This window comes from Calliopsis andreniformis, chromosome 4, assembly GCF_051401765.1.
Source record: "Calliopsis andreniformis isolate RMS-2024a chromosome 4, iyCalAndr_principal, whole genome shotgun sequence".
NCBI classification, from domain to species: domain Eukaryota; kingdom Metazoa; phylum Arthropoda; class Insecta; order Hymenoptera; family Andrenidae; genus Calliopsis; species Calliopsis andreniformis.
Genome location: NC_135065.1, coordinates 2,211,275 through 2,499,632, shown reverse-complemented (window position 1 = coordinate 2,499,632; position 288,358 = coordinate 2,211,275). Strand labels below are relative to the sequence as shown.

At 33.4% G+C, this 288,358-nt stretch overlaps 17 protein-coding genes across 53 annotated transcripts in view; 8 read left to right on the top strand and 9 right to left on the bottom strand.

The window, feature by feature from the left end:
* The window catches only part of Pmca (plasma membrane calcium-transporting ATPase 3), an 84,749-nt gene extending 1,544 nt beyond the window's left edge, over positions 1 to 83,205 (top strand). For 4 of the 16 annotated variants that reach the window (XM_076376839.1, XM_076376838.1, XM_076376837.1 and 1 more), the window contains exons 2-15: positions 126 to 550; positions 30,428 to 30,706; positions 30,791 to 30,991; positions 32,907 to 33,133; positions 33,483 to 33,618; positions 33,704 to 33,838; positions 36,089 to 36,124; positions 37,124 to 37,497; positions 38,273 to 38,757; positions 39,549 to 40,594; positions 40,724 to 40,938; positions 41,210 to 41,361; positions 46,427 to 46,559; positions 57,708 to 59,376. In XM_076376839.1, coding sequence (XP_076232954.1) covers positions 30,550 to 30,706; positions 30,791 to 30,991; positions 32,907 to 33,133; positions 33,483 to 33,618; positions 33,704 to 33,838; positions 36,089 to 36,124; positions 37,124 to 37,497; positions 38,273 to 38,757; positions 39,549 to 40,594; positions 40,724 to 40,938; positions 41,210 to 41,361; positions 46,427 to 46,559; positions 57,708 to 58,232 — 3,822 coding nt within the window. In that variant the 5' untranslated portion in view covers positions 126 to 550; positions 30,428 to 30,549 and the 3' untranslated portion in view covers positions 58,233 to 59,376. Of the gene's footprint in view, positions 1 to 125; positions 551 to 5,748; positions 5,838 to 28,956; positions 29,022 to 29,295; positions 29,475 to 30,427; positions 30,707 to 30,790; positions 30,992 to 32,906; positions 33,134 to 33,482; positions 33,619 to 33,703; positions 33,839 to 36,088; positions 36,125 to 37,123; positions 37,498 to 38,272; positions 38,758 to 39,548; positions 40,595 to 40,723; positions 40,939 to 41,209; positions 41,362 to 46,426; positions 46,560 to 49,591; positions 49,661 to 52,863; positions 53,044 to 57,707; positions 59,377 to 68,837; positions 68,907 to 74,164; positions 74,427 to 76,384 lie in introns of those variants that run through there. The other 12 variants (XR_013001756.1, XR_013001757.1, XM_076376847.1 and 9 more) reach the window with 12 other exon arrangements.
* Positions 83,206 to 84,575: 1,370 nt separating this feature from the next.
* Positions 84,576 to 88,107, bottom strand: LOC143178299 (CXXC-type zinc finger protein 1). Its single transcript, XM_076376852.1, has 6 exons — positions 87,983 to 88,107; positions 87,592 to 87,713; positions 87,416 to 87,506; positions 87,127 to 87,347; positions 86,473 to 87,049; positions 84,576 to 86,195 (listed from the first exon to the last, which is right to left on the bottom strand). Exons 1-6 carry the CDS (start codon positions 88,010 to 88,012, stop codon positions 85,680 to 85,682), a joined length of 1,557 nt encoding a protein of 518 aa, XP_076232967.1. The 5' UTR covers positions 88,013 to 88,107; the 3' UTR covers positions 84,576 to 85,679.
* A 19,919-nt stretch (positions 88,108 to 108,026) lies between these two features.
* Positions 108,027 to 113,543, top strand: LOC143178288 (uncharacterized). The gene is made up of 4 exons (XM_076376827.1): positions 108,027 to 108,038; positions 109,271 to 109,480; positions 110,796 to 111,359; positions 111,459 to 113,543. The coding sequence occupies exons 1-4, from the start codon at positions 108,027 to 108,029 to the stop codon at positions 113,541 to 113,543; spliced, it is 2,871 nt and encodes a 956-aa protein (XP_076232942.1).
* A 3,385-nt stretch (positions 113,544 to 116,928) lies between these two features.
* Mgl (low-density lipoprotein receptor-related protein megalin) lies at positions 116,929 to 178,520 on the bottom strand. Its single transcript, XM_076376231.1, has 19 exons — positions 178,017 to 178,520; positions 137,088 to 137,210; positions 133,516 to 133,647; positions 133,046 to 133,294; positions 132,015 to 132,269; positions 131,493 to 131,609; positions 123,182 to 131,386; positions 122,535 to 123,102; positions 122,184 to 122,427; positions 121,436 to 122,043; positions 120,868 to 121,160; positions 120,273 to 120,790; positions 119,940 to 120,177; positions 119,614 to 119,868; positions 119,021 to 119,524; positions 118,425 to 118,801; positions 117,713 to 118,317; positions 117,538 to 117,637; positions 116,929 to 117,461 (listed from the first exon to the last, which is right to left on the bottom strand). The coding sequence occupies exons 1-19, from the start codon at positions 178,177 to 178,179 to the stop codon at positions 117,186 to 117,188; spliced, it is 13,830 nt and encodes a 4,609-aa protein (XP_076232346.1). The 5' UTR covers positions 178,180 to 178,520; the 3' UTR covers positions 116,929 to 117,185.
* Positions 178,521 to 185,755: 7,235 nt separating this feature from the next.
* Positions 185,756 to 191,869, bottom strand: Afti (aftiphilin). Of its 3 annotated transcripts, XM_076376029.1 has the most exons (9): positions 191,739 to 191,847; positions 191,281 to 191,372; positions 191,032 to 191,141; positions 189,730 to 190,943; positions 189,448 to 189,660; positions 189,233 to 189,379; positions 188,986 to 189,046; positions 188,599 to 188,727; positions 185,756 to 188,461 (listed from the first exon to the last, which is right to left on the bottom strand). In XM_076376029.1, exons 3-9 carry the CDS (start codon positions 191,132 to 191,134, stop codon positions 187,932 to 187,934), a joined length of 2,397 nt encoding a protein of 798 aa, XP_076232144.1. In that variant the 5' UTR covers positions 191,135 to 191,141; positions 191,281 to 191,372; positions 191,739 to 191,847; the 3' UTR covers positions 185,756 to 187,931. The 3 variants fall into 3 exon arrangements, with proteins under 3 accessions (XP_076232144.1, XP_076232143.1, XP_076232145.1); XM_076376028.1 differs by lacking the exon at positions 191,281 to 191,372 and having other exon boundaries at positions 191,739 to 191,869; XM_076376030.1 differs by lacking the exons at positions 188,599 to 188,727; positions 191,281 to 191,372 and having other exon boundaries at positions 191,739 to 191,869.
* A 758-nt stretch (positions 191,870 to 192,627) lies between these two features.
* Positions 192,628 to 195,249, bottom strand: LOC143177819 (uncharacterized). The gene is made up of 5 exons (XM_076376031.1): positions 194,980 to 195,249; positions 194,170 to 194,789; positions 193,809 to 194,102; positions 193,170 to 193,730; positions 192,628 to 193,080 (listed from the first exon to the last, which is right to left on the bottom strand). The coding sequence occupies exons 1-5, from the start codon at positions 195,247 to 195,249 to the stop codon at positions 192,654 to 192,656; spliced, it is 2,172 nt and encodes a 723-aa protein (XP_076232146.1). The 3' UTR covers positions 192,628 to 192,653.
* Positions 195,250 to 196,293: 1,044 nt separating this feature from the next.
* On the bottom strand, positions 196,294 to 198,557 carry LOC143177823 (SKA complex subunit 1). Of its 2 annotated transcripts, none has more exons than XM_076376046.1 (4): positions 198,495 to 198,557; positions 197,139 to 197,260; positions 196,593 to 197,043; positions 196,294 to 196,520 (listed from the first exon to the last, which is right to left on the bottom strand). In XM_076376046.1, exons 1-4 carry the CDS (start codon positions 198,505 to 198,507, stop codon positions 196,363 to 196,365), a joined length of 744 nt encoding a protein of 247 aa, XP_076232161.1. In that variant the 5' UTR covers positions 198,508 to 198,557; the 3' UTR covers positions 196,294 to 196,362. The 2 variants fall into 2 exon arrangements, with proteins under 2 accessions (XP_076232161.1, XP_076232160.1); XM_076376045.1 differs by lacking the exon at positions 198,495 to 198,557 and adding an exon at positions 197,925 to 198,012.
* A 57-nt stretch (positions 198,558 to 198,614) lies between these two features.
* Bai (transmembrane emp24 domain-containing protein bai) lies at positions 198,615 to 200,935 on the top strand. The gene is made up of 5 exons (XM_076376047.1): positions 198,615 to 198,890; positions 199,088 to 199,232; positions 199,336 to 199,403; positions 200,384 to 200,510; positions 200,621 to 200,935. Exons 1-5 carry the CDS (start codon positions 198,720 to 198,722, stop codon positions 200,740 to 200,742), a joined length of 633 nt encoding a protein of 210 aa, XP_076232162.1. The 5' UTR covers positions 198,615 to 198,719; the 3' UTR covers positions 200,743 to 200,935.
* Positions 200,936 to 201,086: 151 nt separating this feature from the next.
* Positions 201,087 to 236,860, top strand: Pig-s (phosphatidylinositol glycan anchor biosynthesis class S). Of its 3 annotated transcripts, none has more exons than XM_076376038.1 (10): positions 201,087 to 201,634; positions 202,009 to 202,222; positions 232,199 to 232,429; positions 233,441 to 233,626; positions 233,724 to 233,942; positions 234,657 to 234,845; positions 234,961 to 235,099; positions 235,173 to 235,422; positions 236,155 to 236,501; positions 236,580 to 236,860. In XM_076376038.1, exons 2-10 carry the CDS (start codon positions 202,177 to 202,179, stop codon positions 236,692 to 236,694), a joined length of 1,722 nt encoding a protein of 573 aa, XP_076232153.1. In that variant the 5' UTR covers positions 201,087 to 201,634; positions 202,009 to 202,176; the 3' UTR covers positions 236,695 to 236,860. The 3 variants fall into 3 exon arrangements, with proteins under 3 accessions (XP_076232153.1, XP_076232152.1, XP_076232151.1); XM_076376037.1 differs by having other exon boundaries at positions 201,087 to 201,644; XM_076376036.1 differs by having other exon boundaries at positions 201,087 to 201,929.
* LOC143177820 (protein I'm not dead yet-like) lies at positions 202,210 to 226,458 on the bottom strand. 3 transcript variants are annotated; one of them, XM_076376034.1, is made up of 10 exons: positions 218,198 to 218,294; positions 215,557 to 215,621; positions 208,730 to 208,847; positions 208,312 to 208,583; positions 207,997 to 208,111; positions 207,846 to 207,904; positions 207,246 to 207,371; positions 205,542 to 205,871; positions 204,675 to 205,053; positions 202,210 to 202,705 (listed from the first exon to the last, which is right to left on the bottom strand). In XM_076376034.1, the coding sequence occupies exons 2-10, from the start codon at positions 215,613 to 215,615 to the stop codon at positions 202,424 to 202,426; spliced, it is 1,740 nt and encodes a 579-aa protein (XP_076232149.1). In that variant the 5' UTR covers positions 215,616 to 215,621; positions 218,198 to 218,294; the 3' UTR covers positions 202,210 to 202,423. The 3 variants fall into 3 exon arrangements, with proteins under 3 accessions (XP_076232149.1, XP_076232148.1, XP_076232150.1); XM_076376033.1 differs by lacking the exons at positions 215,557 to 215,621; positions 218,198 to 218,294 and adding an exon at positions 226,352 to 226,458; XM_076376035.1 differs by lacking the exon at positions 218,198 to 218,294 and having other exon boundaries at positions 208,312 to 208,501; positions 215,557 to 215,587.
* Positions 236,861 to 237,030: 170 nt separating the features above from the next.
* Positions 237,031 to 243,054, bottom strand: LOC143177822 (uncharacterized). 6 transcript variants are annotated; one of them, XR_013001661.1, is made up of 15 exons: positions 242,166 to 243,048; positions 241,655 to 241,803; positions 241,420 to 241,577; positions 240,815 to 240,888; positions 240,624 to 240,733; positions 240,334 to 240,548; positions 239,998 to 240,106; positions 239,545 to 239,639; positions 239,385 to 239,448; positions 239,208 to 239,283; positions 238,852 to 239,079; positions 238,584 to 238,689; positions 238,267 to 238,495; positions 237,520 to 238,073; positions 237,031 to 237,374 (listed from the first exon to the last, which is right to left on the bottom strand). XR_013001661.1 is itself a non-coding variant. In XM_076376039.1 (14 exons), exons 3-14 carry the CDS (start codon positions 241,557 to 241,559, stop codon positions 237,933 to 237,935), a joined length of 1,587 nt encoding a protein of 528 aa, XP_076232154.1. In that variant the 5' UTR covers positions 241,560 to 241,577; positions 241,655 to 241,803; positions 242,166 to 243,048; the 3' UTR covers positions 237,031 to 237,932. The 6 variants fall into 6 exon arrangements, 5 of the variants coding, with proteins under 5 accessions (XP_076232154.1, XP_076232155.1, XP_076232156.1 ...); XM_076376039.1 differs by having other exon boundaries at positions 237,031 to 238,073; XM_076376040.1 differs by having other exon boundaries at positions 237,031 to 238,073; positions 238,942 to 239,079.
* Positions 243,055 to 244,079: 1,025 nt separating this feature from the next.
* Positions 244,080 to 246,539, top strand: LOC143177826 (protein OPI10 homolog). Its single transcript, XM_076376048.1, has 3 exons — positions 244,080 to 244,311; positions 244,677 to 244,806; positions 245,298 to 246,539. The coding sequence occupies exons 1-3, from the start codon at positions 244,282 to 244,284 to the stop codon at positions 245,726 to 245,728; spliced, it is 591 nt and encodes a 196-aa protein (XP_076232163.1). The 5' UTR covers positions 244,080 to 244,281; the 3' UTR covers positions 245,729 to 246,539.
* Positions 246,540 to 246,655: 116 nt separating this feature from the next.
* LOC143177817 (phosphatidylinositol-3,5-bisphosphate 3-phosphatase MTMR4) lies at positions 246,656 to 254,295 on the top strand. 4 transcript variants are annotated; one of them, XM_076376024.1, is made up of 15 exons: positions 246,663 to 247,096; positions 247,985 to 248,302; positions 248,385 to 248,571; positions 248,638 to 248,816; positions 248,893 to 249,094; positions 249,232 to 249,422; positions 249,512 to 249,707; positions 249,787 to 249,972; positions 250,098 to 250,262; positions 250,463 to 250,716; positions 250,866 to 251,108; positions 251,912 to 252,236; positions 252,321 to 252,422; positions 252,504 to 252,688; positions 253,336 to 254,295. In XM_076376024.1, the coding sequence occupies exons 1-15, from the start codon at positions 247,038 to 247,040 to the stop codon at positions 253,658 to 253,660; spliced, it is 3,117 nt and encodes a 1,038-aa protein (XP_076232139.1). In that variant the 5' UTR covers positions 246,663 to 247,037; the 3' UTR covers positions 253,661 to 254,295. The 4 variants fall into 4 exon arrangements, with proteins under 4 accessions (XP_076232142.1, XP_076232139.1, XP_076232140.1 ...); XM_076376025.1 differs by having other exon boundaries at positions 246,665 to 247,096; positions 251,915 to 252,236; XM_076376026.1 differs by lacking the exon at positions 246,663 to 247,096 and adding an exon at positions 247,631 to 247,916.
* Positions 254,296 to 254,398: 103 nt separating this feature from the next.
* On the bottom strand, positions 254,399 to 259,001 carry LOC143178287 (gustatory receptor for sugar taste 43a). The gene is made up of 7 exons (XM_076376825.1): positions 258,752 to 259,001; positions 256,080 to 256,296; positions 255,642 to 255,981; positions 255,386 to 255,469; positions 255,047 to 255,321; positions 254,638 to 254,796; positions 254,399 to 254,551 (listed from the first exon to the last, which is right to left on the bottom strand). Exons 1-7 carry the CDS (start codon positions 258,967 to 258,969, stop codon positions 254,399 to 254,401), a joined length of 1,446 nt encoding a protein of 481 aa, XP_076232940.1. The 5' UTR covers positions 258,970 to 259,001.
* A 6,643-nt stretch (positions 259,002 to 265,644) lies between these two features.
* Pa1 (PTIP binding protein Pa1) lies at positions 265,645 to 267,307 on the top strand. Its single transcript, XM_076376446.1, has 3 exons — positions 265,645 to 265,746; positions 265,839 to 265,999; positions 266,105 to 267,307. Exons 1-3 carry the CDS (start codon positions 265,678 to 265,680, stop codon positions 266,328 to 266,330), a joined length of 456 nt encoding a protein of 151 aa, XP_076232561.1. The 5' UTR covers positions 265,645 to 265,677; the 3' UTR covers positions 266,331 to 267,307.
* A 1,446-nt stretch (positions 267,308 to 268,753) lies between these two features.
* Positions 268,754 to 274,219, bottom strand: LOC143178286 (protein I'm not dead yet). The gene is made up of 8 exons (XM_076376824.1): positions 274,082 to 274,219; positions 273,633 to 274,013; positions 273,198 to 273,259; positions 272,038 to 272,350; positions 271,203 to 271,345; positions 269,581 to 269,675; positions 269,238 to 269,521; positions 268,754 to 269,150 (listed from the first exon to the last, which is right to left on the bottom strand). The coding sequence occupies exons 1-8, from the start codon at positions 274,217 to 274,219 to the stop codon at positions 268,863 to 268,865; spliced, it is 1,704 nt and encodes a 567-aa protein (XP_076232939.1). The 3' UTR covers positions 268,754 to 268,862.
* Positions 274,220 to 276,824: 2,605 nt separating this feature from the next.
* Positions 276,825 to 287,745, top strand: LOC143178133 (uncharacterized protein CG3556). Of its 7 annotated transcripts, none has more exons than XM_076376623.1 (8): positions 276,825 to 277,188; positions 278,278 to 278,569; positions 278,916 to 279,055; positions 279,131 to 279,374; positions 280,409 to 280,656; positions 284,103 to 284,492; positions 284,559 to 285,047; positions 286,953 to 287,745. In XM_076376623.1, exons 2-8 carry the CDS (start codon positions 278,517 to 278,519, stop codon positions 287,012 to 287,014), a joined length of 1,626 nt encoding a protein of 541 aa, XP_076232738.1. In that variant the 5' UTR covers positions 276,825 to 277,188; positions 278,278 to 278,516; the 3' UTR covers positions 287,015 to 287,745. The 7 variants fall into 7 exon arrangements, with proteins under 7 accessions (XP_076232738.1, XP_076232735.1, XP_076232737.1 ...); XM_076376620.1 differs by having other exon boundaries at positions 278,271 to 278,569; XM_076376622.1 differs by having other exon boundaries at positions 278,197 to 278,569.
* The last annotated feature ends 613 nt before the right edge of the window (positions 287,746 to 288,358 follow it).

The window sequence follows — 288,358 nt, the reverse complement described above, 5'->3', positions numbered from 1 at the left end:
TCTCTCTCTCTCTCTCTCTCTCTCTCTCTCTCTCTCTCTCTTCTCCCCCTCTCCCTCTCTCTCTGTCTGTCTCTCCCTATCGCCCCCTTCCCTACTATCAAGGTCTGTTTTTTTGAACGATTTAGACTTCGAGGCGTGTGCGAGAGATCCAAGGATCGTTTTTTTGGCAGTCGTCGGTCCCATCGTGTTCGGGCAGTAGCGGCGACAAACGGCGGCAGCCGGCAACATCGAACGAACGAACGAGCGGGCGTCCGTGACACGATATAATATATCCAGGAGAATCGGGCCGATTCGTGATCGTTTGTTCGTCGTGTGGTTGCAAGCACGAGTGCTCCGAAAGCGCGAATAAATGTGTCGGTCACGGTACAAGACGTGAAGGCGGGGGCATACACGGCAAGTGAGTATATTTTTAGTGGCAAGCGCCAAGCGCTAAGCGGAGTGGTATAAACGGCGCGCAGTGGCCTGATGAAGCGGCGTATGTGACATCAAATTTCCTCTCCTTCTTGCCACCTCGAGAAGACACCCGAGACATCTTGTAGGACCATCCGCGGTGAGTATATCACCCGTGGTATACCCTCCGATTGATTCGCCATTCCGGGAGGGGGGGTTGAGGGGGGAGGGGGTCGTACGCAAACAGCCCTCCCTCCACCCCGCCCCTCTAATCTCTGGCCCACCCAACAGCCTCCGCAGTCTCCTCTCACCCCCACAGGCAATCACCTTCCCTCGTCCATGCTTACACGCACGTGTATGAATCTCTATTTCTGTCTTACCATCGAGCATCTCCCTCTCTTTCTCTTTTCTCTCGAATACGTATGTAGAATGTGTACACACCTACGTTCTTAACTTTTCTTCCTCTCACCCTCTCCGCTGTCTGCTTTCGCATAAGCATCCCTTTCTCCCGAACCCCTTCCTCTTATGGGTCAACCGTCATCCCTAAGCCCGAGGAGTTTACACAGAGCGCAGACTACACGGATCGCGCGATAAAGATATTAGGAAAATTATGTAACCGTTGACATGGACGTGCACTCCGCTCCTTCGGTCTTCTTCCTCTTGTTTCCCTTCTCTTCCTCGACCTACCTACCCCTGACACAACGAATGGTCGCTCTTTCCCTTCTCCTCTCTATGGGCGCTTCTACGTTCTCCCTCCTCCCTTCCACTACTGCCTCTAGCGGTTGGACATTATTTCGGGAGTGCCAGCCAGCCTGCCAAACCCAGAGTGAGACGAGGAGAATCGCTATCCTTGTACTGTGCTCTCTCTCGTACACCTCGTGTCCCGGGATCGAGCAAGCGCGCTTTATCGCGTTAGGAACTCACGCGCGCAGCTTTGCTCACGCTCCACATTACTATTGCCTGTCCTAACTGACTGCGTGTTCCTTTTTCTACTGTCTTGTCTTCCGTGCATAGCCCTTCCCTTATGCACAACCATGCCATCATTTATGGTTTTTATGCTAAGGCATTTACGATTAACATACTCCCCATGTCTAAGAATCGTTGGTCGTAGACTGTTGAAACATGTCTAGCAGACGCCCATGGGCGTTTACTGTTAACTGAGAGTTTTATTAAACGCATATGTGGTAAACGTATTCATAACAGAAAATGATGATTTTGAAAGACAGTTTTGAGAGACTTGATATCATCGAAACGTGTTGTGTGTGTATATGTGAATATACCTCGTGGTGTCTTCTGGAACATGCAATCTATCGTTGCACTTCCAGTTTCCCTTTGAATTTGTAAACATATAGATATATGTAATAATGTAGTTATGCATATAATTAGAAATTACTAGATTTAATCTTTCATTACCTAAATTATAAAAATTGATTACGTTTCTGCCTTGCTCTGTCTTACTCTGCCTTGCTTGCTTTGTTGAGGGTTACGTAAGGGGTTGGAGGAGCAGAAGTCAGTGGTAGATCTAAGGAGAAATGTTGTTATAGCCTAAATGATTAAGGTAAACGAAACCAAGCTCGGCTCGAGTTACAACCAGTTAAAAAAGTGAAATTTTAATTAAGCAAAATAAAACTAATATTTTATGGTTTAAAAATTTGTTTTCATAATATACGATCTCTCTTCATAATTAAAAGTGCAGCATTAATAATCTGAACGATTTTACGTGGTCAACATAAGCTTCGTGCAGCAACTTCTATGGATTAAATTGTTTATGACAGTAGTGCAGGATATTTTGGTCGGGTATACTAACAATGTATAAAAATACATAAACAAGTGTCAATACTAAATTCGTCAAGTTGATTTCATTAGTTCGTCACAAACAAAATCTCATGACTCCAAAATACACTTCCTACTTGTCAAACTATAACATTCTGTTATGGTTTCACTTTTAACCCCTTAATGCTCAAACTAATGTTCTACACAGACACTTTTTAAAACGCGGAAAGCTCAATCCTCAAGGGTTTCAACCTTTCCCGATTGTAACTGTGTAATTGACACAAAAGTATCGTGCCATACTATCACAAAATACATATAACTAATCGCATAGAACCGGAATCGTATGGGTTCAATTCCAGCTACGGCGAAGTGCTTCTGACGTGGTTTGATCGATAATAAATTGATGAGATAATATGGTGTGATATTTTTCAACTGATTAGAAGTTTTGCAAAATAGTAGGATGTTTATAGATTTTTCGATGGAATGTTATCTGGGTCGATAGCGAGTAGAAACTATCGCGGTCGGTTTGCCACAGTGGAAAGGGTTGCGATTAGTCAGACCCGAGTAGTCTCATCATCAGTTCCTTTAACTCAGCCATCGTCGTCGAAATAATCGTGCATAAAATTCCCTGAGTCTCCCCACTACTGGCGCGCGCGTCGTCTGTCTCCCCCCACCATCGCGCCGTGGGCGCACGCCTTTGCTCCTCCGATTCGTTTTGTCCTGAAATACATCGAAGGCTCTCTATCTCTCTCTCTCTATCTCCCCTACCCCCTCAACTCTGTCTCTGTCCCTTCCCCGTGTCTATCTCTATTTCTTTCTCTTTCGCTCTCTGTGACACGGACGTTCTCCGTCCTTGTCTTTGTCCCGCTTTCATAGTATCGACCCAATACGGCTGACCTAGACTCACTTGCAAGGAAGTGTACTCAACCTTTGACACTTACTCGTGAGCTCTGACGAAACCAGATCCCGGAATCCATTGATAGCCTGTCAAAACTAATTACTCACGTAGAAATCACTGCGATTTGGATCACGCGACACTTTAGATGTCCTTTAGCCTACTAAACAGTCTGTTGATGATCCTAACATGTCGAAGGCATACTGGTATGACCCTCAAGTATGTCAACTTGACGTCTAGAAACGTAAACTACTCTTTCGGTAACGCCTGGTCGAGGAGATTGGAAGCCTAGATGGTTTATAGCATTCAGCGTGTTTGATATTATAGGAATCTGTACGTTGGTACGCGGGTGGATATTTATACGATAAATAGAGGAGGGAAGGCGATTAAGCATGAGAAGTTGTTTAGGGACTGGTTGATGTTTCGTTACGAGCTTCGTATGCCTTTTTGATGAAAGGTTAAACGGTAACCATGAGTATATCGACCTATCGACCTATATCACCAATGAAGGTTTGCGAGAGCGAGGAAAGAATTACAAGGTGGCCGAGTCGTGTGATTCGTGATAGGGAATTGAGGGGGAAATATACAGGGTGTGACGGGATAAAAAAGTGAAATTAATTTGCCGATGTGCAAGAACTGACGCGGAAAGATCGGGCTGGTAATTTGTGCACCTTTCTGTAAATTCATCGTAACAAAGTATAAAGGCTTTTAAAATGATCACTTTCATACTCTAAATAATTGATTTCGACTACTATGAGTTCATTATTGAAAATGTCTTGTGTATTGGGTGGCAAACAAATGTTTTCCGAAAATGTATCGTTTCTTGAAAACAACCTTAAAAAATAGAGTACTAAAATCATGGTAATCGAGATTCTTGTAAACCAATCTTGTTATATTTCTGTGAAAATGCAGCTGAGTTTTTCTTAACTTTAGAATTCGCTAAATTTATGTCTTTAGAGAAAAAACAATAATCAAGGCTGGTATTTCTTTGCAAACAGTGTATCATCACGTTGCATATTTGTTTTTTTAGTTAGGAATAAAAGTGATTTCATTGAAAGGTGAACGATTTTTATGAGGAAAAGTTCGTTCTAATCCAGACGACTGCTTATCGATTCTTCTCAAGTTTCCTATATCCTAACTTGTCCTAGTATACTCCTTTTTTATTCAAACTCATTCTCTATGTGTCTCAAGAATGTACATACGTACTTATATCTCTTGTCCTATTTATCGTTTTCTTATTACGAACAATATCTTAGAACATATTTAACCATATGTTAAATAAAAAATTTCTATAACTTCAAATATATTTATAGTCAAGGCTTAATATAAATAAGGACTTATACATTGCCATATCATTGTTTAACCGCATTACATATAAACGATTGTTATAATTTCCTTTTTTAGATTTTGATAGTTTCATTAAAAATTATATGTACTATCAATGTAGCTGCTCACAGCTTCGATCAAGGTATATCAATTTCAGGTTATCCGTCTGGAATTTTGCCGGGTTAACTGTCCGTCGCTATCCCCACCAGTTCTTGGAACCGATGTGAAGTGAGCCTTCGGTGACATGTATTTAAAGTAATCAAACGTATTTGACACATCTTGGTGGTGAAGCATTCTAATGCTATTAAGTTCACTATATGTATATCTACTAACTTCAAAATCTCATCGTCTCGTATTGAAGATAAATCTGTGACTGTGTCACATTTTCAAAAAATTCGGATTAAGGCCTTAATTGAAATCTAGAATATCGAATTCATAGTTTCAGAGAGAAGAAAAGGCTTTAAAAGAATTTTTTCATTTAACAATAGGGCTGCAAGAAGCCGTAAGTCCATTAGACAATATTGAAATAGAAAACTTGGAACGTTAATATCTCGAAAACAAAAACATGTGACTTAGGTCTTGTGTCTTACATCCACAGAAATATGTTAGCTGCACTCAGGATTTGTCATTCTATCCTTCTATACATTTCCAATTAATTGAGCCGAAGAAAGAAAACAGTTGGGAATTCTTGGAATTCTATTTATCGAAATAATCGTTTAGTTACGGTCTCGAACCACGCACAGATAACCTGACATTGTTGTGTATGCACGTGCTTTGACTTATCACTTGATATATTTTTAGATAAAAACTGAACCAGGAAGTGTATTTGCTTCCCAGCTCCCAGATAGTTGATACCACGAAGTTACGGCGTTCAAGTTCCTGTTTCGCGCGTGCGCGTTAATTTCATAACTATTACCGGCGTTCCCCATGCGAGCGCCTTTCTATTTAGGTTAGAAGTGTTGAAAAATGAAGCTCGAATTTATCTGCAGCGATAATTACTCGAGATTCGGTCGATCACGTTCCCCGTAATAACACATCCTCTCTGAACGAGCCGAATTTTACCAGAATGTATCTATATGCATCTGGTTCCTGGCGTATATACGTATATGTACATATAAATTGTATATATGTGCGTATAGAAGATCGTGTGCGCGAACTGGTACGCATCATGGTAGATTAAAAATAGGTAGACACGTGTGAGAGACTAGCTGAGCGTGAGGCTGCGTCCAGAAATAAAGTCACCGGGCCGGCGATTAACTTTTTCGAGGCGAAACTTTACTGCTGCGTAATGCATCGTTAACCTCCGCCGCCGCAACGGTTTTTCTTCTTCTGTGGCGATCTTCGTCGACGGATATATCGTCGCTTTCCTGTTAATAGGACTTAGGAGTTATTGTAACCATTCAACCCGACTTGTTTTACGTTCTTTGAAAATGCAGCTTTTTGCGTGCCCAAGGTATCGCAGGTGCACGTCAGTTTCTGACATGAGAAGCATTCTTTGTTGCTCTTTTTTTGTTTTGGCGCGCAAGTTAGCGAAGCGTGAAATTGGTCCGATAGGCTGAAAGCTTTCTGTGGCTATTTTTGGACGATTTTCGGAGGGCTTTAATTTAATGCATTTATAGCCGTGTGTGTACTTCTGTTTTTTTTTTTTTTTGAATGATGCTGAATATGAAGTGATGAAAGTCTTACTAATATAAAAAATAAAACTTGTATATAGCTTACTTAATATTGGCATAATAATTATAAACATCGGAATGAAAAGAAAATTTTACTGTAGAAGTAAAAAGTAGAGATTGATAGCAATTATCATTGAAGTTTTGTTTACATGTATGTTTGTAAAATATCAAATTATTACAGAAAACATAATGTAAACTTCTTTAAAAAAAGGTATTCAAATTGATTAGTAATTTTAAAGATTGTAACTTACGTTCATTCATCAGCATACACATTTTTCGAAAATGCACAATATTTTCTTCATATGACAAATTGTCTTCATTTCACTTTACTGAAGTATGCATATCTGTATTTGTATTTTCATAAAATTACAATAAATTCAGATACTTGTTTTGAAGTTTTTGCAGAAATATACTATGAATACAGTACAGTAGTCAGTGATTATCTAAAGCTTTAAAATATTCAGAAAAAATAAATATTTGATATGTATCGTAAATAATATACTTATATGTTAAGACAAGCTTTTAAAGATTCTTTAATTCGTTAGTTGGCTAATTCGTTGCGTGTATATTATGAATGAATCGCTGATTAAAATACGTGGACAGTATGTAATGTACATTGACAATCCAAAGTAAATGGGTCGAAAGTTTCAAGCTACCGCATCGAAATGAAATATCGTTTTCACTTTGGCTGCAAACCACTTTTGTGTAGGAATGTACATAAGTACATATATCGTCAGAAGAGGACTTCCTTTCCTCTTATTCGAAACTTTTCTATTCGTAAGTTGCGCGTGGCACCGATGCGACGGTTATCATCGTACCCTGGATCCTCTATTTTTCATATTTCTTCGCCTTTAAATCCCGCGATCGTAAGAATACAAATATCGTAAGTCGAATATCATAAGTCAACAAATAGGTCAAAGACGATCTTGAATCACTTGTTAAAACAACTGAGACATCTTTATTCGAAGTTTTGCACAAGAAATTAGGAGGATATGCAATTGCCATAGATGCTTTCAATTATGTTTCCTAAATTTAAATTCCTCTGAATGAAGAATTTCAACATCTATTTTGCTTTTGGTTTCGATGTTTTTTTTTCTTTGATCAATATAAATATGAAAAATCAGTATTTGTAAAATTGATATATTTACCTGTTCTCTGACAATTGTTTTTATTTTATAAAGTATTGACGCAAAATATAATGAAAAGAATTTAAGTTTTTCAAAAATTTACATGATGCAAATAATTTTGTATTTGTATCATGTTTATAAACAGATGCTGACGTAAGTAAAGAAATTAGTATCATGTAGAGTTAAAAAGCCGATAATTCGCAAGTGAAATATCTATATCTAATAATGAAGATACATAATTCAGTGATTAAATCTTATCCTAGGCTAATGATATTTTTTATCATTTTGATATAAGTAAATGTATTATTATGCATTTAATGCAATACTTATTTATTGCTCTATTACTCACTAACATACATATAAATACAAATTTTATTAAATAATGTACTAGTTCCTGCTTTACCATTATTATATTTTTCCATTATAATATTTACCATTATAATATTTATTCCAAGTACAGTATAATAATAGGCACTTGCTATTTCCACCATTCAACTATATTTTTTGTTGCTACTTTCATGAAAACTGTGGTACATTTATATTTATATCAGTAGCAACTCAATGTTAAAACTGTCATATAATTACAACACTTGCAAGAATGTTAATTATAAAATTGTTAGACATAACTCCACTATATTTGTTACAATATCGCATAGATACGAATATTGTTATTATATCTCTTATAATTGTACTGTACTTTTTCTGGACTGTCATATTTTGCATTTCTATAATAAACTAAAATCATATAAAGTGTGATTATGTAAAAGAAATATGTGCGTACGAAGAAAATATATTACACAAAAGTAAGCTATAAATTTGTAAACGCGAGAAGGAAAATAAATATTGATCGAGTTAATCCAAAAAGGTGAATGCATGCCGACTCACTGTCTCGTCTGTTGGTACTTTGGCACTCCTCACGGGCGCAGACATTTAACGCGAATGTCTGCCAAGTTTCTTGATTGGTGTAAATCATCGTAATCTTTAAATGTTTGTTCATATCGCAGAACTAACCTGTTTAAGTAGCCAAACTAATACCAGTACTTTTATCAATATGCTTTAATAAGGAATAACTCATTTGTACAAAGAATGACCAAAAATTTTGAATTACCTATACTTTTAGATCAACGCTATACATGTAGTATACTTATGCTAACGCTATACTTTCTATATTTTATAATACACTTTTCTGCCATCCTTTATATCTTTTCATTGATACTAATATGTCTTCCTGAAAGTAACAAGATTCCATATTTCAAGGATATATTTTATATTCTTCTTCTTCACGTTAGTTCTTATTAAAACTTTGTCAATATTAGGAGGTATTTATCTGTTACATATGTTTTATGTTTCAAATGCCAATCAATGATGATCCTTTCGATATAGTTTTTTTTCAGTTTGTATGTTATTTTGAGATGTGCTCATTAGACCCAAAATGGTGAACGTATTATTTTATCTATATAAAAACACGGAAATTCAGGAGATTGGTAATAGAATTCACTAAAATACAGTGAAGTGATAAAGTGATAAATTAAATAGCTTTAAATATTCTAATGGATGATTAAAATGTAGTAGACGTATTGTCTGACAAGTAGATAAAAAGTTAATCGAATTTTGTAATGCCTTATATGTATATGAGTAGGTCATGAATCGTGTCTCAGCATCGAATATACTTCAGGTACTTACTGTTAGTGTGATAACTAAGTTCATACTATATAGGTACTGGAACTTTAGCTCTTCCTCCTCATGTCGCATTACCTTTTTTGTGTGTACCACTCAGGGTACTCTATGTGTAATTTCTCAATACTTTCGATAATACAGAATTAATTCTGTTTATCAATTCTCCCGACCATTTCTCCCTATTAATTTATCTAATATATTCTAGACCTATATATTAAAGTGCCATTTGAAAAAGAAACAAAAATTAGGTGCGAAGATTATAATATCTAGCATGTAGTGATTTATTATGCAACCAAATATCTCCCATCTCGATCGAAAATGGTAAAGTCAGCTCAGTTTATTCTGGCCATACAACTATTTAATTTTACATGCCTTTTCCCTATGTAAAATTGATTAGCGGTACGTTTATAATTCCGCGGCTAGGATGGAATAAGTTAACATTCATCCAACTAAACCGTATGATGTCACAATATAATTGCAACGCTACGATATAGTCGTCATGCCTATTAAATATCTACAAATAGATATATCATAAACTTAACTAGTACAAATAGTTGGATAAGACCTATGATTAGTCTTACACGTCTCGGACTGAGCACAATTGATTAAATTGGTAACACATTTGTGGTAATGGCACACGATGTTTTTTTTGGCTGAGTATACACTGTGATCTAACACTGCCTGAGATGCTCTCTATATAACCGACCTTCATTATTCCATTTGTTTATCAAAGAAGACCATTTAGGAGGCGTTCTATCAATAAATTATAAGTTAGCGATCATGATCGACGATCAAGAACATACAGTACCTATATTCGATGGAAGTCGTAAAATTGCTTGGCTCGCTATTTCTCAAGGTTTCCCAGTCGCCTGGGAGTAGAATGTTAAATAATTTTCCCCGCAAGGTCAATGTCTCTTCAGCTGCTGAAAGAAAGCAGGTATCCTTAACCCATTAATATGCAAGGAAAACCAGATATTTCGTAATTTGGAAACAACCTTGAAGTTATCACGACAGAGGAACTAACTGGATTATGCTAAAGTGCTTGCTTTTTCCTTGTTCTCTGTTAGTGTTCCACTGGGTAAATGATGTTAAATTTTCTGTCCCCCTCGGAATGTTCCACGGGATAAAGAAGTTCGAGAAACATTGGCCAGTTTACGTTACCCCGGCCTGTGGAAAGTGAGGAAGCTTTAAAGTGCAATTTCCGATACATTCCGAGGTCTCTTCGGCTGCATTAGTATCCTTAACGCGTGCACATAGTTGATTGGGATCGATAGCGTGAAATTATTTTTGCACTGTAGTTCATGACCCATTTCTCATCATCGCCGTTATCACATTGGACGTGAACTACTATAGGGAAAATTTCCGCATTTTTGTTGACTTTCTGACATTAATTATATGCCTTTCATTCGACTTGTTGCAAAATAAGAGATCGTAGCCCTTTTTTGTTAAAGTTTTCCGCTGTTTTGTGTTTGGATTCGTAACCCGTTATGGAAGACCAACAAAGCGAAATCAAGGACGTCGCTTATTATTACTAAGGGCTTCGATACCGATCAATACCGTATAATCCAGTAGCGTATAACATTTATCTTGAATGTACAGGTACGTTGTATTTAGGAAACTTTCCGTTATTTTCGCGCGCGTTTTTAAGCATAGTTACGAGATGAAATTTGTTTAAACGATCATATTTTCTTCTTTTTATGAACCATATATAAAACTTTATTAAAATTCAATTTGAATAGATACTACCCATACATAAAACAATGCATTGTATTATTTTACGCTGATATAAAAAATTGTTTTTAAAAAATTCAATAGTTAATTGTATTTTGACATTCTTCTTTGAGTATTCCTTTTGTAATTATTATTCTTCACGTAGTTTTTCTTGTAGGAAGATGAGGAAAAAATTGTGCATGTATTTTATGCAAGCTCAGAAATGTTACATGTAACCGTTCGAACGAGAAATCCATGTTAGATGGTCTGTCAAGAATTTTTTATCAGGAACTAGGTTACTTTCGTGAATCGTAGCTCGAAAGCATGCAAAATTATTTATTGCATTCGTCATGGTGACGCAACAGTATAATACGGGTTGCTCGTTCACAGGTATCCTTACACCCAGTTAGCGACTGAAGTATAATTTCAATGCGAATGTTTTTAGGAACTCTGTTTGTATGTACAAAAATTCTATAAAATGTTTCTAACCTCATTTTCTATACACGAATCAAGAGGAAATGGAAGGAAGACGAAGAGTATAATGAATTTTAATGAATCAATTTTAATAGATTAAAAAATTCAACGTATTTTAAGTAATAAAGAAACGATTACTAATTTTTGAAAATTACTTCAGTAATTTGGTTAGCATATTATGAACTGTATGTTAGTATTATGAGAAATTACTCTTAACTTGGAAGTGGTAATATGTCAACTCATAGGGACATTATAAATAGTGCAACGGCTATAAATACTGCACCGGGAAATTCCCCAAATTCTCTCGACTCTTGGGAGTCCTCTTCTTAACCGGATTCCTATTTCCAGACGAATCTCATTAAATTCAGCATCTTCAGAAGAAATATTTAGTGTACACTCGATTAATGAAAGTGTTCTTTACTTTACCCAATACTTACATACCGCTGCTTACTGTTGGGGTTGATTCTAGAGTCGATAGTCATTTTATCAGAATTCCGTTAGAGTTCCGATATCTTGAACAATTGTTCAATATACGTTGTATCAAATCGAGTCTCGGTGGAAGGAATCGCGAGTGAGGGAGTTTCTCTGAAGAAATTTCTTTTTAACGAATTTCTGTGAGCCGTATTTTTTATCGATATCAACGTTATCCGTTGCTTTTGATGCGATAGTTCTGTTGCACAGTTGAATCAATTCTGAGAAAAATATTAACAATCATTTTAAAAGCAGTCGTTTTGCTGTTCTTGCATTTCGTTCAGATATATTGAAGGAAATATAAATTACCTAGTAATTGAAAAAATAAGATAATTATTTACAAAGCAGTGCTCTTCGCCGATTTCAGTGACCATGAAATATGTTATCAAAGTTAGAATTCCTCAGGATGTTATTTTCACTTATACGTGTAATCATCGCTCGACTTTAGCTTCCGAGAAATGCTTAAAAGAATTTTTAATAGTATATGTTGCATTATTTTAGAGATTGTAGGTTACGTTTGGGTTAGCTTAAACAAAAAGTCATTACTAGACTGAGGATGTATATTCATTTATAAATTTAAGTTTGCGAAATAGTACAGAGTATAACATAATTTGTGAAGATATGCAAAATATCTAAAGCACACGTTATAATAATATTTGTTTAGGGTAGAGAAGATCTGTATTTAAATTTCATTTCTTTAATCGTATTTATGAAAATGCGAGTTTGTGTGAAAATCAGTAGTCTAGTTATTACACACTATATTAAATATTTGTTAATTGGGAACATTTCGGCCGTAATATTAAGAAAAGGGAATTATATGGTTGTTATAATCATATTGTCCATAATACAAAAATGTTGCTATATACTTGGTATAATGTTGCTGTGAGTTCCATAACGTGGCTCTAGTTTCTCTTACATTACAACTAAAGTCAGAGGCAGCCAGACAGTCCGATGTCCGATGAAGGACACCTCCTCTCGCGCTTTTCCTCCTTCCACTTCACCACGTGTGGGCATGCGCACTACAATACATACGCACGAACTCGCACTTTTCACGCATCTATTGTGTGTATGTATCGTAGCACGCATGCTCACACGTGGCGAAGTGGAGGGAGGAAAAGCGCGAGAGGAGGTGTCCTTCACCGCGCTGCCTGGCTGTCTCCGACTTTAGATATCAATATCCATTGTCATTCAAGCAGTTGTAAGATTTCCAAAAATTAAATCTCTTTCGAATCTGACTCTAAAATCTAACCCAAAACTACCTCAAGAAATTAAAAGAATAGATTGCATATTATTGAAAATACTTTTGCACCTATCTTTGAAACTAAAGCCAAGTGGTATCAATATGTACAGAACAAATTGCTCAGGCCGTTGACCTTCACAATATATTTCAAGTTCATTGAAATCGGTGGGAGGAAACACTTTGTAAACAATTATCAGAAATAAAATTCTATCTATAATAGTCATTGGATTAATAGATTTGGTTTTAATGATATTAGTTAGTATGTAGGAATTGCATACTTTAAATACATTAATGTTACTTAAATTTTCAAGAACTTCTTCTCCTAGTTCATCAAGCTCTATTTCAGTCTTGTCGAAGCTTTCCATTTTGCATCGGGTTCAGTTTTCACTTATCTATGCTTTTAGTGCAGTTGGATCCAACTTCTAATTCTATAATTACTTAGTCATATATTGTGATAGATCAGGGGGTAAAATATGGATGGAATTTAGAAATATCAAAATATTCTCTTCTTCAACACTGTCTTCTGTTTCTCGAATCTCACAGTTTATCAGATTACTGTCAAACAGTCGTTAAAAAATAAATTTTAATTTTAAAGAACATGTTTACAAATCAACTTCAATCACGTGGTATATCAAGATTTTAATAGCAGTGTATTTGTTATGACGGTGGCAATGATATTTATTTTCTGAAAAAGAAATTTAATTCATCTTATAAATAGTCGAGTAAAAGGGCCCATGAAATGGATGGATGAAATAATATATATATATATATATATATATATATATATATATATATATATATATATATATATATATATATATATATATATATTATTTATTTAAGAACATGCCAGTATATTGAATGACAGCGACATCTGGCGAGGGGAAGAAAGATTCCTCGAAGGAGATCATAGTATCCTTTCAATGAACGTGCGTATTTTATACGATCTGGAAAAGGACAAAAGGAGATGCACGGGACCCTGTTGTTGGATGCTTTTAATTTCCTGTTCATTGACACGTCTGATGTGAATTAACCTTATTGGCGGTTTAACGGTTTATTTAGCTTTCTGGTTCTAATCTTAACCGACGGCGGCGCGCTAAATCGCGCATAATGGTGTCACGATTGTTACGTTCGCGTTGTAACACTTTCGCTAGATGCGCGCGCGCTATGTCCGCTACATTTCACGCCCTGAGTATTTATACAACGGTTCTGTGATGGCTTCAATAAAATGCGTTTCATTGGTCTGATATTAAATTAATATTATCTATTACCACAATGATGTAGATCCTTGTTAACCCTGGACAGGCTAACTGGGTTAGCGCGAATGTGGACACGCAGACGATGAGACAATTAGTACTTAAACAAATTGTTTCCTTTTATCAATTCATAATTTTTTTCATGAATTTGATTTGTCCTATATTTGTAGTTAAATGTACAGTTTGTAAATAGGATTAGAAATTATTTATGTCACATTGAATGTATCAAGATTTTTCTGTCTGTGGTACCTTAAATATTATTTTAACACAAATGAAATTTGTTTGTTCTAATTGGTTCTTTTGGAAAAGTTAGTTTATTGATTCAATTTGTGTCGTATGTACATTCGAGGATTAATCAGAATTTTGTTATTGAATTCGATCACGAAAAACTAGAATGGGGACAGTTAAATTGAACCAGACGTGGAAGTTCAGGTTTTTGTCGTGGATGATAATACGAGCCCACGTATCGATCGGCTATCCAGCCAAGATTCGTGACGTAATAACACTGTATGCGTCACGGTTCAGGAATACGAGGAGATATCCTGGCTCCGAGTTTCCAACGAAAAAGCAAATGTTTTCAGATCGAACTGACGAGAGACCGAAGATCTGTTTGCGTTCACCACGTAACGTTAACAAATGATTCACAATAGAGCTGATAGCAATTTGTGCAGTACAAAATTGACAGAGTATAAAGTTGAATAGGTTAAATAGGTAGTCTACAAAACAAATAAATATTCATACTTCAATGTACAAAAACTTTATGAATAAATTTTTCAATATTTATTGAATACCAGTTGATTTCGAGAAGAAGAAAATTACATGTTCTCAAAATCCTAAAACTTTGTACATCTAAAAACAATTTTTTAAGTTTACTTTTCAATAAAGTAAATAACTGTAGTTTAAAGAATTTTGATTGTTTATTCTGCAAGCAGTTGAATAATTCTTTCAGCATGATACTAATCATTAATTTCGAAATAATGTTTTGACGACTTTGTCCATAATCCGAAATAAGATCGAACTTTGGGCGTGGATGTCGAGACGACGTAGCAGCACATATTTCGTATAACTCGTAAATTAAATGCTACATCATGCTAGGAAAATGGGATCACTTGTGACTTAAAAAGCTGCATGTGATCTTAAGTAACTAATTAAAACAAAAAAAAAACATAGAGTACAAAAAATCTACTTTGCCGACATTCGTTACTCTCTTCCATGCATTCTTCCGCCACAAAACTTTGGGTTTCAGTTAATCTAATGTAAAAGCAAAGGAAATGGAGATCTTTCCATAAAGGATAAATGCATTCTCTGTCCAAAGAAGTTTGTTTGAGAAGTACAGTAGCAGACAAAAGTTTAAAACGACTACCTCTTTCATAAACTATCAGACTTTATTATATCTACGTGCTAACAACAAATAATCAACAATTCAAAGTTAGTCTTACAATCACACATCCACCCGTAGCCTATTGGTAATCAAGCTAACAAATTTCAAATTGTAAAAAGTAAATACTATTGGAAGCTTTAAGACAGTTTGTAAATAGTTATGGTAAAACAATTGGATCCTATTACGATAGACTAAAAAGTGATAGATTCCGAAGAACTATAACGAAAATGGATCTTCGCATTCACAGTTTATTTAGAAAAGACTGTTTTTGGATTGCTATTTGCATTTATAATGAAATCTGTTCTACAAGTGCTTCGAACATTAATGTAAGAACTGTTCAGTGGCAATTTAACGAGTTTGACCTTAAAGTCTCTCAAGTGGGTGTAGGTACACGAAGCACTGAATGGTACCTACTAGATTTGGAAGACCTGTTAGTTTTTGATGAATATATTATTCAATCGAGTATCCTCTGGTGGCATTTAATAGCTATGTTAAACGTCACAAGGATAAAGACCTCACTCCAAAATGCACTGTAGAGATATTGAAGTATGGTTCAATGTCATAAAATTATAAGCGTGCTGGTGTCAATGATTTAATAAAAACTGCAGATTTTCAATATGCAGTAGTGAATGTTACAGCTTATTGCAGTGGGGCAATTCGGACAACGTGATATAAATGATTAAGAATAATTCCAATCATGTTGTGTTTAGTATCATTTTTATTGGGAGAATTCGAGGGATTTATTGGTGGCCTCTTTAAAAAAATGTAATAAAAATCAGAGGTTATTAAAACGTATTAATGAAAGTTTCAGCTAATAGCATCGACCCTGATGAGATCATTTTGCAATTCCTTGCCCGTTAATTGCACCATTACTAACAAACTTAGTGTATTAATTGAGTAAATCGTTTTCTGCATATAATTTCTTTATAAACCATCCAAAGCGTGCCGTATTTGATATCATTTTTATCGGGGAAACACAAGAAATTGATTAGTGGCATTTGCGTCAATATATAACCAGAAATATGGAATTTGATATCTTCGCGATCTTTAATTATATCTTTCATACCGTTGCTGATGTTGTTCAGGCGCCAACAAGCCTATGCAGTAGTAGGGATATCTTAGGTGCAAATAAGGTAAAGAACCCAGCTTTCGGATACTAAATCATTTTTTTTTAAATTTGGAAAGCAGTATGCAGTAATTTAATCACTATATTTTTCTAAATAAAATTCGAACTTCTCATTACGCGTGCACATGAAAACTATACAGTTTTTTACATATCGTACCCTCGTTTTAAAAGTAACACAACTCAAGAAGAACGTTTACGAAAATACATTATATATTAAACTGCTTTATGATCGTTATTTGTAAAACACGTTTCTTGAATTGTATCATTTTTTAAACGAAGGTGCAATATCTTTTCACATTTTTGAACAAAATTAATTCAGTATCCAGGAACTAGGTATTTTGCTCTAACCGTATTGATTTTGGTGCAATTAAATGTAACACTACACATTGCAAATTTTATTATCATTATTCTAAATACTGTTCCTGTTTTGTAAGGTTTTAGATGGATTACCGATAGAACATGAGTGGATCTGTGATTGTAAGATCAAATTGGAATTATTAGCTACTTATTATTAGTATACAGAGTGTCCCGCTTAAATATTCTTAAAAAAATTTGTTGCAATGTATTGGTCTCTTAATACAATACAAGTAACACATACAAAATTTGTATATCATTATAATTGTAGGAGATATTTAGGTAGCATGGTTTAGGTGGGATATCCAGTATACTATAAATTGAGATAAATGATTTGAAGCAAAATTCAGGAAACACGGGTATTCTTTCGTTCATTTGTCGATTTTATTCGTTCGTAATAATATTGAATTTTGCTGAAGTGGAAGAAGAACGAGCATTCGCTCGCTTGGTCTAAATGCATCATAAGCTATAACAGAAATAGTCGTCTTTTGTCTGCCACTTTACCTATGCTTTCCTTCATTCTACCTCTCCCCAGATTATCTCACAAATCCTTTCTACATTTATAATACTATGTAATAATGCTTCTCATCCTTTGAATGAATCAATGCTATGATATTCAACTATTACTTCTTTTCCCATTAAATATCTCATTGTTCGTATTGTGAAATCTTCATCTGCTTGTATTAAAGCTTGTAGTTTAGTAATGCATGAAATTATAGAAGATGTATTCCTTGAAATATGTGCGGTACCCGCTGCCATTTTGGTGGTTAACGTTTTCGTGGAACTTCGTATACAATCGTTGAACTTCGGTTTCTCGTGTCGTGCCAAGCCCTCGTACATACATACTGATCCATTTCTAATAGGCAATACACGGTTTCGTGTGTCACAGATTCCAGCTTTTCCAGCCGTGTCTGGCCCTTTTCGTATAGGACTTATTAGGTGCCTCAACGAATTGAAATTGCATCGTGTCGATTACACATTAGTATCGACTCCATCCTCGGGATGTCTTTCATCGGAGGGGTAGGTTCGACACGATAAACTTTCGTGTCGCGGGTACATTGGACTTCTGATCGTTTCTTTGAAATAGGATCGAAGGGATGCCGGAGCGGAATAATTTGATTAAAATGCTTGGATTCGCGCGAGTGAACTCGTTCACTAGTTGTGTTGCAGAAACGTGTTTATTGTTTATTGGTATCATCTAACAAAATAATTTAACACGCTTCTCTTATTTTTTTAATGAAAACTGGATATTTGCGAAGAATTGTTTGTAACATGAACACACACATGGAGATAATGAATTTTGTTTTTATCGAAATGAATTAGAGCATAATGAAAGATAACACGTATTAAATAGTACAGTGTTTTAAAGAGAACTGATGGTGAACTGATGGTATACAGTGAAAATGTAGAATTTTGGGTGAAAAAATAATAACCAAAATGTAAAATAACACTTTTCTTATTTGGTATAGATATTATGGTTGGAAAAAGCAACAGTAATTGATCATACTGGATAGATGTGCGTATACATTATTAATAGAATATAGTAGCAGACGTGGTCTAATATAAAATAAATCCTCATAGGAAAATAAATTGATACCAAGAATTCACTGCATAGATACATATATAGGTATCTACCTATCTAGAAACCTATCTCATCTTTAAAATGAATTTTCTCGAAAACTTCATTTAAAAGTGAGTTGTTCAATAATTTCCACTTATTTTCCCTATACATATAAATGCATTTTACTTGCACTTGTACATTAGTTACTATTACAGTCATTTATTTCGTTACATACACTTATATATACACGACGTACTTTTTAAGAATGCAGTCTTAAATAAAAAATATTATCCCATATTTCTGTCTCATTCTCGTATATGAAATCATCCTTGTTTGAGTTGTGCTAACAGCTTATCGACATTCTAAACATCCACCCACATCTGCAGAGACGAAAACAATGAGAAAGCAGTTAACGCGTAGGAAGCCTGTAGATTGTGGATCCTATGAACTGGAATTCTTCAGTTATGTATTTAAGAGTAAATAATTTAGACTATCACTGAATGCAAGATGATCGTACATTGTGAATCATAACGTCGTGTTCATAGTTGGTACGAGGCGCATGCCCCTTATACGGTACCTGGAGCTCCTTTCAGTGTTCCCGAAATATGTTCCTTCCTTGTTCGTATAACGTCAGTCAATATTTGCTGTGCGCTTAAGTGGTGCAGAGGTGGAGTTCATAGTAGGCTGGGGAACGGATTTTCAATTAATAATAATACACGTTAATGAAGCTAAAATAATTAACAGCAATACCACCAATAATTGAACCCTCAAACGAATCCTAGACTTCTTGTATTTGTACTTGTGTGAATCCTAAAGGACTTCGAAAATAATTTTTCGTACAGTAAATGCAAGATATTTTGTGATAAAACGTGATTTTATAAATCGCTTGCAAGATAATCCATGTCAAAGACTCGCAGTGAAAGTACATACCTACCTACCTTATTTATAAAGTCAGTCTTCTTCCAAACAATGAACATTCCACGAAGCAACTTTATTTCTCACGTTTAATTTATTTACTGTTGAAAGTACTCTACCGTACTTTTTATCGACTCTATTTTTTTTATAAAAAATGATTTGTTATATGCAGTGTATACTACGATTTATACTATTAGTTTACAAAATTTATATAACAAAAGTGACCATCTATGTGCAACCTTATTTTCACTGACGTCGTATGCAATTTTTTTCTTGTCTTTTGTGCTTTAAAAATCCAAACAATTTTTAAACACTCTTCCAAGTTTTTAGAATATCATCTAATAGTCCCAAATTCCACTTCTTTCTCGCCTTGGAGAAAATTCAAAAACAAAAATAGTCTGGGTCATTTGCGACCCAGTTTGCAGTTAAAGGGCTAAGTTACTCATACTTTGATTTAATTCTTATACATAATTTAATAAAATTTAATAAATTCTGAGTAGACATCGTTGTCGTGTCTTATAATTTGCATACAATTTTCGAATTACAATTGTTTATCATTCGCAATTTCCATGAAACTATTACAGTTGGCGTGACAGATACTGATTAGCCATTTAATACCGTTAACATCGATGTACCTACATACTCGCAGTTTATGAAGACTCCACCTCTTTTCAATTATGACGTTCGATACAAGGAATCTATCGCGTTATTCTTGTTCACGGTGAATCACAAGATGAGGCCTTATTTTATACAAAGCACCACTGCATCAAAGGAAGCTAAAAGTTCGTAAATTTTTACGTCTGACGCAACTTCCTGTATCATTTTCTTTGAATACATGTATCGCGACTTCGTAAGAGGTACCGAACTGAAATTATTACTATTTAATGACAGCACATTCTGAGAAGTGTTTTGATCGTTCTTTGCAAGGAGCCCACCTACATTATAGTTTAACAGCTTTCTTTTCGTTATTCTTGATAAAACATGTTTCCTTCCTCTATTCTTTATTTATCTTTTCCTGTTACTCTATATAGAACGCGTTTACTTTTATTAGTCTTCGCTTTACATTATTTTACAATGGAAGAAAACGCTCAATGAAAGTGCCATTTTCATGGAGTGTTATTGTTAAAAAATTAGACGGAAACGCTTATCGTTTTTATCAACAACAAATCGATTCTTCCTCAAACAATCACGCAAGACTCCTACGTTTTCATTATTTATTCTCTCCCATTAAGCGACCGAAGATAAAAAAAAGAGGATAGTATGTTTTACTTATCATGCAATGCAAATTTTAAAAAGTATACAAGATAAAAGATCTTTGTCATGAATCTTCGTTGCCCTTAAAATATAAATGACGCTGTGAGGTAGCCTCCTGAGTTATTTATTTGAATAATTCAGTCTATAATGAAACAATGAGTCTATTATTTCCAATTATAACAATTTCCTATTATACAATTTTATTGTACCTATTATTGTGCCTATTATCGTATTATATGGCGTGTAATATACTACAGCATTGTTATATTATTGTTCAGGTAGTCGTATTTATACTACAGTATCTTACCCGATGCTAATACACTAATACGCTGCTGTACTAATAACACAAATTCACTCATATCAGCACTGTGACGGTTCAGTGGCGTCAGTGTCAGTGATAAAAAATATCGTTTCCCTGCTTTAGAATGGAGGAGTTCACATTTGTTCGTATCTGTGACGCTTCTTCCTTCAATGTCGGATTCATATCAGTAGGTACTCTAAAATTAGAATTAGTCAATCGAGGCATTTCCCAATTGAACTTAGTCGAACAAAACCCTTCTTTTAATGATCTTGATAGATTCTCAAGTCAAATTTCTCAGAAAAAAACATATCTCGAGTTAATGAAGATATTAAGGTCATAAAAGGCATGAATCAAAGCATCTATTAATGAAATTATTAATTTCTATATTTCTTCGAGATGCAACAGATTCCTGGAGCCTTCCTAGTAAAAAATGATACCAAACATGACACAATCCAAATTATTTTTAATAATTACACGTGAAAAATCGGTTGATAGAAGTTAAAGATTATTACGTTAAATATGTAACGATGTTCAATGAACTTGATACTATATTAATCGGCAAAAAGATCAAGGCTCCATTGACATTATCCTCTCACCGATACATGCCACGCGAAACGAGTTAATGACTGAAATGAACCGTGGCAACGATATGAATAGTCAATGAAATTACTGATGCGAAACCGACACGAAAGAGATATGTGTGAATAGACATTTACAGTATCACGTTTGATCCCTCTTCGATAGTTTGGAGTAGGATGCAGGAGTATAGTACTGTGATAGTATATCGCCACGTAACAGAAGCTAACAGCCGCGAGGAATCAAATCGATAAGTCTCTGTCGTTTCTTCGAAACTTCAAATTCCTCGTGGTAAGAGGCCCCGGTCACGATCTCGGATTTCCCAGACGTAGGTCCATGAAATTTGAGTTTAAGTTGGTAGCCAGACGCCGCGTAATCGCATGTCCGGCTAAGTCCTCTCTCGCTGAGCCGTGTCTACGTTCAAATATATCCGAAGTATTCTCGTTCCTTTTGCTCGTCGCGCGCGCGATTGACGTCATAATACGACAGCTTGGAGCGCATTAGTGTCATGAACGTTTACACAATACTTTACTTCAGTACGTTATCTATCCTCCCAGTTTTATAGCGGGGGCCCACGGTATCTTGAAATCTGTCAGGCCTCTATCATCGAAGACTGGGAGAAGGTCGTAACATCTATCCATAGTCTGCCAGTGCCTACTATTCTTCGCCGTTATTATCTAGTCGTTTGAACAGCTTGCCACCATAAACTATTCGGCCATTCCTTTGTCTTCTAATCTCCTCGAAATTTGTTTATCCGTGCCAGTCATAAACAGTCTTCTTATGAAAAAATTGGACTTTGCTGAAGTTAGACTCGCCCAGTGTCCTCGCAACCTTGGATATATAAATATTCGTTCGTAACGCAACGCTGGTTACGAGCTGCAATTTTCGAAAATGTGTTAACTACTCCCTTTTGTAAGAGTGTACTTTATTTCTGTCGTTGGTGTATTTTACTTCGGTTAGAGACAATTTTCGAGGAGTTCCTTTTGGGGGTGGAGTTTTGTGTAGTTGCGTAAAATTTGTGGAAGCGTGTATTCACAGATAATTGCGTGTTTAAAAAGTGTTGTTTGTGAAGCTAATGGCACAGCTATGAGAATTGGTGATGCATGAAAGACAAGTCTTTTGGGTAAGTAATAGGTATGTATTCTTGTGAACGAAACTTGTCTGCCTTATTAAACTCGGTCATACCCTTCATTGGTGTAGCGCGCGAATTTCAAACTCTTGAATTGAGGCTCCACTGATTTCAGTTGAAGAATAGATAGTGTGAGTTTTTTATATTTCCAGATGTGCAGATGCTCAGGAAAGGATGAGTTATGAGAACGTGGACAATGAATGAGATTATATGGTTCTCAGTGACGCACGACTGTGCATTGCATGAGTAATTGCATACGAATGCAGAAATGCATGTAAATACTTATGCGCTGCAGATCCCGCATGCTTCGTAACTTGTCACTCATCATTCATTCAAGATCATTCCATTCGACTTTCGAGCCCAGAATTTTAGGCAATCATTTTTATTGTTTTCCATCATTCATCGATAAAATCGTTGCAAGCGTTTTTGGAATTGCCAATTTCCATAAAACTGAAATATTTATATTTATTTTAAACATGAAAAGTTAAGTATCGATCGAGTGTTTTCGCACTAAAATTTTACAAAATTCAAAAAGTGGAACTAAGTTTGGCCTGTGAACGGCTTAATTAAAAGCTTCAATACTTTAGTTTCTTATTTTTCAAGATTATTTCCTATTCGGTTTTACTCGGTTAAAACTAGTTAATAAGTGGATTTGATAAAAGCGGTCGATGTGTTGCGATACTTTTGTAGTTAAAAGTGCTGATTTCGGTTGATCGGAATTATCAGCTATTAACATACTTCTGTAATCAAATTTTTTACATTGAACACTTCTGATAACCGTGGATGAAATACTAGAGTTAATCTTAGGTAATTTCTTATGAGATCTATCGTTATCGCGATATTTCACAGATATAAATTTCGCTTTGGTAATTATATTTATGGAACTGATTTCTTCTCCCTTTTTCTCTGCCACTCTTTCTCTCTCTCTTTTTCCTCGTCTTCTCGAGTAAATAGCAAAGAGTAAAAATCCAGTAAAAAGTAATTAAAGTAAATTAGTCGAAAAGTAACAGGAATAGGAGGATTAAATTTCTGTTTTGTTCTCTTTCAATCTCTGCGCAGCTTTCTTTCATCTACATGCAGCTTAATTCATTTCAGCGAAACCCGATTAGTGTAACTACAGATTAATTGCATACATATATGAGTTCCGTTCTGTTCCGATCTGTCTGTCAGTGTCAGTGAAAAAAATATCTTTTTTGTGCTTTGGAATGAAGTAGTTCTTACTTTGTAATATAAGGAATATTTTATTTTCCGTAAAAATTTTAAAAATCATTAGCGATGGTTTGCTTTTTTATGAATAACCACTGTTGGTATGAGATCACTATTCACTTATCTACTGATAGAAGTAATAATTTCTATATTTCGTATTAAGTCTTTATAGAAGTGTCATCATCCAATTCTCGATGCTTTTCTTATGAATATAATACCAAACATAATATAATTCGAATTAATTTTAATGGTATTGGGTTGGCCGAAAAATTCGTATCAATTTTTAAGTAAAACAAGGAGTCTCATATTTTAATGTATTTATGTTTTTATTCAGTCAAGTATACACAATTTCTTTCTACAATCTTTCACCATGTGTGGGATAATTTGAAAATTCCATCTTCTCAAAAGGTGTCAGGTTTTTTATTAATACATTAGATTATAGAACTTTTTAATTTAATTAAAAATCGGTACAAACACGAACATTCCAGGTAACCCAATATTACTACATGAAAAATCGATTCACAAAATTAATGATCATTTTGTTAAAAATATTTCGATTTACATTGAGTTTGATATCATTTTAATCGAGAGGTTATCAAAAATCTGTTGATGCCACTCACAGTAATACACTGTAATCTAAGTTGTCAGTGAAATCATATCAGAACTGAACTGACACGTGTGATGAAACTTTTAATATTTGTAGAAACTCGGTTCCTTATTTTATTGAAAATTCTATAGAATCTAAGAAGTTTTTGTAGCTTGTAATAACCGTACAGCGTCAGAAATTCGTTGTGGCTATAGTATACTGAAAGTATAACTTTTTCGTTCGTCTTTATGACATAAAAAGTAACAAATTATATTGCAAGAGTTATTAGAACAAGCAGGGCCTTTCAAAAATTTTCTGAGGATACTTTACTTTATTTCATTTATAAATAATTCATGGATACTAATATTATTGTTTTAATGTAGACTGATTGAAAACTTTCTTTATTACTATATATTATTAACATATGTTATCTCTTTGTAAACAACAATAGTTTCATTAAAATTAGATAAAATGTTGCGTTTAAAGCAAAGAAATCCATATAGACATTACGTTTATAACTTGAATGATTCAATAATTAAACTGTTCGCGCTATTTCAAGGATTCCAAGTTTAAATGGTTTCTCCTAGATTAAACGATTCTGTTTAAAGTTACTTTAAATAAATATATTTTAAATGAATAATTTGAGTCACTTCTATATCTCTATAAACAGTCATTTTAACGAAAATTGGTCGAAATAAATGTTAAATAGTTTAAATGGTTCTTGATTCTCAGATTTAATCACCTTTAGCTCTTTAAATAAAAAGGAGATTCTTCTTAGAATAAAAGTTACAGGTAGTAGTGACATTACTAGTGACATTATATATTACTTAACTAGTCATGTTAAGTAATATGTGTTTCACATGACTTTTAAAGAAATTTAATTAATGAACATGCAGAAGTTTAATATAAGGCATCTGGACGTTTACATACAGTGATTTAGGTGTATTTATTCATACGTATTCAGAATATTCGCTGGCAGTATGTTAATTGAAATGGTAAAAACTACTTTAGTATATTTCTTCCTTCAATTAGTCAAATTCATATTTGAATTTTATTTATATTTGTTGAATAATATTTGAATTAAACCGCTATATCTAATGCATCAATTGAACTCTAATATGTTTATCGGTTAAATTTGTAAAATATTCGTGATAATTCTAAAATTTTATTATGCTAAAAAAGAATATGTTACATAATCTCCCTTTAAACTATGTAGTATGCTTTTGGATAATTTTCACTACAATTATCGAAATTGTTCTAATTATACAATTCTTTAACAAGTTGAATTTTGAATGAATCGAGTCATAAAATTGCCCCTTAAAAATCATTTTCTTTTTTCAAAACAAACATAAAATGTAGAATATTTTAAATATTTTAAAATTCGTAGATGGATCGAAAAATTCCTATTGTTATCATCAATATAAAATTACACAAATAAAAGGTCAGGGTCAGCATCAGTATAAATATGTAAGATAAGTTACGAAATTGGGTCAAATTGAATCTTGAATTTTAGTTAAAAACAGAACAAGTTATAAAGAAAACAAGTGAATTGTATAGAAATGTATCGAATACTTACTGCCCTATGATTTTATTTTTTGCATAAGTATAATGATGTACTTTCCTTTAATAGAACAGTATATTTTTTTATCTAACATTCCGCGTAAAATCCTATTAATGGTGCTTCAAATTCAGTTACATTTGTGAAGATACAGCACGAATAAGATTAAGTAGTATAAATTCTACAAAGATTATATTTATAGATCAAACCTGAATAGAGTCCGCAATAATTCTGCTATAGAAAAAAACATACAGAAGTTATTTATGAAGTATAAAGTATCTTAAGAAATAAAAAAAGTGCATTTCTATACTTTAGAGGCATCATTGTGTATACGACAAAAATGAAATTATAGAAAATCTTTCAAATGAAATCATAGAAAAAATTCAATTTTTTCTTACATGTGTGTACGTACAACCGTTTTTCATCTCTAGCTAAACTTGAGATATAACTCGACTGAATAACGTAGTTCACCCTGTATAATGGAGTAGCACGTTTGATAATGATTGATCCATGAAAAGATGGCTAAAAGAGACATAAGAACTGACGGTGGATTTCTTAAGGGGTGTCTAGAAATAAAACACGACCGGTATATGACACCATACCACGTGACTCTTCGACTCTTCTGGTTTTTGAACACGTGAAACACTAACTATATATAGGTCGATTGTACAAAGACAAATGTAGATTGAAATAGCGTAATTTTATCTAATTCAATGAAAAGTCTGAACCTAAGAAGCATTTATAATTAGAGTTTTGAGAAGTTATTATTGGACGAACTAACCCACAAGATTTACTATAGACTATTAACCCATTAAGGTCCAAAGTTATGTAAAGGCAAGGTTATCAAAAAAGTATTTTATATTATATAGTATTTTATCGAGACAAAACAACCATTTTATAGTAATAAACGTTATACAATAGGTGTCCACTAAATGAAGAAGATTCACAAAAAAAATCTACGACTTATACAGAAAACTGCCGTATTCTAGTATTATAAATACTTCGATTTCTTTAATTTTCAAAACGTTGTAACATCTAGGTTAGACAGGAGAAATAGTAACGAAAAAAATTATAAGCTAACCTTTGAGATCCTCTTTGATAATAGTAACATGAAAAAACAGATTTCAATAATGTAAATTCATTTAAAACAATAGTGAGTGAAATGTTTACGCAACTTTGAGTCTTAATGGGTTAACAGGCACTGATTATCGCGAATATCTTAACGATGGCCATATTGTATCTCATTGATAGAAAATCTTTTTTCTTTTTTTTTGGTCGCGAAAAAGAAGGAGAAAAAATATTGCTTGATAAAAAATATAATATATTTAAACTCACTGTGACCCTCGATAAAGGGAAGGCAACGCAGGATTAAATGCAAAATGACGTTGTCTGGAAATAAGGACAGTTACCACCTTTGCGCTTAGTAAGGCAGTAGTTAGTCTTCCCATGAAATCAGCTTCTAATTAAGGAAGCCCTCCCCCGGCTAACAACACCACGCACATTGAACCTGCATGTATAAGTCAAGAGAGAGTAAGTTAGAGGGAGTAAAATTTCTCCTGAGTCATTTTGCATTATTAACACTTTAATGGTATTGATTTTCTTATGAAAAAAGCATAAAAAAAGTCGCCACAAAAATCAACATTATTTATCTCTGCTTTAAATTACATCTTTTTCTAGTGTATAGAATATAAAGTAATCAATATATTGAAATTGCCTTTAAAAGAACTATATGTACATCTTATTTATTATTTTATAACCATATTAGAAGCTTATTTTCAATAGTGTATATATAGTTATAAATAATAACGCACTGACCTTGTGCGCGCGCGCTATTCAACGGTTAAAAAAACCCCTGGCGTCAGCAGTGTTCGATAACGAGAATTTCTCTTGCCGCCACCGTTCGAGAACTCGTAACGTGAATGTGTAAACAATAGAAAGGTACCGCATGAAAATACAGAAATAGTTGAGAATGGGATGGCAAAAAGGATACTCCGTTTCTTCCTCACTTCAGTCCGCTCTTACTCTCGCTTTGCCGCTCTATTTACCACATATCGAGTGTATGCATGTGTGTAGGTGTGTACACGTGGCTCTTCATCTCAATCAACAGTATCGACACACGGGACTCCCTTTCTCTGTCTTTTCTAGCCCGAAATGTATAGAACACGAACAATATCTCTCTTTTCCACGCGACCGAGGAAATGGCCTCTAACCGCTTTGAAGTAATCCTTCCCTTAGTCAAATGACGGTTTTTATATACCAGCAGTTTATTGGACAAGAATGGCGTGTTAACGGAGATGAAAAATCGAAGCAATTATTGATCTTTTCTACGAGTGTTGTATTCTGTACTTCAGAAACAAGATTAATATAAATGGTAAAAAGCAGAAAGTATTTCTGAATGGAAAATAAATAAATATTTCGCAATTTCTGTTAAAAAGATCAAATATTCAGATTATGAGGTCGAAGCTGATTTCAACAAATTTTTCTCGGAAATTAATAATTGTTGGGAAAAAGAGAACATGACTTCATTTTTACTCATTAATTGAACTAATTGAAGAGCTTACGTGATTATTCTGCTTAGATCACCGCAAATTCCTGTCCGTAGTATGCCTGTCACGCCTATGCTGCGCTTGTTGCAAAAGGAATTTACGGTTGAATCCAGTTGCGCATTGTTTAGCTACGACCTGGTAGTTGTAATCGGATGAAAATAGAGTTATGAGTAAAAATTACGTAAACGCGATGAATGAATCAGGTTGAACTTTCCAAATGGGAATGTATAGAACAGAAGCGCTCAGTTCATCGATGAGACTCAATACGCGATGTTTGTTGACTTTATTATATCTCAGTTTGACAGTGGCGCTCTGTACATATATTGACAGTGATAAGACATTATAAGAGAACCTTCTTCTCTCAATTATTTATGTCATCCTACTTTATTTTTAATGTATCTTTTATACAATAATTAATTCGTTCGGAAACAACGCACGATACATTGAATGTCAATGATTGTAACTTGTAACGTTTGCTGAATTCAAAATAGTAACGGTTCCTTCGACACGAGAATGGTTTGTATTTGTTTAATTGCTATTTATACAGTTATTTAGTAATCGAGGTTATATCAGAATTATTGTAGAATAATCGTTCTTACCCTAAATAATTATTCTTCTGTTATCATTTACCAAAGAGATTAGTTGACTTTATTGGAAATTTGTTATTCAACAATGAACCGAAGAAACTGAGGAAAATATTGAAACTTCTTGGCGCAGTACGCGTGCAAGCAGCTAGGGGGCAACACGAATCGATTACTACTTTGCTAATGGCTTATTTCGCTTAACACGCCTTTCCGTGGCGATCAGGTTCGCTAGCTACTGGTTGTGTAGCGATTAGGTTTTTCACATTTTAGTGAGGTTAACAGGGAAGAATGAAGTTTCGAGTGTCATACCATTGAAGAGAGATCGGTTTGCATGCCATTTCGCGTTCCGCTCTCTGCGTTAACGCGTAAACTGTCACTACAGAAGGTGAACTGATAGATTTTCTCTCTTGCTCCCCTATCGTTCTATCTCCTTTACGGACGGTGTTATATTTCGATTGGCTATCGTCAATATGCATTGAATTGTTCTACCTCGTTATTCATTTTCGACGTGACATAATTTAGGAAGTGTATTTGTGATTCTCTTACCCAAGGGTACATAACCTCAAACAATGTCGGCGTTCGGTGACAACCGCGAAACTGTTTCTGGATGACATTTTTGCGTTCGATATTTTTAGTGTTGCGTCTTATTGGTTTTATTACCGATTTGTTTCATTGTTGCCAGTGATGAGTTCATAGAGGTTCAGTTTCATTGATTTGAGTTCTTTATTGTGTTTCTAGATGTTGGTGTCATTTATAAATGCTTTTTAGAGGAATTTAAAAGTTCTTCATTAATTTCTTAGTACCATAACTTCTGTTGTTATAAAACCTTAAATGGTTGTGTTATTTGTTGTAATTTAGGGGAGTATGCTTTACAGGCTGTCTATGAAGTTTCTTAAAATTAATTATTAGTTATTTATGAAACATTGTGAGATAAAGTGGCATTCATCTTTTCTCTTTTCCTGATAATAGAAAACAAGTCTTCAAGGAGTGAAAGTCTATGAATACAATTATCACTGAATGACACATGTATTTAAATAACTATATGATTCACATGATATAACATGCTAATTACTTATTCTCTAATCAGTATTCAACAGACAACAATAAGAATAATATACAGGAGATTTAAAAACTATAAGTACAAACTTTATTTAATAATATGAATGAAGGAAAATTTTTAATGATACTTACTAAAAAGGTTTTACTGTTACCAATAATTCTTATCAATTAGACAAGTTTGTACCTATAGCGTTAAATCATTTTATACATAAACTATGTATATTAATAATATGTCATTCTAAATGTAAAATAAATTTCGTAACTGTTTGTGTGTTTTAGCTGTTGGCCTTCCAATTACCTGGAGGCCAGTGGTGTCAGTGACACCAGAGCATAATAAGAGCTGTTAGTTTGAAGAAGTGCGGTAAAAGTTGGCTTAGGCCAACATTAGCATACAAGGCAGAATGGCAACAATCGATGGCCGACCAGCCCAATATGGTATCACTCTTAAGCAACTTCGTGAGCTCATGGAGCACCGAGGACGTGAAGGTGTCAATAAAATCAATAGCCATGGTGGTGTGCAGGAGATTTGTAAAAAGCTATATACTTCACCCAGTGAAGGTAAGATTTTTTAACTATGTACTTCTGTTAGTTTAAGAAATGTTCAGCATAACATCATGAAAAACTAATGTTTCTATTCTGCAGGTCTCAGTGGAGCAGCAGCAGACATCCAACATAGACGAGACACATTTGGTTCCAATCTAATACCTCCAAAACCACCAAAAACGTTTCTACAGTTAGTGTGGGAAGCTTTGCAAGATGCTACTTTAATTATCTTGGAAATAGCTGCATTGATTTCATTAGGTCTCAGCTTTTATCACCCAGCAGATGAAGAAGAAACATCCGGTAAGTGTAAATTATAATGTACACATAGTCAAAATACTTCTCAATTTTGTTTGCCCATAATAGTGCTGTTAATAATATGTATGATGTATGATACACATGACATTTCATAATGTAGTATTATATAATATTTTGATAAGTAACTTCAATTTATATTGTGTGACTAAAAGTCATAATATAATTTAACAGAAAAAGTAATTCTATGCTTTAAAACAAGGTAGAATGATAAAAGATTCTTAATAAGTTAAACTTCATTCTCAATAAAAATATGAATTTAAAAATTAGAATATGCATGCACTTGAATAAAATGTAATATACATATGATTTCTTGTGTATAACAATATGTTTTTTTTTTATTTAGAAACGCTGTAATATCTCATAGTCCATTAAAGATATAAAAATGTTGTTAGTTTAACAATTGTATGGTAGTCACTAGACCATTATGTAGTGTAAATAGCTATTTTGTATATGTAATCATACCATGTAGATTTCAAAGTTAATTCAATTTATTTTCAATGGAATGCTAAACCTTTTTATTTGTAATAGGATAGAGTTTTTTAAAACAAGTGAATTAAGGTGTCATATAAGGTTATTTAATACAGATCACAAATTAAGGAGGTCTCAAACATTCAATTTTTAACAAATTTTATTTGGAATTATATTTTTATTTTATTTATATTTGGAAATTCAGCTACAATAGTTTGGAAAGGCCTACAATTAACACAAGGGTTATCCTTAAAATAAATTATACGTAATTTGTAATGGAGAATATATAGAAGAATAGACTATATAAATCAACTTGTAAGTGATTCTTATCGTTAGAAATGATAGCACTTGTAGATTTAAATTAATTTGATGGACTTGAATGATTTAGTGTTTGATGTTTGTTACAATGTTAGGCATCCTCATTGGTAACATTTGGTCAAAAAACTGAATGGCCCAGTTTGAGTCTTTAGTCTCTCTATGATAATGTCGATCTGATTTCTTTTTGCCATTGAACTTTGAAATCTCATTAATTTATAATGTCCTATTAAATTGAATATCTTTATGTGATAGACTATTGAACTCATTTTAACAAATGCTATCGTATTATGAATAAAAATGTTAGTATCTCAAATAAAAAAGACTAAATGGATTTTGTAATTTCCCTATAATTTTATACACAAAAACAGCTATATTACGCACTGTCTCCTTCCGTATTAAATAACTCTCACATTATAGGACATAATAGTCAGAACATGTTAATGGTTTTGAATATTAATTTTACTGAAATAATTGTTTCAACTTTATAGTCACTAGATTATGTATGTTATAGTTATGACTAATCTTTTGCAATCTAAATGCAGAAATTATTGTGACATTGGACAAATTGAATTAGTAGTTGTATATATAGAGTATATCAGAAAATGTGGGACAATTTTGTAGGGTTTTATAACTAAAAAAGTCAAGCGTTTTCGTACATATATGTGTATGAACATTTTTCATTGCTTTATGTCTAGAATCTGCTCTCTAAAAATGTGTTACATTTTCTGGTACATCCTGTATAGTAAAATGCCTAACAGGTTCAATAATGTTTAACAAAAGAACAAATATACATGTAGAAATAAACAACAGAAATGATATTAGATAAGTGAAATCTGTAGCAGCTGCATTTGACTGGTCTTTAGAATGATTTTCTTTTCTCCAAGAACTAAATTTTTGTTAGCACCATCTGTTATATGCTTTTAAAGCATAAATTCATCTTTTCTTCTCTATTTTAACCCACACTTTATAAATTAAGAATTTTATTTTACAATACTATAATATAGGATAGTTAGAACAATGATTAATAATTTTATAATATAAGCTGTTATGAAAGTTATGATTCAAAATGAAGAGAAGCAAAAAGAATCTTAATATAGTTATTAATGAATTTCAGTTTCGATGGAGGATGATGAAGCAAAGTATGGTTGGATTGAAGGACTCGCTATATTGATTTCTGTGATTGTGGTGGTATTAGTAACAGCTTTCAATGACTATTCTAAAGAAAGACAGTTTAGGGGTCTCCAAAGTCGAATAGAAGGGGAACATAAATTTTCAGTGATTCGGCAAGGAGAGGTCAAACAGATCTCTGTAGCTGATATTGTTGTTGGTGATATTTGTCAGGTATGTGTATGGTAGATTCTGAAAACTTTTGTATTGTCTAAAGAAATAAATGCTGTTGATTCGAAAGTGTTTTGAAGTATAGGAAAAATTCAGGTACATTTAAGTATTAAATTATGATTCTCTGATTAACGCAAAAACTTCAAAACATTGTGTAAAAATGATAAATAATGTTTCCTATGCTTAATATTTAAACACTTTTTGAACGTATTTTGATGTCTGAAGATAGCATTAAAATATGTATGCTATATAAATTAGTTTTGAGTTATAAGTATTTTAGTAGCAACTACCATTTTGTTTTGTGTCAAATAATAAAGAAGGTCTTCCTTAAATTGGACGATCTGCAATTCAGATAAAGTATGGAGACCTACTACCAGCAGATGGCATCCTTATACAAAGCAACGATCTCAAAGTGGATGAATCCAGTTTAACCGGAGAGTCAGATCATGTTAAAAAAGGGGAATCGTTTGATCCTATGGTACTGTCAGGTCAGTTCTGTTTCACAGATATAGCATTAATAATTACTGGTTCAAAGTTATACTGCAAGTTGTAATGACAAATTTTATTTCAAAGGTACACATGTGATGGAGGGTTCTGGAAAAATGTTAGTAACTGCAGTGGGTGTTAACTCACAGGCTGGTATTATATTTACTTTGCTGGGTGCTGCTGTTGATCAGCAAGAGCAAGAAATCAAGAAGATGAAGAAAGGTATGTAAACTTGATTTCAGTGGTATAATGTTCAGCGTTAGAGTTTTTATCTTTTTTCGTGATTTTGGGGATGAATGAAGTAGCCTAGTTCGCAAGAACTGTCATCTTGAAAACAGCACAAAAAAGAAATTCAAATTTATCAAGGTATACAGTTTCTAAAATTACTTTCAAGGTGACATAATTTACAATTTTATGTTATTCATAGTATTTAAAAAAAAATAATTTCATCTCGCTACTTCTGCAATATATAAAATATTAATTATCCAATTACTGAAATACAATTAAAAAGAAGTAGCAGGTAAAATATACGCATGTTACAACAAAAATTAGCATAGAGAAATAAGTTGATGCATGGTGTTTATTTTGAATTGGTGTGAAAATATTTTACTGTTAATTTAATTCTAGGTACTTGTTACATTTGTTTTCTTGGCATGTGTTTCAACATTTTCAGACAGTGTTTGAAATAGTTACTAACTACTATTTGAAAGATATTTAAAACACAAGACAAAGAGAACATTTCCTTTTTTTTTTAAATTTACAAACTAAATATGTTATCAAAATAAATGTGTTCAAATTCCAATTCATTGAAATCAGTCTGAACTAAATGACAATAGAGTCATTTATATGAATATTGCATATTCTTATTTCCATATATTAGCTGATTATATTCATATCTTCAGAATATTTTTACATTTTTCTAGAATATACAAGTTGGGACAATAACTTTGTCAATCTATTTCTCAGAAGTTTTTCAAAATGTTAAAAAGTTGTATGCATGGAGATCATTATGCCTGTAATAACTTTTTGTGGTTGGAGGCACTCTGGGTATTATAAGGGTTTCTGCTTTTTTAAACAGCATACTGTACTTTGCTATCTTTGATGCAATCATAGATATTCAAACAAATTGAACGAACTGTTGTAGAAAGTTATTAGGCATTAAATAAAGCAGTAAAACAATTGCTGATAGATCATAAAAGGTGATCAAAGTAATAGTTGTTTGCATTCAATGCAATAATTATTCACAACGTAATAATTATTCCTTTAGTACATGCTGCAATGATTTGTTGTATATTTTCTCATACTGTTGGCTTTTGCTGCCTTTTAATACTCTCAAGAAGAATCAATTAATCGCTTGCATGTTAGCAAACGACTTGGAACATGAAATTATTTAATCTTGTTTCCTATTTTTATATTTCTATCATCTCAATAATATATACTTTAACAAATACAATTTAAATTTTTCATCAATGCAAGCGGGCAACTTTTCAAGCATCTTCTAAAAACATGAGTTACCATTTCATCCCTCCAATATTGAATAATTTTATACCAGAGTTATTGAAATCTTTTGAATATCTGTTATTGGTCTAAAGGTATAACATGTTATATACAAAAAATTACTTTAAAATTTTCAAACTACTTTTCCGCTCATAAAAAAGTAATTACTTGTACTTGTTAGACTTCTTGTTGCCGCACAATTTGTATACATAAAATATATTTATATCTCCAAACATGGCACGGATATTCTAGAACATTTTAGATAGACACAGTTATTGCCCGATTCTATATAAGTATCAGTTTGCTTTTTGTCATAAACGTTTGTATCTCTGTCTTATGTGTTTATGTACAGAATACTTTTATTGAATGACTTAGGAATAATATTCATACTTATAATGTTTAAAGATTGATTCTTGTTATAACAGTAATATAAGAAGTATGAAATATTTAGAAAATAGTCCGACACTCTTAAATGGTCACCTAAGCAAGTTCAAACTTAAAAATGATTAAAAATTACTTTTTTCTAAATACTGTAATACTGTAAAAAAATATTCATATTTAAATTTAATAATGAGAATCGACCTTAAAACGTAAAATTAAATAGCAGACATGACTTTTTACGCTTTTTTGTGATTTATGCTATTGTGTGTGTCTGTTGTTGTTATACAACCTGGAAGGCCTTTTAAGTGTTGCAGAATGTTCTTTCATATACTACTTCTGAATGTGCTGTTCAGATGCACTAATTAATAGAATGAAGAAATGTATAACACAAAAGAAGTGAATAGCTAAAGTTCGAACCTTCTGGGCTGTTTACTTAGGATTAAGAGTTTGATCAAAATCACAAACAGACCTTAGAATTGAGAAATTGAATGAAAATAATATGAAATTACGAATATGGCGTAATTTACGACTGGCATATTACATTTTTAGATAGATTGCTAATCAATTTTGTTTTGCATGCGTTTTTTTATCTAGAGGCTAAGAAGCAGCGGAAGAAGAAGTCATTAACAGGTGAATAAAGTACTATCATAAATCATTACTATTCATCATACATTGATGTTAAACGTGTACGTGTACATTAAATAAGCACACGCGCGTATTTAGTTCTTTCTTTTCTACTTTTATAAAGTATATAGTATATACGTGGAAAATTATACAGCCGATTAAAAGATAGGGACACTGTTGATTTGAATCTTTGACCTTTTACTCTATCTGTTTTGTTACTGCACACTTTTACCTATTTATTTATGTCAAATATTTCTTGTGTTCATTAAGTTAACTTTTTCTTTACTTTTATTATTGTTCTTCCTTTTCTATTTAATTAATTTATTTTTATACTTAAAATGGATAAAAGGATTTCTCCAAAGGAAATGACAAAATTGTCTTGTCCGTGCTTCTCTGTACTTCTGTAATCATCTCTGAATGTTTCGACAACAGTGGTTTATGCATTTGATAAGTCTAGTGGTTACTATCTAGTTCTGTATAGCTTCTTTCTTCTGTATTTTAATAACTGGTCTTTTTCATATTTCTATGATTTCTTCATATCTGTACTTTTCTAAACATGTAACTGGTTATGCGTTTCAAATGATTTCTCAATTATACTTTGCTGGCTTATTGTACTATTTACATTTCTTCTTCCCTTTCTTCAATAGATACTGATTACTAATATTAGTTGCCAGTATGATAAAGTAGAAGACACAAGAGTACTTTAATTATAAGTATTTAAGGAAGTTCGATTCCTGCAAATGCCATTTTTCTTACTTCAATCATATTGTACATTAATTACTTTTTTACAAGCAAGTAGTTACAAATAGGAATGCCTGTCAGACATTAACATCAGATTATTAAAAATGCAGTAATAAGATAAAATAATAAGTAAGTAAAATAACTCGATAAAAACATTTCAAAACAGCTTTATTAAACAGTAAAACAAAAGGAAAAGTGCAGGCATCGAATTTGAAAAATAATTGTATAAAAAAATTCAAGCCAATTTTTATGTTGTAAATAAAGGAGACGAAGCTGTAGAAATAACTGGAAACAGTCATGTGAGTGCTGGAGGCAAACACGAGGGAGGGGAAAATCATCATGCGGCGGCTAGTCATAGTGCCGCAGAAGGGAAGAAGGAAAAGAGTGTTCTTCAATCCAAGCTAACTAAACTCGCCATACAAATCGGTTATGCCGGCTCGACCATAGCAGTGCTTACCGTTGTCATTCTAGTCATTCAGTTCTGCGTAACGACGTTTGTCATACAGGGGAAACCTTGGAAAAGGACGTACGCTGGCGATCTGGTGCGGCATTTTATCATTGGTGTAACGGTACTTGTAGTCGCCGTTCCCGAAGGTCTTCCTCTAGCTGTCACCTTGTCTCTCGCTTATTCCGTTAAGGTAAATATAAAAAATTAGTTATAAAAACTAATAAATAGAAGGAGATTATATAAGTAGAAAAAGTTTATAAAAGATGTACAGATGGGATTTTCTAAAATATAGTTTAACCCTCATACGACAAATTCAGGGACACTTTGACCCCAAATACAGTACAAGATGTCAAAAGTCAGTCTCTAAGTATCAATAAACAGCCTCGTTGATCTATGATTCCAGTTAATAAACTGTCTCGATTTTTGTGTATTTTTTTGCTTGTATCTTAATTGTTAATATTTTATATATCTATAACTATTTATATTCATACTGTTATATACAAATAATTGATCAAATAAATAAAAAGTATAATAAATTTATCTGTAAGAATCGTACAAAAAAATGCACTTATTTTACGTATCAAGTATACAGAAAACTAAAAAGAAGTAAAGTGTATAATGTTCAAAATGCGTATTCCTATATAATTCCTTCTCAAAACTACTTTACAATAGGAATTTTATTATGAGTCAAAATGATCCTACATTTGTCTTCTGTGTCCATCAAATACCATTCGCCTTTCGAGGGTTAAAAGTGGAAAATGTTTTGAAAGATCCGTTCCGCTGAAAGGATTACTCAATCTTATATTTAAAGCGCTCTTTTGACAAAAAGAGCCCTGACTGCAATGTAGATCTGTTGGCTCCGGGGTTTCTCTTGTCAGCGGAGCACAGTATTTAATAGTTGCTTGCATTTTATTTCTTTATTATAAAAATTGTTGGAAAAAGTATATTTTTTGTCTCATTTCTAGAAAATGATGAAAGATAACAACTTAGTGCGTCATTTAGACGCTTGTGAAACAATGGGCAACGCCACAGCGATCTGTTCAGACAAGACTGGCACGCTAACAACAAATCGGATGACCGTTGTTCAGTCATATATTTGTGAGAAAATGAGCAAAACAATCCCAAAATTCTCGGATATACCGAGTCACGTTGGGAACCTCATAATCCAAGCTATTTCCGTTAATTCGGCGTACACATCCAGAATAATGCCCTCGCAGGACCCTACAGAATTGCCGCTTCAAGTCGGCAATAAAACCGAATGTGCCTTACTTGGATTTGTAGTTGCCCTGGGCATGAACTATCAAACGATACGAGACGATCAACCTGAGGAAACCTTCACGCGGGTCTACACGTTTAATAGCGTTAGGAAGAGTATGTCTACTGTCATACCAAGGAAGGGTGGAGGATTTAGGCTCTTCACTAAGGGCGCTTCTGAGATCATTATGAAGAAGTATGTTATGCTGTTTTTATTTAATAGATGTTTTTACCATTAAGTTTAGTGAAAACATACCTTGGAATTGGTGAGTTGAAGAACAGTAAAAGTCCAGAATTAACCATTTTCAAATAATCTTAAAACCATGTTTAGGATCCAAAGCCAAAACGTCACACAAAACAAGTGGACATAATACACTCTAACTCTGGAATCCAGATGTGTAAAATGCATGGAACTACTACAAAGTGTAGTTTTTTAGAACTTGTATTGTTCTTCAACTCATCGATTCAATTGTATGTGAAATGAAAGGCTACATTTCTGACTTCATGATTATGTAGTGTATATGAAGATGCACTATTTAGTGAATTTCAAACAATTTTAATAAGTGGATCTTTTTTCTTATTAATAGAATGGATTCCTAGAATATATTCAATGCTTCCAAAGTATTGTCATAGGTATTCAAAAGTCAATATACGTGGAATAATTTGTGTACAAACTCAATAAATTTTGTTCTTTACGTCTTTATTAAGGTCCTTTGCATGTCATATAACAATATATTATTGTATACGTGTTTGTACATGAGATAGAAATTGTGGTATTTCATTTAAAAGAGTTTTGATATTTCATTCGTTTTAAGAAATATTCATTTGCAATAGTTTACGTGACTTGTCATGTGTATTAATGTTGGTATCACTAATGTATCGTTTAAAATCTTTTGATTCGATACGATACCAGTTACATTGGTTTTAACTACTTATGTAAAACGATTGATAGGATTAATGTCAAATACTTTTTTTCTATCATTTCAGATGTGCCTTTATATATGGTCGCGAAGGTCATTTGGAGAAATTTACCAAGGAAATGCAAGATCGTTTAGTGAAGAACGTAATCGAGCCGATGGCATGTGACGGTCTTCGTACCATCTCCGTAGCTTATCGCGACTTTGTTCCTGGCAAGGCAGAAATTAATCAGGTTCACATCGACAACGAGCCGAATTGGGACGACGAAGAAAATATTGTGAACAATCTAACGTGTTTGTGCATCGTTGGTATCGAGGATCCGGTGCGTCCTGAGGTGCCTGACGCGATAAGAAGGTGTCAGAAGGCTGGTATCACTGTAAGAATGGTGACGGGAGACAATATAAACACAGCGCGATCTATCGCTTTGAAATGTGGCATCCTGAAGCCAAACGAAGATTTTCTTATTCTCGAGGGCAAAGAATTTAATAGGAGAATCCGAGATAATAATGGCGAAGTACAGCAGCATCTATTGGACAAAGTGTGGCCCAAGTTGAGGGTATTAGCTAGATCATCACCCACGGATAAGTACACGCTTGTGAAAGGCATAATCGATAGTCAAGCGACCGCAAGTCGTGAAGTTGTTGCTGTGACTGGTGATGGTACGAATGACGGTCCGGCCTTGAAAAAGGCGGATGTCGGTTTTGCCATGGGTATTGCCGGTACTGATGTCGCCAAAGAAGCTTCCGATATTATTCTAACGGACGATAATTTCTCGTCGATTGTGAAAGCGGTTATGTGGGGTAGAAACGTCTACGATAGTATAGCGAAATTCTTGCAGTTTCAACTGACCGTCAATGTTGTCGCCGTTATAGTTGCTTTTATCGGGGCATGTGCCGTGCAAGATTCACCTCTTAAAGCGGTTCAAATGTTATGGGTGAACCTGATCATGGACACGTTAGCGTCATTAGCTTTGGCCACCGAATTGCCTACGCCTGATCTCCTTCTTCGCAAACCATACGGTCGCACGAAACCCTTAATCTCCAGAACAATGATGAAGAACATCCTTGGCCAAGCAATCTATCAGTTGGCTGTTATTTTCATGCTTCTTTTCGTTGGTAATTATCATGCCTTCGCCTTTGAAATTCGAATAATTTTTGATTAAAAAGAGAATGAAAATCAAATTATGGTTCAAAATGCGATCTATTTAAACAAATTTTTTAACGATGAATTTGTTTAATTTATAGGTGATAAGATGCTTGACATCGAAACAGGCCGAGGAGTAGCACAGGCTGGCGGAGGTCCAACACAGCACTTCACTGTTATCTTCAACACGTTTGTCATGATGACTCTTTTCAACGAATTTAACGCCAGGAAAATCCATGGTCAGCGTAATGTCTTCCAAGGAATATTTACCAACCCCATCTTTTACTCTATCTGGATCGGCACATGTCTGTCACAGGTAAATTTTGCTATTCCTAATTTTAACATTCTGTCTTTCATTGAAAGATGTAATAACAGTTTTAAACAGTCATTAGTAATTCGCAGTGAAAACATAAAAATGTAGCTATACGTAATTGTAAATTTTAATCAACATCGCGATAGGTTCACGAGAAGAAGAGAGTGTTTCAGCCAAGCAGAAAAGCAGGCAGGACGTTCCTTTATACACGGTGACTGTGAAATTGCTGTTTTGTACGTCTCTTTAATAGAGCCGTTATTATCTTCTTTTCTAGGTAGTTATCATACAATATGGTAAAATGGCGTTCAGCACGAAAGCTCTCACTTTAGAACAGTGGATGTGGTGCCTGTTCTTCGGAGTTGGTACTCTATTGTGGGGCCAATTAATTACGACTATTCCTACGCGCAAGATTCCTAAAATCCTTTCGTAAGTGATATTCACGTATACCAAAAATTTAGTGTCAATAGATGATGAGAGATACTTCTGTTCGATTCAACAGGCGCAATTTTTTAGTAAAGTTAAACAGTCGCCTCGTTCGTTTAGGAATTCCAGGAATATTTTTACACGCTCCACCTCTTCTTTTTGTTTTTTTTTTTCTTTTGTCTGTACATTTTTTTAAACTTGATTTTTTCCATTTGAATTCGAAATCTCAACGCGTATAACCGAGCATCTTGGAGCATCTAAACAATTAAATAGCCATATGCCATGCACGCATTACTAAACAAAAAGAACAATAATGGGATCAAGATTTCTTGCTTTCTTGCATCGTGCGACGCGACAGGAACGCGCGTTGCATCAGGAATATGTGTAAAAAGATAGATTACAGAGCTTTGAGAATGAAACATTGTTAATATGTATAGCATTTTGAAGTAACCAGTTGGTGACCGATATTCTGTACTCATATTAGTACTCTGACGCGTGATTAATTTCTTAATTGGGTTTTAACACTTTTGCGTTTTTAACACGTAGCTTTTCTGACTTTTAAACGCGACCCTTCTGGTACATAATAGTCGCTTTTGCATGAACTTCTATCGATATTAAACAAAATTTTAATTATATTACGTAAATTATATATACATATATTATTAATGTTAATATTTTGAACTGGTGTTGAATTATTCAGCACGAATATTCTGCACTAATTTACAATAATATCTACTATTATTGAAGTATTTGACCATTTGTTGGCAATAATTGTTAGTCGCATAAAGAAACACTATGCAAATGCTATATGTAATTTTTGATATCCATATTGAATGATTGTTTACATTTGACATGAATATCAATATTAATGTTCATTAAGTTTTATTCAATATATTATAACTAAAATATAGTACATCATATATAAAATTTAATATATCTTAATTTCTCTATACTTTTGATATCACTGACAGAATATTTCTATAAATAAATGAGGTATCTTTTATATTAATGTCATTATTTTCAATTTTTAACTTTAAGAAGTTTGAGTATATAAATTACATATAGCATTTGTACAATACTTTTCTTATACGATTAGCACCTATTGTCATTATACTTACATCAGATCTTGTTAAAACACTTGTTGAATCTCTAAGTATGTGAAACTGCAACATGAACACTGGTAGCACCAGTCTAAAAGATCAGAATTCAAACCTCTGATAATACAATATTTCACTTAAGATAAGTATTACTATAACTGGTATCATATAAAGGTGTAATAGAAAGGAGGCATGTATCATGGAACTCATTAGTAACTGGTATATATTGTAGTGCTCTTGTTGGTTTATGTTCCTGCTTCACTAAGTCCTTTAATTGCATTGTCATGTTTCACTACTAATTTGTACATTATAACTTAGCATATTGCTTTAGATTGCATGATTTCTAGATGCTTATATATCGAAAACCTCTATTGGAAATGAATTGGATATGTAGATAAGAATGAATGATCTCGCGTGCTCAGCTGTTCCCTCGCTCCCTTCTCTGTTAGCATTGGTCAAGTAACTCTAATTCCTGTTGGAAAGTCCAAGGTTTCATCGTAGACAACTTTGGCCTTTCGGTTGATAAATTGATAACATAGACAACAATATCCAAGTGATTGAATTGTATGGATATCTTTGATAAATTTTTCATTGAAAATTGATTTCCACTATTTTAGGAAAAAAACGAAGAAGAGTACATAGATACTGGATGATTCTAAAGGATCATAACAAAGATATAAGGATTTCTATCGGTAGAAATGTAGTATTTTCTTCGTGTTTGAATATCGAAGTACCTAGAACCTGGACCCAACCGTAGGTTTAGTTGTTGCATGACTAAAAGTACTGTCGAAAAACTACGTACTTGTTTGTGTAACTAACAAAAGAATAACATCTAACTGGTTCAGTACATTTATATCTTCCTTTTGGGTGCAAGGGATCTAAATGGCGCGCTTGAACCAGGTCTGATTTTCAAGAGAACCTTATCAGTTTAAACAAAATTAAGGATACTAAATGGTACATTGCGCTTAGCACTTATATTTATTACACACTCTCCTGTTGCTGGGAACTGTTTACAACTTTAACTTTTAACTATCTTTCTTTCTTTCTACCTTTGTCTGTCTTTCTGTCTGTTTCTCTATCTGTCTGTCTGTACTTCTTCCCTTTTGTCTGTCTTTCTGGTTTCACTCTTCTGTTGTTTTCTTGCAGTTTCTTTTCTCCATCTTTGTCCATTAGTGCACACTGGAGCCAACTTTCTCCTTCTGTACCGGTTTTTCCATTTCTACATCTGTTTTTCTCTGTTTGCTTACGTTGCTTCTCAATTCGTAAGTTTCTATTAGTTTAAAGAAGTAAGGAGAACTTTTAACAAAAGCTGGTGGATCAGGAAAAGTTCTACACTTTGCGAATTGAGATCAACCAAGATTGCTCTCGCGTCGAGTGTCTCTAACAAATACTAAAATAAAAAGTGAAGAAATGTAGTCATTAACATAGGATATATACATGTATCAATTGCTTCTGTGGTCGTCCTGAATTAATATACGCAAGGGAAAGGTTAAAGAACCATGCGTCAAGAACAGATATACACGTACGTCACCTGTGGGAATTACCTCACTCATTCAAAAATGCAGATCAAATAATGATCAAATAATGATCTGCATTTTTGCTTGATGGAAGCTTTATCGAGTCACTTTGTCGTAGGACATATAGAAAAGTAACAGCGATTCTTGAGCTTACTTTAAACTTATTCGTCTAACAAGAAAAGAAGATTTCGCATCGCTGCGTGACTAACGAGATATAATATCCACAGGAAATGGAAAAAAGAGATTCGCGTATAATTTAGATAATAATAAAGAACCTGTCCAGAGGAGAAGGGAATTCAAGATCGCAAAATGTTCCAAATTTGTTACGCGTGCATTTTCCCTTCTTAATCCTTCTCCTCATTGTCATTATGTTTCGTTCTTTTCTTTTTTTTCTTTTCATTGCTATCGCTCTTCTCTCCCAACACGTACAAAAGTATCTCTTTCGTCATCATCGCATACATATTTACACAGTACATGTTTCGACTTCATCCCATTAACAAAACCTACATTTGATTGCTCATTTTGTCCACATTGCACCTCATTACATCCCCTCGTTCGTTAGCTCATTTCTCTTTACACGCCGCAACATGTTTTCTTGTATCTATGTGTATATCTCCTCCAATTGTTTCAGGAGTTATGAATGTACAGTTAAGATGGGCATAAGTTTACTTCAATCAGAATTTATTTCGAAAAGACATGCTATAAAAGAACTTTCCGTTAATTGCACTTGGTGTAAAGTTAATTTAGTATTTGAATTATATACAATATATTGTATCCATTTTTTAATTTCTTGGTGTAACTTAAAAGCAATACTATTTACAGGAGCCCTGTTCAGACGTTTGCTCCCTCAGACTGCAAAGTCTTATTTCTTGAGCAATAAAACCAGGAAGAGCGAAAGTTTCACGATTGAGCTGATATGTGACGTTGAGAATGACTAAAAGGTTTATGCTTAAACCTAAAGCTATATCTCCACTGAAGCAACAAGAGAAACTTTTTCATGAGAAGTTGTTTCATATATTTTAAGAGAGTTGCTATCTTTTACTGAATATTTCTCCAAGTTTCTTTGTGCTTCTGTTGCTAGTAACAAATGTCGTTTTGAAACCAAAACAAAACTCAAATAGTTCTCAAATTATATTGCTTCAGAGTGGACAAAATGTTCCTACAAGTTGGTGTTCATTGAAAATATTTTAGCACATGCAGCAACAAGAGGCGACAAAATATTCTTTGTTTTTGCCTCAATGGAGACAGCTTTAGGTTAAGGCCTAGGTACCTACAGCATATCACCTTTTCCACTTTTATTGTGTAACTTTATACAATAAACTGTGTTCGCGGCTTTCTGTGCTCTCCAAGTTGTTATTTGCAGTCCAGAGGGGAGTTTGGACAGGGCTGATTTATCATTGGTATTTCTACTATTTGTTTTTATCGAAATCTACTTTAAGGAGCTTAAACATGAACATATTTTTTGTTTTTTTCTGAGAGCCCTATCACACGAGTGTTAACATAACGGACGTTACAATGTCCACTTTGTTGAACTGGTGTCCGTTTTTAACAAATCTAAATCCTTTTATTACTAAGAATGACTTAGTTATTCATAAACAACTCGTATTAAACCAAATCTTTAATTGAGTGTAACATAGCAGTGCTTGAGACATGCGAAAATAATTAAAAAATTTGGTTTCGTCAGTTTCCAATTTATTAAATTGTGTATAAAATGCACATTTGTAGTAAACGTATACGATTTATAAAGTAGATTCAATATTTTCTTACTTTACGTTCTTTAAATTTATTTCTAACACAGTATAATTCGCTGTTTCTATGACGTTCACCTTCTGCCGAATACTTATCCTCTATTAATTAGTACTAATGCAAGAAACTTCATAAGTACGGACAAGTCGTGTGACTGAGCTCTAAAATGTTCATAGTTTATTCACTTGTTTTATACAAGACCGTAGAGTATATTAAACAAAACGAAAATAGTCTCTGTGTTCATTAAGCTCCACAAGTTCATCATAAATGTATGAACTATTACACAGTTAAATTGATTATAATTATTATTTAAAGTTGCATCTCGTAGCCCTGAAACATCCGGTATACATATCTCTTTGTCCGTCTGCTTTCCTTTTTGATCATTTCCGATCATTGTTGCGCCGTTGATTAATAATCTCGCTTAAAAAAAGAAAGAGAATTAGGCATCATCGTGTCGACATCGTTTCAGAGCGTGTCGTTAGGTCGCAAGCTAAGGAGCGAGGGGTAATGTTGTAAAATAAAGAAAGAAACTCGAAAGGGATGTTTGAGGGTGCAGTGTGCGTCGAGGAGCCGGCTCAACTATCTTCGATGAATCAAACAAAAATCCCACCCCCTCTCAAAATCTACCCATTTTGATTATAGACCAAATGTATATAAGCCACAGGAAATCGAGTGATGAAGAATTGGTTTCATGTTTTTTAAAAACAGATGGGGCCGCGGACAGCCGGATGATATCGGTGCAATCAATCTCGGAGATGAGAAATTCGACCCTGACTCGGATAAAAAGCCGCGCGCAGGACAAATTCTATGGATCCGTGGTCTAACACGACTACAGACACAGGTAACTATCCCTATCTCTCACTCTCATGACATCACTCGAAACGTCAGCGTTCTCTTGGGTCCCTCTTCTCCCTGCCCCTGGGATAGCTTAAAAGAACAAAAACCGAGAACGACGACAATGATGATGTTGATGACGATGATGATGATAAGAGAACAACCGCTCGGTCCTGCTGGCACCGTTTTCTAGGGGTGAAAATACATTCACGTTATCGCCAGCCGTTTCCATTGTGTTCAACATTATCGAACACATGTATAACGAACACCATTTTATTTATATAATCACAACGTTCAGATTTGCCATGTCATCGCAAAACAGTAAATTGTTCTCTTTTATACTACGGTGGAGCGAATACAGGGTATACTGTAACTCATGGATGCTATTTCATTGGGATAAAAGGACTTCTTGGAGCGTAAACTTATGGAAGGAGTTCAGGTACAGGTAGTTATTTCATTTAAAGTAACTTCTACCTTCCAGAAATTTGATTTACAAAATTTGAGTTATATTAAAATATAATTATATCATTGTTTGGTGGAAATAAGATTAGATATTTTATGAATTGAATTAGTAGAAGTAGGACAAAAGCTGATTGAGATCAGTTGATTGCACAGTACTCTTTCTTTTGGTTTGGTCTTCAAGAAGTATCCTTGAAGTGGTAGATATAAGCTACAATATACCTTGCACAGTCACATACAGTTAAAAGTATATATGTATATATACTTTATTCCATACGTTCTGTGTTTCGTTTCGTTTTTTCACTCGTTTACTTTTTCAAATGTTCTATTTACCTTGGTTTGCATTTTCATTTGAGTTCTTTGCCGTGTTACCTCGACGATGCGTATTTGTTACCCTCTTAGCCACGAATACAGACATGTATCCGATCCAAGAAAGAAAGAAAGCTCTCGACAATGATGTTCATAATGAAATCGATTCCTGAGTTTGAATTGTAAACAGCTACGTCCTGGTTACTTCAAATCATTTCCCGTTTTTCACGACTTCTGTATACTGAAGAGTAAGGATTGAATCTTATGAAGTTTTTCTGGCAGACCAGAGTTCCTAGGGAGCCCTCTGTTTTTATGAAAGTTAGCTTTAACCTTTTATAAGTTGAATAAAATCCTAACAAATACGAAGTATGGTTTACATACATTTTTTTAGGGTTTTTGTATAGAAGAAGAAATACAATACTCTGTTAGTCTCCAGTAATGACAAAAGTACACCTCTTTTAATACTAGTAAAGAAACTTTCTGATTTAAAAGTTAGAAATTATTTTGAAAATATTCAAAGGTGGACTTGCGTTATAATTGACTTATAAAAGGTTGATTTATTCACAGCCACGATGACATCAGTGATTTCGGTTCAGTTTGATTATTTCTTGAAAAAAGATCTGCTAGATCTATTTGAAATCTTCGAGTGATATATTAAAAATGTCTCTATTAATCCCTTCGATATCGATCCCAATCTCTTGATCATTCACAGTTTAATGAATGGTTAAATTTGTGCAGGAGATTTTAATTCCAGGTTAGAAGTATGAGATGTTTCACCTTGTAATTTTTTCGATAAGTAGAACCACATCATTGGTTCGTCGAAAGGGTTAATTGAGGCATAGGGAATCGGTCAATGATCTAATTGAGTATGATCTGGGTAATTGAGTTTGCCTAGTTCTAAAAGCAATTACCTACTCAAATCATTCTTGATTCCATTCAGTCTGTAAACCTTTGGTCTCTAATTAAGCAAAGAGTTCTTTATATTGAGTAAAAATTCGTTTAAATCGGCTTAAGTGATCTCACTTAGAAAGTTCGTAAAACCTAGTCAATAATTTTTAATGTTTTTGTCGACGAATTTATTGTAAGGTTTAGTGAAAACTATGCTAGATATTTCTTACTACTACCTTTAAAACCTGAGCATGTAGACTTAGCTAGCTAGTCATCAGTTTTGCTCGAATCTGATTATTTAGTACCAAGTTAGCAGTGGTCCACGCAGTCCTCAGCCCATCCATTTGTCTCGTGGCTTGTGCCAGCATATTACCTCTTTGATATACGTGTTTATCAATTTCAAATCTAAGATGAATATCTTTGAGAAGTCCTACAGAATTCTAAGCAATACAAATAAGGGTTGAGAAATGACGTGGCAGTCTCTGAGAGCAACACTTAAAATAGGAGACAAATGAAAGAAAATTTTCACCAATGTTACCTGGAAAAACTTATAAGCTAGAAAAACTCATGTTTATCTTACACAAACTTTTAATTCATATTGTGTGACATCAGGTGCAACTTAGTCAATATTAAATATTTTATAACTTGTACTTTCGAACAATGAGATAAGGTGTTTAAGCGCACAATTTTGTTACAAGTATTTTTCAAATTAGGATTTACTTAAATTATAATAATATAATAGGTGCTAACGAGGATGGTATAGAGGAATCGATTACTCGAGCGAGAGTCGAACAGGACAAACAGTTTTTCTTCGTCGATGATGTTTATGCCTCACATATTTTTCTTTTCATTTTTTTTCTATTGTTTTCTCTCAAGGGGGCGGGTTAAGCCTGATGAAGCTAGCGCATACTTGGCTAAACCACGATTCATAATGATCTGAATAATTCACTTTACAATGTTATTGAATTTATTTTGTCCTACCTGATGAAAACACTTTTGGACATGCGACAGAACACGATTTTTTCTTGAAGACCGAAAAGAGCAATTACTCAAATGTTTTAAGAAGCAATGATTAAGTTTTATGGTGAAACAATAGCGTGGTTTAAAGCAAGAAACCGTAAAAGGAAATCGCGACGAAATGTATTGATATAATCTCCAGTTTTCCTTTACTCTGTTGACTTACTTCACTTTCTCTCTTATTTCCTTTCTTCTTACTCTTGTAACACTACTTTTGACTTACCACGATAAAATTATGAAAAAAGACACTATTCACTAATGCATATTTTATAAGCAATAGAAAGAAACAAACAAAAAAAAAACAAGTATTATAGGTATCGTTCAGTTAAGCTAATTATGTAAATTGAATGTGTAACCTACTTTCAGACGAGCAATAGAACTCTGGTGCAGAATGTATCTGTGACAGGCAGATCTCCCTCTCAGGATTACTATATGGTTAGTCCGCAAGTCCAATCTCCGCACTGTTTGACCGTTCTTGAATATTAATTCTTTACTTTTTTAAAATTTATTTTTTCCATTAACCAAGTTTGTCTCTTACTACATATTTTTGGGTTTTCCTTTCTATATCGTTGCTTTTCCGGGTTTGACGTATTTGGTTTCATTTTCACCCGTCTCTCTTCTATCTCTTCTTGATATGTTTTAACTACGCTCATTTTTAATTGAGCAGTACTCTTTGATTTTCCTAATATTCTCTTGTTCTTCTGAATTATTGCCTTCTGATTATCTGTATTTTACAACGTGTATCTTTCTTGCCTATTTTTGTATCGTTTCGACGTTAACTTTGCTTGCAACTGCGAGCTTTTACTTCGCTTCTTTTTTTATTTACAGTCGATGATCTGATACAAAGAAGAGATATTTGAAGGCGTTGAAGTATTTTGTTTTTCCTTTCCCTTTCACGCTGCTGTTTGTTCCTTTCCACAATACTCACATTAACATTTCAATAATTAATTCAGAATCAAACATTTAACAATTGGCTATCTGTGTGCTCAACTTGAAGAATAAAGAATCAGTCTTTCAATATTCGAACATTGTCTCTTTTGATGTAAAATTTGTTTTCTGATTCAGTTTGTTGCTTTGAAATCTTTTTAACGATTTCAAACATTTTCCATAATAATTCGTATTGAAAGAAATAAGTATTAAATTCTCTGGAACATTAACAAAATCATAAATTCTTAATTATAATAGAACGGATAGTACTATAAAATAAGATAATTATATTAAATTGCAACTAAATAAAATGATTCTTTATACACGATCTTTTTAGAAATTTATGTAGTATACAAAATACTGTTTGCTTCTCTAATTTCAGAAGTATATTTTCTAAACTCTAGCCTCACAAAATTGTAAGAATTTTTCTTTTTGTATCACTCTTTTTTCTTCTAGCTTGGAGCACAAACCAAATTCCTTAGCTTCATTTTATAATGTTTTCTCAACTCAGCTTCTGGTATTGTTCATTATAGGAACAAAAATACAAGCTTCCAAATTGTTCAGTCCTTTCCTTGATTTTTTGTTCTTTCTTTTTCCATTAATTCTATGATGTTGCATGCACGTCTGTGCGTATGTATGTACGTATACAATTTGCCGATATATACGTGTATATACGTAGATATATGTATATATACACACGTGTATGTGAAATGCATGCGCGTATGTGTACGCGTATATGTATGTGTATGCGTATATATGTGTGCAGGACACACATACACACGCGACAAGGTACGCTTTTGCAGTAAAATTATTTCATTTCATTTTCTATCAGAACTTGCTGATTGTTTTCTTTTTCCTTTTGCATATTACAAATAATTTAATTCGTTTATTTACGAGAATTGTCAAGTCTCTCAGTTGTTTCATTTCACTTTTATTCCTTCTTATTCTTAACATAATTACAAGTTGTAGGGTTTCTTTAATTCAATTCTATCAAAGATCAATGATTTTATGTGCTTCTGAAGTTTCATTTTTCTCTCCTTCTTTATTTTTTCAATCAAAAGCAATATTTATTTGAAAGCATACAGTGAAGGTAAACGTTTTTCTTTTATATGTGAAATTTCTAAGCTTAAGGAGTAGACGTTATTTTTTATCACGCTTCAAGTATTTTTGAAGTCAGCATATGTAACCAGTGTTTCGAAGACATTCGTCAGTGTCTCTTTACATGCCAGTTGCTTCCAGAAACGTTGTTTTGATCTTTAATTGTCTTAAAGAGAAGATATCCTTAATGACTCATTCATAGGGACACAAAGAACTTCTTTGTAGAAGGATTGTGAACACTTAGATACCAGTCTGCTAAAGTTTATACGTTAATCAGACTTGCCTAATTCCATTCTTTTAAAGGTGCTGTCAAATTATATTATACTAACCAGTAACATGCCCAAAGACAGAAACAAAGAGCAACCGCAGTGTATTATCAGTTTACAAAGGCACAAAGTTTTTCATACAGCAGCTTTCTTCAGACTCAGCTGAACTCAAACATCGAACTCATAAGAGATTTGCGAAAGAACAACTCCAGAGAGTACCTTGTATACGTGTGGTATGCGTGTGAACTATGCATGTGCAGGAACGTCCTAATTATAAAACAAGAGAAAAATGAAACAAACGATGTTTAACATTGACAACAACAGAAAAACAACACTCCATATTTGGACCTACTTTCTGTTATTGCATCCTGCGTTTCTCTGACTGACAAAGACATACTCAAGCCTTCTATGTGTCTGTCGGGACATACTGGTGATGATTTTATTCGCTAATTTGCTCCCTTATATCTTATTTCTGCTGTTAATCGTTACAGTGTGCCATTGCTGTGATACCATTAACCATTAATGGTGATTTGTGCCAAAATGCATCGTGTGTCTCTCGATGTGCGTATATGTACTCTGGCGTATGATACATGCACAGTTTGTTTGTCTGTATGCTGTGTACACACAACTGGAAGCTCTCACTGAAAGAAACCTTTGCATTATAGGGAATACAAATTGGTATTTACTACACATGTACACAGAGATACATTTGGCAATCAATTGCGAATACTTGAGATCTCTGATGGGAGCTCGAGACGAATATGCACATATTTTGATGAGTATTCTTTATTTGAAAAAGATTGAAGAAAGTCATATAAAGAAATGTGAAGAATTCTTATTCCTAATTCTTAGTTTTATTGAAGGAACATTCTGTACGAAAATCTAAAACATTCTAACAAGAGATCAGTACATACAGGAACAATAAAATAAAATCAATCATTTCGTATTATTACATAATATAAATGATAGAAACAGTGATAAAAAGTTGTACAAACTTTCAAAATTTGTTTTTTAAATTTCTAGAACAACAATCTTGCAATTGATCCAAATTCATTATTTCTTACTTTATTTGTCTCGAGCGTCCCTTATATTCCAGTTCTTTTTAAAACAACTATTTTGACACACATAAACCTATAAACTTTATTAAAAAAAGTCCTCAACAGCTTGGTGTGAAGCTTTTTACCTAACGAAAATCAGCACACAGAACTCCGGAAAAAAACAGAACTAGGAAATCAAGCCAAAGGTTGAATAGTGATGTTAACGCCAAAAAACAACACGCTGTAAAAGTAATGATTGTTAAGGAAAGGATAAAAATTAAGACTGATGGTATGATTTGTGGTTTGTTAGCCAGCGGAACCCATTCGGGAGACTGAGGTATAACGAGGCGGCAGTCTTGTCCGCCGCCACACTTATCCTGTCGGAGTACAAACAAGTACGTAGCTCATGTAGATGGCCTGCCCGTTAAATAATACGTTGTATCGTCATCTTTTGCCATACGTACGCATACACACAGGACGGATCGTCGACGTACGTACCGGTGTGCTGATTGAAACGTCGCCGTCGAACATATGTTGATTTTGAGAATTTTCTATTGCTAATTACATGTGTTCCCGCTTGCCCTACTGCTTTCAAAGGGTGGATCTCATTCTATTGTTTCTTACGTTTAAAAGAAACAGGAAGTTATTGTACGTGCTTTGAAGCTGGTTTGCTGCTATTTATAATGGACCACAATGAAATATTGAAGAAGATTGAGAAATGTTCAAGCTTCATTGAAGTCTGGAAGTTAGCGCAACAAACTTGTGGATGAAGATTTTCTTTCAGAATATGTGCATGTCACTAAACGTTTCTGACAAAAAAAAAAAAGAAAATTTATGATTAAAAAAATTGGGTTTTATCTTTGTGTGATTGAATACTAAAGAGCACTTAAATATGTACAAACGAAGAGCTAGGTAAAAACCGAATACGAGGTCTGATTTTGAGTAAATACCCATGGAACGGGACTATTCACAGTAATGCAGGATCAACATGAAACTATGAGTCTATATGAAAGCAGCAAAGCTAACTAAACTTATACTAGAAAGGTATGAAAATCTGATAGTAACATCTTCATACACTCTAAGAGTTATAATTATATTACGAAGATCCAGTATTCAGGTAATAAATGTTGATGCTATCGCAGTTGCAAATGTTAAATCTATTGCATTTAAGGAATGTTGAAAACGACGGCGACGATTGGTCGCACAAATACAGTGAACGATGTTTCGTCACACCACTGTGTTTTTTGTGTAGTGGGTGTGGGCTGACCGGTGGGAGTCTCTTGTGCTGGTGGACCACCGTATGCCCTCGCTCTTTTTCAGTAGTCTAGTTGTCTGATATGATTGTGTGCTGCGTGTATTACTCTCCTTCCATGTATCATTTCAATATTATCCCTACGACGATTTAGAGCAAAGCCAACAAGCATATTTTTGCGTGGAGGCTGTGTGGTTGCGTAACCAGCCAACACCACACAACTATCCCTCTTTTGGCGCTGTGCGCATACTCGCATGTGGACGGAGACTGTACAGAGAAGAAAACTGTTCCGTCCACTTGGATCGGCTTGAATTTTGCTTGGTCGAGCAATCTTTCTCTCCTTTTTCCTTTCCCACCTATTTGCTTGTTTCTGTCTGCCTTGTTCCTTTTCTTTCTTCTTCTCTGGTTATGAAGATATTCGACCAGGAACTCCGTTCTCCTCCAGCACACTGGCAAGTGAAAAGTCTTCTTTGATACCGTGAAACTTGTTTGTTGAATCGTGTATGTTTAATCTGTTTGGCTTTGTCTTTTCTTGATGCCTTCTAAGAAGTTTCACGGTATCCCTTTGTCAGAAAACTCTGTTTCCTTCTTCCTCTCAGACCTGACGAAGAATGATTTTTAGAATATGAGACAATTGAATCCCAAGATGGTTGAAGCGTTCTGCTTCTTATCCTATTGTTGCTTGCGTTCGAATTGTTCCTAATTGCAGACAGAATTTGCTCTATTTATAGCGACTAATCCTAAAGAATCTGTTTTATTTGTGACTACTGTTTGAAATGTGTGTTTATAACCGTTATTTGATACGTACATGATGTTTCAGAACCAATGGCACGAGTGGAAGATTTATGATTGTATTGCAAAAATAAGTTGAAAATATATACGAATGCATATTTTTGAGAAAACTGAGTTTGAATTTTATCGAGATATAAGTGCATCACAGTGTAATTTTAGGTGCTTGATAGATACACAAACTGAAGGGATAATTTCTATTCTACAGTAGATAGAGTCACTAATCAAACTGTGACTGTCTCTTTTCAAGCACTTAAAACTGTGCCTTTGCACTCTTTTAATCAATCAAAATTTATACTCAGTTTTTAAAAAGAAAGAAAGCTCAGTATCAACAAATTTTATTTTCGACTTATTTTTTCATGTAAAATCATTGACTTTCTACATGTACACCTCCGATTCTAAGACAACGTGTATATTTACAAAACTTAACTGAAACAAACAGTTAAAAAGCAGCAACACTTAATCAAGACCATCTAAAATGTGTCGGTTAAGAATACTTGTTTTCAATCTCAGGTTCTCCACAAAATAAGATAAAGTTTTATAACTGTATAATACGCCTTTCTACAATCCCAAATAGTCTATTAATTTTCTCTTATCAAATATCGTGCCTCCTCCTCGTGAAAGGAAGCAGTTTGCCAACAATCTGATCACGAAAGCCTCTAAATCTTTTTTATGCCCATCCTATTCAATTAATCAATTTCTTTCATTCAGTGTGCGAGTGTGCGTGTGCACGATTGCTCGCGTTTGCATCAACTCTGTGTTTGCTGACCTCTAACCACGCACGTGTGGCAGAGAAAGGTTGACTTTATTGCAGTGATTTGTATGTGCATTTCTCTTTAAGGGTTTTATCGAACAGAAGCTTTCTAGCGAATCTACATTATAACTGCTATATATTCGGCATGTGTTCAGTCCTCTGAGTTGCATTTTTGACTGAATAATTACAGTCAAGCTCAGAATTGAGTAGGCGTAAATTATCCATGGGGGCTGAGGTATCTACGGGAATTATCAGTACTGCGCGGTGCAGTCTGTAAAATGAAATCGTGTACAGAAATGTTGGGTGCAGTAATGTAAAGAGAAAGTTACGCAAACATTAGGAAGTGTCAACGAAACTGGCCTGTGTTTTGGTGCTTAGATGTGAGAATATACTGCGTATTTGATTAAAACGATTTAATGTTTAAAAATATAATTATATCTTCAGCTTTATGTAATTGTATGAACTAAGCAATCAGAATTAAGTTCAGAATAATTGATCGTGTATAATGAGGCTTACAATACTGAAGAATACTAAAGAAGTACTCAGTAAAAAGCAACATGTAATTGATGGCTGGTCAAGTTGATTTATTTGACCTTTAAGTCGCAAGGCTTACTACGATATTGTGAAAACTCTATTTTCAAAGACGAATGTTTCGTATTATTAACTAGTCCAAGAAGTTCTTATGATCTTGTCAGGACTCTATGAATTTATGCATAAGTTAAAAAATTTTAAATCATTACTAATTTTCGGAAATATAAAAACAAATACGGAATGACAGTATTTATAAAGAAAAATTTGCAAATGTGAAATGAAATTTTTTAACAAGTATAAGCATAAAAAATTAGACATAACGTAACCATGAGATATCACTAATATTCTCTCTAGTATCTATAATTCTCTCTCTCTCTCTCTCTCTCTCTCTCTCTCTCTCTCTCTCTCTCTCTCTCTCTCTCTCTTTCACTGTCTCTCTGTTTCTTTCTTTCTTTCTCTGTCTCTCTCTTCACGTTGTACACTCCCTTTCTCATTTCCTGTTTCACGATTATTGCTTGTTCATACTATCCTGTTCTTTCTACTCGTCGTGCGGACATATCCTCGTGTAATCTTGTTGATATGTCGCGACTCAAGCGTGTGCTTCATCAGAACCAGCTTCCTCTATTTAGCTCTCAGTTCAGGACTGTTGCGGACCATTTCTAATTGGACACGATTGCCAATTTTCTAAAAGAAGGTATTGCTAATTGTAACAAGATCTTACGAAATCGAGCTAATCGAGGCAGGCACTTAATCCTTCAGTTTGCAGTTTTATTATCTCACCGTATAACAGATTTCATCTTATTAGTTTGAATTATTTGAAAGATATTCGGACAAAGAAAGGAAAGGAAGGAAAAGATAGGAAAAACTATCCTGTATCGTTTGGTGTAAGAATTTGAGTAATATACATGTAAGGACAATTGAGCTCCAAAATTTTCTTCACGATCAGTGAACAAAATTGGTTGTCTGGAAGTTTCACTATAGGGCGTAATTGTACGTCTTCGATCTAGGTAGTTAAAGAAGTTTAACCTATTGTTACTTTTAATTTTTTGCTTGTCTACAATTGGTGAACATGGCTTATTAAAATAAAATAAGAGAATAGAGAAGATCGTTTCTTCCAGAGGGCCCTACCGGGACTAATTAAGTTGCCTAGGTTCAGGTAGAGTACCAGTCAACTATTGAAAGTGAAAATGTGTCGAGTTTATAGTAGGAAGTGCAGGAAATTGAATCATTATTGTGGTACGGAAAAACTCAATTTTCCAAATATTTGTTGAACCCCTGGTAAATGTTCCAACGGCTTCCAGCCACTGTAGGTAGGTACGCACAGTAAGGTAGATGCGTGCATGTACGCCACAGACAATAGAAGTCACCTGATTAGCCCTCCCCCCTCCCCCCCAAAAAAACGCAATCGTTTGAGTTGTGGAACTCGGGTGAAATGCAACCAAGAAGAGAACAGCCCGATGTGCACCAGAAACACCTCTAAAGAAAGCAAACTACACCTATACATAATAGAAACATACAATAGAAACACAATTAGCCCCGTAAGAACCGGGATAAATTGATCACTTTCTCCTTGAAGAGAGAAAGCACACAACACGAAAGGGAAAAAATAAACACATTGATGACCACAGATCATTACGTACGCTATCACCAGAAAAACAAGACCAACACTCTCTTTGGTTTGCAAAAGACATACAAACACATATCTAGCATATACACGTACCAAAGAGATACACAGATATTCGAGATACACGAGTATGGCGTGCTTGTGTGTCGCGCTGGCTTGCCTTCCTCGCTTCCTGATAGAACATCCTGTTCCCTATTTTTGCAGCTTCGAGTAATCAGAGCGTTCAAGTCGACTCTGGAAGATCTGGAGGAGCGTCGCTCTGTCCATAGTTTACACAGCTTACACAGTATGCGCAGCTCACGCAGCCACACCGGGCCCCGACCACTCTCTGACTTCACATACATTGACGAAGACCCGACAAACAACACCGCAATGAACGCCGCTGGCAAGTTGCCAAACAAGACCGGCGACCAAACGGGCCTGATGGACCACCAAACCGAAGGCAGGACGCTGCACGCGATAAACAGCTCGACGTCGCCGTTATTGCTCACCGTCCAAGGATCGGGGAACCTGTACAACCATCATAACACCACTATTAATACCGCCAATGACAATAGATCCTCGTCCAATAATGCCCTAAATCAGGCAACTACCTTGAACCCCAACCATACGCAGATGCAGAATAGCAACAGCAGCAGAGACAGCAACACCGGAACATCCTCGCTTCTCAACTCCAATAATATGGCCCTCCCGGAATTGACGAAGCTCGTGCATGAGACCAGCATTTAAAAGGCAGCTTTGCGTGTCGCCACTTGTACACTCTCTACCCTCTACTATCGTTTCTTTCTCGTTATTACTGCCTGTCACTCCAGTTCTCTCGTCCTTCAGTGTTTTATCTTGTTCAATTACGCTTCTTTTCGGTTTGCCTTTCTTTGATTTTTTCACTTTTTATTACACACACGACTCGAGAAACGTCTTTTCATGTTTCTTGAACAGTAATGTATTATTTTATTTTCTATCCAACGCCTCTGTCGCTTCTCTTCTTTCCGATTCACGAAGTAAGGTCTTGTACTTGCTATTAAGAATCCTTCGATGATACTCAACTGGGGTTTGCGGACTTTTTGCAGCGTACAAGATGATTCTTGTACTTTAGAAGGGTAGGCTAATGATCTATCGTTCTGGATTACTAGGTTTTATCTGACCTACCAGTCATTTCTAAAGCAATTTTCTGCTTTGTGAATCTATGTCTTTTAGTTGGATGTTGTACAGTGTTCATTAAGTTCACGAGAAATTACTTTTAGAGCAGGCGGGCTCAGTGAACTTGTCTGTGGACAACGTCACGGTTTAGACCCAAATAGCATTGTGATGGGGTATTCTATCAATGTAAAGATAGTGAGCCTGTTATAACTGCTCTTAGTGCTTCCCACTTTTTCAAGTAAGGCCGCAAAAGTTGGCGTTGAAAATACCTATGACCACTCTATTGAGCACAAGCAAACTCCCGTGTCTATCGAAGGCACAGTTGACAATGCCTCTTCTAGGGCAAAATGTTATTCCTTGAATAGTTAACGTGATCATATTGGATATTCCAAAATCTAGACCAGGTCTACACAACTAGGCAGCGACACGCAACAGCTCTCGGTTGCCCACTAGTAACGCCAAAAATTTGTGACCTCATCAAGCATAAGGCAGAGTGACGAAATTATTTTAAAAATCTTAAATTTTTATCTTCACAAACTATTTTCAATACGAAACTTCCTCTTGAAGGTCTAGAATGCGTTTTATCGATCGTTCTCTGCTCTTATTTGCTGAAGAATGGTCCGAGAAGCAACGAATTGTGTAAACATGGTGTAAACACTTGGTGTGTCCATCTTCAACGCTGTATAATGTTCAACTCGCTTAACTTAACTTCAAAGCAGATATTTGCCTTTGCGAATCTCTGTAATATATCCTATTACCCTTCTTTTTGTACAAAGTAGTAAGCCTTCAATATTGCTGGTGGTTTTTACTTGTTATACATTAAGACAATCGTTTGTTAGTTTCAAATCGTGATGGTTGACGACCGATAATCCTGCTTTAATACAATGGAGGAAGTCTTTGTCTTTTGTAGGCTATCAATTCTATCCATCTTGGATGCTGTACAGTCGTTTTCCTTTCACATCTTTCGAATGGAGAAGTCTTGAGGGATAGGACCAGCCTCTCCAGGACGTTTCTTACTCTTTCGACTTTCTAAAGAACGTTTTAAAAGCTATTTGGTGATACGGTAGAGTGATCTCTCAAATTTTAGCCCATGGATATAAAAGAATTTAAAAGAGTCCTCGTCTCTCCTGGATTTAAGGAATCGATCAAGGTCTTAATTCTTCGATAATGCTCTTGTACATTTCCCATGTTTTTTTATCACCTCGATCGAGGCACGATTTTATTGACAAACGTGGAATAAGATTCGCCCTAAATGGACCTCTCGATTTCTCCTTTCATTTTTAACCCCGATAGAACTGTAGAATTCATGAAACATTTTGCGGTGACTTTGATCCGATATTGGGAGAAAAAGAGAGAGCTATAAGTACTTAACACTCGTGTTCGAAAGCCAGAAACTCGTCCGTCTGCATCTGCGGCTTCTTCGCGAGGCAACCTCGATTCGTTAATTAAAAACTCCTTACGAGTGATTTTAAATTCGGCTGCATAAAATATTCCTACTTCATATCATTCTTTCAACAGTTTTATCAGTTAAAGTTTTTATTGTATAGAGCAGAATATTTGTTTATCTTTGTATAAATATTACTTTTAATGTCACTTTTTATCACCACTATATATTGTCATTATTTATCTGAATATTTGTATTAGTTCAACTATATTTTAATGGAAACAGTTTCGTTTCAAAATCTCATTTTTTAATCTCTGTTTCCAGTTTCTATTCAAACTTTAGGCAGATTGATCGCTTAATACCTGCTCGTACGTCAATCTGGTCTAAATGCTTGCTCGCTTGACTGATACTTCTTCTTACATGCCATATTTTTCCTACTCACATTTTTTATTAAAGTTTTTATTTATTTTAAGAGCCTCGTTTTTACAGAAAACATCATTGCATTTGGTTTAGGCCAACGTAGTTGATTCCTTGGATTTGATCACTTTTAGGGATTCAAGGCGAAATGTTTTCTAAAGCTACATTCAGTTGGGAAATGCATTGGTCAACTTCAAAATCTTCCTATCTGGCGGGGAAGTATCTTATGTACTTACTTTTCTGTTTCCTGCGTTGGAAACCTTTTTCCGTCGCCGGAAAACGAATTTTTAAAGTTACCGAAAACCAATGAAAGAACATTGTTATGAATTAATGATGAAGCGTTGCAGATTATTACAATATGTTTGAATGTTTATCGTATTTTGAATCGAAAATACTGTACAGGGTGTTTGTAAAGACCTTTTATAAAGGCCTTCTTTGCGGTACTTGTTTCACATTATGTATTTATTTATCACTTTTTGGTGACCAATCTTATAGATGTAAAATCAAGGATGTTGTGCAATCTACATTCGAATTATCCAAGAAGAAATTGAATCAATCGTAATATTAATTGGACTCAAACAAGTTCTATTGATATTTTAACAATACAATCGATTCTATTAGATTTAATACGGATGTTTGTGATATAGGTACTTGTAATAAAAAATAAGAAACTGATCTGAATACAACTGGGCAACTTACTAATTTTAAGTGCTTTGAAGACACATGAAAAACAAATTCATGATGTTATAATTCATAGAATAAAATTCCATGAGATTTCTGTACCAAATATTGGAAAGAAGAAATTCGTAGAAGTATTGTCCAAGTAGGTACAGATTTTACGAACGCCCTGTACCATTTTCTACCTTCCATTTTCATACTTGAGAGAAGCTTTTTTGTAGCTGAATTTCCAATTTGCATAGCAGGATGTCTGCAAAAAGGGCTTAAAAATTGTAAAAAAGATTAAATTAAAAACATGATTCGTCTGCAAAGGGCCTCGCGAGAAGCAAGCAAGAAAACGACGATGACAAAAGACGTACTTAATCGTGAGATGGAATCTCGTCGCTATCCTCTTGTCTCCTCTAGTTTCTTCATCCAGAAAGCCAATAATATCTGGATCAGCAATCTTTGTCACTAAACAAATATAATGACAATTTTCAAAAATTGAATTCGAAGAAATCCAAATATTTAAATAAAATATTGCTAGAAAAATTAATTGATTCGTAAGGACTCTACAAATTGTAAAGATTGTGATTGTCAATCTAGTTCACACTTTGGTATAGCAGTAATTCATCTTTCATTCCACATTTTTAGGATTTTAGGATCTATGAATTTTGTATTATAAAACCATTTTCATGACTAGGTCTTTCTACTTAAGATTTTATAAAGAAGTTTAAACAAAGTAGAAACAACGACTAGAAAATTATGAAGTCTTAAAGTGCTTGAATAAAACTAAAGAAAATGACGAAAAACAATTCATTCAACTGAGAAAACATTCTAAACTTCAAAATAATCTTACAAATGGATGAACATTTTATTGTACACCTATCAGATTCGTAATCATCGTTACTACTTATCAATTTATTTATTCAAAATTCCATAAAGGATAGCGAACGAGAAACGCAGCACTTACTCCACCTTTTGTTTTAAAAAGTCTAGATGGAGTTGTGTAGAGTCAATATTCTATTTCGGTGTGATCACTTAATACCCTACGTATCACTGATCATGATGGAGTGCGCGTTGTACACACCATGTCGACTTAAAGCACCGCGTCCACTGCCAAGTCACGCGCATACGCGGAAAAATAGAAGACAAAGCGAAATGAGCACCAAGAGAGTTATTTTCCGAGAACTGTGAAATCCGTGTTATAATCGTTGGGTCTTCTCTCCTGGTTGCAATGAACCTACTCCTTCAGAAATCGACCTTCTATCAATTGGATGTGGTGATTAGGGATTCTTCCTAAATATTCGATTCAGTTACATGTATCAATGATGAAATGCTAACTCTCTATTTCGATGTGTATTATTTGAATTGTGGTAGACACATTAAACTGTCCTGAAATGCTGAGAGTATTCTTTTGATACTCTGAGAGTGCTCGGACGATTGAAGTAAGAAGGAGGGAAAGGAGTATTTTGAGGAAAATGATTAAAGTACTTCGACGTTGACAGTCTGTTTTGCTGTAAAGCAAAATGGAGACTTTGATGACATTGAGTGATGGTTGCAAGTTAAAAATGTATTAATGGCAGTATAAGACGTATTTAACTCTAGTATGTAATATTATTTGACAGAAATTGAGTTCATCTCAGGAAAATTAGGAACTTCAATTGAGGTAGTTTGTTGTACAATTTCCCCTTCATTCACTCAGCTAACTTTTATGAGAACTCTGCACATAATTACAGCGAATATTTTTTAGTATGTTCGTAAAGTACTTTGACGAAATCTGTCAATTTTGATTTCGTCCCAAATCAATCATTGTCTTTTTTTAATCAAATATAGTATTTACTAAATACTAGGAGAAAGTGTTTGACTACAGAATATGCTATTCTGAATACACATTTCTGGACAATAAGATAGCACACATGCTATCGTTACATTCTCACAGCTGGGTTCAGAATTCTCCAAATTTGACGAATAGTGTGTAAACATTATCTAGTATTAATAACATATTATTTAATTAGAAAGTTGGGTTTTTTTTTTTAGCCTGTATAGATATTTGTTAAAAAATTTGAAATACGATCAACGAAATAATAGCACGTGTTTAAAAATGAAACCTTTATTTTTGAACAAGTTGAGAAAACTATAACACCTTTTGGTATATGAATCTTCCCTTATTTCGGCTTGGTAAAGATTAAAATAATTCACGAATATTATCTTAAGATACTCTGTTCTTCTTCAAGATACCTTTTTGGTTTGTTGCTATTTTTAAATTATCTACTGTTTGTATAAACTACTCGAACAAAGTGTCCTTAATAGTTTTCTGATACTCAAATAACGAGAGCATGCTGGTCAGTCCAAACATGGATTATTTCCAACCGTTTCTGCCACAGTGTCCTACTGGGAAAAGGCAGTATTAAATTATATAAATAATTAAATTACATTTAAGTCAGTCTTTCCATCGTAAGCGATACCTATCCAGTCCACTAGACTCTCTTCGTCCACCATTAAATATTATATTACTACATTACAGTATTGTGGACAAGGTATATCAGGAAATGCAGAATATTTATGCAGAGTAGGTTCTAGACACGAAAATAATGAAAACAGTTCAAGCGCACATTAACTAGGAAACATTCAGTTTTTCAGTTATACGCTATTTTATATTATGTAAAACGTTGGCCCAGTACTTGCTTGTACGGTGTGCTACCCTTTGAAGTCCTGTCAGACCCAAAGATATTTTGGTTTTTTAAGAAGGGTAATACACTATAGCAACACAAAATAACGTATAACTAAAAAATTAAACATTCCTGACCGTACCTGTGCATACATTTCTTTTTTAGTCTTTTTCGTGTCTAGAACCTGCTCTCCATAAATGTCCCACATTTTCTGATGCACCCTGTATACTACTCGTTGATCGTAGAAAATTCTGAATCTATTCCTGAGAATCTAGTGATAATACATGCCTGCTATCTTTTTATCTAGAAGTGAGAGTCGTCTTGTTCCTAGCTGATCCGTTCAATGTTAGGATTCCTTATGAAACGTGTCATTTCAAAATACGTGTCATCTTTGTTAGATGACTAGATTGAATGCCTGTAAGGGTAACAGTGACGATATTCGTCTAGTATGGTATGTAGAAAGAAAAAATATGCTGAGGGACTTACTAAAGAGCCAATTTTCAGTAGGCATAGACTGACCTGTGTATCGTGAACAAAAGCTGTTAATAGATATGGAAGATATTTAAGATTTAATACTCTTTGGGGAAACAGTGCTTTTGAAGTAAAATGAACAAGCAATAGCTAAAGTCTTAAGCTAAATGTTACACAGGGAAAATCTTAATAGTGGTCAAAAGACAGTTTAAAAAATGAATGACAGAAAAGGGACCACTATACATCAGGAGTCTATTCCTTATCACATAAGGACAAAAATGTTGCTATGATAATACTATCATGATGAATATAATATAATGTTAAAGCTACATATAAATAAGTACATATAACACTATTACTAATTTTATTTTTATGTTAAAAAACACGATGAGTAATCTATAGTATCTTCTGTAGTTCTTACATCTGTTTCCTCAATGAGTACTCTCATTTTTATATATTATTTTATGCCTTTTACACGATATTAAGTTCACGATTTGCAAACCAGTCATTGTGACCATGTAAATATGACAAAATTCACTTGAATCTGTTAAAAAACCAGATACGTAACTGAAGACAGATATATTTCTAGTAACTACTTGTTATACCGAATTTTCTTTACCTGTCAAAATAAAAGAATACAAATATTGCGAGATTCGACACAAACATTGTGTCGTTCATAAATCATCACCGTTAACAATCGAAAAAGTATATACAATCCTCCAATGCAGGTTGCATTGTTTAAGAAATTCATGAATTGACATTAAGAACGCAATGCTGCAATCGGGAGAAGATGTTCAATGTTTTAATATTGACACAGTTAGAAAAATTAACACGTTATGTTGGAACTATAAAATTGAGTAAATAATTTACTACCGATTATAACATAGACATAGGAATACATAATAATAATAATAATAATAATATATATATACTATTAATTTTTAATTAATTATTAGCGATTATTATTGTTATTATATACAATAAAGTTTAAGACATGTTAATAGGAATGTTAAAATAATTGATACCGATCAGTAGGGGGCGCTTGAATATTAATTACGTTAATCTTTGATTACGATCGGTTTTTACTAATTGTTTTATATTTTATGTTGTACAAAAGTATACCAAGGTTACTTACAAATATTACCTGTTAATCCTCTGCACATTATCACCGTACTTGGTATAGAAGTTTTCTAATTTTTGATTCCTTAAATAACAGAACAAAGTCACAATAATTGTAAATACTGATTAACACTGAAATGTTTCATTTTGATATTCTACGATACTTGGCATATATGATATTTTTCTTGAAAGAATAAAATTTTTATTTTATTTGTTCAATTTTGTATAAATTTTGTATAAAATGTCTTCAAGTTTCAGGTTTCTAAGAAAAATTGAAATTTACATAATAAAATATCCATAACTTATAATTATAAAAAACATACTTCCAAAGTGAAATTGAAGAAAGGAAAAAGGAAATCGAGAAGCACAGAATTAGATAAACTACTAACTTAAGAAATATTATTAATACTATTACTATGACTATTATTAAGAAAAGTTTAAGCGATTAATATGTAATTTTATGACAAATACAGCCACTTGTAAATATGACAAGAGCAGTTGTAACAAAAATTGGCAGTAGAGTGACTGCAGAGGATTAATGATTTTTTCATAATGATTTGGCTCCCTTTACTGAACGGAACAGAGGAGAATGCGCGTTCAGGAAGTTTGTTTCTCGATTCGCGTCCTCGTAATGGAAAATATCTGCACAAAATGAGATTCGATGAATAAAACCAAACTGCTGAATCTTTAATAATAATCGTTGCTCGTGTCCCATGCATACTCTGCTCTGATAATCTTTTTCTATACGTCATTCCAACTCACGCCAATGGTACCAGATGGCTCTATTTTTTTACTCGCTATCGTTCAGACTTCTGTATATGATACTCATATTTTTGTAAATATTACATAAAATTATGAGAAGATTTCTTTAAGCAGGAAGAACCTCAAAAAAGAAATTTCTTTTGTTTACTATTATCTTAAATTATAATTTCGTATCTGTATTTACCTATGTTTTCAAGGCTTTGGTATAACAGGAGAATGTCTATCCCTTAGTAAGCGTTTTCTTTGTCCCAACTTTGACAGAATGAAAGAAACTTGTGACTTATGCTAAAAGAGACTTCTTAGGTATTGCATTCCTTTGTTTACAGCGTGATGCAATATGTACATAATCGAGGAAATAATATAGGGAATACTGAATACCTAAAATGTCCTTTAATACTTTATGGAGTTTACCATTTTAAAGCTGTTTGCTGTATGTGCACACATTGATAAAACTATTTCTATAGTTTCTATACGCTTTGCTTGAGTCAGACAATCTCTACTGCACAAACTCTATTCTTTTACGACTGACAATGAAATTAGTTTCTCAGTAATGCACAGACAATTTATTATACTTACGTCACAATTGATATTCTTAAACTTTTCTTTAGAACAAAGCTAAACTCACTTTGACAACTATACATGTACAGTAATGCCCTCTTTAACGTCCGTGATTTGGGACCACGCCTGGTCATTTATTAGGTCAAGTTGTTTTTTGGATAATTCAACTTAACAAGGAAAAACGAGTGTGAGTGAGATCGAGTAAGATATACAAATAACCAAAAAAAAAGAACAAATGTGTTTGGGTAGACACCTCTCTAGAAACCAAAGTGGGCAGAAATCTGGACGCTAATGTGGGCACTAGTGTAAACTATTTTCTACTCTAAGCGAAAGCCTTGTTCATTTCAGAAAGACAATATATTGTGAGCTCAATGGGACAGACTCATTAATTGAAACGTTCTTTGACTCATCACATGACAATTATAATAAATAAATACATTCATTTTAAACATCCTTAAAGGAATTATTTAAAAAAGAGTTTCTTTTCAATAAAAATCGTTTGTCATATGAAGAGTTGAAATACGTACGTTGAAAAACTCTTCGAGAGCATTATCTCAGATTGAAACACTATAGCACTATATAGCTTTCGATTTAATTTTCTCCCCCACGCTCGCCATATTTTCCCTCAATTTATTATCGTATTGTAACTCGCCGCTCTCGCTCGTAAATCGATTTTATTTTAAGAAACTGAAGAAGTTCGATTGAATACAAGCTAATCGTAAATGAATTCAATGAATCGCACTTGAAGCTTTTGCACTTTGTTATTAATAAATCAGTGGAATACTGCGTAATCGACCTTTTGTAGAAGGTACTACTAAAACTACGTCTGAATTGTGCTGGGCTACTCTACTGAATCGTGTCTGACCATGCTAGAAAGTATGTACTTACTTTTGCTTCGTCAGATGTAGAGTATTTCTACTGGCTTACGTCTGAAGATGCACGTAGTATTTTATTGTCGAGGCTGACTCTTCACAGAATATTCTACTGAATTGTGGACGTTACAAAATATTCTATTAATTATGAGGAGATATTTTATTTACGGAATAATTCTATCGTCTGTACTCTTAATCGGTGTGTCACTGCTTCGTAATACAATCTACGGAATACTCTATACAGAATATCCCGCGTAATAAAATTACTATTGTACATACATTACGTAATTGTCTTATAATTCACCGTTTTGTTATAGCATATTTGTAATAGAAAGTACGAAGTACAAAGATAGATAGATTTCTTATGAATTCAAAGTTATTCGACGTTTCTATTTCTATGTTTCTCTGTTATTTGTGTTCATTATTTCACTTTGCTATTTGAGCGGCTCCTTTTTATTATGTTTATTTATAATGATATATACTTTTTAACATAAATCATAGTTAAATGCGATCACAAAATAACTCATTTACAAGTACTTCTAATTAATGGTAATACATGATGAAAAATTAGAAGATTCACTTAATTGATAAAGCATTAATGACCGATAATCATCACTTTTTAACGCACGTTTTCCGCGCTCGTCTTACGGTATGTGCCTAGTGCAGTGGTTTTCATTTAAAGTCTTATGTTTTACATTCAAACGTGGCTGAGAAATGTTTCATATCTTAATGAAATGATGACCACTGTTACGTTTTAATTTATTTGTTTCTTCATACTCACTTCATCAAATTTCACAGACACACGTATCTAATTCACAATATTAAGTATAGGGTACTATTTTCGTTATAGTGTTACACTATATTTATAATTATAAACGTTCAGGCACATTTTAGCTCAATAAATATACTTATTATTTATCATGAATGATATATACATATATACAGATTCTTGCGTATTAGAATGATCTTCGAATTTAAGAAAGTCTTTTATAACAAAAAGAATCTGTAATAAAGAGTTCAATTAGAAATGTTGGATGTCGTCATAATTCTAATTAAAAGAACTTTTCAAAGCGCGCGCGCGTGAAAGGAAGTCGTTTTGTGACCAGTTAAAAGGTGCCTAAGACGATGGAGTGTCATTCGAACCAGACTCGAACACTAAAGTATATTTTAAACGAAATATGTTTTTAATTTCTTAAAAAGTGATTTTCAAAAAGTAACGTACTGCTAAGTGCGTATTGCTCGTTGCATCCTGTTGTAACCATGATATTATCCTTTGCTCTTGAAGGTAATAGGTGGCGAGTTGCAGGAACGTTTGATACCAGTACCCTACAGCAAGAGTTCGACAGACCAAGCTGTAAGCGCTCCTCTCTGCTCTATCTTTCTCACTATCGCTACATCTATTTTATTTCTATCTGTTTATCTGTCTGTCTGTCTGTCTGTCTGTCTGTCCGTCGGTCTATTTATTTTCTTATTTACTTTTTTATCTCTCTATCTATTTATCTATCTATCTATCTGTCTATCTATCTATCTATCTATCTATTTATCTATCTATCTATCTATCTATCTATCTATCTATCTATCTATCTATCTATCTATCTATCTAATCTATCTATCTATCTATTTATCTATCCATCTATCTATCTATCTATCTATCTATCTATCTATCTATCTATCTATCTATCTATCTATCTATGTATCTATCTATCTATCTATCTATCTATCTAACTATCTATCTGTCTGTCTATCTATCTATCTATCTATCTATCTATCTATCTATCTATCTATCTATCTATCTATCTATCTATCTATCTATCTATCTATCTATCTATCTATCTATCTATCTATCTATCTATTTATCTGTCTGCCTACCTATGTACCTACCTACCTATCTATCTATGTATTTATTTGTTTTTCTTTTGTTCTATGTATACGAAAAACGCGTTATCCATGTATACCTACACGTTGCACAGACATACAAACATACAGAAGTTTTCTGTCACTGTCTCTGTCTTTATTTCTTTTTCTAGTTGTTCTATTTCTCTCCACTGTTTTTACTCGTTCTTTGTGTGTCACACTGACGCTGTGTTTGTTCGCCGCTGTTACTTATCTCCTTTGCTTCGACACACTTCTACTATTTTCATCTACTGTTTTCTCTCTACTTTCGTAGATATGTTTGGAATTTATCTTCCTCTAGTCTTTTCATCTGTCTTAATCGTTTAAGTACCATACAGAGCAAACGTATAACAAACATAACTCCGCTACTTGCTCCTGAACATATTCCTCGACTCGTGGTACTAAATCGGTCTAGTATTTTTGTTTAAGATGTATAGTAATATACAATAGAAATTAAAAAAAAGTTTAATATCAATATTATTTTTATACGTGTAACATAACTTTGATACTAGATTTTACTTATCACGTTCCAGTGCTAATTAATCTTAAGAAAATGATCAATATGATAATAAATCGAGGGTATGTTTTAGTTTATAACGCTGTAGTATTTTTGCTATCATTTTATTTTTAAACTTATTTGTGATCAACATTATGTAGGGTGTTAACCAACAAGTAAAACACTTTCAGAGGATAAGTTGTAGAAATCAAAATACAGAAAAAGGTTCATATACGTATGTGTATATCCGATAACGTAGCGTTTCTCAACCATTTTAATATTTAATCCACTATATTTATTTGCAATGATATAGCGACACATGTAACATAAAATCATTCTTGAATATACGTGAAATTAGTTAATCAATTCTTTGCTTGGGTACAAGCTAGCAGCTATCATTTCACGATCCATTGAAAATTTACCGCAACCCATAGGTTGAGAAACGCTGTGATAATGCTTAGCTTTTTGTTATACGTCGTTTTTGAGCATTCAAAAATGCTGTTCAAGAACGTAAACAAAGTAACAAAAATGTAGTTTTTTAGATAAATATTATTTTATATTTCGTTGTGGTTTATATGAAGATATCTTCGATTTGGTTCCTAGGAGTTTAAATGAAAATTTCCAGGAATTAGAATTCAGAAAATTACAAAAAGTATATAAAAAGGTCTTGATAATTTATAAATTAAATATTTTCGAACTTGAAGGTTTAAAAATTTAAAGTGACTCCACCTGAAATTCTAAGTGTTATAGATGTAATACTATAAAATAGTGTAACTAAATAGTTAGTGTTATCGGACATATGTGCACCTGAACTTTCTTTTTCATTTTTGTGTTTAGGGCGTTCGACAAGTGTTAGAAATTTTTAAAAATGATTCTTTACACAAAAATAAAAAGAAAATCAAGAATATCAAAATTGCGTTTGAGGCTTCGTTTTGAAGTTAGTTGTTAAGAGAATATTCCAGAAGTACACGTGCAATATGTCTGACTTGAAAGCTCATTCTACTAATATCGCTGCATCTAGCCTGGTTCACACGTCGCTAGTAAAATAAGTTCCAAGTCAGACACAGTTCACGAGCATTTTACGTGTATTTTTCATAATTAATAACTCAGAAACGAAACTTTAATCGCAATATCGTCATTCTTACTTTTCGTCTTATTTTAGCATGCAGAATCACTCTTTGAAATTTCTGACACTTATTATCGAACGCTCTGTATAGCCTAATTTGTGAAGGCGTTCCACATTTTTCTTAACACCTTATATAGACGAAATACGTGATTGTGTTAGTTATACAGGATTGTTGATTACAAAATATTCTTTCATTTGTCAGTTTGACGGTGAAAAGGCTAGAGACACTTTGTTCCTCATTTTTTGCTCTACTGTTACACTTTTAAGACCTCTCTTCTTTCTCATTTTCTCACTGATTCGCCTTTTTACTCGTTTCCTGCGTCGTCCGTGTCCTTTGTGTCTTTATGTAAATCCATGTATACATACTCCTGCACACACACCACAGAGGACACACGATACACTGGACGCACACGCGCATCAGCGCGAGCTCGCTAGCTTTTGATTGTGCCGCGCTTTTTGACCTCTCCGAATTAGTTCTCATTCTCTGTTTCTCTTTCTACAATCTGTCGAGAAACATGATTCACACAGCCGTTGACATTCGATGACAGTGCCACTGTTCAACTCCGACAAAAAAGTAGCTGTATCTTAAGTGATGATGGAAAATAATTTATAATTGAATTTTTCCAAAATTTATATCTGTATCAGAACTATTTTTCAAAGTAGTGTCAAAACAGTCACAACGTCAATATTATGGCGTATTTATTAGCTATTGAATCAGTTTTTAGTAATTCACATACTACGTAATATTACATGCATGACAGAGATACCGTATAGTCTTTTTTTAACTAGAAAATATTAAATTATTAGTAAAAAAGTAGACTAATATTGAATTTGATTAGCGGGAACCTTCGACTTTTTTCTTTTTAGTTTTCAGAGTTATTTGATGTTATTAAAATTTTTCGGTAGTTGACACGTTCGAAGGTCAACGGTACCAAGAATGCGCAATTGCTTATCGATAGATGAATCGAAAAACTTTTCGTGATCTTTTCAGCAGCACGCTGCACTTGCACTCTATACACAATTATGTACTCTCTTTTTCTGTCTCATTGAAGATAGCAGCTACAGTGCTGTCGAATGGCATCGATAGTAGCGTTAATGAATCTATCTCATTCCAATGAAAAACAATTGGCAACAAATAAAGAGATAAAGTAACGAAAAATATCTAGTTACTTTAAATTTAGCAATATATTTGAGGGAAAACAATTAATTTGACTTCAAAGTTTCATTTTAATGATTGACTGTCGTTGAAACAGCTGTATTTTGCATCGTTACAATTGTTCAATAATTTTTTGATTCTGCTTCATTGGAACGAGGCTTTTAATTGCGGAAAGGGCACGAGACGCAGTTCGAATGAAAGAGGTTTTCCTTTTTCTCGCTCGAAGGACACTATCTCCCTTTTTTATGAAACATTTTATCTGCTATATCAGTAGCATTTGACTCCTGCTCTACTTTAAGAGCAATCCTTGTGTACTTAATGATTTATGCTGGTTCTAATTATGCTTATCCGCAAGCAAGTAGTGACCTTTTGATTGCATTTATAATACGACGTGGAAAACGTGAAAAAAAGGATTTTGCAACGCAATCAGAACTTCAATTTTAGAGAAGAGTAAACTTTTCTTTATTTAATAAATGATGTCGCGCGCTTATGTTTATAATAAAAACACATGATCCACGTCGTCTTTGCAGGCACGTAACTATTGTTCAATGCATTGCAGTTTTACCACGTTTTAGTACTTAATTACATTTCTATCATAAGATGACGTTCTTATCGTAAGCACGTGAAGAAATTAATTGCAGTTTCTGATAATGTGTACGCAATTGTACTTTTTCTCCCAACGCTACTCATTCCGAAAGTTTCCTTGGAAACGTTAGATTTAATGGATTTCGAGTTGTTAATTATTTCCAACAAAAACCATTAATTTTATTTTGTAACGCGAAATCTGATTCTAGAAACGTTCGACTAATTCAATTGGCAATCGTGAACAGAATTTTCTGAAAATCTTTCACAAAACAGACATTTTCATAGAAGTTGCCGTACAGTTTTTGTAAATACATATTAATAAACCTGTTTTGCACTCATTGAAGAAGTTCAGGCAGTCAATCAATTTTCCAAAGCGACTAAGCAGCTTAAGGTCCATCATTGGTTTCAATGGAAAATTTTCGTTAGTTTTTAGAAAACTGTAAAATTGTTGATAAATTAGTATCATAACTATAATAGTTATAGTATAGAATATTAAATTGATGAAGAGCTCTATCTAAATACAATGATCGTTTATTTGCTTCTGTGAAATAAAAACAACATACATTCAATATCGATGAAAAAGGCTCGATGCATTCGCATCGAATGTCGCGTTCGATCTTCCCACGAGAATTCTAATCTAACACATTTCCTCAAAGACCTTCACTGACACAAGGAAGGCCTTTCCTCACGCTCGATCAGAGTTGTAACCGTGATGGATTAAAAGTAAGACCTTTCTTTTCTTCTCTTCGCCACTACTATTCACCTTTTTTTCTCTCTCTGTTCTCTTAATATCTATTCTGACTGATTCCCACCGAACGATCGATATGGCTTTCCTCTAAAATATTCTCAGACATTATTTATCTAAAGTTTGAGAGAATTCGACACGATACTCAGAATTTCACTAAAATATCTAACTCGAAGTTTAATATTTTCTCTGTGACAGGTAATAATGTGAAACAGAGATCATAGACATTGTTATCCTGTAACTTTTCACTTACGATTTTTTCATTACAAACCTGTCACATGGAAAATATAAAATTTGATTGTTTACAATTGAATCGGTGAATTGAGGAACAGCGTAAGTCGAAAAGCCACATTTTGAGATATTTGAAAGTGTAGTTTTGTGCATTTTTCATGAATGGACCTCAGGGCCAGAGTGTCTTAAGTCCACTTGTTTCCTCTGTGACTTAAGACACTGGTTCAAGAACCCAGATATAAATTTAGAATTATTCGAAATTGGCTAATTTTGGACTCGTGCTGTTCTCTAATTCACTGTTTCAATTTGTACGTAAAATCTGAGCTGTATTTCTTCTTGTAACATACTCATTAGGGGTCCAATACGTAACGCCACTTTAGGAAACGAGGGAAACTAACAAGCAGAATTCCGGTATGAAGGAACAAAGCTAACGAATTCAGTGTTATTCTGCGGCGAAAGTGTGTCGTTCGTCCGGTGTCAGGAATCGTCAGACATGGGTCGATCTGCGAGCTGCTTCAGTAAAAAAAAAAGAGGACGAACGAAAGCGAAAGCGAGTCCAAGCGAAGGGACAGCCACCATTGCCTCCTCGTGATAGGAGAGCGTGTTTGTCAATCACAGAGCGCATTACGCGATGTAGTGTGCATGTTTGAATTATCAGAGAGAGGGGGAGAGAGTGGGAGAGAGAGAGAGAGGGGGAGAGAGATATATACATATATTTAGCAAAACGATAAATCGGATATCCGGCCAGGTTAAAGTCTTCTGGTCAGCCTGGTTAGGGGACCTCTTCAACGGCGCATCGTGTAAGTATTCCCTCAATGTTTTTTGTCAAAACGAAAAAAGAATTAATTTTACGCGACATACTTTCCTGCCACCTCCATGAAAAATGCAAGAAAGGAAGGAAGCAAAAATGAGAGTTCTATATCTCTATAATGTTTATATTCATATGTACAATACACATGTTCGTACCAACGAATTTGGGAAAAATAATCTCACAGGTGTTTTTTGTATTCTGGGGATTCCTTTTTTTTTTCATTGGGAAGAAATCTTGGCTGATATCGATAGCAATGTTCGTCGAGTACGTGATTCGCCCATTGCATGCCAGTTTGCAGCCTGCAATCTGTCACGCTGTATTACAACTCACCTTACGATGCAAGTGTATATGCGTGGAATTACGCAGTCACGTCAGTGTTATTTCTGCTTTTATTTTTCTTTTTTACTGACAAGTGACTATACTGTATTCGAATCGCCTGTATCTTTAACGCGGAGAAACCTGTTGTAGAAGGTAATTGATTTCGCTTATTTATGTAAGAGGAGCTCTTGCGGTGTTTAGTATGGTTCAGCGTGAACCAAACATTGAAACTAGGCTTAGACTGATGTCTTGAGAAGCGTGAGAAGCTTCCTGACAAAGCCTCGCATATCCGCTTAGTGCATCGGGATCGATGGATTGCGCGTAAAACAATTGACGATCTCGTTCCTGGTAAACAGTTTCGTGTTGTTGCAATAACTGGGTATAGGGACGAAATCGCACTAAAGCTTCCGACGATCGACGGGTGCATGTGGTGTTGCGTGACATTGCAAGCATAATTTGAGGAGGTGACGTCGTGTCAATGTGAAGATGACTATTTTGTTTGAAGAAAGCTGGATATATTTTTTGAAATTGTAATAAGTTTCTAATGAAACTGAATTCTTCTGTGTGGTTGTCATCGACGTCACTTCTTCAAATTCTGTGTCTAACTATTGCCTTGCTGTGCAGGGATATCAAGACCCCGCTAGTTTTTCTAGTAATTCGTGTGGCCGCTGCTTTCTGTCTCTTTATACATACACATAATTATCTATGTATCTACATGACTGTCCCCCTAATTTGTCTACAGAGGTTGATCGTCGTATTCTCAAAAGGGATTATTATTCTGTGTTCCATTGTTACCTTAACAGTTTAGAGACTGTGATCGTTCATGTTGCATCTGTTTTACAATGAGATTTGCATCGTCGATGTTCAATATTTTGATTATTTAAAATAGTTTAAAGGTTTTAAGAATTAAATTAGCAAATCATTTCTAAATAATGAAAAGACATAGTACGATATAGTAAAGCATTATTAGTGTTTAGTAACCTTACCAAAGTATAAGAAATTAGAATCTATTTTAAAGTCAAATTTTTGTGTGGTATAATAGATAGTAAGAAAAAGTAGAGAACGTCGATGACGACAAAAGATAGAAGTCCTGTCCATGAGTGACACCCATTACATAATTTTATTGTTCTTTAATTTGAAGGCCTAAAACACGCAAAACATTTCAGCAGATAGTGTCAAAAAGCAACATTTAAAGAAACAAATTTTAATATATCTTCATTTCACCAGAGTTGTATACATTATAAAAAATAAGAGAGGAAAGTATATAAGATAAATGTACAATCGTACATTATTAGAAGCCTCATTCACCTAAATTCTCAGAGGGGTGAAACACTCTGGACAGGACTAGGAGATAGAGGATCAACCTCAGAACCATAAATGGATTTTTTGAACCGATGTATTTTTCAATCGCGTGTCGAAAGAAATGAAAGGGAAGTGGTTGCTTAACTGATAGAACAATTTCCGCTTACAGATCCGCGTAGTGAACGCATTTCGGCAGGGCCTAGACGCGCGCTACACGAGCGAGCACAGCAGCACTACTTTGGCGGAGGTACTGAGAAAGCAGTCGTCCTTAAGCAAGCGGCTCTCACAGACGAGTAGCATCGAATATGCCGACAACAACCCAGACGAACTGACCATACCCGAGATAGACGTCGAAAGGCTCTCGAGTCACAGTCACACCGAGACTGCCGTTTAGAAAAGGGGGGAAAAAATGAAAAAAACAGTGCAGTTGTTCAACAGCAGCAGCAGCTATCCGACGCGCGGTCATTGCTGAGTGTTAATTTTCTTCGATCACCTTTGACAATGTAAATTGACTAATTTCCTCATCCTTGTTCTCTTTCGTGGTTAGCGCGCAAGTCCGAGGGAACCGCGCTCGACCCGAGGAGTCCGTGTGCTTTTCGAAATCCTCGACAAGAAAGGGAGGGGATCGATTTCTGACCTAGTCAAGCGAACGATCGTGACCGCGAGTTTTAGGTCCTCGTCATAATTCAAACATGAAGATCTATGGTCGATCTTCGATAGATGTTCACTCGAGAGACGACGAACCTGCCGAACAAAGAAAAATAATAGAAGAAGGAAAAAATAAAATATGACAATGACGACGACCTTCTGCCCACGAGACATCGTCGCGGACCTCAATTGATCCGTGCGAAATACCAATTATAAAATACCAAAATAACGCACCACTGCCTTCCCTTTGTTTAGTTGTTACTTATAATTCTCCTCCTCTCTGTCTCTCGATCTATTTATATAACTATCTTTCTCTCTATCTCTTTCCTCCTCCTTATTTTTATTTCCATTTCTCTGCTTGTCTGTTCCTCGCCATCAACCTTTGTGGTCGTCTCTCTCTCTATTTACAGTATTCTTTAATTTTTCTTGCTTTTCCGTGACGAGCCTGGGGTTCGTTATTTCTTTCTATAGCACTGCATCGTATAGAATTATGGAGAGAGCGTAGAAAGAAGGAAATGATCAAAACTGCAGCGGGAGTAGTTTTATTTTATTAACGTGAAAAGAGACTCGTGATCGCGTTTCTTGTAATTTTAAAACCGACTATTCTTCCTTTTGACTGGGTCTACCGCCGAAATGTGTATTTATTTTTTACTTCTCGCTTCTCTCACTTCCCCATTTCACCTTCTCGCTCTCTCTAGTCATTTGATGCCCATTATTTATTGCTGTTCTATTGCACTCTACTGCCATCTATTGTTCCCCTCTAGCGTCTCGCTTTCGTCGTGCTTGTAATATATCCTTCCATCCTTTTAATGTTATCTTTTCCAACCATTGTTACCTCACACAACCCTAACTTCGTTCTCTGTTTTTCTTTCCCCATTGCTGTCATGTCTCTCTTTCTGTCTTTCTCTCTGTCTCTGTCTCTCTCTCTCTCTCTTCTTTCGCTCCCCTCCCCCCTTTCTCTCTCTCTTTTCCTCGCTATTTCTCGCGTGACTTAAGAATGATCTAGTCACTAGTTTGTATTGCTAAATACTTCCGTGAATATACTCATCGTCAGCACTGGGGGTGCCTTACCGAAAAAAACAAAGTTAAAAAAAGAATGCGCATTGTTTTTTAGCCTTACTTCGCGTGTAAAACGAGATTTAATGAAAACGAACAAAAAGGAAAAAAAATGAATAAGTAAAAGGACTTCGCAACAGATTCTTCTGTGTTACGTCGCGTAATTGAGAGGAGTAATGAAGAGGTTATTTAAGGAAAACGAGAAGGAAAAGAAAATGGATGCCACGACATTGCCATTATTACGCTTAAATCGATACGGAAGATCCTGATAGTAAAGACGTAATCACGCCACGATACGAAACTCGCATGTACTTTCAGTAATAAATATATAGCTACGATCTACCTAGAAAAAAAAGGACACAAAGTTTTTTTCAACGAGACACCTTTTTCTTGAGTTCTCTATTCATGCAAACCGAGCCGAAATTCAAGAGAGATCTGGCAGTATTGTTTATTCGAAACTCGCCGCGAATGTTCGATTATTCGCTCGTTTCTTTTTTTCAATTTGTCGCGTGGCAATACTGTAATTATTCTCAGGACCTATCGATTTCAATCGGGAACGAAGCGCGCGTGTTTCAAACGCCAGCCGACACCATGAATCGAAACGTCTATACTAACCAACGCCCATTTGATCGTGCGATGCGCCCGCAGTTGTACGAACGAAACAATTTTTCAAAAACGGTCAAATCCAAATCACGTACGATGTGCGTCGCCAGAAGACTAATCTCCGAAGGACATCATCTCCCGATTTGCAATGCTGGCAATAGGTATCACTTTGAACCAGCAACGTTAAAATAAGTTGTGAATGTTTTTAAGTTCGAGAACCGCTGCCAAACTTAAAAAAGAAAAAAAAGTAAACGAAAAGTCAACGTGACGCGTGTTTACCAAGTCTCCATGAAGTCAGTAGCCAAGTTACTCGAGTTGTGTATATGTAGTTCTCAAATTTATTCGTGTCGCGATGTATCACGAAGAGCAACAAGAAAAAAAAGTCTAATTCGATGATACACGGGAAAATACCCTACGATGCGCGTGCGCGTTCGAATTCCGGAAGCTCGTGATTCGTCGTTGCGGACATACTTTTTCGTAAGTCCGTTTAACATACGTATAGGACTTAGTTTGAACAGGCTTTAAGAGGCCTATTTACTGCACCATATTCTAGTCTTAAGCACTCTATATGCCTTACACTGCCAGTTATAAAGACGCGCGCTGTTCTTATGCGAATACCTTATCGGTATGCATTACACACATACACGCACGCGCGCGCGTTTATGTGTGTGTGTTTGTGCGCGCCAACGATGCCATCGTCGATGTCGCCGTCGTCCTCATCATCGTGATATACTGTCGCCTCATATAGTCGTCTTCACCGTCTGCCATAGCTGATCATTCTCGCTTTGTCAATCACACTATCTCGAACATTCTTTATACCTTTCTGCCAACATTCCTTTCCTAGCTATTTTCTTTCAGTCTCACATTTTCTGTTGATATTTGCGTTAATATATATAAACACTATTCAAAAATGTCCACACATTAAAGTATTCTTCATACCAAAAATGGTAATATTTCATCTTTTTTTTTTTTTTATACTCGCTTAATCTGTACGATTGCCTTTCTTACCAGTCTTCTCTGTCATCTTCTTTTTTTACTTTCTTTATCACTGCCACGTTTTACTTCAAACTCAATCTCTTCTGTCTCTACTTCTCTCTATCTGGTACCAATAATTGTCCCATATTGTTCTTCTGGAAGATACTTAACGTACACACTGTCTCTCTTTGTCTGTCTTTCATTAGCCCACTCGCTCGATATCGTTTACTGACACTCTTTTAAAGATGATTTCTATTTTCGTCCTTTTAGCCGGGACGTAAAAATGCACAAAAAAAGAACGAAGCGGTACGCCACACGATGAAAAATTTGACAGAAACGATCGCTACTAATTTCACGTAGGCTTTGATAGACACGGTCGCGTCTCGTGAATGCAAAGAAAATGGTTGAATGAGTGGAAGTGAAACAAGAAGGGGAAACACTGCAAAACAAAGCTGTTCAAGTATCAAAGAGGAGAATAGACAAAAAATGGTGTCGATCACGGTTAGTAGTGTCACAGTCGTGTATCGCATACACTCGATATTGATTAGATACAAAAGTAACTTTTACAGGTGAAAAGAAGCATTAAAGTGCAACAAGACACTACAAACTAAAGCATTACACGTATACATACATAGGCACAGAAAGAAATACACGTTAAATAACATCTTGCTGTTATCGAAGTCTCTTTGCATGCTCGGTACCAACACCGTTACCATTATTGCCGTTATCTCACACCATCGTCATTCTTGTTATTACATCATATCGAAATTTTCCTTTTCTTTCCCGTCGATTCGAGGTTGCGTGCTAATCATTCGAAGAAAAAAAAAAAAAGTCGACTCGTCATACACGTGTCCCGTCCCTTAAATCTCAATCTAGTACATCTTTTTATGCTCCGGTTGTTCTTACTCAGTACTCTTACTCTATATTTAACGCAATTTCGCGACTATTTAAGATTGTGTAGATTAATAGTCTGTACGGAGGAAGAATAAAAAAAAAAAGAATAGTTTCTATAGTCGAATGGACAGTAAAGAACGAAAAATAACAAATGGGAACCGTGCTTCCTCGATAACAAAACAAGTCGATGTTGTCGAGCGATTCGCAAATGAATGAAAGAGATGCGCGATGGAACGATTCCACGGTTTAAAAACAGAAGGGAAATATTTCTGGCAGTAACTTGTCTTTATCGAAATGCTAGACACTCGTGTCAACTTGAAAAAAAGAAACTTTTCTTGTGCATACCTTGTGGCTGTTGCCACAGACATGAATCCTATAAATCCGTCGATCTACCGGGAAACATCTATTACCAGGATCTTTCTGCGTTCACCCCTCGACGTTGCTACGAGTAAGATCGAAGAATGACGAGCAGCAGAAGAGAAGGACGAAGGACGAGTTGAATTGACACGAAGTGAGAACCACTGTGCGTGCAGTTCAATAATTACATCGGTCATGTAACGTCGTTCAACGTCTTGTGTGTGTTTCGAGAACTGACTCATCGATCTCGATGAAAGATCAAACTATCTTCACCAAAAAAATGTACATATACTATATAATATATATATATGTATATTATACATATATTATACATACATATATATAAGCGTATGAGCCTCGAGCCTTTAAATGGTTAGCGATCGTTGGAACTTTCTTATACTCGCGTTTCTTTCAACGGAGATGCAGAACTTTGAAAAATTAGTGTAACTTCTAAGTATTTCGTTTACTAGAACATAATACATTTTTTAAGTGCGAGCATAAAAGGGGCATCAGAAATTGACCGAGCGGCCCGATGTCTTTTTTTTCTTTTTAAGAGGGAATTCGATGGAGGCGAGTAACTGCGATAAACAGTTGTATATCATTGTAAAGTAAACCGCATTAACTGTATCTGAAATTTAAAAAAAAAAAAAGTGACGAGAGGTGGCGTGATCTTGGGCCCATAACTGCAAACTTCTTCAGATCTAAACCGAAAAATCACGCTTCCCCTCGACAACATGCCCGCGTCGGTATTTCCAAATTGAAAGATTAATCCTTTTGTCGCGTGTGAAACGTTCCAAATATGAATTACCCTTGTTAGAGTTGTTGACTGTAACAGGTTGGTGCTTGTAAACATTACGACCCTGTGAATTTTATCACATAAAGTATGTATTTGTAAGACGCCGATGTTTTTGAAATGATAAGTGATAAAAATTCGCTATACGATACTGCGACAGAAGCGAAGAAATGAACCTTGCAGATGAAATTTGTCACGTGTACACAGACAGAAATTTCGACTATCACTTCTGCACATTCAATCAACCATTGAAATTAAGTAGAGATTTCGTCGGTTTGAGATAACCTCAGCGACGTAAAATTGACTAAAAGTGCTTAAAATTGTTACGAAAAGAAATTTCTGTCAGTCGTAACTGCGTGTCCACAAAAAATAACCCTCTTCAATCTGGCATTCTCGATTTATCATAGAACCGGAAATGTGCCACTGCCTGCGGTGCCGAAACGCTGGATATGTTGACACTTTCGTACTGGCATTTAATGTACGCTGACATTTTTCTTGGTTTCACGCTCCGCCGTTTCATCTCGAACACTATGCATCGATATTGTCCTTTACCAATGTTTTTCTATAACGGTACTGAATATTTCGTACTGATTCAGCCGGTTATTAGAATTGATTTGAAGTCCAAGAGTGGATGATAAAAATACAGAAAATAGGGAAAAAATCGATGCACGCTGTCAGAGAAATCGACCTTGCGTCTAACGACGAAAAGTTGAATGACGTTAATCTCGTCCTTTGTACTATAAGCAATAAAGAGAGAAAAGAAGAAAAGAAACGAGAGAGAGAGAGAACGATGCGAGATGATTCGGAAGATTTATACTATCGATCGATACGTTGCAATATTTTATCGTTTAGGTTAACTTTCAAGGCTCGATATAGCAACAAAAAGATTACGTGATTACAAGGAATTTTTCGGCGGTACGACGACTGGTTCTTGAAAAAGTAATGAAAAGCTACTTGTAAACGTGTCGATCAACTTGTATTTAAGCTATGCGGATCTATCGAATAATTATGTTTTACACACCCAGCGATGTTCATTCCCTTTCCCTCCTATGGTTGTTAGAATCTTGTTTATTTTAGTAAATTAAAGTACAAGATTACTCACCAGATGTAAGAGGCGAACTCTGTGAACAGTTCAATTTCGCAGACACTGTTACGCTTTCGTCATTACCCTGCGGCCATTGGCAATCTACTATCCTTTCCCGCTATTTTATCACGACTCAATCATTTTGTATTAATGTGTACGTATCGATACGCGTATCGATCGTCGGTTGATTGAATCGGTTTGCTGTACTCTTTTGGAACTTCGATCATGACGATTGGCAATCTCTGACATAAGATAACAAACATAGAGTAGAAAAAAGGTGGAAAAGAAATTGAATTTCATAAATTATGTTCATTTCAACTTCGAAACTGAAGTTTTGAAAGAATACAGCTGCTCTTTTCTCGCTCGAAATCTTTGTCCTTTACTCTTTTAATTAGAGTTTAGGTTAAAGTAGATTGATCGAATTGATTTAGAATTTTGTAAGTAGAAGTGTATGACGGAAGGATTTGTCTTTTGATATTGAAATGTTGATTCTCGAGCGAGGAAAAATCGAAAAATTGGAATCGAACGTACTGAAAATTCAATAAAAAAGAGCGGGTGCTCTGTGAAGCTTGAAATTGTACTCCATCTCTCTCTCTATCTGTGTTCTTTTAATATCGATCAGTTTATCATTTATGATTTCAATACAATTTAAAAAAAAAATACTTCAATGCTTCGTTTATGACAGTTACATGGTCTGAGTGCGTCTATTTCATATTTTCGTTTCACTAATTTCTTGTATCTGTTAACTCGAAGAAGTAAACATAAGAAAAGAGAAAATTGCCAGATTTATCGTTGAGTTTCAAAAGAATGCAGCTTCCGTTATTCGCAAGACAAACGGCCGGAATTTCGAGTCGATGATTGATCGTAATCAATGGATCCAGAGCGACACGAGAAAACTCACCATTTTGCGGTTGGGACCAAGTCTCGACGATCGTCAAGAGTAATTAACAAAAATAAAATGGACTAACGGAAGAGATAATTCCTTTCGGCAGCTTACTCGTGTTTTGTCGTTAATGAATGAATTCGTAGATCCTATTTAGCTACCGATGTGCGTATGCGCAGAGCCAAAATACAAAATAATAATAATGTCTACGTCGTTTTCTCAACGACTGAATTTCCGGGCCATCAATCGACGCTTCTTACCCTTTAATGGAAACCAGTGGCAAATAATGACAGCGTGCTAGCAGAAAATGTATATTCAGCTTATAAGTATGCGAACCGTATAAGGGAAGGATTAGTTAAATGAAAATGTGAGAAGAAACAGGTAATAAATGCGATGATGATACTTTGTGTAAAATATGATTTACTAATAACAAGAACGAAACGGAAGAGAAAATTGAAGAACTGAACTTTATCTAAGTCTTTGTATAAACAAAACCCTAGAATTATGTAAATTGTTTTTTGCAAATGTATTGAGCGCAACACTTATCAGAACATTAAGTATGTTAAACTAAATATTTATAGAGAGTTCAACCCGAACATTTTTGAAAGGTAATCAAGTTTATTCCATTGTTAATGGGCTATGCCGGGGTACTGATGCCGAGAGGAAGTGAGAGCGTGCGTTTTAATTCTCGTGATTTGCATCAAAGACACTAAACTGCAAGAAAGGTACGACGCGTATAAATATATATAATATATATATATCTGTATAAATATGTATATATATAAGTTATACGTAGAATATAAATTATATACATACATACATATATAGATATTCATCAGTAATAAACTGGAGAGTTGTACACTATGCCAGAATATGTAATATCCTGTGTTACGATTGGAAATTGTTGTAATTCAGAAGTATTTTGAGAGAGCATCCTTTCTAGCGACGAGTCGGAACTTAACCGGTTAAAATTAAGCAAGTAATATATTTATTGAAGTTAAAGTGTGGTAAATTTTAGAAACGTTGAAATTATGTTTCATATAAACGAGTTATCGATTTATTTCACATGCGCAATCATATAATGTGAAATGATATATTGTGAACACTAAAAATAGGTAATGGAAAATTATATAATTATGAATTTGAATTTACAAAAGTTTAATTGAACGTTATAAATAAAGAGAAATACACAATTATACACAATGGGCTAGAACAATTTTTGCTATTCGCGGTTCTGTGTAATTAAAATCCAATTATCATAACAGATAAAATAGTATTTCGTTGAATAGTGACACTTTGTATGTTTGGTTTTATTATTTAGGCAGTATTATTACGTTTCTACTAATATCGTTTTAGCTATTACTGCATGAGAAAGAAAAATTTTTGTTTTCAATTCAATTATGAACTAGACTTCATTTATAAACGATTTTTTTTATAATTCTCGGTTATACATACTTATTTCATAAATTCGTTACATACATACTGTCTTTCCGATGTATAGTGACTTAAATGAAATCTGCAAAACGTGTTCTCTGCTACTTGGTTCAGGGCTGTATTTTTACCAATTTTTATTAGGCTAAAATTTCGTAGAATTAAAAATTTACCTGCCCGTTTGATACCCATAGGGCCCTAAAAAATTAATAAAGTGAATGTATCAATTACTGTACCCATTAACTTCCCCGATTTTGGTTAAATTAAACAGTATTACTTCATTTTTTTTTGTATTTCTCAATGTATTCAAATTTTATTTTAATACTTTTTCTACTAATCGGAATACGAATTAAGATATTTAAAACTCTTTAAATATTAATTAAATATAAAAAGAAGTTGGTGAACTTCTGTGAATAGTTACTGTGTGTTGAAAAACTACACGGAACAAGTTATTAGGAACTATCCACTTGCAAAATATGTTGAGCTTAATGTTTTATCCACCACTGAAACACTCAGAGGTATGAAGAACCTGAACCTCTGCTGTTTCTACGAAGTCACTATACATCAAAAAGGCACTATATCTAGTACAATGCTTCTATCACGCATTAAAAATATTTCACTCCTAATTAATATTACACTGTACAATATTTTGATACAAACATCATATTAAACACGTTACGGAGATATGTAAAAAAATTTGTCATACCATTAGTTCTAGACTTCTTGGAAAATGAAAATTATCACTGTTCTGCAGGCTGCTCTTTCTGTAGCATGCCATACCTACGTTGGAGTTCCTCTTCCATTGCTTCCAGTTGTTCTCTATTCTGTTCTTGTGTCATTTGTTCCATTAGTTCATGATTATAAGTAGAATGTAACATAAGAGCAAGTACACCAGCACGAGTAGCCATATTTGCTCGAATTTGTCTTTCTTGTTCAACAAGTTCATCTATCTTTAACCACTGTCTTACTCTTTCCATATCAATTTCTGCCCGTCGTAACTTTTCCCACACATAATGTTTTACACAGCTCTTCTTTGGTGCTCGACAAAACTCTCCAGTCATGTCAAACACATTCGTAACAAGGGGACAACCACACACTTCCGTTTCACTAATTTTTGGATCCTTGCAATGCTCAGGGCAAAGAACTCGTAACCTTTTACAGTAAGTTCTATTTGTAGGATTATAGAAATCACAAAACATCACTTGTCCTTCGATGCGAGTTTTAAAGATGGAACCAAAAGACGCTTGCGACTCATACTGCAAATACAGATAAAATAAAATCATTAATGTGAAATTAGTAGTTAGTATAATAAATGCTATCAATAGATTACAATCTACTATCTATGCAAATCCATATTTTTATAAACAGTATTAAAAAAATGAAACCTAAATAGAAATTTACGCAAACCCTCTAAATAACATCATGTATATTTTACTTTGGAAGTTTTTACTTCAACTTATACTTTTACTGTCTTGCGTATTTAAACTTATCATAAACGTATAGAAACTTACAATTTAGTATCATTATACTTACTTTATTAAAGCACTTTTCCATATGTTTAATAGCAGTCCTTGAATGAATTTCATGTCCACAGGTAATGCAGTATGTGCTCATTTCAGTATCGTCGTTGTCATCTACTTCTGCTTGTGGATCAATTGTAGCGTGTTTTGCACGCTCTATAATTCTGTCCAATTCTGCATGCCTCTTATCTAATTCTTGAAGTATTCTTCTAACATCCTGTTGCTGCTTCCTAACCGATTCTAAAGCTCTCCTATTATTTTGTTCTGCAATGCATGGCGTCAATGACCATTCCTGTATTCGTTGAGGCAGTACTTGGTAAATTCTATTGGTTGCTAATTTCAGTCCACATTCATCAGAACAATATTTGCTGCCAGGTCGAGACTGTTTTATACAAGCTGGACCATAACACTGCCTTGGTATCTCCAGGTGTTCATTTCTTTCATTACTGGAATCTCTTTTTCGTTTTTTAACAAACTTTAAGCTTTTATTGAAATTCTTTGAGGGTTTCAGTGGATCACCTAGTACACGACAGGTTTTTTGTATACACCTAAGTTTCAATCGTACTGATGGTCCAAATTTTTTCAAATGCCTAAAAATTGCGTGGAAATGAATTTACATGAATAAAAATAATCTTAAATACTAGTTTTTTTGCCCTGAAATAATTACCTGCATGCATCACATTTTCCACAGTTTTCTGTTTTTAAACAACCACTGCATTCTCCACAACGCTTTGATGACTTTTTCACTGCATTTGGATCCCAAGGAGCATCATATTCATATCTATGAGCTCGCTCTTTTTCTTTATATTTCTTGTATTTGCGATCATCCTGTTCTATCCTGCGTGGCTTGTATCGTGTTACAAGTGTCGGATCTTCTTCTCTACAACGCTAAAAATATATTTAACATAATTTTGTCATAAAACATCACTGAAATTAATTGGCATATAAATTCTTACAACACAGAAAAATTGTTTTATGTGCTTGGCATCTTTCTCTGTTATATTTATGCAATCACCATGATACCATTCCTCGCATGCATCACATCCTCTGAAATTAAAATATATTTTACAGTTATATACAAAATTATATAATAAACATAATAATTTAAAAAAAGATTAACCATTTTACGTACATCATAAAACGTGAACTGTCTGAGCTTCTACAAATACAATATGCTTGACCATCTTGTTTTAATAATGTAGCAATCTTGCTCTTCCTCTCTGGTAACATAAACTGCTTGGCTATTTCTTCTTTCTGTTAAATATGAACAAAATTGTAAATGAGTAAAATTAATTTTTAAATCTCTACCTTCAATTTTCTACAAGGTGTTTTTAAACTAAATTGTCAGTATTTAATAAGTTTCTTATATAGATCAAGAATTGAATTTTACCACATGATTTTATGTGTCAATTAAACGAGTATTATTTCGTAAACAGAGTGCATTAAAGTGAAATTTAAATACACGTGTAATACTAGTTTCATTGAAGAGTGATGTTATATACAAATGACACTTCAGTACATACCGATAAATTTTGTTGCCTTTTGTCAGACATGATTGTATATTATTATAGAGCAAAATTAAAATGAAATGGCACTTAGAGAAATGTTTATTGTACATAAAAATCTTATAACACTAGTTCTGATGTAACTCGACGAAACAACCCGCCGCCATCTTGAAGTGCGTACTGCAGTAGATAGTAGATAGTACACTTAACAACCACAACCTTGTCAATGAAGGAAATTATTTTTTCAATATTATTATCTAGTATCGAAGTCATATTTATCATTTAAAAGTATTAAAACCCAAAATAACATAAAGTTAGTAATTTCAAAATTACGCGAATTATTTTAATCATACATATACAGGGTGTTTCCAAATATGTGGAAAATTTTTAGAGGGTAGATCAGAGTCTGAACACGAGGATGATGGAAATGTTCATACGTGCATATTTTCCTGAAAATTCTTCATTTTTTATTTATATATTATTTTATACTGCGTATGGTATGACATAATCAATAAAATGTCCAATTTGACTTGACCCATGACTATCACGGGCACAGTCATAGATGCAGCAAAATTATTTTGTAGACCATGGAAAATGCAAAAAAAATGTTACAATATTCACAGAATATAAATTTGTGCATTTTTTAATGGTAAATTTGAAAAAAATCCGAGTGTTAAAGAGTTAAGATCCATGATCGTGCCTCAGCTATTGATCCTTCTTCCGTTCTTCTCGCAAATTTGAAAAGGGATGAAAGGAACAAAGATTTTTAGTGATCAAGACTACAATAAGAATAGAAACAAACTAATCTAAAACGTGTCTTCGTGCATATCTTAAATTAATGTGGGATAAACACAATTAAATATCTCACGACTAGACAAAATTACAATTGCAACAAAGAGTTTCAAAAATATTCAGAATGATTAGTGTACTTTAGTACTTCAATCTACAGTTCCTTATTCTCCAAAATTTAACCATAAAAAAGTAGATACTTCTTTTAGAATAAATAATACCACTCTGTTATAAGTTTTTTCTAACAATATATCTTTTGTAAATAATATTTTCGCTTATTACTTGAAACTATACAGATGAATAAGGAGGGTAGTTTAATAGGACACCTTGTATATTGGTTGGTAAGGTAGGAACAGGAATATTTTCTTGTTTACTACCTTATCATCGCCAATAATGAAGACACAATATGTTTCTTACATCCTCCGCTCGAAAAATGTAGGTGTTAAAAATGTAGTACTTTTTTTGAAGATGTCGTTGTTTTTGAAGATGTAGGAATTTCAAAACATGAGACACGAAAGTCCATAAGCAGTTCAGTTTTTTCTGCATACTTATCTGTAACAGGGATAGGATCACTTCGTGAGTATTCGTGTAATATTTTATTTTTATGTCATTATTTTGGATTCAGGAGTAACATGCAAAATAACAAACGCGATCAAAAGATCGAACGACTTACAGGCTCAGGTGTACATACGTATTTCTGCACTGTTGAAGAGGGTACATACCTTGAAAAAGACACAGTAAAGAAGAGGACTTTTTTAAGGATTTCTTTAAGAAAATCTATCCTTTGAAGTAATTTCACTTTTTTTTTTATAAGAAAACAAATGCTTTGTAGATTACTTAAAAAAATGATCGAAGTTGTACATAAGCTAGTATAACCGATAAATTAATTTCTACATACGCGTCCGATATGAACAAAGCTTCACTCGTTGCATAATGACTTCGTTAATTTGCCATACTTTTCCATAAAATTTGGTGTATCTGCATATAGCTGACAAGCTTATCTTCAACTTGTAGTACCATTTTTTGAATTTTTAAGTTTTCATATTTTTATTCACTAATAAAGAAGTAAAGTTTTACGTAAAATATCACTTTTACTTTTTACAAATTAAAAAAATTCTTTAATCGGCTGCCGATTGGCCATAGTCACTTTTATAAGCTTTTATAAAATTCCATCCATTTTCAAATCGAATAACAGTGGAAACTTAAATCTTGCAGACAGTGCAGAAATTAATTTGTCGGCCATATTTATTTATACACAACTTTGATAATTAGTGTTTCCGAATAATCTACAATGTATTTTCTTGTAATAGAAAAAAGTCTTTTTCACTCCGACAATAGCGTATACTTCTTTTAACCCTCGCATACAAATTTGATTCGACTCATTTTTATTGTATAAAATAGTGTAAAATTTACTTTTGTACACAAATGATACGTGAATACCTTAGCTATTGTAACTAAAAGTTCACGCATTTTATATGAATCGAATTTTCTTGGGAGAAGCATTGAAAATTGAAATTATGTTTCGGCTCACATTGGCCTCTATGCATAAAGGTTAATTTCATTTATTTTTGGTTAACTTATGAAAATGGTATTTGTAAAAAATAAGACAAAAAGAAGCATCTTACAATTTCATTGAATAATTAAACTCCTGTTGAATAATTCGTTATATTATTGTAGCTTTAATTTCTTCATAGATTAATTTAAACCATCAAAACAAAAAACAATTTTCTTAATAGAATACATCAATCGAGGTTCTTTTAAAATTCGGAAAACTACAAGTACCGAGATTTGATTATGTGTATATGTACTGTGCACATGTCACTGTCAACATATGATTTCATTAAAAAGTCATATCTAGATACTAAGCAATGTTCATACATAATGTACATATCTATCTATAATTAACCTAGAAACAGTACATTAACGACATTGTATAATAGCATACTTTGATATTATAATGTTACATTATGAACACATTATTTAATTTCTCAGATTATTCTGATAAGCGACCATGGCTGAAACTTGGATTCTTCCTTCCTCATAAGATCCTTCCTATGGCTATGTACTAACACATAGGTACGTACACATTCTTTGCTCTCACGAAGCAAGTAAAAGTGTTCCTCGAAAATACGTTGCATCCGAAAAGAAAAACAACTACAGTGCGGAACTGCAGTGAAAGGCAGATGAAAGTAAGGAGCAATGTCGATTGGCCAGTGCCTCGTTATTTGTCGTTTATTTGGTGATAAAACTGTGCAAATGAAAGAAAATCGTAGGTATCTGGACAGAAATCGTTACGATCAATAAATCAGCTGCAGTTGAACTAATTTCTATGGAAATTATACCGTATTAACGCAGTTAAACAATTTGTCAAACAAACGATTTAAAATTATGTACTTATGACAGAAAGAAAGTTATTATCTCTTGTTCTAATTCTTTTTTCTTTCAGTGAAAACTAGACTATGGATATTTATATAAATTTCTATTTCCATAAACACAATTAAAGAAGTCCGATCTGATTGACAATTTGTTTTGTCCTATAAATATTGCACAGTGTATTTAGCTTTTAAAATTTTGTATATTCTTGCATATTATATGCAGATTCGTATTTACCATAAAGCGTACTATATAGGCGCAAGTTTTTGTAACGTTACATTTTAAAATATTTAAAAATTCCTTAAAATATATCTCGTTGACACAGTCTCTTGATAGGACAGATATGTTTATTTTAACTGGGTACTTTAGTTATTACTTTTTTTTTAAATTCAAATTTGAATTGATTTATTTTTATACCTTTTTTAAATGCAGTTGTACACTAGGGTGTTACATTTAAACTGACATAACGAAATATCTCGTAAACAACTAATTAAAATAAAGAAGAGGTGGAACATATCTTCCAGGATGTTAATGAGGGATTAAAATGGCATTAGTAATATTTTAATGTGTGCATTTTCAAGATCAACTTTTATTTTTTTTTAATGAAAACTTTTTGTTTGGGAATCTTATTCCGAAAAATACGAACAGTTTTTGTCTGAAATTATTGTTTGTACAACTTCTATTTTTTAAAATATTTAAAGAAATAAATTACAAAATTATTGATATTTTGATCATTTTTAGCTTGAGTTTATAAATTTAAAAAAAAATTGCAAGAGATAAAAATTGCTTATTTTTTTCTTATAAAACTTTAATTTAATTTTTACTAACTTAATTAGTAATGAACATCTGTAATTTTATTTTTGAAGATACAGCAGCAATGCAATCTAATTTTTTGACACAAAAACATTATAATACTTAAATAATCGAGATATTTGGTCTTGTAAATTTAAATGGGGTATGCTGTATATTAATATCGTGTTATTTTTATTGTATTAAAATGAGTTATTATAGAAATTTCGATTTTTTCAACAAATTTCAAAGAGAAAGCATATGAGTTTCATTAACTAGACTTGTACTTTGAGACTTCTTAGTGATATTGCGCTTAGGCACTTCAAAAATACTTATAAATGCAGCCATAATTACATGGATATTGTACTTGTTTGCATATTGAAATTTCCCATAAATGCATAAAGATCTACAGTCTAATCAGAACACTGAGCCGTTCATGATAAATCCATTCGGCGCGTCTCTACGAATGATGTATAGTTAGGACTGTTTTGAATCCGACATAACAGGACACTGAACTTTCCGTTTCTTCCGTGAAGCTTTAATGTTCTCTTGTCATGGACGAGATCTCATGGCCATTTAGTACGATAATAACTGGGAGGGGAAAACATGAAGATTGCGGAATCATCAAGAATCTTATGTTTGTTCTGTCAATGTTACTTTCTCGACCGTTCATTCAATCATTGTTAGTTTCCCCTCCTGTCGCGTTAATCCTTATACGTGAATGAGTTTTTATAGATACCTTGAGCGGTTTGTTTAATGGAGAAAATGAGTGCACATTGCAGTGAATACTTATAAACAAATATTTTTATTTCTTCAATCGATACAGCATATAGATTATTTCGAAAGAAATATTTTGTTAAAATTTAAGCAACTATTATTTGAATTGAATTGGATTTTCAAGAGTAGTTTTTCTTTTATCGTGATTAAAAGAAATACAGGCATTAGACTCATCTGAATTGAATTTATCTTCTTCATTATATATTTATTATTTTTCTTTATCTATTGCGTGTTGTTGCAAAGAAAAACAGCCATTCATGAATAGGTAGTTGCAACATTATGATCTGGGTTGGCATTGCCATCATAGAAAAACAGATAGCCAATTTATTTTAAGGCAAATGAATAACTATAAATATGAAGATCTTGCAGTAATTAACAAATAGATAACAATACCACTTATAACTTCTACGCTATCATAAGTACTTATAACATGAGAAATGAAATTATAGCACACATATCGTTTTTGTCCGAGAGCGTATGTACTCGTGCAAGTTTAGCTGATATAGAGAATGCAACAAAAATGGATAGGTTATAGGTTATATAAGGGATGTATCCTAGTTTCTCTCTGGTCAAGGAAGGTTACATGAAGATCTAGAAATTAATTTTTTTCGAGATGTAATATGAATTACAAGTATTACAACACTTTCTAGTTCTAAATTTATCACTATTCCCTTCATTTTAAAGAATTATTTCTTGACGCTCTCATCTTTGAAAGGACGACAACGAGATGATAAGTAAATTTGCTTGATAAATGTTTTTTTGTACACTCTATGAACTCTTCCTTTATATCGAATTGTGAATCTGTAATCACTAAACACTGTATTGGTACAACAATAACAGTATACATTTTTAATTCGCTTAGTGTGGAAGCATGAAAATATTGATTAAATATTTCTTTGCATACACAGTACAAATATCATAGATGATATAGGTTTTGTCAAATTTGAAATTACAGAACTTTATGCAGATATTCTTGAACAATTTTCATTTTATTTACATTGTTGAGTAATAAAATATACAGCTTATCAAAAAATTGCTTCGTCATAGCAATGTTCTCAAACATTGAGTTGTTTAAAGAAAAAATGTTTAATTTTAAAATCCATCACAATGTCGTAGCATCCACTGTATTCGTCTGATTTGTTTTGTTATTTGTTTTATTTCCAGTAACAAAAGGGTTCATGAAAATAAAGCATTTTCAGTGAGCTTTAAAAAATCTAAATTAAAACAGAAACCAGGAAATGAGTATTTATCAAAGACATTACGATTAATGCATCTGAGGCTAAAATAAGTGTGTACGTATGTGCAGTCTCAAAAGATCTGCTTTTAAAGTACTAATATCACATCCATTTACTTCTCAAAATAAAAGTTCGAAATGAATTAAATCGATGAGATGAAGAACAGTACAAGTCCAAAATTAGTCAGTTTCGAATAATCTCAAAACTATATCTGAACGCTAGAGCCAAAGTGCATTAAGACACACAAAAACCAAGTGGACTTAATACACTCTGGCTCCGGGGTCCAGATATTTAAAATGCAGAAAACTTCACGTTGGGATCAAATATCTCAGAATGTAATTTTTGGATTTGTACTGTTCAACTCGTCAGTTCAATTATTTTTAAACCTTCATCGTAACACTTTGTGTGTATGTACAGAGGCAAGGATCGTACGTCAGATGCTGCTTGAGGGATCTTTAAAGGTGGTCATAGCTCTCTTCGGACTCCTTTGATGCGTGGGGATAACTGGAGCTACCAGTTAAGTCAAGTGTATCGCGTCGGGGCGAAGTAGTACACTGTTTCTGTCCGAAGTGCGTGCATCGGATCGAGGTTCCAGAGGATTGGCAGGCGTGCAAGTGAATAGAGAACATCCTGTACCACTAAGCGTAAGAAGGGCATATACAGGATCCTCATCGATTGAGTAATCAACATGCAAATAGACATGAAACTCTATTTTGTAAGTTTCCAATTCTGTTTAATTCATTTCATTTCTCATCTGAACTTTTAAATGTGAACTAAGCTAAATTACAAAAATTTAACTCGAAAATCTTGGATACTTGAAATAATAAAGTTATAGAATTTATGAATACTTAAATTAACGAATTTAGTCGATTGATTTCGGTTATTTATTTCGAAGATAAAATGTTCCAGGAACAAATCTCTTTATTTTACCTTTAGACTATTAGACTGTATAAATATTTTTTTCATTGTATAAGCTTTTAAAAAGACAATTTACTGCTGTGTTATTCCATTTGATTAAAAAATATAAATTTTTGCTAAATAGTATCGTTACCTGCTGATATTGATCTGATAATTACTTCTAAAACTGTACGTACACCTATAAGCATACTATAATTATTTTTATTGGATACGACTGTTAAGAAAAGTTTTATTATTTGAATTTTCTAGTTTAAAATGATAATGTATACATACACCAATTGTATACAACGCTGAATGCAAAGAGTTATATAACACAACACGATTAACTTATGCCTTATAAAGACATTCTTTCTCATTACTTATTATAATGAAAGCACATGTAATTTCTCTTAGTGAAGTACATATGTAACGTAATTCCACAATTGTTTGAGTTATTTTGTTTAAATTACTCGCGGTAAAAGCCATTTCGAATAAGCCATCAATTTTCTAAAATCAAAATTTTTAACAATTCCTTTTCAAAATATCTAGTATAATAGACGGTGAGCGTGGTTAAATATTCCTTTCGTGTACCTATATAAAGCATTTGCGTATTTTTCAGCTTCTACAAGCTAGACAATAATCGATTAATATAATTTTAACCTTTAGCTATTTCATTAAAAAACCATTTAGTTAAAAACTATATACAGGATACCAGCAATTTTTATATAAATAATGATACTTTCTCACAGCTAAATGGGTAATGATTAACATTGAAAGATCCATATATACAGTAGTATAAGTAGTGGTGGGTTGGAACGTAATATTTAAATTTTCTAAATTCGAATTCGAATCTTTGTAAAATTTTGAATTTCCCGAAACTCGAAGTGCTGTCTTTGTCATGTAAGATGAATATTTTGTTTCAAGAACTGAACTCTGAACAAAATTTTTGTATTGATCTTTATTAACCATAGTTAAACAAAACAAAAACAAAAACAAAAAACATAAAAATATACAAAAATATGTAATCCATTTTCTTGTTCAGGAACATTAACATCTGAATTTTTTCTGGATCTTATCTACTTCTTTCCTCTATCAATCTGAAAAGTCTTTCAGATGATACTGTTGATGGTGTCTTGATACGACATTTTTTTATAATTTCTTTAAACTTGGATAGTTTTTTCTTATCTGTATATCGAGAATTTGGAATTACGAAAAATTTGAATTTCACGAGATTTCGAGGTTCCTACATTTCCAAATATCCAAACTAAGTTTACTATATTTTTTAAAATTATTTTATCTATTCTGTAGTCATTATATTCTTTCCTAACTGTATATTGCATTGTACGACGCGATGAGTCTACTTTCTCGTTAGCGTGAAGGTAGTATAAAAAGAAACAATTTGTTGGTATTAGTATATAAATCATGGTTTTGTTGTTGTTTATAGGTGGCTGCGGTTATATGGATAGTGAACGTGACAGCGACATCAGAGACCAATTCTCATGGAAACTGGAGCAACGAAAAGGTAAATGTAAAGAACTCTCCTGCGTCTGAATGCCACTGTAATTTGCAAATCTTCCCACCGGTTTCATTTTCCCAGGTTTTACACCAATTGTCAATTAAAAATCCACATATTGTAAGTACTTTGTTTGAGGAATATTTAGGTATGCATTTAGGAATTTAGGAGGAAGAATGATAGAAGGAGGTTTTTGAGCTTTCAGTCATAACAAGACATTAGTTGAACAATTGATCAATTAAGAATATAATACATCTTTATTGTACCATGAATCATACACAGACAGTTACTTACGGATATCAAATACTTTTTTCTTCTTCTTTTACAAAGTGGCATAGTGGGCGAGATTCAGCAAATGTTGTTTTTAAATCTTATCCTAAAATTGAAACTCGCGTTTGTGAAATCTTTCTCTTATCCACCGATAATAAATTTCAATTCAATAAGTGATAGGAAGATTTCAAATTTTATCTTTAAGAATTTCCCTATTGTGCGCATCCTTATACCCTAGGTCAATCTTGCTATTTTCATTTCGTGAAATGTAGAAAACCCCTCGTATCTGTTACGTGACATTAATGCGTTGCTTATCATTGAGTACGAAACCATTTTAAGAAAGTAATTCTCAGGTATTGGCTTCTTCGAATCGTGGTGATGAGTACAACTATAAAGAAGCTATTGCGTGCTAGAAGGAAATGAAACTTGGCAACCATAGATGGGTTTATTGACTCATTGACACTAATAGTTAAAATTGAATTTAACTTTTATAACTGGAGAAAAACAGGAAAAATCTACGTACACTCTTTGGGGTTGTTAAGAAATTTGCTATGGGAAGACACTTTTAAGTTATTGGCAGATTAAATGTACACAATGATTTTTGTTTATTCTCTTTACGTAACACATTACTTACCACTTTTCGCTCGTCAGAATTTCTAACAATTTTTTATAGTGATACTCATTTTAAATAAAATTGTTTTTAATACATTATTTTATTAATTTGGTGATGCTTTCTCTAGTAAGCTAAGAGCTACAATATAATGATGTTCTATTTTCTATTAAAATTTATGATTACATAAATGTATAGAATCTAATAAACAAAAAGTATTTTACAATATTTCGTTAATTTCTATAGATTATTTCTTGCATTAGTATTGTCATAATTGTTTCATATTTACATAAAGTACTTTGAAGAGTTTAGAGAAGATAGAAAAAGTGGGAATCAGTATTTCCTTTATTTTTACAATTTATTATTTCTACCACTTTCAAAATCAATCTTTCAATTTAGAATCAATGTTTACGTCTTTCTATAAAGGCGGTGGCTATAAAAAGATATATCTTTTCTATTAATACCAGTTTTGATAGGCAAATTTGATCAACGAGATCTTTTGAGCGATACGTATCAAGCATTTTACTTGCAGATTTCCCTTTAGTTAGGATAGAATCGCCATTGTCTCTAGGAATGCAACGAATCATTTCATCGGCGGAAGTCACTTTCGACACCAGGCAGAAGTGAAATATGCAATGCAGAACAAGTTCGTTCAACTTACGTAAAATTGGAGAACCTTTCAAGTGTCCCTCTTGAACTGATTTAGACACCGCGCTGAGAGACATCCTTAACCTTCGGGCATAGAAATCTTTAACCTCGATCTACTTGCAGGCGTCATTCAAGTGCAACTTTATGTATAGGCGCGACAACACCCACCTCAACTACGCGCACGATGTATTTCAGAACGATTAGTCGAAACTTGAGTGACTAATAGAACCTATAAAAATGGTTTAAAAACTTGTAGTAAACGTATATGGTTTTCCTATACATGTGGTTATATGTTGAAGTTGACCTCGACAACGTTCCAAGAGTATTGAAATTGTTGAAGAAGCCAAACTTCGAGATAATAACCACGCATACTTGCAAGTTAATGGCTCTCGAGATATTCAGTTTTCTATTTGATAAATAGTTCCTTGAAGTTTGATAATAAGTTCATTTTATGATTATATAAGTCGTATTATCCTTGATGTAGAGTGCTTGACTACAGAAGTGTTAAGGGGTTAGAATAGGACGAAAATTAAGAATGACAAATTGCATTTGAACCTTTGTTTCAGAGTTATTAATTGTTATGCCTGACTTGGGACTTATTTTACTACTGATATGTATTAGTCTGCAACTAATCTACACGATTAGACCCAGCGAAGTCAGAAGAATAAGTCCTGAGTCAGACACATTTCACACGAATTTTAAACGTTTTTAAACGTTTCAACCCCGACATGAAGCTTCAAACGCAACTTCATCTTATTTTAACATGTACAATGACTCCTTAAAACTTTTTACATCTATTGTCGAACACTCTATACTTCAAGATGGAGATAAAAATTTAGTTTAACACGTTGTCTACCACGCTACATCTACTAAAAATTTAATCACTCTAACAGTAACTGCAACTTGAAGAAAATATTACTTTTAATTCATTTTTGTATTTATTGCACAGTTTTTTTCTTGTTCTTCTGAGGCTCTATTTCAGAATTATTAATTATTGCAAAAACGTCTAAAATTCGTGTAAAATATGTTTCAATTGAAACTTATTCTATCAGTGTGCACTAGCCAGGTCAGACACATCGACATCAATAGAATAAGTTTCGAATCAGACATATTTCACGTGTATCTGTGGCATTTTCTTAACAATTAATAACTTGAAAACGAAACCTGAAACCTAATTTCGTCTATTTTCATTACATCCTATATAACATATAAAAGAAAATAAATAAGAGAAAATATATTATTATTACACTATTAGAAATAAAAATGACAAACTTTCTCACAGGAAGGAAATTACTGCATCTAAAAATCTTGATGTTCTTCTATCTTATATTTCATGAACAAATTCTCTATTTGTTTATTTATTTCATTCATTTAAATTGGACCCAGACCTGAGACTAAGTGTTTTCCATAATTTTGTAAGACTGTATTAACAAAACAATGGAGAAAACTTAATGAAGAAAAGAATAAAAATAGCGTAGCTAGGGTCTGAATTGGATTAAGTATTTATGAATATCTTGAATATGGTTGGATTCTTCAAAAAGGCAAAACCTCGAAGCCTAAAACAGTTTCGTGGATTCAAAAGTTAGTACATTTTTGTGATTTAAAATTTTTTAAATCCAAAAAGTATTCAAATTTTAAAAAATTATAAAAAAATATTATATTAAGCTACCATCAGCAATATTTGTAGAAAAAGCTTTCCAGTACATCCACTAACTGATAGAAAAAAAAAGTAGCGGAGAAAGAGTTCGAATGTAATATTCCTAAACAAGAATTTGGACTATATTAACATGTAATATGTCGTATACATTCCTGTTTAATTATGATCAATCAAGATTCATACGAAAAATTTTATCAAGACTCCTTAAAACTAAATATTCCTCTCATAAAACAAAAACAACACTTTAAGATTCATGAGTTTCGAGTTTGGAGTTTCGTGTTTCCAAAATTTTGGGAGTTTTGGAACATTACAAAGTCCCAGATTCGAGTTTCGAGAATTCAATAATTAGATGTCAACCCACCTCTACTCTTAAACTTGATTCAAGAAATCGAATGAAAGAACAGCTGCCAACTATGGAAGAAATACGTGCGATTTCTTTACGCGAAATACATGAGACATTTCTCGGTAGAAACACATATGGTAGGTGATGGTGGGGGGAGCGGGAAGTGTAAGCTGAAGTACCTTACTACTTAGGTAGACAGGCTTGTCGGAAGAGACTGAAACGGCAATGAAATGGCTTTAGGCAGCATGCGAAGGTTAAGGACGACTTTCACCTAAAACTTGTAGATGAAGGTTGGCCTGAAGGCCGTCTCGGTTCCCGTGCAATAAACACACGATTTGCTAATGATAATGCTGAACAATTTCTTTATTCTCATTTTATTTACATTACTGCATCATAGGACATTCCTCCTTTCACTTCATTATACTAGCTTGTACGTGTAAAATGTACCTTAGACTTTGTCTTTTTTTTGCAGCTAGAATATACCTAACCTATAATATAATAAACAAACATATAGAGATGGAGAGATTTTGCAATAATTTTCATAAAAATAATGTAAATTAAAAATATACTTTATGTATAAGCTGATAATATTTAATTCGAGACTCATGTTATAGATAAATAATATTTCATCTTTACATTCAGATTTGAAGTAAATAAAATAATTTTATGTCAATACCTTGGACCTTAAATATGGCTATATTTAATTTTTTTGTTGTAAAAGAATTTGTATTATCTTAAAATACTATTCGTTGAAATTTTAATGAAATATTTTTCTATGGTACATACTTTGCAATAATATTTGTATACGATATTACGAAAGTATGTAGGCACCTGTTTAAAATATTTTTTATAAATTTTTCCTCTTATTTTATTTTATATTTTAGCTTTTCTTATTGAAATATATATTAGCTGGACAAAGTTGAAATGTTTATTTACAATTATTTATTATAAATAAATATTTTTCACAACACCTAATAATAATATATATGATCTAGGATTTGTTTTTTAATTTTATTGTTAATGATAGCTTTTTTAAATAAAAATATCTGTACTATGTAATTCGAAATTGGAGGATATTGAAACAAATTTCGTTCATATTGTAATATACATATACAAGGATTTATTGATTAGGCTTGTATTTTCAATTTCAAAAATTATATAACTTTTTATGAAATTGAGGAAAGAGTACTATCTATTCTGCATCATTCCGTCTGGAATTATTGGTACACGAGTTGCTCAAGCAAAGTATGCAAATTCTTTAAAAATATGTACATACATAACTACTTTCTCTTGAAACGTATTTCGGTAGGTCACTTGTACTCCTGCTTCATCTAAGTGCAATCTTCTGTAATTGAGGTTTGCATGGAATACCACTTGCAAGGAAAAACGAAACTACTATAATTTCTGTTAGAAATTTTAATTAAGAGCTGCATTCATTACCCTATGATTATTATTTAATAGGACTCAGGAGCAACATTTCTGAATTTTGAAAGACATATAACGTGAGGGAATGTTGTGTATATCTACATATAAGTCGTAAAATGTTGAGATATTTTGAAAATGTTTTACATTACTTATATGTATTTCTTATTTGGCACTCATTTACTCATAAGTAAATATTGCATATTAATAGTTTGATGTTTAACACGTTTCCTGGTAAGGCGATTTTCATTAGATTATCACAGAATTATCGAATTTTTCAAAAAGAAATTAATTTGTTATAATTGTATTTCTAACATCATGATACTTCTTTTAAAAGCATTAAATTTAAAAATGGAAACAGTATAACTATGAATAAGTAAAGGAATCGATTATTAATGTGTAGTTATACATATATACCTGTAAGAATAAATAATCCAATACGTATTTAAAAATTAAGATATTAGATCAAATCAGTCTGCTAAAAGTTTAAATTATTTTAAATAAACCACTTGTCTTAGATTATTTGAACATTGACACTAAAATTTTATTATTTAAAATTGTGAATGAAAACAATCAATTGATACTTACTGAAATACATTTTTGAATAATTAAATCGGTGAGTTGAAGAATATTATAATTTTACATTTAATCATCTTCAAATAATTTCAACACTCTACGTGAAATGCATAGAACTACACGTTACACAATACATAGAACTAAACTAAATACATACTCATTAATTTTTTCGATGTATTCTCTATATGTGATTTACAAGCGATAATCAAGGTTACTCCAATGATCCGCGAAAATTGTTTCTAACAAAGAAATGCGAATACTTTCTCCGCACACTTTCGGATGAAAGCTGGTTTGAGGGTTGACCCACCTACTGTCAAAAATTCGACGAGAATGATACTCCTCTTTTCCTTTCTCTTTCTCTACTCCTCCCACTTTTCTTGAGAATAACATGGCTTCTCTTCTTTTTTACGTTTTACTTGTTCCAGTTTACAGTTTATCTTAATTTATACCGTTCACTTCGTTTTGATAGTTTCTTTATGCTTCTATAATCCATTACGAATAAATTTTCAATCAAAATGAAGCATCGCGTAATGTGAAAGCACGAACTTCACGATTCGCAGAAACGTGTACTCAAAATTGCCTTATGATTTTCTTTTCTTTAGTATGAACTGAAGACTTCGCTACTTCCACTTTTCCTGCTATATCGCGAAATAGTGAAAGTGCATTTTTGTCAACCATACGTCTTAAAGGAATCCCCCAAGCGAAGAGACAATTTTTTACATGTTAGAGCACCGTAAACACACTCCTGATAATCTTCATTGAGACTATTTTACGTTGTACTATATAATATAAAAAAGTACTTCTCATGATATGTAAATCGTTTTCGTTCATTCTCATTGAAAAAAAATATTCTCAATGAAAGCGAATATAACATTAAACTGAACATTGAACTGTCCATCTTATTTTATTTATGCGTTACAAGTTCTGCCTGGCTAAAAAAGGCACTAATCAATTCGAATAAAGTATTTATTATTAACAGTTCCAAATAAAATCGCAAAGGGAAGAAGAAAGCGTTATAAAACAGGATCTCATGATTTCATTCTGGCAGTGTTCGCTTGAGCATAAAAAATTTCAGTGAAAAAGTGTTCTCAATATTTTACTTGTTACAGTGACAAGAAACGAATAATTTGGTAGAAACTAGGGTACGGATATTGTTAAAATCGAGAACGAATGAAAATAACGCTAACTCGTTTCGGAAGATCTCCCTTTTGGGGAGAGAAACAACGAAGAACTTATAGAATTCAGTGGCAAGTTTCACCAGTCGTTGGGATCAGGTTTCTGGACGATTCTTGAAAATAAACTGCGCGTCAGAGATGACAAATGGTAGCGACAGTTTACGTTAAATACTTAATCGAGTTATGTACATATTGAGGGTACAGCTATCTCATGGAAATTTATTTAATACTTAAATATTTTATAAACATTTCAATGTTATGAACAAACTTCGAACATTGCTAGAACTGTAGCTATTCGAGTAATGTAATATCTGAGTATTTGATAAATACTTTTATGAGTATTGAAATACTATAAACAAATTTTAAATATTTAATCTCGATTATTAGTTTATATTAGATTAGGGATGAAGAAAGTTTTCTTTGTGAAGGGCTAGATATTAGATATTTTTAAGTTTTGCATTCAAAAAGTAGAGATTAACGAGTAGAACTTTCCAAGCGTCAGTCTCACTTTTTAATGTCACTTACTCAGTTTATAGAATTTGTCAATCCAAACACGCCAATAGCCTTTTTAGCTGCCAACACACAATAGTTTCCAAGATATTAACAATTAAAGCTATTTAATAAAAAAAAGTTAAAGCTCGATTTTCGTCTTCACAGATTCTTTTACATTAGTTTTACTAGGTACTACTTTTTGTTAATAATTGCAGTAAGTTTATTATATTATCATTTTTTGTTTCTATTATTTGTAAAATTTGTAAAATATTGTGTATTGGTGGCTAAGTATGTGATATTGGTGGATATTGGTGAATTCGGCTTGAATTCTATAAAGTAGTTAAGGACTATTAAAAAATATGATTTATAGTTTGGCAGTTCTTCTCGTAAGATTATGATTTAAGTAAGTACCTACTTATAAAATAAAAAATGTTTCCATAAATGTTTCATTGACGAGATTAAAATATATTTATAAGTGGAACTACTTATACTATCTGTTGTTCACTACCAGGTGAATGGAATTCTTTTTTTTTAGAAAATATTTTGAAAGTACAATAATTGCATTGAATTTAGTTGCGAATCAGATTTACCTGCGAACCTTAATTTGCTGACTTCCACATTAGATCACTGTAGCTTACGATATTTGTAAATAAAGTTCATTTCGTAAAACATGAATATGACTTCCCAGAAAATTTGTTAAAATTATAAGTTTGGCATCGTTTAGAAACTATTAAAACAATCTTAATATCTCAAAAATATGATTTCAGAGCAAGTGTTATATCATGTAAATTGTTTGATAACCACGCGGTTGAATAAATTTGTGAATTTTAAATCCATGTCTCTCATGTTTAACTAGTACCTATAATGAGGTAGGTGACCCCAAATTCGCCATGCTAACATTTAAAACGTTGTATAATATTTCTAAATACGTATGCAGTCAAAATATTGTATATTTCAGAAAGCTTAGAGTCTGCCACTTTATGACACTTTGACATTATTGTGCATAAAAGGGATTTTTAATCATAGTTTAGAATAAAATAGTAAAAGTCTGCAACAAGCGAAATTCCAATACACGGGGTACGTAATTTCACCATATCGTAGAGGAAAGGGTTGCTAACTTGGTCTAAGAGAATTCCTCTTCAGAGGACTACTAGTCAAACTGAAAGGATTGTCTGTTTTAGTACCAAATTTGCATACAAAACAAGACAAATCTTATTAACAAAGAGCTTCGTGTAAGTCATGTTGTCATCATGTTACGTTTTACGAAAACATTTAGTCACCAACATATTGTAATTCTTGGTTGAAACGTTGTAAAACGAAATTTTCTCTCTCAGCAAATCTTACACTAACGTTAACTTGCGATTTGAATATTGAGTTAATGAATTTCTCATGGGTAGTAAATTTGAGAGCACTGGTGAAATTGGTGTCACCTACCTTAATTGTATTATATGTGTATTGCAATCATTCAAGGGTTGGCTGCTTAAATATTTGAATAGTAGTCAAATTATAGTTGTATATACGGAAATCATGCAAGTGTTCATGTAGGAACAAGTTCATCAAGTAATTTAAATCTTAATAGTTTTTCGCTTATGGAGTAGAGCCAATAAATATGAAACAGAATCTTACTATCTGTAATAAGGCAAAGTGATCTAAGTCACATATCATTTTCGAAGACGTCTGTTTTCTAGAACCCTTATTCTTAAGTGAAAAAAATTCTTTTAACGTCCTTCCTTCCTTCTGAAAATACAAATTCTATATTTTAGATTTCAATTAAGGCCTTAACTCGAATTTTTGGATAAAGTGACATAAATCGTTTTGTCCTGCAGTCTCAAATATCTATATTCCTAGATACACCGAGTATAAGATATAGCAGCGATAGAGATTCCTAAACATTCTAGGAAGGATTCCTATAACTGGAAGGTTCTAGAGACGCCTAAGTCAGAGTACATAAACCAGTCGTTCAGATCAGTCCATAAAGTTGAGGAATCAGAGGCTCTCGATAGAAACGAAATAAACGTTTTGTCAGGTATCATTAGATTGTTCTGATTGAAGGCTAACCCGAACAGTTTGTTAATACAACTTTGAACTCGCACATGACTCTCACTGGTTTTTCTTTTGCACAAGCTGCAAGAATGCGGCGTGGGTCTTATCCCGTTTCTCTTTCCATCTTGTTCGATTGGCGCGGGAGAAAGGAAGACCATCAATTGGTACCGTAAAGTCCACCTTTCTCTCATCTCGCTGCACCGGTCGTGTTATTTTCAACCTTTTGCTCGTCCAACGGTACCCCATTTAAACTGAGTTCGTCCAGAGAATGAAATGAGCGTAATTGGTCATTGTGTCGGTTTATTTGAATCTTCAAAAGTGTATCTGTTTCCTGTCTTACTTGATGCATAGATATTGACGTTTGAAGTTTTGAACTTCAGTGCTGTGTGATGGACTTATGCTTTCTTGAACCCTTATTTTTAAGTGAACAAATTTTGTTAATGCCCTTTACTGAGCTATTACAGTCATAGATATTTGTAGAGACTTTGAAAATATATTACAGTAATGTACGCACGTTTCAATTTCAATAAAGTCAAAAGTTTGCATAGAGGCTCTTGCAGAATACGTCGAGATTCTATTTCAGGAGAAAACTCGAGTTTAAATAAGTGTCAATAAGGTTACACTGATCTGCAAGATAATGAATAGTGGAACAGTTATTGGTATCATTTACTTACTTATTAAAGGTACCAAACCTTCACTACATCGTAAATTCACTACATAGCGCTCTTTGTTTAAGCTGTTAAAGAATGTTAAGTTTACTTACAAACATTTCTCGCTTATTTCCTTCAAGCCCTTCTAGGCAACATGCATGTATATAGGGTTTTCGACAGCATATGTAACAAATTTTAAGGGGTGATTCTACATGCTAAAATAAGACGGAATTACGTTTGGAGTTTTTTTCGAATTATTAATTAAGTTATTAAAACGCTTAAAATGCGTCTGAAACGTGTACTGGAGATAATATTAATTCTATTATTTTCGTTGTGTTTGACTTGGAACTTATTCTACTGTTTTCGCTGCGTCTGACCTGACTATACACATTGGCAGTAGAATAAGCCCAAGCCAGACACACTTCAAGCGTATTTTAAACATTTTCTCAACATTTAATGCCGCGGAAATGAAATTCCAAACACATTTTTGTCTTATTTTAAAATATAGAATCACCCTTTGAAATTTCTTACAGTTATAATCAAACACCCTCTACATGTACTGTAACCACGGGTTAAATAGTAGAGTATATCTGTTGTATATAAACAAGCATGCTGCCACGAAGGGAAAAAATCGTTTTCCTATCCATTTGAGGTATTTAATGTGTAATGTTTAATAGTTGACAATGTGAATCGTGGCAACAATACAGGTCTATTGTTTGAGAGCTCATCGTGTCAGCGGAGCAGATTACATTAAGTGTTTTTCTGAGGAGAGATATATTTTGTTGCGTTTTTATTTTTTGAAGGATCTAGAAATGGAACATTTATTAGATTTTTGCATTAGAAACTCTCGAAGCTGTCGAAGTTGTTCTCGAAATTATCAAGCAAATTTTCGAAATTATTCGAAGGTTCTGAGGTAAATCAGTGCCGAAAGGTTCATCACAATTCTCCTAGTATTTTACACTTCATGGCCAGATCATTCAGAAACAACGTTTGTATTCTTTAAATCTTAGGCGATGCAATAGATACAGGGTCTAAGAAAAAGTTTTAACATAGCTATTATAGGTTATTGCATAGGTTTCTACACCTCTAGATTGGTAAAGATTTATTTAAAAAAATTCCTACAAAATTGACTTATATGTTTTTGAAATTCATAGTCATTTTATTATTTGAAATAGTTACCTATTCTATTGTCGGCGTGATTAGTCAGGTCAGACACAGCGAAGTCAATAGAAAAAGTTTCGAGTTAGACGCGTTCCATGCACATTTCCGACATTTTTTCAGTAATTAATAACTCGAAAACAAAGCTTAAATTGCAGTTTTGTCTATCTTCATTTTTGCCTTAGTTTCGCATGTAGAATCACCCTTTAAAATTTCTTATATCTATCGTTGAACACCCTGCATTTCTTTTGTTCTTCCTATATATTATGCACACTTATGAAAGGCTTTCTTAAAGCATAGTGTCAATTTGAGAGCGCTAATCTTCGGATCATACTTAATTTTTAACTGTTAATATAAAAATCTCTAATTCTAAATTTCTTCAATCTGTGTATTTTTTGTAAACTTATAATATTATATATCAAATAATCATAGTGCGTTTCTAAAGTACATTTGGTTGCTTTATCCCTTAACATGACAGGTGAAATGAAATTACACACAGTTTCTTGTGGCGTCCAGATGGTCTTCATTAATAAAAAGTCTTTAACATCGAATATTTATTTTTTCATAAACGAGCATTTATTCCAGAAAAATTACACAATTCTATTGCACCTGGGGTTCATGGGAACTTCACCAGTCATGTTAAGAATGGAGACTCAAGTAAAACGTTAAAATAAAAATGATTTTTTGCAATTTTTTTGTAATATTAAACCTTGATGAAACTTGTCAAGATATAAACTTTTTTTCAAGATATAAACTTTTTTTTCAAGATATGAACTTTTTTTGTTACAATTTATTGGCTTTCTGTGAAATAATAAGTACAAGTAAGTGCTTTTTAGTACAATCTAGGAGAAAATATTAGACGGAGCCTTTTTCGTCATCAAACTACGCATCATATAAACCTAAATCTTGTTTAAAAAAATATAACACTAATGAGAATATGCGGTTTTGAAATCAAAGAAATACAATTTCTATTTCATTTATGCAATAAACATAGTTTGAATACTTAATATTATGAATTAAGTAAGTTCATACGATGACAAACTTATGTACATGTACGCTTTGGATCAGCTCAATCGATTATTTTTTGAGTCATACTGCACATTAATTTTAAAAACGCGATTTTGAGAAAAGCGGATTCAAAGTTTTCGTTTTAGAAAAGTCAATAGTGCAAACAAGAGTCTTCTTTCAGAAGCAACATTCTTGAGATGTAAAAGCATTGTGTTATGCATTAAAAAAGAAACTGATTTTTGGACTCGTTACTTAAGTCTTCTCCTTAAGGGTTAAAATGAATAAAATAGTTTTTTTCAAGTTTTTGGGATGAATACTACACTGCAGATTGCGAATGGGAGAGTTTCAAAGGACTCGCAAGTTCTACCTCACACAGTCGGTGGTGCGTGTGTAGAATATTCTTCTAAAAGATTTTTGTAAAAGGAGGAACATTCGACAAGTGAAAATTTTGAAGTACAAGACCTTCTCCTGTGAAATATCTAGCCATATCGAATTTACCTATTATCTTACATTAATTAAGAACAAAAAATTGTCAATATATACATCGCATGTTCATTGGATTTCACTGCTAATAGTTTTCAACTCTCGTTCGGCTGGTTGAAGTCTGTCCACTCGTTTCTACAGCTTCTTCACGATCTCTTTTCTACTTTTGTCCGTAACAAAGTGGGTCAGATACTAGGCCTCGCCCACTTTTGCACCTAGATTACTGTATCGATAGAGATCTGCGCAGAGTATCGCTATTAAGATGTACCAATCGTTTTGATTTCAGAAAGTCTCACATATTTCTTTAAATGGACATTAAAATGACAATAATGACTTTTCGTTTATTACAGGCACACACGTAGTTATTTATTGCTTACAATTTGTATATGTATTTACAGGTATTTCTAGACCAGAATTATGGACACGAAAGAAATGACAGTCAGGTAAAAAAAGACGTGAAAGACAAGGATGGTGAAGAATACCAGCCGCTTAGTAGGAACCAACACGAAAAGATCTTTGAGTCTTCTAAGAATAAAGAGTCTGATGAAGGAAAAGAAGAGTTGGCGATTGTAAAATTTACCAGTAAAAATGAAGATGATTACGATAAGGTCAGTATGAACTAACAATAAGAAATAATTAATTTTAGGATTTTAAAATACTTGCTATCGATTACCATGCAAACTTTTCCCGTATCTTTTAGTTAAAAATAGAAATTATTGTAGTTAATACACTTCCTGAGTGAAATTCGTAGCTAATCTATCATTTGTCGAACATATGCGTATAATGACAGCTCCTCACTTTCCTTCCTTAATCATTGGAAAATGTGTATTTACAATATTACATAATCAAATTGAAAAGCATTTAGTTGACTTAAATATATTGTGCATGTAATCTTACCGTCAGGGGCGCATGAATTGGTTGACAACATTTTTCCTAAAATTAGATCTTTTATGCTTCTATAGATACGTAATTCTCTATATCAGGTATTCATGTAACGCAAAGTCCATCTACAATTTCCCATCGGTGATGACCCTTGAAACGCTTTCACTTGATCTGCTGTAAAAGAAAAATGCTTCTTTTCCTTCATGAGCGATTATTACGTTATTGAAACACTCATATAAAAAACGAAATTATCAAGTAGCTTTTTAATAAGATTTCTAAAATTAATGTTAGAAATAGTAGGAATTATTTTATACAGGATGTTCTAGAACTTATAGTGCAAGCCAAAAGGTAGTAACTCTACATGAAAAAATAAGTTGAAAGTATAAAATAAAATTTGTTGAAATCACGCTTCATTGTCGAGAAAATTAAACTTGAATTACGATCAGGTATAAGATCGGATTCAAGGTTGAGTGAGATTCAAGATTGGACAACGAGAGGAGAAGGGATAGTATATTAAACAAATTTTGAACCTTTTGAGAGAATTTTATAAAGGATAACTATTTTCAATCCTTGAGCTAAAATAAACTTCAAAGCTCTATAGGAAATGTGAGTTTTGGAAAAAATCATTCATAAATCGAAAATAATTTTTTTGCAGGAATTTATTATAGAATAATATTTAAAAAACATTTGGCCCCTTAAAAAGTAAGACCTAGGGCTATAATCCTTCCTAGGAGGAGAGCATTCACAATCTGATCATTGATTTTCTCTATTTGTATTCTGGAGTTCTCTTATTAAAAGGCTCTTCAAAATCGACTTCCTAACTCCGTGGTTAGATTCTTTAGGAAAAAGTTTCCTGTTTTTTATATTAGCAATCATTTTGACCTGAAAACGACTCATAAACATTATAGGGACTAACAATGTAACAGAAACTCTGTAAAAATCTGTTGCCACTAAAACACACATTTTTATGTTGAATTGAAATTTTCTAAAAACACTTTTTTTTCAAGTCCAATAATAAATTATTTTATTTTTTGTTTCCAGAATGTAACTCTTTCTAATCTTCAACAGAGGTTTTCTAAACAAGTCCTTCAACCATATGTCCTGCATAAAGAAACGAAACCAGTACAAGATAGTGCATCACACGAATCAACTAATAGTCTTCCCAGGCCAGCAAGGAAAAGTCAAAATGCGTCTTATGATACGTACATCGTCGAGCAACTTCCATCTCAAGAAATTATAATTCAAAATCAAAGTACGATATACAAGAATCCCACACATGAAAACAATCCCAATGATTTAGGCCAAGTCAGTTCTGACGATCAAGTAGACATAGAGAATGTGGGAGATTTTGGTCAAAGAGTTCGAACTACGTCACCTGTCAGACATAGGAACGATAATCTTGGTCGGGTTAAATCAAGACAACCTTTGGATTCTCTACTCTCTTTAGAGGATTACAGAAAACAATACAGAAAGAATTTTCGACCTTTTGCGCTGAAGAAACTAAATGTTTCAGAGAATACTCGCAATGTATTCTCAGAAGACAGACATGCTTCCTCACCATTAAGGACTGGAGGATTACAAAAAAACGAATCTGAAGAACAAAACGTCGGTACTGATCGTCTTCATAATAATAAAGAGAAACAGTCGACTCGTCTTTGGAAAACTGATGAAAGTGCTTTACAAACTGATAATAAAGAAAATAAGCCTAGAGCCATTTCTGAAAACATTGCTGTAACTAAGGAACCTTTGCCATCTACTACCACCTCAACATTGACTGTATCCTTGGGAAAATTTTCTGGGCCGATCGTAGTACCAGACTTGCCCCGCCAGAAGGAATATTCGTATACCACAGTAAATGATCACTCAAGTAATAATGAAATATCGAAATCAACCCCAGCATCAGTAGAATCAACAACAAAGTCAAAAGGATTAGATTCTGGCTATTTGGCAGCATCGTCGATTGTTTTAAATCCTCTACAGGTTGGTGTTGCTTTAATGAATGCTGAACAGGACATAAATTTAGTTAACGACCCAGTTGTACTCTCCAAAGACCACTTCCAGAATGAAGTTCGGCCATCAGATGTTGACATATCTAATAACGAAAGCATTGTCCAAAGTGATGATAGTTTAAATATTCAGAATGACCAAATATCACAGCAGGAGCAGATCTCTGAAGTGGTAGACTCAAATTCTCCTACACAGTCAGTAGAGATTCAAAAGTCAGTAGAGATATTTCACGCAGCACCTGTCCAGGAGATACACTATCCTATAGAATTTGTTCCACATACTCAAAAATCGATACTAAAGCAACATCCTTCTGAAAATGACTTCAAAAAGTTGCAGAAGGATAGGAGATATGGTCATATAAATATCTACAAGAGCAATGAAATTGTAGATGAGATTGCCCCATCTAATAGCCAAGAACGTGAACGGTATGAGTACAATGCAAACGAGAATGACGTTGTATATTCCGCAACAAATGGTCAAGTGGACCAAGCTCGAGTTACAGTACATCCTCTAGACAAAACAATTTTCAATTTTAAAGAGCAGCCAGATAACAGTCAGTACGACCAAACACTTAACAAATATTCTAGAATTCAAGAAAATCCAAATACCCTAAAAGAAGTTATTAAACAGAGTGACTTTGAATCAGTGAAAGTGCCACCTGCAGTTGCCGCTCAACCTCTGAGAGTAACAGAAAGTTTACCAGGTCAATTGAACCCTGACAATCTTCAGGGAAGTCAGGAAGTGCCTCAAATTCTGCTAACGAAAACTGCCAACGATCCACAGACAGAACTGAGACTTCTGATGACCGTTCCCCAGCCCTATCCTGTAGAAAAGGTGATTCAGAAAACGGTCCACATACCTCATGCAATAGACGTGGTGGAAAAGAAAGTGCCCTACCCGATAGAAAAAGTGATAGAGAAACAAATAACGATTCCACAGCCATTTCCAGTACACGTGCCTATTGACAGGGTAGTTGAAAAACAAATTCGCGTCCCGTATCCTATACACGTAGAAAAAGTGATCGAGAAGAAGATTCCTTTCACGATCCAAAGGCTCATTATACCGTTCCCGATACACTTCAGAGTTCCACAACCAATTCCAGTCCCTATGGAGAAGGTGATAGAAAAGCCTATACCTATTCCTGTTCCTGTGCCTATGGAGAAAGTTGTTGAAAAGGTGCACATTTCTCGTCCATACTCCTCAGATACAACAAAACTGATTAAATCCCTTCCAGTTCCAATTTATAACGTTCCGAACGATGGAAACTTCCAACAAATCAGACAGCAGAATTATCAGACGTCATCGGGACCTTCATATGGGCTTGCTTCCGATGACCAAAGCTACTACAACTCTACGCAATTTTATAATCTTGATCATACAATCTTGAATCATCCACCTGTTAGGCAACCTTACGCACATGTCTTGCCCAAGAAGTTTGGATCTTATGGAGTTCAATATCCTCACTCATTTGCAAGTTATTCTACATTAGTCAATCATAATGGAAATTCCGCGTCCTATGGAAAAACCTCTGTGGAGGACAATGTTAAAGATGAATATGTAGGCCCTGTGCCACGAAAAATTCTTCAAGGTTCTCTTGGGACACAGTCCAAGTTACTGCAATACACATCGCCAGATATTCAAGCAACTATGAGAAGAACAAGGCAAGAAGGAACGCTGGGAAACACTGGTAGTTTCAGACAATCAAAAATGGAATATGGATTCAAACCACCTATGGTACCTTCAGTGCAATATGATGAACAAAGTGCCAGCAAAGTGGAATAGGAAATGGACATCATAAGAATTGAATAATTGAGGAGCTCCTGACCAAGGCAACCCTTGTCAAATTTTACGATTTTTTAAATGAGAACACATTCTAGTAATCACAAACAAGAGTAACAACATAATGAAACCTATCCTATCTTAAATACAATGTGTATATTACATAAGATAAATATTTTGTTAAAAAGAACATTAATCAATTAAATAAGAATTAAGGATACTACAAAATTTTTTTGCTCCTTTAGAAAAAAGCAAAAATTGACAAGGATTGTTTTTGTTTTATGGTAGTCATAAAAAATACTTAAGAAATGTTAAAAGTCTGAATACAATTTTGAAATATTTTATTCAATTTTTAAAATCGAATGAAAGATACTTCCAAAACTTCTCAGTTTTTTATGCAAAAAAATTAGGTGCCGAGATTTTATTAACACCTAAATCTACAACTAGAAGACGGGTAATGTGCTACTGTGCATGTGGTCTCTGATCTCCATTCACAGGAAGGATTATGAGAATTTTTTAAATTTCCCCATCTACTTTTCACATTTTCTTTCTCTCCTTTTCTGTTATCCTTTATTTTTCAATCAGTAATCCATCCTTTTCCAGTATCGTGTGTAAGTAGTTATAACACTTGCAAGACCACGTAGGATTATGTAAAATTTCTATGCTACGATCATTATTTAGATATACATATCTAACAATAAGTCGTTCATTTTTACGAAAGATAGATTACTGTAAATAAAATGCGAAAAAAGCATTGTATTTATTAAAGTTGCGAGTATATTTCAAAGAATCTTATGCGAATTGTCCAATTATGTATTCATTTATAGAATCAATTTTGTAATGTACTTTAGGTGGTGAAGACTGATGTATAGCGTAATAGCAAAAAAGAATGAAGAAATTTTATACAATGAGAATAAGAACTTTGTTATGATATTTATAATTTAATCTATTATACATATATGTACAATATACTTAAATTCTTACGATGCCATTCCATGAGAGAGTGAAGAAAATTTATAGAACTTATCTATTCTTTTAAAATTAATGTATGCATAATTAAAGTGTATTATTAATGATACTATTACTATAATGTATTCTTCTAAGAAGTCTCATATTTGTTATCTTGTTTCTATGTTCTATATTCACAGTGTTATTACTGTATTTTTGTTTTAAATAATAAAAAATTAACTATACGTAAAAACTATTTACAATATTGAACATACTTTTTATATTAAATATTTTCCTAGTAATATTTATTTAATATCTTTAATAATGAAAGATTTTCAAATCGTGATGTTTATTCACACAAATTCATTTCAACTTCACTATAAAATAGTAGAAACTTTCTGATTCAAAATTTTAGGTTTTCAAGCAAAATTATAGTATTTCAAGGAAGAAAGGGGAAAATATGGTTATAAATCTCAATGTTTATTCTTGGACGGTACTTATTTAATATTATGAACAATATATTAACAATCCTCATATCTCGTCGTCTCAATAAAAAAATACAGAAAATACTGATATAATTAAAATAATATTAGGTTTCTCTGGCGTCCCGCCCAGGATGGAGTTATTTCCAATGATGCATAATGCATATTAATTTACCCATACATACGTACACTTGAAATACATACATTATATATAATATATAAATTTCTTCACTTATATAACTTTATGTATAATTTGTAAAGAAGATGAGTCAGTGCTATTCTGTGTCTTTGTGGATTGCTAACTCTATATACAACTCATGCTACATTATATATTAGAAAGACTGTACAGTAGAAACTTGATTAACTAGACGCTTGGTGATGCTTCATATCATAGGTAATCTGTTAACAGTAACAATTAATATATCACCTTATGCTAGCTTATTATTGTAATAGATATTGCCAATCAATAAATTCCAGAAGTAGAATAATTTATATAAATAAAATAATGTATTCTAAAATTAAAATGATTATTCTTCAGATAAAAAGCAAATCAGTTTAGAATCAGTTTGAAAAAAAAAAACATTATAAGCTATTAAACAACGGTTTGATGAACATTGGTGGAGAATGAATGATTGATCAAGATTATGTTAACAAATCTGTATAATTTGATGCAACGTACAACGATAAACTTCAGCTATCAGACATACAATTATATTTCGTTGAATATTGTAGCGAAAGTAATGTTTTACATATTTCTTATACATCTCAATCATAATAATCGAGATTCTACTGTACCAGATAAATTGTCTTTTAAAACAAATTCTCACTCGTTGATTCGTAAAAAAAGTTACCTTGCATACTTGGGGAACCAATTTGTAATTTACAATCACAGCTGCTACAGAAGAAAAACTGTACACTGACATTTCTCGCGTGTAGTCTAAAAAAATGTACAATTTATAACAACGCTCATATGTTCGAGCAAACTTCAAGAGAATAGAAGAAAAGAGATTTGTCTTTCACATTCTTGAACAGATTTATCTCTTTCCTTCGGTAAAAAAAACACTTGATTTGTTGTGACTCATTCGTCGAGGTCTACATCCTAATCCACAGATCTTTAACAACCTTTCTCTTTTCGCTATACCTCGACCTGTCTTCCAAAATATGGAATGTTTTTTGTTTCTTTATGGTACATGGACAACGTGAAAATAGTATTCTGCGAAAAAAATCGTATTTACAAGACTTACAAATCACACCTAAGATGACACGAACTCTTCGTTCATTGCACTCCAATCTCAACATAGATATAAGAAACGACTCCGATTTCAGCATATATTTAATTTACTCCCCATATTTTAATATTTATTCAATTTTTGTCCCGTTTTTTGATATTTAGAATAAACAGTTAAAACTACAGTGAGATAGAAGTACAACATGTACGAGAGCATCCTTATATAAAAAGCAGTGTCGTAGTTAGATGCACTTTCTGCATTCGATCTTTCTTATTTAACAATTTACAAGACATATGTATCTGTAAAATTTATGTTAATATATTATTATCATAGGATTTTTACAAAACTTATGTAAATACAGAATGTATTAAGTGATTTCATGTTGCTTTTCCAACTTCACACATAAAACATTTTAGTTACACTTGTTTTGAATACCTGATCAAAGAGGATATGTTAACCGCATATTTGAAATTCTTATTTCTTTTTGAAATCTTACACCATACAACATATTTAAAAGAAATTTTAAAGATATTCAGTCTTATCCTTTGTAAATATTCGTCTTCGTTAAAATTCGATAAAATTTCTGTCCTTAAAACATAAGGAATCACGAAGATAAAAGATTGAAAATTTATTCTATTTTACCTTTTTTTATCCTAGAAACCATCCAATTTAAAAAATATAATTTACCTTTTAAAATTAACATCAACTAAATTATAACCTAAACTTGAATCAATTGATTACATACTAATAAATTTAATATTTTTAAAACATAACGAATTAATAACGTTACAGCTGGAGTGAGAAAAAAATAAGATTTATCGAAATGAAACGAATAACAACTTTAATAAACTCATGAATTAATTCAGAACAACCATCGTAATGAAATTTAAAAAGATTTCTATTAAAATAATTGAGATTCTCTTGTTATTCTTCTTATTACTATCTAAAATCTCTAACTACGTCACTGCATATAAGAGCTAAACTATCTAACACTCGGACTTGTCCTCTTCAACTAGTTGTTGCGTGTCTTTCCCAGAGTCGATAGGCGTAGGGTCGAGTTCCCTCCTTTTCAAGTGTAACTGCGGTGGTTCTTTGTGTTGGATACTGGATGGTTTCATCTCAGCCGGCAATTCATACATATTACTCGCACCAGTGCCATTAGTGGCACCAGTTTCTGTGTTTACTGCGTCATACATAGGATTACTGAAGTCCCTGTTTTTGTTGCTTACATCACCGAGGTTATATTCTACGTCCAAAGGTTCCTTTGGAACAAACAATTTCATTAAATCTATGTTAAACACACGTATATTAGAAAACGTTAAGAAAACTTTTACATACCATTCTTTCATGAGCCGGTACACCAAACTCAACGTTACTACCTTGCCTGAAAGACACACTCTGAGCACCAGTTAAGCTGCCAAGACCACCAGGTTTTCCACTGAAATAATTTTTTGAAGTTAGAGCAGCTGCTGTAATAATCATTGAAAAAGCAAAACTCTTTATTGATACTTACAATGGTCGTTTCTTAAGCACCATAATAACAGCAGCAGCTCCTAAGAGAACCAGTAGAGAGATAACGATAGGGATAACAATTGCAGCAGTGGTATTGCCAGGTCTAGAGGCTACCAAAACCATTTCGCAAAACTCTCCATGGAAATAATCCGGACAAGCACATTGCAATTTATTGTCCTCTACTTCTTGACAAAGTCCACCATTCCTACAAGGACAAATTCTTGGCGCAGGCAACGGTCTTTCATTTGTTGCATCGCAATGTCGCTCGTTTGAGCGTACAGAGTCTCTTTGCTGAAGCGGGCCGATACTATCTGAACAGAGGCATCGATTTCCGCCAGGAATGGGAACGCAAAGATGCGTACATTGGTCCTCATGGCAAAGGTTTCTCAAGGAAGTATTATATCTCAATTGATGATATACTTTAACACCTCCAGGGAAAGGTATGTTATTGACAATGGTCTGGGGTACACCTCTGCCAAATTTGTCTTGCTTGATCAATTCACCAGACCGCCGAGTCATCCAATAAAGGTTACTTTCAAAGACGTCCAAAGATACTGGGTGTTTCAAATTTTCACTCTTTAGAATAACCTTCCTATTTGAACCATCCTATAGAAAAATGAAATATATAAGGGTAAAAATGTGTATGTAAATTTAAAGAATTATACACTGAACTAGTAGTAGTAGTGTAGTTCTTTATATGTATGTTTTTTTACCTGTTCAATAGATTCAATAGTATTAAGCTTGCTGTCAGCCCAGAAGAGAACATGATTCATTGAATAATCAATGGCAAGTGCAATAGGATGTCCAATTCGATCTGTGACTAATTGCTTTCTTCTATCACCATCCATCCAAGCAATTTCAATCTTAGGCTGACTGCCAGCATCTGCCCAAATAGCATGACCAAGCTCTGGATCCAACACAATCGAAGTTGGAAGTTCTAGGCCTACCGTGATCAGACTTCGACGGTACCTGCCGTCAGATTTTGAAACCATTACTCGACCAAACGGTGCTGCTCCTGAGGAATCAATTTCGGTCCAATAAAGATTTCCAGAGATCCAATCGACTGCTAAACTTGTGGGTGCTGAATCACCTATAAACAAAGTTAATCATTTGTATAAACTTTATTTTTATGTGATTGTTTTTACGACTACTTAATTCTTTGTCTAGGCATAAATTAGATTTCTTCACTTTATCAAAAGTGAATGTCTTTATGATAATAACACTATTTTTCTCAGAATATCCTACATTTAATTGCAAAGAATTAATAAAGAATTGCAAGATAACACTATATTTTGGCAAATAAAATTACTTTTTATGTTCAAGTCCTGCGCATATCCAATCTTTACTTGTCCACCCTTAGCATTAACCATGTATGACCTTTTAATAGACTTGTCATAGCTGTCGATCCAAAACACATATTCAGCTCTAGGGTCGAAATCTACAGCCTGTATCCTGTTCTCATTTGCAATAACTTCAATCTCGTCTTTTTTATGTAATTCATAAGCTCTGATTTCTGGTCCATTAGCAAACAAAATCATAGTTTCAGTGTCAAGAGCTCTGCATACGCCACTGCGACTGTCAAGCTCAAAGCCTCGCTCACATGAGCATGCGTAAGTACCATTTAGATTGGTACATATATGAGAACACTGATGTTGTCCAGTCGAGCATTCATCAATGTCCTCGCAATGCTTTCTATTCTCTTGTGAGATTATATACCCTGGATAACAAGCACATATATAGCCACCATCTGTAATATTGTGACAGTAGTGGGCACAGCCGCCTTTATTGCTAGCCAAACAGGGTTTATTATGATCTGTAAACCAAGCATATTATTATATAATAAATGTCAATTATATTTTATATTACTTGATATTTAATTACATTGATAATATTGAAACTTACGACAGCCAAGTTCATCAGAGGAGTCATCACAGTCATCTGCGAAGTCGCAAAGTTTTGTTCGTTCAACGCATTTCTGATTCGCACAAGTATATTCAGTTATAGGATCACAAGCATGAACCCTGGATGCGCACATGGTCATATTATTTTCGTCAGATCCGTCACCACAATTGTCAGTACCGTCGCATAACTGATATTTGGCAATACATTTGTGATTGGCGCATTGGAACCTCTTTGTTGTGTCGCATTTAAAGTTAGCTAGAGGATATAATTAGATGAAATACAGATATCTTATTACTCTTATAGAAAAAGTGAAAACAACGACCTACCACAGATGTTTGGATTCTCATCCGAGCCATCGCCACAATCATCGCTACCATCGCATATATCCGTGAGGTATACACAAAGATTATTATCACATTGGAATCTTGACTGTGGACAGTACCTTCCACCTGGATATCTAGGTGGGCATCCTTTTTCGTCACTCATATCCCTACAATCTCTTGTTCCATCACATCTCAGATACGCCGATATACAGTGTCCACTATCGCATTGGAAAGTATCATTCTACAATGGACAAATGTTCATCTTTAAACAGGTTCAACACTATTAAATAGAAGACTATTACTACTGCTCTATTATTACCGTAACTAAAGACCTACCATGCAAACGAATTTCTGGCAATTAGTCTCATCGCTGTTATCACCGCAATCATCTTCACTATCGCACCTCCACCTTGAGGATATACACTTGCCATTATTACAGCGGAATTCTGATTCAGAACACTCTCTATAGCGATCTTTGCACATAGCCTCGGCTTCATCGCTGCTGTCGCCACAATCGTCAGCAAAATCGCAGAGCCATTGTTTGGGTATACATCTGTTATTGGCGCATTTGAAATCTACTTTAGGGTCACATTTGGGACAGTTTTCAGGAAGTTCATCAGAACCATCGCGACAATCATCTTTTCCGTCGCAAAACAGCCATTTCGGAATACAGCGATAATTGGCATGACCTGGACAACGTTGCCAACCAGTTGTACAGTTCTTTTGGCGACACATGTAAGCTGGTTCGTCACTATCGTCGCCACAATCATTGTCTGAATCACACACCCATACTTTCTGGATACATCTACCATTTTTGCAGGAAAATTCCGTGTTGGGATCACACGGTCGATTATCTATAATAATAATATAAATCTACATTGTTTTGACAATGATTTAGAGATAGTATAAAAATACTATAAAATATACTTACGGCAAATGGCAGGGTCTTCATCGCTACCATCTTTGCAGTCAGCATCTCCATCGCATTTCCAAGATTCGTGAATGCAGCGGCCATTCGATTTGCATTTAAATTCTAGTTCCCCACATTCTAGAGCACAATGGGCTTCGTCACTCTTGTCACCACAATCATCAGCACCATCACAAACTGCCACGCTTGGTCTACAATTTCCGTTTGCACACTGGAATACACTTGGTCGACAAACACGTGTTGGACAACTAGTTGGTTCATCTGAACCATCCTTGCAGTCTTTTTCACCATCACACCTTTGAAAAATAAGATTTAAATTACATCAACCATAATTACTATAATATATGTATTTTATATATAATTTCAGGAATAAGGATAAACAGTAACAGTTATTAATTTCTATTGTATTTGTATTAATTAAGTAATTGAAAGGTTCTGTCATTATTGACTGGCTAACAATAAAAAAAAACACCTTAATATCAGTACTAAACTGTTATTGCTACTGTTTATAAATTCACCAATTTTTTTTATACAGTAGAATTGTAAGACTAACACTATATTTGATACTTACTTCCAATACCAAGGTATGCATTTCTCATCAGGAGGCCCACAATGATGTTGTCCAGCAGTGCAGTTAGCTCTGCAGGTTTTTCCATCCTTATCCAATATAAATTGGTTGGGACATTTGCACTTGTAAGATGTAACACCAGGCTGACCGTATCCCTCTAGCAGATAAGAACTAGCAGGTGGCGCAATTAAACAGAGATGCGAACAACCACCATTATTTTCCATACAAGGATTGTTGTAAGGTAATTGTCGTAAAGGATGATAAACATGAATGTCATATGACCTATGGGTAGTATTACGAAGTACTCTTATATTATTTCCAGAGAACTTTTCAGCCCTACTGATGGCTTTCAGATTCCAATCAGTCCAAAAAATAAAATCATCAAACACTGTGAGAGCAAACACATGCGGTACAGCGGCTCCAGTAAGAACATTTCGCCTGTTATGACCTTCCAAATCAGCAAAAGCTATATAATCAAGATGGGCATCGGCCCAGAATATTCTGTCGGTGAAATAGTCGATAGTTAAGGCGTTTGGCCAAGCGATATCATCTTCCCAGGTGAGGATTCTTGTGAAATTACTGCCATCCATACCCATTTTTCCTATGTAAGCCTACAAATTAAAATAATCACTTTGATAAAACTAATATTTCATGTTACGTAAATGAATTGAAAACAAGTGTAATTATTCTAGCTAAAATGTCTGAATAGAATAATATTTTCTATAAGTCTATTGAACTTTTATTTGGTTACCTGAAGGTGCCAAGAAGTGAAATACAAGTATCCTGTTCCAGGATGTACAACAATGGCCCTGGGATCTGCTATACCAGTTAGTAAAGTCTTCCTGTTAGTTCCATTAAGTTCAGCGACATCCAAGTGTTTCGCATGCCGGTCCAACCAGTACAGTTTCCGACCTACCCAATCAACAGCAATTCCTTCTAAACCAAGACTATCATGTCTAATAATTGCTTCTCTTTCACCTCCTGCAACTGGTGCCCTGAAAGAGATTTTATATAAAATTTTTCCATCTGTCATATTAGTAACTTAATTTTTAATAATTCTGTCGTTTTTAGAATATACCCACTTTGAACTATAAAAATTTACCTGAATATAGTTTTAGCAGTAACGTCGCAGAAGTACAGCATCTGTTCTTCATAATCAGCATCCAGAGCGACTACGTTGATGAGATCTTGGTGCATCAGACTATAGTTAGTACCATCTATAGACATGTTTCTAACATAATACTTGTTGGTGAAAATAATCCAGGGCTTGATATTGTCTTTCCTTTTGCAAGTGTGTTCATCAGCTGCGCGTTCATACCAAAATTCTTTGCATTTGCAATAGTAACTCCCAGGTGTGTTTTCGCACAGCTGGCTGCACACCTGAGGTGTCTCCATACACTCATCTATGTCTTCGCAGGCTTTACCATCATCCAGAAGCTTGTATCCTGGATTACACTCACAATAATAACTCGTAGGTGTATCAACACATCTGTGCCCACACTGATTCATCTCTGGTCTAGCACATTCATCCACATTACAATGAGCAGGTTCGTCACTTTCATCTGCACAATCAGGTTCCTTATTGCAAACCAAACGTTGATCAATACAATTCCCATTGGCACACATAAACTCTCCAGGATTAGGACAAGTCATATTCTTCACTTTTAGAGCTGTTAGTACAGAAAATATTGCCTTATAAATCTAACATAAGTAATTAACATATATATTCATTAGTAGTGTACTACTTACGACATCCATTTTCATCTGAATGATCTCCGCAGTCATCTTGACCATCGCAGCGGAATTGCTTCCTAATACATTTAAAGTTGTGGCAGGTGAACTCTTGATTGGTACATGGCTTATACCTAGAATTACAGAACTTCCCTTCATCACTGCCATCACCACAGTCGTTATCATGATCGCACAGCCAATTCTGATTCAAACAGCGTCCATTATCACAGGTAAATTGATTCTCAGCGCACGGTGTTGGAGTAGGACAATGATGCAATGTCACATTCTCATCAGCACCGTCTACACAGTCTGGGTCTCCATCACACAACCACTTCTTAGGAATACACTGTGCCCTGTTCCACATTTTATTCGCTGTACAAGTAAATTCAGTCTCCTCGTCACATTTCCTGTCGTTACACTGATGTCGTTCATCTTCATCAGAATTATCCAAACAATCATTGTCCCCATCACAAATATAGATTCTGGGAATACAGTTGCCATTGTCACAAGTGAATAAATCACCGAAGCAAGTTCTGCCTTCTGACTGACAATACCCTGGAGGCTCATCGCTAGCATCTAGACAATCATCATCGCCATCACAATACCATGTAGCAGGAATACATCTATGGTTGGGACATCTGAAGCTGTTTTGTGGACAAGTTCTTTGGGCGCAGTGCAGTGTATTTTCATCGCTATTATCTCCACAATCATTATCACCATCACAGAGCCAGTAAGGTTCCACACAGATATTAGTTTTTTCGCATTTAAGATAGTTAGGAGGGCAGGTGGTGTTTCTGGGACAGCGTTCATGCGTTTCATCAGAAGTAACATTATCTTTGCAATCATTGACACCGTTGCAGACCTGAGACTGAGGAATACAACGATAATTGGCACAAGTAAATTCGCCTGGAGCACAAGGAGGGTACACACAACCTTCTTCGTCGCTTCCATCGCGACAATCATTTTCATGATCACATTTCCAAGTCTTGAAAATACACCTGCCATTGTTGCACCTAAATTCATAGGGGCTGCATGAGTGATAAGAGCAGTAATTAGTGTCTTCATCAGAACCATCGCCACAATCATCATCACCATCACAAGCCCACATCCTAGAAATACAGCGACCATTTCTGCAGGCGAACTTGCTAGAATCGCACGTTACATTCTTAGGGACACACATCCTGTCCTCATTTACTAGTCTGCTGTTGTCGTCACATTTGCATTCCACTGACCCATTTACGCCAGGATGGCAAGACTGATCACAACCACCATTTGATATATTGCATGGATTCACTTTACATTGCTGTCTAGCTGCTGAATAAATATGTAAATCTCTCGGTGAGTCCTCGAGTCGTTTGACCAATTCCACTTTATTCGCTCCAGTATGTTTTTCCGCGCGATAAACACCTCTCAGCTGAAGATCCGTCCAATAAATATGTTCTCTAAATACAGTTATAGCAAAAGGATATATTGTTGCACTGACGAGGATCTGACGATTTTTTCCGTCTAATTCAGAACGTTCGATTTTTTCACGCACTGCATCTGTCCAATATAACATGCGATCTTCGTAGTCAATAGCTAGGCCACTTGGTTGAGAAAGGTCTTTATCAATGATGGCCTTCTTCAAAGAACCTGCCATGGTCGTTCTAAAGATCTTTCCAGATGTACCAAAACGTCCCCAATCAGTAAAGTAGAGAGAACCATTACAAGGATCCACAACAATTGCTCTGGGTCTGTCAACTCTAGCAATCATCACAAGATTCGAACCATCAAGATCCATAGCATAAATGCTGTTATTGGAGGAATCTGTCCAGTAAACCTTTTTCTGTGTCCAGTCGTAAGAGATCCCTTCAGGATTGATTCCTTTACTAATAAGTGTATGAATTTCAGATGAGGACGGATTTTCCGCCTGCATCCAAGCGATTTTAGCCCAAGGTCTTATCTGCGTGAACAGTAACTTCTTATCCTGATAATCAAAGTCTACACCGACTACGTTAGTCACATTTCCGACCGAAGCAAAGGGAACGCTAGTATTCTGTGGATCTAAGCCAATGGCTCTAATTTCTGTTCTTGTTGCGAACACTAAATACTCATCCATAGTTTCGCAGCTTTTACCGTCTGCTGCTAATTTACCAACCGCGCAGTCACATCTAAACTCGGTTGAACTGTCTTTAGGCATTGCAAAACAAAGTTGTTTACAACCCGCATTTCCATTCTCAGAGCAAGGATTCGTAGGGTCTGGAGGCTGACTGTTCTGATCAAACATGACAATATCTCTCAGTTTTGGTAAATTAGACCTAACAATAGTCGGCAAACTGATGTTTCCACGCTTACTGGATTTAAACACTGTTGCCAAGTTCCTGTCAACCCAGTAAACATCATTACCATAAATTGCAACACCCATAGGATTGGGTAGATTACGTCTGATGATTTCCCGTACACCTGTCAAAGAAACCTTCTGTATGGTATCTTGTTTAGAATCTACCCAGTAAACATCATGAGTTGCGAGGTCGATAGTTATATCTCGTGGGGTACTAATGCCAGAGGTAACTATTGGCACCCAGTTGCTTCCATCCAAGTGAGCTTTGCCTAGTCTTGGATATTGTCCATAGTCTATCCAGTAGAGGTACCGTTTGATAGGATTTACAGCCAGTTCTCGAGGTGAATCTGTTGTCTTTTTTACGAGAACCTTTCTATTACTACCATCAAGCTTGCACACCTCCACATAATTGTCATGAGGAAATACATTAGTGAAGTACAGATTGCCAGCTACCCAGTCGATAGCTAAGCCTCTGATACCATTAGAACCTATGCCTTGCTTTACAATATGTTGCAATTCAGTGCCATTGGGCCTAATGCGGAAGATTCCATTCCACAGTCCCCGATTAAATTCTACCCAATAAATCCAGTTGCCTGCATAGTAAACATCAACATGAAGAATATGATGCCCTACACCGGTGATAGGTACCATTGCTTCTTTTGCATCTATCAAGCTATAACCTCTGACTACGTCCAATTGAGTAACCACAGCAAAACTTTTAAAGGGTTCACAGGATGTTTCACTCACTTTACGATACTCCATACCGCATGCACATACTCGAGTTCCTCCTGAAGATGGGAGGCAGATCTGCTCACATCCGCCATTATTTACATAGCATGGATGATCTCCAGTAACTCGTTTTTTATAAATAGTGAGTGTCTTCAACTCAGAATCATTATCGATAATCGTAGTAGGGTTGTTTCCATCAGGTAAATCTACTCTTTCTATTTTATCATATCGTGGATCCAAGAGATAGAGTTTAGATTCGTGGACAGCGAGTGCTTTAGGTAAAGCTATATTCTCGGAAACGATTCTTCTCAGATTTCGTCCATCTGTAGAGATAGACATGATAAGAGCAGGGTACAATGAACTAAAATAGATCGTCTTAGTAGGAATATCGATCGTTATTGCTTCTGGTCTTTCCACATTGTCTATTAATATAATAGGATTAGTACCGTCCATATTGACCCTTCCAATTTTCATAGGTATACCAAAGCTACCTTCATCAACCCAGAATATATGCCCCTCTAATGGATCGACACACATAGCTTTTGGCTTAGCTACAGACGTTTTGTTGCCATCATTTGCAAGTACGATCGTTCGGTATCTGATCTTTCCATCAACTTTTATAGCTTCGATGTTAGAGGCATATTTGTTACCAATGAACATGTTCCTTCCCAACCAGTCAAACGCCATTGCAGACGGTGACCCAACAATTCCACTTTCACCGGATGGATTAGGAAATTCTGTTCGGTTTCCACCATTGTAAGGAGTTGTATAAATTGTACCATTCTCATCGTCATCGTCTTTAGTTTGCAACCAATAGATCATTCGATCCCTTCTGTCATAGTCAATGAACCTGCCGCCCTCAATACCTACAACTGGTGTTATGTAGCCTGTCTTACTGCTACCTGGCGTTAGAGAAACGTCTACAATTTGAGAACCTCGTTGTACCAACAAATATGGCGTGTCTTGTTCCAAACATGATTCATTATGAATCAGCCAGAATCCTACCTGACACTTGCATCTGTAACCTTTAGGTTTTGTAGGAGATAACAAACAAAGATGAGCACAGGTAGCGTTTGCACATGGATTTGGAGTGATCGGTTGTAGTACTGGATGATGTACGTGGATAGACAAAGGCTGAGATATCAAGTGAGACACAACTGTTTGATTTGCACCATAAAACTTGTGAGCTGAAAGTACTCTATTCAACTGCCTGTCTGTCCAATACATCGTATCCTCAAACAATGTCAAGGAATGAGGATGCAGTAAATAATGAGAGCTGGCTAGCACTTGAATCCTCTTACTTCCATCGTAGAGACAAGTATCAATGAAATCCAACTTACTATCGGCAAAGTATATTCTCTTATTAGCAATATCCAAAGCAAGACCATTTGGCCAATAGATCTTGGTACTGATAATAGTTGATCTATTGGTACCATCCATGCCAATTCTTTCAATTCGAGGATTCTCGCCCCAATCAGTCCAAAACAGCCACCTTGCTCCGGGACTAGGATCTAGACACATACCTCTGGGTTGCGTGATGTTTTCTTTTACCAATATCATTCTGTTAGCACCAGTTTCCTTGGCTACTTCGATAGTATTTAATTTCGAATCTAACCAATATAAATTCTGACCGATCCAATCATACGCAAGACCTTCTACTAGGTCCAACCCAGTAGATATTACGTCTACCGGATCTGTGCCTCTATCCAATCTCGATATCTTCTTTAATTTCATATCTGACCAAAAGATAGTACCCGTGTGCATATTACTGGCAGTCGCGACAACATTCTCTACGTTAATGGGTACTCTCTCTAGTGCCTGATCTTGCAAATCTGCCACTAAAATCGTATGCCTGTTTGATATTATTAAAAATGCAGCACTGTGGTTAAAAGCTTTACATGTGTGTTTGTCTTTTTCCAAAGTATATCCATCGACACAGTTACAGTAATAACTGCCTTTAATGTTCGTACAAATCTGCGAACAACGTCCAGGTGGATCACATTCGTTAATATCTTGACAAGCGTATCCATACTTTCCAAGCTCTTCACCAGGAGGGCACGTACACTGTTTACCCATAGGTGTTTGAATGCATCCATTACTACAGTAGCCTCCTCGATATTTACACTCTTCAAAATCACATCCTGGACCCTCATCAGCTCCGTTAGGACAGTCAAATTTCCCATCGCAAACGCTAGTTAAATTAACACAGCGATCCGTGACATTTGGACATTTCCATTGCTGAGAGTCACATTTAAATTCAGGAGATGTACAGGCATGCAATTCTGTATCTTCATCAGAACCATCGCCACAGTCATCTTTTCCATCACAGATGTATGCCTTGAATACACACTTCTCGTTTTGACACTTGAAGAATCCCGGCTGACACCCAACTTCTCCGCAGGAAGCTGGTTCATCAGATTTGTCTGGACAATCTGGAGTTCCATCACAGTACCAACTCCTTGGAATACATATAGCTGAACTGACACACTGAAATTGCTTTTCGAGGTTACACTGATCAGGTGCCAAAGAGGGACAGCCCACTTCGTCGCTACCATCATTGCAGTCCGAAATACCATCACACTTATATGAATCAAGAACGCACATCTTCTGATCAGCACAAGTGAATTGGGTGCTGAGACACGTGACTGGGGGACAATCCATTTCATCCTGTTGATCGAAGCAATCGTTATCGCCATCGCAAACCCAAGACTGAGGAATACAGTGTCCTGATCGTGGACAAGTAAATTGGAAATATGAACAGGTTTTAGCCACACAAAATTCACCCTCGTCAGAGCTATCTCCACAGTCATTTTCTGAATCACACTTCCATGTGTTTGGTATACACTTGTTATTTGCACAGGTGAATTGGTTAGCACTACAGGTTATGTTTGGACAACCCGCCTCATCACTATAATCCCCACAATCGTTTTCTGAATCGCAACGGAAGGTCATAGGAACGCATCTACCTGATTTACACTGGAACTCATTGGGTCCGCAAGTTGGTTTCGTACAATTTTGTTCGTCACTGTTATCCAAACAATCGTTTTCACCATCACAGACCCAAGTATGAGAAACACATCTCTGATTGGCGCAAGTGAAATCCCATATGTTAGGACAGGCATCCATATGCGGTTCAGCTTCTGGATCATGCGTACAGGTCCTACCATTTGATTCAATTCGTTCGCCGTAAGGACAACCACAGACCCTGGTTAATAAAGAAGTTCCGTATCTATTGGTACTATTTTGCGGAATGGCGAAACATAGTTTTTCGCAACCACCATTATTAATTGAACAAGGATGATCTGGAAGAGATGTCTGAATATCACGACTAAAAACTTTCACTCCATATAGCCTATTTGTAGCAGGTTCTCGCACTAGAATTGCCTCTTGTTCACCAGTCTCTTTATGAAGTCGAATGATAGCATCTAATCGCCAATCAGTAATATACATCCATTCTTCATGAATAGTCATAGAGAAAGGATGTCTAATGAGTCTTGAATTAACTGTTCGGACATCCGTGCCATTCAAATTTGAATGCTGAACGTGATCTAAAAGAGCATCGCACCAGTACAATCTATCTTTTGCAAAATCGATAGCCAACCCATTGGGCCAACCAAGTGTCAAATTCCTGAAGACCACGAGGTTGGAACCATCTGTGTAGACTCTGCTAATATTTGCTGGTCGATCCCATTCTGAGAAAAAGATGTAGCCGTGATTGGGATGGATAACGATCGCCCTAGGTCGTTTTAAGTTCTTCAGTAGCGTTCTTCGGTAAGTTACATTTTGAGTACTTAAGACATTTAGCGTTCCCTTACGCGAGTCTATGTAGTAAAGATTCTTTGCGGCCCAATCAACTGCAAGACCTTCGACTCCTTCATTCTGACTAGCTAAAACGATTTCCCTACCAGTTCCATTCTGATGAATCCTATAAATCACGTCTTGCAAAACATCGCTGTAATAAATGTACTGGTCATGGGCATCATAATCTAACCCAACGAACCGAGCTCTCCTTGAAACTACAGGCAAAATAGCATCACTAAAGCCTTCCATAACAGGATCCAAGACCCTGCCTTTGATGAATCTTTGTTGCGAGTACATCAAAAACTCTTGTACCAAATTGCAGTTTCTCTGATCACTGGAGAGCCTCCATCCTATGTCACAAGCACATCGATAACCTAATCTGTTTTCTTGATCGCTGGCCGCAGTGACAATACACATGTGTTGACAGCCACCATTATTATTCCCGCAAGGGTTTGAGACTTTTGGTTGAGTTAACGGATGCAGCGCTTTAATTGCCTTCGCATCTCTCATTTTGTACACTGTCTGCAAAGAATAGTCACCAAGGGTCTTATCCATACTCATAATAGCTTGCTTCGTACTATCTGTCCAGTAAATTTTGTTCTCAAATAATGTAAGTCTTATTGGAGCTGGAGTGTGCGATCCTCTGAGTACCATGACTCTGTTTCTTCCCTGATAGTCTGCAGTTTCGATATAATCTAACTGGGAATCACACCAGAAAATTCTTCGAGCGATCACATCCACAGCCACGCCAGAGACTTTATAGGCTGCTTCAGAAACAACTGGGAAAGCCGAAGTACCATCCATATTAGCTCGTAAAACTTGTTTGCTATCCGCTACGAACATCAAACCCACTGTAGGGTCCAATCCAATGTCTGCTGGATTGGTTAAATTCGAACCCAAAGCAATGCCATGGTATCTGCCATCCAACTCAAACACATCAATCTTTTGGACAACCGAGTCCACCACGTACAATTTCTCTCCTATCCAATCTACAGCAATTGCGACTGGTCCCCATGAACTTGCTAAATATATATCCATGTTCGAATTCGCGTATTCGCCATTTAATGGTCTCGAACATACTTTTTTGGTCTTGACGTCACTCCAAAAGAGGACATTTCTAGAATAAAGGTAGTCCACCCCACTAGCACCAGTCGTATTAGTGACAACAGTCCGATCTTCACCAGTTGGAGACATTCTCCAAATAGCACGTTCTTGAGCAACTAAAAGTTCCAGTCCGACACCGTCGTGTGATAAAGCTCGACATTTATTGCGTCCCTGAAGCACGAAACCTGGGGCACAGCTGCAGATGTAAGAGCCAACTGTATTTTTACACAATTGCTCACAGAAACCCCACTCTGAACATTCATCACGGTCTGTTGGAAAAATTTCATCAATTTGCATTGATTAGTCATGGTCAACGAGAACATATTGGTTTATTTTAAAGACAAAGATAGCTCGTTAAGAAAAGCTTAAACATACCTACGCAGGTTCTTGAATCATTGGCGAGAACTCTGCCTTCCTGGCAGTAACAAGTTCCTCCCATGGGAGATGCTTGACACTTGTATTGGCATCCTAAAGTATCGCACTTACTCGACGCTATGGATAGTAAAAGAATTACTTAATTTTATATAATTATACAAAAAGATATAAGATATGATTAAAAAATATTTATGAATCTATTCAGAGTTGGAACTCGGAATTTACAAGGAATGAATTAAATTTCTATATACATTCACCAACATACCTTTTCCAACGATCCACTTAAGCATAAAAAAATAGAAAACCATAAATATGTAATTCTAAGGATAAATTTTTAACTTTACACGCAATTTTTTAAACTATACTTTCATAATTGTACACATAATTATTTGTTAATTTTTTCTTACGCTTAAGTTTGAAAACCTAAGTTTTTAAAATATTATACCGATAAAAGTCAGCAAATGTTCCAGATTAATTACAGCACAATTTGTGGTTAGAAATTTAGATAAAAATAATACTCACAACAAGCAGCTTCTTCATCTGCACCATCTTCACAGTCAGGCTTTCCATCACATAACTGAGAACGATCGATGCAATGAGGTTTGCCGTCGGTTGCTCCCTTCGGACACATGAATTTGTTTCCAGGACACACTGTTACTGTGCAAGACTTCTCATCTGATCCATCCTGGCAATCCTTGTAACCGTCGCAATGATACGATTTTGGTATACAGAGTGCGTTTGCACATCTGAATTGGTTGATTGTACATGGCTGGAAATCTGAAAATCCGTAACTTAAATCGTGGCATTTTCTTTACCCTGCAAAGATAATATAAATCCACAAAGATAGTAGTAAATCTTAATTTATACAGATTACAAATGTAGTCAACTAAATATCGTTAACAACAATTATATTTTTTCAATTAAAATCATTTTTTGTAATGTTCGAAGTAGAAAAAAAGAATGATTCGATTAAACATTAAACTAATTAACGAATTTGAATCAGTGAGCTGAAGAACAGTACAAGACTAAACATCACATTTTGGGATATTTGATCTCAATATGTACTTCTGTGCATTTTACATATGTTTGGACCCCTGAGCCAGAGTATATTAAGTCCACTTGTTTTCTGTGTGACTTAACCCTCTGTCTGCAACCTTAGTCGTTTAATCTTACATATATATAGTCCTTTATAATCCAGACACCATTTTTGTTTTTGAATTTCCTCCTATCTTGTTTAAAAAATTAAGGTAGGGTAAAGATTAAGGTATTTTGAATTCTTTAAAATACAAAAACGTACAAAATAATGCAGAGACTCTGTTTACAGATGGTGTTGGTAAAAATAAGGTTGCTGACGAAGGATTAATATACTTTGACTCCGGGGTCCAGATATTATTTTGAGTTTTGAGATTATTTGATAATGACTAATTTTGAACTTGAGTAACAGAAACAACTTAGAGCTTTTTTGAAAAGTTTAGATCAAACTAACCAATTAGATCATTAAATATTAATTATTAATAGTATCTAATATACAAAAATACAGAAATTAAACATACTGCAATTTTCTTCGTCGCTGTTGTCCCCGCAATCGTCCTTATAGTTGCATCTGGCTGATTGTTCAATACAATGTTGTGTAGAATTACACCTAAACTGATCTAATCGACAAGCAGGCTTTTCGTCACACTTTTCTTCATCTCGTCCATTTCGACAATCCAGATATCCATCACATTTCTTCTCTTTTGGGATGCAAAGTTCTGGTGTGGTGCCACCACACCGAAAATCGTCTGGCTGACATTTCCTATAATCTTTTTGATACTATGAATTAATAATTCTTTCCATCGATTTTATCTCCTTTTATAAAAATACATAACTATAAAGCTTTGTTCATTTATTTTTTATTTTTAAAGATAACTATAGCTCAAACAGTAGAAATGATTTAATTTATTTTAAAGTTAATGCTAGAGAATATGTTCAAAGATATTTCACTTTTAGACAACTAATTTTATTTGAATTAATAAATACTCACTACAGCCAGCTTCATCAGTTCCATCAACACAATCGACAGTTATGTCACATCGTTGATGAGGAGGTATACAGTAAGTCTTATTGAAAATATACTGGCCACAGGTGATTTGTCCAGCCTCACAGTCAGGCGGGGCTAATCGTAAAATTGAAATTGGTTAAAAAACTATTTGTTACAATTCTTTTTCTTATTCGTTACAATTCATCTCTATTACAATTGTATATTGATTTCTATATTGATTGTGTCATATTAATTTTATTGTCAGTTTTCTTCGGTCAACCTTTGTCACTATGTTATATGGGTGTAAATAAAAAAGAAAATACAGTATAAAACTAAGTAATTCGAAACTTGATTAACCCTCGGATAATAGACTGTTTGGCAACGACGCGAGTTATTACACTACTGATGAATTGTTACGTAGGATTACGCGAATTGAAAACGTAGAATACTTGAAAAATGAATAAATTTTCAAAAAAATAAATAATTGTCTTTATTTATTGTTTATGTTTGAGCAATAAGATACAAAAAGAAAAATAATAGATTAGAATGAAAAAAATAGAGAAATAAGATACACACTGAGCGAAGGAATGCAATAGGTACTATGCAGAATTAAAAATTATCTAAGAAGTGAATAAAAAGTGACCCAACATTGGTCACCTGAAGATTAAAAAATATAATAAAAATACCGAATATAATAGGAACTGTAAGCTACTTATAATACTTCATTTTAAAATATTGGTCCTTCCAGTCAACTCAGTCATTTAATATAATAATTGTTGATATAAGATCTATGCATCTGATCATAATGATTACCTCAGCTAATGGCAGCGATTCTATTACTGTTACATCTGTATTTCGAATCAATGTTACAAGTTCGTATAAAATTTATACAGATAGCAGTGTCTTTCTTATTTATACATACTTATAAAATATACTATTTAAAAAACTTGAACCGAAAAAAGTACTACAACAAGAACACAACTATGAAATTTGTTATTTTTGAGTTATCAGTACAAAAACACCAATTTTTTTATTGAATGTTTATATTATTTCGTTTTTTGCAAAATAATGATTATTTAGCTATTTTATTGTTTCAGTAAATATGCCATGTAAAAATAGCCTTTGTAGTATATATCGCTTCAGTTGACTAATTATTAATTATTGAAGTAATTATTGGCAATATTTTTACACAAAATACTTTCCATTTCTCAATACAAAAATTTTATAATAAAAATGATATCGATATGTGTCAAATTAAAACGTATACTATCGCAATACGTATCGCTTATTTGCTGCAATAATGACATAACTCAAAAAATAAACATTTTTGAATTATTAATGCAGAAAAACCAGTTTCGGTATGAAATAAGATTATTGACTTTTGAGTTATGTCATTAATGCAACAAATGAGCGATATATTCGGAAAATTTCTGAAAGTGCATCTACATTAGAGGACAAATTACAGAAACAAAGTTGCAGTGTATCATGCAATTTTATTATTCTACGACCTTTCTGTGACATTTGTTCTAAAAGAATGCAGAAAATGTGACAATTGTACAACTTGTCCCTAAATACTTGCAAACACACCATAACGTGACTAAAACTAGTAAAACCAAAAGCGAGAATTTATAAAAAAATACATCACATTTATACAATTGTATTATGCAACGTGTCTTTTCTTGAAGTTTCACATTTCCAAAGAACCTCGCGTGAGTCGGAAGTACATAAAAGAGGATTCGAAACTTCCTTCCGGATTCATTCTACCGACCGTGATATTTCTATTCTTTTGTGTTGTACCCTTATCGTGAGGACACCGGAAGTATGTACCATTGCTTTACGTTTAAAGGTGGAATTTCCTATATGCTATCGCCACATGCGATCATCGCTCGTGGCTGCTGTATTTGCACTGTGATTCACAAAAAAACATCTCTGATCAACAAATGAGAACAACTCATCTGCTCTCTAGTAAGTATTTTGCGTTTGCGAATCCTTGCTAAATCATACACTGCATTCTAGAATGCTTTATGCAGAATATTCCCTTACAATTTGAAGTAAATGGGTTGTGTAATTCCAGAAATTTTGTGGTGGCCAGATATATTGTGGTGGTTCAGATATTTCAATCATTTTGTTTCACTTAATAATAACTTACTCTTAAATGAGGTCAGGGTGGTCTACCTCCTTTAGAGGCTAAATACATTTAGGTACGTAAAACATCGATATTTCAAAAATACGTACATTAAATAATACTATCTTTTAGCTACCTTTCCTGACAATTTTAATTAAAAATTCTTAATATTCATGAAGTTACAATCAGTCGAAAACTGAGTCAAGCGTCACTTGATTAACTTTTTTCTTAAATTAAAACAAGTATTCACTGAGAATTTAGCAACGCTGGAAGATACCTCACATGAATCAGAGGTTGAAAATCTTATGTAAACTTAAAATGATGTGTTTTCCCTATCTGATTTACACTTAAAACTTTAAACACATTTTTCTTGAAACTACGTGTTTTGAATCGGTGCCACACATATGTCTAACATCACCGAATCGATTTTGTTGAAACTTTGCACAGTAATTGTTTAGGTGATTCTCTGATTTTTTTTTTGGATTATTTTTTTGGATCAGCTAAAAACCATTGAAAAATTTTCCCAAAATAGCACTTGTACAATCAAACATTCACAGTTATTTAAAAATCAGAATCTAAAAAGGAATACATATTTTTTCATACAAAGATAAATCTTACATAAGATATTTTTGGCATCGAAAATTCCGTCTACCAAGAATCTGACGCATGAGAGAATAATAAATAAACGATGAAGAATTTTTTCACCAATTTTTCAGGAAATATACAGGAAGTTAAGATTTTCCAAATACATGTAACCATTTATTAATAAAAATGTTCTTTGTAGAATAAAAATCTTAAAAATGACACTATTATGCTCGCCTAAGTGTAGTAGCCCCTCAATCGCAAATATCGCGCGTTGCATATTTTTTTACCTTTTCTCTGTTTCTTTTATTCAAAAATGCTAAAAAAGTTTTAAAGAACATCTATAGCTTCTATTTCGGAAGACTATTCTATATAAAAATACGAACAACGTTTGCTAAAACACTTGTTTGTAAGACCACTATTTTGTAAGATATTTGAAAAAACAGTTACAAAATTATTGAGTTTTATAATCACTTTTAGCTTGGCTTCTAGAATTTTAAAGACAATTACAGAATACTTACAAAAATTGTTTATTTCCCCCTTATGAAGTTCTGAAAAGTGCTTCATAATTTCTTGTCAACTTAAGTAACAATAAACAACGTTAGCCTACCTAATTATCTAATTAATATAACATTAATTTCAAATACGACGATCGCGCATTAAAGAACGCCATCAGCGTTCTCAGGCTGCATCTAGCCGCGTTCAATAGCCGCCTCCGACAGTCTCACAATCCCATTTTAAATAAACAACAAATATTGCAAACACAGACATCGAAGAAGACTGATAATTGAAACAATTTGCACTTAAGTTTTTAATGATTTTTCTGAATATAAAACACCAAAGAAAATTAACAAAGTGTAATACTCACGGCATGATTGGAATTCATCTTCCGCGCTTTCACAGTCTTTTTGATAATTGCACACTAGAGTATTCGGTATACAGGTGCCATCTAGACATCTGAAACTATTGCTACCGCATTCACTGCCATCGGCTGTAAAAAAGAAGAAGATAATATAAGATTTACCTTTTTTCTGACCGAGTTCGTATTGAATTCAAGAGTATAGAATACATATGTATGCAGATTATTGGTAACCAAATTTATTCTAACAGTAGCCATATTTCGTCTATCAGATATACTCAAAAACTATAGTAATTTAATAGGTAGTTTAAAGAAGGGAACAAAGACTACAAATAAAAAATTGAAATGTTGCTAATAATAATATATTAAATATTAACCTTTTTAGTACCCAAAAACTAGCAGCATTTACAACTTTTTCAGTCGGCATTAAAAGATTGAAGCCTTGCCCTACTTACCAGTAGCAAAAAAGATAAAAAAGATAGCAAAAGCAGTTCCCAAGGGGCCGAGTCATAAATTTGAAAAAGGAAACAAATTCGGTAATTATTTTCTTTTTCACACTTTTATCGTGCTCTTACAGTTATTTCCTTTTTAAAACTACTGATTCAATTATATCTGAACCATATAGTTAAAATTGCAGTAGTATCGCTGATTTATTCGAATATTAATCTATCTACAAGAACCTTTTCCAGGAAATAGGTTTATCATAAATTAATTTTAACTACAAACATCCAGTTTTAGCATAAGAAGACTTCGATTAAAACCTACTGATATTAAACATTTATAAAACTAATAGAACGTTAATTGTTATCTAAAAATGGGGTATGACAGATAGGTATTACTAACTTTCATTACAAAATTTATCACATTTGGATAAGGGTGATAATAAAAATGTATTATTCGGAATCTGTTAGATTCTATGCCAACAGTTAAGAATTAATAGTGACAATAAAGACGAAGAAACCATTTATCGTAGCGAGTATTTAAAGAGGCCGTATACGGCTCGTAAACTGTAATTTGACTACCGATGGCTATTACAATACCACTAACAATAAGCTCTACGTCTATAAAGTCTATTCCAGTGCAGTTCGATTTCGTCTACTATCCTTTGAGTTTCCCACGAGTTTCAGTGTGCAAGAAAAGGAAGACTCAGATTCAACAGAACAGTACTACACCCTAACAATCGAAGGCGAAGGTGTGAAGTTCCTTCTTCCTAGTAAAGTTTCTGACAAAAATTCTACCAATCAATGCCTTCTGTTTTCTGAATACATAAAAAAGTGAAACTGATGTTTAAATTTATATTGCTTTAAAAATACTAAACTTTTTGTGTAGTAATTATGTATACAAATTCTAAAAACTGTTTACTTTTTGACGCCACGGCAGCATGCTGTCTTGCAACAGATCAAATCAAATGCAGGAACGCTCATGCCTTGGCACACCAGTAGCATGGTGGGTGACAGCACAGACAAGATTACAGAATAAATATGACAGCTTATGGATTTTCGTGTCTCATGTTCTGAAATACGTTTATCTAGCAACGAATATAATATAGGAGACACATTGTGTCTCTATCAGTGACACTGATAAAGTTAGTAAACGAAAAAATATTTCTACCTTATTGCCGAATATGGGGTGTCCTGCTAACACTCCTCCTTATATTGTTCGTGTTCCACAAGAAGTCCTGTGGAAAGCATTGTCCCAAAGTCGTTCCGCGAGACATCTTCTGAGACACGAACAATATGTATGTACATCTCTGTTAATTTGAAATAATATGAGGATATGCTATTTACAAACGATGTATCGTTGCAAAAAACTCATAAACAAAGTGGTAGCGTAGTTTCTTTATCAATCGGAGCATAGAAAGGATCCAGAGGTCAAGTATATTTTTCTAATTACCCTTAACCCTATGTAGGACACATTCCTCCCTCTTTTTCAATTGATCAGCTGATCAATTAAAATGACTGGTGACCAGTGAACCGTCACGAACACAGTAACTGGAACAATACTGACACTGAAGGATGCATGCAAGTAGCAACGAATCCAAGGACCTCTGCTAAAGCTGGCTACTGTGTCAAAAAATGTCGAATATAAATTCCTAAGGGATACAGATCACACTCGAAAACCTCGAATAGAGTGGCGGAGCCAGAGGGGAAGTAATAGTAGCGATCCCATCTTACCCCTATCTTCAAGGGCAATGACATCTAAAAATATTACATCACATTTTGAAAAATTTATTGGGTATATACTTAATGTATAAATACTCAATTTGAATTTAATTATTTAAGCAGTAGCATCCCACAGAAATATTAAATTACAAGTACAAGCTTTTAAATTGGGTAAAAGAAACTGAAAAAACTACTACTCTGGTAGTAGTATTATTCGTGTCCCATGAGAAGTCCCCTGCAAAGTATTAGTGGCAATGCTTTTCAGAAGACTCGTGGGATACATATAGTTCATAATCCGAACTATGAAAGCCTCCAATATATTCTTTCATCACTTTAATACGAGATTTTTTTACTCGGATAACATTAAGATTTGATTTATAAAAAAAGAAGTATATGTACGTTTGTAACTTTCTATTTCAAAAACATAGTAACTATTAAATGCACACGAATCATTGCAGTTATGACAAAAATATGACCCTAGAGATGTAATTCTCTTTGAATCATTCTCTTCTCTATTTTTTCCTAACTTCATTCAAGAAAGAAGTATGTATGTATGACAAGATCCAGCTGCATGGATTGCCTCGTACAGGGTGTTACAAAAACAAAGGAACTGAAGCTTTAACAGCTTACAATACACACAGAGAGGAGTAGACAATGTCTAATCAACATAAATCATAAAAGTAATCCATTCGATATTTAATCAACTTCAATTATTTAAGAGCACTCGATATTGCAAGTGAATCTTTTCGCGATATATTTAATGCAAACAGAGGAATTGGTTTAGAAGTACATTAGTCCAAGGTTGTTGACACAAGATTATTATTATCAACAAAGATTACTTCATAAACGCAAATGTAATACAAATCTTCGGTATGGTAATCGTTATTCTCGTAGTGTTAACAATGTTCGCTTATCATTCCAATATGGGAATCGTAAATATGCATTTTGTGTATGGTCTTTCCAATGCAATAGGAACATACATGTACCCTGTTTGTACGCAGCAAAATATCTCAATAGCAATATTCCATCTCTTAATCTAAAAGTTTTATCAATGCTTATTTGAATTTGGTTTTCTTTCACGTCATTGTACTTTGCTAACTCTGGGTGAGCATTATCTGTTTTTACCCCCTTCATAAGGAAAGAAGGAACATTGCATTCTGAGATAAGAAACATTGAAGATGGTGTAAGAGAATCCAGAAACGAGCATTCTAAAAATTTTAGTAGTTGTCGGTGTCAGCCATTTACACTTTTTTCGAAACTTTTATGAACAAATTCTCTACTCACATGATCTTCAACGCGTACAAGTCTTGAAACCTTCCAATCTTCCTCTATTTGAGAAGATTGTCATTTTATCCATGGTTCTTAATACTGAAAATCCGGTTTCTCGTTATACCCTTTATGACGAAGCTAGATTTAGAGGAAACGAGTCTACAATTTTTTATAATACTCATGAAGGGTTGGATGAAAACCTACACGTAATTATTGAATTAGGACATCAAGAGAAATTTTCATAGGATGTTTGAATAGAAAATATGGGAGATCGATTAGTAAAAATAAGACTAGCTTTTCTACCAAACAGAATGACCTGCACAAGTTATTGTTACTTATTAATGGATAATTTATTTGAAGTCCTAGATGATATGCCGTATCGAGATCGATTATACATGTGAACCTAGCATGACGAGGCTCTACCATATTATCTACCACATTTAAATTAAACCTTCGGAGAGAAGTACCTAGATAGGGCAGTAAGATTTAATAGAACAGCTTCTGAAAATCGCCAAATTTGATCCCTTGGATTTCTTTTCGCGGAATAACTTAAGATCTTTAGTCTACTCATTGTTAATAAATAATGTGCTAAAATTACGAGGAAAAATCCACTACAACAGATATGGACATGGTTTGTACTACGTTTACAAGAATGAAGATATCGAATGCCGATAGTAAAAACTCTTGATGCGTACATAAGCCCTTAAAGTCGGAGGTCCTATTTTTTAACACTTTTAAAGTTGTACACACCTTATACCTTAATGAAAATGAGACGAAGTAGTGCACAATTTCGCGATATTATCTGAAATAATATACATATTTGAATAAATTACTTTTACAATTAGTTTGTCTTGCGTTTCATTCAGTTTTATTCCAGATTATGATTATTTCTAATTCATTTGTTTAATCTATATTATTATTGTTAAAAAATTCCAAATAAATAAATAATCATATCACTTTTATATTAAAAACTGTCATTCTACTCTAAATTCCCAATATTTATATCTAGTTGTTTTGGGAAGAACGTTTAATTTTAAATTTTATGTGTTATGTATATTGCTTCCCACACAGAGTATGTGTACCTCGATTATTCTAATTGTCGGTTAACGTTGCAGAGCAAAACTGGTGTCAGAGAATTGAAGCATCTAGGCAACAAGGGCATAAGCCAAGAATGTAAAACGTATAAGAATTTATTAAATTAATACTATGTATGCACCATGCCAAATTGTGTAAAGCTTAAGATATTGTAGATACAAAATATCGTAAAAATTTTAGTAAAGAAGAAGAGTTTTTAAACACTGTCGCTAATTTTCATTATTTTTTAACAATTTTTGTTGAATGGTTTACAATCATTTTTTGTTACAATGTAGCTTATGTCCTTATTGCTCCGAACATTTCAATTGTTGTCAGTGAAGTCTGTGTGGGTGATTTCAATGGACCCCCTGTTTTCGTACGAGCCATCACTTCACGAATCACCACGTGCCATGTGTACTTATGAACGTTGAACTTGTCACGACTCGCTTAATTTCGTGCCAACTCATGTACCTACTTATAGCGGCTTGGATCTGGCATCCCGAATCGTGCGCCAAAATGAGCTACGAGTAATGACGAGGCCATGGCAGATCAGAGTTCGTGTGAATATGAATACTATAGTTCGTCTCTTTTACGAGCCATCCAAAATCTTGCACAGTACGAAGACGAGCGTTAAGTGATGACAAGCTAGGATAAATGGCCTAGGAGTCGACCACGTCGCGATACTTGGACACTATCCCTAATTTTATTTTATTTTAAGCTTAAATTCTAATGTGCTTAAGAAAGATTAGCAAAAAATAAAAAATAGTATCATAAAATAGTATATCTGAATAATATATTTGAATATACTATTATATACTATTATATACTATATTGAATATCCTATTGAATATACTATAAAATAGTATATCTGAATAATATATTTGAATATACTATTTTATAATTTTATGATTTTATGATAAAATATTTTATGATTTTATGATTTTATGATAAAATATTTTATGATTTTATGATAAAATAGTATATTCAAATGTACTATTCAGATATACTATTTTATGATACCATTTTTTATTTAAAGTAACTGATACTTGACTGCAATTCAATTGCATTGCATTCAAGTATCAGAGCATACATGACTAGGTTCTCCACTTACTGGATCATATGCTATCTTAAGCATTCAACTATTGGGTCATTTACCTTACACGTCGTGAGACCTCGACTTTACCTTGCGCTCATCATTGGAGGTAAGGTGAAATAATTGAATCTCCAATAGAATCTCAAAATAGATCATGAGCTTCTGATGGAAATCCACAGACCTCGATGCTCCCAAACTGAATGTAGAGACTTATCTCTACGCAGCTTATACTGTTTCATTAGATTTGGTCACAAAGAGAGATAAAATGGTCGAAAACCAACAATTAGCTGAATCGACCTTTACTGCGAGAGGGTTAATCTTATCTACATATTGATGATTGAAGAAAAATATGTAGATAAATTCAGTCCTATTCAAAGATTAAATAATGCAGCGAATCTAATAATGGAGATTCATCACAATGCATTGGAATCCAGGAAGACCTTCATCCTTCCAAGAGTAAACGAGAGAACCAAACACCTACACGAATAGTGTGACTATCGATTCAATTAAAAGAAGAAAAAAGAAGACAATTGAATTCATACTGTGAATATTAATTTATGATTTCAAATATTGAACTTCAGCCGCGAACAGTCACTCTTATCGTCAATAGCACCGCTATTATCAGCATTAACATTTGTGTCACAAAAATTAAACTTTCATCAATATTCAATCTTCATTCCTTCAATATCAACTGGACAAGGTCAATGATATTGTCAGTATCAGAAAGTATTGATAATATTATGGATCATGTGCTAGCTCTTTAAGGTACTTCATTACTCGACAGGTATCGAACACCTCTGCACTCTACGTCACAAGCCTATTGTACTTCCTACACCAGTGTGTACTCCTTAGAGCTTTAACCCCTCGAGTGTTACAGTTCATCGCTAAAAGTGTAACAGTGGGATGAATTCTTCATCACTAGTGTATACAGAGTGTAACAAATATAGTCTTTAATATTTTAAGCGAATCTAAATTGAAGGTCAAAATGTCCTGTATCAAAGTGTCTGATCTGCCTTTGTTCCGCAATAATAATGTTAATTAAAGTTAATATACCTATATGCTAAACTAACAAGCAAAAGATACTGTAATTTTGCATATACATTAAAGAGCAGAAATGGAGCAGAGAAGCCTTCTTGTTATATTCCTAACGGTTCAATTTTTATAAAGTTGATCCATATTCTACAAACATCTCGAATTTTAACTGATAACGCAATAAGCTGACATTAAATTTGCAATTTAATAATTACATTGAATTTGTGACCTAGAGAGTTTTTTGTCATAGAAAAGAAGTTTTGGATTATAGGCATTAAGTTATACTTAACATATATTTAAAATTCTTGTTCTAATACCAAATAAAGCCTCCAATTAGTAAAAAAAATTATATAAAGTAAATTCAAAGATTATAACACGAAGAGACAGATAATTATACGTATTGTATTCTTTCATGAAAACAAAAAACAGTGATTGCTGATGAGAGGTAGAACGGTACCGACTGGCACGAATATATAGATAGAATCTTAACGGAATCTAGCTGGAATCGGTTTTCTAGCACTTACGTCTGCCTGCCTTATATGTACATCCTCTCAAGGATAACATCAACAGAACACTTAACTTTTTCGGTTCGATAACGTATTCTTGATAACAGAAGCTCCTTTTATCTCAAAATTACAGGGAGATAAATATTATGTGTACACGGATGATCTACTTTACCCTATATTCCCAAAAGACATTAATCATCCTTGATGAACAATTTAAGGATCCATAGTTAAACGATCTGCAAGTTAAACAATATACGTAAGGAGCCATGAATGAACTCCCATTTTCATTAATTATATTTTCATTTAATTGGTAAAAGAGAACAATGACTAAAATATTTGGGAAACACTTGAGTCAAACTATTACTGCAATATAGTGGAACTTCGATTAAACGAATTTTGATTATTCACAATTCTTATTATTCGGTGTAATAAGAATAAGAATAGGCATAGTAACACATAATAATAGTTTGACGAAAGTAATAAAAATAGTTATGAAAAGGGTGTTTCAGGTTTGCATCTTGGAGTATTTTGGATAATCAAGGTCCTATGCCACTAATGATGAGCGTATCACTGTTAAAATATGTAGATAGCAAACGAGATCATGCATGAACAAAATATGTACATAGAAATAATACACTTTAACGAAATGTCTTATGGTGAAATTACATTTGCAGGTTTCGACAGTGTGATAATTAACAACAATGCAGTTTGAATATCTATGTTTATAGCTATGGTTACAGTGTACGCGGTTTCGTGTGAAAAATTGCATGGCAGCATTTCGCGTGAAATTGCGTCTGTTATAACCACAGACAAATAATCTTTCTACTTAAAACGCTGTCACTTTTATTAGAAGATCTACCTTTTCTACGAAAGATGGTCAACAATGATGCAATTTATGGTTCTTCAAGTACATAAAATTTTAAACCGGCACCTACAAGTCTCAGAGTATCATAAAAGATTTATGGCAAATGTAATGAGAAAGTTGTAAGTGTAGTTCTAAAAGTAGATGAAATTGATGCTGCGCCAAAAAACGAATTCAAACTTGCTGACTTCAATTAATTGTAATTTTGAAATAAATGCACGATATGCAAGAACTCGAACGCTGTTTTGTAAAATAAAGTTGATATTTATATCTGTGGCTGTAAAGCAAGGCTGTAATCTAAAGTACAGAGCTTGTATTTTTAGAAAGAAGGGAGAGCATTAAAAGAATCTTTTCACTTAAAAATAAGAGTTCTAAAAGACACAACATCCATAAGACAGCACTGAAGTTGAAAACTTTGAATACTAATATCCCGAAAACAACAGTATGCATTTCATGTAATTTTTGCTTTACAACCACAGATATAAGTAGTATATAAAAAATCTTACTTTAATTCTTTATTAATAACCTTATCCTTCATGACTCGCTCTTCAGACTTACTATACTTGATTACTTTCTTCGCGAACGTGTAATAAACAAAATTTACGACGAACCATCATTAATAGCGAAGTAACACAAAAGTAATTATTAGTATTATACAATTGCTTTGATATTGTAAAATATTTATTTGAAATATTTTATTATGCATCAAGTATCATACAAATAGCTTAAGATGTATAGGTATGCGCGTACACATGAGTGAATGTTTTGAATGATCATTCTACGACGTAGCAAATATTTCGGAAATATTTTAGTATTGCTGGTCACGGTTCAACGAGGACGTGTCCTCAGTAAGACAAGTGGCTTCCTCCAGGCAAATACACACTGATTTCGCCATCATAAAGATGACACGTTTTGCAAATGTCTTTTGCTTCTTATCAATTTGATACCAAGCGTATTGCATATCAAAGTAATAACATAATTAGACACGTCTGCAAATTTGTGTCACATATATTATATTTTTCAAGAATAATGTAGTTCTTATAACACACTTTTACTGTATAGTATATATGCAATACGTACTGTACTCTATGTAAGAAAAAAAATTTATAAATACATCAGAGATCAAAATAAATCATTATCTTTGATTTTAAAAAAAATCTGTTCGAACTCGTTTTGTTTAAAAGAATGTTTGTCCTTATGGAATGTATTTATAAGAAAATTGTTATGATTAGGAATTTTTTTAAAAAAGTATTTTCCTGGAACATATTTTAGGATCTGTATAAACAAGTTATTTTAGAGCGTTTATAAGAAAATGTTCCATAAGTTTAATACGAGATTGTATTCTATTATTAATATGTTTACTTAGAATAAAAGATATGGAAATCATGACGTAAATAATAAATAGTTTCATAAAAGGTACTGAGCAACAAAGGGAACCTGTCAAGAATAACACCTAAGTGACATTTTTTATAATTTAAATGAAATATCAGCATAACAGTATCGTAACTATTGTCTTCTATTTCTACACCACGCTTACAATATTCACTGAGAAGTATTCAGTACTTCTTACAATAATTGAGTACTCTTTTAATACGTATTGATGAACAAAATATCTGTTCTTATTCTAAAAAGATTTTTATTCTTATATTCTGTAAGTTCTATTTAGACTAAAACTTTTATTTTTAGGAACTTTTTTATCTATTCTCATCGGCATTTATAATGAGAGTACTTTTTTTAAAAAGTTCCAATAATCCACGTTTTAAATAGGAACTATAAAAAAGTTGCAGTTTTATATCTCTGCTCTACGTATCATTAATTGGCCCGAAAATATTTTTGATATTAAGACAAAATGACCTACATAAGTACCATGTTTTTGTTTTCAAGATACTGGCATTTAACATTTAAAATCCTCAACTTCAATACTGTCTTACGAACCTGTCTTCTAGAACCCTTATCATTAAGTGAAAAATCTCTTCTAACGCTTTCTTACTGCAAACATAAATTCTATATCCTAGATCTCAACTAATATCTTAAAACTCGAATTTCTCACAAATATAACGCAAATAATTTTGCCTTACAGCTGTATCACATGTCACCTACAATAGCAGACATAACTTTCATTAATACAATTTATACTCTATATAAATATACCTATATTTCGGTACTACTCTTCTGTATTCTGCATTCTCTGAACTAAAAAAAAAAAGCATCTGGTCAGAAGTAACCGCTGGCACAGGTTGCGAATTCTCTCATCTCCGCGTTGTAGTATGCCATGTTGAGTAAAGGTGCGCTGTGTCGCCATCGAGAGCGACGGTGAGACGAACATCGCGCGAGAAGAAAAGGGATGGCGCGAAAGAAAGGGCGGGGGAGGGGGAGAGGTGTAGTGCATCGCTCGTACCAGGCGGTGCGCCCTGGTACCGATGGCACGCCGGTAGACTCGGCCAGACTCGGCGAGACTCGATCAGGAATCGCGGAGAGTCGAAAGGGAGGAGGGAAGCAGGAGAAGTGCACTCGCCTACCTTCGTTTCTCGGCATGATTTTTTGCATGATCCTCTCGCGACCTTCTCTAGCCAAGAGGCTCGATAGAGGAAACTTTGACTCCACCAGGTGATTCAGGGACACGTGTTTTTGAATAATTCAGTGTCGAGGAATCTTCGATGCCCTTAAGATTCGTTAAATTTAATTGTGGCTGGTCGATCAGTGTTGCCGATTGAATTTTCGATTTTTCATTCGGAAAATGTATAGAAATCATCTAAAAGAATTTGGTTTTATCGAGCATACGTTGAAAAAATATTTTAAGAAATCTATCATGTATTATTGATTTTCTGGCATAGTTTATTGTAATATAAATTCTGTATTTATACTTGCTAAATTTATATTGAGTAAAATGAGAGATTATACTCTTCAATTTTATCAAAGAGTACAGTAGTATTGTATGTGAACGCACTTTTTATGTAAAACTTAGATGCAAGAGAACTCTCATTATCACATTATATTGCATCGCTCTTTCTCTCATAGTTACTGTAATATTAAGTATCTAACTCTTCTAACGATACGTGGATTTTCCAAAGGATTGACCTTTCTTTACTGAGTATTACTTCATTACTATTAGTGTAATTTTAAGGTTTTCAATCAACATAGAAGTTGTTGAGAGCAACCTACTCTTAATTGTTTTTAAAATAGGAGAAATTATACAGCTGATTCTAAAGAAGGAAAATCGATGTTTTATGTATGTATTGTATATTGTATAGAGAGCTTATAAGTGTCAGTTGTTAATAAATTTTTGAAATTGTATCTTGCTTTTTAGTACATCCTTTGGAAAATTTTTCAAAAAACCCTGTCTTTCCTCCTATGAACGTGGTTAATAAAAAGGTACAACACGCGTGAAGACTTGTAAATACATGTTCTGGCCTAAGCTTTCTAAAATCACCTAAAAACATCCAAGATTCTATTAAAATCATCCAAACTTATGTACATCTAACATTTGCATGCCATCTTCTAACATTTAAATGTAACTAAAATTATCTAGAACTAGGATGCAAAATGTCCAAATTGACAACAGTGCAATGAATTACTTATAATCAGAAAGTTTTTAATTAGAATCGTTCCAACCATCGACCTCGAGAATAACCTCTGATTTGGTAATAATTTGTGAGCTTGCTGTATCATGGCTGACATCTTTCATTGAGGAATGTAATATTCGAATAAATTTCAATTCTGTACTTTTAAATGAATTACTGTCTTGGGCTTCTGACTTATTTACAATTATTCTATAGATAGATTGGCGTAGAATTTGTAATTGAAATCTATTTAACTGGGAGATATTCAGGAAAAACAAAGAGAATAGAGTTCGAGAATAAACTGTATGTCTGTATGTTTGTTAGGTCATATCCTATACATAATACATATATCTAACTTAAGTGCGAAATACTTGTAAATTAGTTCCGCTATACAACAGAGGGTTCAAACAAAAATTTTATTACAGGAAATGTATGTGACTTTCATGTGGCCTTTACGTATTCACTTACAGAATAACTAATTATTGTAAAGTGAAGTGAATAGAAATATAACTCTAGGTGACAGTACATACTATTTAAGTACTACTATTTATTCACCCCATTTTATGGTACTTTATCTCATATTCTCCTCAGAACCACTCAATTTTTGTCTGAACTATTTTTCAATATGGCGGATAATTCCCTGTTCTGGATTAGTGTGCTAACCCACAAAAAATCGAATTCTGAGTTATGAATACAGTATTATTAAAAATAACATAATTGATAATATTTTTACTAATAAATTTTTGAAGCCTACAATTATTTTTACAAATTGTCTTATTGAATAACTGTTATTTTACATTTATGTTCTATGTTTAATTTTGAGTGTAAGTAGAATCTGTAGTTCTTTAATATTATTCTTTGTATTATTAGCAAATTCAAATAATCAAATATTAAAGATATGCGCTTGTGTATTATTCTTTTCAGATCCTACTTAATAATAATTAGATAATTAATTAACTCTTGTGTTTTAAACGAAGTAAGCTATATAGAATTTGTGAATTACTAGCCTTACATGTAAACAATTATTTTATTGAATAGTATTACTAATTTGCTAAAAAATTGCCAGACTACGTTATTTTAGTTAAATTAATAAAATTTAGTTGCATTTGTGGGTTAATACACAAATGCAAAACTATGCGATTGAATGATACGCTATTTTGCAATAACAATTTTTCACATTTTTTAACGTTGTCTTTGAAGGTACGCTATATTTTATTTGTAAACTACTATCTTTGTATTTAAACGACTAGTTCAATTAATAATATTACTAAATATGCTAAGAAAATTGCTATTTAGGAAAAAATGTAAAACGCTCGATTTCTCAAAAGAAGTTACTTGTGGATTAACACATCAATACAGAACAGAGTCCAGTTTATAAGTAATTTACATTTATCAATTAAAATTAGACACACTGTGTATACATGTACTTATATAATTTCCCAGAATTCTTATTATTTATAGAATTCAGGCATACCAATAAATCAGTTTTTGCATCAATAATGTAACCATAAAACTATAAGAATGCAATTAGCCCTTACTCGTACATAATAATCACTACTGTAGAAGTCACTTTCACTCACCATCTCGCGTATACCTTTACGGATGCACTCACACTTAAATAGTTAATCCAAAGCATAATTATTGTGTGGCATTGAAAGAATAATTTCCTTTACTTCTTTCTCTTTTATGTAAATTCTTAATCGCTTCATTTCGAACCGTCTTTCAGAAGTAATGAGAGATATGGGTCATTGAGGATTGATAGCCTGACGTGACTCAGTGCTGATCGTTTCTGAAACTTAGACGAGCCTAGTGAGGAGAATCTGTCTTACATTAATCCTTAATTGCTGACGTCGTGTTTCGCTGACCCCGTTGCATATACTGTTACACGAACTACTAGAAGTTGGTCACGTCAGACGAATCTTCAATCCGATCGTGAGTTATAAAAAGCTCATCTACCGTAACAAAACAGTGACTTTTAATTCTACAAAACTAACTCATTTATGTATATTGTAAGAATTTTTATAAGCCATGTAAACATAATACTACGTCAAATTTCAATTTATTTTACATAACATTTGATTTAATTTTCTTAGAATTTGTACGCTAGTAATAGTATCAACCTTATCATGCTTTGACTGTGTTCGATATTTTTATAACTGCATTATTCTCTTGAAGAAGACTTAATTTTTTTTTTAAATTCATGCATAATTAGGTATAAGAGATACAATGAAAACTCTTGGGGGTAGATATTCCTTAGGAAATTCCCTATTGCCTTTAATTTGTTTGAATATATCTTAAATGAATATACTTACAAAATAAAATACAATTATTCTATTTGGACTTTCAAAAATTTCTTCCTCGAGAGGTTAATGGAATCAAGGGATTTCAATGGCGAATAGACTTCATAATGGTATAATAACCGTGAAAAAAGTGATGTATAATTCTAGTTTAATATTCACTAATTTGCGTCCAGACAGAATCAAAGAACTCTGATGTGACATATAACGAAAGGTCCACAAAATTTGGCCCCGCTTATCATGTAACCCACTTTCTTTTGATCAGAGTAATCAAAATTATCAGAGAGTAATCAGAGTATGAGTCCAAAATGTTTGCCACTGGATTTTAAATCACAATGAAAACGTGTGTCACTATATTTCTGAATCCCAGAATCAAAGTGTATCAAGTCCATTTGATTCCATGTGACTTTTGATTAACTTTAGTTCTGATGTTCAGATTTATAACATGGAAAACTGTTAAATTAAACAAATTATGTATTCGAAATTACTCAGCTGCAATGTAAGACCTGTGAAAAATACATCTTTTAAATAGTAAATAAATATAAAAATAATACCTTTGATCATAAGGAAATAGTGTGATATAAAAAAGCGCAGTGTAAGTTTATTACACTAATAATATTGAGAACTTCATGAAATGGTCCATAATCAGTCGCTATATTCGTGGTATAGGTATTACACTAATTGTAAGTATGAGTAATGGTACATATAACCTAATATGATAATAGTAGGTACAGATATAGTCAACGATATCGTCGTACATTTACAATGTACTAAAAATACATTATCGTTAAAATTTCAATATGCTAATAACATAATTATAATATTGTTAATACTTTAACCCCAGGATAATTTAAATGTCCTTAAATCCCCACAGTAGGTACTAAATAATTGGATGGTCGAGTTTAACGTTAGACCACTTAACACTCTGGGTCAACGATTTTTTATCAAATTTAAGAAATCGATTATGTATAATGCATTTGATAGAATGTACATCAATAAACGCATTGTCTTCGAACATATGTACAGTTACGTCATCGGACAAGACTGCAAATGTTAATGCAAAATTTCACGATAAATGCTGATTAACCTCATCGACTTTTGGCCATTATCACGTAATCTGCAAGTTTAAGATTGCAACAATTTAATTTAAGCAACAGACTATACATAATTTCCCAAAGTTCTATAATTCATTCATAACACTTTGTCACGTTGCTGGATCGAGAATATACGTTCTATAGGTAACTATATATTATATAACGACGATTACATTAATTTAAAATTAAAATTCTTTACTAAAAGTATCGAGAGATATCTTTAGCTATATTACGCCTCAGTATTCGTTTTGACTTCTTAATATTTCATTGGAGTAAATATAAACGTCAGTTATGCTATCGGAATACTGAGTTCCTTCGAAATTCTTGACGTGTAGACACGCGCATACGTAACATGATCCAAGGCTCTAAAAGTACATCTAAATGGAAATTCCCTGTTATTTCGTAGAAAGCGTGTCCTTAAACGGCACTAGAGACGAATTCGTTTCTCTCACGACGTTTATGGCCACGCTGACTTCCTTTACAAAAGTATTGTTAATCCTTTTGCTCGGAAAAAAAAAAACTAGCACCGAGGAGATCACGTTTTTGTGCTTCTCGACGCTTTCTTACTTTGACTCCGTGTTTGGAGCGGCTTATGAAACTTTCAAGAAGCTTTAAGGCGTGCGTATAGCAAACTGCAACACATTCCGCGTGTACTTAAACGATACCTGTGTTTAACGTCGGTGAATCGAACCAATTTTAATTTAACATGAAAGAGAACGATCCTTATTATCTGACTGTCTGTATTTCATTATTTTCTTCCACGCGTTTATTCATTAGAATTTCCAACAGCTGCTACATTTAGCCCCACATAAATTACTACTATACTTTTTGTTTGCTTGCTGTATTTGTTGCCAACACGCAAAAACGCAAGCGAGGTATTCTCATCAGTTTCATTCTACATATTTGTAAACTTTGTTTAAATAAATATAAATATGGAATCGTGCTAAATCCATTGCATACTTTCTTTTTAATGACTGGAAATGGATTCCATTAGGTACTTTTATAATATTCTCACGATTGTACTTGTAAGTGTAAATACAAGGTTTCATTGATTTTAATTGGTTATCGATCAAAGAAACAAGAAGAAACCCAATTCTATACCAGGATGTTCTGAAGTTCATTCGTAATATAGAAAGAGAAGAATGGAACAGATAATAAACCAAGAAAGAAACCAATTCCATGATATACATAGTACAAAATTTTTATCAACTGATGTTTATGCTAAATATGAACAGAACAGAAGAAAATAGTTATAACAAGACTCAGAATAGAATATACAAAAATCAGCTACGAATATTTACTAAAAAAGTCTGAACTACCAGTCTGTATCCTCTGCAATGAAACAATAACAACAGCAAAATAAAGTTACTATATGAATACATAAGATACCAAACACAAATATGTAAATATAAAATAAATATCCCAATACTCAAACGCTTCAGATGTCACATTTTCCAGTAAGTGAACAATCTAAAAATGTATGTCTCGACACTTAAATTGTCTTCCAGTAGCAGAATGTAATATTTTGTGTGTGTTTTTAAACTAGATACACTAAAATTTAAGTTCAAAATTAAATAAAATTAGCGTCAGCATTCAGGTTTCGGAAGATAGTCGCCTACTGGGTCATTTACCTTAGCCTAAACTCATCTACCGTCGTGACATCATAAGCCAATAAATTATATATGTCTGATTACTGAGGCAACAAAGAGAAACCTTTATTGCTGTTCCATGTCCATACGTATGTTAAAAAAGTCACCGCTACGCTGAATGTTTGTTTGCTGAATTTTGTCTTCATGTTTTTGTTGTCAGCAACAAATGTCTTGAAACCGAAACAAAACTCAAATTTTTGGTAATATATAAGTTAGTATTTGCTAGGAGCATTTTGGAACAGGCAGTGACAAGAGCCAAGAAGGTGTTCTTCGATGTTGCTTCACTGGAAACAGCTCTAAAAAGACGCTTACCTACTTAATAAAATCTCGACTCTATACAACAAAATTATAATCAAGAAAAACCATATCAAATCTGGTTGCTAATGATTTAGCTATCGATACAACTCGAAACAAAAACAGAAGGATTCGTTATGTTTAATGATTTCATGTAAACACATTTAACATACGAACCGTGCGTATACGAGTTAAAAACTAACCGCGTAACAAGTAGTACGATGTGGATGTTGCTTAAGAAGGCCCCTTCACCCACAGTATTAATCAAACATTCGTCTCTCCGTGGCCTTGTAAGCACGTACTATAAGTACAGTATGAGTAGAACGGTTGAATGGCACACCTATTTACGTGCGACTCGATTGCCTGTCAACCAGCCTGCTATCGTGCGTTGATCCGGCATGCTTAATTCACTCGGAACTTTCGGGCACCACCACGTAAGAAGAAAAGCTCAATTGACACCTGAAATACTTCCGGCCATAACGAAGCAGAATCAATTAATTAATTCTACGTATGAATCATATAGGTACGGTTGAACTTCGGTGACTCGAATTTTTATGCGTTGTAAACTTCCAAGATGAATGAAGAGCTCATAACAGAAACGATCCTTGTAAAGTTTTGTCTTATTCTAGAAGAGTACAAAAATAGCATTCTTAAACCTTCAGCGGCCAAATACTTTGTGTTTGGGTCTCCCCACGATGAGCAGGACTCGTTGAAGGCAATTGAGGGATTAATTCTTGTTCAATTGATTGATGTTTTTTAGCAAAATATTTACCATCGTATATGTATTACGGTTTTAGATGGGATAAGTTCCATTATGTTGTGAGTAAGAGTCGATTATACAGATTGAACAATTCTTTTTCTATTTAATAGATGTGAAGACAATTAATATATGAAATTCTGTTCAGTTCGTAATCGGCCTTTAGTTAAATTGTTAACATTGATGGCCCTGTTAGCCTAGGCTTAGAATGTGTTCTAACTTAAAAAATCGTAAAATCTGCCAAGGGTTGTCTATTATGAGCTCTTCAAGTGGCTTAATACCCAGACGCTTAAGATATCAAATGACTCAGTAAGAGAATAACTTAAAAATACAGGTCCTGTAACTTAAATTATGACATCTCAACAGTTGAGCATACTATGGTACTACTTTTTAAATTAGAAGTTAAGCTTAAAATTAGATAAAAATAAGTTTAGTGTTCAGGTACCAGGACATGGCCAGCTACTGGGACATTTACCTTATAAGGCTACACTTTCATTCATTCTCTTCCGCTTCACTGTGAAAATCTCTAACTACAGGTCGAAACGTCTGAGTCGACGTTTTCGCTTGTTTTAAATCTATTGAAAGCAAATTTGCTATCATATGCAATCGTGAGAGCATGTGATTTCACGTGACGAGATATTAATGTATTTCAATATTAACGGGTTATTCGATATTGTCTCCTTTTTTTCAACTGTTAGAATTGTCACGAATGCTCTGAAATATAAAAGTGTATCTATATTAGAATTAACGAATTTTTCGTGAACAGTATGGATATTAAATTTCTTAAAAATTGTCTGTTCATGTATCTGTTCGTATACTGTTCTAAGTGTTCATGAAATAATCGAGATAAATGTCCCAGTAGTTGACCATGCCTAGTATCTGGACACTAACACGCTAATTTTATTTCATATTGAGCTTGAATTCTTATGTACCTAATAAAAAAACAATATCTACAAAACAAAAAAGAGTATTATTAAATAGAATATTCAGCTACTGGAATGCAATTCAAGTATCAGATATGTATTTTTAGGTTATTTACTTACAGCGATATATGTACATCTTAAATGTCCAAGTATTGGGATATTTATCTTAAGGGTGATACAAAGTTTTGCGAACTGTTTGCAAACATTATTTATGAACAGTGTTCGCAGACTCTTCGTTAATGTAGACCCAGTTCAACGCATCTGTCAGTATTTTTTTCTTTGAACCTTCAAACAGTTAACCCTACGAACTTTCATAAAAAAGATATAAGAATATTTGGGAAAATGGTTTCCTCTGCATCACAACGTAAAATGTTATTGATCAACAATGTGTCAACACAGCAGCACAAAATAACATTATAGACTTTTTAAATGATAACGAGTAGTGGTATAAATGACCATAATATTCATCTTTGAACTCTTACAATTAAAAAATACATATTAACCCATGTTCAAAGTCTCTGTATGTCAATTTTTCATCATTTATTGAATCTCCCTTATTTAAAAACTTCAATCAGACGAAACCTCTATAACTCGAAAATTTGAACTATTCCCTCGAGGTTCAAGTTATTGAGGTTTCACTACTTTGACAATCTAGAAATTTCGAAATTTCTAGTACACGAAATGTTACTTTCACTGATCATTATTATTTAGTAATTACTCGAAACAAACAGAAAGAAACGGAAGATCTGGTGCATCGACAATTTCTCTAGACCGCTCTGTTTCAGACAATGAGGGTTTATTGTATGCTCGTTCCAATTCCAACCATCATATCGCACCGCGGTGCACTTCCTTTCGTTAGAGTCGATTCCGCTTTACAAAGCCAACATCGTCAACCTCCGATGTGCATTGAATGTTTCTCTTTGATCTCTCTCTATCGTACGTCAAAAGACGCATTGCATAATATCATTTTCAATGTCGCTTAGTTCGATAAAAAGCTGTTCGAGACACGGCGTTATTGTTATTTCCAGCTGTAAGCAGCTGCTCCCTACTACTATACCTTGTATATGCAATATAAATAAATGACAATCAATTATCAGATACATTTTTTAGTTCACTCCTTGACACTTGGGACGCATATTATGATCTACAGTGTTTTCCAGGAACAAAACTTCCATTGAATGAATATAAACATATTTTATTGAGGTACGTTATGAAAAGTAGCATGTTTCATTTGCTTTGTATACTAAAAAAGTTAAATGGTGATTATGGAAACAAACGAGTACACAGATTAACAAACAAAATAAATAGATTAACGTGAACTTTATTTTAATAAGTGTAAAAATAAATAATATAAAAGTAGGTTTTTTATTTTAGTTTGCCTAATTTGTTTAATGCATCTAATATAATCATTACGAATTCTATTCATAATTAGTTTATATTTCTTTTAAAATAAATAAACGTGAACTTTATTTTAATAAGTGTAAAAATAAATAATATGGAATTAGGTTTTTTATTTTAGTTTGCCTAATTTGTTTAATGCATCTAATATAATCATTACGAATTCTATTCATAATTAGTTTATATTTCTTTTAAAATAAATAAACGTGAACTTTATTTTAATAAGTGTAAAAATAAATAATATAGAATTAGGTTTTTTATTTTAGTTTGCCTAATTTATTTAATGTATCTAATATAATCATTACGAATTCTATTCATAATTAGTTTATATTTCTTTTAAAATATTATAAAGACTGATTAAAGTATGCTTGAGAAACTGAATTGTCTTTCTCACATAATTTGGATCATAGATGGAACACGTTTTCTTTTTGTAGGAAAGAGATGTTTCCTTTAATATTTTTGAAGGAAAAGGGTAAATGAAGCTAATTACTTTTGTTATATTATTCTTTAAAACCTGTACTATCATGTTCACTAGAATACTAAAAAACTAACATCGAAAATAGGAATATTTTACATAATATTCTGTACATTACCTACTATTTCATCATAACTAGAAAAATATAGAAATAGACAAAAAGAACGCTACTCATTAAATTTTTTCGTTCGTGTTGGAAAACTGTTATACTTCAGACTTATTTATTATACTTAGATTTATATATTTAGAAACTGCAACACAACTATCACAACCTCTCATCATCTGGAGCCTATTACGATTAGATTTACTCTATTCCGATAACTATAAAATTATCCAAAAATATTATTTAACATTAATATAGAAACTGCCGCATTAATCAATTACATGCTTAACACAAAAACATAGAATCAATTACTTTGTCTTAAAATACGAACTACTAGTGCATCACTTTCTCAGAGTCTACAGTTTAGACTACCTATGGCTTATTTCTTGCCTTCTGATTTGTTGTTATCATAGTCCAAGGTTAAATTATAGGGTCTATTATACCATATGGAATGTACGTTTCACTCTCCCCTACTTCTTCCAAACACGGACAATATTTGGAGCTACATTTGAATATAAGTATTACATTTAAGAAAAGTCTAAGTTGTAAGATTTAGTCGAACAAGAGCTTCAAAACAAAGGGTTAAATGATTATTCTGTTTTATCGTACCACTTAGACGAAACGAAGTGACCTAATTTAAAAAAGAATACTATTTTGTAAAATATGATGTACGTATAGTTACTTTAAGAAAATTGTACATACAATACATGTTATATTATATGTATATTTGGATGAAAGTAGTAAACTTAATTTATCTATTTGACCCAGGACACTAAATATCTCGATATGACCAACTTTCTCCGACTACACAGAATTTGCCTTTAGCATTTGTGTTACAGCGTGAGGTATGCTTTGGATAAATAAACTAATAAGTACATGTGTATATACTTACAATTAGACATACACGTATACACAAGCGCGCATTGTCAAATCTACATTTTTTATTCCAAATTTACTAATTATTTCTGCATATTTGACGCATACATATATTTATTATTTATTGTTATTAGTACAGTAGAACAGAAGTATATTTCAATCCTTTGTTATGAAAGTTTATGTTTACATAAAACTTTTCAAAATTATAGATAAGTATAAGCAATTATGAATTATTTTTAAAATAATTATTTATTAATAAATCTTTTGGCACAAAATGTAAAATATAATTTTCTTCCTGGCACAATAATATAATGTATTAGTTGTCACTGCAAATATTAAAATGTAGTTCTTCCCCTGGTGAAATAGTGAAATTGAACAATTTTCGCCACAAATATTCAGAATGTCATCTTATTTGTGCCGACACAATGAAATACATTAGTTTTCGTAATAAAGCCATGCTACTATTCGAAAAAATTTTGTTTAGTCAAAATATACTACTTTTCATAAGACAAATACGACGTACGTTGATATACATATTACTTTTCGCTATACAAAGTAAAGCATAGTGACCCATGTTACATTTCCAAAAAATTCGAGTGAAGGCCTCAATCAAGATCTAGAATAAACTTCAAATTCGTAGAAAGAAAAAAAATGTGTGAAACAAATAGTTTCACTTTTAAAAAATTTTAAACGCCAATATCTCGAAAACAGAAACATGTGACTTACAAGGAAACTACGAAGTGCGCCTCGAATTTTTTATTCAATTTTTTTTAGATGTAGGTGAGGGTAAACAAAATACTTCCACAAAGTAGAAAAGAGCGATTCTACCTCGATCTCAAAAAATTAACTACTGAAAATGTGTATACTACGCTGCTTCAAAGAAAAGATTAGTATTTCTACGATCAACCTTCATTTATAGAAATTTTCACCTATTCAATTTCTTAAAAACAAGGCAGAGTTACCAGAGTAGCTCCTTTCTATTTTGTGAAAATGTTTTGTTTGTCCTTTCCTGCATCTAAAAAAAAAAAATGGAACAAAAAACTCGACGTACATTTTATAGAGTCCCCTTTCGTTGAGTCCTTTGGCTTTATAACCACCTATATATCATTCATTGCAGTAACAAGGATGATACGTTTCAGGAACGTTTGAGTACCTTAAAAAAGGTCTAAAACGATTCATGGAACCTGTGTGACTTGCATCTCGCAATGGGTGCGCATCGTCGCTCGTAGATTAGAAAGCCGGAATGTAGCCGAAGGGTCGAGAGAAGAAAAGCCAAGAATCGTGAACAGGAACATGAACAGCACAGCATTCGCATTCTTTCTCGTTGATATTCTCCGATTGTGGTTCTCGATGCACCTTCCTAAAGGTTTTCAGGTCGTCTGCCACGATTCACATTTAAGACATAACCGCTCGTTCAAATCCCAATGATAGCTAGTATTTCGACCTCCTGCATAATTTTCATTCAAAACAGCATCCAATAGATGCAAACTGTTATTTTTTTCTATTCATTATGCAAAAGTACAAAATTGGGTAACCGTATAAGGAAATTTCGATAAATGAGGAAAGTAAGTAGAGCTATGCACTCAAATAAATTAATAAGCAATGAAAGCTATGAACTTGGCGATATGTAGAGATGCTATAAATAAGTAAATGTGTAATTGAATGAACAACCGAATAAATCCAGAAACGAACAAGGATGAAAAGTAGAAAAATAACTCATTGATACATTCATAGGCTGATCGCGTGGGAAACTGCAACTTTCACCCATGGGATTATAAGAGAGCCTCGAATGGCGTGAGTCTAGCGGTTCTGGATTGCAATTGACTGAATTGCAATTCTGAATGTCAGCCTGTTCGCTGCCAAGCTATAACTAATTAATTCATCTGTTATTTTCTATTTGATGATTTACTTTCGTATTATTTCCCCACAACTATCATAGAATTTCTTATTAATGTAATAATTAGCAAAATTACTGGTATGACAAATTACTTTCAGCAAGAAATAAATGAAAAATATATAGTGAGCCTTCTTCATATGGAAAGCAAAATTACTGATATAACAAATTACTTTCAGCGAAGAAATAAATGAAAAATATATAGTGACCTTTCTTTATATGAACCTTTGTTTCTAAGAGAATCGTTCTCGATAATTATACATAATATCCTGTAGAGACACCAGGAACCTGCCTCGCGAGACAAGTTTGCTTCAAATAAGTATATTTATTAATATCTAAGCCAGGATTAAGGAGGGAAGTGGCTCGAGCACCGAGTCTCACCTTTTAAAGGGCCTCATTTTTTCATATACTGAAATAAAATTCTGAAAATACTTAAGTAAAAATTTATTTTCGATTTATTAATGTTTTTCTCCATCTTCAAAAGTCGCATTTAAAAAGTCATGCTATTGTGACGACCCGAAAATAAGGCGATCTTTAGACATTTTTTCTTTAAAAACTATACAACATATCGTTTTGAAACTTAATGGAATTATTTATTGGTATCATAGAATATTGATATATGAAAAGTTCTAGCTGATCCCTCTATGGCGCCACAAAAAGTTCTTCTCCATGGCTGCCACGATTCCAGCTGTTGTAGCGATCCGAAAACAAAAAACCAAAAAAATTCTTAATCTGTATGCGCGTGGCTATCGCAAGTACATACCAGAATAGTTTGAAAATCTTGAGAAAGAGAAAAATACTGCTATGTTGTATGAAAAATATACTTATTTCGCAAAAAGATCGGTAGTTTCTTAGCTCTCTAAATTTGAAATAATTTCGAATCGAAATAGCTTTTGTAGAGGCAAAAATGGCGCAGCTATTAAACATATCTTCAAAGCCTGAAGTGAACTACTCAAACGGGTACGAAGTTATCGTGGCTGCCATAGAAAAGAGCTGTTTCGTGGCGGGCAAGCTAGAACTATTTATAATCCTGCCCATTTTGCTTAAAAAAGCCATTGAAATAATCTTCAGATGCTAATAAATAATCCTATTAAGTTTCAAAATGATACTCTGTATAACTTTTGCAAAGAAAAGTTCCTAAGAAGCGTCTTATTTTCAAAGCCAGTAGCATGGTCTTTCAATTAAAAAAAATATTTTACAAAATTCAGTTCACTTTGAATCAAGGACTAGAAACAAGTATCTTTTATAAAATCCCCTCAAAAAGTAGGGAATATTCCAATATATCTATTTTAGTACATCAATCGTTTCCCAGTCCCCACCCACACAAAAGTCTGCGTAGCCCTGTCTACAATACATGTACAGAAAACACAAAAGTATCACAAGCACTTTGCACGGTTGAATACGTTTTCCCAAAAACGCACAAGAAAAACATTATTTCATTCCTGCAACTCGCCTCTTCAGACGGGCTACACAAGTACTTCCGACTTTGAGCGCCATCTATTACCTACTCCTCACCGAAAACAAAAACGACCAGAGGGATCTTCAGCTCCCACAATCAGACTCGACTGGTTTCCAAAAGACCGAGAATCGAGCGCGAGTATTGCGGCGCGCAAAGTGTACAGGATATATAAACACAAAGAAATAAAGACAAAAAGAAAGAGGAGAGGAAGGAAGGTGTCCAGAAGGTAGAAGGAGAATGTAGAATCAGGGAGGCATGGTCCCGCTATCCGGTCGGCCGCTAGGCCGAGGTCGATGAACCTCGGCCCGCCTACCGACTTTACCTGCCAGCTTCGAACTTGCCAACCTGGCTGACTTGCCTGACTCCGAGTCTATTGGCCAAGATATTTCGCCTACGACAACTATGCTAGGCAACAATTCGCTTACAACGCGTGTTCGATACGAAGCCACTGAATTATATTGAAAATGCAGAATAAATGGCACATTCAGGGTAATAAGAACATAAGCCAGACTGAGCTTATATTGAGGAAATCGACTTTAAAGATCTTCATTTAAAGTTTATTCAATTTATGCTATATATGTAACATCCTTTGATATAGATTTTGTAAAGGGTCAGCTTCTTACTCATCTGTCATTTTGAATTGTGTGTGGCTTAGGACATTGTTGATTCAAAATAATGGACCAGGACTTCTAAGCACAATGTCATTTTCTAATAATTTTTGTTAGGTTGTTTGCGAACATTAGAGTCTAGAGGCGTGTTTTTATGTAGATGTCTCAGTTTTTATTAAAATGTGGCTCATGTTCTTATTACTCTGAACGTTTTAAGTGACAGAACTGGATCATTCATGATATGCCCCCGAAAAATACATCGAAAATGTGGAGTAACGTCCTTCCTTGTACACCTCTTCCTTTTGGAGAAAATTTAGGCCGAAGATGCGGTTGAGTACCTATGTGCTGCTCAGCCGAGTACTCATGCACCAGCCAGACCCATTTTCTCGGAAACGGACACTTTACCGAGAAAAGATAACGTCACTTCTTTAATTTGTCTTTGCAAGAGTGAACTATTTGTTTGCATTTCTCTATTACTACCGTAAATTGGGGAACATTGGCAGGTTTTTGTAATATTTGTTGTACATTATAAAAATTGAATTATTTATATTTGCTTTGAACATCCTATTACAACATTATATCTCTTAATACTTTACTACGAGTGTGACGATGCGTAAAGTTATGTTCTTAGACTTTCTTAACGTGTGTCAATTAATTGTCAATAGCACATCGTATAAATACCATTAACAGCTAAAATTGTACAGATTTGAAATTATACTAGAACATATATTTTTTTTTAAATGGCTTAGCCACTTATTATTTTCATTTACTAATTTCTTCAGTTTATTTTCACGATTAATTTACTTATTTTTGACTTGGTTAGTTTACTAATATAATCAAAAATATAAAATGGCCAATTACTAGGAATTATAATAATTTTTTATTCATTTATTTACATGTTAATGTGTAAAATTTAATTATTCTCTTGACAAACTCGATATCCATATCTATCTAATTTATTTAGTTCTCATTGTAGCTGCAGTGAACTTTGGGAAATAACTATTTCTCTTAAAACTTTTCAACTTAATTTGCTATGGACACAACCTTCCTCATGGTCGGAAAGCCCACTGACCGTGAATCGAGGACTCATAAAAATCGCTTTGAGTGAATATGATTGTACTTCAGTTCTGCTTGTGACGCCTCATTGCCACACACCGAATGGTTCACTGTGAGTAACAAAAGCTAAAATACCATGTTCCCTCAAGAGTTAAATTCAAAGATTTTAGTCATTGTTATCAACAAACATAATCCTGTTATAGTCATGTAACCATCGACTGCATATCAATGTCTTCACGCACAAACGTTATATGTCCATTTTTGGTGAACTTTGAGATTTCATTTTATAAATAGATTTTATGTTATAAAATCTCGAACTTGATAAAAAAGAGACATATAACGTTTGTGCACTTAGTTAATGATATTATTTAATATTCATTATAAACATTTTCCTAGTTTTCGGGTAGGCCAGTGTACATGCCTATCAAATGGTACCTATGTGTGTTTTGACGATATAACATATTACGACAAATTAGTGACTAGATACTGCAATAAAATTTGATATGAATATTGACTGCCTATCGACAATTACTCGTCCATAGAGTTTACGACGATCAATAAAAATAATGACTTTTATAGGTCATACTTGTGAACTCATGGTAGAGTAACGAGGAAACTCCGAACATGTATTTAACCCTTGTATGACGAATTGCAGGGTCACTTGTCCTTGAACATAGTACAAGACGTCAAAAGTATAATAAATTTATTTGTGAGAATCATAAAAAACATACACTTATTTTATGTATCACGTGTACAGAAAACTTAAAAGAAGTAAAGTATGTAATATTCAAAATGCGTTTTTCTATATAATTCCTTCCCAAAACTGATTTACAATAGAAATTCTATTATGGGTCAAAATAACCCTGCAATTCTTAATTTCTAACCTTCTTTAAGAGTTATTTGTTAACAGAATTTTTAATCAATTTTATGGTAAACAAGGTTATAGAATAAAAACTAAATTCAGGTAATACAATTATATAAAAAAAAAATATATTTTTAACAAAAATGTTATTATCGATCTAGCCACACAAAGTATTTCTACAGACATGTACACACGGGCCTCGTTTTTTTCATTGAGGCCAAAGGAAACGATGTTTCCTGAATACACAAGAGGATAGCGGTACTATCGAAAATCATTAAATTCCTGATCGTCGGAGAAACTTCAAGCATTTTAATCAATTTCTTAACCCTCCCGAATGTAAGGTTTATTATATAAAAATTAATGAAATACATACTATAAAAATAATTAATAATTTATCACTATAGAAATTTCAAGAGATAATAGATGCTACATGTATTAATATAAAATATCCTTTTCTCTTATTTTTAAGTTCGATCAAGCCTTGCTGTTTGCAGATATACGATTAGGTATTAATAGATAGCTGATTTTCATATCTTGTTTAATTTTACTCTATTTCCTACAGTTTCTACCTTTTCAAGGAGATTCATGCTTCATAAAAAGAATGTCTCTTTTATGAAACATTGTTGTTCTTTTGATTGTAATTAAATACATTTTTTTTTGATATTTCAAAAAATTTCTCAGATTAAAAGCTAGACGAAGAATCTTTCCTTTTAAAGATTAAAATGATTGTATTATTTTCGCCATATGTACTTAAATTTCTAATTCTCTATTGTCAAGTGGTCGATTGACAGAAGCGTAAGAAGTCGATATGTAACAAAGATTTTAAAAAACTGTCGCGAACTTTGCTCCCGAGAGTTCAATCGTGAAAAATATAGTCTGGATATGTTCAATCTCTCCTTAGACTCAAACTTTATAATCACCGTCATAAACAAAGATGTTTTAGATTTATCATCTTGCTTAGGTTATAATAGCACTACAGCGTTGCAGTCTAATAATGATTATAATAACAGTGATTTAAAATCAGAAGGTTGATGTGTAACACTTGTATAAATAATGCTGCTGAAAAAGTAGAAAAATTTATTAAATACGGTCTAAAAACAAATTATTAATTTTATTTATTATTAATCCTTAATTATTGACATAGAATCTAACAAACTCTGCATAATACATTGTGTATTATCGCCCTCATCTAATTATGAAAGTTTTTCCAATAAAAGTTGGTAATACACATATTATGTCACAGCTCGTCTTTATATGACAATTAACATCACACTGATTTTATAAATATTTAATAGAAATATGTTTTAATTGAAGCCTCCGTATCATATAGTTAAGCATCCATAGCTGAAGGTTAAATTGTCATTGATTTATGTCATTTAACGCAAGTTTCCATGGCGCCTAGAAATTCATGCCAATTTTTAAGGTCTTTTGTCCCGTTGTGACCAACGACAAGTACCTATATATAGATTCTTCTGCACACGTTATTCGTGCAGTTATTAGTACGAGAAAAAGAAGTGGCACGAATCAGTGGGTCGATGAAATCCAAGGATCTTGCACTCGAGAGTTGTCTGAGTTTGCAAGCTCTGATTCCTTCTTTCTTGTTCCAAAGAAGGAGAAAGTCCCTCTCCTCATGCCTAAAGAGGCGGCACAATCCTATGCGCAGGCATGCGCATCTTACTTTAAAGTTTGCCATATCTAACGGCAAACAAGAAATCATTCCAACAATCCTTTATTTTCTACAAATATTAGCTTGATGAACAAATTTTATCAGATTCTTTAAATTTGTTGACTTTCGAAGAAAGTTCATGTAAGAGTACGTACATTCTAAAACTGCAAATATAATACATAATAATTTTTCATTAACACTAAGAGCTTGGTCACACAAGCGTTAATATAATGGACATTACGATATGTTTTTCCGATCAGGACGGTTCCTCATATGTGTTTCCTTTTTTTTCCAGTTGAAAATAATAAAGACAGAACTACAATCATCTGTCAATACTCGTGTAATCAAGTTCTATGACGATTGCTAGTTTTTAAACTCACTTTACAACGACGCCAATGTGGCGCCAAATGGTAGTCATAGTGTTAAACTAAGATATTCAGTCTTACCTGTAAATATATATACACAATAAACTCTCAAATATTATTTAAAATTATTGAACTAATAATTTGAAAAATAACTTTCTATTCATTGTTTGGAATGACGCTTTGTTATTATTTTAACCCTTACTTTGTGAACAGGGGTCATTTTTGTCCCGGCATTTTTAAAAAGGTCGTCTATCTCTTAAACAAATAAGTATCGAACCTTTGATTCCCTCCATAAAAAGTAAATTTTTTATTCGAATTTCAATTTGAAATGTTTGAAAATGTTATATGAACTTTTTCAGAATTTTTTCAAAGACTTCTACGCACTGAAAAACGTACTAAATACAAATGACCCCTGTTTACAGAGTAAGGTAGTCAAAAAAACGTTTACAGAGTAAGAGTGAAAACTAATTTATTCCTTCATATCTTATATTGATTGTTGATTACAGTTGCTAGTCATTGCATACATTAGGTGTAACAGAAGATACAGATATTCTACTCTTTTCCCACACTAAGCTTATTAAAGACACTGCAAATAAGTATCTACCCCCAGTAGCCACCTACTGCCGAGAGGCGGACATGAATGGATTAGCCCTCAATCATTAAAAGAGTGATCAGGTTGGACCCGGACAACATTGCTTAATTAATTTTCTATGAGGAATTTCATTCTGGGGTAGATTTACACTCCAGAAAAATCCAGCTCAAGGTCATTAGAATAAAGATACTGTGTGGTTGTTTTTAGTTATCTTAGATTTTGGTCAAATGGCGATACCAGGTCTAGTAACTTTTCACTTTGAGAAGAGTTATCGATTTATTACTGATCTTTTTAGGTCTAGTAGAACAAAGGAAGTTCTGTCCCTCTTGATGTTACAATAAGATGGCTAATATTTTTCAAATAAAATAATTTCATTTCCCAATTCATACTGAACTACCCTTCCGCAACAAGAAGATTTATAAATTTCATTTTTACAAGTTTCAGAATTATCATTATAATATAAGCAACCTTTTAATTTCAAAAGCGACAGAACATTCTCAACTAGTCAATATACCTAACAAATAGTTATTATTTTAAGTAAATTTTAAGTAAAACATATATCTAATTAAATTATTTTTCCTATCATTTTGCTTGCTCCATACATAGGAACATATCTGACGTAACTGTCATCACGAAATTTCAGGACTTTCCTGAGGACAAGGTTCCATTGCTGCAACTGCGCAGTGCCCACATACTCGTGGATCACTTCAAAGAGCCGATTTTTATACTATTTCCCCGATGCATAGGTACTTAGGCGAGATCCACTCAACTGGCATGTGTGATACCATTTAAAGGTACAAGCTGCCAAATGTTCTCTAATATTTCTGATAACTCAGGGCTGTACCTTATTTCGCTAAAATTTCGTAAGTTTAAACATTTGCTTCCCCATTTGGCATCTATAAGGTTCCAAAGAACTAATACATTTACCATTTTGTACATGGTTGGACACATGATCTCACACTGAAACACACAATGCGAGAGGCGCAGAGGCGTGAAGGATCTGAACTCTGAACTACTGTTTTTACGATGTTACTATACATCAGGGAAGCACTATACTACCAGACTCGGAAAAATCACCAAGCTGTGCACGTCACGTCGGACTCATTGTCAAAGAAAGGTGTATGCCTAAACAGCTTTCTATGTGTTAATTGTAATCAGGTATGGTAACCGTGGAGTAACTAAAACAAACTTTTCCCACTTTATGAGTACTATTCGAGATACCCTCCATTACTTAAGGGGTGGAGGGAGTTCTGCCTCGCTCTTGTCGGCTACAAAAAATATGTATTTATGATGAAAGTAGCGGGTATTATCCTAAATACTAATTTTAGGGACGAACAGGCAGGTATGGATTGGCATAGGTACTCCAAGGTGCAATTTGTATACCTGATTTCTAGACAGTGTCTCGAGTATCATTACTTTATTGTACATTGAAGCACCTGTTTTTAAAGAGCTATAGGTATATTACCTAGAATAGTCTCAAATTCATTTTACATGTACTATGTCCCTAAAATATAGTGACATCATAAAGACATCAGGGGTTCAATTTCTTCAGGCCTCTGACAATGAGTGTTTCAATGATGGATCAAGCGACTAGAAAAGATTCAAGAACGGTACTACATAGTTTCTTGGAACCCTGAAACAAGGCTACCTAAATGAAGGCTCGCCAATTCTGTGGAAGCTAAGAAAGTAAATGTGGCCAAATAAGATACAGTCTTTAACCAAGTAGCAAAGAATACATTAAGCGACTTGTTCCCACAAGAGTATCGCACAGTATATCTCCCCTAAGTCACATTGTGTATATCTTTTTTCACAAATCGTAGATATTATTCATTTTTATTGAATACAATCGATTTTAATATTGCCTACCTAGTTAACCTCAATGTAGCGGGATCGGCAATAAAGTAATAATCTGAAAATCCCGTAATAATGTGGGATAGGCATAGAATGTGTTGAGTAGCTCTAAAAATAAAAATCTTAATGAATTTAGATGAAAACATAATGGTTGCCATGTGTTGAATCCACTTCGTCTATTATTGATTTATGAAAGTGTTATTAAGAAATGTTCTCACTATACGAGGAAAATGAAACGAAGCACTATCGAGCGTGAACCATAAATTTGCCTGTTGGTCCAAGCGCATATCGCACAGGAATTCCTACAGGTCATTCATTAAAGAATCAAGATGAACAGACCCATTTAATCAAGCTGGAAAAAATATGGTCCCAAGAGATTGTTCGCCACAATTTTTCTTACACATTTCGTATTTTCGAGGGAGCGCAAAACAATGTTAGGGTGTGGAGTAGCGTGTATTGAGGCACGAGGCGGACACTTCAAACATTTCCTCCAATTATCTATAACTCTAAAATGAAGGCATGTAGGAGATCTGTTCATATGACATTTTTTTACTTATTTTAATTTTTACACATTACGTCTTGAAATTTGGACATGTATTTATGAATCACCTTGCATATCAACATTTTCTATCGTATTTTACGATTTCACAGTCATTACTAATTTTCAAAAGAGTGGTAAAAAATGAAGTCTATTTATTTGATTATTTATATTGTTACTATTTGTTATAAGTAACATGAACTTTCTTCTTAATTATTTCTTTCTTAATTCTTAACATATTACTTAAAGGGTTACACTTAAAGGGTTAATGTATACAATTTGTTTTTGTTGAATAATTAAAATAACAGATTCTTGTTTATTGCTAAATAGTTAAAAATTTAGAAGAAATCAAATTAACGTACATTTAGGACGTATCTGTTGTCTTTCCTTAAAAAAATTATAACTTTCAAGGTTCTTAATATCAGGAAACACAAATCAAATCGTGTTCTCAGTGACACGCTTCTCCTTGTTCTGACGATCTTTGATTTCAATTATCTGTTGCCAAGTCACGATCTTGGAATGACCCGAAAATTATCGTTCACCCTGGACTGACGTTTAACCTCGCAAGGCCGAAACATTTAGTGATTCATGGCATTGTACTTTTAGTTCCGGTACACACAAATCCGTGTATGTACATATACCGACTTGAAAAATGTATGAGGCAAAACAACAGAATTTAGGAGTTTACGAACTATTAACTTGTGAGAGAAACAAAATAAACAGTGAACATGCTTTTGTGCATTATAATTTACTTATAAATAATCCCTATAAATACCTATAAATAATCACAGGGCTGTATTACTTTGCAATTTACATTTTACAATAGCTTTTTTACTGCAATGTATAATGACATTTCAAAACACATGAACTTTCTAGAATAATAATCTTTAGAGTAATAAAATTATAAACATTTACCCTTATTATCTCTATTAGTTCCTTCGTCATAGTTGGTTTCTAAATCGTCAGTAATTTGTTACCTGATTAAGCATTTTCCTTTGTGGTTTAGAGATTACAATTTAAAACTACTTCTGAAATCAATGCAATCCCATTAGAATCGTTTTTGAATTTTTTAACTACTGTTGGAGATGTTTTTATAACATTGGATATCGTACAGGCGTGTTTTGGCCATTTTTAAAATAGTACTAAACGCTTTTACACGTTTTCAATTTATAGATATCTTTTAATTGTCTATAAGACGGTATGTTATTTATCTCACACTTTTTGTTAGCGTATATTAGTAAAATTAATAAACAAAGTCTATTTCTCATTACTATATTACAATTAGAAGTTAAAAACATTTAAAAGTTAGCACTATGTTAAAAAAACATCATCTGCGATGAAAAATATTTTAACTTATTTTTATCCTCTGCCATCATATTTAGATTAAATTCTTAATTTAAATAACTTTACAATTACATCTCATGTTGCAGTATCTATAAGTACGTAATATTATACATGCAAAGCCCTCCGACATGTGACAGAAAGTAATGTTGAATGATCTGTCACATAACGTTGTAATTATAGTTACTTTTTCAGAAGTGTCATTCTACAATAGTACGTAGAAGCAGATCTATCAACATAGAGGGAAAATATCAGATTTCCCACAAGTAATGATGTATTTGAAACAAAATACAGAAGCTTAGTGAAAAAGGTTTATATTTTTTAATCAATGTCGCCACTATTGTCTATTACAGTTTACCATCTTATCTAAAGATTCAATGTCTCGCTTGCTATTAATGGTAAGCTTGCTTCTCTATTTTATTTCAAATGTGTCATTACTTATGGGAAAATCTAATAGTAGATAGTAATAATTAATATAAGTCACAATGGAAATATTAGTAAAAAACGGATAGAGACGAAACCAGGATGAAAAGCTCTTGAAAATTCGGAGCATCCTATCCAGCATTACTATACACAATTAAAAAACTGGTTTTTCTCTTTCTGTACAACTTGAATCTGCGGATGACGTATTATGATGGATCCAGATCATTCGTGCTGCTTGCAAGCATGCCTGCGTTGCTCTTGAATGCTCGACTCCCATAACTGCTAAATACAGACTCGAGCAGCAAAAGTATCACGAACAGTATTATTATTACATATCTCGACTATTGCAGCCATTAAACTTCAGCTATCTATCCAGATTATCCGTCTTAGGTTGCAATAGTGTTAAAACAGATGTGTATGTCCTTATTCTTTGTTTATAGGAATATAGTGCTTGGAGATACAGAATGTCTATGGATCCTCCTTCTATTTTCTTGAGGAGGCTTGCTACAATTGCTGCCGACCTCTGGCATTTATCTGCTTGATTTTTAACCTTATTGTAATTTTAATTTATATAGCTCAACCTGTTTAATTTATATGGAGCAGGTAGAGGTCCTCACTGAGTGGTCTACTGCACTTGCGCAAACTCAATTTATGCATCTTGGCTTCTCCTTAGACTTGCAGTCTGTGTTTTGGTGTCCCTCTTTACCACAATTTTCGCATATTTGCTTGAATGCGCTGCATGCCTTGGCAATATGTCCAGAACCCTGACACTTGAAACATCTTACTACTGAAACAGTTACTCCTGTCTACTCTCGCACTCTATAAGTTCGAGTACAGATTTCAACGTCTGTTCATACTGTTCAGGATGCTTGCAAGCTTGAAGAATGGCCAGATACACTGGCTATACAAGTCCCACCTATATCACTTCATTTGAACTGGTCGAAAGAGGGTTTCCAATGCTTGCAAGCAGGTCACGAGACGAGACAAGACAAGACAAGACAAGACAAGACAAGACGAGAAAGGCGGCACTAGACTCGATCCCTCAATTCGTCACGCTGTTGACTCTTCTTCCTTTTCTGCCTTACCTGTTTGTTCGAGAAGAAGGCAATAGCTCTAGAACAGCCCAGGTATACAAGCTGGCAGGCAGCACGAGTGATGTGAATGCACCATTATCTACTGTTGGACCCAAATCGTTCATGCTACTTATGAACATAACCGCTTGCAAGCATGTCTGGGTTGTAAAGCGCATACCTCCCTTCCGTGCAAATTAGTAACGTATAAAAAGAAAGAGTCAATAGCGTGACGAATGAAGGAATGGGTCTACTGCTGCCTTTCTTGTTTCATCGTTTGACCTGCTTACGAGTATATATCAGAAATCCTTCTTCGGGCTTCTTGAATCAGAGGTGAAAACATGAAAGGGATATACGAGGACCAGGGCATTATCAAACTTTGGGCAGGTTTAAATCACTGACAGTTGTAAACTAATCAATTAGGTATAGTTGCTGCGTCCAAAGTAAATTGATCACCAGCATGTATGACATAAGAAAAGAATAAATCCGCTCACTCATAAATTGCTTTGTTTTATATTATTTTCTCTCCGTACTTTCACCTTTCATCCTCTTTCCTTCCTTCTTTCTTTACATGCACTCACTTTTCATTTTGACATGAAGGCTGGAGCTGGAGCACAAAAAATCTTTCATTTCAAAAATAGCCACAAATACAATACCTTCAAAGTAGACTCTTATGAAAAGACCGAAAACGTTTCTGATCATATTACAGAATGCAAATCAATTATACGCTATACATCTTTCATACAAAAACTTTTGTATGAACATTTCAACTCTTCGAGATGAAAACAATTTGTTTTACAGCCATGCCTAATTATTGTGGAAAGAATTGACATAATTGAGAAACTTTAATTGTTACTGCGCTTCCCGACATGCAAGCGTCACTGCAAAACAAGTCCAAAAGGAATTCTCAAGGCGAACTTTCGTTTGTCATATTGCTAGATACATAACCAGACATAACCATACTGTCTTAAACTATCAATACAATAGAAGTAAAGAATGCTTGGATGGAATCCACCACGTGTCAAGTGACAGAGGCGGGGTCCCATGAAACTAGCGGATCATCTGGCAGCTCTTCAAGCTTGCAATCGCCGCAAACAGCACGAGCAGACAGCATTCAAAACCATTCTTTCGCTGTTCGTAGTCCTCGAACTTGTATAGTTAGTCCAGAAATATAGCGTGATTATAAAATTAATTAAAAGATAAAATGAACATGTTTGGGACACTACAACAAGTTAAGTGACATGAAAATTGGAAGATGACTTTAACCTTTTGCGGTACTTTTACTCAATGCCTAAATTAATCGTACTATGTTTCTGAACAAACTGTACTTTGCTTTGCTTATGGAAGTCAAGCGCTCAAGAATAATCTAAGCATACTTGCTTGCAGCAGCACAATTAGCCTGAACACCATTAGGTTATTCAGAAGAAAAATAAGTATATCAATTAAATAGGTCATGTAATCTTCAGTTCAGCTATTGGCTTAAATAAGTTTAACAATTTAAATTTATCAGTTACGATCAATGAACGCACTTAATTGCGTACATGAAAACTAGGAGTGTGTGGGAACCTAATTTTTCAATTTTCCAAACTCGAATATGAAACTTCGTAAGATTTCGAAACCCTCAAGACTAGTTTGTTTTAAGGATCGAAATGCTAGTAATATTTTTGCATGCACCTTTGTTTATAATTAACAGAAAAGAAGAAATAATACCCAACGATATCTAATCTCAATCTTTTCTCAACTATATAGGTAATACTAATTTCCAATGAAAACTATACCTAACTATAATACGTATTTAATAACTATCCAATGTTTTAGATTTTAGGCATTCATCATGAGTAACAAATACCAAATGCAAAAAATTTTCCGAATCACCTCGACTACCGTGAAAACCTGTACTGTTGTTGGATGTCCAACTATCTGTTAAAGATTCATAGTGTCAGCCCGGTAAGTTCTATCTGTTCACTGTTTTCGAAAACATCCAAATTACATAGGATACCTTACGTTAGTCACTATTAATCCCTAAGGGCCTAAGTTCACTCTTCCCCACTAAACTCTATTATATATAGCTCTCCAAAAATGTGTTAAAGGCAGATCTCATTCGTAAGAGTAACCAGTAACTCTGTCTCTATAGTTCTGTAACTCTGTACTACGCGCAAGTCCCGAAATATATTTATTATATTATAATCAGTGTCATTCGCTTGCCAGGTTCCCAACACTGCGACAGCTAAACATACACAGGTCTGGTGAAAAGTTCCCGCGTACGAGCACATCTTTTGGTTCTCGAAAAATCCTGATCGGATCACTACGCAAACGCCACAACTGGAACCGGTTTCGTACAGATTACCTGGCCACGCGGCGAGTTCGGCTGTGTTTATTTCGTTTGTCTGGCAACCATCTCTTTGGTAGCCTGCATCACACATTTATTCCAAATGAATTAGGGAGCGGATGAAAAAATGCGTTTAAAAGCATTATCTCTGACGTATGGAATTGCATTTTGCTCAATGGACACACACATATGTACATCGTGAATTGTACCTAAATACAATTGGCAAAATGTAAATCCTCGTTTGATGCGACACTTCTCTAATCTGATGCGTATTATAATCGCTACATTCATCGCTTTTCGAACGATTACAGTTTTTCTGAATTTCACAAGGCAAAATGGCACAATGGACAATTTGAAGCATTGTTAAGTCAAGGAATCAAATGCATAGAAATTGCATCACTTTTGACGTGATCTACATAACTGATAATTATTTTGTATATACATATATACATAATACATACATAATTTTATAATATTTAACGTACATAAATTAAGTAAACGTCATATTCATGTCAACATTAAATTTAAAATTTTAAAGAAATTAATAGACTTCGTCGGTAATTGTTTTTATAAAAAAAAAATGGAAAAGATTATAATTTTTTCGAAATTAATGTTCCTTGTAACATTACACTATAAAAACTACAACGATTAGTATAATTAAACATTCTCACTAAAGCTTCAATTAAGCATCGGTTGTCAAAAATGCAATTAATTAATTTGAGGAGTCATTTATTTTAAACTTGGAATTTTATAACTGAATTTACAGTTCATTAGTGCAGTGCCACGTAAGTGCATTGCGACTCTAAAGAAACAGAAGACGTAGAAAGAAAGACAGTCGACGATTCGTTGATTACTAAATTTAACCTCACCTACCCGGAAAGGTCGACTCCTGCGTCTTACCTATCGCATCTTCGAATCTCGAGGTCAATGTTTATCATTTGTTTTTTCTTTTCATCGTGTATCGCATAAACACTTTCAAACTTGATCATTTATTTCCTAGTATTTGATTCGACTTCAAATTCTATGTACGAATCCTAGAAATCAACAGAAAATTATATTTACGAAGAATTCAGTTGAATTAAACAAAAATTTCAATCTATTCGGAAAAAAATTTAGTCCCTATAACTGACAGGCTTTGCATGATATTTTATGTATGTAGTTATTCACATATTTCTTGCTGTTAAGCTTCACCGCAAATTGCTTCCTTTTGTTCCATATAATTATAATATATTTTGTAATAAAAATTTGTAACGCATGTTGTGTTTCTATTTTATACCACAATCAGTGTTATGAATTTTGCACATAAATATTTAATAACATTGTTTTAATCGAAGTTTAACAGACTCCATGTTTATATCTATATACAAAAATTGGGTGTCAAGAATTAACAATTAAGGAGCCAGTACCACGAGAAAAATAGAAGTATTCCAATTTCATTTTATTTGGAAAATTAATATCGATGTCTATTGCTTCTTAATACCTATGAATTAATAAGGTCTCCTTACACGAAATAAAGTTGTATGGGTGGTAACGAATAACGGTGAATTCCACTCCATTCGTTATCTGCACTCTGAAGCAAGTTACTTTTTTGAAAAAGCAACCGTTTGCTCAAAAGAAACTCGTGAGAAGTTAAGGTACGTTTTCACGTGGCAGTGAATCGTAACTTTTTCAGTCATGACACTAAATGTCATGTCATTTATCGTCCTGAAAACTGGATGTCATGATGCGATGACACTGGACTTAGTGTCGCAATACATATTAATATCGCAAAATCAAAGTAGGTCTAATTTTCTAGTAAATATCATGGCGCTAAAACTACGTGAAAATAGCCGTATAAAAATGTCACGGTGTCGTGACAGCAAAAGTCATGACTTTTAATGTCACGTGAAAACGTACCTCCAGTAAGTCGCACACCTAGCGGAGAGCGGAGAAAGCTAGGAGATGCTACGATGCAAAAACGACCGCGATATCTCGTCGAGAACTTACGAGGTTTGTAATATAACCAGAATTAGATCAAGAATGGTGATTTCTCACCATCAACCATTCCTGGAATATTGCAATCTCAGCATAAATACTGATATAGAAAGAAAATAGAACGCAAATAAATAGAAAACATTCGCATACTATTACACTGATATTGCTAGCTTTTTTATATTTTAATATCGAAGCACTGTCGTTAAATAAATAAATAAAATATCGTAAATTATTCAAAATGTTTAACATTCGTTATAACCAACAAAAATGTAGTTTTCCTTATATTAAAATGATTAAATTATCCTTGTTGATATTTCAAGAGCAGTAGCAAGCCGAATGAGTAATTTTGAGGTCAGAAAAATTGCACTCTTAAGCAATCTTTTCCAACATTTTATCAGCATTTTTTCGGGAACGCTGCGGTTACATACATGTTTCATCCACTCTATCGCAATATTTGTCGCGAATGTTGCGCGAAAATCCCATTTGCAATTCCATTTAGAAAAAAATAATTAATGGTTCTCAGGATATCATTTACGTTCCAAGAATGGCATCCATTCAAAGGAGAGAATTGTGCAGGTTCTCTAAACTACAACATAAACTCTGATGCACATATGAAGGTGAAACCAAGAAATTCAATTGCCTGTTCTTCCTACACAGATCTCCATTCATCCGAATGGGACAAAGACAGGTGAGAGTGTATGCACCTAATTTTGTAGAATTGGTAATTAGCTGATATGAAAGTTCTGGGAAGGGTAACAAACGCGCATGGAACGTTAGCTAAACGTTAGCACCTTTCATCATAATACCATCCAAACGATCGGTAGAAATAAAAATAAATGTCTGCATGAAAACGTTGCGTGGAACAAATAGATTTTTATTAAACATATATATATATAATGCTCCGCTGACAAGATAACCCCTAGCAACAATACTTACAGATCTATTGGTTTCGGGGCTCATTTTGTCAGCAGAGCACAACAAATATTTTTTTGGTAAACTTTCCTAGGGAATTGTATCTCGTTCTATAAGAAGGTTAAGCAATGTACTACGTTTGAACTCGTCACAACCATTAAAATTGCAAATGCAACCCAAGATGTGATGTCAATTCAAATCAAAATCGAATACTAATGAAAAAATCAATGGATATTACTTTCAACTCTTTACCAGTCGAATTATTTCTGAAATAGTGTTTCACCGTTACCCTTTATACGGGAGTCCCCTAATCGAATCGGTCAATAATTAACATTCCCCAATATGTCTCACATAACTCAAGGCGGTAATCTCATAATTTCTATACAAAAGAAAAGAAAAAGATTGAAATTTGAATCCCCCCGCCAAACATAAAACATCACCTGCCGTTGTTTATGGAAACTGAAAGACTCATCTTTCATAGGAGGACTTATAGATCCTCGAGGTACGCGAACAATCGGTTCCACCTTTTCTCCGAGGTTGGTACCACATGTGTTTCGTCTCTAAGACTACTCACCCAGTCTGATGGCGGTGACCTGAGTGACACCAAGAAAGATCAGGATCAACGGAAGTCCAGCGAAGGCAGAACACAAAGTTCTTGCTCCAAAAGCATTCCCAAAAACGCGTTTATCACCGAGGAGAAGCGTGCGTAGCCGGCGTGGCCCCGCAGCCACTGCCATCGCACCGTCCTTCTCACCGCACACCGTTCAACACTTCAATGTTCGTCTCCACTGTTCTGCCGGCGACACGACTCCCAAAGTATACCTGTTCGACCAAGGTAGAGCGATCGTCGAGATACACTCTAACTGAAAACGAACCGACGCGATTGGGAGGACGTAAGAAAGTAGGGTTTCTTAGGCCAAGTGTCGGGAGGTAACGAGTTTCTCGAAGTACACTTCGCTACGGCACGATTTGCTACGCGTGTACTGTCGTTGAGGTATAAGATTCTCGAGGTGTAGGGAAGATGAAGAAGAAGTAAAGGAGAGGAACGCGAGAAAGCACGGGCGGTTGATTTAGGATAATTTGTCCATGACTCATGCTCACGAGACACACGTGGCCGCGGTCAGCGAACGACTAAACTCTGAAGCGCGTACTCTTACCGGTTGGAGGGGTTTCTCCCCGGGGTACAGGATTTATGGCGCATGCGCGGAGAAGGGATTCTAGAGACCACGTGTAGCGAGTCCTGTGCCATAATAGCATTCGAATACTAAAAGTATCTACTAAATATGTACTTGCATGCTGATCCACGAGGGTTATAACTTAATTACAACTGAGATATTAAATGAGATGTAAAATGTGATCGTTAGAATTGAGTAATTATCGACTTTCTTCTATAATCGACTTTTTCAGGAATTATACATTCTTTTTTAATCCTGTTTCAATTATTTTTAGGGAATTTTTATCAGGCTATGTAGAATATTGAAACAGTTTAGTTTTTCTTTACTAGAATTACCAGAGTAGTCAGAGTGGTATAATTATTCCTTGGACACATTTTATTCTTTACGAACATTATTCCTTTCTCAGTTAATAATGAATAGTTAATACTTTGGTACAGCGTTAAAAATAGATATACGTTCACCTTGGTAATTCTAGTATTGACTGCAGAACGTACGTAAGAATTTCGAAGTTAACAAGTTTACATATTTATAAATATGATATTCGGAAACAGGTTTAAACTGGTCAATATGCTTATATAAAGTTCCTTTATTGTTTTTTATTTTTATTAAACTATGCAGTCGCTATTGTTTGACTCTTCCGGGTATAAGTCATATCCAAACGAAATTTTCTCCCAACATTCCGTCAATATTACAAATAGCTCCATTAAGGATCAAATGACACACTAAGACTGGCGTTTGTCTAGTAGTTCAACTCTATATAGTCTGATCGCGTTCATGTCACGGATCATTGATTACCAACCAGAGATCTTTAATTGGTCATGCTGAACAATTACAGTTCTGCAGTAATGATTACAGAAGTACTCGTCGTGAAAGCCTTAAATTTATTGAATTTTCTTGCATAATTTACTATGCTGTACAATATTTGTTACTATATACATGTTACCAAATGTATGTATGTAGAAAAAACACAACAAATAATATCACACAAATAGCTGAAGTTATGGAAAAAAATATTCTTACAAAAGATGTTCCCACAAAAAAAATATTAACACCAGGCGACGAGCTCCATCATACCAAACAATTTTCATGAGAACATTCTTTTCATAACTTCAACCACTTGTGAGATATACCGCTGTTTATACTTAATCGGGACACCCTGTATGCACAGGGTGAGCCACGTGAGACAAACTCCTGCATTCTCAAGATTATAATTAAAAGAAAGAATATAAACTCTGGAAATTGTTGATATTTTTCAGTTTTTAATTATTGTTGTCGAAAAAATATTGACCAATAATACTCACACTTAAAATCACACATTATACATTAATTAATTAAGTAAATCTTGTATATTGATATTATGTTTCTTCTGAGGTGTAGGTTTCCTACGATCCATGTAATATTCATTGAGTTGATTAGGCATTCCATTGTTTGTAAATATATCTACATCGATCCGTTCAAGGAAAATGTTTAAAAATACATTTATTTAAAATAACTCACGAATTACAAAGTCATTTCGCACCTCACCTCATCTTAATACTTTTCCATGCTAAATAAGAGGATTTGATTTGTGTAAAAATATATATGTTTATACTATATTTAAAAAAAACTATGCAACTACAGAGATGAGAAAGAATTTAGTGAAAGGAATGCGGCTCGGATTAGCCCTAGTATAATCTCCTTCCTAGGTATGGCCCACTCACCCTTCCTTGAATCGGATACGCCAGCGTGATCTTTTCTTTTTATAGCCGAGCGTATGTGTATGCTTACGAGATTAGCGATTCATTATTAAGTAATTCATAAACAGAACGATACGGATAGGGTCATGCGGAGTCAACGAAGCACATACCCCTCTTGCTCATGTGCCGTTTTGCTGGACCCCTTCTCATCTCTGCACTGTTACATAATGCATATCGCTCTGTTGCTGCAACAATGACATAACTCAAAGATTTACTTTTTTTTAGTTATTATTATTCGTATAGGAGAAACAGTATTTAGAATGGCGAGATTATTTCATTTCCCTAAAAATAATTTTTTTAGTTATATCACTATTGCAATAAATGGGCGATATATACTGTCATACCTGTAGAAATGATACTAGTAATTCCACTTTTTAATTCAGTTTTATTAAGTAGCTTTCATTGTAATCTACAATATGAGAACAATAAGGAAATCACTCAGAGGAATTTTATGTTTATATACAGTTTTTACAAACATAACCAAGTATTGGCATTTGATATTATAGGATCCATTTATATGTACTATGTACTCATTAGATTTTTATATTTCATGAGTGATTTTATCCAAAATTTGCTGATTTAGGCCTTCTTTCGGCGATTGCCTAAAAAGAAACATTCATCCCTGTTGGTCTGTTCCTGGAAACAAATGTAAATAGGCTGAGCTTACCTGACTCGACGAATGCTGTCCCTTGAACATTTTCCTCGCTTTTCCTGCGATCTTAACAAGCCTGAAACGTTCTAGACCTTCACCTGCATCTGTCCCTTGCATTCCTTTGAGTTAAAAGTCACGCGCAGTCGACTGACTGCCTACTATTCTTGAAAATTTTCTCCATTTCAAAAGAAAGTGAAATAAGTACAGTAAGCGATTATACGATGAAAAAAACTTAAGATTTAAATTTCAATTACTACAGAGTTCGAATATAAAGTATTTTTTATTTAAAAGAAAACTATTTGTTTGTAAATTATCAGTTCAATATTTAATGATAAGTGATATGTATTTAAACAGAAAGTTTGTAATTTGTCTTGCAGAAATAGAGTCGTCTGTGAATATAGGTATATATATATAGAACACTGATGGGATTTGTGTGCAAAGTGGCAATACTGTTTGATAGAACGTTACTAACTCTTGCTGGTTTCTCGCGAATGCATTTACTGAAAATAGCCGAAGTAAATAGGTTTCTGACCTATTCCTTAACCTTATCAGTTCCTTTTCATCTCGAATATGTTATTATTAAAGCTTTGTCTCTCATTAAAACTTGCAGTTTCGTTCACCTGATCAGTTATAGTTAGTATAAGGTAATATAAGTTTTCCAAGTTCTTATGATTTACATATTAGGAGTACATTTCTTTAAAATATTAATATACGTGTACATACAAATCTTTATATGTTAATAATGTGAATAAGAGCGTATAAAAATTGTAACAACATAATTTTCATATGAATAAGGAAAAATACATAAAACATATTGGTTAAATTGAATGTATTTCTCACTTATATTATATATATTGCTTAATTTGCTACATTTAAAATTAAGTATGAATCACGATTTTTAACATCTCTTTACGACTTAAACAGTGTCTTAAAATAATTGGTGCGACTTCCTCTTCGGACAATTGAGAGGAAGATGCCAGGATTAATTCTAAGTATTATTGCGTCTTACTTCCTTTTTTATATTTTAGTCTGTTGAGGAAATAATGATGCTAAAACTAAAGAAAGGCTTACAATCAGAAATCGTTCTTCAAAACATCGAGTTGAGTAATAAGTATCGTAAACACCCATATGGCTCACTCTAAATAATATTTTTGATACTTTTGTAAAGGTCCGTTATTTTCTAGTCAATGCCCTAAAATGAATCGTATTTAAAGTATACTTCCAAACTAAAAACAAGGAAAACTTAAAAATAAATATTTGTCACATAATGCTCTGACAATTCAAACAAAAGAATAATGCAACCATGGCGATTAAAAAATATGTACTGTGCACGACAATGATATCAGAACAGATCGGGTGTCACTAAATTGGTTTACAAAGTTTCATTCGAGAAATTTGAGCTTCAACAACGGCGTCTTAACAATAAGCCTGCTAACAGAACAAAATCCACGGCAAACAATGAAGAAATTAATAGACAAAAACATATCACAATTTACCATTTGTTGTTATTCAGAAAAACTCGGCAAAGTCAGGAAACTGACAGTCAGAAAAAAACAGACATTTTAATCACCTTTACAAGTATCCTTTATGAATACAAAAGCGAACCATTTTTATTGGAATTGTTGAAGACAAAAAATTGATGATTTTTTTATTGATTTTTCTTAAAGTATAAATATTATTTTATCTGTTTTTTTTTTATTATTAGTTTTGATACATATTTAGCAATAATGAATAATTTTAATAAAACCAGTTTTAAAACCAAGTTTCCTTCGCAGTAGAGATTTGCGGTCATGATGATTACTTAAAAACTATTAAACCAATTTAGCTTAAATTTGGTACAGCTATTGTTTACACCACTTGCAATTTTTGACGTAGCGAATTTTTTTCTGATTTCTAGTTTCTTTAATTGCACAAAAATTAATGAATATTTTATTCGAAAATAAAAATATTTATTTAGAGAGCTGTGATTTTTTTTTTATATCGACTTTTAAAAAATAGCTACTTCAAACACTGCATAGTGGTGTAAAGAATAGCTCTGCCAAATTTGAATTAAATCGATTCAATTGTTTTTAAGTAATCGTCATAATCGCAAATCTCTACAGAGAAGGACGCGTGTGAAACTTTTGATAACTGGACTGTAGGATAAATATTTGCGTTTGAAAAAATTATTCATTATAATTAAATGTAGCAAAACAGAAAAATCATCAACTTTTTCTCCTCCCTAGGTATATCTCCCCCCTTGAGGCTCGTTCAGATTACTCAAATTATGAGCGCAAGTAATTTTAATCAGCTTTACCAGTGTGAATTTGTTATTCACTTGATTAGAAATGTCCTTCCAAGTTTTTATTTCATCTAATCTCGTTCAAATTAGAAAAAATAGATACTTGAATTCAAGTAACATCTTCTGCAGATATATCTATATGTAATTGAGCAATTGCAAGTACTACAAGACAGTCTCAAAGAAACGTAGTTTCATATCTAGTAACACACTGACGCATTAAATTTATACAAATTTTTTTAACTGGATGTTCGACTAGACTGCACTTACCACATTCATCAGACATTGGCCCTACCTATAATCATCTTCTTCAAGCACTATCGGAAAAAATTATTTAAATAGAAAAAAATACAGCGGCAACTATTTTATCATTTTTAAGAAACTGTCAGATAAATGGAGAAAAATGATCAGTATTAGTAATATATATAGATTAAATCTATACCTTTCAATCTGTTAAGCAACAGCAAATATTAAGAAAAGTAAATGAAAGTTAGTTATAACTCAAATCAACACTTCCAGTATTTGCAAAACATTAATTGCTTTATTGTTGCCGAAAGGTATAAAGAATACTGTATGACTACACTCTACGAGTGTTTGTGAATCGTTCAAATTCTCCGCTGTAGGAAAGACAATTAATAAAGGTTTACAACATTAGTCTGAAAGGCTACATGCCATCGTAAGACGCATTAATGTGTCTCTCGCTATCCCCACTTTTTTGACAACCAAAGATACTGTGTAATGTAACATTATAACGCACCTATCGCTACTCCCAAATCCTTGGCGAAAATTGCGGACCAATATGGTATTTTTAATGAGAACGTAGCATCTTCTGCATTACATACCGATACGACATGCATATATATATTCTTTCACCTGTTATTTCACTGTTCATTGGTTGCGCGCACCTTACCGGGTGCAAGATTAAGCCACACAATACAATTCCCTCTCTTTTCTTCTCTCCTCCTTGTCTCATGTATTCTCGCTCTCTTCGTCTGTGTAACGGACACACGAGCTGTGACCTTGTGGCATTTGGTACCTGGTCGTACCAGTCGGCGCACGACTCCGCCTGACGTATAGTGATGGGCACGATTCGAGTGCTGGATCGTCTATTCATCTAAACTCCCATGAGATTCCATTCACCTTTAATTTTCCTGTATTTCCTAACCGATTTCGATATTATAAACTCTTTTCGAATGAAAATAGAATCGGAATGCAATTTTGTTCAATTGTCTGCAATCTAAAACAGATTGCAGACGATATTTCAATTTATGTAGTTTTAACAGACAAGAATTCAATTTTTTTTACTAGATTAGGAAAGGTTGGATCTATTTTATAAATTACGTTTCAACGGAGTGTTTTATATTAATTTAAATTTCAAGAAAGTTTCGAGTAGAGAATGATTTTATGAATAAACTGTCTTATACTTAAATACTTATTTATTGTTTTCTTTTTTTCAAATTCCTAGCTTTACATCCTCCGAAATTTAAGTTTGTGTTCCATATTCCTCCGTACGTTTCTTATTCTATTTAAAAGGTGACGGTTACTCGAAATCGTGTTTTGCACTCTTAAATACAATTATGAAAATCGACTAGTATATGTTGCATTTTGGCAATCTTTTAAGAAATATACAAGGAATTAATTTTTATTTTAATAAATTCAATGCTGAAAAATTAGTAATACGTATAATTTCATCACAAAATAAACATCTTAAGTAATAGACAAAGTACTATTTATAAATGAAACAGCCATAATATGAACAATATTAACAAAATATTTCAAACAGTTAAAAATAAGTAAAATAAAATACATTTTTACATCATGTACTATAATGTAAGCTAAACTATAAACATATAATATTCATATATATATAATTGTTTTCCCATTATCACTTTAATACCTTTTGAATTATAATTAGTCTTTTTCTTATGGATAATGGAATATTTAAAATAAATTTTCAAGTTATCACGATACAATAAGGGTACAATCTATTATAAAAAATAAGTTATCAAATATTTGTATTATCATCATCTATAATGTTTTCCCCAAATATTGAGTACTTAAACACATTTATCTATAGTGTCACATTGTTTTAAGTCGCTTTTAATCACCGTCTATATCGTTGACAATTCCCTTTTAAGTATGTAATAATAATGCTAAATCTAAACTCGAATGTCAAGAATTCAATATTACAGACTACTTATTTACTTGTGGCGCGGCCAGAAGGTGTAGAGACATATTTACTCAGAATATCTATTGGGAAAATTAATTACTATGATTAAGTCTTTCACGAAATTTAATTGTTAATAAAAACTTAATGTATTCCATTAAGACTAATAAAATACTTTACTCAAAGTTTTATAAAACTAAACATATTAATAAAATACAGCATAAACCTCTTATACAGTATTTTAAACTAAAATTATAACAAAAAGAGTTCATCAATAGAATCACTTTTTGAATTAATTAAACGGGTAACAACTTGAAATATTAATTTATTTGCGTATACATATGTATATACATATTATATGGCATTGCATGCCTCCATTCCAAATTTCTGGCTGCACCACTAACTTGCATACATTTTTACCTTATTCACGGAACAGAGTCAGTATAAAAAGCTAAGTACATGATTTCCATAGGTTTCATCATGGTATGCATAGCAATAACGAGAAACGTATGCATTAAATAATTAATAACTTCTACATAAATTATGAATTGGTCCACACCCACATTCTAAATGAGCTTACATAATAATTTATGATACATAATGTAAGAAAAAACAGAAATAAATACACTGGTGTTCGTTAACTAAGACTCGCTATCCCTATTGATTCTTGGAAACGACTTTCCGAAGTGAACAAATAATCTAAATATTATTATACCGTATTTCTCACTCTAGACCTCAGGTTGTTCAATAATTCCTGGAAAATTATCTATCCCGATAACTGTAGCGATAAAATTTCGAACCCCTGTGATTATGCGGACACCACTGTAATGTATAAAACAATTCTAAAAAGATCAAATAATGACTGGTAGTAGAACTATATATCACATTTTCTAAATGATATTTGGATTGTTAATTCATTGACAACTTTAAAAGTAAAATTATACAGTGTGTTTCCTTTAACCTTCGGACGGCAGAACCTGAACAACGAATTGCATAAGACAGTGTACAGGTCCCCTAAGAATACTGCCAGCAGAGAGTCAACTGAGAACGTTGAAATATCCCATCGATCGTGGAAGATGAAGAAATTATCATTACGAAAGTTGTTTCAAGAGAAAAATCTAAGGAAAAAAGGGGTCGAATGTTTTAAAACTCTAGACCAGAACCATCCCTTAAGAAAAGGTAGAGAATTTAAATCGGAACAGAAAATGTTTTTAGCAAATAGATCGTGGATTTTTAAAGTTTTATAAAAGTTAAACCGTAAGAGACACAACAAAATATATTAAAAATTGTTTGTCCTATTTCTATCCTTCAATCAATCTATAAAATCACAGAGTCTTCTGACAGTTAGTTTAGCATACAAGTATGTTAACTTTAGGGTATTATCTTTGCAAAACAAAGGCAGATCAGACGTTGTGTCATAAGACTTTTTCTGCTCCAATTTGGATCACCTATTGTTGCTTGAAATATTCAGCATTATATTTGTTACACCCTTTAAAAAATTGTAAAGGAAATTTCAAGATCAATTTAATGTTTTCTAATAAACCATATATTTTTATTTATATTACAACAGCATTTGTTATGACGTATTCTGCTAAAAAAATTAAGTTGACCTTGAAATCTTTATTATTTCTGAAACGAAAGATCTATTTATAGTACATACTATGACCCACACTATCAGACAATTCTTATATTAACAATTTCCTTGCATCTCCCACAATTTACGAGACATTTGAGCATTTTCAATTAGAAAACATTCTGAATAGAAGACATACAAAGAAACATACTGTATAGGGAATACTTCTCTATTCCTATTTATTTTAGGATATATTAATTTACTAAATGCAACACACTAAATATATTACAAAATGTTTAAAACAATCCGTATATGATTATTCTTTTACTATTGTCTTATAACATTTTGTAAGTGGTTTTAATGTGTTATCTTAATGAAAATGCTGTTAAGATTTGATTATACTGAGGTTATACTGAGTTCTAAAGTTGTTTCTAATAAACAGGTAAATCATTTTATGCAACTAATGTAAAATTAATATGAATAATAGAACATAAGTACTTTCTATTATTCTTTATTATCATGTATAACCGCTTTAATGAAACAACTTTCATTTCTATAGCTTTAAGCGACAAAACACATTGACTCTATTACGTGAACGAAGTAAGAATTTCACATTTCACATTTTACTTTTCAGAATAGTAAAAGATCCGCTAGACATAGCAGATATTCTCTATATTCGTACGCTCTGCACACAACCTCCTTTTTATGAATAAAAAATACGGAATAGCCCAGCAGTCGGTGTTTTCAACGCGAAAATAAGCTGGAATCGGAAGTCGGTCCAAGCACGGATTTGAAAGGTTAATGGAACGCCTCTTCTTCGTTTCTACGGCTTATCGATGCGTCCACGCAGGGTAGTGATCTATCGAATGTGTTCTGACCTTTCAAACTCGCGCTCAGACCGACGTTACTCAGCCAGGCATCTTACGACTCATAATATCCAAGTCACAGGTGATCTGTTTATGTTCGCGATCGAATAACAACGTTCTCGCACTCAAGAAAGAGAGATCTGGTAGTCGATTTAATACCCTTGCCGTTTCTGGTTGTACAGGCATAACTCTTCCAAATCTGTCCATTACTACATGTTCAGAACCTGATCTCTTATTCACTGCTGATTTACCACGGTAAACATCTCCTGAATTCGATTTTTCTGCTGACAAATACTGTTTTTCAATCGAAAGTTGCCTTTCTATATGTTGTTTTTCGTTTGTCAAAAACTGTTTCTCTATTGGGATACTCCTCTGAGGACCAATATTTCTTGATTTATGTCCTACATCAATATCTGTTTTTCTCTTCCGTTCTGGTATACGAGGAGATGGTAAAGGTTCTATCATCTTTGAAGATTGGGAGCGTTTCTGAGATTTCAACGCATCACTCTCTAAAGAGTCTGTCATCTCTGTTTTGGAGATCGAATTGCACCGCTCGCGACTGACATCTACTTCTGGAATATAATATGATGTAAGAAACGTTTGCTTGAAAACGACTTTGGATATTGAAATGACGGCACGTAGAGCACATATATTGAGGAAATTGATTTATTAAACATGTAAATTATGAAATATCAAGCCCAATACTTACGATGATGAACAGGATTCCTTGCGCTACTTGGTCGACGATAGGATTCAGAGTTTGTGGAACTGTGGGATGTTAGTAAAGGATCAAAGGGGCACAAAAAATCCAGAGGTAGAAGAGCAGATAACCCACCACCTAGATTACATGATTTGTTAACGAATATACCACGTGATTAGCACACATTACAATAGGAGCAAAATGATGGAAAATTTACAGAGGCAAAATGAATTCAAAACAGCAGATTTCTAATGTAAAAGCGTAATGTTAGAACCAGCAAATATTTTCTGTATACAATAAAATATCTACTGTTCTACTTACACATATTTATATATCACAAAGGAAAGCAATTAATAAATCAAACTAAAATAACGTCATACTTCGTACAATACTTACTAGCTTCTAAAGGATTAACAAGCCCAGAACTATTCCAATCGAATTGAGCAGCAGGTACTTCCTAATGGGGTTTGATTATAATTAATTATAATTGAATGTATTGTGTACAGTTCTGTTTAATATGTCTAGAAATATTCAACTGCCAGGAATGCTTTTGAATATTTCACATTTGGAAGATCTATCACTTATCTTTCTCTAACTGCTATCATAAAACAATAAACTACTATGTCAATCAATATATACTTACTTCTGAATTAGTTGATGATTGTGTTTTGTTGATGTTTGTCGAAGTAGCTGTTAGAACATCAGCTGTTGCTTTGATTGGTTCTAAAGGAGTAAAGCCAAGATTTGCAGCAAATCTTGGAACGTTTGGATTCCATCTTGGCCCAAACAACTGGAAATAATAAATTATTATTTTCAAATTATGTTTCAGTTTAAATTATGTAAAAACATGTTACTCACGATATTACGAGAATCTATACCAAGAGATTTTAACATCATATTATTACTGATACTGTTTGCCCATTGGTATGTCAAAGCATTTGTTTCTTCTACACTCTTAATATTCTGCCAGACTTTATCTGTTTCAGTTATTAATGATTGTACATGGATCTCACATTGTTCCGAGTCCATTGAAAACATTGTAGTTATTATATCTTCTATTTTGTTTGCAGCCTGCAAAAACATTTGTTAAATAAAATACTAATACAAAGGAAACATTAAAAATAATATTTAAAAGCTCACAGTTCTATTCTCTATTCGAGAAATTGATTCCTTCAAATTAAATTGTGGATGTTCTACTACAGAATGCTCAAATGATTCAAAATCATTGAAGTCTCCAAAATCATCATCCTCGTTTTGATCAGGTACTTTTATTTCATCGACCTTTTCAAATTGAGTTTGCTCCGTGAAATTAGTAAAATCGCCAAAATCATCATCCTCAAATATTGATTCATCTTTCTTTTTACTGTTTTCTGCAGAATAATCATGAAATTCTTCTATCTGAAGAGCTTTATCAAACTCTTCACTTGAACAACTACTATCTGGCAGTGGTGCAGAAGACAGAAAATTATTTTTAACTTCCACATTTTCATTTTCAGAAAATTGATAAAAATCATTGATAGCCTCATTTTCTACTTGACTATTATGTGGATAGTCATCTTCCGTTTCATTCACGTTCAAAAGATCATTAACTGAACTATGAAAAACTGTATGTTCAATATTTACTGACTTTGAATCATCAACCTTCAATTCAAACATATCTTTTTCATTAGACACATTTATGTTTTCTATACCCTGCCTTTCTATTGTTGGCTCCTCAACTGAATTTTCGAAATCTAAACTTGATTCTTTTTTATTACCAGTGTTAATGTCTTTACTGAAAGCGTCCAAATTATTCGAAATATTTTCAGCTGCTTGAAATTCAAAATAATCTGTATTTGGAATGTCTGTAGATACATTTGAAATCCACTCTTGAGAATCTTTAAACTTTTCGTAGTCATAAAAATCATTATCTAGAGATTGTGTTGTATCAGGAGCAGCAGTTGGATCTCCCAAATCCAAACTAAGAGGTTCTACATCTTCTAAATTATTATGAGAAGCTTCCTGTTCACTCTCTCCAAAACTACTATTGTCACTGGTCAAACCAACTCCTCCAAAGACTCCTTTCTCTATACTAGCTTCAGTATCGTTATTGTTTACATTTGCTAAACTTTTTTGAGAATCGTTTTCTTCATTGACATTTTCAACTTTTGTCTGTAATTTAATGTTGCTTACAATGTTATCTGTTTTTTCAAGAACTAAAAACTCTTCTGAAATGGTTGGTTTTAGAACTATAGTTGAACTATCTTCAGATACAGTTGGAATGCCATTTACTTTTGGTGAGGTATTTTGAGATGGTAAAGGTGTTTGAATAGGTGTTGTAAGTTTATAGGGCGAATCTGATGATATAGACAATCCTAAAAAATGAACATAAGTAATTTTACAAAATTAAAGATATTACTGTGTTTTAAAAAGTTTAATTCTTTATTATAAAATACAAGTTACCATCTATGCCTCCAGTTGTAAAATCTCCAAATTCATCTTCTTCAGAATCTCTAAAATTATCTAAAGGAGGAGGCGTAGAGCTAACAAGTGGTGGAAACGCCATTCTTCATCTGGAATTTAGGAAACACAAGAATTTAAAAATAATATACAATGTACTTTCACAACACAAATACTTTATAAATAATAAATAATAAATTTTATCATCTATCATATGAATTAATCTTGTTTTTTCTTAAAACTAATAATAACCTTTTTCAATGATTTCTCCTTTTTAATAATCACACATTAATAATCTTTTTCTTTATCCTTTCTTTTATTTGCAATAATCAGCATTTCCTTACCTATTAACACTTGTATTACTTAAAGACATAAGTTAAAATATATTATATTTCTTGTATTGTCACTACTGTTAGACTGATTACACAATTTTATCAGGAAATGGTTGTTAGTATGTTTGTAAAAGCCAAAAAAATGGTTTCAGTATAAAATGAAAATTCCATTTCTTATAGGAAGAATACATATGTCAAATTGACACTAGGTTATGTACATATTATTAATGATAAGCAGAGATATTAAACAAAATAATCTCAAATACAACGATAACGTTAATACCAGTTTTATGAGTCACTTAGACATAGTATCGTATGAAAAAACGAAATCCTTGAATATTTAAGATCAGGTGTAGAAACAATTAGGTGCTGACTTACAAAAGAGTAAATAATAGGTACGTGGAGCACCTTCCAAGGTTGTTTTATCTATCTATCGTTCGTCATCATTTCGACTTTATTGCAGTCGGTCATTCATTGACACATGCAATCTTCGGTAGTGACGATTGCAACTTGTTAGAACCAAAAGGTTCGATAACACGAATCACGAGACCATCGGTCATATCACCTGTTTGGTACGTGTTGCTTCTGCGCACCTGTTCTCACCTGCTGCCGCGCGTTTTTTTGAATTTGAAACAAATGTTTTTAATTATTTAATTCTTTTATTTACTATGTATCTTTGTCTCTTTTTTATATAGATGTTAACCAAATTGTGGGATATTTTCACAAAATAGGTTATATGCATCAAAACGGGAAACAAGTTTATACAGACTTATACAAGTCCAATAACAATTAATATTTTGGTTATATGCTATTTTGTATTACCTAAACTACTGCTAGAAAGTAATTTAAATGTAAAATATTTTTGAAAGTTAAATTCTGAGTAACAAAATAAAGAAAAAGGTACATATGCATACTACTTTTTTAGCTATATGAGTTTTGAGTCCATCTAGGTCCATCAGTAACTCACGACTGCTTAAATAAGATATTTTCATACAAAAATGTGTATAACTAAAAATTTAAGCTTTTCCATGCATCTATGCAGATGAACATTTTTCATTATCTTCGTGTCTAAATTGTCTAAAATTTAATTTTCAAAAACAAATTACATTTTCTGTAACACCCTACATATTTTACTTCTTCAATTTTCGGTTACTAAGATACAAACAATATATTTACATACATCTTTTTTATTATACAATAATATTACTAAAAGATATTACATTGTGAACATATATAAAATATTTTAGTATTTTACGTTAAACCGACTTGAAAATAACTATATTTTAATCTATTTTATGTCTTGGATGTGTGTTGAGTACGTCTATGCTTTCTCATATCTCCCTTCTGTCTGAAACGTCTCCCACAAACGTCACAAGCATGTGGCTTTTCGCCAGTATGAATTTTTATATGATTGTTTAGTGCTTCTGTTCTAGTGAATGCTTTTTCACAATAGTGACACTTATATCTGCGATCTCCTCTGTGTATCAATCTATGTTGATAGAAAACAGAACCAGTCAAGAAAGCTTTGTTACAAACATCACATTTAAATGGTCGTTCTCTAGTATGCTTTTTCCTAGTATGATCTGCTAGATCAGGCTTTATTGTAAATCTTTGATCACAATATTCACAGGCATATGGTTTTACACCCATATGAAATCTTTTATGCGTCCACATATGACTTGACTGAGTGTAACTTTTTCCGCAAATGTTACAAACATATCTACATCAAAATAAGAAATTGTAAAAATTATTTATGTGTCTACATCCCATTAATTTGAATTCTATATGAAAGAATAACTCTATACGTACGGCCTTAATCCACTATGTCTTCTTTTATGAGCATTCAAGGAATTTGCAGTTGGTAACAAACTACCACAGATATCGCAAGGAAATTTAGAACATCTATACTTTCTGTGTTCTTGAAAATCTTCCACACTTGTAAAAATGCTTCCACACAGTTCACAATTGAACTTTTCTTCACCTTTCTCAGACTTTCTAGGAATTGGCTGATGCCTTTTTTGTTTATGTTTATAGAGCAGAGATAATTCTTTAACATCTCTGTCACAAATTTCACACAAAAATGTTACCAAAACTTTAAATACTCTTGGATGTTCTTTCCAATGCACAACAGCTTCTGTAAAAGACTTGAATAAGGAATTGCATTGATTGCACGAATATGGCCTTTCAATAACGTGTAATTCACGATGGCTTTTTAAATGATCCATATCTGCAAAATGGCTACTGCAAAATTCGCAATGATACAATTTCAGCACTTGCAGTTCTTCTATAAGATTAACTTTCTCCTCATGTTTTTTACAATGTTCATCTGCAAATTCACAGCTTCCAAAAACTTCTCCACAATGAACACACCTTCACAAAAAATGTCTTTAAAATATCTATAAGAAATACTTCCTTACATATGTGACACTAGATAAATAAATGCATTACCTCCAAATTGTTTGACTATTTTCAAAAATGATACTGTGCCCTGCAACATGCTTGTTTAACCGCGATTTCTGTGTAAAACTTTTTGTACATTCAGGACATTTATATGGTTTCTCTGGAAGATGAGTAACCACATGACGTTTTAAAGTGTACCCATCACAGAATCCCTTGGAACACACTTCGCATACATGAGGTCTTGTTTTTCCATCTATACAAACATGTTTTTTCAGTCCCTCTTGATTTTCAAATAATTTTCCACATTGTAAACAAGACACTTTACCATCTTTACAATGATACCTAAACAAGAAATGTGCACATTAAATATTTATTTCTTACTTATTTTACGATCTTCCATGGTCAATACCTTTTATAATGATAAAATAATTTTAACTCTTTCCCAAAAGTAATTTTACAGATTTCGCAATACAATGCTTTTTCATCTTTATGAAAGTGTTGATGAAATTGCAAGCGTTCTTCGAATGTGAAAGTGGCAAAACAAATATCACACTTATATGGTTTAGCAGTACATTGTAAATTAGGTTTACATTTGTGCTCATCAAGAGTTTCCTTTGTATGATAAAGATTCATGCAAGCACCACATTTCAAATATTTCTGTTTAGTCCCTAAACAAAACAATGTTATGGTTTCACTTTCAGTGTTTTCATCAGCTCTGAGCTCATTGGGAATTTGTTCTTCGTCACTACTTTCTAAGACAATGTCACTGTTATATAATTCAGTATCCTTGTGAGTTTCTGTATCCTCTTCATAAATTTTCATTCGTCCTTCAATACACAATGGACATGAATCAGTATTAATTAAAGAGCTGCTATCATTCTTGGTGTTTGTAAAAGAATGTTTTTGCTTTAAAATTTCAAATAAAGTTTCTTCAGCTTTAATACATTGTGCATCAAAATTATCACACCAAGTAATTTTTTCAACACATGTTGGACAAAGTTGTTTTGGAAGAGGATCAGTTTTTTTCACCTATGGAAAAATTATTTATATGTAGTAGAAATCTTGTTAGAAACTTTAATTTAAAAAAATTCAGGTATCATCTTCTTACTCAACACACAACTGTGAGTTGAAGAAATGTACTTTACAGAATGAAAGAAAATTTCTTTGGAAGTTTCATTTTTAATTTTTGGGTTAAATATGGATATTGTAAAACAATTACCTTAATACTAAGGCACGTGTTTATTTTATCCAATAATCTTAGAGATTCTCCAAATTCAGAGTAAATATAAATAGGATTAGGCGTTTCACCTGCACAAAGACGGCAGAGGGATTTAAAATGATTTTGGTTTTGGGGATCAGAACTCAATTCTAAAATTTCATTTGCAGAGAGTGGTTCATCCTGAGACCAAATAGTTGATCCCTCAAAATCATCGAGTTCATCCTCATGTTCGCTCAATGTGCTTATAGATTCTGCTCTTTCAATATTCATACTAGAAAGCTATATATTTTTTTATCTGAAATGTAATATTTCAACCAAAATTCTTCTCATGTAAATATAATTTAAAGAAACTATCTATAAAAGACAAACATATATTTAATAATGTATGTAATTTTTATACCACCATTTTTGTGAAAATTAATTAAATATCTTTTATCAATTTTATTTTTCAAATATTTGGTTCTCTAGATTTTTATCTGTATCTTTAAATTAAAAAATTTGGAAACTAATTATATTCACTAACATAATAATAATAATAACAGTATTTACCATACAAATTTTTCATAATATAAGGTTTTGAAATTATATAGAAATACATGTATAATTTTCTATAAAAATAGTTAATGAAAATGTAAGTAATTATAATACAGTAAAACTACTACCGAAAAGTAAAAATTGAAAATTATGATCGTTTCGTTCCGTCCCTGTTTCGCGGGCAGAATGAAATGGTAGGCGCATGATCAGGAGCATTTCAGAGCAGATTACCTTATTCCTTGGAATTGAAAAGAGAAGGTTTCTTTCATGGCAAACTAAACTTGAGTCTTTATGTTGCAGAAACAATTCGGTGAAAGCTCATCGTTTTGCACAAAGAATGCTTTCGGCAAACATGCTGCCAAGACGACGGAAACAAAAACACATCTCCAAAGGACCTCTTTACTTTGAATATAGTAAAACTTTTTCTTTGCTGCATACTGACAAATAAAAATATTCGAACAGTGTAATAAGTTATATTTACTAACAATAAATTATGCCGCAGATAAGTTACACATTATTAATGATTTTTTTTTGCTAGTTTCTTAGAACATTTAGGTAATGTTGCAATGTTACTTCTATAATACATATGTATGTAAATATTAATTCAATTATTTTTTATAATAAAACAAGTCTCTCTTTTATGTTTTGTAGTTTAATCTTTATGTAACTAAGAAGAAATAAAAAATATAAAGGATAAAGATTTGGTTTCGTTGTATTTTTTATATAAAAGCAATATTTATATATAAATCAAATATAAAATTCATACATGTCTTTATACAAGAATAAATTGTTTATTTTAATTAACTAATGTGTTATATTTATAGATATCTTATACATCCGAAGTAACAATTATTTTGTTAATACAACATATCTTACATCATTCTTCACCCTATATTCTCGTAATCGTTTACAGTGTCGCAAAACTGTTAACAAATTCAGTTTAATTTTATTCAGTTTGGATTTTGTTTCTCTTTCATAATCTTCTGCCGTAAAAAAATAAATATATTCTGAAATGTAATATATGAACTTTATATATTGTAAGTATTATTATTAATAATAAAAGATGAAAATGACCTTACCATCAACACTACAGATGTCCAACTCTTGCTTTTTATAATGAAGATAGAGATTTAAGTTTCCTTGTTTTCTTGCATGAGCTTTTCCAAGTGATAAAAACATATATTTTGCTTTCAATACTTGATTAATGGCACTTATTAAATTATTAACTGTATCTAGAGATTGTCTCCCAATAATGTACTTTGGAACAGTACTAAATTCATCCTCCGTTAGTAATGGTATTATAGGATAAACTTCAGGTTCATCAAATAATATTTTTTTACAATCTATCATAGGAGTCCCATGTTTTTCTGTTTTTATTCGTGGCTCCGATTTGATTATAGATTTTTCTTTAGGACTGTCGTGTAAAATATTTTTGTTGTTTTCTTGATAGGCATGAATTAGTTCAGGTGCAACATTTTTTTCCATGTGAATAATTCTTTCATTCAAAGATTTCATAAGAGATAACAGTTCCTAGAGTTTTCATTAAAAGTCTGTTACAACTTATACAAGTAATGACATGAATTATATTATTTATAACTCTTTTATACAATTTAAGAATATCTTACTCTGCATCGATTATTTTGTTCCTTCATGTTCTGTAGCCATGTTTTCATTGCTTCAATATTATTATGCATACACGAAACTTCCATGTGCATCTTAAGAAATTCTTCTCTCATTACATTTTTGCCTATAGAAAAAGATTATCAAAAACAAACTTGGATAATGTAAACTTTATGTATTAATAATGCAAATTTTTATTTCTTTTATGTAAGATTAGAGAAATATAAACAAAGAATTTATACAACCTATTAGAATTACGCTTTCCTACATTCGAAATAACGTAATCCACTGATGGGTCATTGAATGGTGCTTTGTTAATCATTATTACTAAATGTAGCAAGTAATAATACAAATTTCTAAAATCTATGAAGAGTCTTCTGTGTCTTTATTCTTGCAAATTAACACATAATTAAAATAACATGTTGTAATTATTAATTAAAAACAGTATTTAATGGAATAATGCAATGATGAAATGACACATAAATATATGATTGTATTTAGAATTGTATTGAAATTAACCACAAAAATAAATACCATACTGTTACACAAAACATATAAAACAGAAGAAAAGATATCAAATATTAATTAGAAAAGAGGAAAAGCAAGAATAAAACACTAAAAGAAGCTTGGGTAGGTAATTCGTAAACACATTACTTTATTGTTATTGTGTTCGAAAAAAGCATATGTACTTTATAACTAAAAAGATTAGAGATAGGAGAAATAAGAATAAACAATTTTAAACAATTCATTGGCGTCTTACGTGCTAAAATTAAATTTTAATTTAATATTACTTTTAATAAATACAGTCGCTGTTTCGAAATCTCGTAGCTTCTCCCACTGTCGATCTAGAGTTTCTTCGAGAAATGAAGTAGTTGTCATTTTAAAACCACTAAGGTCTTCTTAATAATATTTACATGTATACATACAATTCACAAACCGTTTTTGTATTCAAAATAACAACTTTTAATAGGATATTAACACGTATTTATATTTGATTCTAGGATTACATACAAATAACGGTTAAATATTTTTCACAGTTTATAAACTTTGAATTCAATTTATTGTCATATTTCTTATAGATGGCGCTGATTACCATATTTAATGCCGAATTCTTATGTTAAGTTGAACATAGATTATCAAGAATCAATCATTCTTTATTGATAATGCTTTAAACAGTTTAGAGTTTAGACCATTTTAGTCTATAAGCCAAATATACAATAGAGCATATGTATAAAAATATTGAATATATTTACCTACCCGTGAAACTAACAAATTATAATAAAAGTATAAAGTAGTATAAAATTTCTATAACATATGTTTTATGGCATTAACAAAAAAAAGTCTATACATATTATACTTACAATTCAATGACATTAAGATTACAAAAAGAATCAAGAATCTCTCATGATATAATACTATATACGAATAAACCTTTACTCTTTTCTCTTTGCATATCACGTGACCCCCCACAGAAGGCTTAATGGCTGCCAACTCATCGATATGTTGACGGTTTATTATTAACGTCTGTTAAACTTAAAAGTTTTGTTTGATATTTCTTACAATACATTTCAGAGAATTGTATTGAAATGCGAAGTATATTGTTTGTGTTAGCTACGCTGTTTGCGTACGCACATTGTATTAGGTTTTACCTTGATCCGAACTCTATGAGATGTTTAAAAGAAGAAGTTCAAGCGAAAGTTCTAGTTGCTGGAGAATATGAAGTCTCCGTTACACCAGCTGTTAAAACCGAATATGTTGTAAGTTATATCGCGATTCTTCTGCTTTAATTTAAACCGTATCGTTGAATGATATTTTAAGGTTATGTTTATTCAATCTCTAACATATGCTATCTTTTAGTATTTTTATTTCAAATAAAATCCATGATTATGTATTTAAAATCTATTGTAATTCAATACCTGTCAATGCTATATTGTTCATTTATTTTATGTAATAGGTACGGGACTCTAAAGGTCATATCCTTTCTAGAAAGGATGATATACCTCATGGGAAGATATTAAAATTCTCATTTGCTACAGAAACATATGATACATTTGAAGTTTGTTTCATAGCACATGCTATACAACCTTCTTTCTCAGGCAGTATGTATAACAGCAACTTGCTAAATGTTTTATTGTAATAGTAATCTTATATTACAGTTTTTAAGCCATTCAAATTATTCTTATCTAATGACTGTGGTTTCAGACAAACAAAACAAGCAAGAAATCTATTTGGTTGTAAAGCGGGGCATTGAAGCGAAGAGTTATGAAGGAGTAAGTTCGCTTATTATTGTCAATACTTTAATTTTTTATTTTTTAAACTTCTTTTACATAAATTTCTTTCGTCTAATCATCATTCTGTGGATCTATTTCATTGCTGTCAAAATCTATTAACCTTCGGCCGGCGGTGACTGGATCCAAAAGGACCCAGGCATAGTCTTCTGTGTGATCGATCCGTGAACCATCCGCCGTCCGAGGGTTAAATGTTCAAGAGGTATTGACAACCTTTAGTATTAAATGGAATATATTTACATTGTATAGACTAATAGTATCTAGGCTGTGGATTGTCAATACCTGATCTATTTAATCAATTTTACGCAATAATCTCATGATATTTAATCTTTTCTTTTTCTATATGTGGCTTGTATGGGCACACAGTTGGTAATGTAGAGAGATTGATTTTACCTAGATATCACCAGTATGGTTTTTACCAGCATGAGTTTTAGTATGAGTTAGTTATGCAGGGTATTTGAAAAGTCCTTAAAACACGCAAAAAGATGTAGTATTTTAGTCATAATATTATATAAAATTTCTGTTTATATATTGGTGGAAGAAATTGTCAGACTTTGAGAATACCCAACATATTGATTTAGTACTCACAGTAGTAGTTTGCTTATGTTACCACATATTATTTGTAATGATACATTTAGTTTAACAAATGAAAATCATTACTACTGCTTCAATAATGTTTAGTACCACAGAAATTTAGAAAAATTAGTACTTTTCTTCAAATTGAACAAACAGACAATATTTGATTGAGGGGAATAATTTAACTTTTGCAGTGTAATATTATTTCTAACAAAGTTTTAACTAGCACCAGATACGACTTAAATTTCCTAGACGTATACAAAAATTTAGTAAACTAATTTTTGATTGAGTTGATTTTAACTAATTGATTTTCTGTTATTTTAAATTTGAGATTTAAATAATTATAATGATATGCCTAATAAATACTTAATTGCTTTTTTCAATAGCTAGGTGAAGTAGCTAAACTGAAACCTTCTGAAGTGGAGTTAAAACGTTTGGAAGATCTGTCTGAAGCTATTGTTCAAGACTTTGCTCGAATGAGGAAAAACGAAGAAGAAATGAGAGACACTAATGGTATGTAATAATAGTTGTATATCTGTCTTAAAAAGGGTACTTTTCAATTAACTATTAACTTCCTGTTAAAACAATTATTAATTATTAACCTTTTTTCCTTATATTTTTAGAGGCAACAAATACCCGAGTATTGTACTTCAGTATATTTTCTATGTGTTGGCTCTTGACACTCTCAGTATGGCAGGTATTCTATCTGAGAAGTTTCTTCAAAGCGAAGAAACTTATTGAGTAAATAGTAAAAAAAGCAATGGAAAAGCACATCATATTCTTACAGTTTTTATATTTCATAAAGTTTTATTTATTGAGTTTTTGACAGACAATGAAAAGTGGATTAAATGTAAAAAAAAACTCGATCAAATTACACTTTGTACATTTAATTATACGTAAATAAAATAAGAAATGATGCCATGATGGTGTGAATTGTATATCTTGTTACATTTTTTTATATACAAATTCACCGACTGTGTTTCAAAATTATGACACGACTATCACAGCTGGATTTTACACCTTTAGAATAGTGGACATTTTTTAAAAGAAGTTCCTTGAGGTCATTTTTTTAATTGCATTGTATTTTACTCATTACACCAGGACCAAACTTATCAAAAGCATAAGGGCATAAGGGTTCTTTTACTAACTGTAGACAATATCTTTTATTACTTCTCAAAGGAAGAAGTCCAATATTGTTAAATTTAAACAAAGTGTAAAATAGGTTTGCATTCTCAAACCAGTTTACTATAATGAGACAAAGCACCATCATACATGAGGTAAATAGACTGACGTCTGTATCATAGCTTAATATAGTTCAAGTAAGAACCGAGTTCCAAGAAACTGTAGATATGTTGAACTTGTTTGTTAATCATTGTTAATTATTCATGAACAGAGAATTCAAAAGCACCCTTGAATTTTTAAGTCAGCAGTGCAATTGTGTGTGGACACGACACCTTGTAAGATGTAAGGTGTATACATTATACTTCGTCAATGATAAAATTGAAAAAAAAAAAAAAAAATATTTGTTTGTTATAAAAGTACTACTGAAGTAATTAGTTTTGGCAGTGTGGATATAGAATATGTCAATCTTCACTTTACCGACAGAGAAATATACTTTCAACTGTTCGAACTTCTAGGTGGGGCTAGGTGGAGTATATAGTTCAGTGTTCAGTAATTCAGTAGTTTAGTGACATAGAAAAGGGGTGTCTTCTGATGTTATTCAGTGGAAATAATATAGCACTTTTATACATTGAATTAGCGTTAGACACCTTTTTTTAGTTTATATAAATGATTAGGTCACTAACAATAAGAGAAAATGTACACGAGAGGCGTTATAACTTATTAATTATAATTTGTGTGTAATCAATGATACGTTCTATTATTCACATTCCTACCATTTATTCACGTGTATTGCTATTTCTCGTTTGTTATGTAAATAACATTGTTGCCGAATAGAATACTAATATATACTGTCACAATAATTAATGTTTACAAACGCGGCTTTTTATAGGTTATGTTTTCCACTACATAAGAGTAAAGTTCTTACATTCCGTGCAATGAATTGGAAACACTAGATTAAATACAATTTTTTTACCAGTTGGCATAAGTGTAAAAGTTAATAAATATATGTGAAGTTTAAAGTACTGTCAACAAACTGAAAATAAAGTAAGAAGAAAACATGAAGGAAGAAACAGACACAATAGGTTACGACACAGCCGAAGATGGTAAGTCACTTTACCAAATTATTTACTTTCTGTTTTTCTATTTTACTCATTACTTCATTTCCCATTGTTTGCTACAAATATACGTTCGATATTCTGAGTGATCGTTAACAATTACAAGTACAAATAACATGTTGACACATGGGGTGAATACTGTATTTGGTAGGATGCATGGGGCATGCATCACATATAGCACAATGACAATCATCGTTGAATATTTATTGTGGAATTCTTTTCAAGAGCCCAATCGGGGAACTCTGATAAATTGAATACATAAGTGCCCCAAGTAGAAAATGCGATGGTCGTAACAATAAGCGTAATAACGCTGGGGCCTATTCCAGCAATTGCAAAATCTCTAGTCTTTATATGAGCTGCTTCAGTGACAATTGCATTAGGAGGTGTACCCACAGGCAAGTGAAACGAAAATGAGCAGCAAAGAGAAGCAGGCAGCATCAGATACAACGGGTGTATTTTCATAACAACACACTGAAAAGACAGAGACGTTAAATATTGTATTAAACATATAAAACAAGAAAAAAAATTAGGAGGGGAATTTATTTTTCTCTTAGCAAAAAATCGATTTCAAGATTTTTATTAATGAAACTATATGATAAATTATTTTCAATCTTTCTGTATATTTTTATTATATATGTGTGAAATAATTATATGTTTTTTAGAGAAGATTCTATTAATACCACCTATTTTTCCCCTCAACCACCATGTCTTTTTTTTCGTTGCTTGGTATGATTTTAAACATACTATTCAATCAATTGACTTGAAATTTTTACTATACATTGAGAAAGTATTATTCTATCATTTGGCAAAGGGGAAAAGTGATACATTGTATATTTTTTTTTTATTATCCAAAAGTTGAGTAATTTTTCAGAGTAAAATTGACTATTTGAATTTAAAAAGTTGCCATTTTACAAATAGTTTTATTCTTGTTATTATTCCTTGTTGAATTATAGCTACATTGTATACAGTGTGGTTAATATAAGGTAATAGACATTTTAAGAAGCAATTTTATATGCTAAACAGAAATCATGAATAACAAAAATATGTTTGAACTTTGTTTTAGAGAAAAAAGAAAGATGTCTAAAATTTGTGTAAAATGTGTTTGACCTAGGACTTATTTTACTACTGACATGTACTAGCCAGGTTAGACAGTCCATAGAATAAGTTTCTAGTCAAACATATCTCATGCAAATTTTAGGGGTTTTCTTAGTAATTAGTAACTCTGAAATAAAGCCTTAAACATAATTTTGTCATTCTTAACATTTTTAGTCCTATCTTGACATGTGGAATCACCCCTTAAAATTTCTCACACCTGTGTTGAACACTCTATACATGTATACATATACATATAAAATAAGAAACCATCTTAGTTCACTGTTTTACATGATCTGAAGGAGAAATATTATGTCAATCAACGAAAAAGGGACAAGATAGTTGAGAAATATAGTCGGAATGGGTAATAGAATGTTCCGTACAAAATATTATGACTAAGTATTTGAACGTATGTATAAGAAAAACATACAAGGAAGACTGAAAATAATTTGTCATATAGTTTTTTTTAATAAAAAATCTGACCTCCCCCTACTGCGACAAGTGCTACTAACACCTATTAACCCTCGAACACATATTGGTCTTCTGTAAGAAATACGAAACTTCGCGAACCCAGACAAAAGTTTCCAACTCACTGAAAGAAATTTTCAGCAACACGGAAAATGCTAAAAACACCCTCAAATTCATTCAAAGCAACAAAACGCTCTATGAATACATTTAATACTAATAACTAACAACTGACGTCGCTAATGACCTCGTTGTCGATGCGACGTTAAGCCCTCAATTAAAAGAAACTTCTGGTCAACCTGCAGATTAGTGGCTTCTTTATTGATTTTGACGATTTTTAAACATGTTGTTAAGATCGTTATTTTGAACAACCTTTTCCGGCCAATAATAGGGCGGCCTTAGTTTCTGAAATATTCGCGAAACACTTTCAGTAGTAGGTATGCAATTAAATGTTGCGTATACATGTAAGTTTATGGGAGTTAGATATTTAATTGCAAGTCTAAAGCTGATATTGCTATCATTGTAACTTCATTTATTCTAATTTCGGTCACCCAAAGTATGTTTTATATTTTATTCTCGCATTTCGCGGATTTGAAAAATTTTAATATATTTTAACTTTTTTGCCTTTTACATTTATGTATAAGCAAAAGTTAATGTAATAATAGCAACAATTTTTTGCGAATGTCTCGAAAACTAAAATCGATCATCTATTATTGGTAGAAGAAAAAGTTGTTAAAAATGCTGATTTCTATAACACATTTAAGAATCACCAAAATCAGCGAGGAAGCCACTAATCTGCAGGTTCACCAAACATCTTAAAGAAATCAATTTTTTAACAAGAGAAATGTAAACACCCCCTTAATACGTGACGAAAGTTACCTACCATTTCCGCCAAAACTGGTAAAATAATATTCGCAATGGCGACATTAGATGTTAGTTCCGTTATTGTCTCTGCGAACAAGCAAACGATAAACAATATCGCGAACGGATCTATCGATTTCAAAGAGATCAGTGCATTTCCTAAAATAGAAGAAAGCCTAGAATCAGTGCTACCAGTCGAAATGGCGAATCCACCACCTAGCACTAAAATTAAACTCCAGTGCATTTTATCGTGGATCATTTTCCACGTGATCATGCTTGGTGATGGTTTGTTAGGCCGGTTAGCAGGATCCATATCAAAGGACCGAAGAAAATCGAGCTTCGACGGCAAAATAAAGAATAAAATAACGACGGCAGCAGCAGCCGTTGAGTCTTTGACGTGCCTGGAAACATAGTATGCGTTCTGTCCCTCTCTCTTTCTCTCTCCCTGTTCACTATTTCGTGAATGTTAGTTGAACACCTTATTTGAAGCGTTTGGAGTAATAAGAATATAAGAATATAAGTAATAAGAACTATTATTGAAAAAATCGACTTCAGAGGTTTTAAATCCTGGGATTAGATAAAAATTTGTGCAATTTATGCTATACATCGCATTTTTATACAGTTTCTGTGCACAAGCAGCTTCTTGCTCATCGGCCATGTTGAATTATATGTAATTTAGGACGTTGTTAACTCAAAATAACGTAAATATTTAAATTGGACAAACAAGACGTTTAAGCACAGTGTCGTTAGTTTTCATTATTTTTTAATAACTTTTATTAGATATAAATGTTTCGATTTTTGTTAAAATTTGGCTGATGTCCTTATTACTCCGAACGCTTCAGTTGTCACGTTCGTAATGAAATATATTAGTTCAAATAGTAATACGTACGATTTAGTGACGTAAGATGGCCAACCGGTCGTGAATCCGGGATTCCTAAAAAACCATAGTAGAACGACTGCGATGAAGAAGATGCCAACACAGGATTCATGCCACGTAATTGGGCCAAGTTCTTTATATTTTTTCTCGATCACACGTGCCGCAACTTTTTCACCTTGCACACCAATGTCAATGGCACGCGCGTCCTTGCTTTCCGGTCTAAACATTCCCATATACATTATCTGAAGCCACAACCATGTGAGTAGACCCATTAACAACATAACCGGCACCGAGTAAAGCATCCACGATGTCAGACTGATACCCGAACTCTCTGGGAACCGACTGCAATATGATATCCATCAGCAATCGATTCGGTATTCAATTGTAAAGGGGAATTTACATTTTTTACTTTGGATGTGCATTTTGGTTGATTCATCCTCATCATCCGTGAAAAATGAAAGCTGGAGTATTTATACTAGTTCGATAATTGAATTCATTTCACTAATTTTCAAATCAAATTCGAATGGCTAACCGCGGCTGTTGTTTCTGGACACGTTGAGAGATGTTTAGTCTCTGTAGGTACGACTTTTATGTGCCATATGGGCAGTAGTTTCTTCACATGGACGGATTTCTTCATACATACGACGTGTGGACATCCACGTCCTGGACTTCCTATCTTGGTTCTCTATATGTCTGTTAGCGATAGTGTATTTTGAAGGATCAACGAAGGCAATTAGCTCGACGCTATTTTGCTTTCATACGATTTATGTGAGTGGAGCTTAGGATTAGGAATGTGTATAGCTTGGAGTGATTGAGACTAAACAGTTCTAACATCGGATGATGGCTAGTGACCATGTTGGTTCTTTCAAGTATCGCCTGTCTGGGATTGTTTGTTATTGGAGGAGTGTTTGAATGATTGCAAACACCCCGACTCCATGTTTCTAAAGAATGATATTGTTCCTAAAGGATCTGATCACGGACGACTATGTCTTTTGGTAAGAGGGCTGAGATGAACCCCACGGTACTTACCTCAAAACCTGGGAATAGAGCGTATGCTTGACCAATTCAACAGCATTTATCAATTTTCTAATACGTCTATTCACTGTACGAAAATCGGCTAGAGGGAGTTCCCCTAATACCGAATAGCATCTAATACTGGACAGCAGCTATATCTTTAAAAACAGAAACGCAAGAAACGGTCAAACTCCAAAAGTGATAGAAAGGAATTCTCTCTTTACTTTTGCAGTTTCGCCGCCTTGTTACGTCTTATTTTTTAAAGATGTAGCTAATATCCGATATTAGATGACATTCAGTATTAGAACTCCCCCTATATGTGAAGAAACTACTGAAATACATACCACGTATGGAGGTTGTTCCCTAGCGTAGTCCTGAAATATCGGAATGCATAAAATGTCTTAGATTGCCACATAGAAATTACCTCTGTCCCCATCGACAGAATTTTCCTCAAGTTCTCTGTGGAATTAGACTTGTCACTGCAGTTTCACTACGAATGAATCATCCACATATGTCATCAAAAATAAAGACTGGAATTACTCGTTTACTGTTCACTTTAGATGAAGTGGAGATGAAAACAATCTTTACACCTTCCACTGTGGATGAGTCATTCGCGATGCACATCCAAAGTATAAAGTTTAAATTCAGTTTAAGCGTAGAAAGACACCCACTTTTGTTGTAGGTGTTCCTTGGAATTCTTACTTTTCAAAAAATCCCTTGAACGTTAAATTGGTACCAGTTCCAACCAATGTACCTATGCCTCCTAAGCTAGAAGCATACGCTGCCACAAGATAATAGACCATGGTGACGCGTGTCGGTTTCTTCACCCTGTAAAAGTCGTTTGCCAAAATATCGAGATGTATTGATGTTTAGCCTAGGCGCACACGACCGACAATCGATGAACAATTTTGTCGGTTCTAAAGGTACAATTTCATTGGGCACCATTTAGGCAACGTGTGGCATGCGACAGATACCGTGAAATGGTTTTCTTTAAGACAATTTTTCTAAATAATTTTTCCATTATTATAAAATGTACACATACCATTTCACTTAAAAGAAAAAAAGAACAAGTTTTTTAAACGACATGCGTCATGCTACAAGTCTCCTAGTGTAGTAGAATTGCGCCTTGAAGGTCGATTACAGATTGAACAATCCCTCTTTTTCTCTCTAATGGATAAGGAAACAGTCTATATATAGAATTCTGTCAAGTCTGTAATCGGTATTTAAAACCCACAAAATTGTCGTTCACCGATTGTCGGTCGCGTCGCTCAGTCCTGACCTTAATCGATTCCAAATACGTACGGTTCTGTCCCATCTTCTCCGTTACTCTCTTCTTCAACGAACTTTCTACCCAATCCTTGCTGTAAAAGGGGAAGACAGAATTTTGATCAGGACAGGTGTGGGTTGTCGGTCGGTTTCCCGATTCTCCTTGCAAGCGCGTGTGATCGCTTACCGCTTCGAGCTCCACCAGAACGGTCTCGATAATGGGTAACATCATGGTGGTAGCAGCGGTATTCGAGATCCACATTGACAGGAACATGGTCACGCAGAACAAGCCTAGTGTTAATCTGCGATTGCATGCACATTGTATGTAGCTGGACGAGTACACATCTATGTGCGTACGCGTATAGGGAAATTACTTTACGTATACGCGCGTACAGAGAACGATTTCGCTCTGCACGGCGCGGTTCGGTAACAGTGAAAGACTACAAAGCAATAAGAGACGATTAATGGCGGCTAGCCGCGTTCTAAGTTTCACGGAAATTACCTTCGATGGCTGCAGCCTATCGTCTTAATGATCAACAGTGCTATCCGCATATGTAGACCAGAGTTCTCGATGACGATCGCTATCACCATGCTGCCGATGAACATCATCGTAGTGTCGTTCATATAGCAAGCACAGGTATCGCCGGTATCCATTATTCCCATTAGTGGGTACAGGACAACAGGAATTAAACCTGTGATCGGCAGAGGCAATACTTCGGTCATCCAAAACATTGCCATTATACCAATTATGTATAGACATCGCATCGCTCTCACCTGCATACATGGAATAAAGACGGTTCTTTTTCGTTTTTACGAGAATAGAAAACTGGGAGGTGAAAGAGACGTAAACAAACTAGAGTAGCGGGACATGAATGATAATAAAGATGGTGGATTATATTGGCTCTGTAAAGTCAACAAACCTCGGAAGTTTCGATGACAAGGACTGGTAACAGTATCAGTGGCCATAATACGATCACAAATGATCTCCAATAAATAGACAGAAATTGGATTAACAAACTGCAAAAATTAGTAGTCTTTCTGAAACAAATGATATCTAAAGTTAGATTGACCTGGAAATAGAGAAATATTGGTGCGTAATGAAATTTGAATGTGAATCTAATGCGTATATGTATAACATAGAGAATATACATAGAGAATATACATAGAGAATATACATAGAGAATTAAGAGCTATTTTTGGTAGTTATTTTCCTCAAATCAGTCTACAATACTAAAAAAATGAATGCAGTTTATGTATGTAGTATGTATAACAGATATACAACAGATACAAAATTCTAGTTTAATAAACACTGATTAACAATTTGAAACTTCTGATCTATAAAATATACAAACTGAAGCAATTGAACAGACCACCTATTGCCGCGTACCACTGGTTAGCATAATAGTATTACATCGCCATCTTTATATGGAACTATTTTCTAAATAATGTTTTTTTTATATAACTATTCAGAAAATGACGGGCATCGATTGAATCAGTGAGTTGAAAAATAGTACAAGTCCAAAATTAGCCATTTCCAAATAATCTCAAAATTATATTCAAACCCCAGAGAAAGAGTGTATTAAGTTACACAGAAAACAAATGGACTTAATACAACGTGGTTCTGTAGTCCAGATACATAGAATACACAAAACTAAACGTTGGAATCAAATATATCACAATATGTTTTTTTTATTAAAAACGGAGGTTGACCTTTATATCTTCTTAAAACGTGCACCTTTAAAAAAATTGTTGATACCAGATTATGTCTTCCTTGAAACCAAGCAAGTTTTCTTTTGCTATTTTGTTTTCTACCATTAATAGCAAGCGAGTTTTTGAAGTGGCCTGTTTTAGTTCTCACTCTCTATACACATATGCATTTTTATTTATTATTTTGATTTCTTCAACTGATAGACAATATTTCTTTAAAATTTGGGACTTTTATTCAAGCCTCAGTTCGTTTTTAAAATAGCTCGACTCTTTTAAATAGAAACCTTAGATGCTGACTATTTAATTTTATTGTATCATTCTTTAACACAAATTTTACTCTGTATAGTTATATTCTTTTATAAAAAGTCTATTGCTATTATTTTATAATTAAATTACTATGTTTTAGTCCTTTATGCTCATTGAGTTTTATTTATAGAGACATAAGCATGTTTCTGTACAAAACACATTCCGTATTGAGTCATGAACATCTTTTTTCTTATTTGAAAGAGGCAACCGTTTAGCTATTCGAGTTCTTCTTTATTGCATCGATTTTATCAGTTCTCAATAAGCACTTTAACAATTACAGATTTAGTATATTCTTACATAATATATAAATATAATTCTTCAAGTTTTTGGCATATTTTGTTTTAAAAGATGTCTAGTAGGTATATAGTCTTAAAACAATTATATCTTGCAAATGAAATTCAAAATATTTGAAATATATCATATACGATAAAAATCATTTTAAGAAATGTATTAGCGAAGTATGTGCATTAGTGTTTGTCACACGAATCACATTGTTTGTAATTTTATCAGCACAGTGGGTGATTATGAAAAATGATTCATTACTGAATAATACCATAGGTAAAGCGAATAACAACGCTTATACAATGAAGAATTCAGAAGATATAAAAGTAGAGGAAATAGTCGTGGAAGCAAGAAAAGCTTCGAGACGTTAGCGTTTCTTCTAGAGCTGTGCAGACACGGCCAATGGTAAAGAAAATTTCAAATCATAAATCTGCTGATACGGTACACAGAAACAAGTCTTGAGAGACCTAATAGAAGTATAATAAATACTTGGAACACTTGTACTATTCTCTTGTGCTCAACGTAGGTACTAAAGAGGTTGTTAGAAAGTGAGTAATGGGGGGAACTAATTGAGAAAGGAAAAATCTCATATGACCCTGAGTATATTTTTAATGAGTTTTTCTAGATTTTTCTCTTTGACATTTGACAACAGCAACTTTCCTTTTACTGGCTTTAACTTAACATATTCAAGTAGTTAAAATGTGAACAGAGCAATGCTAGCTTTTTGCGAACCAGTTCAAATAGGTACTCGAAAATCTAGTCAGTTTATTGAAATATTAAATAGTGCAACTATAAGAACAAATATGAAAAATTCAAGTTATTCGACCAATTTGAATATTTACAATCAATTTTAAATAGAAACTACACTAACCTTAACGAATAACTTGGATACTTTTTTTTATTTCGAAAAATTGCGTCATTAATAATTACTTAATGAATGTGGGTATGTATTCCGTTTAAGCTTTATATTTAAAACAAATATATGTATAGCTACGGATTTTATATTTAAGCATAATAAATCTTATCTGTGCACGTTCTAAGTTACTTATTTTTTTAGATAGTTGTGTTGACACACTTTTGTTTTCGAAAACTTTCCTTTTATGACACATTTTTTCCTCTTTCTGAGATTTTGGATTTAATCGAATAGTTTAACATGTTCATGTTGTTAAAACATTATTACGTAATAAATAAATAGAAGCTTCGTTTAAATACAGGGTGTCCCACAAAGTGTAGTACTACTGAGCAGAAGGTGATTCTACATAAAAAAATAAATCGAAATTGAAGAATACAATTTTTTAAAATAACGCTTCGTTTTCGAGAAAATCGATTTTGAAGTTGTGACTGATACGTGTACACATAACTCCTAGATAATTTTTTCGTGGATGTTATCATTTATCTCTCCTACCGTTCGTTCTTGTGTTTGCAAACATGGTTAATGTCATAATTTACTAGCAATCATTCTACTGGTTTATAATCGATATTATTATTTCTTTTAGTACACTAAAGCTCACTAAATCATTATGTAAGAGTTAATTACAGGCATACTTGACTCTTCTTTAAAATCGATATTCTCGAAAACGAAGCATTATTTAACAAAATTTTATTCTTTATTCAATTACCCCCTCTTTGGTAGTACTACACTTTGCGGGACACCCTGTATATCCAATAAAACGTATTATGTAGAATATTTAACAATCTGGTGTATGAATTGATTTGATAGGTTTTTTCAAATTGTTGAGAATTATAAGGCCCAGTATACAAGGTGTTCACGCAATTAATTTACATTATTAGACGCAAGTGATAGATGTTAGAAAAGTATATTTAAGTATAATAGTCTTTTATAAAAAATACGGTGATTGGAACAAATTTTTTAAACTTACATTGGTGGTCATAAAATGGCAATATCATGATTTTTTTTTTAAACTGGTACCTATATTTTTGCATACTTTATGACAGCGGGTAGTGAAACAAATTCAAAGATTTATTACATGGTATGTCTTAATGTGTAGCAAAGGAGGAAGTGAAAAGAACATATTAAATTAAATACATACTATAAGTAATACTATAAGTATGTATTTAATATCATTTCTGGACAAGATCAGAAGGTAAAGAATCTTCGTACAATTATTTGTGCTTACCCTTTGTCTTGTATTCATGAATAAACATGTCACATTAAGGTAGTCCTTAGCAATAAGTCATGACAAATTTTTTGCCGAATTTTTTCTCACGCCTAAAAGTATGTTCAAAAGATGGGCTAATGTTATCCGATTGCATAACGGGAAAATGTGCCTCCGTGGCCCTGAAATGTTACATATAAAATTCCATGAGCTCAACTCCGCCGATACTCCAAGTCATCTAGTAAAGTTATTCAACTACCCACTTCCTTTTTTTTTGCGTTTACTAATCTATTGATGAATTAAGATAAAATGATAAAAATATACAAGCGCAATAGTTTCAGGACTTGACAAAATCCTGATTTGGCGCTTCAGCAGTAGGAGAGACCTTGTACATATGGAACGATTAATAATAAGAGACGCAATAACAAAGACATTGATTAGCAATAGTAAAATAAACTAAGAACACTTTTAACCAACTGAACAGCTCTGGTAAAGGACTTGGAGTAGCGATACAGTTGCGCTTACGGGATTTTACACATAAAACCTTAAGGCCCCGAGGGCGCGTTTTCCCGTTATCAGATCGAGTTCATCTTTTACACATGTTACTTTTTGTTAATATGAACTATTTTAGGAAATAGTTAACGGGAAACCGACAGGGTTTAAAAAATAAGCACAATATTGGTGTATTTTACGATGATATTTACTAATATTACACTAGAATACCGATCATCTGGAAATACTGTCTGTTTAAATGCTGGTTAACTGAAGAATTAATTACCTACCATAATGTAGAATGAATATCACGATGTTTACACTCTTTCTGACCTTGCCTAGAAATAGTTTAACTATATATAGCGTTACGAATTCTTCAAATACTGTTCTCTTCATTTTTGTCTTTTTTACCATAAAATTATATCATGAGGATTCATTCAGTCGTTTAATTAAATTTAAAAAAAGTTATAGCTCTATCATCTCACGATCGCAAATATAAATTTAAAAAATTTATTTTGGTTATTGTATTGCGTAGAAAAAAACAGTGAAAATTTTATTTTTACTATTTCTTTCTAAAATTTACCATTCGAGAGAAAAACGCTGAGAATTAATAGCATGAACGTCCTGTACACATTCATTTCTCGGAGGTACGGTAGCTCTGCACCAGAATTCCTGTGTCTGTATTATAATTACATATATACAATGATATATGTAATTACATATATACAATGATATATGTAATAATAATACAAAGAATAAAATACTGCATACCTCTGGTGGCAATGGCACCGCACATCCTCGCGTGCACTTTGCGCTGCAATTCCCTACAACGTACGACCGCCGCAGCCACAACTCGGATTTTTCAGTATATTATACTCCATCGGTCAATGAACACAGCAGACATTATGTTGTAAAGTGCTGTAATTATAGCACTGTACAGCTACTGTACTAGCCATTAGCCGTTCAGTACAACTAAATTCTCTGAGATATCGTGCAATGATAAAAAAGGTTTACATGACCTTCTATAAGTTATTGTGTATCTTTAAACCATCGAGACCCAAATTGCGTAGATATTTCATTCGCTACTTTTTCACTAATTACATTATTACTTACATTATTGAATTCTATTTCTTCATGTTACTGTTATGGAAGGAAATCCCAAAAGTTAGCTTAATATTTCTTTAGTTACTACTTCTCCTTTCTGATTTAGATTCTGCAGTGTTTTAAAAGTTGAAGAGATTGAAGTATTTATAATACTAGATCATACCAGTTTATTTGTAAGTAATAGATTTTTTTGTGTAGATCTTTTTCATTTAGTGGGCGTTTGTATAGTATCTGTTATTACAAAATGTATTTTTGTTTCAAGAAAATAATGTATAGTATAAAATATATGATGTATAGAATGTATAGTAAAGTTACGTTTATGCAACTTTGGGTCTTAATGGGGGTTAAGTCGATTTAGTCAACGTCGTTTTAATGTGTTTAAGTTAACGTTTAAGTAGCTTAGGCCATTTGAAAGAGTTCAATTATTTCATGTTTTCTTGAATAATCACTCTATACGGCTACTTGAGTGTTTAACTCGATTTGAATGTTCAAACTGAGTTTAGTTTAGTTTTCTTAACCTTATTTACAGCAATATCTCAATTTCAATACTTCTTTGCAGAATATGACACTTACAATTACTACCACTTGAGCTATTAGTGAACACAGTTAACGCCTAAATAAGTAATACTGTAGTTAAGTTCTTGAAAATTGCCTTGATAAATCATTAGAATATTAGTAAGAAATTGTTAAACTTCAAAATTCCATAACTTTGTTAATATCCATTTAAAGATGCATCAAAAAGTCTGTGAAAGTTTGAACCTTTTAGAGATTTGAGACTTTCACGGCCCAGCATCATACAATTCTTACTCTTGAGGCTTTCGGGTGTAAGCCGTGTCCTTTTGGAATTATTTTCCCAACGTTTCGCCAGCATTGCAGCTAGCTTCATCAGGGGGTCAAGAGACACACTGATACTATTGACCCCCTGATGAAGCTAGCTGCAATGCTGGCGAAACGTTGGGAAAATAATTCCAAAAGGACACGGCTTACACCCGAAAGCCTCAAGAGTGAAAACTGTTTGAACCTTTTAGATTGTCACCCTTTGGACCAATCTCGTTCAAATTAGTATCTAAAGGATAAAATCTTCCGTTAACACTTTGAGTGTCATGTCACTCATATGTAAGTGACAATTCTTACATGATTGTGAATAATATTAATATGCTCGATTATGAATGATGCCAACAAAACACTATAATAAATGCAGCTATGAAAAGGGGGGCACTGTAAAGTAAATATAGGAATGAATTAATACTAATTTTATTTTAAGCTAGTTTAACATTCAAGGTGTTGAATGTGTTTGAATGATGCTAACAAAGACTATAGTAAATGCAACTATGAAAAGGAGGCAGTGTAAAATAAATATAGGAATGAATTAATACTAATTTTATTTTAAGCTAGTTTAACATTCAAAGTGTTGAATGTGTTAGAACCTATCATTTGCATCGGTCATCATTTGCGTGACTATAACAATAGTGGATCGTTGTGTCAACAAAGATATAATACCTAGTTTTTCCCCATAATTCTAAACGTGTAATTTGTCATTGTAGGTATAAATCTTACTTTACGAATATATGGATTGGACGACCCACATTTTCCAGTTGGTTTACTAAATCGAGGTTTTGTACTTGGTTACCAGTACTTATGATTAGTATGCCCTATTTCGCTTATAAGAATAGGCATCGAATAACTTAAATATTTAATTCTATGTTAATTAATTTGCGTTGCGCAAAGATGACACATACCTTCTTCTGACCGTGGAATCGCTGATTTCCGGGTATGGATCATCGGATTGCGTGGTCATTTCTCCCTATTGAGTACAAGGAAAGTTTCTATAAAGAATGTAATAATAACACTTCACAGCCCTTAGCATAAATTAAACACGAGAAGAGGCCTGATACAAACCCTGACGTTATCATCGTCGATCGGCATACGAGTATAACAAAATTTACTATTTATGCACTATTGCTTCAGAATATTACAAAATTAACCTTCTTTGACTATAGAAGTATATAAACATTTTAGGCAAGTATCTATTAATTTGCGGGAAACATCAAAATCGGAAACTTAGATACTTCTACGTTTAATTTCAGCTACTATTATTAACATTTATCCTTTTATCTCTATCACAATAGTCATTGTGAAATGATGAAAAAGGGCAACGCAATGAGTATACATTCAAAACACAAAGGCAGTCTAACTACAGTAAAACCTCGATTATCCCTGTTATTCGGATAATCTCTGTTATCGTAAAATGATGAGAAAGCGCAGAGCCATGAGTACGTACACGTACATTCGATACACAAAGGCAATCTAACTAAGATGAAATTTCATTATCCTGTAATTCGGAAAATAGGGATTATTCGAATGATCTATCCCAACACCTCTTGTGTGTAAACACTTCAATTTAAACGGTTCATATACAATATCATTTATTGTAGAAGTGGGTCTAACGATTAAGTCTAGCACTGTAGCTGGCCACATCATAGTTCAGTGTAATGATATAATAATAATGATAACATTGTTTCCCTACATTTTGGAGTATTTGAGGCTTTAAAAATGGGGCTGATATGGTACGAGGCATAAAAGGAGCACAAGTTTACTAAATTAAATTTAGTAAAAAAGTTATGATTTAGCTGCTTAGAAGATTTGGGACCCATAAATCTAACTAAATCAGGTTTAAATTTGATTTGTAATTATTACAATTATATAAATATAATACTTGCTCCTGTTTTTTAAACAATTGAAAGTTTGGAAAAAGCACTACGTGTTCTACGATACGATAGTTCTATTTATCCGAACACTCATATCCTCCGAACTAGTTCGAATAATGAAGGTTCTACTGTATCATAATAAGTAGCTAAAATGTGCATTCTTTCTTCCTAACATAATGCCCTTGTTTCCTCGTTTCCTGCTTATCTACCTCCCTTCTCCCTTGACCTGTTTACGCAGATTGTAAATGAAATGATTTTACTATGCGACACCGTACAAAATTGACCTCGGTTACGATTTTACGGTGAGCCATCTAATTCTGTCAAGTTTTACGTGGAGGTCGTTGAATTTATTCATCGGTCACCTTTATCGCTGTGTATCGAGTAACTAAGATTCGCGTTAGATATCGAAACGAGATTAAATTTCCATTAAATTTTATTGTTTTGATAGGGTGTATGCACCGTGCATTTCGTGATTTTACGGCTGTTATCGTCGAATTAAGGTCGTTGGAAGAAGAAAACTGGCGTATGCCGATTGACGAGTTTATACTCCTCACCTGACAACTCGCCTTGTTATATATTGGTTCATGAACGAGTTTCCTAAAGAAAGGCTGCAACGGTCAATTTGGCCTCTGCCTGATTCGATCAAGTCCAATCTGACAACGATGGAATATTAAGATGTAACACCGTTACATGGTACGTTTAACCATTGCAGACGAACGTTGTACTCGTGTTTATTCGTGGTGAATGTAATAATCAAACTGCAGATATTTATCTATTTATGAAAAATTGTAATATGGAACAAATTACTGACTCCACAAATTTTCCAAAACTGTAGGTATAAACTATCGAAGCTTAAATACAGTTTGTGATATTACGAAGATAATAGCCGCTCATTTGCCAAATGATGAACTCCACAAAACAAAAATATTTATATTTATTTTGAATATAAGAAGTTCAGCATCAAGTAAGTGCATTGGCACTAAAATTAAAAGAAAAAATAAAAAATGAAATTAATCATTTTGATCTGTGAACGGTTCAATTGTGTTTATGAAAATAGAGATCTGCGTAAATATCCACAATCTACTGATAATAATTCATGCGTACAGAATATCGACCATCAAAATTTCTTTAATTAGCTACTAAGAAGCTACTAAGAAAACTAACTCCTTGTACGTTGTGGGTAATAAACTGTTGCATTTAACCTGTTAACAAGAGAAGATACTCTAACTTGTCATATGAGAGTTCCTCCATATTGGACCAAAAGTGCATCACCATGAAAATGTAGTATTAATATTAACACAAAATCGTAAAATACAGTGTTAAATCTTGCTTAGTATTTATTATAAACCAAGTGAATTAATTTGTCTCGCACTATTTTGAAATACGCGATTTGAAACCATTAAGATGTTCCTAAGTAATAGTCGAAACTATTCAAATTCAAAGAAAATGTAACGAAATAAAATTGTGACATTTCAAAGTGATCTCGCATTATGATTCTCTCATTAACCGATGACACCAGAAAGATTTTCAACAAGTTCACAGTCGTTGCACTTGATAGAATGACACGTGATTAATGCTTATTGGAACCAATTAATCCAATACATAATCAATCAGTTAATACACATGGAATGAAAATAATGTATGCTGTTAATACGAGTTGTATTTCGGTTACCGTGATTTATGGGAAAACTGATTGTTTCTGGATATTGACACTGTCTTGAGAACGGTCGTCAAGATGGGACCGAAAAACGGCTCCACTTTCGTTAGTTGCACGCACGCTGCACCACTGTTCGCTCTGCTCAAAGGCACGCAGAGTCGGACCTCTTGCGATTAAGCTATCACCCCTCTCTTCTAGTTTGCCCTCTCTCTCTTTCTCTCTCTTTATTTCTCTTCCTCCCTCTCTCCCTCTCTATCTTTCCCTTCGTGTCTGCTACACTGATCTCTTTCTAGGTGCATCTTGCTTGCCTTCGGTCTTCTTCCCGTTTTCTTTTCCTCCTTCATTCCTGTCCCTCTTCTTCCCTCTGCTTCTCTTCTACTTCACTCTTTACCTTTTTGTTTACCACCACCTCTCTCATCAAGCCCCTACAAGTCCCTACAAGCTCATTCCTTGTCTAGTTGCAGTACCAGCAACTCGATGCAATATCGATGGCTTTCGATGATCATCACTGCGTAAAACATTGTCACCATGTGCTCCACACCTTTGTGCATTTAGTTTCTTCTTAGTGAAGATGTTCAGTTTTGTCTATTGCAAACTCACTGTTAGTAATGACGAGGAAGCTGAATCAATATTATCGATTACAATCCGTAAATTACGGTCTGTTATCGGACAATCGAATATGTGGCAATGATTAATGCATACTTGTTTCTCATAGAGAGGTCAAAATGATACATTTGTTAATACCTATGTGATTGAAAAACTGAATGTCTATTTATACTCGCTAGATGATCCTAGTAACCATGTATATCTAATACCTTGAGAATTACTGAATTAATTTTAATTATTCCGTATTTGAGAGTCAGGCTGACTTATGTCCATTTTTTCAGAACTTTTCTATTTTATCTAAATTTCGCTAAGAGGAACATGGGAGTGAAGGATTTAAGTAAAATGATTAATATAAAAAATGGGAAAACTAGTTTACATAATAATACTTTATTCTCAGTTATATACCTATACTAAGATATCCAATTGCAAATCAAAAGAGTATTTTAATACTCGAATCTAAATAAATAAATTACGTAAATCTAAGTAATAGTACGAGTCTTAGTCTAAACTACTTCCAATACTATTCGTGTGTTAAGAAATGGATGATCGTATATGTTTTTCTGCTGTGTTGAAAAATAACAAAAAAGGACTTGAGTCATTGGCTCTTAGGCATAGTACTGTACTGAGCTGATAAGGTTGCATCTGGAAAAAAACACGGATCTATATTGTTACTGTAGATAGGATCGTCTGATTTCACATGCATTTTCGGATCTAGCATATTATTGGCCAAAATGGTCATAACTGTTAATTAAATCGACATATTTCCTGTATACGAAAAACTACTTCTATGTCAACATGTGTCTCAGATGCAACTTTACCAGCTCTGCACAGTAGAGTATGTTCTATAAAGGTTCGTATATTGAAATATAAATTGAAATTCAAGTGTTAACGATTTTATGGAACACGTATGTTCGATTTAAATGTATACAAGTGGTTATTTCCGTAAATATTAAAAATGGGAAAAAATGTTTCAAACAAAAGTTGTATGACTTCAAAGGGAACATACTATGACGATCATAATTTGACCTTGCAATGACCTTGAAGAGCCCTGTGAAGATCACATTTAAATTTTTAAATGAAACTATATTTTGTATTGCATATTTCTTGTAGCTGATATCTAAACGTTTTCAAAATACTGTTTACACATGCATTTTGCATAAGTCCATTGTTGAGTTATTAACTTTCAATGTTGGCATGCTGCCTGCATTAGCGTTACCCCATCTATACCGCGTGGAGGTTATGTGTGTGCGTGCGTGCGTGTACATGTACAGCGACTAGACAGTAACCGTTACAATAAACAAAATCATTCAATTGTTTTTCATCTAGAAATACACAAGGCTCTATTGAGCAATTTTTTCGGTGGTGTGCATCGGGTAACGCCAATAACGACGCCATGTCAAATTTGAAAGATAGTAAGTAATAGCCTATGCAAAATACATGTGTAGGTTGTGTTTTGAAAACATTTTAATATCACCTACAAGAATATGCAATCAAAAATTAAGGGTTCCATTAAAAAATTTAAATATAACCATCACAGGGCTCTTCAAGTTTATCGCAAGGTCAAATTGTTATCATTACAGTGTGTACCCTTTGATACCATACAACTTTTATCTAAAAAATTTTTTTTTTTTTTTTTTAATATTTACGGAAATAACCACCTGTTTACATTTAAATCGGACATATTGTATATAGATTATTTCTACTATATTTGTGCAAATTAGCAGTGAGAAACTAACATTTTGGAACAATTTGGAAATCAAAATATATCGAAAGGGAGACATATTGAAACAATTTCACGAATCATAAAACTGGAAATCAACGCGACAATTACTAATGTTGAATAAGTGGATGCACGTGATTTCATTGCGGCTCATCACACGAGTGCAACACATATTTAAAGAAGTAAATCGGAGGTCCGACACAGGGGGAGAGATTCAGTTTCGGTTGCTTTGTTCTACTCATTATTGTACTATTCTTATTGTTCTACTATTGAAAATTTACATGACCAAACTGCGAGCTGTTTCATACATGCATTTCAGAAAAGATAGATTCTATATGAATCATAATATATCTTTCCCTTATTTCTCGCTACAGTTTAAACAGGGAAAGTTATTCTATTTCAAAATAAAAAATTGCTCATTGTAGGGTTAAAAATGACAGCAATATATGAGTCCGTTTCTAATAAACTGCGATACTAACATTAAATTATAATATTTTGTGCTTCATGAGTTTTGTATAGAAAGGTATGTACAAGTTTTGTTTATGCAGTAAAAAAGTTTAAGTGGTCATTTTAATAATTTCGAAGTTATTTAAGAAATACAAGGCCCCAAAATTTACAGTTTTTGTCGATTTTTACTACAACTTCTGCCTTCACGTTTAAATTTATATTTCTGAAATTATTAAACATACAAAATTCAGCTTTTTTTCTATTAATTCTATTAATTTCTATTAATTCTCTATTAATAAATTTCTTTCATATTCCGAAAAAAGGTTTTTCAATCCAAAAAATAAAATATTTTTGTTTCCTAAATTTGAAATCCGTTTCAAGTGTCAGAAACTTTGAAAGAAAATATATTCATACTCTCTGGTGTTTTGCCTTTCGATACCAATTTTTTAATTCACAAACGCTCAGAAACTGTAATTAGGGCACGCCACCGAACTTAATTGTGTAACTTAATTGTTAACACCTACCTAAATCCGGGTACACCAAGTCATATACCGACGTGCCCTAATTAGAGTCAATACTCTATTTTGTATCTTTAATAGTTTCAGAGATATAAATTCAAATGTGAAGGCAGTTGTCGCAAAATTCGGCTAAAAGTATAAACTTTGGGGAGTTGTATTTCTGAAATAATTTCGAAATTATCAAAATGATGAGTTAACCCCCGCCCCCCTTAATTGCACATGGACTACAATATATTTCAATATCATCAAAATCCCTACATTAAGATACAAAAGTGATCGAGTTGGCATGGAATGGCCCATATACAAGTAGACATATGTGCCATCTGTGCCATCCATGGTCATGACCTCCCTGTGTTCACAATGAGAATAAGAAAACAGTTGATCCTTGTCAACTGTAGCGAGATTAATTGATAGTCCAGTGGTAAATATTACAAAGAATGTATGTATGTACTCGGAATAGAAACTACTAAATAACAATAAAATAGTGCTAATAATCTCTTGCACATATAGTGTCAACAATTGCTTAAATACGAAAAGAATTTGTTTCTCTTTGTACAAAATAAGGTTGGTTCTGTAGTGTCTTACAAACTGTCTAATTCTCTCGGTACCTGAAGCTTATTTATGCAAAAAATTAAACAAGAGGTGGAAACATTGTATATGACTTAGAGACTTTGAAGCGCTCTGTAGGTTGTCTTCGGTGATTCGACTGCTAGCACCTACTTCAATGAGATTGAGGGTAAGACACGATGAAAAGGCTCAAAGAGAATGACCTGGCCCTCAATTTTACGTATCGTAAATCTAAATGTATTGCTTCTGAGCTCAAGTGTCGGGGCCTTAGAAATGCACCTGCTTGCTATAATCATAAAACAATGAAGCGGTTTCTAGGACCTCAATCTTCACTTTAAATCTCTCTGTCATGGGTAATAAACTAAATTGTTATTGTATCCTCGAAAATAGCGGACTCCAAGAGTCCCTGTCGTAAACTTTGCTTAATAGATGTCTTTACACTATCATAGCTACTACAACCATTGTAACGAAACTCTGCACTCCTCGACCTAGACAATGATTATAATATTTACTATTCTCTGTAACCTGACCTATGCCACGAATTTTGTGTTGGCAATGGTGTCATTCGATTTATCGAATTTCAGGCAAACTTCATTTAAGCAAAGTTCGTTATGCTTGATTTTAGTCTGGTTTAACGTTTAGAATCACTTTTTACATTTACCCTTACCTGTGTAAATAAATTTCGCGGAATGAGTGTGACGTACGTAGAGAGAATGAACGAATCGCGTGTGAGGTATGAAATGCGTGCTGATTGGATGAATCTTGCGTGTCAATATGAATTTGGAGAGTGAACGAACGATTAATATATAGACGTGTTCAAAAGAGTATTCTTTTTACTTCTTGATTTTTCCAGGAAATCTCTCGCATTTTATTTATTCAGTTTCGGTTAAAAATAATATTTTTGATAAAGAAATTGCACAATACGTATATAATTAATACATGACCTACGAGAGACAAGATATCTCGTTTATTGGTAGGTATACATCTTGTTTATAAGTTTCATTGATGCATTAACGATTATTAGTAAACCCTCTAATACTATGCTGGAGTTATTGGTGACTCGTTGGTGTGAGTCAGTGTGACTTCGATACCGATCAAAACTGTGAGAGTTAACAGAATACTTGTAATATTTTTATTAATATTATTATTTAATAATAACAGTAATTGTAATTATTCTAACACATGACTCTTTGAAATCATGTAATTTTTACTGGGTATCGTTTTCCATGTAATAAATAGTGTCTTCTAAGTAAGAAGTGACAAGAGAATATCCTTAAAGTGATTTCTTAGATTGTAACTATTTTAATCCTAAAGAACTACTGTAAGTGTAGATATTTTTAAGCGAATCCAAGAAAAACTGTTTTATTTTAACAGTAATCAATTCATCAAGTTGTTCATTTATATTTTTAAGAGTTTTTTTTTATATGAAATATAAATATTAAATTTTGTATAGAAAATAGTGTTTGAACTTTTTCTTGAATTTCATATATTCGTTTCAATGTTATAATCATTTAAGATCAACTATTTTTAATTTTCAACTAATTTCTAGAAATTGTATTGAACGAAACAGAAAAACGAGTGTGAATGAGATACTGATACCAAACATGAGAGAATTTAAGTGGATCGATTGTAAACAGTAACATATTTGTGCATCAGTATGTTTAGGCATTTATCGACTTACGGCCGATTTCTTTACCTCTGCATATGTTTCTACATAGGCTTATATTAGCTGGAAGATATTTCTTACACATTCGTAACTTCTTCACTTCCGATTATCTACTATAAGAAGCACACGCTACTACTAACTGGTAAATTTTGACTAAAGCTGTTGATCCATCCGCAATCTAATAGTTAAAGCTTACGTGCGCACCTACTGAACAATTATTTTTCTATTTAATGGCTAAAAAGACAATCGATACATAAAATTCTATTAAACCTGTAATTGGTGTGTAGAGCGACGAAATTGTCGGTTAATTATTGATAGATGTGCGCCTAGGCAGACTGTTACTATTCTGTCGTGAAACAATAAGATTCATCATATATCACAGCTGTAATCAACTGTCATAAATGATCATCAGCCAAATCCAAATTTTATTTGCAGTCTCTTTTCGATTTTATGTTATATTACCTTCGATTTTACAAATCGATTAAACAGACTTGTAAAACAACTACAGAACACTTACTTGAAGAATAGTTGCTTCGTCTCAGAGGGCGAAAGCGGGTTCAGAGCAAAGGCAATTCATAAGGGGATTTATAACAGGCAATCTTCAAGGTGTTCGTCAAAAAGGAATTTTCTGGTCATCTGTTTCGCTGTACTTATTTTTCAAAAGCAATCGTAAACGTGCCTTTTTAAAAAAAAACCCCAGCATTAATTACGGGAGAAATTGGGTCCAGGTCAAATTTGACGACTTTCACATATGTATATTATAGATTATGATGATGTGCTGAACAAGAAACACACAGGTCATTAAAATCGCTAATGAACGGTTAGTGATATAAACCTATTTAAAAGTGCGAATTTTTTCAGTGATTACTTCCGCTCGTTGCTTCAGTTTTTTAAAAGCGGTAAAGCGTTTTATTAACAATTATTTTTACATTACTTTTGGATATTTCAGATATGTAAAGGTACTTTTTTTAAAACTATTTCACTATGGATAAATCTAATGTAAAGTGCATGTGGCAGATTGCAGTCATTCAGTTGTGACTAACGTAAGTGATATTACGAAGAATTTGAATAATAATATGACAATGTGCGATAGACTTCTTTGACATTGAACTCTTTAATTGATTCTGCACGAAGATCAACACAACAATATTCAAGTGAAGCCGCAAATACTGGAAATTAACATTTTTTCCCCATTATTGTGTAACCACCTGTGTGCAAGTAATCATTCATCAGCAAAGTTTGAATGTAATATATTTTTGTTCAGTTCAGTCTACAAGGAAATCATCAAATTTAATCAGGACCCAATTTCTCGCATAGAGTAAAAGACCCACTTTCCGCAACTGTATTAGTTTCCAGATACTCAATTAATTTTGTAAAAATTTGGAGCAAAATATATAAAAAACTATATAGTGTTTACATACGCGTGTAAAGAGAATGTTAAATTTCATTAAGAAAAATATAATGATTAAATTACTTTATATTTCTTTCCACATCTTTAACAGATTCATTTAGTATCCAGAAACTTACTCTAATTAATGCGGGGTCCTTTGTTCACCTTGAGTTAATTCTCGAACGACAGACGGTTCGCAGGCTGATCGCAATAGGACCCAGGCAGCCTCAGCTAAAGGTCAATACGTAGACTTCCCCGTTTCTGGCTAATCCACTGGCTAAACTACTCCGTCATTGGCGAGATATATCAATTCCAGTTCTAATGAAACAATAGAGTATCTCATGACAACGTTTGCATTTTTTTCGTGATCCCAAATCCTTGAAACTTTAGTAAGTAAGAAGTATCTAAACTTAAAGAAATTATCAAGAAAACTCTCGTATCAAGTCACCATGAACAGTATTCTTTAATGAGTTTTCAGTAATACAGTCGATAGAAAAACGAAGCGAGATAAAGATTTATTCAAAAATTCTGTTGAGACTCTAGTTCTTAAAACAAAATATTCTTATTATAAAATAAAATTAGCACTTTAATTTTCGACAGTTTCGAAATTTTACAGTTTTGGATTCGAGTTTAGAATTTAAAAATTAAAGTCCAACCCAATCTAATAAAAGTAGTAGCGTAATTCCTATTCACCACGTGTTTCGCGACGCAACGTGTCACGAATTTTCCAAACTGCTACAATTCGTTTACAGTCACATATTATATTATCAAATATTGCTGTAACGTGTTGGCCTCCCTTACTCACTCTTACAAATATTTTCCACTTTCACTTTATCTTTTACATATTATAGTAAATAAGTCACATGTTACACTAAATCCATGATATAAGTCGAGGTTCTTCCCTTGTTTTAGATCTGTTCTGCTATAATATGAAACAAATTTGCTATAATATGTAACGTGAATTTACGTGACGTGATAATAGTGTTTGCACCCTTATTGATACTTTGTCAATTGGTTTACTTCTATACTATCATAGATATTCTACTATGTAATGGATACGTCATCTGTGAGAATGTAGAAATAAAACAATTAATTTGTCAGAAGTTAATAACAATTGACAAAGGTGACCAATAAAACTAAATTTATCAAACTGTACACTGAGGTAACTGTACACAATGTTAAAACTCGTAAATATAGAAATCTGAATTACATTGAAAGCAATTCTTATTCTGTAGCGCTTAAGTTCAATACGTACCTTCTTTTAGTGAAATGCACATTTGCTATTAATCCAGTATAATTTGATCGTGTGAGTGGACAAGGATTGACGTAAGAATGGTTAGGATCCATGCTCGCGTAGCCTCGCTAGGAATCCATTGTTTTGATGCGACGAAACAGCAATGATTGCTCGTCGTCTAATTACACAGCACGAATAATTGCGGTTCTTTTATTCGATATAGCCGATACGGCACGCGCGGATCGTGTCTCAACGAAGTGAAATAGAGCACGTGCAACATTCAAATCAATTTAATCGGATAATTAAACGCGCTCACGCTGTTCGTCCTCGTGTATATTACGTAAGCGTACAATAGTTCGAGGAAGGGAGGAGGACATAAACACAGAGTCACTTTCTGTCGCACAGGCGCAACGTCAAACACTTGCTGCCAAAGGTGTACCGTGGCTCGCATAATTCGTTCGCTGTAATTTGTACACATGTCTTCGGGAAACAATAATAACGATGACACGTCCCTATTATACGATTCAATCAACGAAATACATGTATTTATAGAACTAACACTCAAGGTGTAATGTTTGAGTAGATGACTGGTGTGTAAGCAGATACAGCAGAATCTCGATTATTGGGACACATCCGAACTTTCTGTTATTCGTATTGCACTATCATCCGTATTTTGTATTACGTAGTGATCACTAGGGAAGTGATCGGACAACCACTGCAAACTGCTTCTAAATGGGAAGTAAATATATACAGGTTCATGGGATTACTATACTCTTCTTTCTTTTACATTTTTTTCTGTATCTACTTCCGCTTTAGGCGCAAATAATTCTCAACCAATCAGCAATCATCACCATCTTGTTCAATCTCTGCCTTGAGGATCATTAGTATTATATGTGTTTATATTGTGTCTTTTTTTAACCCTTGAAGTATTTTTTCCTGCAATTTGTCCCATAGGGCGTTCGGCTAGTTGCTACAGTTTTGAAGGGTAGCGCGTGTGTGCTAATGTCATTTGAGTAGCACTATGCACATCTGCCTGTGTTTGCATTTAAGCTTGCATTGCTAGATACGACAGATATTTTTCTTCAGTCTCCTATTGATACTGATCGTATACAGAGAAATGGCTAACAGATTTGGATTTGGTTTTTTGTTTTTTAACTGATATTTAGCAGATATTCGCTGGATTTCTCCAGTTACGGATGAGATTTGATATGTGATTTCTATCAAAGTTATTGAAGCTAACTATCATCACAATATTTCAATATGGTATTTATATTCGAAGCATTCATAGAACTATAATAATGTTGTTAAAACAAAAACGAGTAGTATTATTAGTTGAAATAAATCGTGAAATTATTAAGAAGCTTAAAAATGACCAGTGTGCAACAAACTTAGCACAAGAATATGGTATTGGTAAATCGACGATTAATGGTGTAAAAAATAAAGAGTGATCTGTTGAAAATTAACTAAATACAAAATGTTGACTTATCGGATGCTAGTATTACTCGAAAAAGTTTTAAAATGGTAGGAAATAATGATTGGAATATCTTTTACCAGTGGTTTCTGCAATGTAGAGATAAAGGAATACTTATATTGAACTTTGTGATGCACGAGAAAGTTCAGGAATTGTTGAATGATTATAGGGCATTAGTATTGATTCATAAAGGTTTAATATGATAAACTATGTTTGGGAACCGTCCAAAACAAGGCGATTGTACTAGATTTTCTAACGAAAATCCACAACTTATGAGGCTAATTTATTCATCTAGTGTAGTGCTACATGAGAGACAAGACAAAAGAATGTTTGTAAAAATATTGTCTTGGTCTTGAAGAATCTTCAAAATTTGTATATTGTCTTAGTCTTGATTGAAAAATTCTTGTATTGTCTTAGTATTGTCTTGATATTATATGTAATTTAAGATACAACTTTTGAAGTTAGTTTTAAAATATAACAAATTAGTTATATTTATAATATAATGTACTATTTCATTTATAATTTATTTTTTATAGTTATATAGAGAACGTGAACGTCTCTCTAGAACAAACATCATGTAAGATTTAAATTAACTGTTTAAATTATAATATAATTTCTGTAAGATAGTAGTAAATAGTAAAAAGAAAATGGTAAAAAACAATAACAAAGAAGGAAACACATCTAACGCTTTGACTACATATCAAGCGTATTTTCGTTACGAAAAAAATGTAATTAACGAGAAAATAGGAATGTGCTTGCTATGTAAAGAAAAGAAAGTAATAAAAGAAATTAAAATGAAAAATGGTAAGGCCCGCTGGAGGCGAGCGTTTTCTTGCCACTGCGGTGATTTACCGCAGCGTGTTGTAAGAAACGAGGACAATTCCCAATTTTCAGTTCTGGAAAACAAGGAAAGACATACGAACGCGGCAACTTGCCGACACGTTTGCGTATTTTCAAAAGAATGCAGATCTTGTTTCGCCGCTTTGCGTAAATTTGCCGCTACAACTTGCCACAAACGTGCCGCCAAGTAGCCGCGTTCGTATTTCCTTCCTTGTTTTCCAGAATTGAAAATTGGGAATTATTCTTGTTGCTACATCGCGTTACGTCAAGAAAACGCTCGTCTGCAGCGAGCCTAATCTATCAGGTATCAAATTTCACGTGAATAAGGATAAGGCGTTATTAGTAGAGATATTTTATATATGACGTATATTTATATCTTGTGATAATTATCATAAAGTCAATTGGACCGAGATTTTTTATTCTATATTGGATTCAATTAATATTAACCCTTAACTATTGACACGCTATGACGGTGTCTGACAGACTTCTGGACGAAATTTTACTCAAAATTTAATAAATACAGGTTTTATTTTTTTTTTTTTTTTTTGTAAATTTCTGAATCCTCTTTTTGTAACTAAAAATTAACTTATATATAAATAAGTAATAATTGTTTCTAAATGATTCATACAAAATTTTAAAAACTATTACTATTGTACAAAAATGTTCGTATACATAATTTTAGGTACATATTTATAGGTAATTTTATATATTTCTTAAAATAAAGAAAAGACTTAAATTATTGTACAAAATATTGTCTAAATCAAGACTGTTAACAATTTTGTCTTGCATTGTCTCGTTATTGTCTTGAAATTCGAGACAAGATAAAATACCAAAATTACTCTTGGAATATAGTGCAACACTAATTTAATGACTAAGTTAAAGGCTCTTCACATCTCCATCAAAAACTACTATACATAACGTACCTTCACCAGAAAAGTACACAACTCAGGAAACATGGTTTACGAATTATGACCATAAAGCAGTTTAATATAAGATATATCTTGGTAAACGTATCTTTTTTAGCTGTGTCACTTTTCTAACGAAGGTGCGATATGTACACCTGGAAAATCTAAACGTAAGATTCCGTATTCAGAGTTTTTCTCAAGAACACGTTACATGTAAATAGTCTTCATAGTCATTTATTGTTGTACCTGTATTGAAAATACATTACTTATTGTTAGTAAATAGTAAAATTGTATATTTCAGTATCATGTTTTTTTGATAATTTAATGAAAAAATTAATTTAGAATAAAGCTGTCGTTCTATTAGCCGAACACTGTCTCCCTATTAGTTTCAATAATCGAAGTTCTACTGTATAGTAGGTCCTCGATTATCCGAAGTACCACGAGATTCAGCCTGAAGCATCCTTTAGCTAGCTTTATATTCTTCAGCAAATTAATTACTTCACTGTTTAAATCTTAATCGATGTTCTACTTTACTCTTATTGTTACTATACTTAATATGGACAACTTTAAGTAATAGAAATTCTGAATATTCAAAATTCGATTAATCGAAGCTTTACTGTACTAATATTGAGTAATAAAGCTTTAAAGTTAACAATGCAATTTTGAAAAGGAGTCTCATGTACATGGTAATAAGGCAAATATTTCGAAATAGATTCTAACCTAATACTCTGTGTAACTATACATTGAAAAAAGTTTTGTAGTAAACAAATTACAGTTTTTAACCTAACTTTATAAAAGCTAAATTGTAAAAAATACAATAAAATGAATTAAGACTTCTTTATTCTATTGCTACTTTCTAATCTGCAAAATTACCGATGCTTATTATAACTTATGTAATATAAAGCGACCATTTGTATTTAATAGCGTAAATACATGTTAATTTTAAGCAAAAGGGAAAGTAGATCAGAAATTTTACTATACATTTTGTGTTCTGAATGAGCTCCCCGATTATCCTTCGAGTGACCTCTTAAAATATTTCAACGCGGATTGTCATAATTAACATATCGTTTAAGAACAAAGGTCTATTTACAAATGTTACATGTAGTTCTATAATAATAGTTCTAATTATCTATTCTACCTATTCACTATATTTTTTTGTTCTTATGTTCAATATAAAACTCTGAATAAGCATACAATGGTGAATTTGCATTGGAAACGTGATGTAGCTAAGGGTTAACGATACAAAGATCTGTAGGTTCTATAGCTTTGCATGATTGTTTAAATCTTTTGGTATGATAGAGGTTAGCTAGAGCACATCAAATAACGAATAGATATTTAATCCATAACTTATCAAAGTGTATAAAAAAATAGCACTGCGAATAATAGGGAAGAAGTGGCATGAATGTAACACTTTTATTTCGAACAAAATAACAAGAAAATTAAGCGACTATTCTAGTTCCTATTTATATTAGGAGAAAGATCAGTTATTTCACTATAACAATATATGGTATCAAAATGTTCCTTTCTATATTTACCACGCTTATTTTTTATTCTTTAAAAATGTGCATTTTGTCCATTTACTAATTGGTTCTATTCAATGGGATAGTCTAATGAAACAAAATATTGGCGTTAATTTTAGAATTAGTTTTTTAGACATTACAATTATAGCATTATTGATTATTTCATAGTTTACATAGATACCATAATTTTACTGTAATATAACTCTACGATTCAAAAAAAAAAAATAATTATTTCGCTAAAAAATAATCTACAATCTCAAAATATTAATAACAGGCCTAAAAAAAGGTTGAGTTTGTTAATAGTATTTCAATAATTGTAAATGGCCTTATGCCCCGTTCTTGAGTATGATAACAATCTTCTATCGTGGTTATATACATATGAACTGACATCGGCTTCAAATTCGGCATTGAATGTGTCATGATGTAGCTTAAAAATAAATATAACTTCATCGTTGGAAGGTTCACCGTTTTTTAAATAATTACAATGTTCCATTCAGTACTTGTCTCATTCATGCCACCTTTCTTTTAACATGGAACGCTAGTCATTCGACCGTCTGAATTATTCCATTTTTTGATTCATTAAAGTAGGTGACATCAATTTGGCCAGTGCTCTCAAATTCGCTACCGATGAAAAATTCATTCATTCATAATTACAATTACAAAATAACACTAGTGTAAGATTTGTAGAGAGAATGACCTTCGTTTTACAACGTTTCATTAAAAAATTACACTATGCTGATGAATAATAAACATTTTTGTCAAGATGACTTACATAAAGCTGTCTGTTTAGCAAGACTTGTATGCAAATTTGGTACTAGGGCTGACAATTCTTTTAGTTTAAGTAGTAAACATTGAAAAAGAATTCTCTTAGACTAAGTTGATAACCCTTTCCGCTACAATGTGGCAGTTACAGTCTTTTACTATTTTATTCTAAACTATAATTAAAAACTTCTCTCGTGGATAATAATTTATTGTAGGTGTCAGATAAGACTCTAAACTTTATGAAACATTCAATAATTTCACTACATACGTATTTCAAAATATTATCCAAGCTTTTAAATGTTAGCATGACGAAATTGGGGCCACCTACCTTACTAATTTTTCTAATACAATGTTTGGGTAAACTTTACAGAGAAATACAGAATCTATGCAAGCATATCTTTTGTCGTGCTATTGCTGGGTATTGGAGTTCCTCTTTGGTGGCACACAACCACGGTTCCACGAGTTGCTCTCCCTTATGCTGGGATCGAACGGCTTTCCGATCTTGACATAAAAATTCAAGTAAAACTTATTATCGCTAGTCATTCTCTAGATCGAATTGAATCCTTGGCTCGCGACATAACAGAGGCTTTCAAGAGTACCGGTAAGTTTGAAACTGACAACACTTTAATTTATTATTTTTTAAATGCACTTTTTCGCTGTTCTTCTTTTAAAATATAACTTTAATTTCTGTTCATTGTGAATTAGATTATAGTAATTATTAAACAGATAAATTTTAACGTACTGAGCGATTTCGCGTTGAATGGCCAAACTTAAAATATAAATGTAAGACATTAAAAAAATATTGCTTTGGAAGCATACTTGCAAACGCTTCGTGCAAGAGGTATTAACTTCTAAAGTTACAAGCAGATTTTTATGTAATTTCATGTTTTCATAAATACAATTAAGAAATGCGGCCTAAATAAAAATTCGGTTCATCTTTCGAATACCAATATTTGTATTTTGCTTTTTATATTTTGTATATTTTTAAATATTATACGCCTTCTGTAATTGTTTATGTATTTAGAGTTTCCATAAATGCACACAAATCCGTAGTCTAGTTATTTATAAAACTATTTCGAACAACTTCGAAATATCTCGTTTATTTTGAACGTCGTACTAATCATCATTGGACTTTTTTGCATAAAGTGCTATTAGGCAACGAGTGTATGAAATGCTTGTTAATAATATTCGATTATAAAAATTGAGAATAATGCAAATGTGCAAAGAAATTATAGGCGCACAATGTCAGTCAACTACTCGTTCTCTTATCGATAAGTGTAATGTTTATCCCCATCATTTTGAACAAAATATTTAATAATTACGATTTCATCCTTGTAAAGCAGTAGATGGAATCAATCTAGATTATTTCGATGTTATTCACTCCTATAGTCTTATAACTTTAGAAGTCAATACTCTTAAACGAAGTGTTTGTGGTCATACTTTCACAGAAAATTGTTTTTCTGCTTTGATGTCCAATATTCATATTTTAAATTTAGCCATTTAATCCATGAATATCCTATATACGTATGGTTTTCAGAGGTTTGAAAACTAGAGTCTTGGAAAAAATATTTACTGACGTTACTTAATGTTAAAGCATTTAATGATGTTTCAGATATCTATCGCATAGAGGTTGTAAACCTAGTGCTAGCCAATAATTTGTTGGCTTCAGCATTTACATATCGGGAACTAGAGAAAGTGGCAATCGATGTTGGTCAAATTTTACTGTTAGAGACGGACAAATTAAATGACACGGTACTTGTTGGGTCAAAAAGAACACTTTATTTCTCCAAAGAGACCAGTAAGAAAATTATTTCTCTGTTGTAGCTTAATTAGTCATTTATTGACATTTATGAATCTACTCGTAAATATGATTGTAATCGTGATTATTATTTCAGCAAGTTCAACTTTGATCCGAGTATTGTCTGAATGGATGTTACGCGAAAAATCACTAACTTTAACAAAGAATGCGCTTGCAGAACCGACTCTGTACAGCCTAGATGAGGAAAATAGAAGGAGATTTCCAGCTAGTCCTGCTTATGATGTGTTGATAACACTTGTGAATCCCAATCCAGAGAAATTAAATATCGACTGGAATTTGCATACGATGACCGAGAGTACGTATACACACATTGCTAGTCAAAAGTTTGGAACATTTTATGCTATTTAAAAAAAAAAGTTTTTCGGTCTATGTACATGGAAATGATTTTTACCTTTACTAAAAATATTGTTCCGACTTATAAATTAAACGTAATTGAAATACACTCCAATCTGAAACTTACAAGTGTTTTATATAATTTCTTGTTATAGAAATATTACCAATTCGTAAAAAATGTCTTCTTTTTTTACTGTTTAACATAGTATAGTAGTTAATTTTTTAATAGTTTCGAGTTTTACGTTATTCTAGGCTTTCTGTAGACATTTCCATTTATTTAGGAAACAATATCGAACTCAAAACAACTATACATATAGTTGATTATTATATTTCTTGTTTCCATGGTATAGACCATTTTATAAACTTTGTATTTTTCTACAGAATGTGCACAATGTAATTAAAACTTTTATCTTAAACCGTATGTTACGTTTTTTATACTTACGAGTAATATTAACTGTAGAATAAGCATATACATAAATACAGAAGAGTTGTATTCATACTTAAGACTAAGGGTGGTTCAAACTTTCGTGCGCCATGATACATATGTTGCGCTAAAATTGTAAGATGCAACGATTCATAGCACTGTTAAATTAAAATAAATTTCATAGCACTGTTAAATTAAAATTTGCTAGATTCGATCGCTAAAAACACTTTTTCTATTGTTTGCTTATTTTAGCATATGTTGAACCCTTCCTGGCCGAGCTTTCGATGTTCAGCAATTTCTCCGTGAAATCGCAGTGGTTATACTTACTACCGTTGGAAGTTAATCCGAAACTAGTGCTAGATAGTAGTCCACTAGGTAGACATTTCGCACTACCAGAGGATGTATTACCACAGGTAATCACGCCGTTGGAAAAGAAACTAGGTAAACCAATGTCATCTAATCTATTAGATTAAAAAAAAGAGACGAATACTGCAAAATAGGACACGTAACTCTAGGTGATAGTAAATACTATTTACCTTATTTATCTACATTTCAGCCTCGCAAGTCAGTCTTCACCCAACCATCAATTTTGTAATCTACGCTGTTCCCTGCGACAATGCTCCGCTACATATCTACACGCGTTCAGGGCACAGATCGAAAGCTAAAGCCAATGTTGAAGCGTTTCTTTCACCAAGGTAACATGTGTCATGAAATTTGAAAGGTAATAATGAATAGTTGAGTCGATGAGTTGACTGGAATTAATAACAGGTGGGGTGGCATAGTGTTGGTCAATCCATCTCTAGAGGCTTGTGCCGCCGTAAAATCCCATGAAACGGCTACTCTCACTCCTGATGAGACTTGTGCCGCTGTAAAATTCTATGAATCGACTACTCTCACTGCTGAAGAGGCTCGCGCTGCCGTAAAACCCAGTGAAATGGTCACTGTAATTCCTGAAGAGACTACAGTTGTTGGCACTTTTCTCGCTCAACTGAAACTTCTTCTAGGTATTCCTGAACCGGTAATCAGAAAACATTTGCTAATTAAAAGTATTTTTCTAAGTTTGCACCGTGACACAGTTAACAGAATCGTTTCGAATTGCTCATATAGATGTAACAGTTCGCAGCAGTAAGATTGCAGATTGTAATTAATTTTTTTCTGCTAAACCGAGTTTCCGTGTGAATGGGTTTTATTTATAAAGATATTTGACGTTGAAATAGCTCTAGTGCGACTACAGTAGGTCACATAAGGTTTATTAATTCGATTTTCAGTGAAAATATATTTTTGAATCTTTACTTTTTACAGGAAATTCTATTTTTACTTAAATTACTTTTTGTGAATAGTATTATTAACTTTAAATTATTTGTTTCATATATTTTGTTATATATATATTATTCTATGTTGTGAAAATTATTTATTATTAATTAAAGTGGCATATTCATGAATGTATAAACAGAAATATTTAGAGAATTATTACAATAATGCTAATCTTATGATCATTTTATTAGGCACATAACAATTTTAGAACGTGATCAAATTTTTGTTGTTCTTGTGACAAAACTATAACATTAAATACCTATATATAAATAAAATCAGCTCACACGAATGATTGGATTTGAGGTTGCTTCTTTCTTCCCTAGATTTACCGAAACATATTAAATTGAAATACACAATATTTATACTGTGTTTTATGTTTACCAGGTTAAAGTAATTGCAATTTTATTACTTACATTCTTTTTTCCATGTGTTTTAGAAACCCTTAAATGGTGTAAATATCGACCGTTTAGTAGGATTGAAAATACGTGATTGGGAAGTAGACGCGTTGCTGCGTATTCGAACGATTGAACAGCTAACTACGGCTAAATTAACTTTACAGTCGCTCGCTCGACTTCTTACAGAAATCAGAAACATTGTGATTACCGAAGTTGTAGGCAACAGGATCAAGACTGCTTTACATTTGATTGAAGAGTCAGCCACGAAGTTAACCCAAGGCGATCTTAGTCAAGGATTTCAATTAAGCAAAGAAGCGTTTGTTACTGCAGAAGCAGCATTTTCGGATCCAACACTCTTAGCTTTGCTATATTTTCCCGAAGATCAAAAGTAAATTGACAGTTCTTGTTTTATCATTCGATCGTAATTAATCATACATTATAATTTTGTTTTTTTTTCTGATTTCAGATATGCCGTGTACATTCCCCTCTTTCTGCCAGCTATGATACCAGTATTGCTTTCTTTAAAAAATATATATAGATATTACTACTTTGGAAGAATTAGTAAAAGTAAAGAAGATTAGAGCAACAAGTGTTCCACAACAGCTAAACTATTGTGTAACAATAAGACGCAAAGGCTTGTGACTTTATTTACCCTTGTGTGTATTCAAGTGAAAACGTAAAACTTAATTGCAGGTTTTAATGTTTTTGAAAAACAGGAAAAATTAAATATAGGCAAATTTTGACACATCTAGATTTTATATGCAATTTTTCCTTAATTTAGTGCTATCATTTTCTATGTATCTAGTAGACAATAACACAAGTGATACGAGTAAAAATATTATTTTTTATTGTATAAAGAAAATGACTGCAAAATTAATTTAAAAAAAGAAAAAGGGAAAAAGAAAGGAAAAAACATATTGAGCCAGTCAAAACGTTTCAACGATGATTTTCGAATGACATTAAGTTATACATAGCTACACTTGGTTTTTCTTTGTCGTGCATTTAAACGTACGTTTATGTGTCTTCGGAGTTTTCAAAGTTTCTTGTATAATTTGTGTTGTTGACAGAGAAAATTTATCAGGACCAAAATTCCATCACGCGTCACAGTGTATAACATCGTAAGTTAGAGCTAAATCAGATGCCTGTTCATACAGGTACACGTCTGTACACACACTTGTGCACGCATACTTTCTTAGTCACTCACGCATTCATGCACATTTAGTGCGATCAAGCGTCTTTCACTCATACCCACGTGTTCTTCCTATCAAATTTCAAATTAATTATCATTAGATCGTTAGAAACAGTTAATAATCTATATACAATAGTTGTGTATCAATCCTCAACCAGTTACCAAAAGGTTATAAAATTATCAAGTTGAATCGCTATAAAAAAATATGTTCAATTACCGTGAGATATTCCAGTAAAATTCAGGTAAATCGAATAAGCTGAATTCAATAAAGCTGTAATAGCTTCCCGATATTCGAACAAAGTGTTTCGTAATGCGATTAAGTAAATGTACTGATTTGCCGATTCTTTTGCATAACATGTTTATATACGTATATGCGTGTCCATTCTCGTCCATCGTAATCGATTCTCAAAAGAGGTTCGCCTCCCAAAGTAGTACACGGTTTTAACGTTAAGGTCACAGAAAATTTATGCAAGTTGCTTTCTGTACGTATAAATGAGAACAGCTATACGTGTCGTTTCGTCTTACGAATCTCGATCGGTAGCTGAACATGGCTAAGAATAAAAATAAATTAATCAGTGAATTGAAAAGCTTACTTATATGAAAAAGAAATAGAAAAGGACAAGAAGAAAGTCAACGGAGACTTTGAACTAGCTGTATCGCGTGTTGCAGAGCATCTGCGATATTCTGAAAAACAGGTACACCTTCGCGCGTCGCGTAGTCCGACAGGTACATTCTTCCCCGGTTGTAGTCTTTTGTGGCTTGTTCCGTCAGCTAAATAAAAACGTAATTTGTGTTTTTCTCTCTATATACATATACAAAGTACATATACATATGTGTACAAGAAAATTAAGATAAAACAATAAAAAACATTAGAAAAATGTGAGTGATAGAAAGGAGAAAGGTAAGGAAAATCAGGTTTTTGGTACAAACATGAGGGTAATAAATTAATCAAGAAAACACTGACCTTCTCTCCAGAAACTACACAACCTTCAGGAAGTGTTTGGACGCACAAGACCAGTTTTGCGTGCAATCCAATTAGATGAGCTGCCAATGCCATCACGGTAATACCACGAGAGTGTTGTGGCACGATTAGTAATATTAATCGCGAATTTTTCATTCTTTGCAATTCTTGTGGTAACACCTTTACGTTGTACTCATATAGGCTTGGTCGATAGAAAGATAATCCCATTGATCTAAAAGAAAAAGAACAATTTACACGTAGACTCAATGACTCTGTTACAATGTCGAGAATCGAAAGAACGTTACATCTCGAATGCTCACTCGATGGACGGTGCTGCAGACGTTTCTAACCAAAACTGATCTTTACCAATTACTCCAATGTATAAATCTCTCTTCTCAGATTCTGGCATCAAGGAATTTGTCCAATCTGAAACATTGAATAATTAAGCGGGACGTCTACATAGCTGTTTAGATACTTTCAGATGCTTTCAAGACTATTCGAATTCATGAGACATGAGTGACTTACAACTTGTTGAGTTTTATACACGTATTTTATAGATCATGGAAAATTTTTGAAAATAAAAAATACCTAAAAATCGGTTAAAAGGTTGCACAATAGCTCTGCGAAGAAATTTTGAAGCCTTCCTACATAATATACTCCAAACTGAAGGTATCTCACTTTCACAAGAAACGCCGTTGCTCTTCAACCTCCAAGTAGATTCAGCAGCTAGGGCGCAAAATTGTTCAAAGTTTATCCGTAATTCTCTCGGATCTCTCCTGGTTGGAAATCCATCGTCTATCAACGTCCTATGAGTTTCTAAAAACACATGCACGTACAAAGAATAGTATATACATTGGCGACTTTTACTTCTGTGTAACGCGATTGGTTGCCTAATTATTAACTAATTAGCTATTTACTAAGGACATGTAAAAGAAGCTTATTACCCGATTTATTTACGACATTAAGGAGATCCGAAATTGACACGTTGCATTTCACGTTCGTTTGTAACGCTATCCAAGCCTGCGAAACGAAGAAAGTGACGCAAACGTAATGTGTCGTAATAATTTCAACAATTGTAAACGTGCTTCCCGACAGAGAAAAAAGAAAAAAAAATGACTTACTTCTTCTAAACTGATACTTCCAGTGTCATTGATATCCATGGACTTGAAAATTTCCCTAAGCGTGCTACAAACGAGCAAGTTAAAATTTAATATTAAGTCATTATAATGCGATTTCGCGTAAATACTACTCTAAACATGACTGATGCTGAAAATGACTTACACCGCGTCCATTCCATTTTGACTTGTAGAGATTTTGATCGGTCTGATGCCCCCTTCGGAATGCAGATCTTGCACCTTTATTTCTTCGCGTAGCACCTATGACCACATTATGCGTTTAAATGATACTGATATTCAAAATACAAGGAAAAATTAATTGCATGTCCGCCTATTATTTCTGTGGTTGTAAGGCAAAATGATCTACGTCACATGTTTTTGTTTTCGAGATATTGGCGTTTACAGTTTTCAATTTCAATACTGCCTTATGCACTTGTGCGAAAGCTGAACTCTTATTTTTAACTGAAAAAGTTCTTTTAATACTCTTTCTTTTTTTTGAAAATATGAATTCTGCATTCTAGATCTTCATGGAGGCCTTAACTCGAATTTTTTGAAAATGTAAAATAGGTCGTTTTACCTTACACCAGCAGATTTATAAACTTCTGTATTAGTTAACTACCTTCGACGTGCAATTAAGGGCAACTGATACGCTTTCGAATATCGGTATCCTCTGCCTTTCCATAAGATATTGTAGTACCAACAATCCATTCATCAAGTCATAATATTCTCTATACAAAAGAAACTTGTTATTTGTCATCACTAATGTAATAGATGCACACCGTTCAACTATGGAGAAAAACAGTATCTCTTAAAAATATTTTACAGCTATTTTGCATTAAAATACGGCGCAGATATTCAAAAGTATTGAAAAATGTAAAATACTTAATTTCACATTTTTTTATAGTTATTGCCTTTCTCCATAGTTAGGCAATACAAAGAAACGTAGAAAACTTACTGAGTGGATACAGTTTCGCCGAGTATTGTTTGACCTTGACGATACGGATAAATAACGAGGATTAAAGACTCGCGACGTGTAGCTGCCAACTGAGCTGCCTCAATAATACCTGCAGTGTTGCGCGTTTGGTTATCGATTACAAAAAGTAACACTTTTGCCGTCTGTTTTGCTTCATATTCTTGAGCTATTAGTTCCGGTCCCCACTGTGATACTTGCTGAAACGTACTTAGAATAATTATAATGACGAATAACAGATTAGGAGAAATTAAATGAAATTTAGATTCACATACAGGATTATAATAAGTAATTCCAAGGCTTTGAAGAGTCGGTATTGCTATTTCTGACCTCCATGTAGTTGGATTACAAGATCCACCCAGAAATACCTCATATGCCATTCTCTCTATAAAAAAGTATCATGTAATTGAATGAAATATAGTACATAGAACGCTATTACAAGCGACACAGTATACAGTAAACTCACTTGAACCACTTTTGCAGTTAGTATCCTTTCCATCACAGTGTAACGGATGAGAGGTGCTCATAGAAACGGCTGTTCTGGAATAAGACATACAATTCAATCGATTGAATTTGATTCTCTGGTGATCCAACATAATATTATCACACTCAAACTATGCAAATTATTTTAATCTCTTTGCAAGAGGATTCGATATGTGCTCTGCATGTCTTTTACATTGTTTCACTGATGTAAAAATGATTGACAAACGAATTTGCAATCAAAAGTAAATATAATAACTGTATCAATTTTTGTTGGAGTGTGGTAATGAAACTATATGTTATAAATTAGTTTAAAAAGTTTTGCACTACAATATGAAACATACTTCCAAATATCAAATCCTTTTGCAACAAAGAGAAGTATGCTACGCTGCATTGTTGGTTTACAGTTGTCTCCTTTATGATCAATTATGTCCGGATATTTATTATTTTTAACCTACAACATATGTTGTTTTTCTTATTGATAATTTTGAAGTGGTTACAAACTTGAAAAAATGTATGATTAAATAAGAAACTACTAATAACTGATTTATACATTGAATTGATACATATTTGTACGAATAATTGTATTACCCTTTTTTGCACAAATGTGCCAATTCAACAACGAACATATAAAATTCTTGGAGCATTATACAAGTATAAAAATTGTCAACCAGGTATTCTTCAGCAAATTGCCACTCTTTACAACTCAACCAGCTTGCAAACAGCAACATCACGTATGTGTTTTTCACCTGAAACAGAATTGTATGTTTATTTTAAATTTGTCAACCTTCAATGCATATAATATTTTTGCAATGATTATACTTACTCAGATTCTGTCGATATTTATCGACGTATGTTTTGAAGGAAGTACAATAAGACCTCATTGTATAAAAAGACACATGCTATGGAAGAAGTCTATGTTCAACCAATATATCTATTCTTTAATCGTCCAACAGAGGAGAATTTCGAATTTTCCTGTATAAGAAATTATAAACACAATTAATGTTCTGTAGTAACACTGTTAAGTTTATTGTTGATTATAGTAGTAAAACAAGTTTTAAGGAAAGAATAAAAATAGATGAAGGGAAAGAATCAAAAAATTACTAAATACAAAAGGATAATTAAACATGATTTATCTTGAATTTATCACAAAAACTAACACAAAGTAAAATTATGAGTCACAAAATGCTTAATACGTAGTATTATTATTGTGGCGAGAGATCCATACGTTAGAGTGCACTATTTAATTATCTATCTGTCGTATCTATTCAATGCCATCCACTGAAAACGAGCATATAAAATCGTGGAGCGATGGAAAGTCTGTCAGACACACTAACCTTGACGATAGTTCGGTGCTGCATGCCCACGCACGAAAAACATATGTGGTAAACTTCGAGGAGAAAACCATCGATTTTAATTGCACTCGACGTGCTTTCATTTACGAGCCTCAAATGCGAATAAAGAACATGTCAACTAAACACAAATCCTTTGGAAAAATTAATAGTGAGAGCTCCGGTTGTGCACTCCCGCTATTGCTCATACTTATTTATACACCGTTATATTTAAAATGTAAGAACGCGTCGTCGAAGAGGCACTGCCACGAGCGGATCACAAATAAATTACATGTTCGTGAAAACTCCCCCCAACACTAGTGACACCACGCGCGCGATCTTATCCTCCGCGCGAAAAGTATCCCCTTGTTCAAAAGCACACCGCCACACTCGATCCACATTAATCTGTCCCAATGGAATTACTAATCGTTGGTGAAATCACAGATCAACGCTGCCACTGTTAAACATCGCGCTTCGCATCATTCTTCTTGTTTAGCTCTTGTATGTCCTCCCTTCTTTTTCGCTCTTCTCCCACCCTGTTTTCTCTCTCTATTCTTTTCAGTCGCCTTCTCTTTCCTTTATTGACGCAGTATCCTTTCTCTTCTTTTTTTTTTTCCTTATCGTTAATATTTTTTTTCCCTATCCCCCAAAAATTTAATTATTGCTCTTTGTCTCTATTTTGACTCGTCTAAAAATCGAGCTGTACAGAAATTTCGGCGGGAAGATTATAATTTCACTAGTACGAGAAAGGAAATATGCCGAGCGTATTTCGCGCAGTCGCAACGATGATTTGCGTGTTTTTCGCCTCCTTCATCGCCAACACTTGCCGCCATTCGTCCGTACGTGCCTGTAAGCTATCGCAGATCGCGTGTACCGACTGAAGACCAGACTCGGGAATGACGTAAACCTCTAACAATGAAGCGTGATGTCACACACATTGAAGTTCGTAGAGGTTGCTCTCACCATCGCCATTACAAGATGGTTACTATATAGGAAAAGGCAAAAGCAAAAGTCAATTTTTCTGAAACGCGCTGCTAAAGGCGAGAATGAGAGGACCGTAAATAAAGAACTGACTAACGCCACTAGTTTATAGTATCTGCACAAGTTCCGTATTATGCTATGTTCGACCTTCTTTCAGTCTCCGACAATCCACCACCTTTCTAAGTTTGATATTTTCTTCATCTGTTTTTTCAATACTTGTTTAATATATTTGCTTTATTGTCATATATTGGAGAAAATTCTTATTGTTTATTACCACAAATTAGAGAAAATTAATTAAATCTATGTACATAAAATATGCATTTTTTATAAGATATAGCAGAACTTACGATAATTCATTAAACAATGAGAAAAATGCACTTTATATGAAAATTTTGTACATTTATGCCTATAATACAGAAGACAAAATGATATCATACGGTAGCTGAGCATTGTTCAACAATAGAAGATAACAATCGATTGTTTATGATGTATACATACAGTTATAAGGAACCATTGTTATCTATATGTAGAAATACAATTTGATCTGAAACTTAAAAATCGAATAAGTAAGTAACGTAAATCATGTGAATTTCATATTTTGGAGAACATACAAAATGGAGGCGTTAAGAGCTACATTGAGGTGTAACACAACAGGTAGCAAATAGGATATAAACATATACATATGCAACAGATATTCCCATGTTAATATTCAATTAAGAGAATAATTTATTAGTGCAATAAAACATCAACGATTTTATCGCTGTGTGTACATATTTATCATTTATCAGGAAAGATGTATACAGAAGAAAATATGATGCAATTTAGAACGTAACAAACCATGGATATAAAAGAATATTCTAAATTGCTTGCTCACTTTATTGTTTACTTTCAATCGTTGTCAATTAAAAAAGTTTAAGTAGAAGTATCTACGTTAAGCAAACAGACGTATATTTGAGAACATACCTTAACCTTAAGGATTAAACTTATCCCTAACGTGTTCCCTATCTATGTATTCATGAATCGTGATGAACATCAAACTCGCAATTATAAATGTTTGGATGGTGTCGCGAAGTCGCACGAGTATTTTCAGATATAGTGTGATAAGGTAAAGACGATGGAATGATCTAGACTCTGCATAAAGATGCTTGGTATAATCGTGTCTGGTCGACTTGTAAGTATTAATCTATTTTGTAACAGATATCAATTTTGTATTCTATTTGAATTATGCGGCTATTAGTTTTCTATGAATAAATACAATATCTTAACTATATCGATATAAACATACGGGAATCGGTTTCCTACCATGTTGTAAATTGTAATATTTTTCGTTCATTGTTTATTGTTTGTTTCACGTCTTATTTATTTTCTCTCAATAATGCTGCCCACTTAATTATATCATTCATCAAGTGGTTGTAAACGTAATTACACGTGTTTATTAAGTATATTTAAAAAAGCTATAAACCTAGTAAAATCAAATTTAATTTTAAACAAGACTTCAATTAACAATTAATTGTTATTGATATTGTCGTATTGCAGGTACAAACTGATTTCCAACAAATAGGAGAAAATCAGTTCTTAATAACAGTACCGGATGCCGATAACATAAATCACATTGTGGTATTTCTAACGGGTACTATACCATTCCCTGATGGAACAGGCGGTGCAGGTATGTATTATACAATTATTATATGAGGCGTTTGGACTAATAAAGGCAAATTTAACATTTTGTAAAAATGTTTTCGTTACATCAAGTTAATTTATGGTAGCTACCATATATTCCTATATGAATGCTTTGTGAATTTTATGCTTCTTTCCTATATAAATTAAGGTTTTGAAGAATAAGAAAACTTCTTTTGAGTTTTTCGAGTTACCTGGTAGTAAGGGCGAATTCCATAGTTTGCGCTCTGCCAGGTGCTTCAATAGTACTCATGTTCTTTAAATAAAAGATAGAGGGAATATTTCAATTTTTTTACTATCTTGTAAGTGCAGTTATAATTGCTAACATGTAAAAAAGAAAAAGACAAAAAAAGAACTATTGATATATGAAGATATAAGAATCTTTTGTTGAATTTGTCCTTACTACCCCAAACACTTCATATTATCACATAAATATAAACATATGGTAATATAAAGTTAATTAAAATTCAATTTCCACAGTATATTTTAGTTGGCCGGATCCAATTGCTCCGCCAAATTGGCAATTTCTTGGATACATTTCAAATGGCAAACCATCAGCGATATTTAAAATATCAACCTTAAAGAAAAATCATGAGTTTGAAAACAGTAATGTAGGAATTTTTGGAGTTGGAAAGATTTCACATGTAGCACAAATAGGAGTTTCAATTGAACCTCTTGGAGCCATAGAAATGCAGGCAACTACACTGGCCGAAACCCAATCAAACTCCTTTTTAGAATTCGTTCAGAAGATGCTCAGCAGCTTCTTAAATTATATATCAAGTTTTTCTGTGACTCAAGCACAAATGACGCCAAATCCAACGGAAAACTTCGTACCATTATCAACAATTCAAGGATGGTACGAAACTTTTGAGAGAAGATTACAACAAAATCCAAACTTTTGGAAAGCATGATGTGAAAGTGACTCTCGATAGTTCGTTTTCCATTTTACATAGCGACGCATCATTCTGTGTTCGCGCTTTCGTTAACAAGATGCAGATAAGATTGCATCACCTTATACATCAGGATTTAAATTTATTATACTTTCATCGAGAGCAGTATGATGGCAATAATAAGAATAACTATGATGCTATCACGTACTTCGCTTAAAATGCAGAATTTGTTACCTGTAAATGTTTTTATCGCAATTAATAATTATGTATTTGCTCTCTAAATTGGTCTTTACATGATTTTCGCTACGAAAATTTCTTTTCGTGATTTATGAAAAATGTAGCTACAAGTACATATTGCAAAAGTGTAAATATTTTTAGTTTTTGATAACGTGTAAGAAAAAGCGACAAGTCAATGCGCATGCGTGTTAATTGTTCATTTCGTTTGCTGAACAAAATAACCATGAATGAATGTGAAGTTAGAGAGTTACGTTACAGACGAAAATTGAAAGAGCTGCCAGTAAAGAAAGTGCGAATGCAGTAGCGCTACCTGTATTTCTATTTGAAAAGACTAAGATTAATCAATACGTGATTATTTTAAATAAGATTTCAATTCGAAAATTATGTATGCATATACCTATACAAGAGCCGGCATATATATACGTATGTAAAAGTACATATACATGTGTGTAAATTAACATATATACATAACGTGTCGGAAAAACATTATTATCTTTTATTTTTTTCTGTATCAGATACACATTTATTTTGTTTTTTTCATTATTTGATGTGTTTGTGACTATAAAAATACAATAAATATAAAACAGTATTGTAACTAATGACGTTTCAATTGAAAACCCTTTATAAGAAACGTTCGCTCTTTAGAAATCGTTACGAAGGTAGAATCGAGCAATGAAAATGCTGCTTAATTTATAATATAGACTGATCTGTCAGTGTAACTTTCACGTCAGATGGAGAGAGTATTTTTCATGAAAATTAATTGAAAATTTTGAATTCCTTGTAATACTGCTGTCTCGCAAAAAAGAAGTAAGCGAGTCAGTTGATGAAGATTGTGCGCCGTGATGTTAATAATTTCCGCGAACCATCTTAACGAAAAATAATCGCGCTTCGATTGGGTTCGTATGAGATTAGTTAGAGTCGCGTTTATCCCGTAAGATATCTCTACGTACCCACCACACAATCTAAAAGATCAACGTATTCGTGAAAATTAAATTTAAATTTATTGCGTCTCTTTCGTTACGGAGAAATGGTCTCTCCAACGAATAATATCCTCATTCTGTTTCTCGTCTAAACGACTGTTCATGGATCTTGAATGAAGTATCAAAACGGTTGTCGGACATCGTCCATCGCGGAGAAACTTCGCAGTCCAAGGTAAGACATTGTCGTTGTCCCGAACTCGTCGCTTTTTATCGGTTGCTGTTTACAAGAAAAATTATAGCCAATTTTACAATTGCTCTAATCGGAAACGTATCGGTCGTATTTCAACGTTTCTACCTTTGATGTTACGTGTAATACCATTTAGTTTAGTAATCATCCGTAATCGGAGTCACTTGATCACTAGAATTAGTTTTTGTGTCATACGATCATGAATAAATTTACGTCCCTTTAAAAGACGGTTTTATTGTCTGGCGGAATTTGAAATCTTGTTCGTGAATTTCGAGCGTTTGTCATCTGCGATAGAATTAGTTTTTAAGGAATGATTGGAAATCGTGAAGTTGTCGTAAATTCCAGCGAAATATGTTTTCGTGTTTCCTTCGTGAGCGTTAATGTTTAAAGCATTCAGAGGTGGAACATTATTGTTCCTCGTATCTCGTACTTCGTACGTCCACATTCTTTCCTGCAGATATTTCTTTGTATGGTAGTGCAACTTTCGAACGATATAAATCGATAATCGGTAACAAATTGTCGTGACAGTCATTCCTGTCTCGTCTAAATCGTACCGATGTCATGTTTTTGTCGGTGTATTATGCTGTTTGAAATGAACGCATACAAATTTAATATCATAAAATGTCTGTTAAAATGGATTTCAATGAAACAGTGTATGTGCATTATGTAGAAGACGCAACGTTGTAAATAATTTGAAATTTCCAGAATGTAACGTGTGATTTCAATATGTGGTATAAAAATAGTGCAATTTATCGTTTTGGAAAGTACCTTATAACCTAGCTCCAAGTTGTCTGTAAAGATATAGGTAGAATCCATAATTAATGTTCCTCATGTTTATGTGGAAGAATAAAGTCTGTATATGTTGTATTGCAGAGAGGAGGAGATGGAGAGTTCCGAAGAACCAACAAGTTTGCAATCTATTTGTCATTTACATGCTTCAGAATTATTTCCAAAGCACACACATTTTGAATGCGAGGATCAGACGCTCACAGTTCCATTTACACTTCTGAGTGGGGAATTTATTGTAGCACTTGGACGTACATCAGATGGGGTGTTAGCACTATCTAATTACAGACTATATTTGCAATTGAGTCAAACTTGTTACAACATCCCATTGGGTTTAATAGAACAATTAGAAGTCAAAGAGATTTTCTTTTTACATATTGGTTGTAAAGATGCACGTTCGTTGAGGTATACAATGATTTAATTTATTTAAAATATTTCATTACATTTTATTTATCTTTTCTATTAATTTTATGCCTGATCGTTTCAGCTGTGCCTTTTCCACAAATGAACATTGTTTAGAATGGTTTAAGCGACTGCATAAAGTGACTTATCCACGAAAAAGCATAGAAGATATATTTGCATTTGCATATTATGCATGGTCAATTGAGGAAGGTAAAGATTGCTCAAAGCTTGGAAAAGATAACCCTTCGTATGTTGCTACTTTTAATTCGGAGGTAAGTAACTAGTAGCAAACAAGTTGAGATTTAATCGTAATTAATTATCTCTTTTATTTTTATTAGGTAGAACGGTTGAAATTCAATTTGCATGGTACGTGGCGCATCAGTCAAATTAATAAAGATTATCGTATGTGCCCATCTTATCCACCATTACTTTTGGTTCCTGCTTGTATTTCGGATGAAACTTTGGAGATTGTGGCTAAGTTCCGTAGTTCTCGTCGCATTCCTGCTGTTGTTTGGAGGTATTACAAAAAAGTACAAATTTTTTGTAGTGAAATATGGTTTTACATTAACAAAAAACCTCTTTTTCCTTTAAAGGCATGTAAACAATGGTGCGGTAATAGCGCGAAGTAGTCAACCAGAAGTTGGTTGGCTTGGTTGGCGAAGTAAAGAAGATGAGGGTCTCTTGAAAGCTCTTTCGGATGCGTGTTCTTACGATAAAGGTGAAGTGACTATAATGGATTCTTCTATTGTTTATTCTGATGCTGGCGAAGACAATGGCATGGCAAATAGCACCAAAGTGGGTATCACAAGGATATTTAAGCGAGTTACTTAATAGTTTCGATACACCTTGTTATTGGTCGGAGATTCGATAAAAAGAAATTACAAATAAATTTAAAACACTCGATATCTTTTTGATTTGTAACTTACTTGCAGAAAGTTTTAATCGTGGACGCAAGATCGTACACAACCGCCGTAGCGAATAGAGCGCGCGGTGGTGGTTGCGAATGTCCTGAATATTATCCCAGTTGCGACATACAGTTCATGAATTTACCAAATATTCACTCGATTCGGAAGAGTTTTCACGCGGTGAGACAGCTTTGTGCATCGGACGCGGATCAACCCACGTAAATGTTTCGTTGTAACAACCCTATTTATTATCAGTAAGTGTCATTGGTAAGACCTCTCTCACAATCGATTTTGTTTCGGTGTGTAGTTGGCTCAGCCTCTTAGAAGGTACGCGATGGTTACAACATATGTCTGGATTGTTACGTGCAGCGGTGACAGTAGCATCTACAATAGAAAGGGACGGTCGACCAGTATTGGTACATTGTAGCGACGGCTGGGATAGGACACCTCAAATAGTCGCTTTAGCGCAAATCCTTCTCGATCCGTATTATCGAACTATGGAGGTATGCTGAAGGTACTCCCTTTTTCTCTTTTTGTTTATTGCAGCACAACCCTTCAATTACTTTTCTTTAATGTTACCAGGGTTTCCAAATATTATGCGAGAGAGAATGGTTAGACTTTGGACACAAATTTGCGGATCGTTGTGGACAAACGGTTGGCTGTGAAGATCCAAATGAACGATGTCCGGTATTTTTGCAATGGCTCGACTGTGTACATCAGTTAACTCTACAATTTAAGTGTAGCTTTCAGATGTCTCCGGCGTATCTCGTGAGTACATCAACATTCCTGGTTACTGCTTTCTAACCAGTTATATGTATGTACGTACAAATGTTTCGTTTCCGTTAACGTTACAGCATTAACTAACAACCCGACATTGACTCGATTGATTTCAGGTGAAGCTAGCACAGCATACATATTCACAGCTTTTCGGCACATTTCTCTGCAACACGAGGCAAGAAAGACTTCAGTTAAGAATATGGGACCGTACATTTTCAGTTTGGCGCTTCCTTAATTCCAGTTCATTCGTAAATCATTTGTACTCACCCCTAAAAAATCAAGTAAGATATTTTTCATTTAGTATTTCAACCGTTGTACATTCGCTACAATTTTTTATTTAATTTTAATAAAATACTTAATGGTATTTTATTTTGCACTATTGATCTGATCATATTATTTAAAATACATACATGTACACATGTATATGCTCTCTTGCACATATGTACATACGATGTATATCGGCGATCGTTATTATTATCAGGTATTATGGCCAAGATGTAACGTACGAGACCTCGTTTTATGGTCTGAAGTATACTCGGGTTCTATGGAATCCTCTCTTGGCGTTCGAGATGATAAACAGAGGGTGACTATGATAGATATCGAGAGTGGCGAAAGTGAAGAACCACAGGGACAAATGACTAAAACACGATCGTACGGGGATCTTATGCATGCTGCCCCGGATCATGCGGCCTATCTTCATCGTAGACTCAGCGACCCAAGTATTTCTGTGGAAAAGTAATTATTGCTATTATTGCTCTTTTTGTCTATTGCACCTTATATTTCTGACCATTAATTTTTTGATATCGTTAAGACTTTTCTTTTTCTATAAATTGATATATTATAAAGGCAATAAATTGGTAGCATCAGTGGTAATGCGGTTACAGGAAATTTGATTCTTTAACACTCGACGGGGAAACCATGGGAGAGAAAACTGTAAATCGTGTAGAAGATTGTAAGGCTGAAAGTATAGAAAAGAATACATCAGATAGTGAGGATAAGGCAAAGGGTAACACAATAACTCAAGCTTCAAGTGATTCTGTAGCAAATCCATCAGTAGACAGTTCAACGGACACGCTTATACCTAGTAACGATTCTCTTCTAAGTACAACCACCACTGATAACGACACGTAAGTATCATATATTATAAAACAAAATCAGGTCTAAACTTGAGAAATTAAAATTCAAGTTAAAATTTAATGAATTATTTCTATTTTACAAAGACAAGTCTCAAGATGATACCCTCATTTTCAGTGATCTCTTGTACAAATGATAGAAGCTCAAAAAGCTATTTTTCATCAATAGTTTAGTTTTTCATGCTGGTTTTTGTTTATTATTGAATGCATTACATAAACTGCAGATAAAAATTCATTACTAAATTTTTAAAAAATATGAGTCGTATTTAATATTTTAATTCTAATGCGTACAGAAGATTAAGTGTTATCTATCGTAAAAAACATGAGAAATAAATATATGTGTTTGTAAATTGAATAAAAAAATTGATTTTTTAACATGGTCATTTTGCTTCATGTGTCTGATAGCTATTAGAAACGTTAGTAAATGTTTGTGTAAACACAAGTTGACTGTGCCTAACATGAGGATAAGAATTTCGCTTTACGTAAGTTTGAATATTTAAATATTGTTTATATACTATGTATAATAATAAAAAACGAGCATGAAAAAAATTGGGTACTGTATAAAAGACTTAATGAAATTTGAACATGTAATTAAATAAATATCTTCTAAATGATTAATTTTGACATTTTTGTATTGATAGCTTCAGTATTTGAAGCTTCACTACTATAAAATCTTATTCAATATTGTGGGTAACACCTCGCGACCTATTCTTGTAAGAAAAGTTCCACACCAAATATGAATCAGGATTCAAATCCGGATTCGAATTCGATCCGAACAACAAAAAGTGTTTGTCTAGCAGCAGGCCGCAGAAAAATTCACCACAGGACATTGTATCGCCGTGGATCGAAGCGAATGCCACTGGTCGAACCATTTGCTCTTGCAACCGTAATTACAATCAGAGCAGTGGACAAAGTCAAAATCACAACCATAATGAAGGAAGTGACGTCAGTGATGGCAGTGCGCCATTAATATCAAGAACACCTAGTAGTGTTTGTCCGGTTTCTCCAAGTCATCAGGATGTGGTGCCAGATAGTCCTGACAGGCTGGATGACGTCGATGGTCTTCCCGTTATACATTGCGATGTTCAAATGCGCGTCCAACAGATCATCGTCGAAAATAAGGTATATTTTATTATATATAACATATTTACAAAATCATAAGTTCACAAATGATTACTTTAGAATTTGTGCGTTGTTACGTTTTAGTTAAAAGAAGAAGCTTTAAGAAAAGAGTTACATACTACGAGGTTGGCTTTAATCAAACAAGTTTGCAATCATAACACAGATACTGATCGCATCGATGATATTGTGAGTGTTTAAGGACTTGGTGTTGAAATTCGTCGAAGAGGGATTTCAATCAACTGAAGGTGTTGGCCTGATACGTTTCAGGGATCGTTACCCGATTCGGTGGGAAGCGCCGGCGATCACGGAGAATCATTACCTTCGGATATGTCTTGGGAAGCTGTTGAAGACCTAGGCCCTGCTCCCACTCTATGGGTGCCTGATCATGCGGTGAGTCGATGCATGGGTTGTGACACGGAATTCTGGCTTGGGAAACGTAAACATCACTGTAGGTAAGCAAAGCTATTTGCCACAACACATAATAATTCGTGATGGGAAACCACTATGACGGATTAAAAAAGAAAATAAAAAAGTTGTATCTCTTTAAAATATTAAAGTAAAATTCGCAAAACTTAAACGCGTTTTTTTCGGAACCATGTTTTTCAAATTAGGCAGATCCATAACACAGTTAATTGTTATCCAATTTATTTCAAATATTGTGTGGTGATTCTTAGTATTATACTTTTCAGTTATATATAAGGAATTTTCAATTGAATAGTTAGTTTTTATATAATGTTAAAAACTTTTACACTTTTTTGACATTTTTTCTTCAAAGTTCTATCACCTTATAACAATTTTTTCTTTATTCAAATCAGTCTTATAACTTAAGAAAATGGAATGAGTTGTACGTTTTCAACAAATTTTTGGAGAGCTCTTACTCTAGTTTTTGCAATGACTATGATCATGAATATTTTTGTATGAAATTTTTAGAAGACATAGCTAAAGAAATATACTTCATGGGAGTATTAAAAATTTTTTTAAAAAAACTTCAAGTTTACTTGAAAAAATTCTTGAAAATAGTCTTTATTTTTATCTGCCACGGTGGTTTCCCCCCTTGATACTGAAGTTATGCGGTCTAAAGGTACTACTCCTATCGCAGATGCTGTGGCAAGATCTTCTGTGCAGATTGCTCAGAAAACTCGACACCGTTACCTAGCGAGCAGCTTTACAATCCAGTGAGAGTTTGTAGCGATTGTTTTTCTCGGCTGCATCGGCATACAAGTCCTTGTCAGTGCAATAACAGTAATGCTCGTCATTCAAGTAAAGGAGAAAACGATGTAGAGTTTTCGTCAAATTCTGAAAGTTTAACTCCTTGTCAAAGATCGAAGGGGTTAAACATGACAAAGGATAGCTGTTGCGACAACTTACTACAGGTTACGCATCAAAAGACACAGCCATCGGTCACAGCGGCCACGGTAAATTGAAGATCCGTAAGAACATATAGCAAGGACATGCATCGCAGCTTTCAGGTTTCGATTTGGTTTCTGACGATATGCGTGCAAAGCAACGCGGGTTATATTTAACTCCGATTTGCGCGATTTCCGGTTATTTAATCTACACGTGAGTTGTACCTTACGTCGATACACGGCGTCCGATACCATGTGTGAGCGTGCGTCACGATCTTTACGATCGCAACAATGGATTCGCCTCGATCGATCGAATATATTTATTGCTAGATAAAGTAATAATTTGTACGAAGAAGTGTATAGCGTGTCAAAGTCAGAAGACGAGTCAGTATACGAGGTTGTACATACACCTTAGACGTAACTTGATCCAACGAGATACCTGGCTTCTTCGAACGAGACTATTCAAGTTTCCCCGTTTTTAGAAAATCTTATCTATGCTCCTCACGAGATACAGCGAAACGAGGCCGTGGAACGTTTTGGATAGGCTGTGACTGACGTCTAGTTTTAGACACCATACGAGGTGCGCTCTTAATTAATTGTCGATCGATCGATGGAGTGACTCGTTGAATAGTAGTTGGATTACGACACGAGTAACCTGTATTTGTATATTGCCGCTGTTTACGAGAATTGGAATATTAAATGTCATTATCGTATGCTATCGTTTCCGTCTATCTGCCTCTTTCTTCTTTTGTCGCTCTTTTTGACATGCTCCCTCCTTAATCTTAAAACAACTTCCTAGAAACCTGTTTACAATGATTAGACAAGTTTTAGTCCTGTAAGATTATGGAGTGTAGACGCGTTTTTCAGTATTTGAGACACATTTTTTATAACGTCAGCTTCTCCCTTCGCATCATCCGCATTCTGAAACTGTATCAGTATAACAAGATATGTTGTTACCACACCTGCTATCTAAAACAAAAATACGTGTGCGTGCATTATAAGATTACATTGTTTAAATGTTTTTCTTTTCGTAGTAAGACTTTTTATCTTCTCACCGATGTGATCAAAGTTCTATCTAAAACGAAGAGTCCACATGCTGAAAATTCAAGTGGTCGATGTAATAATTGAAGAGAAAATATTTCTAATTCCTGTCGAATATCCACTTCGAAACTGGAGGAAAGTAATTGACTAACTAGCACCGCCGTTTTCTTTCCCTACAAAACAGAATATACATTCGGTTACTTATCTTGGTAACGATCTCATGAATTTGAACTATTCGAATCGATAGGTCTGAAAATTAGTAAATTTGAGCATTTACCAGAGAAAGGTGGTAAAAGTTTGAAAAAAAGTTTATAATGCTTCCGTTTTGGACTTTTACCAAACCATTTCGGTAAATACTAGGATTTATCAATTAACAGATACATTAATTATGTTTATCTCTTTTCTTCTTTACTTTCTCATTACCTCCGCAATCGCAAAATAGCTAGGTTGAACGATTATAAGCATCCTGGTTACGTGAAAGATACACCACATAGTCTGTACCACTATAAATATCCATTCATGTTTTTCCCCTGCTTGTAAGATCAAAAAATACGGCGTAATGACTAGGTGTAATAAACAGCTTACTGTAACGGTCAATATCACGATACCAAACGTGCTGTTTATTAGAGAGACTGTGTCGCAAAGTGAAGAATGTATTGCAATGAGTTCTGATACACTATTTACGCAGGTTTTGTTCTCTGTAAATATGTAATGCGTAAAATTGAAGATGAATTGATCCAAATTCTATCATAGTAAACTTACCATTCGACTCTCGAAATATTCGATAATTGTCCAGTTCATATTGATCATTTAACACGTTTGATTTTTGAACTTGGGCACCTCTGACTGTAGTTGTACATATACATTAGTAAACAAAAACAGATGTGTTTAATCGGTTGTAATTTTGTCGTGACCGTCGTAGTTAGACGATGATGAAATTAAAATTAAACGTAAAGTCAGTTAAAGATTTGAAATTAGAGGACCTAATACTTTACTTCTTTTATTAGTCTACTTTTACCTGCTATTTCGAGGCGGTTTCCAAAATAATTGTTCGTGCCTCGAACACTATCAGCAAATATGTTCTCTAGGCTGGTGTTCAATTTGACGAATCTTTGTCCCACGTTATAAGTACAAATAGTATATTGAATTTCCGTTGAAATGATCACGGTGTACATAAAATACAATGGAGTATAATTGATAGGTCCTTTACCAGTCACAGTTTTAATTCCTGTCTTACGGGTCCATGTATAAAAGTCAAGAATTGAGTTAAACCAAAGATATGCAAGGATGCATACCGTTAAACCAATCGTGAACCTTCGTGCCTTGTTCACAGACAATATATGAAGCTTTTCATCCACCTGAAATCATGACTATGATTATAACCATAAGACTTCTATGATCATAACTTAGAATTAGAGTTATGATATGGCTTAAAGAGAGTAATGGAATTTTTTACCTCGATTAATTTGTTTAGTACAACTTGCAGGTGTTTCCAGCGAAAAGGAGAACCGACGATACAGACAACAGTTAAGCTCATCACTCCCAAAACATCGCTACATGTTGCAATCAGTGCTGTTCGAGATTTCAGCCTGGTACTGTGTTCCCATCCGTCTTTTAAATCTCGCCATAGGCCCCATATTTCCGCACCGAGAAGTAATACCAGCAGGCATAAGCTATGAAAATGATTGATTGATCAGTTGCGTATATTACTTAGTTATGTTAAAAGTATATTATGATTATAAACTCTGTAAGAGTTTTAAAGGATATTGTTATATCTCTAAGGTGTAAACTGACCCCCAGAGTGTGCAGTAACATTAGAAAGGTCTCATCAAGACTAGATCTTAATTTCAAAGTTACATTCGTGGAAAGTGGCCTCAAAGTTCAAGATTTTGCGGTTTTGAACAAAAGCAACTGGTTGTAAAATCCCATCTCATCCGAAGATCGAAAATCCAAGGGGTATAAGTGATATTCTTGTAAGTTGGATCATCAAATGTGCCTTCTGAACTTTGTTCCAGGGCAGTCTTGGGTCTATAAGTGATTTTGAACATTAGGAAAGGATCATAGACCAATATGGCCCTGAAACCAAAGTCAGAAGGGACATATAACGATCCAATTTATTAAGGCTGATAAAAACTGGGATACAATCGCTATAAAGACATGTTGCCAAAGAGATGCACCAACAATTCTTTTTGTATCTAATCAATCTAATGGATAAGAGTCAGTCGGTGTACAAAATTTCCAATGATTGCTTCATCTGCGATTATTTAATCAATTTATAGTTTGTGTCAGTTTAGATCTATCATTAGAGTATTGCTTACGCTCTTAAAATTTTCCATGAGCGTCAACCCTGTTGGACCAAATGAGATTTTACTATCGGTTGCATTTATTTGAATTTGCGAGATCGCGAACTATGCCGCCATTTTTCGCGGCATTTTCATCTAAATTTTTTAGGAGTTAAGAATGGTAGACATAAATTGACATACATATGTAGATTTTATCTTACGCTCTTTGGATCAGTTCACATCTTAGAGACTTAACATTGTCCTTTAATATGTAAGGACTTTACATCGCACTTTAGACTACATCAAATATGCAAACTCTATTTTCTAAATGGCGTGTATGTTTTTTAATCTTTCAGATAGATTTTTCAGAAAAATGACACAAAAGATTTCAATTGCTAAATAAATTTGAAGTTTTTTATGATAAATAGACTGCAGTTAATCACGAAATGTTTTATTATCTAGATCTATAACATCAGAGTGATGCACTGTGTACAGGATGTTTAACAACGCGTGTCAGAAATTTTAAAGGATAGTTCTAGATGTCAGAATAGGATGAAAATAAAAAATGACAAAGTTACGTTTGAATATTTTTTGGATTTAGGACAATCAGGTCAGACACACAAAGCCAGTAGAATAAGTCTCGAGTCAGACATATTTGATGCGTATTTTAAGCGCTTTCTCAACCATTAAGAACTTGGAAATTAAGCCTGAAATGCACTTTTATCTATTTTCATTTTTGTCCTATTTTGGCATATAGAATTGTCTTTAAAATTTCTGATACTGGTCGTAAAACACCCTGTACGTATCTGTTTAGTCCTTTTCACTCTTATTGATTTTACTATTTACAAATAGAATCAATGAGTTACGATCACGTCAATGGTGTCTCCCTTCATGTGAGTGGATTATTTAAAGCTTCAGAGTTATTTAAAAATATTAGTCATACTTTGATTTTCATGCATCTTCCTCAAGGTATAGAGTGATCCAGGACTAGTGATACAAGATAGGTGATGAAAGAGATTCTACATTAAAAAATAAGTCGAAAATATGTATAAAATAAAATCTGTTGATATCGTGCTTCGTTTTCGAAAAAATTGACTTTCAGTTACGATCGGGTAAAAATGTATTGTTCATGTCACACGAGAAGTCCCCTGAGAAGCATTAAGGGCAATGGATCCCAGAAGACTTTTTATAGGATATGAATAGTACGAAAGTTCAGTTTTGGGTGCTTGAAGGGTATACGAGGTAAGAGGAATCTGCAAGGTCTGACCATTGACTTTCTCTACTTGTATGCTAGAGACATTCCCCTCTCTTCATTTACCCCTTAAATACCTGAAACTGTTCTTTAGTATTTTAGCCCTGGATAAAATACAAAGTCAATCTTCTCGAAAACAAAGCATGGTATCGTACAATTTTATTCTATATTTTCAACATATTTTTTCATGTAGACTCAGTACCTTTCCGCTTGTACCATTAATTCTAGGGCACCCCGTATATCACATAAAAATAACTTAAATACTGTGATGAGTATGATTTACAGGATAAGTTCCAAATTCGCATTTCCAGTATTATATTAAACATTGTCTATGTGACTGTCTAAGTACAAAATTTCTATTAAATTTTTAGCTATACATATGTAAAATATTATAGGTCTCTGATTTTATTAACAAAAATTAGTAAAGAAAAGTAATGTAGTACGTTGTGTGCTGTATTTGATGTTGGATTATACAGTCTTCGTTTTTTAATTTAAAATTTTGAAGTACATTATCCTTGCTGGGATAATTGCACAATCAATTTATGCTAAATATTTATGATTCCATCCTTTATTTGGTCAGTTGCTTTATTTTACCTATAGAAAAGATCGACAATGTTTAAGCGAGCCTCATATCTTCCAGCGGTGGTTGCAATGAATCGGACAGGAACCAAGCCACAAACTTTACCGGGGTAGTATATTGGAGAGATTGCACGGCAAAGATCATTGTTCGGCATAATTTTATTCTTTCTGTTCCCTAGCTTCATGTTGGTTGCCATACTCTTCGGCTGATTCTCTAAAATCGTTTGAGTCATGAAATCATAGATACATAATAAATTATACACAGTTGGTTTGTTTGGCATATTTAATCAATACGTAATGAGAATTACAATTCTTGTTTGTGACTGTTGATACTATAAATCAATTTTATTAAATGTTTTAAAGTATGATGATGTTTTCTATATGTGCCATAGAAAGAATACCGCTGTCAGAGTCCACTGTGCCACCCGCTCTCGCAAAAGTTCGTAGCGAAGAGAGGGATATTACTCATTTTTTTTCTTGTGTGATGATATTTACCTTTTTATCAATTTAACTAGCTATTTGGAAACAATTGTATTAATTTTTAGCATTTTTTTATATTTCACATAACTAAAGAAATTTCAAAATCAATTATTAATGGTTCTTATCTAGTTAATACTTGTCATTTTTATGTATGTATTACGAATTTACGAATACAGTCTGTTGCAGTGGAATCTCGATTATCAGAATATCGATTGACATATTAACAAAAAATCGTTAAAATAACAATTGAGAAACTTGTAAAACAATAATGGGTGATACAGAATGTTCTTAAAGTTTTAAAATTTTGTTCTAATTTGATATTACATATTATGAATTCAATGATTCGTGACAAACCATTTACCTTTTCATTAAAATATTATTATTCCATTACTTGAACATCACATGTTACTAGCTTGGATAGTTTCATTGTGCAAGGAAGAAAAATACTTATGTCTTATACTGTTCTGATTTTGATGTACTTTTGCAGTATATATTGGTCAGTTTCTATCTCTAACAGTATATACTAACAATAAAACAATATTTTACATAAAAGCACGGTAACTCCAAAGTGGATTTCACACATTTACATTCAACTTTTTCTAAAAAATTATTCTTTGCATGTTTCCCATTCAAAGTTGTCGTTTTGAGAGCGAACATTGGTATTAAATATTTTTTATTATTAAGGATTTATAGTTTTAAAATTTTTGCATACGTATACGAAATAACGTAGTTAGATTTTTATATTATTATGTTTATTATTATTCTAAATAACTGTATGTTTCCTGCAGTATGGCATTCTAAATGGCATTTAAATTTGCATCGATGCATTAGTCTAAAATAAAAAATTCAAAACCAAGTACAATCTGTAGATCAATCGCTATCGTTTGAACTAAAATAAAGGAAACGAATGCTTTTTGACAATATGGTAGTCTTCTAAAGTAGAACGTTATAAAATTGTTTACTTCTTCAGATGATAAAAAAGACTTGCAGATATTGATATAAGGAAAAGCGGGGACAAAAGTAACATTTCTTACATTTCGCCTAGCTGCCAATCACCTTTTAAAAATATAAAAACAAAACTTTTGTCTTGAGAAAGTATGTTTATTATTAGTCTATCATTTGATCCATGTTTTAGCTTCACATGATGTGTAGTCAAAGAATTATGGCACTTTTCTATGGCAGTGTCATTTTTACTTTCGTCCTGAAGGGTAAGTATAAAAGTAACACTAATTGTTTTAAGAAGAATTAAGTAAAGACATTTTTTCAATGCAAAATAGAACTTTTTATTAGAAAAAAACTATAGAATCAAGCACTTAAATAAACCCATTTTAAGTAACTAAAAAAATGGGAATATATTTTAAATAACGAAATATAAAAAGCATAACCAACTTCGTACATTTCTTTGATATTGTGTATTAGTTTAATGATATTTTTTATCTACTCCAAATAAAAATTATAGCAGATTTAGTGAAGATCACCTGTGGTGCAGTTTTCATGGGACTTCCTTTCAATTTAAACATTGAATCTATTTCTCTCTCGAACAGCTTTTACTGAAGAGCTCCAAAACAATCAAACATATACTATCATTGTCATGTGAAGAATTTCTTCATTGTTTTTTATCAATATGTACACATTGAAGTTTCATGTGGACAAAAATGACATATTATTTTCGTTCCCATAGTGACATGTTACCTTTGACCCCATATTTTTCACAATAATTACTAAAAACATATACAAGAACTTATAACGACATTATCTAAAGATGCTCTGGCAAATTATTGGTTCAATATGCATAGTTTAGCTTCAAATATTAATAGAAAAAAACGAAAGGGGTAAACTTATCTGAATAATCTAAATACACAGATTCAACTTAATCGCTTGCGATTCGCGTTACTGCTCAAGGTCAATCAATGAAACAAAATAAATATTACTATACACCTGTAACTGTGTGATGAAACTTTTTGAAAGCGTGAAGAAGGCTTGTTACTTTCATGATGCAGTTATTTTTGTCTCCACTCTCCCTTAATTTTAGTTCATACAATACAAGAACATCTATTCGATACGTATGTCAAATTTGAAGAAAATTCATCGATTCGTTCTTGAAAAATCATAGCAATTATTCAAAATGATACATTGCGGAAAACATACAGTAGCTTGAGTAATAACGAAGATAATTCCATGAAAGTTACATTGTGTTATACTCAAACATGGCTAAATGTGTAAAAAAATTGCAAAACTTCTAATTATATAATAATTGTATATTTTAAAAGTTACCTAAAATCGAGTCCTTCAAGTGGGAATACTCCTTTAATTCACTTTGCGATGAAATTAATTACACTGCACTATGCGCACTATCTTTTTTATTTTTATAAATAACGTTAATTAAAAAAAATTCCTATAGCTAATAAATTTCAAACTCTCAATTTTCAGCACGTTCTCACTTTATTTTTGTGAGTATCTATGTTTAATATTCTACTATTAATTGCAGAAATCTGTACGTTACTATCTTGCAAAAGTACATTAAAGTCAGAGGAGAACAAGTTGAGTGTTTCCTTTGTTAATTATACGTAACATAGACGGTGAAAAAATGATAAATGTTACTCAATCTCTTCATTGGTTTTCCTCCATCGACATCGCTCCACTGCACATGCATTTTTTTCACATCAACAATCCCTTTTCTAAACCGGTAGAAGTCTCGTGGAAATTCAGAATCCATCTAATGAAAAACACGTTTTTGTTGTGAAACTCCAATAATACAGCGACACAAAAACACAAGGACACAAATACATCAGAAATACAGCAAAATATATGTTAAATAGTTCTAACTTTCTAATAGTCAGGACAAATTTTGAAGAACATCTGACGGATCCACTTCTTACAAGCGACGAAGGAAATATTTATTCAGTAATATTTCCGAGGGTGAACAGGATTCTTTCTCCCTCTTTCTCCCTCCCTTTGCTGTTTTAACGTTACAGACATTTCATCCCTACTACGCCACACACTGCTCATGGCTGAATACATTTATTCTTGTCAGTTCCTCGACAGATAATTATCGTTGATAGTCGCGTTTCTGACACGATGTTTATCCTCTTGAAAAACAACATGTTTCTCCTTCGATAAATGTGAAGTGAATTCATCATTCTTAATAGCACTGCTCGACGATTGCTCCCGAGATTATATAGGGTGTTAAAAAAAGAGTTCAAAAATTTAAAGGCTCATAGTACTCACCAAGGGAAGTAAAAAATGTCTAATAACAGAAGTCCTAAAGTTAATCTTTTCGACAAAAAATTGACTCTTATTATTTACGAATATTTGATTTCGTGAAGCTCAATTTTCTCCATTTTCTTGAAGTATGTTATCAAAAAATTATACTGTACATTTTCGACTTATTTTTTCGTGTCGAATTACCTCCCTTCCGCTGGTACCGTCAGTTTTGGAATATCCTGTATTTATATTTTCTTTATTTTAGTTGTAATTATATTTAGGAAAAATTAATTACTATTTAAATAATAAAAGTTACGGAGTTAATATAAATAAAACAATTGCCTAAAAATAAAATTGTATCTCATGTGAAAAATGCCGCCACAAAAAAGGGGGTAGATCTCCCTTCCTCCAGCTACGCTTCTGGTTGCAATGCAAAGCTTACTACTATGTACACTCACAACTACGCTCAATATGAAATGAAGACAGACAATTTGTATTTACCACGTTGGTATCTAATATCTTGTATAATCTTTGTTGACGCTAGTTTAATAATCTTGTTTTGACAATCTAGAACTTACTTCTGAATCAATTCCTCTATTTACATTCGATGCGTCCTGAAACACACTCATGGTATCGAATATTTGTAGATAATAAAAGTCAATTTTTCGTTGAAAGGATTAACTTTAGGACCTATGTTAATTAGACGTTTTTTACTTCTCTCGGTGAGAGCTATAAGTTCTTAAAGTTTTGAATTCTTTTTTTTAAACACCCTGTGGGACTAAAGTTCACTTAATTTTTTAATGGTAACAACTTCGATATAAAAGAAGTGTGTAAAAAACGAGAACAGTAGAAGTACATGAATTTAATTGTGTGATTATGACTCTGATTTTCTTTACATATTTAACTTCTTCCTTCATTTATTTAGAATTTTATTTTTCCCCGATATATTCCGTTTCCATCAGTGTTGCAAATACTTGGTAGAATATTGTGATAGACATTCGCGATAGTATTCTGTTGTTTACTACAATGGTTGATCAATCTATTTGACTCATAGAAACCGTGGGAAAGCACATACGCGGACTGAAACTAAATCAACCTGTGGTAGTTTCTCAAGATGCGTTGTTCGATTGCTTCGTTTCTCATTAATTTACAATGCATGATCAGGCTTCATCGTGTAATTTTAAAACTGCCTCATTTTAATGCTTTAGTACTTCTCTCTCGTATTGTTTACGGAAACCATAATCTTGGTATTTATTTGTAAATCATATTCTACATTATAGTGCGTTTAAACCAAGCGTGCAAGCGTTTGTGCTTCTTCCAACTTCAGTAAAACTCAACTATTATGAATGAATAAAATCGACAACTGGGTAAAAGAATGCTCAGGTTCGTGTCACTTGATATTTGCTGAAGTGGGGGAAGAACGAGCATTCGCTTGCTCCACTTAAACGCACAATTATATGAAGGTATTCAACAAACTGCATTAATAATTATTTAAACATCTATAAACATAGTCAAGGAATGTACGGAATTATTTGAATAGTAATCATACAAAGATTTCGACAACAGGCGTCAGAAAATTTGAGGAGGTATTCTAGTCTAGAAACTTAAGATAATCAATTTTTTTATTTCATTTTCTGAAAGTATGGCCCTCAAAAATATTTCTGCCAATGAATATTGCTAGATTCGCAAAATGAACGAAGTTATAAGTGTTTATCTATAACATGCAACGCGCCATTGACGTTGCTCGATATTAAATCAGTACACTTTTAATTCGATTTTTCTGAAACCATATTTCTCCAAGTGGTTGCCATGTTATCTTGAGTTCTAATTGTCTGATTAGTGCCAAAGAGAAAACCTTAGTAGTGTGCTGCCAAATTTTTAATTTTCAATATTTTCGCACAATTCTACTTCGGCCATAACCACGTCCATATTAAACAAGATTATTTTTTATTTGTTTATTTTAAATAAGTAAAATGGTCGGAATTGTGGCAATCGTGAAGGCACTTTCAACAATAGAGAGCTGTATCAAAGTAATTTTCTTAATTAATTAACTTAATTAACTGTATCTTCTGTAATTTTCAATATTTTTACATAAACAAAATTATGTATACTTCTTAAATATAGGCCACAAATGTACAAAAAAATCCAATACAGAAAAGTGTAAACAACACTTAAAAAAATGCGACCTGTAGACTAGAATACCCTCTTAAGGGGTGATTCTACATTTTAAATTATAATGAAAATAAAGGATGACAATATTGTGTTTAAAATTTCGTTTTAGAGTTATTAATTATTGAGAAAACGCCTATTTGCGTGGAATGTGTCTGACTGATTCTACTTACTTCGCTGTGTCTGACATGGGACTGATTCTACAAACTTGAGTGTGTCTGACTTGGAACTCATAGATACTACTGATTTCGCTATGTTTGACTTGGCTAGATCACGTCGGCAGTAGTTAAGTCTAAAGCCGAACGCATTTCACACGAATTTTAGACGTTTTCTCAACAATTAATAACTCTGAAATGAAGTTTCATATATATATATATTTTCGTTATTCTCGATTTTCATTTTATTTTAGCCTTTAAAATCGCCCCGTAAAAATTCTGACATCTGAAACATTCCGTATTTCGCTGTTTGTTTCGATATTTTTCATAAAACCAATGACTATTTAAAACAACCATTAGCGAATATTGTTGATAACAAAATTAGTAATCTGTGTTGTCATAATGTACAGTGCTGAAGCACGGAATTGAAGCAAGATAGGGAAAGGGCATTAACCTCGGTTTGACTTTTAACCATCTTATACAACAAAATTTTAAAAACTGAAAAATTCGACATCATGTTTTAATAAGTAAGATTTTACCATATGTGTAAACATTGTAAACTAACTCGTAATAATTCACAGAGCAAAACAACATATTTGTATAAATAAATTTTATTTCCTGAACACTAAATATATTGTTTCCATTAACCCTAACCTTATTATAACTGTATTACTTACATATAAATATATCTGCGAATGTTAATAAAACATATTTTTCATAATAAAATTTGTACAGGCAAAAATGATACAGAATTTACACATAAAAGTTTGCACGTTTTAAAATTTTCCGCGACACGATATAGATGGCAGTACTTCTTTTGAGTAAACAGTAAACAATTCAAACTCACGCTGCATTATTTACGTACATTTACGTCTATGGTTGTGTTGTGATACTTGATAAGTATATTCGAGAGGTTAGAATTGAAACCGAAAAATGGAACGCAACGAAGAGGACTGGACAGTAGAATGTTCTGATGACGAAAAATATGAAATAAATGGAAAAGTAAGTACCTATTGCATTGTTGTTCCTTATAATTTTTATACATAACCATGTCTCTCATTTCTTGATTGTTTTTGTTTGTTCCATTCCTATAGAGTGAGTGGACACTGAAGCCAGAAGATGTGTTGACGTTAATTGAAGCACTGGAGGCTAAAAATAGAAACCTGGAGCTCGAGTGGAAATGTCCTGGTAGAAGAGGTCCATCTCCTATTCTTTCAAATAATCGACAACAAGATAGCAGTTCCCAAGAGTATAAGTAAATATTCAATATTACTATACACTAGAAGACTTTATGGAACTCTATAAGACTTGTTTCTTATACGTTTGTAGATCTGTTTTCCTACAAAGTTTATTTTTCTAGAACTGAGGAAAAGTCAGACTTCGATTTTATGGATGAAATGTCGTCACCCAGATTACCAGTTCGTAGAATAGGAGAAAGTACTCCAAAGGGAAGTGCTAAGAAAAAAACTGCAAGTTTTAATGGTGTTCTGTCCACTATGTTGAGACATCGCAGATTGGAGCAGCAAGAAATTAACTCCAGTCCAAAAAAAATGGAATCTCCTGTGTCTAAAACGCAACCAACTTAATTTTAGCTCATATTATTGAGTTGATAACTTTATAAATATTTGTGTGGAACACCATACAATGTTGTTGAAATGTTTTACTCTAAATTGTGATTAATAAGAGATCAGCAAAGTGGAATTATTGTCATTATTATTAATAATGGCTGACTCTTTCTGTCTATGTTCTTCTTTAGATGTGAACGTTTCACATAAGATATCTCTATTATATTTTGTATCTCAAGGTACTTGAAAATGTTAGGGGAGCTCAAAACAAATAGTTGTTCTGCTAGTCTCAGCCTTGAAGTACTAATGCTTGAACGTTACAAGTACAGTTTCAGCAAATCTGAATAAGGGACTCGCTATTATTAAGAATCAAAATGGATAGTTTATTTGGCGGGTTTTTATTCTCTGTCATGGTAAATGAGAAAGACTTAAAGTGAGCTAGAGTACATACTTTCACCGCAACAGAGCAGATTGTAATGTACTACTTGTCATCTGTTTTTTTACTTACAGTCTTTTTCACTAGCTGTAAACAGCTACTAAAGAGAAAATGAGGTTAGCAATGCCTACACTTCAAAATCATTTCAAGGTAGCACTATGCAACTTTGGAATAGCATTAGTTTATATAGGCTGGAAAAAAGTCATGTGCATCAAAACAGGTGGTGAAACTAGATTTCAGGATCGATGGAAATTTGTAAAGAAACGTTGTAAAATTTTTTATAACATTAAATATAAGCGTGATATTTATTTTTATATTAACCTTTTTGTGGACCACTGAAAAATCGAAAAACGATTAAAAGATGTTCGATTTTTTTTATGATGCAAATGATTTATAATTGTAATAGATTATAAATAATTCTATGTTATAAAAGAGTCTAACATATAAAAAATTTTACTATAGGTTTGTGTCACGGATCATCATCGATTTTATGGTCTAATTTCACCCTTCTTGACATGTCCATGACTTTTTTCTTGATTTTGTACAAATTAGTGACATATGTATGTATATTGAAATAAGTTTTTAATTTGGATGTGTGTATTTATAACACGGTCTTTTATAAATGCTCTAAAGAAAAAGTTTTCATGTAAACATCAAATACTGGTTATTTTCGGCGTAAAATTTGTACATATTTTTTATTACTGAATTAAATTATAAAAAAATTAATTTGGTATCGAATATTATTCCACAATTAAATACCTCTTTTAAAATATCCGATCGAATTATAAAATCCACAAGTACTTCTGCAGTTACTGTCAGATACAACGCAGCGTCAGTTTCAATCAATTTTCATACAGCTAATTTAAAAAATTTTCGTTTAAAATAGTTGCAAAAAGTACTTAAAAAAATTTTTCTTTTTAAACGGAAATAATGTTTGTTCAGTAAATACTTCTATGTATTCTCATAATTAAAATTGATGAGTTTGCTAGCTCAAGAGTTTTAAGTTTTTGAAAAAACAGGCACTACACTTTAAGTAGTTGTCAAATCTACAATTTTTAAAATTTTTAAAAATTCTTTGAGATATTTTTAAATCTCGCTACAGGCTACAACATATTCATTACAACAAAATTCGAGATGGTATGTATGTATATATTGGAAAGTGTCCAATTTCCTATGAAATGACGAGTAAAAGTTAATCAGTAACGATAATTCATTTCCGGTGCCGCATTAATTCTGTAATTACCCTCCATCACAGCTTTTAATTTTTTCCGCAAAACAATCATAGACCTAAACAGTTACCCAAGTTTTATATTTAAAAATCAATAATAAACACTTTTTATGCAGCAACTTATTAAAAACTTGACTTTCTTTGAACATTGACTTTGACTGTACTTTTTCCAACAACTTCAAAAATCAATAAAAACTTCTCTGTCCCTCTGAAAAACCTAGAAGGTAGCTTCGACTTAGAATTTACCTTAAAAGAGATCTGCCTAAAAATATTTACAACCTTCATTTAACTATCAGGTCTTGCCGGTGAAATTGTATAAAAGTACTCATTTATAATATTTTATCCCGTAAATAATTACTAGAATTCTAGTGATTGTTAATATTAGAATTTTAATAATTATTTAGATTCTAATATGTATAGTACTATATACAATAATAGTGTTTCATTTTTTTTATTGCTACTTCTTAGTAAATCTGTGGAGGTATGAAATTATTTAACTACTAGTATGGTGTATATATATGTGGATTTTAAAGTGTTATTTGTATATGTAATTAGAAATAAAATCAAATATTTTATAATAGAAAGTTATGTTAGTATTCATATATATATTTCATTCTGTACATATTACAATTCTGTGTAGGTTAAAATAAAAATTATGAACGATTTAAATGCAATTTTGTTATCCATTTTTTTAATCAGTCAATAGGGGACATTATTTGTTATAACAATCACTATCAATTAATTATTATGTTATAATATACAAAGAAATGTCGTACAAAATGCAATTTGTATCACCAATAGGTATATTATTCATAATTTTTGCATTTAAAATTTATGCCAAATAAGGGCGCATCTCTTGGTACGTTATAATAATTATAACTATTACGATTCAATCACAGTGCGGATGATGGCTGCCTGCTTGAGCTTCTGAAGCCCAAGCTGGGAATTCCGTAATATTGTAGATATAAGTGCCCCAAGTGACGAAAGTAACACTATGCACAATCAGAGAAAAAACAGAAGGTCCAAGACCTGCAACTATTAGGAATTTAGTTGGAATCTTGCCAACGATTGTTATGATCGCGTTCGGTGGGGTGCCAACGGGTAATTGGAATGAATATGAACACATTATAGTTGCAGGTACCATTAAGTACAATGGATGAAGTTCCATCGCTACACACTGTGGGAAATAGACCGTATGTTTCTTAATTGAACGATAAGGACGATATCAAACTAAACACAAAATATTTCTTAAATTGATATTTACCATTTGGGCGACGACGGGAAGTGTAATATTTGCAATGCCAACGTTCGAAGTAAACTCTGTGATAATTCCAATAAATATGGAAACGAAAACGAGAATTAAGAATGGTGGTAAATGTCGCAGCGGTACCAACATTTCTCCAATCCTTTTGGCCAAACATGAAGCAACACTACCCTTAGATATCGCAAATCCACCACCCAAGAGGAACATCAAACTCCACGGCATTTTCGTTTCAATCGCTTGCCATGTGATCAACCCCTCTGAAGGACCAGTCGGCCTTTTTTCACCTACATAAAGTAGGAATAATTAGATTGGGATTAAGTAAAAAACAGTTTCCGATACTTACGATCGTAGCTATAGCTATACAAGAAATTTAAGTCTTTTGGAATGAAGAACATTAGAATAGAGACCAGTATGACAGGCGTTGAATCTCGAATATCTCTGTTAACGAAATGATACGTATTCATTATAGTTCATTGGGAAAAAACTAGAAAGAGTAATTCTAAAATGGGACCATTTTTTGGACGTTTTTGGTCCCACGATTTCGGAACTGAATTCAATGCCAAATGTTAGTTTATGATAAGATATCAATTATCACAAAATTCTAAACTGATCTAACAATTAGTTTCTGAGATATAAGAGGTCAACGCTGATAAAATTCATTGAAGAATTAGTCCATATATGTTTACAGATTGTTCCCAAACATATGGGACATTTTTGGAGGACATATTCTATATAGACATGAAGACAATGAAAAAAGTTCATGTGCAGATATACATATCTTAAAATGCTTGGGTTTTTTAGTTACATGTTATGTTTTAGTTACATTGCGTACGGTGTGATACTTTCTTTAGTTTGAACTATGATTGTATACCACTATGATTGTATACCACTTATTCAAGGAGTCAGAATATTTCTAGGCCTATTGTATAGTAGGACCTTAAAGAGAATAGCATACCGTGCAGGCAAGAAATGGGCCAATATTTTACACAACATAAAATAGCATATAACTAACGAATTATACGTTTTAGGGCATATGTGTAAAAAATATCTCAGCTTTTTCTTATTTTATACGGGATTTGTGCCAGCGATGTATGCAACACAAAATAGCGTATAACTAAAAAACTAAGGATTTCCAGATACATGTTCATATAAACTTTTTTCATTATCTAGCTTTGTAGAATATATCCTCAAAAAATGTCCTACATGATTAGAAACACCCTGTGTTCACGCTATTACGAACCTTTTTGTCCACTCAATAATTTAAAAATTTTTTTCTGTGGTTTTCTGAATGCGTATACTGAATTTGAACTTAGATTTTTAAAATTCATAATGACTCATTCAATATAATAAGCAGTATATCAAAGTGTGTTCTAATATTCATAAAATTTTCGTGTAAAAGAGATTTTAATAATAATTAGTGTTATTTTTGTGGAAACTGTCTTTGATTGATAGAATATATGTATACACCGATGTAGCATGTGTGTTAATATCATATATCAATGACTTAATCGACAAACGTTGTATGTTTACTTTTGGTCAAGTTTAAGATTTTATATTATATTATATTTTATATTATGAAATCTTAAAACTGATTCCAAGTGAATATATGACATTTGTGCAATAAGCCATCGCTATCATCCATTACCTATATTAAATCGGTTATTAAAAATTTAATTTGATTTTCTGAGTGACATGAAGGTTTATACATTAAAACTTATTGGTTGATACGTCAGTGAATTTTAACTTCCTTGATCTCTCATATCTCAGAAACTAATTGTCAGCTCAATTTAAAATTGTGTGGTGATTGATGTCTCATCATAAACTAACATTTGGCAAAAAAAATCAGTTCCAAAATTCTGGGACCCAGAACGGACGATTTTTATGGTTACGCTTTCAGGCCGAGAATAAAAAAAAAAGTTCAATAACTGACATTCAGAATCAGATTAACATCAAATGATACTTAACATGTCCGATATTACTTCTGACCATCCACGTATGAAACCAGGTTTTCGAAATATCCAAAGAAATATACAGATTACAAAAAGGCTGGCGACTCCGAATTCATGAAATGTCATACCACCCAATTGTTCGTACCGTGCGTGCACCACCTAAATATTTTAAAAAATGGCAAGTAATATGCGCGAGTAAAATGGATAGTTGAAAATAATGAAATGTTTCTATTTATATACGAGGTTTGACATAAAAAGTAAAATTATAGTTGAAATTTTTTTGCCTATCATAATAAAGAGACTATTAAAAGAGTCCAAAAGGACTATTTATATGGTCAGAGTCGGACTGGACAGAAGGTTAGGCGTTTGTAATTATGCAAATGTTCGTAAGAAATGAATAATTACAGTAAAAATGTTTCTCAAGTACCGAACAAAAAGCATAATTTAAATCTAACGATGGCTCCTCGGACCTTGGATAACGATGGCCCACCAGGGAAAGCCTGATATAGTGCCTCTCGGAAACATAGTGACTTCGGGGTTCAAGTTCTTCACATTTTTGACAATGAGTGCACAAAGGGGGCTAAGAAACTAAATGTGGCCAAATAAGGTACAGCCCTGAATCAAATAGCACAGAACACATTTGGCAACTTTTACCTACAATGGTATTGCATAACACGTCACTTGTGTAGATTTCACCTAAGTCACTACCGAGAAGCAGTATATCGTGGTGGGTTAGTCCAATCACATGGTGGTCATAATTGAATTAACTTCATAAATAAAAAAAGTTATAACAACTAATGTCTTTCTGAGTCAGATTTGGTAGATGCAGAAGAATTCAGTTAGTATTTTACTCGATTTATAATCGCTTCTCCATCCTTGCCAATGGTCGCGGCTTTCGCGTCACTACTGTGTGGCCTCAGAAATCCCAAGAAAATTATACGAAGATACAGCCAAGTCAAAAATGAATTAATAGCCATTTGTGGGAACGATGCGATCATCCATTGAGTAAAGTTAATGCCTTCAGCTTCAGGGAAAGTACTCTCGTAGATTCCTTTGAAAGTAAGGTTAGTACCAGTACCCACAAGTGCTCCCGTACCGCCAAAGGTCGCGCAGTACGCCGCTGCCATTAAGTAAGCCTTTGTCACGTTCGTTGCTCTTAATATTCTACCATTTTTGTATTAGCAACATATAATACATTATGAAAATAGGTATTTTGTTTAAATATTGATAAGGGTTCTTCTTTATATCTGCGATTGTAAGGCAAACCGACACAAGTTACATATGTCTATTTTCAAATTAATGGTTCTATTTTCTACTGACGTTCAAAGCTTTGAATCGTAATTCTGTACTATGAATTTGTATTTTATTACATTCTCAGATTTTAACTCCTTAGTGCACGATTTGGGTCTGACGGATCCATGAGGATTATCATTTTTCATTTTTTTCGTTAAATATTTGTTTAAATACTAATAAATATGTATTTATTAATGAAATATAGACAAAATGGTGGATCCCTGAAACTCTATTCGTGCAATAGTAGAAGTATTTTTCACCCGTGCACAGGAGGGTCAAGAGAAATGTCTTCTTAAATTAATCTGTTTTTATTAATAATACTGTTATCAATTTTATCTTGTCAACTTCAATTAAGGCATAATCTCAATTTTCTTGGAGATGTGACTTATATTGTTTTGCCTCACTGTTAAAAATATGAAGCATCCGGGGCAATAAGGACATAAGCCAAAATTTAATAAATAATGAAAAATAGCAACACTATGGTTAAAAACCTTTGTTGCTCAATTAAAATATTTACATTACTTTGAGTCAATGTTTTAAGCTACACAGAAATTAACATGGTAGATAAACAAGAAGATTATCTTGTACAAAAACTGTATGAAAAATGTATTATAACATAAATTTTTAAATTTTTATTTGATTTGAGAATTAAATGAAATATCTTTGTTACCTTGGCCGCTTCATATTATCGCTAGTTGTACAACATTTTGACACTTACGGTTCTGGATCTGTACTGTCTGGATCAGGTGGTAGTTGGTCGAAAACTCGACCAAGTCCAGCCTATGTACAAGTGAAATATAAATAAAGAAACTGAAATAATTATTTTAAAAAGTATTCTATAATTTAATTCGAACTTTCTCAGGGGCGGATCCAAAACTTTTTCTTAGGGGTAAAATGCTTAAAGCACCTACATTTTTTAACCTTCTTTCACGCGATTTGAAACTTGCTGGTAATTTATATTTTAATATTTCTATCTGATACTATAATCTAAATATTTAAATTCACATTAATTGTTTATGCATTCAGTATATATCTAATAAATTTTTCAAAATGTGATATAATATTTTTTGATATTATTGTTTAGGATCCTCCCTCTGCATCCATCACTGTTTTTTTTCTTCATTTTTCGTGAAAAATATAGGCAATAGAAAACCTGTTCCAGTTCTTCGAGAATCGCAAATATAATCGGTACCATCATAGCAGTAGCAGCAGTGTTCGAAACCCACATCGATATAAAAGTGGTTACGAAACAGAGACCGGCGAGTAATCTACCATGAGTGCAGCCAACAGTCTTCATTACCGCAAGTGCGATTCTTAAATGCAGATTGGAATGCTCGATAGCTATTGCTAGAATCAAGCCTCCAATAAACACCATTATAGTGTCGTTCATGTAACAGCTGCAAGTTTCCGCCGTGCTTAGCACTCCTAAGAGAGGAAACAGCACCACCGGAAGAAGCGAAGTAACCGCCATGGGAAAACATTCAGTGATCCAATATCCTGCCATTACCAGCACCGTGAATCCGCATCTGGTTTCCTACGGACATCACCAAATAGATCTTCTATTCTCCAAAAAGTCTTTTTCTTTTTTAATAGTTTAGGTACCAGAACATTGTGAAATAACACAACTGGCCCTAAGATAAATGGCCACAAGACAGCGAACAATATTTTCCAATAGTTTTTCAGGAACCTTCCTGTCAATATAAGTTTGGTTGACGGTCTCCTCTCCACGTCAGTTGGCATGTTTAATTATTGCAGTATACGATACAAATCATCAGCGATTCGTTCAAATAAGCAGTTTTAATGATCTTAAATAACCATAAAATTGAATCACTGGTTCGTATCTAGGCACTCGTTCCTCTGCAAACATATATTTGAAGGTTTTTGTTTCTGTGACAAAATTCACGTTATCTATGACGAGATGATAGATCTATCATCTAATATATTTTTCTGTCCGCATTTGAGGGACTTGCGAGTACTCTTACCACGTTCCTGTCATACCCTATATTACCGATTCAGTCTAAAATAAGATTAGAGCGCTAAAAACGGTAGGAATTAAAATTAGATGTTACCAAAAACATTTCAAATATAATAGAAATTGAAATACTATTCATATTTTTCATGGAAATATTAACAAAAGTCAAAAAAGCGGTAAGGATTGTGATAAATCATGATAACTGTACCGTTATACAATAATTAGAACAATAACAGTAACTGGTTATTTTTTTATAATATAGTATCAAAATTGTAAAAAATAATCATACTGAAAATTTATACATATAACGATACATCAAATGACTAAAAGAAGAACGATCCACAACTTCTGGAAGGAACGGAAAAGATTAAAATTACATAATTGATTTTATATTTCCGAACTATCGACGAGGCATACAGTACGATAAGAAATTTAGAGGGTATTTAATAATAAATGTTAGAAATTTTAAGGGGTTATTCTACACGTTAAAATAAAACGAAAATCAAGAATCATGAAAATGCGTTTGAGGTTTCACTTCAGAGTTATTACCTACTGAGAAAACAGCTAAAATTCGTGAATGTGTTTGATTTGGGACTGATTCTACTGTCGACATGTAGCAACTATGTCAGGTATAGCGAACTCAGTAGAATAAGTCAAGTCAGACATTTTATGTGTACCTTCCGATGATTAATTCGTACATATTCGTTAGAACATTAGTTCATCAGAAGATGAATCTACTGTAACCGCAGTATACGACCACACGAGCGTTAAAAAAACAGGCGATTGTATGTACGTCTAGCTTTGTTATTTTCAATTGAAAAGCAAGGAAAGACATATGATCGTGCGCAAGAAAATTGTTCGAGTGATCCTACGTTCAAATTCGCGTGAAATGTGTCTGACTTGGGACTTACGCTACTGTTAACGTGCACCAGCCAGGTCAGACATAATAATGTCAATAGAATCAGTTCTAAATCAGATAAATTTCTCGCGAATTTTTGACGTTTTTTCAACAATTAATAGCTTCGAAGCAAAATTTCACACGCAATTTTGTCATTCTTGATTTTCATCCTATTTTGACATGTAGAATCATCCCTTAAAATTTCTGATACCTGTCGTAGAGTACCTTGTATATTAGGCTGAAGAATATTATTAACTATTGCATTTTTACTGTGTTGGAGTATGTAAATTCACATTACGAAAATAAAATGCTTTATACATTCATCTGTATAGAATGCGTAAAAAAATGTGGGACATTTTAGAATGTAGGTTTTAGACACAAAGACGGTGAAAAAAGTTCATGTGCACATATGTTGGGAAATGCTTAGGTTTTTATTTTGCATGCTATATTGTATTGCGATGATAGATGCCAAATATTTCTGGACCTAGAAAGATCTTAAAGGTGGTAGCACATCGTATGAGCAAGTACTGAGCCAATATTTTATGCAATGTAAAATAGCGTATAACTAAAACACTACGTTTTTTAAGCATATATGCATTTGAATTTTTTTCAACTTTTGTGTCCAGAACCTATCCTGCAAAAGTGTTTCATGTTTTTGTCATTTTTTACACGTTAGGGGCTAGAATTTTACTCAACATAAAATAGGGTTTTGTGCAACACAGAATAACTAAAAAACTAGGTGTTTCCGAGCGTACCTATATGCACATGAACTTTTTTCATTATCTACGTATGTAAAAGCTACCATGCAATGATATTTTAATACATCTTATAAAGGGTGTTCGATGACAGATATCAGAAATTTTAAGGGATGATTCTATATGAAAAAGTAAGAGGAAAATAAAAAATGATCAAATAATGATCAAATGTGTCTGATTCACGACTTATTCTACTAACTACACTATACCTGTCTGACAATTCGGGTAGACGTCGGCAGTAGAATAAGTCGTGAGACAAACACATTTCTCTTTCAATTAATAATTTTGAAACGAAGCCCCAAACGCAATTTCGTACTTTTTGTTTGCGTTCTAGTTGTTGTCAAACACGTTGTATACTTGAATACTGTACGAAAAACAAGCGAATCAAGTCAAGCCCAGATTAAGCACACTATAAAATTACACATTTAATTTTTCTACCAAAACGTGACTTACATCCTCTTTGGAGAAATATCACACGTATTTACAAAACTAGTTCTTTCTTTAGCTAACGTTACTTCAAAATTAGTTCTTCAATTGCCCACTATTCGTGAGCAGGGGACGCTAGGAATACCCTCAAATTTGGAAGTCGGTACTGCAGGTGCCTGCGAACACGAGACCCCATAAGATGCATACTCTATTCATACCCTTCGTCAATGTCTACATCTCGTCGGTGTTATTAGCCCTGGAAACGTGAGACAAAAAAGCACAGCTTATCAGTACCCTGTAACTCGCCTGTCGACCGTACCGACGGAGGAAAGTCTTCATAGAAAAGTTCAAGTCGCCGTGCCGTGGAGAAGGGATTCCGTCGATTCGTAGAGACGATCGTAGAGGGGGATGTATCGAGCTACCCTTGATAACGGGTGAAAGAGGGCGGTCCTGAAGCCCTTCGCAACCCTTACACTCCTTGCATTGGTCTTGCGTTGTTCGTGTTTCTCGCGTCAGTTGTATCAACGATGGGCTCAATTCGACGTGTTCGCTCCAAGTTTTCTACGTGTTAGAGACTACTAGTGCAGTCCTTGTAACATTATTCGTGCGCGTAAAAACGAACGCAACGATTTTTAGCAAAAAACAAGTTTACAGCGAGGTAAGCGTCTGTAGCATATATGCAAGGCGTGCACGCACATTTTCTACATCCTTAGATAAGCATATCACATATTCAAAGACAATATTGTTCATTATGAAAGAAAGATCTTTAAACAATCGTTTTTTCTTTGACATCGTTAATATTGAACATATCTATTTTCTTTGAAGCTTAATCCGCAATGCGCATTTGTTAAGGACATATGTATATACCCAAGGGGGATATCCTTTTTGCAACTGTTGTCATTGTCATCGTCGCATTTGTTTCTTTTTCCTTTCGTTTTCACCTGTTTTCGCTTCTTCGTTTTCTTTCACTTCTGATTCGTACCCCATTCTTTTTATGATAAATTTATTTTTTTCGTCTCCTGTTACTGATATATGATCTTCCCGCGGAGAATTCGTTACCATACATGCTGCATGCTGTCAGTTTCTCCTTTTTTATAATGGTTTGACGTTAACAAGAGACGCGGAGGACGAAAAACGTAGTCGAAAGTATAATTATTTTAATTATAAGTACAAAATTATATATTTTATAATTAATGTATTTCTTTTTTAAAATTGTTTTCATAATTACCAACATCATATTATTAGTGTACTATGCAATCTAGTATTATATCTGACATAATCAAATACCAGTTTTAAGACCTAACTAAACACATAAAATAAAGATTTCAAAATACCTATACACTTATTGTTATTATGTGTACAAACAGGCTCTGTCTGTTCATGATAATAAATGAAATTAAATTGAAAATTACAATAAAATAATATAAAACAACCAAAATATACAAGAATAAAAACTGAAATAAAATTATAACCGAACAAACAATAGCGCGATAAAATGCTACTTATACAATTTAGATAAATTAGTTACAAATGCTTTATGATTGATAATAATTGATATCGATCTGTTACTCGTAGCCTCTTCATAAATTCAGTTGATATCGTATCAAGACTGCGCACAAACGTATGCAATATCAGTACGTACAGCCTGTAAAATGAACTAATGTAGGTGACGAAAAGAAGAGCAGACACGACGGTATCTCGAAAAACTAGAAGCATATCGATCGATAACATGGTTCGAAGTTTATAGCATCGCGACAAAGAAGCGGGACGCCGCTGCGCGATCTCAAGGGTAGGGTGCAGGTCGTATGCATCGCGCTCAGACAAAGTCGATGGGAATGAATGAACGGTTGAGTCGAGGACGGATCGGCTAAAGCTCAGGCTGAGGCATAGGGTTGAAGGCGACGGCAACGACGCTCATCGCGGTCGCGGCGGCGGTGACTGTACAGAAACGTGTGGGGTGTGGGTGACGGAACAGTCGGGGCGGAGATGGGAAGAAAGAGGCGAACAACTAGGCAACAGCACAGAAAAGGAGAGCGCAGGTACACGTATCTACCTATATAGCGAGGGAGTAACTATGGGTATATACGTTGCTTCAGAGGACGACGGGTGCCGCGATATCGATCCCACGCAATATCGCGTTATTCCCAGTAGTGTTTCCGCAGGCGTAGAGACGCTAAGCGTCCTCGTGTCTCGTTCGCCGGCGTCCACACGACTGTCAAATCGAACGAAACGTCGCGGAGAGTCGTTAGGATAAGACGTTCGTTATCTTTTATACGTTTTCTACGTTTTTATTCTTTTGCAGTTTCAAAGAGAGGAAAAAGTAGTTACGGTTGGGAGATGAGAAGACAGAAAACTGAGTAGATAAATACGCATCTTGTTTTCTAGTTCTTTTTTAGACAATATCAACAACGAGACCGTGCATATCATCCAATCTTCAAGAAACATGTGGGGGAGAGCAAGTATGGCAATCGTGATGATACTTCTCGTAACATGCTCGTGCATGTTTGATGTAGCCCTCTGTGAAGGTACGTTATGTCTTTATACCTCGAGAAATCTTTATCGAACGAGTGGGAGAAATGTACAAGAATAAATCTGTCTAGTAGGTAACACTGCAGAAGTTGGCTCCATCGATTCAGAAGCAGAAACTATTCTGGAACGCGCGACTGCATGGCTGTGGAGTCAGCGTGACAAAGATGCCGGTTGGGGAAACGATACCCACCGAGTTTTACTAGTTCTTCGACTGAGTAACCTCTCGCGGGAGGATAATGTTGCCCCCATGGCACCTCTTGAACTACAGCTCAGTAGTAAACAGATGGAGCTTGAAATAGTGTTACTACTCTGGAGGTAAATATCGCGGTTCTCTGATCTTTTGAGTATAAGCAAAAGAGTAACCCTAAAAATAGGCTGTTTTGAGTCCTATGAATTTGGAACTGGATTTTTGTGTTAAATGTTCATTTATCATGAGACTTTCATGATACAACAATAAGCATGGCAAATTTTTGAGTTGAGTTGATAATTAGTTTCTGAGAATCAAAAAATTTGCTTCAAAAGATTTTTTCGATTGCTAACAACCAATTGGAGCTGAGATTTTCAATGACTTAAGAATAAGAAGCATGATGTTCTTAAAATATTCACGAAAAAATTAACCAAATCCAAACAATTTTTTCTTATTCACATAAATCTAAATGCCATCTTAATTTGTTATTGAAAAAGTGTGAATATAATAATAATTAAATCAAAATCTAGTTTTTAAAGTCGAACATGTAAAAGGAACAACAGCTGATTACTTAAATTATGTTTCATTACCAGCTATTAAATTTCACGTATAAATATAAATTAATTTTTTGAAACAAATCTTTATCAAGATAAATTTCATTACACTTAAATACTAAACTGATAAGGAATTGGGTTGTGTTCAACAACTGGGTCCTTGGCGCGACATCAATATTTTTTATTCGTATAGTGATGGATACATTGCAAATATCGGGATTAAGTATATTTATTCCATTATATTGATCATATCCGAGGAACCACACAATTGTCACAACGTGATTGCAATAACCAATAGTTTGAGCACCTCTGAGAATAAGCCATTATGGATTTATATAATCTAAATTCACTTTGATTTCTTGTACCTCAGAAACTAATTGTCAGATCAGTTAAAAATTTGATTGTGATTGATGTTTCATCATAAACTAACATTTGGCATAAAATTCAGTCCCGAAATTGTGGGACCAAAAACGTTCTTAAATGGTCTCATTTTAGGGTTGCTTTTTCATTTGTGAAAAGCAATAAGTATAAGAGAACAATACATTAATGATAAATTGATTATTGATCCACGAATAAGGATAAGGGACTATACGATTGCATTTTCTCAGGCATAGGGAAGTTGGTTTTTCTCCAGTTCGATTAGCGCGTTACACTCTTGCTTTGAATGCTATGTGTACGGATCCAAGACAATTTCATGGCCACGATCTGATAGGAACGCTGCAACATCACGAACCACCTACGGATTACGAGTTCGCTCTTACAACGTTGGCTGCATGTAACGCGCAAGCTCATGTACGAAAGAGACAGATACGACGATTGCTAGATATCGCAAATGCCGCTCAAGATCACAATGTGGGTGAGTGTTTTATGATTAATCGCATTATCAGATTTGTGAGTTGATCTCCTTTTTCGAGATAATAAAAGTTAAGATAAAAAGTAAGATAATAAAATCTATTTTTGACAAATAATTACACATAATGCTGAAGGAACCATGAATTTATAGTAGATACTACATACTCGTATCTCTAGATTTGAAACGTAAAGGTAAAAACAGACATGTTGACAAAATGTATACTATCGCAGTTTTGGTATGCCTGAGTGCAATTGGTTGAAAAATATTCTATACTCTAACATAAGTAAATGTATTGATAATTTTACTAATTTTAAGTCTATCAGAAATGCGTAGAAGTGTGTATTCTTTAATTCTTCTGTACTAGAGCATACGATATTTTTTAATCGATTATTAATCGATTATTATATACGGTGTTCGGTAACAAGTATCAGAGATTTTAAGGAATGATTTCACATTGTAAAGTAAGATGAAAATTGAAAATGACAAAATTGCGTAAAAGCTTTGTTTCTAAGTTATTAATTGTAAAAAATAGATGCATCTAAAATGTGCGAGAAGTGTATCTCGGTCTTGAGTCTTGAGGCTTATTCTACTGTTGACGTGCAGTGGCCAAGTTAGACGCAACGATATCAGTAGAATAAGTCCTTCACTGGTACCAGTCTGTCCATACCTAGTTGTAAAGATACAAGCTTTGAATAAATTGTTTTGGCGTCCTCGCCAATTTCGATACCCTTGAAATATATTATTAAGGGCAGCATTCCAAAAATTTTTTCGTATACATATAACCGTCGCTTGCTCCTCGTTTTAGAGATATGATCAAAAATATTTTTAGTATTGTTTAATGTTTGGGACAAGACTAGGTTAGTTTTCTAATAGATTTGCAATTACTCTATCTATAGCCCTCCTTAATGCAAAACTATATTGATAGAGTATTTATGGACGGAGTATATATTTAAGTATTTATAAAAATAATGCAACGGCTCTTTGCTGTTTGAAAGCGTTAATTATACGTAGTAAATATTTATGGAATACGTAGGCGTATGCTATACTAGGAAAGTTAAGTATTCTTAACTTCTTGGGTTAGGTCTGGGTTAGATTATTTTGGGTTGTGAGTGCAGGTATTGAAGATTTAACCAATACAAATCAAATTTTAAACAAAGAGAATTGTTTTTAACGTTTATAAGACCCAAGTCTTTAAATTTAGAACAAAACGTATTTTGTTCTATATCTTATATAAGGAATGGTTTTTAGGTGTCTGCCTTCGATTGCTTTGATGTTCAGATATGTTATAGAGAACCGAAGAATAAGAAATATCTACGTTCTTTTTTTTTATTTTTGTCCGTTTTCATATTTTTGGAGGGTGAAGTCACTTCTCAGAGTTTGTAAAATGAGATACAAAAAATCACATTATTGATTTGAATATATAAAACTTGGAACACCCCTAATAATTTATATTTTAATATAAATTAATCTAATATAGACTAAAATATTTGCAATATTTTATTATGCATTATATTATATTATATATTATTTTATAACATAATTTCAATTTTTTAATATTTTTATTTATTCACTATGTAAAAGTGTTGACTAATTAGGGATATCCTCCATCCCCCTACTAGGAGTAGAAAGTCATAAAGTCACTAATTTGGCATCATAAAATTATTTATATTTAATTGTAATATTTCGTATGGATTTTATGAATTTTCTTTGTAAAAAGAAAACCCTTCAAGTTTCAAGTCGTTCAAATATACATAGAAACAATCATGATTAGTTTATCCTTTGGTAAGAGAGACTGAACATTATCCACACAGTTAATTATCAAGCAAATTAAAATTATTCCAAGTTTTATAATGATCTTTAAGCCAACAATGTAATTTTTCGCATCTCCTTTTATAAATTGTGACAAGGGACGATTCTTCCCCCTAAATATGAAAACAGGCCAAAATAAAACAAACACGTATTTCTTATTTTTCGGTCCTTTATGTAATATATCTGAAAATCATTCCTTATAAGTGATGGTTACATAACTAGAAAATAGTTATTTAGAATGATGATTTTGACAACATATTTCAAGGACATCAAAATTGACAAAGAAGCCAAATTTCTAAATAATTACCCATCAGCTTATTAATAGTTTTAACACGTTGATTGTTACGTCATATATGATTAACACAGCTAAGTTTCTCAGAAGTCATGTCAGTTATATATGTGTGACACCTACAATTTTGATAGAATGGTAGTAAATATTGTATAACTGAAAATTGATATAAACTTCTGTTACTGCTATTTCTTAAGTATCAGGAATTTGCGACCTGAGTGTCCATATTACTAGCATATAATTAGTGAGTATATAAGATACTCGATTTTCTAAAACGTTATTAGTTGAACTTTAAGGATCTTAACACCATAAGAACGTTATATTACACATTGGTTAGGCCGCGTCTTGAAAATGTGTCCATAATTTGGTCGTCGAGTCAAACTAAATACAACCACCTCATTGAGAGGATTCAGCATAAAGTTTTATATGATATGTTGCCTGTAAAACGAGTTATAGTATGTCCATTATTTATAGACCATGATTATGGTTCAATTATAATCAGACTTAATCTTAGATCTCTCGATTCTCGCAGAACTAGTTCCGATCTGCTCTTTCTGTTAAAAATGTTAAATGATGTGATAAAATGCTCACAACTAGTTGAATTAATAAACATATATGCTCCCTCCAGATCAGTTATACTTGCACGATTCTTTCTTCCACGTTGGTACACAACTAGATTATTTGAGTCCCTGTGAATCGTCTGTGTACTGTTGCAAAGTCATAATGTTCAGTTCTTGATTTTTTCGTTACAACCAACACTGTGTCATTTAAAAATTCGATTTTCAATGTTTTATGGTATTATTGTGCACATCCCCACCAATTGTGTATCTCATTATTCTACGTTCTATTCACAATTAATGGGACTTGAACCCTAAATAGAACAATGTTATTATTAAGAAGAATGACCTCCATGAAATATATACTTATTATTGAAAATTTCGTAGTGGTGTGGGAAAAAATGAGAGTAATTTCAGATGCAGATACAAGTGTTTTCACCCTAAGAAAGCAAAAAGTAATAGAAAACAAAATGGTCTAATACTGTTATTGAAGTTCACTACAAATCAGCGAAGTTTAAAAAAAGTTCGAATTCTTGAGTTACCGAAGTTATCTTCGTGACATAAATGACACAAAAAATATTTCATTCCTGAGAATGTAAATAACCAAGTAGTATAAGTCTCCAAGTAAAATAAATATTTTGACCTAATTTATCAAATTACCAATTTTCATTTTGGCCACGAAGAATTTTTAGCCAAAACTGGCTTGGTGATCAAAGTGTGAATGAATTCTATGTATTATTAACTTTAAATTTGAATTTGTTAGAATTGAATATCATTTTCATTATTTATTTTAGATACTGTCGCAATGGTAATCCTAGCCTTGAAATGCATCGTCCAAGATCACAGACATCGAAATCTTCATCATTTTGTGCGCAAACCATCGATTGGCTTGGCACAGCAGCAAAGGCTCGATGGTAGCTTCGGAGACCTTCGGACAACGGCCTTGGTAATGCAAGCTCTCGAGGAAGCAGAAAACGAGCCCGCTGACAACTGGAACAGATCTGCCGCATTGGCCTGGCTGACTAGTCAGCAACGACCAGATGGTTCTTTCTCTGGGGATGTTCGCGTAACTGCCGAAGCTGTCCTCGGCGTAGCCCCACGAGGTCTGGCAAGTATCAGGACTTTGGACTGCGGACAAGGACTTGCCGATACTTCACCTCCGCGACTCGCTAATACTGCTAGTGGTAAGTTTCCTTCTTTCTCTGGCCAATTGTCCCTACTTTCGAAAATTTTGTTACCTGTCCACACAGAGCCAACGATTTCGAGCAACCACAGCGAGACAGCGCCAGTACTTCTTGGAAACAATGTGGGCAACGGAAGTACTGGAAGTGATGGAGTGAATGGTAATAATGGAAATAATGAAAACTATGGCAGCAAAGGGAACGGTGGCGCAAATGCAATCAATAATAGCAATGCTGATAATGCGATCGTTGGTACTACAGCACCCGTCATGGTGAACGTTTCTTACACTTTATGGGTTGGCAGTAACGTGAACGAGACATATAACTTAACCATAACCGCCCCTAAAAATGAAACGTTCTACGAAGTAATGCTTCTTGCTGCAGAAATGTCACCGCATTTTCAGTTCGTTGCATCTGAATGGCCGAACGGGCACTACGTCCACACGATAGCAGGCTATAAAGAGGAACCAATGTCCTATCATTATTGGTTGCTTTACCGACTTCCTTCTCCACCCGATCCTTCTTCGCCACCGGGCAATCAACTGGTTGCCCCAGGAGGTACGTCAACTCAATTTTTCGATCATCATTACCCCTTTTACATACAATTTCTTTTTTATATTATTACCCTTCGCTGCCAATCTAAAATAACAGATTATCTCCAAACTGCCAGCCACACAGCTCCCGTTAATTCAACATAGGTCCATCACGCGATGGTGCGTGACTGGTAATTGCAAAAAACGTTTATCACGCGCTGGCGCGCAATCGGCAGCGAACGTGTTGTAAAAAGTAAAGCAGTTACACTCGTCAAAATATGTGAAGGGAGGATCAGTGTCAAGCTTTCACTTTGGATTATCATTATGAAATCATCCGTAGCGTATCTTTTCTTTATTTAGCTACAATTTAGCACATTTGTCTCTAACTAAAAAATACTATACGGTGCTCTTACAATTTCATTAATGAAAGAGGTTATATGTAGTCAAAGACATGATAATGCGTTTGGTATAGTATAATAATAGGACTGGATATTTTGTGGTAAGGTAAATGTTGCAGTAGCCGATCATGTCTCGATACCTGGACACTAACACATGTTTTATTTAAATTTAATCATAAATTCTAATGTAGCTAATAACAAAATAGTGTCATAAAATAGTATTTATTCAATTATTGAAACGCTTCAGTTATTCAAGTGTCGAGATATGTACTTTTCTGTTGTTCACATACCGGACATATGACAGCTTAGATGTCCAGATATTGATACATTTATCCAAAAACTAGTTTAAATTCTTATCCCCTGAGGGGTTTACATCTATTTAGATGGGACAAAAGATCGATTTCTCGTGTTTTATGTATCTGAAAAGCATCAAGTTTCACAAATGTATCTTCAAAGTTTCGTATCGATATCTCAAAAACTAATGAAGTTATACAGCTTTGTACGACACGGGGTCGCCCAGTCGAGCGTTGTTATTTGCATACAGGAAACCATACCTATTTAAAACCTCAAACGCGTTCTTCGCGAAACATGATTTTCAAATACGATAGAGATCATATCTCGGGAACCACTTGACCTATTCACTTTAACTTTGCAAGAAATATTCTTAAGAATCTTACGCTGTCCTTGCCGATCTAACTTTTTTAAATTTACTTTCCAATTTTTCTATAATTAAAAAAAGGACGATTTTTTCATTGAAATTCCATATTTCAATTTTGCAGAACCGCTATTTTGCAATATAATTCAAAGTTAAAATTTGGCGATCGTTGAGGACTTCTAAATTTCATTTACTTTTAATATACATTCGCCTTTTTGCTTAGAGATGCATTATTTGGACTAGGGAATATTCACCAGCAAATGCTTGAAAAAGAAACACGCCTTCTATCAATGGCAATATGTTCTTTAGTTAATAACATATGTTCATAAAAATAACAGTTAAAAGATGTATCTTCTATAGGAAAAGCATTTGCTGAAAAAAAATTCCCAAACTTATATAGCTTCGTTGGGCTTCTAGGTAGATGTAACCTCTTAAGCTATTATATTCTTGCTGCTCTGCAGTGAAAGGAAAGGGTAGGGAAAAGTTGGACCATAAGCACTTAAAATATCTGTTAGATTCGAAAGTGTTTTTGTAAAAAATTATTTCTTATTCAAAATTTTTCAATATTTGTTGTTTATTATTTTAAATCTTGTTAGGCCTACACTTGAGTCTGCACATTTATTGACTAAATAATCAAAATCAATAGTATTTAAATCTTCGTATTTTATATTTAGTAGAGCCAATGCATTTAATAATTTCGACTTGTATTTCTAATCTAAATAATGTTTTATGCGCTTTGAAGTTAAAACCCATCGCTCCCTAAGATCTGTTGTTCTAGGCTATAACCTATTCAGCCTATGCCTCTACATTTACCTTAGATTTCACGATCAAGTTTCAATTGTTCATTTCAACATGCTTCAAAAATACAAATTTTCAGGTGTTGACGATCTGCAGATCAGTGAGGGCGAGCATTATCTGTTTTGGTATAAGAAGCTGTGAGCATCAACGAAGCGTCGACGCTTGGTCGAAACCGTTGGAAAGTGACAGAAGAAAGAATCATGAATGTATAAATTGAAAAAACCGAGAGCAATGGAAAATAATTCTTAGTGCAGCTCGATAATGGAAAGCTCACTCTATTCACTGCCATCGCTAAGCGTGTACGGCACCGTACACGACATTTTCCTGGAACATTATCGCACACGCGATCCTACATATGGTCAAGTTCTTGGGAAAATGTCGAGGGAATCTAGCTGGCAGTGACGTTTGAAAACTCTGCTCTAACGACCGATTCGACGTGTCGGTAAAACGTGATGCATTTTAACATACGAGTATAACGATACCGGACTGACGCATAGGGTGACGACAAGAGTCATCCGTATCGTTACTCAAGCCGAAAGCATAACATTTTCTATGAAACTGCAATGCACAACCACATTGTACCTACTTACATGGTACAGTGATAACACATGACGTCAACGTATTGATTGATATTTAATAAGTCCCATGTATGCTTAGTGATCTATTCTATTGATTGGAATCTTGCTACGCGCCTTGCTTTACAATCACTGAATTTCCACGCTAACAGAGGAACAGCTTACCGCGACACGAATGTCAAAATTCATTGGAGAAGGTGCATTTCGATTACTGGTTTTCCATTATTTGCCTAACGTCGCAATGTACAGTTTTATTTGTTTCTTGAAATTAATAAAGTGAAAAATTACAAATCCAAATGGTGTCACGTTTTTTTAAGTTTCAATTTTTTAGCGTGCAAAATAGATAGTAGTTTAGAAAGAGGACATTGAATTTACGTTTCCTACCTGAAACTAGTAGATGGCGGTGCGGAGAACAGAATTGTAAATGAATTGTGGGAATCACTTGGTATATACAGGGTGTTTCGTAACATGTGGGTGATATTTCAGGGAATAATTCAAAATTTAAAAATAATGAAAAAGTTCATATTAACTCATATCCCATTTGACTTTGTTTATGTAATAAGTTTTGTGTTCGTGTTGTTTAATCTGATGATTACTTTCACAGGAGATGTTCACAATGACTGTAGTCGGGTCAACGAGATGTGTCAGTAAATGTAAATAAACATATGGACTTGATATCGGTCATGTGAATACCTCGTGAAAATTTTCTGTTTCTTTATTGACTCGTCTCATTGACCTGAACATAATTTGCATTTCAACTATACCTGGAAATGACTTGTCATCCCTATGACTACTCTTTTAGTATCACCTAGTGCACTCAGAATTTAATGAAACCCATGTGTAAGACAACACATGACACGTGCGGAGTGGGGAACGCGAATTTGTTTATGGCGGTATCTGGAGCAGGTCC

Coding starts and splice junctions, on each gene's coding strand:
- Afti (XM_076376028.1), bottom strand. CDS start 191,134: ATGGCGTTTCCACCACTTGTTAGCTCTACGCCTCCTCCTTTAGATAAT. Junction 189,661..189,729: donor CTCGAATAGAGAATAGAACT/GTGAGCTTTTAA, acceptor ATGTTTTTGCAG/GCTGCAAACAAAATAGAAGA. Junction 189,380..189,447: donor GTATAGATTCTCGTAATATC/GTGAGTAACATG, acceptor TATTATTTCCAG/TTGTTTGGGCCAAGATGGAA.
- LOC143177819 (XM_076376031.1), bottom strand. CDS start 195,249: ATGAATATTGAAAGAGCAGAATCTATAAGCACATTGAGCGAACATGAG. Junction 194,103..194,169: donor TTATTTTATCATTATAAAAG/GTATTGACCATG, acceptor TTTCTTGTTTAG/GTATCATTGTAAAGATGGTA. Junction 193,731..193,808: donor AATAGTCAAACAATTTGGAG/GTAATGCATTTA, acceptor TTTTTTGTGAAG/GTGTGTTCATTGTGGAGAAG.
- LOC143177822 (XM_076376039.1), bottom strand. CDS start 241,559: ATGTTGCTGTTTGCAAGCTGGTTGAGTTGTAAAGAGTGGCAATTTGCT. Junction 239,080..239,207: donor TAATGTCGTAAATAAATCGG/GTAATAAGCTTC, acceptor ATGTGTTTTTAG/AAACTCATAGGACGTTGATA. Junction 238,496..238,583: donor TCTGCAGCACCGTCCATCGA/GTGAGCATTCGA, acceptor TTTTTCTTTTAG/ATCAATGGGATTATCTTTCT.
- LOC143177817 (XM_076376024.1), top strand. CDS start 247,038: ATGAAGTATCAAAACGGTTGTCGGACATCGTCCATCGCGGAGAAACTT. Junction 249,973..250,097: donor AGATGTCTCCGGCGTATCTC/GTGAGTACATCA, acceptor GATTGATTTCAG/GTGAAGCTAGCACAGCATAC. Junction 252,423..252,503: donor CTGATCGCATCGATGATATT/GTGAGTGTTTAA, acceptor GATACGTTTCAG/GGATCGTTACCCGATTCGGT.
- LOC143178299 (XM_076376852.1), bottom strand. CDS start 88,012: ATGTCTGACAAAAGGCAACAAAATTTATCG. Junction 87,714..87,982: donor AAAGGCAACAAAATTTATCG/GTATGTACTGAA, acceptor CATATTTAACAG/AAAGAAGAAATAGCCAAGCA. Junction 87,050..87,126: donor GGAAAATGTGATGCATGCAG/GTAATTATTTCA, acceptor CGCAATTTTTAG/GCATTTGAAAAAATTTGGAC.
- LOC143178133 (XM_076376623.1), top strand. CDS start 278,517: ATGGGAAGAAAGAGGCGAACAACTAGGCAACAGCACAGAAAAGGAGAG. Junction 279,375..280,408: donor ATAGTGTTACTACTCTGGAG/GTAAATATCGCG, acceptor GCATTTTCTCAG/GCATAGGGAAGTTGGTTTTT. Junction 280,657..284,102: donor CGCTCAAGATCACAATGTGG/GTGAGTGTTTTA, acceptor TATTTATTTTAG/ATACTGTCGCAATGGTAATC.
- Pig-s (XM_076376038.1), top strand. CDS start 202,177: ATGAAGGAAGAAACAGACACAATAGGTTACGACACAGCCGAAGATG. Junction 232,430..233,440: donor AGAGGCTTTCAAGAGTACCG/GTAAGTTTGAAA, acceptor ATGATGTTTCAG/ATATCTATCGCATAGAGGTT. Junction 233,943..234,656: donor TTTGCATACGATGACCGAGA/GTACGTATACAC, acceptor TGCTTATTTTAG/CATATGTTGAACCCTTCCTG.
- LOC143177823 (XM_076376045.1), bottom strand. CDS start 198,012: ATGACAACTACTTCATTTCTCGAAGAAACTCTAGATCGACAGTGGGAG. Junction 197,261..197,924: donor AGCGACTGTATTTATTAAAA/GTAATATTAAAT, acceptor CTTTTTCTATAG/GCAAAAATGTAATGAGAGAA. Junction 197,044..197,138: donor AACAAAATAATCGATGCAGA/GTAAGATATTCT, acceptor TGAAAACTCTAG/GAACTGTTATCTCTTATGAA.
- LOC143177826 (XM_076376048.1), top strand. CDS start 244,282: ATGCTTGGTATAATCGTGTCTGGTCGACTT. Junction 244,312..244,676: donor TAATCGTGTCTGGTCGACTT/GTAAGTATTAAT, acceptor GTCGTATTGCAG/GTACAAACTGATTTCCAACA. Junction 244,807..245,297: donor TGATGGAACAGGCGGTGCAG/GTATGTATTATA, acceptor CAATTTCCACAG/TATATTTTAGTTGGCCGGAT.
- LOC143177820 (XM_076376033.1), bottom strand. CDS start 226,443: ATGGATCCTAACCATTCTTACGTCAATCCTTGTCCACTCACACGATCA. Junction 207,905..207,996: donor TTCTGGTGGAGCTCGAAGCG/GTAAGCGATCAC, acceptor CCCCTTTTACAG/CAAGGATTGGGTAGAAAGTT. Junction 205,054..205,541: donor CCATCTTACGTCACTAAATC/GTACGTATTACT, acceptor CTATGTTTCCAG/GCACGTCAAAGACTCAACGG.
- LOC143178288 (XM_076376827.1), top strand. Junction 109,481..110,795: donor ATGAAGATGATTACGATAAG/GTCAGTATGAAC, acceptor TTTTGTTTCCAG/AATGTAACTCTTTCTAATCT. Junction 111,360..111,458: donor ACGAATCTGAAGAACAAAAC/GTCGGTACTGAT, acceptor AAAGAAAATAAG/CCTAGAGCCATTTCTGAAAA.
- Mgl (XM_076376231.1), bottom strand. CDS start 178,179: ATGGCAGTGGCTGCGGGGCCACGCCGGCTACGCACGCTTCTCCTCGGT. Junction 122,428..122,534: donor ACTGCTAAAACTATATTCAG/GTAAATTTTTAT, acceptor AATCTCTTTCAG/GGCACCAGTTGCAGGAGGTG. Junction 120,178..120,272: donor GCCAGAAATTCGTTTGCATG/GTAGGTCTTTAG, acceptor TGTCCATTGTAG/AATGATACTTTCCAATGCGA.
- LOC143178286 (XM_076376824.1), bottom strand. CDS start 274,219: ATGCCAACTGACGTGGAGAGGAGACCGTCAACCAAACTTATATTGACA. Junction 269,522..269,580: donor GTATAGCTATAGCTACGATC/GTAAGTATCGGA, acceptor TACTTTATGTAG/GTGAAAAAAGGCCGACTGGT. Junction 269,151..269,237: donor TTCCCGTCGTCGCCCAAATG/GTAAATATCAAT, acceptor TATTTCCCACAG/TGTGTAGCGATGGAACTTCA.
- Pa1 (XM_076376446.1), top strand. CDS start 265,678: ATGGAACGCAACGAAGAGGACTGGACAGTAGAATGTTCTGATGACGAA. Junction 265,747..265,838: donor AATATGAAATAAATGGAAAA/GTAAGTACCTAT, acceptor CCATTCCTATAG/AGTGAGTGGACACTGAAGCC. Junction 266,000..266,104: donor AGCAGTTCCCAAGAGTATAA/GTAAATATTCAA, acceptor TTATTTTTCTAG/AACTGAGGAAAAGTCAGACT.
- Bai (XM_076376047.1), top strand. CDS start 198,720: ATGCGAAGTATATTGTTTGTGTTAGCTACGCTGTTTGCGTACGCACAT. Junction 199,233..199,335: donor ACAACCTTCTTTCTCAGGCA/GTATGTATAACA, acceptor CTGTGGTTTCAG/ACAAACAAAACAAGCAAGAA. Junction 200,511..200,620: donor AGAAATGAGAGACACTAATG/GTATGTAATAAT, acceptor TTATATTTTTAG/AGGCAACAAATACCCGAGTA.
- LOC143178287 (XM_076376825.1), bottom strand. CDS start 258,969: ATGACTCAAACGATTTTAGAGAATCAGCCGAAGAGTATGGCAACCAAC. Junction 256,297..258,751: donor ATTGTCGATCTTTTCTATAG/GTAAAATAAAGC, acceptor TCATTTTCATAG/CTTATGCCTGCTGGTATTAC. Junction 254,552..254,637: donor ATAGAACTTTGATCACATCG/GTGAGAAGATAA, acceptor TTTTTGTTTTAG/ATAGCAGGTGTGGTAACAAC.